The sequence below is a fragment of the Platalea leucorodia genome (assembly GCF_965183815.1).
Source record: "Platalea leucorodia genome assembly, chromosome: 2".
Lineage (NCBI taxonomy): Eukaryota > Metazoa > Chordata > Aves > Pelecaniformes > Threskiornithidae > Platalea > Platalea leucorodia.
Window position 1 is genome coordinate 99107090 of NC_138824.1, and position 215405 is coordinate 99322494.

Sequence of the window (215405 nt, forward strand, 5' to 3'; positions counted from 1 at the left end):
GGCATACTGAAAAGTATTATTAGTTTACATTCTAATCTTTACTAGTATTTTAGTAATATAATCTAATGAATAACAGAAACGGCTGTGTTTTCACACCATAATTGCATTATGTGTAATTCACCTCTGTTGTCTCCTTACCAGGTGGTGTACTGGTAGAATTTAGGGGATATATAAATGATGGATTAGAACTGAAATAAAATCAACCTTCGCTTGTGAAATGCATTTTACATTCCATTACTGATTTCAGGACAAAACTCTGAAATGTAAAAGCTGGAAAATCAGCAGAGGGAAATAACAAAGGAGTGTTATAGCACCATACAAATGAATCATTGCAATTCATGCTCTTCATAGACTATACTTTTCTGCATGCTCAGCCCTCACTGATGTACTGAGAGTGGGAGACATAAAATTACTATTTATGAAACTTGTGGAGGACATAACAAATGGTAAATAATATTGAGGACTGATCAGTTATACAAAGCAATCTGAATTGCTTGTTAAGCTGAACATATTGAAGTATTATGCAGGTAAAAAGTGGAAAAAGCAAAGTTATAGGAGCAAAACTTGCAATGTTCAGCTAGCAAAGCTTGTAACACCCGGAGTCTTGACTGGCAGAGTTTGCTCAATCATCTCAAAGTCACAGGAGTCACACAGCTCAACAAAAAACTATGTTAACATGATGTTTGTGTTTCCACAGGGAGAAGTAGCAAGAAGATGATTTTGCAATGGCAGTGGTAAAAGTGATATGGGTTTGTTATGATCAGCTCTATGCTCCACATCCCAGAAAGAATAAATGAAAAATGGGAGAGAGCTACAGGAAAAATAAATATACCCAAAGGCTGGAGAAGCCACTGTACAGTTTGAGAGATGGGGATTTGACCAAATGAGACAGTTATGAAGGAGAAGATGGCACAGTGACCCAACTATTGTTTCTAAGTATCTTGAAGATGAGAAAATAATTGATAATAGAGGAAACTTCAGTCCAATGCAAATGGGTCATATGAATGATGGACAAATAAATTCACACCAGATTTAAGACAATTATTTTTAACAGAAGTGTGATTAATCGTGTGTGAAAAATACCATGATGCCTTCCGTTCACAAGAAGATGAAGCGGTTTATTTGGAATATATGCTTTAATCAAAAATTCAAAACCCGGGCAAAATTCTTTGATAAAATAGATTTTTGGGTGATCTTTCTAAACCTTAGAATCTCAACATGGTATTCATGGACAAAAGGTAGATCACATAATGCTCTTATAGAGACAGAAATCAAGGCAGAGATGCTACTTTTTAAGTGAACTCTGTCAACTTTTGCCACCCCAATAACAGCACAGACAGCAAATGTATGGGGTTTTCCTATTTTATTTTCTGATCTTTATGATCCATTTTTTCAGTAAAAGAAAATATTAGGGACAACGTCTATGGCTTTTTCTCCCTCAGTTATTCAGTTTAATCTTAACTGCAAATGGTAGTCACAACTGAAGCTGAGGTGTTCATGGGAATTAGGATTTTAAGTAGGATGCAGACCCATATTCCCCTTAACTCCTTAAGTGTAACAGAGGACTGGAGGATTTGGCTGTTAATCCCGGAAAAATGACAACCATAAAAAATGTTGACTCATCTCACCAATAGATCTATAAAACCACCATTAGGTTGTTATCACTAGCAACAACACTGTGTGGGTTGTGCATGTGCAAATGAGCACAAAAGCACAGCTGGTATTTCTAATTCTGTCCAACCCAAGAGATATATGTTCTCAGAAGTATCTGAGATAATTACACAAACTAAATCAAACCCAAATACTGAATTCCCAAGTGAAAAGATCTTTAATATGTGTCATATATAACTATTGAACCATTTCGTTTCCATCTGTGTACTCTAATTTTCCTTGTCACATATTCTAATTACAAATAATGCTCATAACCAAACACGTGTTTACACCTCTTCCATCCACCACTCCAAACCCTGCTGAGAGAGTACACAAACTTGTCGCTCTAGCATCCTGTCCAGAGCAATCGCATAATAACTCAACTTGCAACTTCAGCAAGCATTAAAACCAAAACCGATTCTGTATTACAAAGAACATAGCCAAAAAGTATTTTGCATGAGCAGAGTGGATACCACACAAGAAACTGCTTTTTGAATAAATGCTCTTTCTTTCACTGGTTGGCCACCACATGAGGAAAAGCATCACTTTTCTCACATATTACATTTCAAGATGGACTCCATTCAGATAGCATGCAATGGTTGTAATTACAGCTTTAAATCCAGACTGGAGCTAGCCTTGTTATAGTGCATGTAATTCACAGGAATTTTAACAACAGTGACAGTGAGAAAACCTCTTTTCTAATGTAACAACCCCTCTTGCAGCATTTCATCTTTCCACAATGCAGAACACAGAGGCTTTTCAGCACAAGAGGGACTTGGAGAATTCTATAAAGCCTTATGCATGTGAGAAGAGGAATCCAAGGCTGGGGAGATGGAAGGAAAGGGTAAAAAGTTGTGGCAGTGTGTACCAATTCAATTGCTAGAGCTCTGTTTATATTAAATGCAACCCTGCGAGCAATTGACTCATGAGTAGTTCTCATGTTATATGCAAAAAGTAATCAACAGAAAAAGCAGGCTGCGCATAAATTCTTCTATAATTCAAGTTGTGTAAATATCAAGATCAATGCTGAGTAGAATTAATACAGTTTATTTTGCTTACAATTATCATTCAGTTTATTTCTTTAAAACTATTTTTGAAATATTTTAAAATCATGTATCAACCAGCGTATTCTATGAAGTTATATATAGTAGTATGGGGCATAGATTCTGCAAGTACCTTTGAAATACTCTTATCAGCTGCGATATCCGTGATATACACATACTCTACAAATACCACTGTGTATTATACACCTATATTTACATATTTATATTTATTCTACAAGTGGTTGGCTGAAGTCTCACAATCTCTAGCCCTTGTTCTCGTAGGAGACTTCAACTTACCAGATATCTGCTGGGAATACAACACAGCAGAGAGGAAACAGTCTCGGAGGTTCCTGGAGTGTGCGGAAGATAGATAACTTCCTGACGCAGCTGGTAAGCGAGCCAACCAGGGGAGGTGCCTCGCTGGACCTGCTGTTTATGAACAGAGAGGGCCTGGTGGGCGATGTGGTGGTTGGAGGCTGTCTTGGGCTCAGTGGCCATGAAATGATAGAGTTTTCGATTCTTGGAGAAGTAAGGAAGGGGGTCAGCAAAACCGCTACCCTGAACTTTAGAAGGGCAGACTTTGGATTGTTTAGGAATCTGCTTAACAGAGTCCCTTGGGAGGCAGTCCTGAAGGGCAAAGGAGTCCAGGAAGGCTGGATGTTATTCAAGGAGGAAGTCTTAAAGGCACAGGAGCAGGCCGTCCCCATGTGCCCTAAGTCGAGCAGGCAGGGGAGAAGACTGGCCTGGCTGAACAGAGAGCTTTGGCTGGAACTCGAGAAAAAAAGGAGAGCTTACCGCCTTTGGAAGAAGGGGCAGATGACTCAGGAGGACTACAAGGATGTTGTGAGGTTATGTAGGGAGAAGATTAGAAAGGCGAAGGCCCAGCTAGAACTTAAACTGGCCACCACCGTTAAAGATAACAAAAAATGTTTTTACAAATGTATCAGTGACTAAAGGAGGGCCAGGGAGAATCTCCATCCTTTGTTGGATGCAGAGGGAAACATTCCCACGAAGGATGAGGAGAAGGCTGAGGTACTTAATGCCTTCTTTGCCTCAGTCTTTAATAGTCATACTGGTCATCCTTGGGGTTTTCAGGCCCCTGAGCTGGGAGATGGAGATAGGATGCAGAATGAAACCCCAGTTGTTGAAGAGGTGGCAGTCACTGACCTGCTCCTCCACCTCAATGCTCACAAGTCCATGGGGCCAGATGGGATCCACCCGAAGATACTGAGGGAGCTGGCAGAGGAGCTTGCCAAGCCACTCCCAATCATTTATCAGCAGTCCTGGTCAACTGGGGAGGTCCTAGATGACTGGAAGTTAGCAAATGTGACACCCCTCTACAAGAAGGGTCGGGAGGAGGATCCGGGGAATTACAGGCCTATCAGCCTGACCTCGGTGCTAGGAAAGGTCATGGAGCAGATCATCTTGAGTGCTATTATGCGGCACGTGTGGGACAACCAGGGGATCAGGCTCAGCCAGCATGGGTTTATGAAAGGGAGGTCCTGCTTCACTAACCTGGTCTCCTTCTATGACAAGGTGACCTGCTTAGTGGATGAGGGGAAGGCTGTGGATGTTGTCTACTTGGACTTTAGTAAGGCCTTTGACACTCCCACAGCATTCTCCTGGAGAAGCTGGCTGCTCACATCTTGGTTAAGTGCACTCTGCGCTGGGTTAAAAACTGGCTGGATGGCCAAGACCAGAGAGTGGCGGTTAACGGAGTCAAATCCAGTTGGCGGCCGGTCATGAGTGGTGTTCCCCAGGGCTCAGTGTTGGGGCCGGTCCTGTTCAATATCTTCACTGACGATCTGGGTGAGGGGATTGAGTGCACCCTCAGTAAGTTTGCAGATGACACCAAGTTGGGCGGGAGTGTTGATCTGCTGGAGGGCAGGAAGGCCCTACAGAGGGACCTGGACAGGCTGGATCAATGGGCCAGGGCCAACTGTATGAGATTCAACAAGGCTCAGTGCCGGGTCCTGCACTTGGGTCACAACAATGCCATGCAACGCTACAGGCTTGGGGAGGAGTGGCTGGAGAGCTGCCTGGTGGAAAAGGACCTGGGGGTGTTGGTTGACAGGCGCCTTAACATGAGCCAGCAGTGTGCTCAGGTGGCCAAGAAGGCCAATGGCATCCTGGCTGAGATCAGAAACAGAGTGGCCAGCAGGACCAGGAAGGTGATAGTGCCCCTGTACTCAGCACTGGTGAGGCTGCACCTCAAGTACTGTGTTCAGTTTTGGGCCCTTCACTACAAGAAGGACATCGAGGTGCTGGAGCGTGTCCAAAGAAGGGGAACGAAGTTGGTGAAGGGTGTACAGAACAAGTCTTATGAGGAGCAGCTGAGGGAGCTGGGGTTGTTTAGTTTGGAGAAGAGGAGGCTTCAGGGAGACCTTATTGCTCTCTACAACTACCTGAAAGAAGGTTGTGGCGAGGTGGGGGTCGGTCTCTTCTCCCAAGTAACAAGTGATAGGACAAGAGGAAACAGTCTCAAGCTGCGCCAGGGGAGGTTTAGGTTAGATATTAGGAAAAACTTTTTCACCAAAAGGGTAGTCAGGCATTGGAACAGGCTGCCCAGGGAAGTGGTTCAGTCCCCATCCCTGGAGGTATTTAAAAGACGGGTAGAGGTGGTGCTTGAGGACATGGTTTAGTGGTGGACTTGGCAGTGCTAGGTTAACAGTTGGACTCGATGATCTTAAGGGTCTTTTCCAACCTTAATGATTCTATGATTCTATATAGGTTTGTAAAAACAAATGCATCATTTTGTCTTGTTTTCTCCAAGTCATAATCAGAAGATATACTATCACAGAGTGAACTAAAGCCCAACCTCCAAGTGACTCACTCCAGCTGCTGTTGCTTAATCAGTATTAGCCATAGTCAGGGCCCAGTTCTGCCCCGAGATATTCATGTAGGTCGTCTTCTAAAGGCATCAGGACTCACTAAGAATGGGTGACTTTGTTTGTAACTAAGCCTGAGAACTGAAATTATTCCATGGGTTAGATTGCTTACATTTTTCTCTCCGTGTGTGTTCCACTAGGCAGAGAGAAGTCTCTTGTTTAGCACCTCTAAATAAAGATGCTGAATAAGTGACAGTTTATTTATGAAATATTGTATCATTTGGTATAACTACAGCTGGCACAAAAATCCCTTAAACATATGTGATTGTTTGCAAACTTGTCCAGTGAAGGTGAAAACAATAATATGTTTTTTCTTTAACCCTTTGCACCTGAAAATGTTGGATGTAAATCAGAAAGTTTTACAAGTTACATTTTTTCAAATACTCTGCTTAAAATATGCATAGAAAATATATGTTATATTATAAGTACACACATAAGCAGTTTTTATTGTATTGCCTGTTTTGTAAATGGGAGTCATTCATACAAGGGCTTAGGATGCATTTTCATAAAGCAGCAGGGCTCCATCTCTGCAGTTACTTAAAAGTGGCTTCAGGGCTAAGCTGAAAGGCAAATTGGTAAACTGCAAATAAACCATTTGCCCTTAGAAATGTATTCAGGGACAAGTTAAGTGCAAACCAGTCAGGAAGACAGAGGCAAATTCCAATTCTGTCCAGTGCTGGGGCAGGGCACGCAAATGTGCTCTTGCCTGCAGAGCAGACGAGCTCCATTCTGCTTTGCTTAACCCAGCTATCTGCAGTATATCCCATCTGCTGTCCCAACTTTGTCACATACAAGCCTGACACCAGGCAAATAAGAAGGTTGGCGTCCCTCCCGCATGGCTGCTAGAATCACCTGCTGGCAGAGCAGATGGGATTTGTTGACAGCTTGAACGTACGTAGACTACCTGCCTGACAAAGCTGGGTCTGAGGGGGTTCATCGACCATCTGAGCATAAAGCCGCGCTTTAGTCTGCAGCACTGCATACAGAGTCTTTTTTCTGACGGAGCAATTCCTTTGCAAAAGATACAATTTTCCCATGGTCATGTACCAAATGAGTGACAGAGCTGGAAACAGAATCCAGGAGTCCCAGATCAAAGTATCCTAATTTATAACTAATAGAGACAGAAAGCCACAACAAGAGGATAAGGGTGCCTCTGTCAGCCTTCAGGGAAAGAGTCTTGCTGACAAGCAGCAGTATTTCACTATTCAGTGTAAGTAAGAGTTTGATTTCTAAATGAACAGACACTCTGAGAAATGATTACTTCAGACTCCCTCAATATTTGCATGTTTTCTGTCTCCACGTCCCCAGCAGTTCAGCACATCATTGGAGCACTGCTGATTTTAATGACTGGTTGCCAGAAAATGGTACAACTGGAAAAAAATGGGGAGCTGGTGGTGCTGAGTAAGTTACTGTTATTTACTCACAGGGTGGACATGTAGTCGCAAGCACAGACAGTGCACAAGTTCAGACTGTCTTCCTTCCTTCATCTTACAAGTCAGTGCTTCATTTTTAAGATTATTCGGACACCTCAAGACTCAGCAGTAAGTCTGAAATGGAAAACAGTCAGCATTTCCAGGGTGCAAAAGCCGAAATCCATGTAGGAAACAAAGTGTCTTCCACTGAAATAAAAACAATGCTGCGAACTACAGCAGCAGTAAATCAGAGTTGGGAGAACTTAAAGTTGGTATCAAACCCACAAAGTTTCATAGAGAATCAAACATCTAAGTACTTATATAAGCAGGAGGTATGGATTTTATATATCTCTACATCACTATGCAAGCGCATGCTGCAATTATAATTTTATACATATTAACATTTAATAAATTGTGATATTTAGTTTATGTACATAAACCATATTGCACTATAGTACCATATTATCGTGGCATCCCTATATTAAGCAGCTCCTCCTTTCTTTACCATGAATGGAGACACAAAGTACAGATGAACTTCCGAACCCATTTTACTGCAGAGTGCATCACGACTGTTAGGTTAGAGGGGGAAAAAAAACTTATGAACAGTCAAGACCCAGTGGCCCGAGAAGCTACCTCCATCAACAAGAAAGAGAGCACTTCAGAGATGATAAAATACTACATAGATCTTCCAAGAAACAGATAAGAAAATGAGCAAGGTCATAAATCTGTAATATTTAACTCCTCTCAACCCAACTGAAGAAACACTTTTTCAAAGAGAGTTAAATATAGCTGGCCAGTAAAATGAATCAATATAAGCCATAGAAGAGATGAGCACATAGGGCATGAGGGGAAATTCTGACAGTTCAGGAAAAAGAGCCAGAGAAAACTGAGAACTGCAAAGTCCTGCTGATCTCCCCAGGCAGGTGAGATGGTCACTTGTAATACGTGACACAGTTTTTTATCCCCAGATAATTAGGAGAGTGAATATGTTTCTGTCAATAAATGTGGACTGAAAAATAAACTCCATAAATTGACAGTCTTTTTTCCTACTGAGCACAAAGTTGTTTTGTGCGATACAAATGACATCACAGAGCATGTCATGCAATTGTATCCAAACATTCCCTAATTAGTATCAGCCATTAGCCTTCAGTCAGTGGATCACTGAGGTCAGGACTGGGGATTTACAATCTAGCCAATTTACACCTATCTCCCCGCAGACTCAGGACGGCAGAGGGGCCTCTAATCAGAAGTGTTTCCTATGCAACCATAGAACCTTTTACAAAGCCATTAGGCTCTAATTAAAATTCAACTCAAACTGTACAGTTGGCCTGTCCAGAGACCAAGCTAAGTTTCCTAGTCAGCTGGAGGTAAACTAAGGCTACCTGAACATGTTTCAATCAATACTGGTTTTCAGCAGGAAATTTGGGGTTTGGCTAAGCAAAATTTCATTAAAATTATCTGCTACAAACAGAAAAGAATCTGCTTCTGTCAAAAGCTAACTACCACAGAAATTTTCATTTTTCCAGTAAAGGAAAACCACTTGAAAATTTTGTCATGAAAATCCAGTCATTCCGATATGCCCGTGCCCCTATTCCGGACTGTGAGCTGGGCCACTGCAATCTCCCAAGCTGTGCCACAAACCCAGGATGCACAACAGGGGCTCAGCAAAAAACTGTGGTGCACCAGATAATGAGTATTGCAGTCTATTAACCCACCCACAGAACGCTGGTGACAGGGGACATCTAAACCGCAATATGTACTGTGTACAAATACATCTCTTTTCAGCCAAGGTTTTTATACAGAACAAATACCATCTCCTCAAAAAATCTTATGAATGAGTAAAGCAAGATGGTCAAAGACACAAGATGTTGTTGAGGCAGAAGAGTGCAAAATTCCCTTTCAAAAACAGTACTCTCAAAGGACCTGACTCAAACTATTAAGTCAATGAGACTCACTCTGTTAGAACCAACCAGCTTTCCATTTGATCCCACACAGCAAGACAGAAATTTTATTCCTTTAAGAAAAACAATGTGGATTAAAGAGCATTTCCAGTGAAAGTGCTTTCATACTCTCATATTACAGAAGTTGTACTTCTGCTATTCAACCAGAAATCCTGATAGTTTAGCCTAATGTAGTGTATTTCACTCCATGCTAAATTTTTTAAATGTTTTGATGGACAGAGGGGAGCGCAGAAGCCACACAAGTGGTAGTTCCTTCTTTGCTTGAAAATGAACAATTTGCTTTTCAGTGCTTGAGCTGCAGTAGATGGAAAATAATTCAGACCCTGGCAAATCAGGAAGAATCCACCTAATTACTGGCAGCTTAAACCACAGAGTGCTAGAGAAGCCCTGACAGCTTCAGGCCAACTGCCCACCATTCGGCAGGGCTACCAAAGGATTGCAAACTTATAGCTATTTCTTTTTTATAAGACCTTCTTATAGACTTCCCGCTGAAGAGTAAGGATACTGGGAAGGAGAACAAAGCCAGGAAGACATGTGGATTAGAACGAGAGAGAGAACAGCCAACAGAGGCAGGGGCAGGAGTGAAGTTAGGGAGCAAAAGCAGTAAGAAAAGGATACCAAAGAAAAAAATAACCAGCTACCCTGGCAGCGTCTGGATGCCACTCGAGGAGTCCTGCCCAGAGTTTTACGTGAATGCGTGCCCGGGGAAGAGGCCCATGGATACCCAGAGGCAAAGTCCTTTCTGCAGTGCTTCTTCCTGGGTGGGAGGACAGAAGTCTGCACCAGAAACAGGCTGACCAAGCTATGTACAGCAGGAGCTTCCCTGTGCGGGTCATAGCACTGAAAACGGCCCACACGTGACTTCACGAATCTAATTAGATACGGCACAGGGGAATGCGAAGATATTTCCACATCTAAGTTCACTGCAGTCTTTGGCTTCTCTCCGGAGGCTACCAGCAAGGTTACCAGCGACTGCCAAGCGTAGCAATGGTGTCATTATGGAAACACCTGTCTGCGGGACCACAGCGATACAGCTCACCCACAAAGGCCGCCAAACAACAGATGGTAGCAACTTTTGATTGCTACCAACATGGACTGGATTTGAACCAGTGAGTTAGAAGTAAAAATATTTCCAGCTAGTTTCTTATTCCCTTCAGCTATTTTTTCCCCTGCTAACATTATATATTATGTATTACCTTATATTAAGTCCTTGGAAAGGACTTGATTAAAAAAACAACAACAACCTTCTCCTTACTGTGTAATACAAAATAGAACTGGCAAACTTGGATGCCTACTGTTTACATTTTACAGTAAGAGGGCAATTTCACACTGCCTACTACTGATGCTGCAATATTTCCATACCCACTTTTTTTTTGTTTGTTTGTTTTAACTCAGTTCATGCCAGAATTAAAATGAGAAGACTCATCAAAAATGTCATACCTTCTCCATTATAAGGAGTTTGTGTCAGCCCTCTATCTGCATTTTTGTTGTTATAACATTGATCCATTTACAGAACCAGGTCATCTCTGTGGCTGGCCTAGATAAAGCAGCAGGGATCCATCCCTCACCCGGTCCCTGCTGCCCCTCAGCCAACCTGCAACTGTGCCCCTGCCCAGGTGACTTCTTACTCCATATGCGGTTGTAGGTCTGGCCCTACTAACCCAACCGTTTCCACCCAAACCACTCAAGGCATGGCATTTCTTTGTACCTAAAATCATCCAGCCCACTCTCATCCAGACATCTTTCTCCATCCGCAGAAAGTCAATGAATCAAAGGCAAAGCAGAAAGCTAAAAGTTAAAAGCATCCAAGCGGATTGCTGAAAGCATACGTCGTACGGCAGGCGTGCTGCAGCGATGTGTGGGTGGCCGGCTGCTTGTCTGGCTGCCTGCCCGCCGCTCTTCGCACGCCGGCGGTGCACCTCCAGGATGCTGCCATACCATAATCAGCCTCAATGGCACAGGCTGCATCAAGCTTCAGGAGACGTGCACAGACCTCTTGGGTTTGGAAAGCTTTTGGATTTACAGTTATTTAGGCTTCTATTTATGAGCCTGTTGTGTAATAAAAAAAGGTGCTAGGGGAAAGAGAGTGGCTTTTCCGTATCTCAGACATTATTACTTGGACAGAAATTAAATTATAAGCCCTTATCACCACTTAGGAGTGGAAAGCGCTGGAGGTTATAAACCTCCTGGGTGAAATCTTAACCCTGTGGAAAGCAAGGGCAAAATTACTGTTGACATTAATAAAGCCAGGGTCTCATTCTATATATTTCTGCGTGTGCATGTGTGTGGTTTGCATTTTCACAGAGAATCGGGATTACTTATTAACTGACATGCAGAGACTGCGGCAAAGACTGCCCACAGCATCATCAAAGCTTATGGAAATGTTCCGAAGATTCTCGCTTCCTTTGAAACTGCCTGTACAAGCCAAATAAGAATCTCCTAAACCCAGTATGTGTTTTGGTTTAGATATAATTTATTTGTAAAATAGCACGTTTGAGTGATTACACGCTTTTTTGTTGTTTTCTGAGATTAATATTCATTTAGGAAAATGAAAGTAGGAGTGCATTATTCTGTGTTTTATTAAATCACATTAGTTACTGAGCTTTAAGTGGCCTTCTCAGTCGGAAATAAATCTCACTACATTGGCTAGTAAGTTTCAACTGTAGATACCGTATGAAAGCAAACTGGCTGTGAACGCATTATTTCTAATGCAGCATTTATTATTTCGTGTCTGTAATTTCTGACTTTCCCAGAAGCAAGATGTATGTGGTTTTTTGTTGTTTTTCAAGCAAAAAATAAGAATGTAAATTCTGTGCTATAATCATTCCTAACTCATCCATTTGCTTATTCTGACATCTCCATGGAACTAGATCTGTGAATTTTATGAAACTCAGCTGTCTGGGTTTTTTTACCTAAGCCCTTTCTGGCAAAGGCAGATCCTCCATTGACGCTAATGACTACAGATCCTTTGGCATACATGGAAATATAACAAGTAACTCCGCTGGAAATCTGCTCCAGGTAACCAAAATACTGTTTTTCTTAATATCTGCTAAGTTTCACATTAAGTTGCATCTGGGTATGAAACAATTAAAGAGAACTGATAGCTTTTTTTTTTTTTTTTTAATACAAGCTCTGAATTTAGACCTTCACATTTCTCTTTGTCATTTATGTGTGAACAAACACAATATTGCTTTAGAGCAGACATCCCCTGTAATATTTTTTTCTTGTCCTGACCAGAAGCCTCTTCTGCTTTGCCTTAAGATTTCTCATAGCTGAGTGCCATCCCTGCATTGACTTTTCTCAGTTTTTCTCACACAGCCACACTTCTGCTCCCACACAACTCCCTGGTGACCTCCTTCTGACTGAATGGAAATGGATCCCTTTTTCCAGGTTTGCCCCCTCAGCCCTTCTTCCGCTTCTCAAGAAGCTGTGCCACTCAGTCATCTTTCAGTCTTCACAGTTCAGTTCACTGTATCCCAGGACAGGGTTTATTTCAGCTAAGTCCAGCTGTTCCAGCATAGGTATCTAATCTACACTGGTTGTGAAAGCCCCTGGAGAGCCCCCAGAGAGGCAAGTATGAGCAGGGGATAATTCATCTCATTGTTACTGCAACCAGATCCTGAGCTGCCCAGGTTGCTGAGGTTTATGTGCCTGTACCTTTTCCTCGTGTCAAACTCCACAAAAAGGTTGAGATGCTTTTAAACTTCAAAAGGCAAGGATGTAGTTGAATATGAACTAGGGTGATGGACTTTTAGATGGAGAAAGCTGTTACATGGCAAGGGAAGACAGAACAGAAATAGAAAGGATTTAGTCATTGCTTTTACCCCCTGCTCTTCTCCCTGTTTCCATGGAGGGCCTCAACCAACCCCGAGAGCGGTGGCAGACACTGCCTTATTCTGCTGCTCCTGCACTGTTCTTCCTGCTGTCTCTCATCCCCATGGCACATGTCCTTCCTGATCCTCCCAGCAGCTTCTCAAGCTCTCCTGGAACAGCAAGTCCTGAGCACCACGGTGGGAATTTCTCCCTGCTACTTCTGCTACCCCTGCTCAGTGGTTTCTGGCTCCTGCTCCCCTGAGAAGGCTCTGCAGCTTCCCTTGAGTAGGGGCAATATCCCCTCCCTTAAAGGGTTCCTCTTCATCCGCTCTCCTTAGAGGAACACCACATCATTGGGACATTTTTTTTTTTTAAAAGCCCAAGTATCTTCCATCACACTAGGCTATGTCTAAGACATGAATAACAGAATGGCTCTCCTCCACTGCTCACAGAGACTGCCTATGTCATTGTGCACCTAAATTTTAGATGAACATTAACCCAATGGCCAAAGATACCATTGCAAAGCAAGTATATAAAATACCTTACTCATAAGATGACAGGAGGGATAACAGCTTTAGCTGTATCTACTTATTATAGATACAAGTGCTGTTACAATGCACAGAGCACTGCGAAAAAAGAAGGTTTCTGGTTTGTAGAGGACTTTAGAGGATAAACTATTTTACAATATCTGGGCCTGGGTTCTTTAAAAACTATTTGAAAGCACAGATGATTTAGTAACACCTTTAATTTATCAACACTATTGTCACCTTCCATTCGTTGACTATGAAAACCATTGACCATGCAATAGAAATACTAGATAGGCAACAGAAAAACTGCATATTGCACTCTGTCGTTGGTTTATAACATGGCCTGCCACCGAGTAGTTTTTTGAAGTCTTTGATATTTTAGATCTCACTGTTGGATGTTGGAAGTCCAGTGAGCCAGAGAGCAGAGATCTAGCACCTTCACACCGACCCAATCCTGTGCTGTCTCAGAGATTTTAAAGGCCTCTTCAGCATGGATATTGTTTTGTGGATTTGTCAGGTTATGACAGTAACAGCACTGAACTTGATAAGCTTCAGTACTAATCCAAATCTTGCCTAGAAATGACATACCAAGCCTGGTCCTACATGCCCCCCTATTCCAGACCATGAGGGGGTGGGCACAGGAGTGTGTGTCCTTGTGGGCCAGATTTAGGGCAAACCCCTCAGGAGATGTGCCAGGCGAGGAATCCCAGGAGCACATCTGAAACTTTCAATACTGCTTTGCACCATATGAAAGAGCTGAAAGAGGGAAGGATCTCACAATCTGGCCTGCTACTATGAGTAACCAGTTCACCTCTAGTTTTTCAGTAGCATGTGACTGGGACCAGTTCTTTTAGCTGGACTTCAGAAGGGACAATCACCCGATTGCCTGTTCCTGTTTTAGTGCATTATCTATGAACTGTGAATTGCCTCATGAAACAAGCGGTGGTAGCGCTACATGTATTTCCATTACATTTAATTTCTCATGAGGCAAGAGAGAAGAGAGATACCAACACCACAGCTGGTGTGTCTCTAATCTCATAGAGTTGGACAAAAAAAATTGAGAGGTTAATCCAATTCCTTTCTGTGCAAAGTCCATTTCAATTAGTTCAGAATTTACAAATCAAAATCAAAATGCAATTATAATTGTAGGAAGAATGGTATCAGCTTGTAATTAAATTGTCAGGGTTTACAATTGCTAGCACTGAGCAATGCAGCAATGGTTTATGACTGGCATGAAAAAACAAGTTCCTTTTACATTAGCCCAACTTGCCCAATTTTTTAAATTAAACAGAAATCCATCCATATTTGTGCTCTTGCTTTAAAGAGACCATATATTTTAAATAAACCCCCTTTTAGAACCAATAGGTTTCTGTAGCCAGACATAGCACTTCTGTTCAGTTCACCAGACTTGGTGCCCATGCTTATATAAGGACACCCTCCAAAGGGGGATGTGCACACTTTGAGTACAGAGTTCAGCCTCCTTGGGAATTGTCTGTAAATGATGGGTGGATGGAATCCATCCTCCTTAAAAACTCCTCAGCAGAATTGTCCTCTGTGGATGTCATTTCATGTCACGGTATCTATTTGTGATTGATATGATCAGTCTGTAGTAGTTTAACTCACCACCATATTCTACCTTAAAACTAGGGGAGGACCACAAAAAAATAGGGTGGCTGTTTCTTATATGCCTAAATCCAAAGAAATAAGATTTGCTTTCTTTTTTTCCTTTTTATTCCCTTTTCTTTTCTTTTTACCTCAAATGATGACAATATATCTGGTACAATTTATGGGGCCCTTTTTCTAAACTGCCACTAGCTTCTTTAGTTTCTTTCCTATACATGGATTTGCTTTTATTGATACAGATTTTTTATAACCTTAAACTCGATGTCAGTTTACCCATGGTCTTTGGAGAAGATACCTGCAATGACACAAATGGTAGCTGTCTGGCCAAGAATTAACATATTGGTAAGCATCTCAAGCCCCGTTAACACCCTAAGAGGTACAGAACAAATAGAGGCAATATCAGCTTTCAAATCTCTCCATTTAGGGCAAGGGGCTCCTTGCTTGCCGTGCTGAGTCAGCCTGAAATGTACCGTGTTTCAAAATATTATTATTTTGTGGGAGCATAAGGCTTTTAAACTAGTTATTATACACTTTGGAGCCTTACCAAAGACACCAACCCCCAGATAAAATTGTAATAAATAGTGGTAGGGAGAAAAGTAGCTACTGCAAAGCCTAATTAAGTATTTTGATTAGTTCGTACTTGCTGCATTTTGGCTGCTGTTTATAATTAATTTTATTATCTGATGTCTGTCAGTGCAGTTTTTTCAACTACTTCTTTGTTTACTTAATTGGGTGGTTTATAATCATCACTTTGGAAAAACGAGTTTTCCTCTTTGCTTTTATAACTGATCATATTCACTAAGCCTTTTTGCCCTTTCAGTTTCAATACCCTTCATAACACTGGCAGGATTAACCCCAAGCAACAAAAAAACATCTTTCCAGTCTCAATGGTAGGGTGCTGAGCATCGTTTCTTACCCATGGTCAAACACAGACCTTCCTTTACCTTCAGCCATCTTTTCCCACAATGGGCAACCTATTTCCTTCTAACACCAATTTGCTCTTTGAGTCTGTAGTAATGAATGAGTGCACCTATGGAGAGGCCCATGGCAGAGGAGTGTCTTGTGGACACAACCAGTCAGCCCTGCCATGAAATGACTGCAGAATCGGAGCCAGTACCACAAAATCACGCCGATTTTTAGCGGGAAGGAGCCAGCATCATTTTTAATACCCTACTTTAGATTTTGAACAAGGAGACTCGCATTTTTTAGCTTTTGACTTTTGAAGGCAGTTATTTCCTTTCTCCTATTTGGCCAAGGCAGTAATTCAGTAAGAAGAGGAGGGGGTATATAGCCAAAACTATTTTATATTGCAAAGTAGGAAAGTACCAGTGAAATGTGAAATTGAGGCACTACTGTCTCTAAAACAGGAAGACTGGGAATATCACAGTGACTTGCATGACCTTGAAAACTAGAGTAATATGTACGGGATGAGATTTAATAGTACAAAAGTGCAAAGTCATGAATTAAACAGATATTCCTGCCCTCAGTCATGAATATGATTGGACTGACAAGGAAAGAGAAGGAATCGACTGTATCCTCCTCAGTCAGAGATAACAGAGCCATGAGTGCAATATAACTGTAAAGAAGTAAATGTGATCCTACATCCCATCAGCTAGGACGTTTCCTGTAGGGAGAAGGGAATATTGTTTCTGTTGTACATGACACTGATGAGCCCTTTGCAGTAATACTGTCACAATTCTGGTTCCTCCTGCACCAGTGAGATTAATTTAAACTGATATTGTACAGAGGAGGACCAGCAGGCTGATAAGGAGAATGGAGAGCTCATGGTGTAAGGGAAAAATAATAAGAATTGGTCTAGTTCAACTTAGGAAAATAAAGACTAAGAGGGCATTAAGTTATTCACTATGAATACATTAGATCAGAGGAAGGGAAGGGAGAAAAGGAGGTAGGCATGCTTTTAAATTAGTGAAAAATTCACTACCTGAACAAAAAGATTTCAACTAGATAAGCAAAATTTTAAAAAGTACAATGTCAAAGTGAATTTCTAACCATCAGAGGAGTGAGTAGTGCTTCAGGAGTTGTAGAAGGAATGAAAAAAAAAAAAAAAAAAAAAACCAGACTGGTTTTACAGTAACCAGTAATCACTGGAAGGAAGGAACTGTACGGCACAGTGCAGACATGACCCAGTGACATTTTTTCTAGACCTCTAGTCCTAAACCAGAACAGCATAACAGAGCTGAGAAGTTTTTGTGAACCAAATTTCAGGAAATGGGAGGCTGAAGTAGAAATGGGAGGCAGAGGAAACAGAGAGGAAGACTAGATGCAGTGACAGAGAAGCAGTGATGGACTGCTCTATAATATATATAAGGAAGACCACAAATGCAGTATTTAACCTGACTTCTGTAACAAAAATTTACGTCTTGAAAATTAAAATTTATAATTGATTAAGAAATACCAGCCAAACAAAAGAGCTGAAGGGAGTCACTTGAGATTTAGAGTTGAAGTAATTACTCATAAAAGGAGTAGAAGGGGATTAAAACTGAACAAGCCATGATTAATGAAATTTGCTTGGGGGGAGGGGGGAGAAATTTCATATTATTGATATGTGTCCTGCAGTTTACAAAGAAAGAAGAATACTCAGAAAGATATTTGTTGTCCAAACATGAAGCTACATTATCAGGGAAGACAGTTTGCACATCAAATGGGATACTGTGGGAAACATGGGGAGATTTTGCTTCTGCATGCAGCAAAATTCCAAGCTTGCCATTGCGTCTCTGCGATGGTTGCAAAACAGCTTTACATAAGCAGCTTTTATAATGCTCCATGAAGATCAATAGCTTTAGGTTGGCTTATTTGTTTTGTTTTGTTCCTCTGTTACAAAAGTACTTGATCACAGACAGGAAAGTTGCTTTGTTGTGTCAGGTACTATCCAAAACCATCAGGAAAGATAGACTTTACCCTGCAGAAAACAGAAGATAGATAAAGGGCAAAGGGGAGAAGGTTATTGCGAACCTCTCCATAATAAATCTTGGCAACTGTGACACCTAACTCCGTATTTATAGCCATTCCCTATCTTGACATCCAGAAACAGGAAGGCTAGCAACGAAATAGGAGCTTTTGCACAGTAAAGCAATCTTAAATATCAGGCAGGTTTTCAAAACAGCTGTGCTAGGTTTACCAGATTGCAATATGGAAATGTTAGACACCAAAAAATCGTGCATTGATGTGTAAATAAGGAAAAAATGGGGGTGGTAGGTTGGGAAAGAGAATTCCCTCTGGTATTCTTACTGCCAGAAAACAAAATCAGACAGCTTCCACCCACTAGTCTCTCCTTATCTCCCCTTCGGTTTCCAATGGCTTGCTCTGCAAAATTTCCCCGACTCCAACAAGCCATAAAACCTACTGAGGATTTAAAATTACTGTTAGATTAGCAAATTTTGACCCTTTGTCAATATTATCAGGTTGTGTGAACCAAAACTGTTTTAGCTGATCTTTAAGCAGACATTTCTAACCATAGCTTTTCTTACTGTTGTGCAAAAAAGCTCTCAGTGTCACCATATGGTCTGAAGCAATATCTAGATTTACATTTTCTGAGCCAATGAGAAAAAGCGTAATAACAAGAGGAGGAGCAAAGGAGGCTCTAGGCAAGGCGGCTTCTCCAAACTGCTAGATGATTTGTTCCCTTTGTACATCAAAACACCCCCAGGCCTGATCTTCATGTGCTTTTGGTTTGTGATGGTGTCTAAGAGCCATCAGTCAGGATCAGCTAGCCATATGACTGTCAAAGTGTACATCTTAGTCATAAAAGCAGATGCTTTTTGATGCATTCAGGAGTGATTTTGATATCTCCAGGTAAGTGCCCTAATTTTGAGAACAACATTGGACAAACTTTGTCTTACAGCTAAACAGCAATCCTTTAATGAGACAGATTAAAAACTGCTGACTCTTTAAAACAGTTAAAACTCAGAGTTTATGTATGAAACACTATTTTGTGACCAAAATTCTTCTGCAGATACATTTTTGATTCATCTACTCACCCCCTCCAGAGGAAAGGAGGGACATATACCAAGAAAAGTAAACACTTTAGAACTTGAAGGGAAGAACCGATAGCTCTGTCTCAATTTCATCAGACTTCAAACATGTAATGCTGCTTGTCATGCATGGGACAGCATTTGCAGAATCCACACAGCAAGAAAAACCCATACAAGCAGGACTAGCATAGGTGATTCAGCTTATCAGAAACTACAGTGCAGGTAGCAAGCTGATGGCATTGCATACACTTACAGATGTGAATTAAATAATGCTAGCATGAAGTTATTGTCATGAGTTTGCAGGATAAAGTCATGGGAATAACATGCGCATTCACATTTTGTTCTGGGAGCTGTAGCTTCACTGAAATACAAGTATCTCCAGTTGGCAAGCATACATCAAAATCACTCCTAGAGAGGTGCTGGCAAGTGATTTCTCCATGTGTAAATGCCATGTTACATTGGCAAAACGAAAACTGGAGGGGGATAATCATGCGTCAGATCCCAGATTAGGCAGTTAGTCTCCATGTAATCTCTCCACAACCTCTGCACAATCCCTATGCAATTAACAAAAGGCAAGGGAGAAAAAAACCTCCAGAGGGCAATTCAGAACTGATGTTTATTTTGGGTGCACTGAGTAGCCCTCCATGGGCTCCTCTCTCTCTTCAATGGCCTAAGTAGAGCAGACTCCTAATGTAAATCCCTAAGGTTATGCATCTAAAGTAGGATGGTTCTTCTACCACTTATCCTTATCAACCCATGCTTCTACTTTCCCTATTGTTTAAAAAAAGTAGTTTCCAAAACCAATTCCAAAAACGTCAAGCTAATATAAACTTCAGTTCCTGACATAAACTGTTCCCTCAGGCAAAGCACAAGTCTGGTGAAGTCAAGTTGTTTCTGGGACTACCCGTCCAAAGGGAGGCAGGAGGGATCTCTGAGTCAAAGCCCATTAACTGAAATCACCCTGAACAAGCAATACAGATTTAGAGGCTGCCAGTCCAAGTACTGCTTTGGCCTTCAACTAAAATACAAAGGGAAAAGAAATCTCAGCAATGCACTAGTCAGGCATTTGCCTGGGACCTTAAGAAAGCAGCAGACATCTTTTCTGTGTGTGCTAGCATAAGTATTAATAGACCCTGAGAGGTTCTGCAGTGAAATTCATGGAGCTGGCTTAGAGAAAACTGCAACTGAGACAAATAGATTGAAGGGGGACAGCAGGCTAAGTATAAAATAATTATTTGCGCACCTGTTCAAGAGCCATTTTAGTTTGTGTGCCCCAAGAGAAAAAGTGCCATTTGGAAAGCACAAGGGTTTGTGCAATTTAATGATGCTATTATGGTTCCAAGCTCAATGCAACCATCCATATGCTGCTCCTCCTGAAATATTTAACAATTAATAGAGATAAAAGGCCCTACTACACATCACGTTGTGTCAGGATTGTAAAGTCAGGAAGGATAAGCTCATACACACCCTTGTTCCACAGAAACCCTTTCTCCATTTTGAATATGCTCACTTTTCCTGTGGTGTTGGCAAATGAAAGCACAAAAAATGAGTAACAAGTGGAGCAGGCTCTAGAAAAGCAGCTTCGGCTTGGAGAGCAGATACTGTTCCAGTAGATACACTCCTAGCAAAAGGGAAGAAATTTAAAAAACAGTAGTTTGCAGGAAGACATGAATAGTCGTGCAAATCTCCAAGGAAGAAGAGGCCTCATACTGTTCTTTTTAGTGAGGTTCCCTGTCACGGAAACAGCTTAAGAAACTAGAACACGGCCATTTTTTAGACTAGCATGATATAATACATCCACAACACAAACGCATGGACTCAGATGAGATTAGATAGAGAAAAAAAAAGATTCCCAGAAAGTACATTAGGAAATGTAGGAAGGTGTGAAGAGGAAGGGTGAGGTGAGAAAGGAAATGCAAATAAGGAGATTTTACAAGCTAAAGCGGTGCTGGTTTAAAATACTACTTTTGTCTCAGAAGGAGAAAAAAATAGGATCATTGGTGATCCATAGTCACAGAGCACAGATGAGCTGTGGAGCTGGGTTTGCAGCTAATCTCAGGAAAGAAGAAGAAAAAAAAAAGCAAAAACCAGAGAAACTGATATGACTTGCAAAAGTGCAGAGTGTTATTATCTATGTTACCTGAAGAGCTACAGACCCATTCTGCTTCCCACTGAATAGAGGCATTAGTTTGGAATATGAGTAATTTAACACGATGTAGACACAAAAGGTGAAGTGTAAGGTGGAGTAGTCTGGAAAGGATGCATCCTACAAGAAAAATGATCAGGATGACATCTGGCAAATGTCGTCTTAGTTCTACTTTTCAGCTAGGTTTTCTAAGAAACGGAGGCTGAAGTAAGGTGTCTGTTAGTGTCTGAACGTGTGCACCTGCCTGTTCTTCTGGCAGCTGCCCTTCCTTCCCAGGAATGTGGTATCTGGTGGCCAACTTCAACCAAACCTGAGAATGGGAAACTCGTGTCAAAGATACGACCTTCCCAAAGACTAGATCAGTGAGGAGGGTGGGTAACGATGCTGTTAAGTGCCCTAAAGGAGGCGGAGGCTTGTTTGCAGTGTGAGATCAGCCCTTATTATGCACCAGAGAAGTCCTGCAGGACACAAACTCGGGCCTCCGCCGCTCACCTGGATACACCTGTGGTTCGTCCGGACGCCCCGCGGGGAGGGCACACCTGAGGAAGGCGGGACGGTCCCGAGGCAGCCGGCGGGGCGAGAGGCTGCCGGAGCTGGTGCCCGCACGCCCGGGGGAAGAGAGCCGGGGCCTCGCCCCCTCCCACGCCCGCCGTGTCACCCAGCCCCACGGGAGGCGACGGAGCTCCCCCGCAGCGGAGGCGGCTCCCCTCTCCCAGCCGTCGCACCTCCGCTCCCCGCCGCTCCCCGCCTCGGCCTCCCCAGCGGCAGCCTGCCCGCCCCGCTCGGGCCGGGAGGCGGCGCAGGCAGCGGGCAGGGCCGCCCCCGCGGAAGGAGCGCGCCACCCCCGCCGCCCCGCGCTGCCCGCAGGTGGCGCTGCCGCCAGCCGCGCTCCGACCCGCCGCCGCCGCCGCGCCGGCCGGGCTAACGCAGCCCCCCGGCGCCGGCCGCAGCCCCTGGGCCCGCCCGCGGCTGCCTCCGCGGGGCCGCGCCTCCGCCGCCCGCCCGCCTCCGCGGGGCCGCGCCTCCCCCGCCCGCCCGCCCGCCGCGCTCCGCGCCGCGCCGCCTCTCTCGTTTCCACACACACACGCAGACACGCGCGGCGCCGCCGCGGCCGTCCGGTCGCCCCCCGCTCTCGCTGCGAGCGGCGCGAAGCGGCCCGGAGCGGAGCCCCGCAGCCGGTGGGTGCCGCTTGCCCCGGCGTGCCCGTCTGCGCGGCGGCGGAGCGGCGCGGGAAGTGGGCGAGCGACGCGGGGAATGGAGACGCCCGACAGCATCCTCGGGGCCGTGTGACAGCGAGCGGCGCTCACAGACGCGCACGCACCCACCGGCTGGGAGCCGGAGCCGGAGCCGGAGCCGGTGCAGAGCCGGGCAGCGCCGCCCTGCCCCGTCCCGCGGGGAGCCGGCATGGAGTGAGAGCAGCGTGCCGCCGCCGCCAGGTAAGGCGGGGAGGGTTACCTGAAGGGGGGCGGAGGAGGTCCCGGCTCGGGGCTTGCGTTTTGGAGCCTGTGCCCTTACGGCTCGTTGCCGCCGCGTTTCCCCAGCCACCCCCGCCCTCCACCCCCCGCCCCGTAACGCCCTTCCTCAAGCCCCCGGGCAGCCAGAGCGGCGGTGCCGGGAGGTGCGGGGTGCGCTACTTATGTAAGCTGGGGGCGAGCAGCCTCGGCCGCTTTCCGCTGGCCAAGCGGCGAGGTGGCGGTGGGGGGGGCACGGCGGAGGGGGGACACGGCGGGGGGCCGGGCCGGCCCTGGAGAGGGCCCGGTTTCCAGCTGCCGTCGCGGGAGCCTCCCGCTTGGGAGCCCCGGCCCCGCGCCCTCGGGCAGAGCGCTGCCGCGACGGGGCCCGGGCAGTGCCGGCCTCCCCTCTCCTCGGGGCTCGACAGCGGGCACCGGCGGGCGGGGGCGGCTGGAGACGTCCCGCCCGGCCCCCCCCCTCCCCAGCGGCAGAGCCGAAGCCGGGAAGAACTTCAAAGCGGGGGCGTAGGGAGATGATGTTTTGGCTGCTCCCGTCTCACTCCTCCTCTGGGAGGGCAATGGGGGAGCTGGGGGGAGCTGGGGTCGCACTGGGCTGATGCAGGCAGCGGTGAGGGCAGCCGGGACGAGGGTGAGGGGAGCCGAGGCAGCGCTGAGGGCAGCCGGCGCCAGACTGAAAGGAGCCGGAGCCAGGTTGAGGGGGCTGTGCGGTCCCGGCCCCGCTGGGCGGGCAGGGAGGGGAGAGCCTCCGCCGGGGGAGAGGGGCAGCGGGAGCGGAGGGATGCTCACGAAGGGGTGCCCGTCTCCTCTGGATCGGAAGGAGAGCGAGCTCGGTATCACCATGGCGACCTGAGGGAGGAAAATGCTAAATAAATAAATAAGTAGGAGAAAACTCCCCCCTTCCCCTCCCCCGGCCCCTGCCACCGCCCCCCTTCTCGGCTAGGTGCGGTCCCAAAGGTGGGGAGAAAGATATCACATAGAAAACTTTCCTCTCGTGGTAAAAGGGGGCGGCGAAAGGCCGGGGGACCGTGGTGGGGAAGGGGCCGCCCCAGACGGCTCAGCGAGCCGCGGTTGCGGGGAGCCAGGTGCCCCCGATTCGCCGTGCCCGGAGCCTCTTCTCTGGCCGCGGCGGGAGGGAGAAGCTGTTTCGGGGCGAGCTCCGCATCGCTGTTTGTTGCTGTGCCAGCCGTGCCCCCAGCCGCCCTCTCCCCCGCTTCCCGGCCGCTCCGCGCACCGCCGGGCGCCGGGCGCTTTGCCGCCGGCTGCGGGCCCGGCCCGGCCCCGCTTCAGCACCGCGGACAGCGGCGGGGGCGGCGGCGGCAGCACCCGGGTCAGCGCCGGGAGCGCGGCGGGGCGCGGGGCCCTGTGGCGGGCGGGGAGCCGCCCGGGGGCTTTGGGCCGGGCCCCTGCTCTGGGAGGACCGGGGCAACCCCCCGCCGGTGCCCCCGCCCCAGAAACGGCTGCCTTTCTCTGCTAGAGCCAGCACCGAGCGCAGTGCCGCTCCCCGCCGGGTGCCAGGAGCCAGAGGAAGCCTCACCTAGGGCCACTAAACTTTCCTGAGCCAAATGCGTGCAGGAGCTGAGAGCAAACACGTCAACAAATGGCATCTTTTAAACGAACTTGCTCGAGGTTGTTTCTTATGACTCTTTTGCAGTGGTTCTCAGTAACTTGTTATGGCTAACTGATTCCCAAGCAAGGCCGTTCACAAGCATGACATCCCTAAAATGAGTCCTGCAGAAATTGTGAAAAATATGTGTTCTCAACTTGCTTTCCTTAAGAAAAGTTGTTGAGAAATTGCACTTGGAGAAATTGCACTCCCAGCTTAGGGAGCTATCCCACTGCTGAGGTGCACAATTACACAGGTGGAGTTTGTGCCAGTCAGACAGACACAATCAACTAATCAGAAAAACACCTCCTGATCAAGAACTGTTCTCCTCAGACATTTGGTAACCAGTTTAAAGAAATAGAGAAAGTGTGTGTGTGGGGGGGGGGGGGGAAGCATTCAGGTTGGTGATATTTCACTGAAAGCCAAGAGATATTTATTGCACTGATAGGTTGTAAATTATTGGCTCAGTTTTCCTATACATATCTCTTTCTAGTAGTTACATATGCAATTATTGCTTCAGACTAAGAAAAAAATATTCTAGAAAAGCAAACAGCATAATGAATAATATTCACTGGGGAAGACAGAGATGGATTAGTCACTTTTGTGCTGTTCACTGTGTCAGGATGTTCTTTTTTCATTAAGCAAACAAGGTTTATTTAATCTTGCCTCGGTCCTGATAGGCAGTAAACTATAGATACATGTAGAATTATTGGTTTTCAATCCAAATCCCCAGCCTCTTGAGGTTATGCTTTACCTATAATCAAGCTGTCAAATCACACCAGCTACTGGGTTCCTTCTTTGTTATAAATTGTCTGTTCCAAATAAGTCCTAGCTTAGCAGAGAAAATCACATAGGTGAGTCTTATTCCTGCATGGGAGATAGTCGGGCTTTGTACTTATGCAGGGACTCCAAGCAAATTCATCTCTAAGGATAACAAGTTGAAGTAAAGTCTTTTTAACTGTAGATCCACATTTTGCCCTAACTACACTTCTTGACAAGTCAAGTGAACTAATGAGTTAAGCCTTTATGGAAATGGAGACCTAAATTTCTTAATGATGGCCCTCACATTTTCAGACCTATCTCATAGGGAGTATGGAAATAAAGGACTGAACTCTAAGTGTGGGCTTGGGAACTCATTACTTTCCTGTGGGAAAATGAGGAGAAGTAATAGAATACAGCTCTTCAGGGTAGTTACCAGATCACTTATAATACCTCAAGCTATTGATTTTGTTATGTAAGGCAATACTCCTGCAGTGTCAGAATAATTTTATCAGATAATTACAAAATTATTTTGCCTTGTAAGCAATATAAGAAAAAAATTAATTATAGAAACATCAACAGAAAATCCCACAACCACAACCTTAATCAGTTTAGTGGAAGACAATTCTTTGTAAAATTTCTGCCAGTGCATTTATATCACATTCAATATGAGCTTCCCAAGATACATAATTTCACTGCAGAAAATACTTACTTGTTTTTCATAAGCATGTGTTTGCAGCCTTGTTTTATATTCATTTTATTGAAACATGGTATTTTGGAAGGAAGACAAGCTCTCTTCTTCAAACTATGCAAGAGAAATAGAATTTCATTTATATTTTCATAAAATATCCATCACAAGGGATTTATTCAAATATTTCACAAGTATAAGCTCTATGTTGTTCTTCCTTTCACCTATAAAATATCAGGAACTCTGGACACTGTTGGTGTAAGGCTACTGGGTTCATCATGATATTCTCATGGTATTTTCACATATACAAATAAATTTTTATTCAGGAGTTGTTTATATGCTTCTATAAAAGTAAGAAGTGAAAGAATTCATATTAGCATTCTCACAAATAAATTAAACTATGTCTTAAGTAATAGTGGTTGAAGCATTGTAGAGAACATATTTCTATTTTAGTATTTCTTTTATTTTCATTGCTGTTAAAAGCTTGGGAGCTCTGTTCAGTCTTTTCATCATTTACTTGCTACCAAATGCTGCTTTTTAATTGGGACAATTAAACACTGGCAGTCTTTAAAAAGAGATATGGTTTACGTTAATGTGCTTGTTACATTTATGTGGATGTAAAATTTTTACTGGTGGAGGCAGTTTGATACTAGAAAACAATATTCCTAGTATGTTAAGTATCAATATTTAAATATTGATCATGCAGAAAAAGACTGATGCTTCTTAAACAATTAATGCTAGATTTACTGAATGGTAAACCCAAGAGAAAAGTTTTAATCTCATTCCCCCTGGATAGTGACTTCCTGGAAGATTTTTTGTTTTATCCCCCAAAACCGTGCATTGGATGCTTTACTAGAATGCTATTGATATTGGAAACACAGTTTTATTATATGTGTGTTAAGAATAGCTGGAATAGAAGTATTGAACAACAAGAGGTTACTAATTCCACTCTTTCATACACTGCTGCAATTTTTAATTATGCCAGAGGATGCAGCCTGTCATGGAAGCTTGAAGCCTTCTGACAGAGGCTTATGACAGTGTTGTGGAGTCTCTGTCAGAAGGACAGCCCACCCCAGGCTACCCCAAGCCAGCGCATTGCACGAGGTGAATGGGAGCAGTCCTGCCCATGCAGGGGCTGGAGGAGGAAAACCTCTGTGGTCAAAAGTCATGTGCAGAGACTGGAATTTTTTTGGTCATATGCATTTGTATGGCAGCTACAAAGGCACTGTGCTGCAGATATGAATCGTGCCTATAAGGAGGCTCAGAGCACCATCCTCATTTAACTCATCACCCATGGTCTGCCTAGTATGATATCATACAGGGCCAAGAGAGTTTGACAACTAAGGAAAAATATCTTGTTTAAAGGCTCATTAAAATGAATTTTTGCTAGCTAGTAACATGCACTCTATTCACAAGCTTTTACATATGGCCAGCAGAACACCCTGTCTTCAGATACGGGACAAAAAAAGTAAATTTTAATGTTTTTAAAAGATAAGCCATTTCTGCCAGCAGTTCATGTGAATGGACCCTCAGAGTCACACAATGCCCAGTAAAATCAGTGGAGATCTCCATGAGTGCAAGGACTGTACACAGTCCTGATTGCAGAAGCCCCAATTCATGCCAGATGTTGCAGAAGGAGCTCTAACATAAATGAGAAGAACCTCTAATAGAAGTTTGCTTTGGAGTATTAGTCAATAGAGTTTTCAATTAAAAAATAGCTAAAAGGTGAAAGCCCATTGATTCCCTGCTTCTATTTGCCAGTTACAACTCCAGGTCAGCCGTTAGTGGTATCTGGGTATGAGGTACAGCATGATATTCCTGGTATAAGCATCCACAAGAATAGGAGTCATACTATTACTGTAGGTCTAACTGACAATAAGATCAGAAACACCCTCAGAAGACACATTGCCCTATTATGATAGTAAATATCACCTTAATATTAGAAAATAAAAGACTCATTCTATCAATCAGGCTTGCCTTACCTCAAAATGAATGCCAATATATGGCTGGAAGTGTATATTCACGATATACACCATTCTTCAATTTGATATTATTTACTTCCAAGAAGCATTTACTTTCTTGCCTCACTTTGGTAGGAAAATAGTGTGGTATATCCAAGGACAGAGCTACTCTTGCAGTCAGAAAACTCTTAACATTTTCATGCATAGCTTGCAATTCACATGAGTAAATTACAATTCCACAGAGATTTGCATTAATAGCACTGTATGTGTTAGTGTAGACAGTGAAGGCTCATTCAAATATTTAAGCCAGAGAGCCTGCTATTAATCCTTACTGCCAATGACCCACCCTTTCTGTCATCTGCAAAGTGAATGGTTCATGCTGAGGGAGCTCAGCTTCAGACTTTGACATGTATGTGGACATCTGAGCCTTCAGAAAAGCCTCCTAACCAGAGCAAGTATCTGACTTATCCTAACACTGAGATTTCAGGATGCTGGCATGAATGTGAATGTGATCTTTGCCATTTGGTCTTGAGGCAGTGCCACCTGACCCTCATGTGCCCCATGGCTAAAGGTAATGCTTGGAGACAGTATGGATGGGGCAAGAAGCTTCAGCACAAGATTGGATGTGCTCCTACATCCCATCACAGGCCTGCAGAAACAGCCTTACCCTTGACTTTGATTTCACTTCATACCCTTCGACCTGATTGTGTTGGGTCTTTAAGTTCAACTGTGCCTTTAGAAAGAGAAGTCCTAGCTCTGATTGCTACTGTCATAGCAGTGACAGCATTTCATAGGGAAATAAACACTAAAGATCATAGGTTTATACAGCTGTTCTGTATTATTCCGCATTCATTTAATCTACATAGACTGTTGGAGCCTGACCTGAAGAAGCGACCGTGTGCAGGATTTGTTGGGACTCACTGGAGCAGAACGCTGGGGCTTGTTTTCTGATGAAAGCCAAGTACTGACATTTGTGCTGAATTCTCAAAAAAAACTTCTGGACAAGAAAACAATGATGTGCAGATTGAAAGGGTGAAATAGAAGGCTGAAAGAACGAACAAGATGATGAGAGAGAGAGCACACGAGAACATAGTTAATTCAATGTTCTAATCAACTCCGTTCTGCAGTGCTTTATCATAAGCATCCCTGCATTAGGCTCACCAGCTCAGAGCACTTTGCAGCATTGCAGGAAATCCTCTGCTTTTTGCTTCCCATATAAAAAAAAAAAATCTCACTGTGTCTTGTCAATACAGACAACTCTGTCAGTGAAAGCAAAGGAGAAATTATCATATAATTTAGTATTTATCATAATCAAGAGCAGGGGTTCATTAGAACAATGAGCAATTGCCAAATTATTCCTCAAAGTATTAATTTGAAGAATGAGAAAATAATGACATTTCCTACCTTCCTGCTTTTTCTCCCCCCTCCATCTCCTGTTGACAACACAGTCTGCAGTTTCTATCAGCTTGTCAGATCAATTTCCCATTCTTGAAAAGAAGCATTTATGCTAAATGATTGTAATTAAGAACCTTCTTTTTCCAGCCCAATAGCTGTCTGGACATAGAGAGGTAATTCCCTATTGATGTCCATGGGTCCAGATTTTCACAGAAAAAGCTTCAACAGGCAATGTCTGCTTTGGAAGTATGGCCTCCCTGGGCTCCCTATAGCATCAGTTAAAAGAGCTGGGCAACTCTAAAGAGCAACACTAAAGAGCAACTTTAGTCCACCAAAGATCTCAATAGGCCTCTAGAGATGTCACATTTGGTGCCTCAAGTTTCATGGGATGCATCTGATCTGAATCTGAATCTGAATTCTCTCAGTGCCAGGAGGCACACAAGGCGCGAACATCGTTCTTCCACTTCGATCGGTCTGCGGCTGCGTGCCGTGCCGTCAACCTCCACCATCCGACACCAGGTCGTTTTTGGACGACCCCGCTTTCTTCTTCCCTCTGGAGTCCACCCAAGGGCCACAGCGTAGTCTTCTGTCAGTTTTTCCTCAGGACATGACCGATCCAGTTCCATCTCCTCCTCCTCACTTCGTTACTGATTTTCTCCATCACCGCCATTTCTGATGCTCGTCGTTTCTGCAACTTTTTATTTTTTTTCCGGGAGGAGGTAGTTGGCCTGCTGCCCAACCCCCATGACTTGGAGGGCCAGTGGTTTTTCTATCAGGGTGGCCTTCCCTTAGGCTGCGTTGGTTCGCGGCACCTTCTTCAATTTTATCCGGTGCACCCTCCAGAGAGGGATCCCCTATCCACCACCCAGGGGACGCACCTTCTAGCCGTGCAGCCCCAGACGAAGGACATGGGATGCATCTCAAGTAATTAAATAAATGTGGCAATCTACAGTTGCAGATGTGATGAATCCCTGTCTTCAGAGCTCCCATAGAGAATGGTACCCACTAAACCTCTTCATTTGCATGGTCCTACATCACTGTCTTCCTGGCTGGCTTATAAAAATCTCAATATTATGTAGAACACAGGCTTATTTTTTTCTCTCATTGTTTCTGACACTCTCCAGCTGCAGCATGAAGTAGCTCAGTGTTTCCTGGTCTCAGAGGTGGCCTTGGACTATCAGAGCTGGAACCAACAGGAGCAGGGAGAACATAGTTATGCAAGGAAATGGAAGGAAACCTTTTTTAGTAATTAAAACCAGTGGCTGTTTAAGGATATCAAGGCTGTCATCAGTTGCAATGGGCTCTGATTCATGGCCTCTGTGTCAATACGGAGAGGAAAGGAGGTTGAGCTGGAAGGGAAGTAAAGGAAACTGCCAGCTTTGGTACAGCCCTAGTGCTGTACTCTCCTTAGTATGCTGCTGGCTTTCTCTGGTACAAATGCAGGAAAGCATATCAGTTAGATGGGAAATAAATAAAATGCCTCATTTAATTCTTTACTGAATGGGAACTAGGGATTATCAGATCTTCACCCAGCATCATTTTTACAGGGAAGGAGGAGAAAGGAGGCTATTGGATCGCAGCCCATTAGCACTACCCAGTGTGGTGTGTACATCAAACTGGGGCTGTCTCATAAAATGCAGTGTGTCTCCAGTAATCCTGCAATCCATGGCTGTTGTGAATTACTGTATAAGAATTCTGATACTTCAGGTGGTTAATCATGTTAAATAAACTAGATACATGTTTATCTCAGCCAAGTATCCAGCAGGGATATGAACAATCTTTATGAAGCTGCTGTATTTCATCTATTAGGCATAATTACATTAAAGCGTAAAGTGCATCAGAAGTCTTTCAGGATTATGAAAAAAGTAATGTTAATCTACTTTCCAGAAATATACCAAAGTTACCATTAAAATCAGAAAGAGAAACATGCAAACAGAAGATCATAGTTACTAAGAAAATATTCCAACAATATCTGCAATATTCTAGTGATGGTGACTGTAATTATATGTAGGATATTTACAATATGATTTTGTGGTAGTTGTTGGTAAGTGTTGACTTTGCACTTGCAAGTGCTATGTAGTATGTGAGACCACAGCTCTCCTGTAACTGGTCTCCAGACATTCATTACCATAACTTTTTTCTCTACAACTGGCCTTAAACTTTTAAGAGATGACCACAAAATTCTGCTGTATCCCACTGCCAAATTCTGGGTCTGACCAAGTTCTTCATTGCTAGTCAGAGATTGCTAAGCTATGTAAAAATTTAATGTCAAAATTTGGAAGAGGTGGGAAGGAGAAGGACGCAAGAGAGAAGGAATAAAGACATACAAAAAAGGGAAAGGAAAAAATCCCTAGAACTGGGTCATAAACACCCCCATATTTGGAACAGTCCGTTCTACAGTTCTGGGATGGCCCACTGAAAATGTAGGCCTATTTGCAACATTCAGATGTTGCTGATCACTATTTTCCTTCTCTCTACCTCTTGCAACTAGCAAATTTATGGTTTTAGGTCGAATCCACAGTTCTGGGATGGCCCACTGAAAATGGAGGCTTATTTGCAACATCCAGATGTTGCTGATCACTATTTCCCTTCTCTCTACCTCTTGCAACTGGCAAATTTATGGTTTTAAGTCAAATCCCTCTCTTACCAGATGACAGGGCTCAGAAATGCATTTCATAAGAAACTACAGCAGTTAATACACTGACTTAACACTACCAAAGCCTTTGCTTTCCAGATATATAAAAAATAATTACAAATTATAAACTGCTATCCAGAAAAGAAATAGTACCCACTGTGTATAAACAGCAAATGTCTATTATTGTCACACTGCATTCCAGCAGTGTTTGCTGCAGGAAAGAGCTTTGCTTTTTCATGAAGTAAGAGGTAACAATAGCAGATACGAAACCAATATATCTCCAACCAGAATTTAAACTGAAATACTGTATAAAGTCAAAGAAGTTAAAAAATAAGCAGACAGACAGACAGAATTAGGAAGAAGTTCTGGCTTGGACTGTTTGCAAAGAACAGAACTCATGGTTTGTTTCTTGTTCTGTTTTTAATTACAGCTGCATTCAAAAGCCAGACTGGTGGGTTTGGGGAGTCACACACAACTCACATCTTAGAAGAGAATTAAGCTGCTGGCTGGTAGGAAGCTCAGGTAGGCCCTTAGAGATGCTGAAGAGAAAAAGCGTATGGTGTTATCATGAGGGGAAATAATAATAACAAAAGAAACTGGAGGAAGCCTTGCTGGAAATGTATAGGAATAATAAATCCTGCCAAGCTGTTACAGAAATAGAATCACAGAAAATATGTGATCTTGTATATGCATTTTAGTCAAAGAGCATTAAGGTCTTTCCATTAAATTCAATGAGTTTCATATCAGACCTTAAATGTAAATTTATTTTAAATACGCTAGTATATAGGAGAGAGAGGTCTGACATATGGCTTCCTTAGTACATCTCAGGATTACTTCATTACTTAAAACTGTCATCAGAAATCTTCGTATAATCCAGCCTAAACTTTGTTCCTATTTGCACTACATAATTCTAAGTGTGCAGCCAGCAGATAGAGGGAAAACAATCAACTAACATATTCTAGAAATGTCCACAAGTATTCCAAATCCTTTTCCTTTATGATGATTTTAAGATGCAGTTTCTCACATTTTGCCATAGTGCAAGCACATGGTACTCCTATGGGAGTTTTGCAGCTCCCTGGGGTAAACATAGCACATTTTCAACAGAGATGGCAGTGTATCAACCCAAACATTTACCAGGAGTTGGAGCCTGAGTATTTCTGCTTGACCTTTAGTAAAGATCAGCTTGCTTTAGGGCCAAAGCATGGATTTGGGAGTAAATATGAAAATATATTTCAAAGCAGATTATTTTAAAATTAATGACTGTTGCAACTTGCATGGAATGTCAGTCAACGGTGGTCGAGGTGAGCACAGCTGAAATGGTCAAATCAGAGGCATAAAAAATGTCATCTGTTATATTTCCTCACACCAACCAATGAAATACCATAATTCTTTTTAAAAATTCAGAATAAAGTCAGATTTATGCTATTACTACTTTCTTTTAATTAAGTTTTCCATAAACAAGTAGTGCAGGATCAGACCCATATCAATTTATGGCAATAAGTCTAACCATTCCATCAGCTTAAGAGCAAAGCAAAAATAGTTTAGATCAGCTGTTTATACAGACCACTATGATGAAGGAAAAACTGGGAGAGGGGAAACTCTGTTACTCCTGAAAGAGATAACATGGCTCATAATTGTGCAGGACTAGATCCTGTGTAAAGAGGACCTTTACAGTATTAAGCAAGCATTAGACCAAGCCTAATGAAAAATTCTTTTCTTGAACAGTAGGCCCAATAAAATGCCAAGTGACATTGTAGCTCTCATCAAGTGTGTAAGCAGGGCTACCCCATATGGTTCAAGACAAAGACAGGTACAGCGCTGGGCTGTGCAATTGGGAAAGGTGAGAGCAAACACTGGCAACTGAAATGACAAGAGATCTTCATTTTGCTCTTGAAAACAAGGCCTCAGGCACACCCCTTATGAGCAGAAGAGGAGAAAAATCAGGCTTCACTTTTTGCAAATTACACAGAGGCACAACTTCAACTGTCTACAAAAATTAGATTTCTGGCTTCAGGCTAGCTTTTCATTTCAGTGAAATCTAAAGTTGAGTGAGGCTGGACCCAAAGCATATATTCCACAGTTCAGCATAGTCAGTCTAAAGACTGGATTTTGTGGGTTGGCTTCATAGTCAGTTGAGCTTCATTGGTAAAGATGTGCCATCAGAAAAAAAAAAAAAACACCACCACAAACAAAACAAAGCAAAACACAAATAAACCCACACCAAAACAAACAAACAAAAAAACAACCCCAAAACCAGGCAAAAGGCCTGCTTGCTAATTTGTTTGCAATGCATCCCAGTATATATTCAGCCTTCATTGCTGTAAGGGTATATAGCTGATCCACGTACAACTTGCTGTCTGTAGAACCCACAGGTCCTATCCTGTAGCGCTGCTACCTAGCAAGTTGGTCCCCAGCCTGTACTGATGCATGGCTTGCCCTTCCCCAGGTGAAGGACTTTGCATTTGTCCTTGTTCAACTTCATGACGTTCTTGATAGCCCATTCCTCCTGCTTGTCTAGATCCCACTGAGTTACATCCCTACCCTCCCTGTGCATCAACTGCTCCTTCCAGTTCAGTGTCATTTGGAGGCTGGCTGAGATGCTTTCAGTCCTGTTGTCCAGGTCACTGATGAAGGCATTAGCACTGGCCCCAACTGGTATCAACCCCCAAGGAACACCATGAACTGTTAGACCTGAAACTGTAGACCCTTCAAGTTCCAAGGTCCAGCCAATTTTTTACCCCTCCTTACAGTCTGCCCATCCAGTCCAGTTGTCCTTGTTTGGCTAGCAGAAGTTATGGGGTAGTGTTGAAAGTCTTGCTAAAGACTTGCTACTCTCCCCTCATCCACAGATGCAACCATTTCATTGTAGAAGGCTGTCAGAATGGTCAAACATGATTTGCCAGGGGAAAAATCGAAGCTGACTCTTCCTGGTCATGGTCATATCTTTCATGTGTCTGGAAATAACGTTTTTGAGAATTTCCTCCATAGTTTTCCCAAGGACTGAAGAAAGTCTAATCAGCCTGTAGTTCCGTAAATCCACTTACTTGTCTCTCTTAAAAGGAAGGCATATTGTTTTCCTGTTTACAGCCATTGTGGAACTCTTTATGGAATTTGATTTTTAATATTCTCATGTTCATTATTCTAATTTTTAAATGTTTATAATTCCTTCCACTTTGAGTATCCTTATCTCTTGCTGCTAACTTGGCTGATTCTCAGGGTATATCTTGATTTTCTGTGTGAACAGTCTATCATTGAGTGATTACTTGGCAATTGTTTCCAAATTTGTGTCATATTTCTAGAAGGTTTATATTTCAGTTGTAAAGCTTTCTCCTGCAGAAAGTAGGTGTACAGCATCCCAGCCCAGAAGTGGATTTGGAATTTTCCTTTATAAATTGTTACCTTTATAAAATTCCTACCCTCACCAAATACTTTATCTATATTGTTTCTGTGTGCATGTGTACTGGAATAGGAAGCTACATAATTTGGAGAAACGTTTAACTCATTTGCAGCAAAACAAAGGTATATGTTAAAAATGTTTAATCATTCGCTTGGCAAATGTTGTGTGAGTAGCTCTGTATTTTTGATACTAGTCATACATAAAAGGTAGCTGCTGCTTTTGAAGTGAATGAGAGTTTTTCTACTCATTTCAGTGGGAATAAATTGAAACCCTTAATTAAATTTTGTCACTTATATCAATCTTCATGGAAGAACTTGAGCATAGTGATATTTTCCTCATAGATATATCCTTGTGGGATAATAATTGAAAATGTGAATTAACCGCATTAACTATCACATAATCAGGGTATTTTTTCTGATGATAGTCAAATTTCTGATTGACTTGCATTGCTACAGTAGTGACTTGAATTAAATTACTGCCATTTCAGTCCACTAACAAAAGCACAGCAAGAGCATTACAAGGAATTCTGAAACAAATATACCCCTGCTCTGCTTTGCTTTTGATCAAACTGTTTCTCAAGCTTCTTTCTTAGCATCATGAATACAAGTGTCTCTAGACTGTACCACAGCTGTTTCAGGTACTGAAATAAATGAAATACCCATTATTTTCTCCCCCTCAAGTGGCTGATCTTTCCCTCACCTTCTTTTCCCCTTGCTCCTTCTCCTGCTCCTTATGTCTGTAGAAAAAAGCATTTTTTTCTTCATTCAGTTTGTCAAGGCTGCTGAACAAAGCCTTTTATCCCCACTGGGCCTCTGAAAATGTGCCATGGTTACCCTCCACACTTGGAGGGATTTCCCACATCCCTCCTGAAGGTGTTCTTCTCTTTTCCTCAATATATATTAATGAGAAAGCTCAGGGGTGTAACCATGTATTGAAAAGTGGACCGATTATCCTGTCGTGAGGAGTAGGCAAATTCTAATTTGCCCAGATTAGAAGGAGTGAACTCCATCCTCTAGTACATGCCCTCACCTATACTGAAATGGTTTTCATTTCCCCACTGGACTTTTACATATTTTGTTCCCAAGAGCATGCAGGGGTGATGTGCTAAGAAGTGCTAAGAAACCTCCAAAGACAGACAGTAGATGATTGTATAGGTTTTGCAACAGTACCAGTAACAGAATAGGAGGAAGATCAGCGATAAAGTTGGCTACATCCATCTTTGGAGACAGACAGTTTCCAGCTCCTGAGTAATCATCTGCTGAGATCAGGAACAGACACATCGTCCTGGTAGGCAGAAAAAAATCTATTCCAAATCCATTATGAAAGAACTCCTCAAGAATTCAGAGGGCGTGTTACTGCCAAGCAGTCTGAGTCTGAACTAACTGAAATGTTCCTCAGGCTTACCTGTACCACTAACCACACTTCTTACTCTAGACATGGATACTACCTTGAAGGAACAAATCAAATTAATTAGGAAGCTTAGAGAGCTGGAGCAAAGGACTTAGGGAAACACAGGACACATAAGCATCAGGAACATGGTCTTGGCCAGTTCTTTCAGTGAAGGGCCAAGCTCATGAAGGGATAACTAGGGTTCAGACCCTCCTGCTCAGATGGTATAACTGGGATGGAGCGTGGCTTCTTTGACTGCAGAACAGCGTTCCATGAGATAGTGATAGGAGGAGTGCCACCTGCTGACAAAGACAAAGGAAAATCACATTTGCTTATTGTAACTGCCCTTGAAGGGAAGGATGACAGAAACGTTCAGGAAAAATTTCTTCACCAAAAGGGTTGTCAAGCATTGGAACAGGCTGCCCAGGGAAGTCGTTGAGTCACCATCCCTGAAAGTATTTAAAAGACGTGTAGACATGGCGCTTAGGGACATGATTTAGTGGTGGACTTGGCAGTGTTAGGTTAACAGTTGGACTCCATGATCTTAAGACCCTTTTCTGACCTAAATGATTCTATGATTCTAGGTATGTGTCAACACCAGTGACTTTGACAAGGACTTAAAATCAAAGGCATGCATAGGGCCATTCATGAACAGGTCATAAAAGGAGTGAAGTGAATGAGTCAGTCAATCCATTGAACAAGTCCGATTATTTCCCCTTTATTTCCTGTCTTTCTTTCATTAGCACAGACGTCTTACTAGATGATCAAGATAACAAGTTAACTGGTGCAACAGAGGCTTGAAGAGGTGGCTGACACAGCAGATTTGTTCAGTGTCTATCCAGCCATATTATGTATAGGGAGGGACTAGATGCAAGTGTCCAGGTAACGGTAGAAGAGGAAAGGAACAAGGTGCTAATACATTGGGGATTTGAAATAGGTCACTGAACTAGAAGGATCAGCAGATGAACTCTTTTGTGGGTAGTTAGAAGAATCACCCAGATTTCAGGAGCTGTTGATCATAGGGATTTGGGGGATTTTTGTAGAAAACTATAGCAGTTAAGGAAAGCTGTCCTTCAGAGAAAGGGCACACACCCACACACGTGCGCACACACACACACACAGAGGAATCCAGACAAAGTATAAGAAATGTAGTTAGAGATCAGCTGAGCTAACTTGTGAATTTCACATTGACCTTACAAGAAGGACACGTACACAAACTATGTCATAGCATTGAAGATTATTGCTGAAGGAAATAGGGGCTAACTCTGGAAGCCAAGAAACAAAAAGAAATTCAGCTTGCAAGAGGCATCAGTGATCGCAAGAAATTAATCTGTAAGTAGATTAGTAGTAAGAGGAAGCGCTGGGAGAATCTTGGCCCACTTCTTAACAGGAAGGAAAGCTACAGATGATACTTAGTAGGATAAAGAGTATTTTATGCATTTTTTTGCATCAGCTTTCACTGGAAAGGCCTCTGGTGAGCAAGGGGCTAGTGCTGTTCAAACCAAGAAGGAAGATCTCACCCTGTAACTGGGAAAGTACAGGCTACAGTGTACATAAACCTAGATGTTTTCAAATCAATTAAACCTGAAGAATACATTAAAGGACTGTCTAAGACCACATCAAAGCTACCTGAGAATTCATGGAGAATGAGGGAAATTCTACCATATTGGAAAAAGCAAGTGTGGTGCCCGTCTTCAACAAGAAGGATGTTTGGCATAAAGAGGAAGATAAACTGATGAATTATGGACCACTCACCTTAACTTAAGCTCTTTAAAAAATAAAAACTGCTTTAGGCACCAGAAAATATATGCTGAGAGCTGCCAAAATGGTTTTATCAACAGCACATTGCATCAAGCCAGTCTAATTTCATTCTACAGTAGATCTACACAGGGTAAGAAAGAAGCTGAGAAGGTCATATATTTTGATTTTATTAAGACATTACACCATCTGCCACAGTATTCTAATAAGGAAGCAGTGAAACTTGGTCTAGAAAAGTTACCTAGTCATGGTTACAAAACTAGTTGTAAAAGTATGCCAGGGAAGAGTTATCAGTGGTTCACTGCCAGTATGGAAAGATGTGTCAAGTTGGTTCTGTAGAGTGTCCAGTTTTGTCTTACAATATATTGATGCTCTGAATGATGGAATTAACTGCACTTATAAAGTATGCAAGTATTTTAGAGGATAAAATTAGCATTCAAAATGATCTTGACAAAGTGAAGAAAAGGTCTGAAAGACCAAATTCTAATTCAATAGCAACACAGGCTATTCCTGTAAAATAAGAACAATTGGCTGCAAAGACAAAGGACTAGAAACAAGCAGAGAACAAGATACCTTTCCCAAACATGTTAGACCTTGCATATTCCATCTTGAAACATCTGATTCTCTCTTACTCTAGGGAGTTAGGCACAAGATAAGCAGTGCATCCCACTCCTGAGAACAAGCATCTAACAGCTAGACCTGATCGTGCCTGATGACTTTTTACATTCTTTCTTATGTTTTGCTATCACAGAGCCTCTGCTTTAAATGGCTTCAAAGCTGTTTTACCTTGCTTTTAGCCAAATGTTTCTTCAAGGTGTTCAGCACTTCAGAGATGTAGGACAGCTGTTTTATCACGTTGCCTGTAAATTACAACAGACTGGTTGTGTCTGCCAGAAGCATCCTGCCCTGTGAGCGGATGTTGAGAAAGGATTAAGCATGCTTGGCTGCCTCACTGAGACATTTGGTGGAGGAGGAGCTGAGAGGAGGCCTTTACCAAGAAAGGCTCCAGAACACTGACTGAGTCACCCTGGACTTGGGACCCCATGAACAGATATGACTGGGGAGGAGCTTTGATGCCAGTCCTAAAATGTCATTGTCTTGAAGTCCATACAACATGTGGGCTGCATAGGAAAACAGGCTGGGAAAAGTACCAGTGCACAAAAGCATATTCTGATAAAGAGGATGCTAAAAAAAACTATGTCCTTTTCAGTCATGCATATTAAAGTAACTGAATGTTCCTTTTTCATTTTTGGGTGGCAATCACAAAAAACAGATGTTACGCTATGTTAATTTTTGTCACTGGCATCTAGCCCCCTGGCAAGATTAAAACAACTGTTGGCATCTTTGGAGCAGCTGGGCAGCAGAGCTGCTTCCTTTACTTACACAATACCATTCTGAATAACCTTTGAGCCTAAGATTTTGTTGCTTTGTAATCTGTGTTTTGGCAGTCTTCTCTGCCACTCCCCCTGTTCAAGTATGGTATTCCCCAATCCTTACAGAGTCTAGCGTGTATCTTTATTACACCATAAGCTTTGATGAAAAATAGATGTAAAATCCATGACATCTATGACACCCATTTAATTTCCACTGCAGAAGGAAGGACATATTCAGGGTTATCTTTGCAGTTTAACTTCTTAGTGTCTTTTTGAATTCAAACTTCATCAGTAAAGCAGGATAAACAGACTTCAGTACTGCGTCACACATTTCACCTGGCTGGCTAACATAAGTACATAATTTTACATAGAATGTTGAATACTTCTGACATTAGATATATGATTTAAAAATAAAAATGTGAGTCATTGGCAAAAAATCATTTGAAGAATGAGCACTATTCATTCCAGCATTGATAGGTGGAATAAGAAAAATTATTTCTTATAGATCACAGTTCTTTTGCTAGGAGCTATATGTGATGTATTCTGGGGAAAAAATGAAAAAAATCAAACATAAAAATGATCTACCTATTGGTCAAGTGTACAACGTTAGGAATGTGTCACTGATAAAATATAAAGAGGTAGAAATACCATACACCTGGTTAGACATCAGACATAACTTTTCCTCTGTTTTAGTTAATTGTCATTAGGAAAGAGTCCAAAAGTAAACAATCTGCAGCTTATCACTTCTGCAATCTACACTCTAAGTTGTAAGATCACACAATAAAATACTAGATAGTGCTATATAATGTAAATCCTATGGGTGGGTGTTCCAGCAGTAAAATGGGAGATATACTTAGTAACTAGAAAAGAGAATCATGATTCAAGGGAGAAGGGGAAAAGCTAAATGGAACAGTGTTCCAACACTCTTTGAGCATTTTAATGGTTTTTACCATAATGTTTGTAGAAGGAAAGACCATGTTTGTTCAAATATTACCTCTTAAAAGTGTTTTTCTGTGAAGTTGAGAAATAAATTGATACCTTTCTACTAAATGACCCCTTATGTAGCCAGCACTGTAGACATTTTCCCCCATCAAATAAAAAGCTGAGTGAAATAAAAAGTTTAAAAGAATCTTAAATGAACTCAGATACCAATTACATAGATGTAATATTGCTAGCTTGCCAGAACCAATAGGATACCTGTAATATATTGAAAGCCATTTTATATGACTTTGAATCTAAACACCACCTGATCCCCTAGTGCCTATAGGACATGTAGAGCTGCTGTGACAAAGCCCAACCGAAAGACTTTACTAATGCTAAAAGTCTCATAAAGATAAAAGAAGGGGAGCACAGCTAAGTAAGCCACTGTGATCATAACTAATGCCTGAGACTGTCCTCTGACACAGAGGCACTAGTACCAAACCCTTCCAGTCTCCAAAACATATAGTTACGTCCCAATTGCTTGTCAGGAATGGGCTTTGGCCCATACTAACTCCCAAACGATATTTGAGAGTGGGAGACTGCCAGTTGGCCTGGGCCAAAACTGTGCTCATGGGCACTCTAACAGTTCAAAATTACAGACAACTGAGTTCCAGTGGCCACAGCATTCATGCACATTTTTTTACTCACTCATGGAGACAGAGCCTTGGAGGACAGAGGAGATCTAAGCAGCGTCTTGAGTTGTATTATGCCAACTATTCCCCTTTGACTCTGGAAAGGAAAATGCAACTGCTCTGTGCTACCATTCATCAAGAATGCGTAATGCAATGGGCAAAAATTGTCATAATTTCCAGTATATCTTAATAACAATCAGCCATTTCCGTCATGCTTGCTGTCAAAAACTTAGGCATTTAGAGTAAGTTGGACTGTTCCCTCTGCAGTCAGTCAACAAAGAAGAAACAAATATTTCCTATCTCAAACCCTGTTTTCAGTGGGATAAAATGATCTCTGGAAGTGCCTGCTTGTTGCCTGCTTGTCTTTGCCTCCATTGACTACAGAAGGAGCAGAAACTGCATCATCATTTAAGAAGGAAAAAGTAGGTGAAATGAATTCCACAATTGCCACCTAAGATTTCTTTAGCTTCTGCAGGCTTGATGAATATATTATCTATGGGAAACATGGTTGCATGGAAAATTCCACTGGAAGTTTAATTTGATGCATCCTCTTGAAAAGAAAGAGACTTGCTACTAAAGGGACTGAGCAAGTTGCTGCTAGAATTAAGGAGTTCCTGGCTTTTAGCCTTTGTTCAGTACTCTGGATCTTGCCAGCAGACAACCTATATGTTTGGAAGGAGTAGATATTTTAAAGGAAGAATGGTGTGGTAAAATAGTTCTTAAAAAACAGTTTGGGGGAATACATTCAATGCAGCCTCATGAATCATTTGTGAAATATCTGCCTATACTACTCCTAAGGTTTTCCGGTAGCATTGTGCTTTATGGAATGAACTTGTAGTAAAATGGTCCTAATATGAGGATATGCTGTTACTAACTCTTTTCCAAATTTCACTGGACATATGTGGGATGGAGAATAACTACTGAACATAGATATCAAAACTGAATGTTCTTTTAATAAAGATAGAAAAACTCTACTAGATTTATCATATATCTGTATATGCTGTTTATGTCTCTTTGGGAATCATAGACAAAACCCTGCAGGATATATTTTTAGATTACTGCATGATTTCACGTGACTTGAATCTAAATTTAATCCAAAATTAAAATGAGTAACTACATTATTTCAAGCCCCCAGAAGCTGGAGACCAGTCCAATAGATAATTCAATACCAAACCAAAGAACTTGACATGCAGTGGGGAAAAATGTAGAAATACATCTTTACTTAACAAAAGAGGTGATTAACTAGTTGAAGAAACAACAGAGTGTGTCACCCAGGGACACGGAAGGGACTGCTATCTAATGAAGAGAGAGCTGTTATTGTGTTAAGCGTTCCTACAGTTATACATTTTAGAACACTCATTAAAAAAAGGTGACTCAAAGGCAACTTAAGTAATTTATTTAGATTCCCTGTCCCTTCTGGGTTGAATGTGGAGCTATAGAAAGACACTTAACTGTTGGCAGAGAGGACCAAAATCCCTAGGACATCCAATGATACAAGTCCCCTGTTTCCCATGAATATGTGCAGTCAAACCCCACGCATTAATAGCAGCCAGTGCTTTATTCCCAGGTCTGTTAAGCCTTTAGCTAAAATTCTACTTTTGGGGGGGCAGAGCCTGTAAACAAAGGGAAGCACATGACTCACAGGTACTTTTCTCTGTTGTTTTTAAGAGTAGGGGTCACCATCAGTTCATTTGTTCTTACTCCTGTAAAATGCAGACCATACCACATAATCCTAGCCTAGTAGCTTGTCTTTGGCAAAAGCATATTTTTCCAGGCTATGTCCAGGTCTTGTCATGAGAACTCAAGAACTGGTAAATCCACATCATACCTGACAGCTGGACACACAGGTTATTATACAAACATTACTAGCCATTTGTCCCTCTCCTTTTGTTTGTATTTGTCTGGCTTTAACATCCCTCTGTTGTTTCTCATTACACACACCTTCCTCCACTGCATCAGAAATATCTACGGTACTAACTGATCTGTGATTAATTACAGAACTGGAATTAAATTGTCAAATAATCCCATAAAGACAAAATATGGCGGTGACTTCCAGGACACATGGGCTTCAGCTCAATATACACTACAGGCTTAAAAGAAAAACATGTTATCACTTCTTCCAACCTATATGACTTATTAGTCCATACCCAGGCACGTGCCCTTTTTAACAATCTCCCATTCCCTCCAGTGTTTCCTAGCTGACTGTATCCACCTTCAGGTAGGCTGCATCGAAGCCTTTTTAAGCCACAATACATTCAGCTATTAGTAAGTACAGAGAAATGCCAGTTCATAATAAGCCAAGATGAAATATTTAAATATCCACTATTTTTGTCAGGTCTGAAAATGATGAAATCTTCCCAGTTCCATTATATATGCAGTTCCATGCCTCTGCTTCAACACTGCAAATCTACGAGCAACTGTTATTAACTGTTTTTCTATATTAAAGGTTATGTAGTCAGAAGTCTGTGGAGGACTTTGTTTGACTGTAAATAGCAAATTTTCCTCACCAGTTTTCACTGTGAATCACTTGTATATTCTCCACTGGTTCTGTCAGCATAACATCCCTTGCAAGCACACTGGAGGTACCACCCTCATGAGTAAAATGTACAGCATGCATCAGAAATGTACATTGTGGTCTGGAGAGAAGGATTTCCCTCAAATTCTTTTTCCATATATTGTCTTTTCTATTCATTTGTCATGAAAGGAATTCAGAATCAATAAGGAGGGAAGAAAGGAGTCCATTAAGATCACTGGCAGGAATAACAAGGAAAATAAGAAGTGTAGTAAAATCAAAATGCAAATTAAACAATGTGCAGACAGGATGTGTGTTTATGCCCACGTGCTTACGTACATGAGCACATGCGGAGCTATGTCTATACATTTGTGGACTAGTGTGTATAAATTCAAAGGGGCAGCTAATTCAATAGCTTGACTGTAAATGACTTTGCAACAGTCACCTTTCTTGCGACAGTTGCTAGGTATGTCTATGATCTGCCTATGTGAAGAGGTGATAGCACAGCACAGAGGTATGCAAAGGTGCTCAAGCAGGTCCTGGAAACAGCAGTTCAGATACTGGCAGCAGAACAGGTCATCCACCTAGCATTCTTCAAAAGAAAATTAGCCCACGTGTGTCTGGTCATGACAATGGTCATGATACAGTTCTAACATGCATGCTTCATCAAGATGAGTCCATCACCAGCGTGCATCTAGTAGACAGGGCAATAACATGAGATACAGAGCTAAAACAGAGAAAAAATAACCTTAGTGACTCAAAGTCTCACAGGATTCCTCCAGCACAGCAGACTGCAAGATTCAGAATTTCACTGCCCTGACTGATTTCTCACTCCCTGGAGCAATTACAGTAAATTTGGGGAAAGGGAATGCCACCACCAGGTTGCCCTAAACGGATCATCCTCCTACCTCCTCAATTAAAAAGCAAGCAATGCACCTCTGAGGCACAAATATTGCAAAATCTTTGAATTTTCAGAAATCTAACTGGGTTAAAGCAAATTTTAAAAGTCCAGTTGATGACTAAGATTTTTTTCTGCTTTTAAAAAGACGATGTATTTTGTTCTTGTAGGATGTTGAACCTTGTGTGCTGCTGCAATTGAAGGTGCATTATAATGGAAATGTAAAAGATGCCAGGCCCAGCATGTGTTTCCAATTAAGATTCTTCATTTTCTGCTCAGATGTTAGAGTATGACCTGATTAGCTCTTCCAATTATCAGAGCTCAGCTTCTGTGACTTCTTATCTTATTCAACAACTAGTGTCTGACTTTGGAGAGGAAAGAACCATATCCCTCAAAGATCAAGGCAATTTTTTGAAGTCCGTTGACATCATGGAAAATTTAGTGTGGGTCGGGGGAAACACTTCCAGCCTGTTTTCTGTCCTTGAGTCTCCCATGCCTGCTCATACACTGCAATAAGAAGCAATTAGCACAGCGCAAACTGCAACTTGCAACCTAACAGTGCAGGTAGATGTCTATTTTTCAGGTACAAAAATCTCACATAGTAGAATTTATTGCAGTAGAATTACCTGCAAATTGTTAAGGCTTAACACAATAGGAGAAGTTATTTCTTTCTACCTAGGATTCTTCAGTGATGTTATCAAATAAGGAGAAGCAAGAAAGTCCTTTCTTGAGAACTACTGTCCTTTGTCAGCAAGAAAAGAGCAGTGTATTATTTATGGAAAGCAAACAATACAGAATCAGAGTGAAAGCAACTGACATGAAGGATGGTAGATGAAGTGCCAGATTAAGTCTGAGCTTTGAAAATGCATTATATGTCACACATACAAAATACTTCAGTATGTCTGTTGGGTAAATTATATATAATTATCAGAAGATACCTTTTTGTGTAAATTTTACTTTAAGTTTTAATTTCAAGTGGTGGTCACTCATCTTCAGACAGGGTCATAAAAATTCTTTTTAAGGCACTTCTGCATCCTACAAAGGCAGCAGCTGCCTCTCCTCACCTTCCCCGAAGACATATATGTACATATTATGCAGCCGTTTTCAGTGTCTTGTTCTGCACCAGCAACATGAAAGAATAGCTAGAGAGATGGGGAAACCAGGAGCAGGTTCTCCAGCTGAGAAAGGGAATGTTTTTAGAACAGAGCTGCATACGCAAAGACTTAGCCTGGAGGTGGGTGTTAACGTAACTTTTTTAAAAGTGACAGTAAAAATGCAGTGCCCATAAATGGCAGGCCAGATGGATTTCTCTCTGCTTTCACGGGTTATGCCTCAAATACCACGATGCATATGTATTTGGTGTGTGAGGTGATTTTCCTTCTGGGTGAAATACACTCCTAGTCATTGCACCCAAAGCTTTCAGTATTGATAACACCATAGATAGACTGGGAGTTTTCCAGGCATTGAGATGACAGGTTTACACTTTATTGACAAAGGTGTCTGTTATCTCTAGTTTTGTCCTTATGTTTACCCCAGACAGCCTGCAATACACTTGCCCATACTGAAGCGTACCTTCAGTGTGAACATGCCCATGTCAAACAGAACTGAGAAGACTATGTACTCTGTGCTCATGGAGAATATTTACTGCACTCAATGAAAGGAAGGAGGACTTCTCTAACCAAGAAGTTAAACCTCTAGGTTCAGCCCCTTGTCTGGGTACCCTTTCTAACCAATCGAAGGAGACACATACCTCCAGAGGACAATTTGCCATGCCATCTTTAGGAGGGAGCAAAGTGGTGCCTTTTCTTCCCAATTCCCTGTAGTGACAGACAGGACGACCCACAGAAGTAGATGCTTAACTTGCGAGTGGCTGAAGGCAGGAGAGGTGAATGCTGTCCTGAGCATGTTCACACAGTGCATTAGCGCAGGATAGCAAGTCTCCTATAAATGCTCACCCCAGCATACCACACAGTAAATCCCCATAGAGACCAGTCTAGTCTAAGCAAACACAATCTGACCCTCTGGGAGTCCAAGAGATGAGAAGGAAAACAAAAAAAAAAAAAGAGAAAAAAGCCCATCAGCCCATATATTATGATGTATCTGGAATTATTAATGCTTATTTGTTTCAGTGCAGTTTAGGATGTCTTCACCTCTGCCTTTCCAAACCTTTTTCAAAAATATTCTTACTCCTAGCTTTGCAGAGTTGTGTGGGATTGCAGTGATGCAGATTGTACTCTGCTAGAACTTTCTAGCCTGAGTTGCACTCCAAAACTCCCACAGACTTGCACTAGAAATTTTAGGCTTGTAAAGTCTCAGTGTAACTTTTCAAAGTGGGATAACGGAACCTATATCACTCAGATGCTTTTATATATTAAAGTTCTTTTTGCTTAAGTCTAGATCCTGAAGTCTCTCTCGTTACCAGTCCTTTCCAGTAAGGTTACTGTAACTGAAAGAAGAAAGGCTTAAGGAGCAGGTAATTAGTGTGCTTACTGTGGGAGGGAACAAACAAAAGAAAAACAAAAGGAGCTATAGATTTCTGTGTAACCATGAAGGGGGGGAAAAAAACAAAGCCCTTTTTACTGTACCTTAGGGAGGTTCGTCACATCATGTTTCAATAACAGGAGTGTTCTCAAGAAAAAAAGAGACAGGAATATACAAGGTTCTGCCTTCAGACTCCTGCTGAGCAATAATGGAAGTATAACTAATTAAGGGCCTGATCCAGGGCCCATTGAAGCCAAGTGAAAGCCTCCCACTGATTTCAGTGGGCCTTGGATCAGCTCTAAGTGCATAGAGTGTAAATATGACTGCATTAAAAACATGATGAGCCAATGTCTGCTTTCAGTCGCAGATGACTGCATTATGATGTGCCGCATCCAGAGCTGGCTCAAAACTTCTCAGGAGCATCGCGCAGTCAAAGGTTACTACTCTAAAATGGAGAGCTTGAGCAAAGCTACTCTTGATGTGAGAAGGGTAAATGGGCAAAGCTGGTAGAGAGAGGCCTTGGGGAAAGCTGTGGTGAGCCAAACTTGCTGCTTCTCCTGCCACTGGGTGGATGAAAGAGAAGAAATTAGTACTTTTGCAAGAATTTCCCTCTACTCAGCAATCCCTCAGTAGCGATTTTGGAATTCCCAGTGGTCTGTTGTCTACTTTTCCTATGCACAAAGACAATCCTTCTCCCACTGATGACAGAGATCTTTCTACCACACTGTTCAGGTAGCCCTTACTTGTTGATTTGTAAGAACTGAAAGCTAATGACTCTATAAGGGAATGGCACTTATTTTATAATTTCTTTTAACAAAGAGTCCTGACTAGTTTGGTGCTAATTTGTTTGTAGAGAACAGAAAATCTGTAATTGCATTAGTCCTTAGGTTCTACAAATGCTTCTTTTTAATTCTTTGGCCATTTATAGTACATTAGCTTAGTTCTTAGTGAACAAATATTCTCCCCAGTTTCCTAGTGTGGGCTGACCTACAGCACAGTCTTCATATGCCTGTTCCTGAGGTCACTCTCTAAAGGCTATGACACAGCTGACTACAAAAGTTGACACATCAATATCATAGGGAAAAAAAAAACCAACCTAGTTTGAAAGGCTATTTGCAGTCCCCATAGGAGCGTGGAGAACGAAACCTTTGATTTCCAGTGCTCTATGGTGTGTTACTCCTCTTTTTTACATCTTGTTAAAAGTGTAAGTTCAAATTGCCTGGGGGCCTTCCTGCATGCACTGCTTTACAGCAGCCACACCTTTTCTCTACCCCAAAACATAAATAAATAAAAGCCTACCCATGCAACATCTGTTTACTCCCTTGTATTCTGAGTCAGTAGATTAGACTTAGAGAAGAAACATAATATAATATGTTAACACCCAGGGGGAAAAAAAAAAAAAAAAAAAAAAAAGGCTCACTCATCCATAAGCAAAACACACAGAATACAGTTCATTCTGGTCTTAATTCTGCAATCAGCAAGAAGACTGCCACATGAGAAACTATCTAGGCTGAAAAAATGTATCATCTTCTTTCCACTACTGTAGTAATTCTAAGCTGTAAAATGCATGTTCTTTTCCCACAGAAAGGGGACTAGCAGGCAGAGAACAAGAATTTGGCAAAATAATTTATTGAGTCAGGCCTGTTATTACATGAGTTAATTTGAAGTCCTGGACTCTGCCAACTTTTAACACCCTCTTCAGCCTACTAGAAGAAGTTAAATTAGTAGACTCTGGTGCAATGGCAAATACTTTAAACATCTGAAATGCTGGAACTCCACATGCCAAGCAAGACAGATGTAATCCTCTGTTCTCTAGTTCTAATCAAAATAAAAGCATATCTTCTGTTCCAGCCAGAAAAAAAAAAAAAAAAAAACCAACACAGCAACCACACAAGACTACACATTATGCAAGCTGGGGAAAAAATCAGCCTTCCCAATGACCAATAAAAAAGGAGAAACAGAACCAGGAGTCAATCTGTATCCTTTTTTTCCCTATTCTTTAATCTACCAATTTTTTAATGAATGGTATGGCTGAATCCACAACCTGCCTTATAAACATGCAGTGTGTACAGAAAACTAAACTGACCCTGACAGGAAAACAAATATGACCAGTAATAGCTGATCTTTACAGGATGGGTTCTAGGTAGAAGAAATAACTGAGTTCAGATTGTCATTGATTTTGTGGGTGTCTCCTCTAGGTTGACTCATAGCATTGCCTTAAATTTATTCAAATTGACTCCTTAGGTACTATTTTACATGTATTTTCTTTTTAATCAATGATCTATTGATAAATAATTCTGATAATCAATCCTTTTTTCCTGAAAAATAAAGAAGTAAACATGGGGAAAAAAAAGATGCAAAATCAAGAAAAGTCAGAGAGGGTAAAAAATCTTTAAAAAGGAAAAAACAGCAAAAGGCTCTAGAACAAAAAAAGGAGGATTTTCCCCTTTGCAGACAAGAAGCAATTTGTGTTCTGAGGTGATGCATCATAATGTTGACCAAAGAAAAATATGTTTCTTGCTTGAGAAAGTGATTTACTCTCATAGGCTTAAAAAATCTGCACATAAAGCACTCTGAAACATGATGTCACCATTACCATTACCTTGCTACCACCAATGGAAATCAAACCTTGTCTAGTAATGAATGAATCATACTATTGCTTTCCACGAAGGGACAATGCAGTCTGTGTCTTGATATTATTAAGTAGGCATTCATATCACACAAATGAGAGAGAGGGAAAGAGAGACCAACCAACCAACAGATAGACACATTCATATATATATACACATACATATATATCTCTCTCATTGTGAAGAAGCATGTGATAAGAATCTTTACGTTAGACCTGTGCTGCAGATGGTGGTTTTAGATACTACAAGCAAACCACTGCTCTGTGTTAGGTAGATCCATTCAAGCTCAACATGGTCAATGCAAACCTCTCTCCTGAGCTTAGCTTCCATGGGAAAGTAAAAAGAGAACCATAGCAACAAATGAAGAGAAGAGATGCTAGCAAGAAAAGATTCAGAGAGTGAGCTGCATTCTTAAAGTGTTGGTTCCACAGAAAGACACAGAGCAGTTCTTCACAGTAACATGAAAACTCCTCCCTTCAAAGACATGAGAACTTTTCAAAAAATGTTCATAAAGCACCAAGAGTTCTTAAAAACCAGGTTCACTTACAAAAGAGGTCTGCCCAAATAAAAGACAGGAAAACAGGTAGTTTTTCAGATTCTCTTCAGATGCCTGTGCAATCTATTTGTTTAAAACAAAATCAAACAAACTTCTCTAGATGAGTTCCAGGACTATGTTTCTGACTGCATCCAAAAAAGTAAAAGAAATAGTATCTTTCATACCATTGTTTTTCCTTTTTCTGTTTAGAAGACTGATATAAGTTTTTTGGGATAGAAGGCAGGTCTCAGTGAAATTGTGTTTGGACTAGGGTTCATAAAAAAATGAAGATTTGGAAAAGGGAAGGTCCTGATTTTATCCAAATTGAATGATTTGTCCATAATCCAAATCGGTCAATTTTTTTTAGACATAATTGAACACCTTAGGGCACTCATGGAAAAACTGTATAGATTGGTTTCTATTCTAGCCAGTTCAGATATCTGGCCCAGAGCCTAAAGAGATTACTTCTGGCCAAAAATAAAATGGATATTTCAAAGGTCCATTTTACTTCTGAAATCTTTGCTTAGTAGGAAGTATTGCTGACATTTGCTACTATTAAATTTTAATTTGTCCAACTTGAAAAAATCAATGTTTTAACCTAATGATTTTTCAACAAGCAAGAAAAATACAGAGCACGCTGTTGGGCAATTGATAAGGAATGATAAACACAGGAATTCAGGATACAATTTTGCTAATACACACCAAAGAATAACAGCAAACATTTGTCAAGACTATTATCATTTGTACTGGCTACTTTTACACTGGCCAAAGACGTGACAATTTGTTGACATAGCTGTCCTGACAGGATATCCTGGGACAGACACATCTGCTCTAGCAGAATATAGTTCTATAATATCATACCTCATTTCACTTGGGACACATGAAGTTGTCACAGAGATGATACCTCTAACCACAACTCCAGAAGCTATTTTCCACTAAAATGTGCAAGTATTCTCATAGCAGTAGAGAGATCCTCATGTAAATAATAAAGAATAAAATACGTAACACATACAGTGCAACAATACCCTAAAAACCTCTCAAAATATATTTCAAAACCATTTTTCAACACTGCCAGTACACACTTGGTGTTACTTGCAGCATAGGTTACAGCTCCCCTTTTGAAGAATTAGTATTTCTAATACTAGCGAGAGTAACAATGCAACCCTTGCATGTTACTTATACATTATCGTTTGGAGTAGTTGAACCTACATGTCCTTACTGTTGTCCAGGAAAAAAAAAAAAGAGGTCCAGTTTTTTTTAAGGTGTATAGGTGCCAAAATAAGCAGATGTGTCCCACAAAGTACTTTCATAACTGGCTGGACATCTACTCCCATCCATTTCTCAGTGTCAGCACCTGCCTAGATGCTTCTGAAATTTCCACCAGTCTCCATATGTGCTCCGGACAGATCAATGTTCTTCATAATTTGACACAGCCCTGGCAGGGTGTGAAAGAACAGTGAAGAGAGACCACAAATAGAAGGTAATAGGAAGTGCCTTTTCTGATCAGTGCAGCCTGCAAGGTTAAACCAAAGTAATACCTTTCTGAGCAGCCCTGAAGGAGTTAAATAATTCACAAGGACTGGCAGACAGATGAATGAACTCCCTACAGGAAGCTCAGCAATTCAATCTGGGGTACTCCTGAAAGGAGACTGCGTACCTTCATGGGTTACAGTCTATTTGAAGAAAGTGATAAATGGCAATAGAGGCCACAAAATCTCCCCTGTCTCACCTCCTCCTTTCAATTCCACTCCTGATAGACAGTACACATATTAACAGCTTTCTATGTCTTTCAAGGGTATGTATTTCTGGCAAGGACATATACTTTTCTGACAAGGTTTACAGAACATTTTGTTCTGCACCATGTATACACATGCTGCTGGATTCTATTCCTATTATATATTCAAACACCACACATAAGATTGCCATTACACAATCTGTCTTGAGCTGTCCCAATAAGCAGAAAAAGTCCAGACTCCGAGGTAAAAAAATAATCACCCTTTACTTAATTCTTATCTGGAATCAGCTTGCCTGGTCTTTCTGTACTGATAGGCACACAGTGGGAGAAAGCCACTAAGGTATCTGTTCCCCACCTCTCCTTATCTGTTCTTTCATCCATCTGCACCTGCTCTTAATAACTTCATGGAGGCTTGTCATTTCAGGAACATCTACATAATTGTATTCTATCAATACAAGTCCTCATGCCCTTCTCCATTATGCCACCACAAAACAATTTCAGTGGCATTTAACCATCTGCTTAAACAGGTGTGCAACTGCTGTCCTGACTAGAGAGGTTTTGCAGTATTGCTACCTTAATCCACGATGAAGGCTGGCAAGCAGAGGAATAGACTTTGTCAAGGATTCTAGACCACCAACAATTTTCAGCTTAGCCAAAAATACTACAGCAGTAAGTGTACTTTGTACAGCCAGCAGGAGGTCATCTCAGGAAGCACTGGAACGAAGGAACTTATACTATTGCAGAAGAAGAAAGAAAACAGTGTTAAATTAATTTCTAAAAGGGATTAATTAATGCATATTTTACACTAAACTGGTACTCTTATTCTACTATTGAACAACTTTACTTGAGTATGGATAAAATGAAAAATCAAACTCATTTTTCATGGGTGATGTAAAAATCTACGAGATATCCATTTAAAAAAAATAAAATGACAATCCATTCTAGTCAGGAGAGTTACACAGTGAGTTATTGTCCAAGTCCTATCACATCCAGAGTAAGGAGGACATAACTTTATAGTCTTCTCAGAAGATGGAGGGCTGTAGCAAAATGAGGAATAGGAAGAGCTGCACAACAACAGAGAGTTGTGCAAGCAAGGCTTTGTGCAATACATTTAAATATAAATTGTTCCCTGATTAAAATTTTTATCCCATACCTAGAAACTTGTAACTTAACCAAATACACCAAAGACAGCTATTACTCTAGAGCTGAAATTGTGCCCCGAGATAAACATATTGACCGTCGTAGTTTACCAAGGCCTTTGGGGAAGCTACTGTCGCTGTTTGAGGCCCTGAAGGTGCATATTCTGCACCACCTGTGGGTAATACTTTGAGCAGCAGAAGGCACAAATTCCTGTGGAACTGTCCCATGTGAATTCTCCACTGCCTAGCAGTAAGCTCAGTCCAAGCAATGGCTCCTTCTCAGCTCCCAATTTTCGAAAAATTTCTGATAAATTAATGTAATTGAAACCTCTAACCACTCTGAAAAATGTGGTTGAAACTGACCTCAAAACTGTTGAAATGTTGTTAGAAGAGGACAAAAAAAGACACTGTAGTCACAACAGACTTGTTTCAGTAGGAAATCAGAATAAAAAAGAATGATAGCCCTGGGGTCATTTATAAATATATTTTATTTTAAAATGGATGAATTAAAAAAAACAACATAGAAGTTGGCATAGAAAAAGGCATTAACATCAAGGTCTCAGAAGAAATTAGGCATTTTTTTCAGTCACATCAAATACCAATCTTTGCTGCAGCGTCTCCATTAAAGTGCAAATAAGAAGTCACCAGTTTAAATTTTCCTTCAGCACTGCCAGAAAAGACCAGTGATTCACCCATCTAACTGCCATTGTTTTGGCTGGGGAAAAAAAAAAAGGAAAAAAAAAAAGAATGAGTTGGATGCACATGTCCACATAATCTATTTGAAACTGAACATTGTCTCATTTGTGGAGTGATTTTATTCAGCTCTCCACCCTGTTAAGCTGTTTTCATACTCTTCTGTCAAACAAGTGGAAGCATCTTGGACCTTCAACGTCTAAAGCTAAATTCCAAAAGCTCAGTTCTTTCACCTTTTCCTCAAACATCATGTACAGACCCATCAAACAGGGTCCAGTCTCCTGAGATAGATCTGAATAGGCTGGTACCCCTCACACAGCATATCTTCCATGAATAGTTGCTCAGGACCTGAACATAGTACAGCCTTATTAGCACAGCACTATGTCCAAGCTAATAAACTCTGCTTCTCAGCAGGCTGCCTGGCTGCTCTAGGAGATCCTGCCATGCTGACACAGCCATTCTACCTCCAGTCTCCAAACCGGAGCTCTGCTCTACTGTGCAACCCTCCCCTCTTTGCATAACTCATGTGGGTTTCTCCTGCCTTTCCATGCCTTTGAGCTCCCTCAAGCATTTCTACCTCTACATGATATTTCCTCTCCCCTACCTGGCATTATCCCCCCATTGTTCCCCTCTCCTCTACTCATGCAGCATGAGCTGGCTCTGCTGAAGGCAGGTGATTTCCTTAGGATTAAATACAGAAAGCCAAATTCTGATGTTTCTTCCCACAGAAAGCAGTTCTGCTAATCTCTTGAGGAGTAAAGTACCACTCAATGTGGCTATGCTTGGTAGAACAGGCCCTGAAGGAGGAGTTCAAGATTTTAGCTCACTAAACTCAGCAGCAGCAGCAACAACAAGAAGGAAAAGTAGCAAGGGAAAAGCTGTATATTTCAAATACAGCACATTCTGTAGATCAGAGACCTTCAAATTCAGAGAACACCAAGGAAATCAGGTTTAAATCATGATGCATTTCGACAAAATATACAACCAAAACATGGAGAGTGCCATATTTGTCTGTGCATCTACCAAGAAGGAGGCCAGAGGGGAGATGGGGCAGGGAGTGGGTGAACGGTTTGTGGCTTTTTTCAATTTCTCTAATCTAGCTCAGATTGCTATCATGACTTTCACTAAGGGAGATACTGTGTATAACTTCTGTAATAAAGAAGGTACTGTATTGTGCTAGGTAGAATGAAGAAAGGATTTAAAATCATAATAATAAAAGTTGTGCTGCAGGGCTCTCAAACTTGTAAGACAGATTTTATTCACTAAAGAGTTGTAGTGGGGTGTTTCTCTTTTCAAATAAGGAAGTGTAAGATAATTATAAAGTGCTGGGGTTAAATATTCTATACACATTTTCTGGAAGTGGAGCTGTGATGTGGTAAATCTAGTAGTTCTTGACTACTGTTAATTATATGTTTGGGTATGCCGAAGTAATTTTTCTGGACCAGTTTAGTAATATGGTAATAATTTCTTTCTCCCTGAATCTAAAATTCCCCTAAAATCACAAAAAAGGTGATTTTGAAAATGATGTGACTTTGTTGATAAGGTCAAATAAAGCTCATAAAAAAAAAACACACACACAAAGAAAACAAAGAAAACAAGCAAAAGAACCCCTCCTAAGGAGAAAATTAAAAATTATCCAAAGGGGCTAGAGGTCTCATGCCTGTCTGATAATGTGAGAAAAACTTCTCCTTTGGAGACCCAAGTAGCAGAAAACAAAAAAGGTAATTACTATCTGACAGCTTTCTCTAGATACAAAGAATTTGTAGCTCCTAATGGGCAGGTGCCCACATTAGAAAAAATATTAATTAGTACCCTTCTTGGCAGGCTCAGCTGACAAAAACATGACTAAATGAGCATGGAAACTGAAGTGCCTTCTGTGATGATAATTGCATGTACCCACATTTATTGTAATTTGGGATGTGATTTTCCATTTGGATCTGAATCACTGAAAGGGTCTAGTTGTTGTGATAACATACAGGGATAATGACTCTATTAAAACACTCAGGGCCTAATTTCCAAAGGTATTCATCACCCACATCTTTAATAGGATCAGAAAACTTTTGGTAGCTTGGAAAATTTGGATGCTCATCATAATTTCAGTGCAAAAACTGCCAAGTAAGAATTATGAGAAAGTCACAAAGTATCAGTGACTGTTGACACAATGAAAAACAACACCAAACTTTAAAAGAACAGATTTCATAAAAATGAGGAAGACAGAGAAGTGTGAGGGGGAAAATGTTTTGGTTTCTTTCATAGAATCATAGAATCGTTAAGGTTGGAAAAGACCCTTAAGATCATCGAGTCCAACCGTTAACCTAGCACTGCCAAGTCCACCACTAAACCATGTCCTCGAGCACCACGTCTACCCATCTTTTAAGTACCTCCAGGGATGGGGACTGAACCACTTCCCTGGGCAGCCTGTTCCAATGCCTGACCACCCTTTCGGTGAAGAATTTTTTCCTAATATCTAACCTAAACCTCCCCGGCACAGCTTGAGGCCATCTCCTCTCATCCTATCGCTTGTTACTAGGGAGAAGAGACCGACCCCCACCTCGCTACAACCTCCTTTCAGGTAGTTGTAGAGAGCAAAAGCAGCAATAAGTGTTGGTCCTGGGAACGACACATATCAGCAACTTTCTTCAGTAGCAGAAACACAAATTCAAATAGTATATTAAAACTGAATTATAAAGTTTCTAGAAAAGTTGAAGGTAAATTGTATTTTTCACAAGGATAGATTGTAAGCAAGAACAGAATGATATGGAAAAGGCATGTGCAATTTTACCGGATCCTCAGAAGTATTGGATGAAACCTTTCACAAGAGGCTGGTCCTCAAGGCTGTAACACTGAAATGCCATTCTGGGCTCCAACATACTGTGGGCCTGTTTGTGAAAAAGACCGACAGCTGTAACTTGGGAAGATCTGGGTCGTTCTGGTGATGTTCCATAAACCGGATTTATCTGACCAGTTGCAGAAACAATTACACAGCACCTCATAAAGCCCAAACAAGTCATTTTCCCCTCATGTAAGTGTTTGGAGTGTCTGCTTTAAATTTTCCAATAGTTATTATAATCACTATGGTAAACTTGTTCTTTTAACTTGCTTGATATGAAAACCTTTGTAGCCATGATTCATACCAGCTTGCATCGAATTAGTAGTTACATAGCAATCAATTTAGCAAAGTGAAAATCATTCTGACCTGAGGAATTACATCATGAAGGTTGATTTTAGAGGGTGGACAGAAAAATGAAGATATCTTGTTACTACTCTATACTCAGGAAAGGAAAAGGAGAATTGATTTCTCTCCAATAGAATGCAAACCGAGGTAGTCACTTTAATTTTGGTCTTTTCAAACACCACAGAAGATCCTGGAAGGAAGTCAGATCCTTAAGCCCTGACCCTGCACTGAGACATCTCTGCCTAGACTGAGCCTACCTGTGGTCTGTCCATATCCAGCAGAGCTTCATGAAGACGTATAACAGGTCTGCCTGCACTTAATTTCACAATCAGGGCATATATGCCTATATTGGATAGCATTCCTCCAGGCTTTTGCAGCTGAAATTGCTCTGGAAATAAATAGAAAACCAGAAAGAGATGAAAAATAGTCCATAAAGCTGCACATCAAGGCTTTGCAAAGCAGAACAAGTTGTTCCATTGAATGGTTAGGAAAGCCTGGAACTGATCTGTTATAGTACAAATGACTGGAAGTAGAGCTTTATTTTTCTAAAAATAAAAGAAAAAAAAATAATTTTAACTAAAAGATAACAAGAAACAAAAAAACATCTTGCCTAAATCTTGTTCCCATTTTCTGTAAGTAAAGATTAATTTAGCCTTAAATTACCTGGAGTTTTCTGAAGTGTTAAGCATTTAAGAATTATACAGCAGACATCAAAATCAAGTCAAGCTGCAAAACCTTTATGTATCTCATCTATTTTGCACAGTGGTAGAACACTATGTTAATACATGTGCTTATCTTTTTATTAACAAGGTTTCCACATAACTGAATGAATGTTGGGCATAATCTAGAATTTGGGGAGGAGAAAAGACACCATTAAAACAGGAAAAAAGGATGCTTTAAAAATTGGAGAAAAAATATTTGAATACTTCTTCTGACTACATTTATTCTTGATTAAAATTTCACAAAAGAGCTCTTAGGAAATATACTTGCAATTCAGTTTAATAATGAACTTCCTCATAATTGTAACATGCAGGAGAAAACTGAGTTAAAAAAGATACCTGTAATGTTTTTTTCTCAAAAAGGTAACCATTGTTAACCACAAATAAATAAAGAATAAGACCAAGAAAACCCAAAATCGGAATCATATAACCAGATAATTCACAAAACAACGTTAGAGACTTCTGACTTCTATACCATCCAGTACAGCATGGTGCAGCTATATCCAGCTTATCAGAAACTGTCCTACCTCTTAAAGTTGAGACACTACAGTCATGTTAGTGCATCCCTGGGCCAAGCTGATGAGCTCCACCCACAGTGTTACGGTGATGCAGCTTCCCAGTCTAGCCCCTCCATGGGCGTGCGGCTGTATTAGCTCATGTGAGGTCAGGAGGTCTCTGCACTGTGGCTGGTGTACTGAGGAGACTTGTCCTAAGTTTACAGGTAAATGCACTCAAGGTGACAGAAACCTAGAAGGATTCTCAGGTGATAATGAATTTGTGCTTGATGTGCAATAAAGCTCTGATGCTCTTGTGAGTCTTTGCTGCCTGGCATTGCCCTCTCTGAGTGCTGGCCATGCTAGTGCAGCTGTGGGGCACAGTGAGCACCTCACTCTTTCATATGCAGGCTGGGCCTGAGCATAATCCTGCTGTCTGCTCTCTCTGTACCATTGTACAAGATGTTCATCCACACTGGAAGCCTTCAGCCTTCACACAGGACATAGGCACATGGGCAGCTCCAGAGGTTGCTCTCCACCATACTGCTGCTTCTACTTTATGCATGGAGGCATCTCAGGCAGGAGGGAAGAGTGGTTACAACAATCAAAAAACGTGGAAGAAAAGGCAGAGCTTTGTAATGTCAAAGGAGCACAGACTCCTTTGGAGTGATAGTGAGGGAAGGGTGTACAATACAGGAGCCTAGAGGGCTCAGGAAAGAGCAATCGTGTAGGAAAGTGATGGACAGCCTTTTTAGAAACATGAAGGTACAGCAGAGGAACCTAGAAGATATATCTGCTAGTGGTAATATCATTACAATTTGGTATCTTCGTAATGGAATAAAATGCTTTACCCCATCCCATCTCTATTAGAGCACATATTTTCTCCTTTAGAAGCTAACAGCTACTAATATGTTATTACTATTAACACTTAATTAGATTAAAAGCAACAGAAATGGCTAGCTTCATGAGCTGATCTTTTATCACTAGCATCATATATATTATTTTGGGGGTGGTTAAACTTAGAGAGAACTCAAGCTAACACATTTTGAAACCTCTCCATTATATGGCACTTTATGTAAAGTACACTGTATATAAAGTGCAATCAGCTGTACTATCTGAGGAACACATAGATTTGCTGTGTCTGACTTGTAAATCTTTAGTCTGATTCACACAGAATTTGTCCAGATATTCCAGTTAAAACGTATACAAATCCCCAAGACAAAATACAGATATCTACATGGCACAACACAAAACAGTCTAGGTAAAAAGCTAACTCAAGAACTAGCAGCAGAGTTATGTTACTGCAAGGCTCTTGCAGACTAATTTACTTGTTGACAGTTGTTCTTTCAGAGGCTGCTTGGGGATCTCTAGGCAGCATTGCACTGTGCCGAGACAGCATTCCCTTACAGAAAACAGCCTTTGGCTTTAGTTTGAAACAATAAAAGTGAATGCTATCTCTAACCTCAGCCGACAATGAGCACGAGTGTCCTAGAGCAGTCAGAACCCTTTGTCAGCTTGGTCTAAGTACCAGGAGAATGGCAAGAGCAACAGTGCAATGATTTTCCCCATTTTCCATTTGTATTAATGAACATTTTATATTTCTCTGTCAGTTATGATCATGTATAATATAATATATTGTACACATTATTAAAATAAGAATATGTCCACAGAGTCTAAAGACTTGAGGTGATGCTATGATTGAGCCTGCACAGTTCAAGCAGTAGACAGTCCCTACCTCTAAGATGCACAGTCTATTTAGATAAGATAGATAGTACATGTGGGTTTGAGGGGTAGAGAGGGAGGCGTGCACAGTGTGATAGCAACAAACAGCGTGCTAGTTTCACAGCCATTCTTTTTGGAAGTGTGGGAGAGCGTGAAGAGAGGGAGAAGGAAGGTTAGTTATAAAGTTAGATGGAGAGAAAAGGGAAGGGAGAGAGCATTTTAGGAAAGGTGATGGTCTGGATAAGACAAGAGAGAACAAGAAGAAGAAGCAGTATGTGGGGGTGAAAAGAATGGGAGGTGAAGGGTAGGAACAAACCTTTAGCACAGCAGAAAGATGATAGTCAATACCACAGCAATTTCAGAGAGAGAGGGCTTCATACCCCCTGTCTTTAGCCATATAACAAGTAAGTATTTAGTTTGATTTAGTCATGTCTGCTGTATTTCTAATGAGTTGAGCCCCTCCACCAGTGATTCATCGACTTGAGACACCTAACTTGCCTTTGGAGGTGCTGGTTTCTCTCTGTTGATGTTATCAGATGTCTAAATAACTTGCTTAGACTGTATACCCAAATTTTTAGTGGGCTGAACTTAGGTGACATGAACCCCAAGCCACATGTCCGAAGTTGCCCATTTTGACTCTTTCTGCTGCAGCTCCTATTATTATCTTCATTAGCTCTGAAAAGCTGGCAGATTGAAGGCCAGGGTTGTGACTGTGCATTTGGGGAAAGACGGAGTTTCACCCTAAGGTGGGAAAGTCACTGATAACAAAGTAATCATATGGAGAGTGCTACACTCTCATTTTCTGATTTTTCTGTGTGGAAGACACTAACTTCAGAACAAAGTCTCAGTTCTTACATTCAGAAAGACGGATTTACCTCAACATTTCTCTTCTTTAATGCTTTTGCAGTTTCACTGGAAAAGATCTGTGTAAGCCAGCCTGATGATCAGTATAAGCAACCAAAATTTCAATTTTCTCTCGGGGAATAGTAAATGGGAGGTATTTTCAGGTATTTTGCAGTAGGACAGAGGAGGTATTTTCATTATTAGCATTTTTGCATCTTCTGACACATTACTTGGTTTTTTTCAACATATCTGCTTTTGAAGATTTTGTTAAATAGACTTAGCAACAAAAGGCTGCTAAAATTGGAAACTGTGTGAGATACTTTGGTATTATTCAATCGGAGCCAAATCTGACAGGGAAGACAGTTCTTGTTTAAGAACTTCCATTGAATGAACATGATCATAGCACAAAACAAAGAAAAATGTCAGTTTCCCTAGTTGTATGTACATCATTTAAGCCTCACAAGGTACGTGAGGAAACAGGTTCAGGTTTGAAATGGTTGATCTGTTCTATTCAGTTATGAGTTATTTTTATAATGCACCAAGGCAAGTAATAAACAAATCATACTTTGTTAGATCATTATTCTCTTAAATAGTTTAAATAGTGGTTTCTAGATTAGTTCAGGCATGGTTCTACATATAATTTTTCATGTGAAATCCCCAGTCTATAAATATTCTTTAAGTGATTGTTACTGAAATCCGGAATTTAATGCTATAAGAATACAAACCAGTTGAGATTTTCCCTTTGGGGGCCACAGAAGCAATGAGTTCATGAAAAACTAAACATATGCATTATTAACAGCTGAAAAGATTGGATAAGCATTTCTAAGTCTTTTTTCTATAGTGAATCTCCTCTTCTGTGTTTCTACCAACTTTTTTGAATAAGGTAGTTGCTGTTATGTCAAGATAACTTACATTTCTTCTATTACGAATATATTAATGAATTCTACCCTAAAAAGGAAAACAGCGGTTTCTTAAGAGCTTGATCCAAAGGTCTTTGAGTTGGTAAAACCATTTCCACTGATCATAGAGCTTTTCACCATGCATTAATTGTACACAGCCACCCTACCTGCAGTCTGGAGATTTAGATGACAAAGCATATGTAAGATTATCCACTCTGTCTTGAAGACCGTTTGCTGAGACATAATTTATTCTGGTTTGTCCAATGTAGTTTTAACAGCCCTAAGTAAAAAGCTTTCCAACCTTTTTAGTATAGCATCACTACATCACTTTGTTGCCAGGATATTCTTCTCGGTTTTCAGCTTATACTTACACTGGCTTAGTTTCACAATGTAGGCTAGAAATGTTGTATGTAAGACTTAAGTACTCCATTGCAATTATCTTCATCCATAATTTGTTAGAACACCCAAGCTGAGCTTCTCAAAAGCAAGCAGTACATATAGTTTGTTGGCTGCCAAAGTACAGAAGTGAAAGCTCTCCTAGCATTTAGTCAACCCAACTCATTGTCTTAGAAGAGATGTATTTTTACTGGGATCTGAGGGAATCAAATAAATCTTCAGACATTCTGTAGGGACTTTGTAATGGGAGATGAAAATTAAGCTGATACTTCACCATCTTGAGTAAAAAAACTAAGAAAATATACCTGCCTTTAATCATGTAATAATACCACAGCATTACTTAACTCCTACCTTTGGTCTTTTAGATACCCAAAATATTTCTTTGTTAACCTGTCACTGTGTAATGTTCCCATTATTTCCTTAATGGCCATTTCGTATTAATGCTTAAGTGACTCTTCTACAGTTGACAGCAAAAGCAACAAGTATTTAACAGCATAAATATGAGAATTGTTCATAAAATAATCTGCATCTTCTGGCACTGTTACCACAATAAATTAAGGATACTTAAATGCCTGTAGTTCTGAGGTTTGCTGCCAAAGGTAGGATTTTTTAATATTTTTTTATATTCATGTTCTTTGCAATCAATTTTAATAGTTTAAAAATGTGAAGTTCTTTAGGTTATTTAAGAAAAACTGAAAACCTGAGACTTACTACAGCTTAGATCTTACTTAAATGCCAAAAATATAAAGTCTTTCTCTCTCTCCTTTTCTTTTTTGTATTTTGTTTGTTACATAGATATGAGTACTCTCTTTCCTGCAAACTCTCAGATTATTTTTTCTCTTTATCTTGTTCAAACAATTTTTTATTTATTTGTGTTCTGGTAGATGCAAGTACATTAAAAATGTTCATACATACTCAACAGCCATCAGTAACATTTATTTATGCTGCTTCTGTTCCTAGAAAGATTTCCTACCCTCAGAACCACATCCCCACTGTTTAATATGTGAATATTTGTTCCTCCTAGTTAGAGAATGACCATGTATTTGCAATGGATTTAATACACAACTCTGTGAGCTTTGTATCTTGAGTCTGAGGGAAGCTGACAAGCTTCTCTAGAATTGCTGCTTGATTTTCTGCCTGGAAAAAAACTGAGATTTTTCCATACATATTTCACAGACCAAGTGTGAATGATGAGTAAGTAAGTTAACTAAAGACTATGAGAAATGTAAAAACTATATTCTAGAACCCAGAGAAATAAATTCAGTTCTTCCTGCTGTTAATGCAAATTTCCTCCATGTAAGGCATCTTATATCAGAGCTACCAAGAGTGCTTTATGACATCTGAACACATTAATGAGCCATACTCACCCTTAGTGCTCGATAACTCTAGTGAACCCAGCTAAGGTACACCCTCAGTGAACTCTGCTCACTCCATCTATTCAAATACTGTATTTTAAGCTAATTTCAAATGATGCAAATTGAAATCACCTCTTATGCCAAGCACAGGATAGTCCTCTAAAATGCATTCTTAGCCATTCAAATGCTGGGATCACTGCAAGGGAATGCAGATTACTTGCTAGTATTCTCACCTTTAAAGCTGAGGATGAAGCCAATTTGCTTGAGATCACACTGTGCTGGGTCCTGCACACATATAGTCATTACAGTCTCTACCCCAAGAGTTAAATCTAGAAGACAAGACAAAACAGGCAGTTGGGACCAATCACCTTTCTTGGGATGGGCAAGACAGAATAATAAAAATAAACAAGATATACACTATTTTTTAGCTTTGGGACAAGGAGGCATGAAAAGCAACTCACATAAATCTAGGCAGGTCTTACATACAGCTTGAATTCTAATAATAGTAAAATAATGCAATAACACAACACATCTCATTGTTAGAGGTCCTAAAGATGGGCTATTAAGCTATTTTTTCCTTTGTTGGATATGTGTCCAGTTAGAAATGAAAGTTTCTATGGCATTTTTCAAAAGGAAGAGCTCCAAGTCCTTCCAGCAATCCCTCTCCACCTAAAATAAGCTATGCTTTCGAGAGCTGAGTGTAGGCTATTGCTAAAATGAATAACACATAATGACTGCTGCGTTTGCCTACACACCATTGCCTAACAACCAGTATCTAATTCATTACTGTAAAGCATTTGAGGATGTCACAAGTATGAAAGACACTACATTAAAATGAAATTCTATTATTCTCATTTAATAGTGTTTCAAACATAACACCATTTCCATGTAGTTTGAAAAGTAATTTAAGATATCCTAAGATAGATTACTCTAAGCTAAAATTTCAGAAAAGGTTCTTCTTTGCTTCTTGCTCGTTGAATTTGCATGTAGTGATTGAATAGCTATTGCCTTAAAGGATGCATCAATGAAATTACTAGGGATTTGCCACTGAATTACTTTCAAAAGTAACAAAGATTCACAAAAAGTATGTGTAATGGATATAATGAATTTGAGTTCTGATCCATAGCTCAGCCAGTACAGGACTGATGAAATACTATTAGAAATTTTAACCAAAGTTCTAGATTCCTTCAATAGATTCCTAGCATGCCAGTGCACCTCTGCACTTGTGAACTGGCAAAAGTACAAGAGAAGTTTCAGCCGTGCAGTAAACAAACAAAATAAAGATAATGATCTCATCAATTTGTGCCAGCTGAAGCTAACAGCCATTGCAGAGGAAGTCACAGGATGTGTCCATGTCCTTAGATCAGAAAAATTACAGCAAGATCATGTACTCAATTTGCCCAAGAATTTTTCCTTACAAGAACAGTGATCTAGGTACTCCATGTTTTGATTCCCGTCTGGAATTTGATGCAATCCTCACTCTCTGACACTGAAAAGGTTAAGTCTGCACTGCCTTGTTGGCACTACTGACATCTTCGTGTGCACCCTCTGACAGAACCTTTGGCAGACTGTGCAGCATGGGAAGTCAGGCAAGGAGAGCTTTATACAAAGGTGCTTGATTTATATTGGCTGAGAAGTGAAATAGTGATGTGAAGGCCACACTTTCTGTGTTGGCACTTAGAGCATCACATTAAACCCATGAATGTTGCAACAGCATGATAATAATTTGAGGTTAAATTCAGTGCAAGACAGGACACCACAGTCTCGAGATATTATAGGACTGGGCAACTGTTCATTTGCCTTAAGGAAGCTTACATAAAGGAAATATCTTTAAATCTATCTAACTATTCAGTGAGAAAAGGCACTATGAGTTGATAGTAATGTTTAAATTTTACAGCAGTGTCAAACAAACTCTTCAAAATAAACTAAGGCCAGGCACACAGCTAAAAACAAGAAAAAAAAGGAAAATGCCTCCACTAGAAAAGGAGAGTTTGCAGCTCCTTTCTTACACCCTCAGCTGAATGAAAGACCTCACCAACAGTGCAAAAAGTAGAAAAAAGCTTTTTAAATAGCCATTTTTACCAGTTGAAGCTAGCATGCTTCACATACCAATTTACATTTCACACGTCCCTTCTTGCATCACAACAGTATCATCTATCACTTGCATTTTACATGCATATCATTTAAAATACAAAGAGCAGGAATTGCTTTTTATGCACCCAGAAAGATGGTAGCCGTCTCACACAGGTATGCAAGGGTATACGTCTGGTATATGTCCGCACACACTCCAGTCTCTTACAAGAGCAGAGTCTGTCTCTGCTGCTCCCCTGAGGTTGTGGAAGATTTGGGTTCTCAGCCCCAGAACAGGTACACTGTCAGCAACAGCCCATGCATTCAAACCCCTGCAGAAATCACTCCATGCTGACTACATAGCTACAAAAATAGATATGAGCCTCACGGTGTCGGGAGAGATGAAAAATAAGGCCTGTATTTCTTGGAGTGTTTTCTGAAGTGACAATTCATGTTTACCCAGTAATCTCAAGAGGGAATACTACCACAGTCTGCCCTTAAAGAGGAGTTCTATCCTGAAATGAAACACTGTGGTGGTTTTGGTTTTGATTTTAAAAAGAAGGCAAGTCTTACTCTGCTGTCAGTCTGTATTCAAAATCACATCTGCTGAAGTCAGGACCAAAAGTATGTTTTAATTCTTTTGTTTCCCCCAAGTTATGATGTTAGAACTCATTCTGTCAGAAAGGATGGAATTCCTTCTTTATCTGCCATCAAAACCCAAATTTCTTAGAGGTGTTCAAATTTTCTTAAAATATGCCATTTTGATAAAACAGATAAGTGGAAAAATATGCTTAGAGTTTCCAGAAGAACTTCATAGTGTGTATGTGTGCACATACTTGTGATCATTAGAGAAAGGGAAGAATGCAAATCTTGAGAGAATAATTTCACACAGATTCTACACTTCGGTGATAACAGTAAAAAAAATTAATTTTTTCAATAAAATACCTGGAAAATGGGATGTCATTTTTTAACCTGTCCTATTGAGAAAAAACATTCATACAAGAGTACCTTTGTCTTCTAAAGAAGGAAGATCAGAACTTCAGTAGTCCTTGTCATTTCTCTTAGGAAAAGTAAACCAAACTCTTTCAATATTTTCAAATGCAGCAATTAATGGAATCTTGTCTGCCATTTCATGTTGTCTTTCTAATATGGAAATTCACACAGGTGACAGTATCGTAAGTCTGAGAACCTTAGCTTTCTTCTTTAACATGCTATACCCAAACTGCTGCAGTGAAGATATGCAGTCTCTTCAAATGTAAATGTTTCTGTGCTTACCTGTCAGTGGTCTCAGGCCATTACTAGAGGAAAAAGTACATGCTGTTAGCGCTTGCCTTTACCAGCTTCTTCAAAACAAATATTTGATCGTTAGCAGAACTCAGAGGCTCAGAAACTTACAACTTTCTCCTTATATATTATATTTAATACTTCCACTTTAAAAGGAGATGACAATCTAGTCTCCTATGTCCTTATGATAGACCTCATCATTAGTAAAAAATATTTAATAATATGCAAGAGCAAAGTATTAATATTCAAAGTCACAGCTTGTTATTAGTCTAATAAATCCAGCCTTCCATCTTCAGGGCTCAACATTGATCTTCCCCAACTGTTCATGCCTGATAAACTATAAGTTCTCTAGTGGAAGGAGATGTTTTAAGGTCACATTATAAAGCAACATGGACACAAATTACTGATGATTTTCACAGTGCTGTGCTTTCCTTTGATGATTAATACCATGCAAGAAATTGCCATACAAGACCTCTTTTTGTTGTTTAACTGGCACTCTTGCACTATTTCTTTCTTCTTCCTTTTTTTTCTTACTAGTAAAGCATGAATCTGATGGTGAATGCTTCATTGTCAGCATGGCTTAGGGCATTAACCTCACCACAGATTCAGGACACAACCTTAAACGTTTCTCTTAATATGAAACGCTCTAAGGAGTATGCATACAGTTGTGAAGCATTATCTGCTCGTTTCATGCATTCCAATGTTTTCTATTACTATGAAATGTGAGCTTTTTGTTAGCAGAAGTCTAGCTTTCCGAAGTGCAAGTAGTAGCATATTTGGTATAGAAAATACTTCTTTTAGATTTTTTGCATGAGATAGAAGCCATTACTGTGATAAGACAGAGATGGATAGACCTCACCTCCTCTCAAGTCATGAGATGATCTTACTCTTTTGAATAAAGCAGGAGGGGTAGCTCTTCTGACAGCCTGGCACCTCTGCAGCAGGATCTGCTCATGTCATAGCCAAATAGCATTGGAAGACTAAGTCTATACTGTCAAATAACACCCAGCAGGGACCATTCTCACACCATTCTCAGCCCGTGGCTTGCCCCAGTGTGGTTTCCCAGAGCTGAGATAGGGGGCAGGGGGCATCTGTTTGGGGTTGCTGCCCATTAAAGTCATGTTTTGGAGGAAATTCTCTCCTCTGCTGAGGTTTTTGGGAAAAAAAGCTTCTTGGATCAAGAGCTGACATCTGCACACCTGTGGCTCACAAGACCCTCTCTTGCAGCCTCGATAGAGGTGGAGGCAGGCTCCCACACCCATTATTAACAAGTGTTAACACCTGGCCCTTTTCCCTTTGGCTTTTCCAACTGGACTTGTCAGCTGTGGTTAAAACTAGTGAACGTCTGGGCTGTTTACATTTTGAAGACAGCTGTGGGGTAAGGGACAGGTAATCACTAGCTGTGCTTACCCACAGGGCTGGGACTTAATCACCAAAGATACTTGTATAGTTTCAGGGATCATAAGGGTGAGAGCAGCCCTACCACATCTTCTCAAAAGCAGCTAATTAAAGTTTAAAGGGCTTTGAAGGGCTGAATGATTTAATTCAGCCCAAACTCTGGCTCTGAAATCAGGAGATTGGACCCAGACTTCCTTGCTTTGGCTGAGGCATGCTTTGGGGCATTGGTCCCTGTTAAGCTGAATTCCATCAAATTCAAGGGATCTTGATTGACCAAGACTTCTGTCAAAGCAGGCTTAGATACAACAGCTACAACAAGTGTCTGAAATGGGAAAACAAAATTAGATTAAAAAAATTATGCCAAAAAACAGCAGGTTTGATTGGGAGTCCCTCACATATCAAAGAAATAAATGAAGGCAGTACTTCAGTCAGTTTGTTTCAGTGTCAGACCACTCACTCCAGCTTCTGTCTGAAATTTAGTTATTTCTAAATAAGTGTTTTCTTTCCTTCAGTATATCTGTTTTGTGGGATGGTCATTTTCATATCTTTTGTCAGGAAGTCCTAACACACTTGCAAAGTTTAGTGCAGAGCACAAAAGAGAGGAGGATTTCCTCCTCCATTATCACTTTGATTGAGTAACTTCAATTACTCCAACTAGATACACACACAGAGAAATAAATACAAGTTTCACACTTCATAGTTGACACCATCCAGAGACTACAAGAAAAAAGCCCCCAGAGGTGCAGGCTATTTAGGAGTAAAGTTTAATCCCTAAATTCAATAGAAATATACAAAAGATTAATGTCCTTCCCTCACGTTGCCACTGGCACTCAAGTGTATTTATATATATATATATTATATATATATGTTTGTTTTTTATCTTGTCTGTTCCCCCAGGAGAAGCCCAAAAGAGAAAGAGAGATGGCCAAATTGACAGAGTCGATGAGTGAGTACAAATAGGAAGTTCAACTGCTTTCTTTTTCCATCTGTCCCCCTCCCTTACATGATGCCACAAAACCAGAAAATAGTGCTTGCATTCGGGGATCTCATTCAGTCCTGTCTTCACCCCTAACTTCATCATAAATCATTCCACTCCTAAAAAAAAAAAGGAATCCCCAAAACAAGGACAGTTATTTTCTTCATGCACTGTTTAAATCACCTGTATTTGGACCTAAATCCAGCAAAGCAGCTGCTGCGTGTTTGACTTCATGAGCCTGAGTTTTAGTTAAACAGAATGTAACTACTTGTGGATTTAATGAGTGCCTAATTTACTTGATTCAGGTTAGTGCATACATTCTGTCACAAGCTTACAAAAGGTCATGCTAAATCCAGTGCAGTTCTTCAGGATTGTTGCCCGTGCCAGATTCATCCAACAGGAATTATGCCCAGAGAAATATGTGGAAAGCTTTCCATTGATTTCACAAGTTTTTAAGAGCTCTGCGTTGTCTTAAATATGTAACCAACAAGAGGCAGTTTGTACTTCTGCCATAATATGGGATCTACATAATGGATCTACGTAATCCTATAAACACTTGTAGCTGAGAGACTCAGACTGGATAATCTATTTCTGGTCAAAATTTGGAGACAATTTAGGATGAAATCCTGGCAAACCACTGTCTCTCTCCCAAAACTTACCTAGTTCCACAGCCTATGCAACTTAAATAAATTGACTTTAAAAGGGAGAAAACTTTTACTCTGCTTAATCAGAGACTATAGAAAGACAGAAACACAGACATGCATGTGTTTTACAGTTTTCTACTCTTTTACAGTAGAAAGTTGTTTCCAGTTAATTTTTTCTGTTTGTGTACAGAAGCACTGTTCTTGGGGCAGCACTTCCCTGCCTTTTTGCTCTCCCAGTTCACTTCGCTTCCTTTTGAAGTTGTTCTCTGTATCTTCTTACATATGCCATTGCAGGTCAGAGTCACCACTACTAGCTATAAAAAAATATTTCAGTATCAGAAAACAACATATCCCACAGAAAGATTTTGCAGACCTGGGAGGCAACAGAACATCCATGTAGCAAAGGCCCTATTCCTAAAGCTTCATGCACAGATACAGGATGCAGAAGTCAACCTGAGAACTCCTCTCCCCGTGGGGAGAGCATTGCTAATCAGTAGCGGGCTACAGGCAATGGCATAAGATACATGGCAACCTACTGGTGGGTAGTTAAACTCTCATCAAAGCACCTGATGGAGTTCTTGCCATGGAGGTGTGTGTTGTTATCTGAATGCTGTTCTGTCTGCTCCGTTAATCTCTGTGGATGCATAATGTAATTCTTAGAAACATCCTGCAACCCCGTCACTTCTCTGGCATTACTAGATGCTGCATAGCTGTATAGTCATGTCTTGATAGATGGGTGGGAGATGGATGGAACAATGGAGGAACCTGTTATCAAAGGTGGAAGCAGATAAGTAGTATCTGCCCTATGCATTAGGTACTTGCTGGGCCTTGCACAACCTTTCTGAAACAAGGTGAAAGAATCTCACCAAAAAGTGTTAAGGGAAAGCAAGCAGACCTTCTGAATGGTCTGCAGAGTCAGAGGAGCAGCCTCCATAAAACTTTATAACTGATCAGGAACATGAGCTAAAAAAAGCACTGTGCAGCTCCTTTAGGGTTCGTGTTTGTCTTGCAAATTACTTCTATTTGGCTTCTTTAAGATAGCATGTTTCTTAAAAGGATTTACTGCTGCTTTGTATGAGGATTTGTTCATACTTCATGCAAGCCTTTTATGAAATTTTCAGATGATTTCTTGACATTTTTAAATATTTTTAATAAATCATAAACTGCATTGCAAGCTGGAAAGAAAATTCTTAGTGAACATACCACAGCGCTCATTTTAAAGCTAGTGCAGATTAAAAGGAAATAAATGGAACAAGGAAGCAACAAGCTGGCATAGGGTGGGCCTCTGGTTTGGACTGCAGGGCCTTTTTCTTGGAACTGAGAAAACAAAGAAAGGCCTTCGAGGCCTTAGAGGGTTTCAAAGGCCTCAAGAAATGGCTTGATCATGGTGCCATTATAACAAAATTATTATTTGCCTTTCAGTTTCACCCAAGAGCTGTGCTTCTTGGCTTTTTCCTCTGTTCACATCTTTGCACACTTCCAGAAAAAAATCAATCACCTTCCCTCCACTGCTCTATCTTTTTCTCTCCATCAAAGTGCTCTGATGAAGTTACCAAGCACTGCTCTCTGCCCCTTCTTCTCCATAAAGATTCTCTGGATGTTTCTGCAGTAAGCAAATGCCTGGACCTGAGACTCACGTCACATTGCACGCTAAGAGGAAGACTGAGAGAACTCTGATGCAGTAGTTGTTCCAAGTCTGTTATCTTCACCAGCAGGGATGTCTGTATTTTTGTCACATTTTGTATTTCCATTCTCAGAGGATCTGTTGCATTGTAGGGAAGACTGGTAAGGAAAAAAGTGTTTTAATACTTTCTGTCCTGTTTCTGTAGGACCTTTATGATGGTGGAAAGATATGAGGTATCATGACAGACCCCTGTACTTGTATGTGTTGAGAGAGCTGCCTGCCTTGAAAGATAAAAAAAAAATGTAAGAAGGAAAATCATTTTAATACAACAGTTAAAGTGCAAACTAGGAAGAAATGTTGTGCTAAATTTTTTGGGATAGTCCCTTAGAGCTGATATAGAAGCAGAAATGCATACTATATAAGACCATTCTTTGCCCCATGTTATTATTTTACAACACTTGCACAGAATTAATAGCCACCATAATTACATTGAGCCCCAGGGAGCTGTCCAAGAATTCCTTTATAATGCCTTAAAATCCATATGCATTTTGAAATTTCTTTATAGCCTGAGTTGGGCAATTTACCTCATATAATCTCAGAATACTTAAAAGCTGAGCATATAAAAGAAACCAGGAGCCAAATTATTTTCCCTATGGTTTTTGTTTTCTTCTGCCCCTATTTTTCTCATGCTTCCTGTGCACTGGTGGTCATTTTTAACCCAAGTGATGCCATCATCTTGCCTGCAAATAGCTAAAGCACAGCAAGCAAGGTAGGAGAGCAAATATTAAGCAGTACAGGAGGGTATCAGATGTTCAGCCTGATGTATTTGGCCAATATGAAAAATTAGATATTCAGAGAAACATCCTGTACAGAGCTATTCAGTCTTCAGGAATGATAACCATTTTGAATAGTTTGGGGAATGAGAATTATTCCAAGACATTTAGTGAGTAGCCAAATATGGGGATGCCTTGATAGTACCTTAGAAAAGTCCTTTTAGGGTCCAGTGTTATGATATTGAAAGGAATTTCCTCTCTAGTTCCATCAGTTTCTCCTCCCGCTATCCAGCTAGTTAGGGTGTGCAGCATGTTCCCTAGTTGCCTTGGGTGATAGCAAGCTGTTTACATTACAACCCCTAATTGGCATCTGTGGGATGTCTATGTTACGTGAGGGGCTAGCTGGTTGCTTCTTTCACAACATGATGGCTTGCCGGCTTGGATAGCACCTGCAAAGCTCTCCTTAGGGTCCTGATATTTCTAAAAGACCTGCCAGAGATGTGCTCTTTGCCAAAGACCAAGTGAGAATATAAGTGTGTTCCTTCTCTTTCATCCAGACTGATCTCTCAGGTCTCCAGGTCACTGGTGTACAGATGAGTTTGTACAAACTCTTCTCCCTAAGGTAATGAGGAAGTCCAAGGTCTCAGCTTCGAATTATGCAGAAGCATGGATCTAGTGTGCCATATGATGGCTGCAGCATAATCAATGTGTGACATGAGCATTGTGAACTTGCTACAGGCTAGAATCAAAAATGGGCATGGTTGGCTGCCTTAAAGCATTTAAACAGAGAAGTGACATCCAATTAAGATGTTCTCCGGCAGTAGGGGCACAACAGAAAACAGTTATGTTTGTTTTGCTACCCAGTTAAGCCACATGATACACCTGCATGAGGACAGCCAGAGGCAGAAGAGTTGGTTTAAAATAAGGATGTTCCTTCATTTGTTACAAAAATGTGTACTCCAAATGCCTGTAAATGTACTCCCAAAAACAGTGAAATATTGAATACTGAGACCTTAGATGACTCCAGATAAAACCTTCTGAATTATGGATGCCATGAATTTTACTCAGGGGGGTAAAAAAAAAAATCAAGCTAACCTGAAAGAATTTCAGGAGCAGACAAACCCGAGGAGAGGTCTGGTTTGTGATGGAGTGCTTTTCCCAAAAGCTTTCTTTTTCTTGTCTCCATTGTTTGAATCTGAAATGTCCCTATTGCTCTCTCATACTTGTAGAGAGGGTTTATAAAGAGAAAAATGTTTCTGCTTTCAGTCGCAACATTTTCAGATTTACATGTGCCAGAGTAGTCTGGAATATTTTGGACAGTTCTAATTATTTTGAATTATTGTTACAGTAAATACATATCCAATATACTCTCTCTTGCTATAGGACATTGTGACCTTTCTACTTCATCTTTTTTTTTCCCAGTACTACACCTTTTATCTTTGTCTTTTGTTCAGAAACCTAACCTTTTTACTATCACATCAGGAGTTGGTGGTGCATGCATAAAGGCTATCTTGTGTGAACACACCACCAGGTTTGCATATACAGAATCAGGACTTTGAAGAACTGATCCTAAACCCTGAGTTTCCATCTCATCAGTCTAGAATACTGATTATTCAGTCTCAGAAAGCATTTCTAAGTACAAATATCCAGTTCAACATTTTCCACTGATATCAAGTACCATCAATTTGTTAGAAAAAGCAGATTCTTACAAAGCAAAATTCAAGTGAAAAACTCCAAAACATTCAGAAAACTCATTCAAGACAGACATTTGCCCATGCTTGAGGAAGTTAGAGTCATTTCTTTTCAAGATACCCGGTTATCTTTTTATGGTTAGACTGTTTTATGAAGGCATGCCAAGAGTAGATTAGGAAGGCTGGATTTCCCACAATATGTATTTTCATCAGCTCTTACTTTTCCGTAAGAAAAGAGTTCTGTTGTGATAGTTATTTTTGGAGTAGTAGTTTTGTAGCAAATATTAAGCCATAGAGAGAAATGTTTTATTAAGCGGAACATCTAATTACTGTTGATTCGATACTGTATATATAGGTTGATAACATTTATTTCAAAATGAACTCCTTAAATCTTTGGTCAGATTTAAACTACTAGTAACCAGAATGTGTCTTATTTTTTTAATATTATTATTATTAATTAATTAATGTTGTTGTTGTTATTATTTCAGCAGAAATTAGCTGATACATATAATGAACAGAAAGAACAATGCTATTATCATTAAATGAAATTACAGTCGAATCTTCATGGTAAAGGTCAGGTTTTGAGAGGAGAATGAAATTCTAAAACAGGAGTTCATTATGCAAGAAAGCAAGAAGTTCTGTTCTTTCAGTGATGCACTAGCAGGGGCTTAGAAGAACTGTGAACTTATATATGCAATAAGAAACAAAAGAAACTTGTCTTAATCAGGAAGCTGATTGACAGCATTTCCAGTCCTCAGTATCCAACAATGTGAAGAGTATTTGCTTTGCATTCTCTGAGCTTTTAAGTGTCTTGTCTTTAATTTCTCTCTGCAAGTGTGAGGGACAGAAATGGTTTTTCCAAATGAAAACCAAGACTCTCATATAGTCATGTAATTCTAGAAACTTAGATTTTTCAAAAACATATTAAATTTTGATAGCACTGCTAATATTACTTTGCTAAGCTAAAATCTCTGTGAAAATTAAACTCAAAATATCGAGGATGAGATAACCAAGAGCTGAATTATGAATGAAGTAAAAATTTCTGGTTTTCTAGTTAGGAACAGTGATTACATACAGGCTACATGGTACCGCTTCTTATTGAAACACAGTATTTCCTGTTACTTACACATTTAACAACATTTATTCTATTGAGGTTGTCATTTTCCATGGTAGGTGTGTATTCCAATACTTCCCTTACTTTTATTAGCTCAGGATCACCCATTTCTAAAACAGAGGCTACAGTCAGTCTGAAACTATTTAAGAATTCTCAGTGCCTTTCCTTTGCATTGCTTTGGTCCACGGCACAGCGAAGCTGGGTTTCAGTCACATGCTTCCTAGAGCATACACTCATCTTCCATACTAAATGTAAGTGGTCTAGACACAAAACTGTTAGATAAAACACCTTCACATCTTCCCACAGCACTGCTTTCTACAGAACCCGATCCACAGTCATATTGCAATAACATCTTCTGATCAGCGGTAGGGCAAAATTGTGAATCTATATGAGATTTGGTATGAGATACATATAGGTATAAGACAGTCTTTAGAGGGGAAATACATGCCCAGTGTTTTGCATGGGCAGAATTAGTTTAAGCATGAGCAGAAATTTAATATTGAAAGCAGAAGTCTCTTTGGAATTTAAGTACCAGTTTTTGAGGACTTCTGTATGGGACTGAGTTGCCAAAAACGTCAGTTAGGTGGCTAAAGCTTTTTTTGAGACAACATTTTCCCCATCATACCCTGAATAATATGGGTATGTTCACATCTGGGCCAGTTGGCATTGCACCCTTAACTATCTATTTCCAGCTAGTTGGGGCTTGGCTTCACAATTTTAATGCTCTTCTAATGCAGAGTTTTTTCTATATTTATTTAACACGCATTTAAATCTTCCAAAGGTGCTAACCAACAACGGACTTCAGTGAGCAGTGTGCAGTGCTGAAAGAAAAGCCCACACTGTATATGTAAAGAGCAGGAAGTTCATATTCACTCAGGATAAAGCAGTCATTAAAAATGTCTAATCAATTGTCTTCACTGAGAGCAGATGAGTTGAATTAAATGGTGAAAAACAAAATCAATGTTTCTGAAAGCTGTAGAAAACTGTCTGACCTGGATCAGATTTATTGAGCTATCAAGCAGATAAGAGACCATAATGGACTTTAGTTCTAGGAAATAAGCATAGCATGATGAATAGCAAAGAATGCTGGTCAACAGTTAAGGGAAAAAAAAATACAGAAAAAAAAACATATCTGAGATGTACAAGAGCAGCTGTTAAACAGGTAGTACCATAAATGTATTCGATTTTGAAACCCTTAGACTTTGAAAATGTGTTGCAACGGTGTCCAGAATCAGTGAATGGAAAATACCATAGAATATGGTAGGATAAACTATTTGATATGAAGAGAAATACCCCACTTCATTGGAAAAAGGGCCTAGTTGCATTATTCAATATAAACAATGAGAGGGGGGTCTTATCATGGTATTTTTGACAGATATCTTTTAAAAGCATTATAATCTGGTATTAAATTAATCCCTAAAGCTAGACTGTATTCTCCCTGTATTTTTCACCTGCCTCCATTGCTCTTCAGACATTTGACAGGGGATAACAGGTACCATATTAACCATATTACAGGCAAAATAATGCCTACAAGTCAAACTCTCTCTTGTGCACAGAACACACTAATTCAAAGTGTATTATTTCTGAACCACTGCCTGCACTCATAGCTCAGGCTCTTCTAACTTTATTTACTACTATTCCTTTTACCATAAAATAACTTGAACTACGTGGAGGAGAAAACCAAAAAGACTCCAGTGAGAGTCATTGCCAACAGTAAGAGAGCTGTTAAAATATAAATGAAGAAGAAGGAAGAGACTTGTAACATCTGTCCTCCTTTGAGTCAGTGCAGCACTGTTTCCAGACGCAAGGATAGCAGTGATTGTGCAATGGGGCTGTTCTGCACCCCAATATCAGTCTATCCCAGACTTCAGCGTTGGTCCCTTTGCTGTCTCAGCCCAGGCATGTTGCACAGGCATATCTCTCTGCAGGAAAGGCAGGACACATTTGTGTGCACCTGCTGATCCTCACTGTTAGCACTGCACACTGCATTAAATTCTGCTATGTAATAAGAGATTGTCCCTTCTTTCTATTATCATCCCTCCTGTAAATAATTCCTCTATCTCACCTCTTCAAATATTTGCCAGCTTGCAGAACCCCTCTCTAATCACCTCGTAATTGAACTGCAGAGTTAGATTTTATAGTTGACTTCAGCATTCAGGGCCTCTAGTCCTGGTTGTTTTTTGCTGTACTCCCTCCACTTTGTCATCATCATACTTCATAAGCACATTTCTTAGTCCATGTACGTATAAGCAAAATAATGGAAAACAGAAAGGCTTGCACAAAAGAAAAAGAATACTGGTAGCAGCAAAAGCAGGCATGCAGCTTTTACTCATCTAATCGGCAATTAAAAAGGAATGCTCTAAGAAATGTGGTGTTTCTTTCACTCTCAACACAGAAGTAGCAGCAGCAAAGTTACTTTGAGAAGCCTAGCTCTTGCATTGTCATATCGCCTTTCATCTGGAAGTCTTCCACTGGATATTGGAGTTGGAGCCCAAACTTGACTTTCTGTTCTTAGTTTGGCTTAATGACTTACATCTTCACAAAAAAAAAAAAAAAAAAAAAAAAAAAAGGAAAAAAAAAAAAAAAAGCAAGCAGCTATAGCTGACCATTGTTGAGCTAAGTTAATTCATCAAAATCAATATTCATCCAAAATAAAATCCTGTGTTTCCTCAGGACAGAGACAGGTAATTTCAGCCCAACTGAAGGAATAGTACCTTAGATAAAAGCATTTTTCTTTACTCTTCCTGAGAGCACCAACTTGTGAAGAGGGGAGATGGCAAAAGACAGGTATCAGAAAACCTTAATGCCAACACATAGAGGAAATACTTTTCATAGAGCATGCAGCCTATGAAACACTTTGTTTGCCACAAAGTACTGTAGAGTAGAAGAGTTTAAAAGAACCCTGGTAGAGATGGGCTGGTGGGCTACAAACATGCAGTTTAGTAACTCAGACATTAAAATACAAAGAGTTAGAAGGAGATGATCCACTAGGAGGAATGTTAGAAGGAAGTGATCCACTAACCAGTAAAGACTAGGCAAAAAGTTCTTCTATGGATGTTTCCACAGAAGAACATCACATCAGTCTGCTTGAGAGATTGGTTTGTATCTCCCTCTTCATCACCTATTAACACCACCTATTACCATCACCACCACCAGCCACACATTAGGAGTATCACTCTGCAGTTTTAAGATAACTTTCCCTGTCTTCCTGTAGTTTTAAGGCTGGGGACCCTTTTAATCCAGTGTCAGTATGGGCCACCTGTGTCCACCTGAGCAGTAGTAAGAGCTCTAAGCATGGCTACAAAACTATTCCAATTTTGTCCCGAGACCTTAGAGATCCTATCAAATTCCCAAATGCAAGGTAGCAGCTTACAAAGAGACAGAAAACCCATGACATTTCTGAAGCTGAGAAGAGGCACTGGACACAGTTACAAGGGCTTTCACTGAGTCCTGTCCTTCTCCAGCTGGGTTCTTCTTCACCCATCTAGCATGGGAACTGAGAGTGGTGTGGCCGAAGAGACTGGACACAAAACCCAGAATATATTTGACTTGTACAAACACATACTTTCAGCCTCATCTCCACCAAGTCAGTCAAATTTTAGTGGTATGTAAGTGGTTGGGCTCAGTCCTTGGGTGAAATGTAATTGGTTGTTTTATCTAGGAGGTCAGACCTGATGCTCCTGTCTGACTCCAAATCTGTATCCATATGTCTTTACGCAGCTCACACTTTATGCATGGAACCATATCAGGCTCTGTTCTACTACACCTGATTGTGAATGATTGATACAGAGATGATTATGCTTCCAAATCACGACACTTTTAAATAATTACCATTTTTGTTCATTCACGAGAACTAAATTCACAGAATGATTGTCATCGTCTGACATATTTATCATTGTCAAGCTGAGCCTGCTATCTCTACATCGCAGGTTTCCTCTGTTGCTCCTAGGAACTTACACAATGGAGTCACGTCACGTGTCATGAAGCGTTTGCTAACCTAGCTGCAGATCAAAAGGACAACATATAGCATGATTACTTGTCCTTAAAAGTAGCACATTTTTGTTGAGTTTAGAAAACCTATACTTTCACTTGACAGATTTGGGAAGCAGTTTAAATATCTGTTCTGCTCTGTTTTCTAGTATTGTTTGAATAGTTATTTTAATGATAGGCACTGAATAATTTCCTCTGAAACCTACTGAAACATAGGATGGTGTATTGGCGCACATTTTCTTATCTTTTTTTTTTTTTTAATAAGGCAGTAAAGAACTATCTACAGACCTCCTGCTAAGTCAGTTTGTTTCCTATGGCATATTGCTCTTGCATGTGGTTGAGTGTCTTTTTGGTGATAACATTATTATTTAGGGGAGTATTTCTATTTAAGGCACAAGTAACTCATGCTGTTGTACTAATTTGTGGGTGAATGCTGCATATTTTTAGTATCCATTCAATCATATGTGCTGGGCTGTAATGTTTAAAAATGAATTCATGAAAAGCATGATACAAAATCCATTAAAGTGAACAGAAAAACTCCTACTGTTTTTCTGCCTCCCTAATTTTATAAGGTGCCCATGATGTTAACATGAAAAGGAAGGAGAGAGACTCATGAACTCATTTAAATTATTTCTTTATGTCAGTAACTTTGGACAGGTAGACCCCTGCACTAAGGTATGACCCCACTGACTGCTAGTCAGGTAGAACAGTCCACACAGTGGAAAGACTGCCAGTGTCAAGGTCTTAAATATTGTTGTGTTGCCATGTCTTGAGCATGTAATAGGTTTTTAAAATCTGGTGTTGTCTCAGTTCATTCTGTGCCCCTGCTGCAAGAGATTCTACTCTGGGTTTCACCATGCCGTTGACTGACATTTACAGAACTCCCAAAGGCTGCTGGGAAAAAAAAATGCTTTGCAGGTGTAAGGGCAACATTTAAAATGACCACATTTCAAAGCAGCTTGAAATTATCTCATTTTAAAGTATATTTCTTCAAATCAGTACAGTTTACCCTTTCTTCTCTTTTGGGGTAGATCTGAAACAACCACGCAGAAACCTGTTGGCAAATAGGTGGACTGGTAGCAAAGCTTGAGTCAGGCTGTTGGCACAACTCTGTTGTTCGCTATTCAGAAACATCTGTAGAGGTTTGTGCAAATGCCCGTGAAGAACAGTCAGGGGTCCATAAATGAGAGTCCCTCCCTCTGAAGCACGGCGCCACAAGGCGAAGGAGGCGGTGGTCTCTATGGCCGCTTTCACAGCTTGAATGGATAAGTCCAAATAGTAAACCTCCTGGCCATGAGCAGCCTGATTTGAAGCCCTAGAGACACTATGTTGGTGGGAGGGATTAACAGTGGGATTTAGGCTTCATTCTGTGGAATTGATTTAATGAGAGTTGCTGCGTCAAACCATTTACACATGGGCCATTTCCAGTAGGTGTCAGTTCCATCCCCAAACACCCCAGTGTTTGGGAGCAGCTGGTTGACTCCGTCTACCTCGCTACAAGAGTCCAGTTCTCCATTAAACATTTCAGTCCTGCATGTTCCTATTTTGGACACCCAAACTGTAATCAAACCCTTCTCTCTCCCGCCTCCACTTCCAAACCCTTGACAAAAGATCTTGCAGATCTACATCTTCCCACTCAACAGCAGAAGGCCTGGAAATCCTTCTTAAATGCTGTTGAAATTGGTCAGTAGATTAAATTTTTTGTAGTTGTCACATTGAATGAGCAATAAACAGACTCCATAATAGTATATGTCTAAGAAAACAAGGGTAAAAATCCAAGGCCTATCACTAAACTCGATAAAGGCCTTTCCAGTAACCCTTGCAAGTGCTGTTGGTTTAAATGCAGTTATCCTTTTTCCATGGCATTAAACAAACAGTCATAGCAAAAGAATTTAATAATTTAAGAATAAGAGGAGGCCAAAAAGCAATGAAATTATACAAAATTTATAATGTACAAAGAAAATGAGTGCTGCGAATGTGTATTTTTAACTTCAGCAGTGCTGTTAGATGATGGTTTTGAATTTTAAGAAACTCTTTTCAAACCTCCTTTGGAACAGAAGAGAGGTATACCACTGTGGCATAAACCAATTTTTTTTAAAAAAAAGAAAATACACTGAGAAGGGGGCTGGGGGGAATCTCATCTTTATCAAGAGATTATAATTTCAAATTAAGTCTGTATTGTGTGTTACTACAGAAACTCCCATTTTGTGGCATGTTTGCGGGGAAAAAGTCAAAAGTTTCATTTTAATGAAGGCAGATCACACATTAGCTTCCTCAGTAAAGCAAAATAAAACAGAAGTTTCTATCAGAAATTGAACAATTACCCAAAATAAGATGAGCTAATTAAGGTCATGGGGAAGGGATATTAAATCCTGAAGTGACAATATGTCATGTTCATTTTTCAACGCTAGTCCCCACCTTACAGATTATGTATTAGATACTGCAGGAGTCTGATGGATTGAGAGGCTTGTTGCCATGGCAATATTTGCTGCTTTGCTGGTATTCCCTACAGAAAGTAAAGGATTTTTTTTTCTACTCAGTTAGACAAATTGGCTATATATAGCAAGAGCTGTTGGAGAACTGAAACAGCAGAATCTGGTGGGGGAAGGCTAGGGGAAGGACTGACATTTATAAGTCTTAAGGAATCACAATAGACCACATATTGGTGAGGAGTGAGGGGGGCTGCTGAAAGAGGGAAAGAGAGAAAGGGAGAGGGATGGAGGGAGAGAGAGAAGGAAGGGAGGGAGGGAAGAAGGAAGGAAGGAAGGAAGGAGGGAAGGAAGGAAGGAGGGAAGGAAGGAAGGAAGGAAAGAAGGAAGGAAGGAAGGAAGGAAGGAAGGAAGGAAGGAAGGAAGGAAGGAAGGAAGGAAGGAAGGAAGGAAGGAAGGAAGGAAGGGAGGGAGGGAGGGAGGGAGGAATGGAGAGAAGAAAGAAGGAAGGGAGGGAGGGAGGGAAGGAATGAAGAAGGAATGCAGGCAAGAGGGAGGGGAGGAAGGAAGAACAGCAAGAGGAAGGAAGAAAGAAAGGAAGGAGGAAGGAAGGGAGGGAGGGAAGGAAGGAAGGAGGGAAAGATGCTTATAACATACATTCATAGTATATCTTGTTTTTAGGGGTGGGGAGGCCAGCAAAGGAGAACAGGTAGTGTTGCCTAACAGAAAGCTACAGCTGTTGTTGATTTACTACGCTTGAGGTGGTTTATAGCTTCAGGGAGAGCTAAGAGGTAAAAACCTCTAAAATAAAAAAAAAAAAAAACAAACAATGGAATTGCTTACCACTGAAATTGTCAGTGTAAATCACAATTTGAGCTCCAAATATAAGCCGCCTCTTCTGTTCTTTTTCTTTTTTTTTAAATCTTTGCTCACAGCATTTTTAAAGCAAGGTGTTGATACCATTTCCATCCTCCTCTTGGCACAGTGAAAGCAAATGTGCTTCAGTCAGATGTTAGGGACTACTGTCTTTTATGTATAGTTCAGTCTGTTGCTCGGAGATGTGGGTAGAGTGTGACAATGTGCTTTCATTTTAATATTAGCCCATCTCAGCCAAGCATCTATACATTACTGCAGAGGAAAAAAAAAAAGACTGTTTTGCTTCTTCCTCTTTTCCACTCTATCCCTTTTATATGCAGAAACGCACCAAGCAATCTATAGTATTTTCCCTGAGGCTTAGAAAGACACTATTCCAATAAGACTGACCAGGCAGCTCTAACTGTTCTCAGTTTTAATTCACTTGTCATACCCTTATCCACTGTTTCTTCCTCCTTTTCATGCCAATCATCCATTACATTTTTTTAATTTTTAGAGTATCAGACACATACACTGACCTGTACGAAAGACAATCTGTGGCAAATCATTAACACAGCTCTTGCACCAGATCGTTCATACTTACAAGAAAGAAGAGTGCAACAAGGAATATGTACTTCAGTGACCATGACTGCCTGGCAATTTCACATTTATGGGACATCCTGAGGAAAAACACTTTTAAAGGATGCAGGGCCAGTAGGCAGAGGAGAGAAGAGCAGGTCTCTAACCAGGACCTGATTTCTTGTGCTTTCTGAAAGGCAGAAGCAGCTTCAATTTAATAATAGAAAGAAAAAGTACTAGCAAAGAGACAGGAAAAAAATGGGAACACAATTGCAACGATGAACAGCGGAGTGGGGTGTGAGAGTGTATGTGTGCAGAGGGGAGGAAGGAGAAATTTTAGCAGTAGGTTTACAGACTGTGTTTCAGTCTATGTGTATTATACAGAGTGTGTACTACAGCAGTTTTAGTGATATGATTAGATAGAAAAGACATGCAAGATCATTATAAAAACACTTAACCAAGTAGTGAAGAAGTGAGGGAAAACCGGGGGAATTAAAGATGATACTGAAATGATGAAATGCTATGGAGACAGAAATAGCAGAGCCCTCTGTTCACACCAATAACTAGAACTGGCAATGAAGACAAGAGAGGTTTTTTGGAAGGGAGGAAGAGAGTAAGAAATCCTTTCTTAGACATATTAACATTCAGCTGTCAGATAGACCTTAAGAAAATTAAACTAGAAATCAGAGAACTATTACAGTTCAATAGAAACAGAGAAAGGTTGGGAGGCGGGAAGAGAAGAGAAAGGTGAGAATCTTAATATCCTGTTTTCACCTGTATACCCTCATAAAATCCACACCTCTTTGAAAGTACAGGTACTAGAAGACAAGCCCTCACATAACTCACAGTTCAAAACCACCATGCAGAGGGGTGGGGGGCAATGAACAGGGATCAGAAGTAGAGAGACTATTGGGACAGAGGGATCAGGCTAATGGGAATGGGGCTAAGTGAGCAATGATGGCAGGGGTGGAGGTAAGCTTTCACTACTATCACCAGCAGATGTATATAAACCACACAGCTGTTGAATCAGAGATTGGCTTTGGGTTTTTTTGGTTGGTTTTGTTTTGTTTGTGCTGTTTTGTTTTGGTTTTGGTTTTTTCTGAGGGAAAGGCTGTTTCTTTACCAATAACCCCCACAAAATAAATAAAAAATACAGCATGTAATGGAAGAAGGCATAGTAGAATCATCAGGAAAGAATGAGAGTTTGTAAAAAAAGAAGAAAATTAAAGGAACTCAAAATTAGCTGGGATCCAAGGAGAAAGAGCAAGGGACCTGAAATTCAGAAAGAAAAGAGTACAGAAAATTCATTACAGATCTACAAAAGCACAGAAGGGATTGAAGAACTCTTTTACTAGAACAAACAAATGAAAGAGGCTAGTAGCAAACTGAGAAGGAGCACTTTTGGAGGAGTAGCTTGAGTGAATGTTTTATATGTGTGACAGAAGACAGACAGTTAGGGTTGTCTGAGGTGGACTGTATCCCTTTGGAAATCCTTAGCCACAGAGTGTCTCTCCATGATCAACACTTAGCATTTCAGAAGTATTAATTACCTAATCGTCAGTATGTTGCTGAGACTTACCACTGGGGACAAAACCATGTGTCCCACAAAACCGTACTGTCCCTTTCCTGACATCTGGCTATGAAGCCAATGGGACATTGTGCTTAAATAAACACCAGCTGTACACCTCTATATACCAGAAGTTTGATTTGCTTAGGCACAAACAGTGAAGATCTTAAGTTTCCACACAGGGCTGTAGGTTACCCTGCCAAGGTTTTCAATAGAAAATGTAAAAAAAAATTGACCAGAACAAAGATCTGGATGGGATACATAGCATCAGGCATTCCCAAGGTGGCAACAGAACAACAGATGTGATGTTTCAGCTTTTGTCTCCCACCAGCAGTGGGGAAGCTATTAGAGAAGCGTCTGTTATTGATTCACGCTGCTTAGAATCCATTTATACTGGCTGGTTTTGGAGCCATTATAATTTACAGTCTGTCATGTAAATTGTTCTTGGTCTGTGAAATATTGATCTGTTAGATAGACATGCCATGCATGCATGCTGAACACATGGACTCAAAATCCTTGGGGATTTTGCTTTTTAAACAACAGATTATTGCCCACATTCACTAACTACTTCTATAAATAAGTCAGTAATTTCAGGTTTTAATATCCTCCTCAACTCTTTTCCCACATAACTAGAGGTAATATTTCATGTACTAGGGATTAAAGACCTGACTTTTTTTTCCATTTAAAAAAAAGTAATTTTCATATGCACAAAGTATTTCTTAAATATCTTAAATGGATATCTATACACACATATATATGCACGGATTTGTGTGTATATAAATGTATACGTATCTTACATAACCTTTGATTAGACTGGAGGAGGTGGTGATGCACTGACTTCTTGGGTGAGAATTTGTTTTGGCTTTAAACCTTACGCTGACAGTAACATAAAAGAGAAACTATGTACAGCTGATCTGTAAATAACAGTGATGTATGAGAGTAGCAGGGAAAAAGCAGTTGTGTCTATACATATTCTGTGCCCATCAGTCTGCAGTGAAAGGCCTCAAGCAGCTGTGGTTTCAGAGCACTCTCAAGCTCGGAAGCACCGGTACTAACATGCTCAGCTCACACCACTTGCTCACACATTTCCTCCTGGGTTGTCCCGCAGGGCTTTCGACGTGGTGTCCAAGTACTTTGCAGACAATAATGGAAGTTATTTCTGTCTCCACCTTGCAGAAAGGAGCCGAGACAGGAGCTCGGACTTACCTCCCAAAGATTACTAGAGGAACCAGAGATGAGGGCTACAACTAATGATATCCCAAGCCCCAGTCAGTTTGTATCCCAGTAGGCCTTCTGCCAAAGGTGCTAAGCCTCAGCAATGTCAGGTGCAAAGGCTTGGTAACCGAGATTAAAACCAGAATCTCCAGGTCTCAGCTGAGCACCCAGGAAATGAAGAGTGTGTGGTTCTAATGACAGCCAGCCACAACTTTAATTAAATATTTCTGTAAGCTTTCAAAAAGGACAACAAAATAAGAGTTAGGGACCTAGAACTAAATGGCCATCTAATTACAAGGTCATTATTTATAGGCCTGTGAATTTTATGAGTGAAAGAGAAGTTAGATGTATGACCAGCTACCTTTTCACTGCATATCCCTGATTCACATATTAAACATCCCTCCTGCAGATGGAGATTTCCCAAAGAAAAAGCAAAACACAATTAGAGACCATATTATAAGTACTCAAGTCCTAATTTTGCTAACGTTGTGACTTTAAAAAGATCTTTTAATACAGTTATTTTTGAATACTAGCTCTTCTTTTTAAAAGGAAGAGGAAGCTACCTGTCATCATACAATGATGGGATACAGATGGGATACATGTGTATGTTCCATCAGCAGCAGATTAAAATACAGATCCCACACTAGTGCAGCAGACTCCCTCCCCCATCCCATGGCATGGAAATAACTGCTTAAGTGGCAGAAGGCAGCTCTCATACCACCTGAACTAAGCACTAGAGAACTAAAGTACACTGAAAGAGCAGTAGGCGTGTTGTTACCTGTGCACCAGTAGTCGTGCTGTGCAATCAGGATACTCAAGAGGAAAGAGGCACAGTTTGCTCTGAAATAGAGTGCCAGTGGGTTTGATGGGCAGAGATTCTGCTGAACCCATGATCTGATTCTGCTGCCAAGTCTACGCCATCCCATGAAAGACAAAGCCTATCTTTCATTAATTAAGAGCTCTCACTGACAAACAACTAATGCCAGACCCCTGAAGAATGCACTTCCTTCTTTGCCCAATGGTTTCTGGCAGAAGAAAGCACGGTAGTCATGACCAGACATCCCCACTGTGTCTATTTTTCATCAGACTGTTCAGCCTCTGTTTTAAAAGAAGTGAGGTGCTGGAGAAATGTACCCAGTGCTATAAACAACAGATGAATTTAGAGGAACGCTGCCTTTTGCATGGCATAAACCATAGGCAGAAAGTGGTAACCAGAAGTCATTTACTGAGACAATGCTAGGGAGATTAACATCAGGCCAGAACAAGGCACTCCTAGCCTCCAGTCAAACATAAATGCCTTTGTAAAAAAGTTGCAGAGTATAACTTTTCAAAGAAATCCCCAACCCAAAAAAAGAGAGGGGAAAAAAAAAAAAGAAAGGAAGCAATAGAGAGCATTTATCTACCTCAGCATGACAGATACCTGCACCTGCTGCAGGGGTGGATAAGGCTGTCAGAGCCCTCTGCACCTTTATGGTGGTGGATGTTCACTGCACTACAATCATATTCAGAGAAGATCCAGGTTCCCCTCTCTCATTTTTTGGTAAATTTTCTGGGCTACTTCTGCCCATTAGTCCTATAAAAATAAAGAAACTAGTCTTCATAAACAGAAATAAATCTACGTGGCAAGTGGTTGTTTTTAAAATGCCTGTTGGAGATTTAACATCAAAGAAAGGTGAACTGACAATGTATTTGCCTTTGCACATCATATGAAAAGTCATCTGAGAGAATCACTGGGAATATGTTCTCATAGACACAGTGGAGAAGCACTTCAGTTTTTCATCTCTCACTGCCTACAAGGCAGATAATACATCAATCGGTCCTCACGCCAAGGTGAGCAACATCAGTTACAACCATGTGTGACAACAAGCACTAGCACAACACCTGAAATAATCATGTATAGAAGTGGGATGTGGTTTATCAAGCATTTCATATTCACTTCTAAAAAACCTAACAGCAGTAAACCAGTTTACTATTTCATTGAGAGAAACAGAAATAAATTTCATCAAATCAGCTAAACCAGTTTCAAGAAGACCTGAGGATCTGCCCTCTGCATGGGTTCTCCCAAGGGTGGTGAAGCAGAAAGCCCCTGCCTTTAGAATTACACGGTCCCAGTGCTGCCGGTTCCCACAGGGTTCATGGTAAAATACAGCAACTATTCAAAGATTATGACTTTGTACTGTGTTTCCATCTAAAAATCCAGAATATTGATATGTTTTTATCTCGGACTTGAATTAATGGAGCAGACTTCCCTATATATCATGAAAAGAGCAATAAGAATTTCATCTTAAAATGATCTTGAAATATGGTCACACGATGGACTAAGAAAACTATCTGGAAGCTGGATTTCAATGTAAGGAAAGTCTGTTTAACAAAGCCAATAGATGTGGAGTCACTCCAAGCACACATACATATACATGTTTTCAAATAAAAAGGAATCAATTAGTTCTTCCATAGTATCAATTCATATAAAGCAAAATCTTTAATTTTTGTAGTTTCCCCCCCAAATTGAAAGTATTTAAATGGATTACAGTCCTTTAGCACCATCTCGAGAATAAAGTGACAAAGCTAACGTATTATTTCACTGCAGCAGTCATTTCGTCTATAGTCGTGTAGAAGACTGATGGGGTAACTCCTTGTTCTTTCTTCCTGTAATCATTACTTCACATTATTTTATATTCATCTCACAAAATGCATCCCAAGAGCAGAAACGTATGTCACTAAAGATTATTATTTGCCACTAGCTTTATTATATAAGCAATACAGTTCAGAAAATGATAGAAAGCTCTGCAGCTACATTGGCAACACCCTAATGAATTGTCATTTTAAGATATATTCTAACTAGCTTTGATGGAAGGCAGTACAGGGAATTTATCACTCAAGATTTTAAAAGTGATAAATATTATGAAGACTGTAAAAACATGACAAGTAGGAATTGCTACTGTGTGTAGTGTGCAATTATTTATGCCAGCTTTATAATATAAATGAAATGCTCCCTGAAAAATTCCTCTTAAATATTATTTTAAAGCCTGTTCCTATAAATAGCTAGTGAAAACATCCATTTCCATTCCCTTAATGCATTTGGAACAAAAAGTCACCAAGCAGGAACTAAACAGTTAAAAGGAAAAATTGGTACAAATCTTTTTATCTCCAATGTGCATCAAGACCAAATCTTAAGCAGTGCTTATGAAAACCTAGAGTCATATTCATGTGACACACACATGGGTGTGTATACAGGCAAGTACGCACACACACACAAGACAAATTTTCTAGATATTCACGTTCATTACTCTATATATCTGAGGTTGCTAGAGATGTGGCATTACCAAAATTAATAATGTATTAGCTGAAATTCCTTTCATGCATATTTCAGCAAAGTTGTATAGGCAGTACTTCAGATCACTGCTGTCTGAGAGATTCTAAACTTTGGTTCTGATTTAGTGCTTATGCAAACGCAAATGCAATGGATAGAGCCAGGAGCAGTTGAGAAAGATGCCTTGCAAGCTTTCCCTGACAAGTTTGCCAATACACCTCATCCTCATGCTCTCATATGCCTCCTGGTCCTGCAGGTCGCGGTTCTCTCAAACACACAGTAAAGAGCAGTCAATTATTCCAGCTTCGCATCTATGCAGGTCCACTTGCAAGCTCCCCTGCAAGATTCATTTCAGCATTTATGGACTGTCATTATTTGCTAGTAGTGCAACCAAGCAGAACATAAGCGGCATGGCGACAGGCAGAGTTTGTGGTTCTCGGAGCCAACAGCTGTAAATGTGAGAACCACCAAGGAGCTTCATCTTGTCTCAGTGTACATTCATAGGAGTTTACGTGCACTTATTCTTTGCTCAGCCTAAAAAGCCCATCACAACACTTTATGGAGACAAACAAGGTGAACAAGTGCCTTCCTTCCCATCACGCCTCCCTGACTTGTTCTGCTCCCAGGGTAGCATTACTCATATCACAGGGTAGCTGGGAAGTATGGCACCAATGCTCTAACAACTGAGATTCCTAAGGAAAAACAAGCCCCCTCTGATAGCTTTCCATCTGTCTGTGTTCCCCCACTGGCTTCTGCACCAAGGAAGCCCACAGAGTTATATTATGTGCCCACACTATTTTCTAAGGACAAGTGCAGAAATTACAGTTGGCTTATGATGCATTTTGCCCTCGGCTGGGAACATCATACAAACTGAATCATCACCTTTTTCCTCTTTCAGTGCTTTCCACACAGGAGGTGGTCACATCTCCCACCACCACTCAGAACTTGGCATGAATATCTCAGCCTCTGCACAGAGCCACCGCTCTCCTGCATCTTGTCGTTGGTTCACTTGCTGAGATCTCCCTACCATACGACAGGCAAGACTGCAGGTGAACGGGCCAGGAGAATACTCTATTCCCCCATCACAAGGATATCAAGTTTTCCAAAGAAAACAGAATATTCTGGTGACAACACTGCTGACGTCAGTAGTATGCAAAAACCTAGAGTTCTTCCAAAAAAAACCTGCCTGAAAATAAACCCCAGACAAAACCGAAAAAAACTTCAGCTAAAGTTACATAGCAGATAAAAGGTGCTTCTTAAATCAGAGGTTCTTCAGTAGCTGTTGCAAGGTCTATAAATAGAGCTACAGGTCTATCAAAAGCCTCTTTGGTCCCACTGTTCCCACGGGAAAGTTGGTTTTGGAACTCACTGCTATGAAGGCATGAGGGGGTTTCTGGTGCCAGCAGTGGCAGTCAATGATGCTGAAGTCAGTGTAACAGCATGCTAGAATCTGTGATACTTTATATTCCAAGATCAGAGCTATAATCTATGAATGAATTAGAGACAGAAAATTAAATTGTGTATAAATACAAAAAAAATCAGAGCACATTCTCATGTGAATGGTTACCGTGGATCCAGTATCCCTCAGTAGAGCTACATGTCATATGCCTAGATCTAGAAGGCCAAAATTTCTGCTCCAAGGCAAAAATGCTGTACCTTCAACACTGTGCCATCTACAATACTGACAACTATTTGGAGCAGTGATGCTTCCTGGGTGCTACAGAGGTTGATGCACATGGGCATCTTTGCCTATTGACCCTGTCCAGAGACCACTTCAATCTAGCCTACAAACCAAGCAAGTTCAAGGCAAGTGTTATGATTGAACAGTACTTGCACATACTACACACAGTGAGTAGGAAGCACCAAGAAAAGAAAAAAGGGAATGTTTCTAACAATCCATTACATAAACAAGAATAAAGCAAATTGAAATATATCACAATGTTTGTGCAAACAAACAACAGGTACGAACTGAGTACCATAACATTTCATATTACAATTGTAATGGCTCTGGGTAGCCTGAAGTTTTGCTTTGAAAATGCATTTTTATTTTCCCCTAGGCTAAAATAGCCAGCTGCAGGCTCAGTTTTTGTATTCCAGCTTTCATGTCTAAACTCTAATAAACCCTCAGGAAAAAACCATAGCATAAATTCACCTGTTTATGAGATGCTTAATGATATTTCATCGGTCATAATTTTGTTGTTGCTTTAGACTGTGTCAGCAGTTACCTAGTTTAAACTAATTGCTACCTTCTTAATAAAACAGTCTAATACAGAGGTTTAGAACTAATAAGCCTTCCTAACCAAACTGACAAATGTCCACGTTCCTGCTGAAATAGACTCTTGAGCATCTTGTTGCATTGGAGTGTTGAAAACAGAAGCAGAATTGAAAATCTCAACATCATTTTGACATAAAAAATTTTTTACAGTAAGAAGAATTGTTCACTGGAACAACCTCCCCAGGGACGTGGTAGAGTGCCCATTGCTGGAAATTTTCCCGATGCAATTGGACAGGACGCTAGATAATCTTATCATGCTCCCTCCCCCACAAAAGGTTGGACCAGATGATCTTTTAAGGTCCCTTCCAACCTGGGGTATTCTACCATTCTATGAATAATTTGAAACCTGACTCTGCCCTTAGAAATAAAATAAATCATCAGTTGTAGATGTGGATGGAGGGAAGTGAGAGAGATGTTGCCCATGTGAGGGAACACAGCGTCCTATTAAGGCTATCTATTCACCCTCGCCCCTTTTTACCCGTACCGTTATTTACCCTTTCTCTATTTGTAATTGTTCATATAATTACGTTACTTTCATCTGAAATGTAGTCCTCCTGAATAGAAGAGCCTTCTTTCTGGAGAAATGAAGGTCATGTAAGATCATAGCTCTGTTTATCAGAAATTAGCCAAGAAAGCATCAATACATTTTTTATCTTATTAGCCCTTATAGGCATTTACTGTTTCCAGTATTCCAGGACAGACTCTAAGGTCCTAACCATGCAACAAGCTTAAATGGTGTGGGTGGACCATTGTACTTTGTTGCTGAACTGGAGCCTCAGGATATATCTGCAGTGCAGTCCCTGCTGTGGCCATAACTCGTGCAAGCATTCCCCGCTAGTTTAAAACCAGCTGATTTAGACGTGGCTCGCAGTAAAAAAGCAACAGCCTGGAAGTTCACACCAGGCACGGAATCTGCCTGATAAAGTGACAGATCTGGCAGAAGGTAGTAAAGGCTTGTCTTGGGAAAACTAAGGATGCTCCCAGATATTGTTATGGAGGTCATCCTCAGGGGCTCTGCCCAGAGCTCTGAACTGCCCGGCAGGCAGCTCTCCAGTCACTGCAATTCACAGCATGGCATTTTAAGGCAAATAACCAGCAGTCTCCATGACATTTCAGGCTCGGTCATACCCCATCATCAATTAAGAAACTGAATAATTACTCAAGTAGTTAGTCTGGGCTAAGCAGTGTCAGCTCCTTTCCCTTTCAGTGGTAGTAAAGGCAGCTTAGCCTGCGGGGTTTTGTGGATCCTCCTGTGAAGGTACAACGCTCTCTTCACCGACCCATTGGGGCCCTGAGCACCTCTTCCAGATCCTTCAGGTCCCTTTCCTGGGACCATCTGCCTGACTTAACGCTGTACCAGACCAGGGTTAGAGATAACCTCACAGTTGCACCAGAAGGCTTAGGGAAGACATCTCAAATGTGGCTCAAGGAACATACATACATTTTTAAGTGCAGTGTCTTAAGTAAACTCACCATTCTGAGAAGTTCACACTCTCACAGCTTTGACAGAATCACAAGCAGCAATATAACTTGTTTGTAAAGCTGTCTGATAAAAAGCGTGATGTTCTGTATACTCTACAGAAATTGAAAATACAGTCCCTGCCCTGGGGCACAGGATCAGAGAAACTAAAACCGCTTATGCAACTCAGAGAAAGAGATAATTTAGCAGTGAAGTATTGGAACTTTATTTCTTACACTATTTATTGATTATTAGCTCACTTCTTGCAGACATTCCACATTTTCTGCCTATTTTACACTGAAGTTACAGATCCAGGGAAATTATTTCATTCCTAGCAACTGAAAAATCATAAGCAGTACTACAGTAGGAAGACAGTCAGCTAACTTGGTAGAAATTCATATCTGCTTCAAGAACCAGTCAAAGGCATCTAACCTACTTGTTCCACTAACTGATCCTCCAGCTGATCACAAGCCAGTTTCAACAATGAGTAATATAAAATGAAAGGATGGGCAGTGTGACTATGGGCAGCAGCGACTGCCTAAAGCTCTTCCAGCTATTGACCAGCAATTGCAACATTTTATATACCAGCTGCTATCCAGCTTTGGAGAGGTCAGTCAATTAAGCACTGCAGCAGTCCCAGGGCATACATATTATTTTCATCTGTGTTATCAATGCTGAAAAAAAATACAAGATCTCACAGGGAGTCTGAACTTGATATCTGCTTTTTTCTGCCACTTTTCAGTAATCTCATTACCAGTGCCTCCCAGTCTCCCCCAATGACTCCATTTCCACAGGTATAAGGAGGGGTAACAACACTAATTTGTCTTTAAAGAACTTTACTACACACATGGTATATTATATATACATTTTCAAGAAGAATATTTACAAATATTTAAAGAGGAGTTCAATGACCAAATGCCTTCCACGTGTCTGAAAATCAATCCAACTCTATATCAATGTATTGTGTGCATAGTTTCTAGGTATTGCTACATGTGAAAGTTCCCCAAGTCAAGGAATTCAGTGACTAAGGCCAGAAAAAGACATAAATACAGGAAAAAAAAAAGAGTAGAGAGCTACAGTCTGAAGCTTCTGATAACACCTCAAGCTTTACTTGTGTAAAGGGTAGTGTGCAAGGGTAAAATAACCAGTTTGTGTGTTCCATAAGCAACCTGAACTTGAATTTCCATTTATCATTTATACAGCAAAGGTATATCTTGCAATAATCAGATAATAATAATTACATTTGTAAATGTTCTTTTAAAAGCCAACAAGGAGTGCAATGAGAAGTTCAATGCATGTTGCAGTGAAAATGTGCCCTGGCCAGTTTGTTCTGCTATCCAAGGAGGATGTAAGCAGTCTATTAGACTTCTGGCATGACAACCAATGTTACCACAGGGCACTACAAAGTGGATTAAGGACAGAATTATTTCCAGCTTTAACTCTGGGTCTGAGTCAAGCTCTTCATATTACTTAGCATTTGTATTTGCTTAGGTTTAGTAATACTTCTATAGCTGTTTGAGGCTAAAAAGAAAATAAGCAATTTACTAAGAATGTTTGGCAATGAGAATTCAATTTATTTTATTTTTTTGTTATTTAAAGGCACTGCCATGTTATTTGAGCTTTACCTTTCCATAAGACTGCAGGGTAAGGCAGTGTTGCTCCCTGAGGTGCAAACATAGGCTTACATTTTCAAAAAGTCTGAGCTGAGCTGTGGTGCACTGCAGCAGAAATGTGTGTGTCTGAAGGGGGCAACAAAATCCAAAGCCCCCAGTTTCAATTGACATGTGCCAGAAAAAAAAAATCCGCTGATGAGACTTGCTAGAGATCCCAAAGGATGTTTATGGAAATGTGGGGAAAAGATTTCCTGGGTTCCGTGCCATGGGCACAAGTACAGTCTTCTTCTGGGACACATAGCAATATAAATGTAACTAAGGTTGTTAACAGAAATACCTCAGGCCACCTCAAATGCTCATTGCTAGCTCCCCAAATAGTGTAAATATGCCAGTTAGCCTGAGAGGAAGTCTCGTCTCGTATACACACTCTGCACAGGAAACCAATAGAGTATTAATCACTTGAGCCTAATCCTGTTATTCAGCTCACAAGTAAGGAATGTGCTGCTATGTTTTACCTTCATGAACGACTACCTTTCATCCCATTTGGAAAGATGGAGTAGGAACAGGGAGCTGGCAGAACTGAATTATGCCTACAAAAATGGTACCTTCTCCATAGGTATTACCCAGTGGCAAATACATTTTTTCAGGTTGACAAGAAAAACTGCTTTTCTTTGGCAAAGTCGGGTTCATCAGGTGCTATAGTTCACATACTGTTTGGAGTCTGGGTGTAATCACCTCTCCATTGAATTGCAAGCAGCCTGGTGTCCATTTGACCTCTAAGCTGGGAATGAAAAACACCGGTAAACACACAGTTCAGAAGTTTAATTTTACTTTCCGTTATTAGTGCATGCACACCAACTGTTCCCTTGTTTGCATGCATGCTCAGTTCAAAAAAATATTCCAAGCAGGTAAGTTTCTATGCATATTTGCAACAGAGGCACATCTCAAGCGGAAGGGTAAAGGCAAAGAGGAATCACAGTTCTCCAGCATGAAACATGTTAACCAGCTTCCTGACGCAGAGAGAGAGAGAGTCCAAGCCACCTTACAAGCCTAGCAGATCCCCTTGGGCCTGAGATGCAGAATTTTGTATTTGTGCTAGAAAAGGCCCTCAGGGATGTGCCAAACTGCCATTAACTAATCAGTGAGCAGCAAATACAGAGTAGCTGCTCTTACTGCCTTCAGTCGGAAATGCCCCGGAGTGATTCTTCCATTGAATTCCCAAAGACTGCTTAGGTACAGGGAGGATATTTTAGTGTGCTGTGAATTCCTTTGCAGAGAGTAACTATTTTGAAGGCAACTCAGAAATAGCGCTAAGTCTCAGGGTGCAGACAATACAGCTCTATGTCAGCTGGCAGTCACTCTGACAAGTAGATGATATGTCAGGAGGATCCAGAATTTCTCTCTTTCTCCCTCAGGCATGCGCACACAAAAAGCCTAACCACCCTTACTCTACAGTGCTAGAAGAACACAGTATTTTAAGAGCCCACGATTGTCTGTTACCGCCAGCTCATAACAAGAAATATTTCTGAAGGAAAGCAGAGGTTTTTTCTCCTAGATGGAAATGTGTGCTTGGCAGCTGGGTGAAATGTGTCACTCGTACAAGCAGATATATCAGTCTCTTGAAGTACCACACCAGCACTAAGGCATAGACAAGAAGAGATTCAAAGCAAACTTTGCCCTGAAGCACCTTAAGATGTTTGGCAGAGAAGCTCGAGCAGTGGAATTGGTGGCTGTGAAATGCAAATAGAACTGAACTCTAAACTACAGTACCAAATATACCAAAGAATCTGATGATTCCAATAAAGTGGACATAAAATACAGCATATGCTCTTGCTTATCATTAGTAGTAAACATATTGATACATGTTGTTTTATTTTATTTCAGTATTCCAAACTGTTGAATTAACAGCATCTTGTACCTGGTTTTACTAGGAAAAATACTTATATGCACACGAACAAATAGATATAAGTAAAGATATACATGGACAGCTAGTTAGCACAGAGCTAGAAACAGGAGTCAAATGCCTGAAACTCGTTTCCTTCAAAAGAATAGCCAGAAAGAGCCCAGCACTCCCAAATTTGCCCAACAAGAGATATTAAGAGGACCTCAGATCCCTGCGAGTCTTATCTGATGGTTGTTACTGAAGCACTAAGAATGATTCAGCCACTTACAAAAAGGCCTTAGAAACAAAGTGCAACCATCACATTTTGTGAGGGATTTTTTTTGTGTGTCATTTTTGTGACACTTTTCAGCTCTTCGTCTGCTGGTTAAAAAACAAAAACGACTGTGTCATATAATCATTAGATTTCTTTCTTCCTTTGTTCACCTTCCAAAATACAATTATTCCTTTTGGGAGGTAGATTATCTTCATCTGTTTCAGTACCATATGATACCCTTATGCAGATCAGTAATTTGCAGGGTTTTTTGGTGTCTTGTTTTCATAACTATCACTGAAATCATTTCCAAGCCTGCCACATCAAAATACACCATCTTTCATTAAATGTCATTTGGATTGTGTCATCAAGAAGGCACTTTTTTAATATTTTGCATTTTCGAGATAAAGCATGCTTTTGCATACATTTCTTCTTCCTTCCACTTATATTCCTTATGGTCTTGTAGGCTATAGCTTGGTCTGAAATCTTCTCATACTCTCTTACCAACTACTGCACTGGGAACACTGGAGCTCAGACTGGAGATCAGTCATCAGGAATTGCTTCATGAAATTATCTAGCTCTTACCCAACATGATACAGGAGCCAGCAAATGAGAATTGAATCTGTAGTCCCTTAGGCCCATCATTCCTTTACAAGAATCGATTCTTCCCATTTTCCTGCCTCCATAAAATATGCACAAACAGGAAACTTTGCTGTAGCACCATCAAACACTGACTGGTGGGAAAATCCACCTATTTTTCTTACTAAGCAATTTAATTTTATCCTTTTCTTGAAGTTGACAAGCGGTTCCCCTTTACCTGACATAGTCCAGAGGGCATTTTATGAAACATCGGAATGACCAGTGTCACCGCCTAACTTCTAGTGCTCTATCAGAAAGCTTCTCTTCCAAGGCTTCTGCATAGGTTAGTTTAAGTGCCCATTTTAGATACTCTGAATTAGGGAGCTCTGGAGGAGATCCTCTCCCTCCACTGTCTACAGAAAGAATCTGGGGAGATTGGCACCCAAGCTGAAGGACCCCAGGGATACATGTATTCATTTCAACTGTAAGTTTCCATATTCACATTACAAACCCAAGCCAATAACCTTCACCTCAGCATGCATAATTCTTACAAATGAACATACTTCATATGACTATTTGTGAAGGAAAACATGGTTTTACTAAAATAATGACTGGTCATTTCTTTCCTCTAATATCTGACAGAAATTCTTCCTTCTTGAAAACCTGTAGTAAAAGTGCAAGAGGCAGTGGTGTTTCAGACAATGTCCCAAGCAGGTCATCCACTCAAGCCAGCTGCTTCTGTCCTCATACACTGTAGAGGTCAGCTGTAGGTTTGCTTTTGCATCTGTCATCCTTACAGGTAAAAATAAAAGCTTTTAAAAATCATCTTAGCCTTCCAAATCAAAACTAGCGAATTTTGAAAACTGTGGACAAACAAAAAAACCCTATAGTTTACACCTTCCTAGGTAGGACATTCAGAGGTATGTCTGCATGCTGTAGTTGTCCAGTCACTCATTTATTGTGACAGAAAAAGAAGCTGCATGTGAGAAGATAGATAGTAAAGGAAAGAAATCAAGTAGTTACATCTAATGTATTGTTGAGGGCAACTAAGTTCCTTTACTAAATTATATCTCCAAAAACTTTAAATATGAGGTTTGCTTCTGAGGGCAATAGTAAGTATTCAAATTACAGTTTGTCTTTGAAACCCGCCATCTAGGCTTTTAGTTCTTGATAAAGAACTTTTAGACCTTTCCATTGGTCTTTCCCCAGCTTTTATTGCTGCACACAATGTCATATGGTATGAGATATCCCTTTGGTCAGCTGGGGTCAGTTATCCCAGCTGTATCCCCTCCCAAATCCTCATGCAGCCCCAGCCTACATGCTAGTGGGGCTGTGTGCAAAACAGAAAAGGCCTTGATGCTGTGCAAACGCTGCTCAACAATAGCTAAAACATCCCTGTGTTGTCAACACTGTTTTGGTTATAAATCCAACACACAGCACCATACGAGCTGCTATGATGAAAATTAACTCTCTCTCAGTCAAAACCAGTACACAGAGCCATTGGCCTCTACCATCGATGTGATTGGCTGTAGACCAATCAGAGGAGTGAAAGGGAAGCCTGTGAGGGAAATCTCGACTCTTGGAGGAAACTTGTACAAGAAGAAATGTAGTGGTGGAACAAAGAGTGCCTGTTGAGAGTAGCACACTCAGCCCATGGGATCTTCACAATGTGTCATCTTCTAGTGGTACTGAATATGGAATATAATAGGAGAACAGTCTTTAAAAATGTCTGAAACACACTTTTGTTAAAAGCTTTTTGGTTACTTATAATGTTTTGCCAATGCAATGTGCCACATACTATATGCTGGGCCTTCATACCGTAGTGAGATAAGAAGCATTTCTGTTCCAATTAATATACAACGTCTCCCTCCACATAAAGGAAGAGACTCATGAGGAAAGGTTTGTGGTGAGAGCTTACCTAAATAATACAGAGGGAGATATACCAGTTGCTAAGACTCCAACACTATGGAAGACCCATGTGTGTCATTTTCCTAGTAGTCTTTTTCTGATGAGACCTTTAAAATGGCTTTTAAGAGTTTTGCAGCCTACTGGTTGAATCCTTCATCAGTCATTAGGATTGGCTTCTTTCATGTGAAAACACACCAGAACTTCTTTATAATTCTAACTATTTCAGGGAGAAGAATGCAATGTGTCATTCTTCGGGTGACATACACTGAATCAGGACATAGCTGTCTTGACTCGTATAGCTAGGGATTCAATTTTAATAACACAGGTTGCATCACAGCTTGATGTGAAGTTCTCAGGGTGAAGGGAGAAGACACAGAACTAAGGGGCAACACTGATTCCCTAAATTACCTTCCCCTTTTGACACACAAGAAGATAAGTGTATTTTGCAGTTATCATCATATTTCTGTTACACTGTGATTTCAGAACCGAATCCCCTCCTCCATGTTTGTCACCCAGCCACTTTATGCTAAAGCTGTTGCTTCCATGCAAGAGGCACATTTAATGAGTGAAATGTTAAATATCTGATTTCTGTACATGTGAGCTTACCCTGAAGTCCATGTGAGAGCTGGGTAAGTAAGCAGAACGTTAGTTGCAGCAAAGTATTTCCTTTAGTGTCCAAGCCTGAAAGAATTTTGTTCAATAAGGCAAACCAAAGGGCTGGGCAAAAGAAAAAGGTGCTGATTTCTGAGCTAGTCAGCTGTTTGGGAACTGATATTCTTGTTCAAGGAAAGTTAAACCTCTCCATTAGGAAATGACATGGCCTTGATCCTGTGCAATCAGCCATGCTCTCAGGCTGGAGCTACCTTGAGTCTAATAGGCTGCCTCCTCCCTTCACTGATCGCTAATAAAAGATGGAAGTTAAGACCATCCCCTACATCTTCACAACATTTATTATGAGAAGAAAAGCACCCTTTTCTGGATTCTCCAAGTTTAAGATGATCTAGAAGAGGATTCTTAAACTTGGAGAAGATGGCTGGCCTATTCTTTGCATTAGTCCTATCAGTGCCAAACCATGGCAGCTTGCTCAGAGTCTCACAAATCCTTCAGGGAGCGCAAGCAAACCCAAGAGCTAAAGTCAGGAGGATATAATCAGTTTTGCAAGCTGACTGAAAAGGTAAACAGGATTGCCCATTGAATGACACCAGACAAATTTATTTGGCTTACCACCACAGGGAAATAATCTTCTGGCCATCTAAATTACTGCTCTGCTGTCCAAGGGGGAGCTGTGGGAATGGGGACATTTGCAGTCTCTGGAACCAACCAGCTGCTGGACTACCTCAAAGTAGTTCTTTTGGACAGATGCTTCCCCATTTTGAATTACATGTTACAGCCTTGGAGATGTGCAGAGGGAAGAAGACTTACATCTGTTCCCAGGGCTTTTTTTTTTCTTTCTTCTTATTACCTTCGCTCAGTCACATGTGTCCATTCGCATCCATCATATAATTTCTGTGTTCCAAGTAATGGGACCACTGAAGAGCAGAAAGGAATAGTACAGACCAGGAGTTAAACCCCAGGGTCTAGACTCAAGGGAAGGGACAGAGGATCAATTAAAGCATTGCTCCCTCCTTTGCCATCCCTAGTCCCATTACTGGAGAGGAAGTAAATTCTGACCCAAGACTGTGAGTGTGGATGCAAAATCAGTCCAAAGTGGTATGTGCTCTGTCACCACATAGGCGCAGCTCTCTTATGCAGATTCTGGCTTCCTGCAGAAAGAAACCCTTCTTTTCCCGCAAGGGTCCTGAGTCTAAAATGTTTAGTGCAATGAAAGGGCTTCTATTTCTTCTATTTCAGGATTGCTAGTGAATTGAGGCTGTAAATGATTTAAAAGCATAATCTACAGAAAACATTTAACTCAGAGTGCTAAGTGCTGACCTGGGAGAAAATCAGTCATTTTGCTCTTGCATGCTGTTATCTTGTTGGTTCCAAGCTCTGCTCTACAAATAGGAAACTTAGTTAAGTTGCCTTTGAAATTAAACAGCTATATCAGATTTAGCAGTTTGGAACTACAGGAAGGCATCAGTCAAATGGCTTTAATTATTCACATTCTCTCCTTGCTCCCTCCTTTCTCCCTCCTCGTTTTCCTCCAAGTGATCAAAAGCTAAGCGGTTGTTTGTGTCATAGAATATCAAGAAAATTTTCTTATGTTCTGCAGATATCAGTCATGATCTCATACGTCTGAGCAGCATGAAAAGGACTGCTGCAATGTGATCTAAGCTGCTCCAGAGACTCGACTGATTGATAAATAGACCACATGGGTGCATTGAGTGCAACAGTGCACATTTCTGACAGTGCCTTGCAATGGCTGTGAAAATCTTCATAAGAGCAGAGACTACTTTTTCCCAATGTGGAGCTAAAGTCCCCTAGGCTTGACAGATTTCTCCATTCAACACCATCCAGTAAGTCCATCCAGTAAGTCCATCTAGAGCATGTCAAGCTACCTGCACATCACATCTTCACTCTTTTCACTCAACCATCAGAGGAAATAAGTCAAATGTGTCCTAGGTACGTGTGTGAACAATAAACAACTTCACAGGAAACCATGGTACACCAGAGCCTGTTGCTTGTGCAACCAGCAGGGGTTTCCATTACACAGAGAAGCTTAGTTCTCATTATTATTGTTAACAAAAGTGGCTCTTTTTGTTGTTAACCAAAAATATATTTCAACAGTTGTCACTGCAGATGAGAAACTGGTAAGTCACATTGACAAAAAAACTTCTCAAGCAAACCTGAGAACAAAACTCTTTCAATAATATTTCTGCCCTCTGAAACAAACAAAACTAATATCCAAATTCCTATATAATCCAACAAGATGATGACGAATTGTCAAAATAACACGAAACAAAATGTTATTAAAGAAATAGGAACCATCAATGACAATGGCTCATTGGTGGTAGAATCATCAAATGAGCAGAGGGACATTTCTGCCAGGCACGATATGGCACAAGAAGGATCAGGAAGCTTTCTAAGGAAAACATACCATACTTAATATACAGCAAGTGTGAAATCCACAGCAATGCTTCTTCTCTTCCCCAGCACAGTCTTGCTGAGCATATTCCTTTCCATGCAGCTGGGTCCCTATAAAGCCCTGTAAGGAAAATTTAGCAAAAACCTTTAAAATACTCTTGAAAGTATGCAAGATTCATTCTCTTGCTTGGAATGTGCTCATATCCTGTGTTGTTAACTTGTAATGGCAAGGTATCTTCTGCTACAACCATAAACATACTTCAAAAATAGAAAATTCAGATTCATATAGGATGCCTGACCAGGAACATTCACACGTCTATAAAAATTCCAAATACTGTTTCATCAAAAGTGGAGAGTATCAAAATCCCTTTTCCATAACAGCAGGGCATTTTTCAGCCTGACTCTTCTGCCCACCACCTTCTTCCTAAGGTCTTCCAGTCTTTCTTCCTTCATCCTGCCCAATTCTTTAGACAGTCTTCCACCCAGGTACCAGAAAGACCTGCAGGCAAGCAAATTGGTGCTCAACTAAGCTTCATTTCCTCTTGCGGTACCACAGATTTCTGTCAACATGCAGCTGCTAAGCAGGGGGAAAAGGTCTTGCCTTGCCCCTCCTCATACTTTACTGCAGGGTAGCTTGAGAAGGGAAGGGTCCCTGCAGGACATTATGTGATAGTCTTCATTCTGTGCACATTACCTAATACTTGTGCTATACTCCCTTTGAGTAGGATGAATTTAAAAGGGAGAGCAAGAGCTATACCACACTCCGTATTTGGTAATAACTGGCCTAAAACAACCTGGTAGCAAAAAGTCACATGATGCTCTGAGTTGCAGCTTCCCTGAAAAAAAAAGAGGGTACAGACTTCTTTCTCCCTTTTTTTCTTTGTTAAATAGGGAAGAGTTACTTTTTCTAAGAAAAGCAAATCGCTCTACATCTTGGCAGTTTAGATTAACACACTTTCATTTTCATTTTCTGCCACCTACGTTTCATTTGGCCTGTCGGCAACCCCAAAAGCGAACAAGGAGAATGCAAAGATCTCACCAGCAAGCAGTCATGAGACCACGCTCCCTGGCTGACAGCACTGTGGCAAGCCTGGAAGCACAGGAGCAGCCTAGATCCCTTGCACATTTTGAAGAGGTGCTATAATTTGAGCTGCTTCATTATAAAAGGGCAACCATTAGGAGAGCCAAGCGACACTAATGAAGCCTTGGGCATTATCGTGCATTGATTAAATACTGTTTAATGTCTCAAAATGACAGGAAAAAAGGAGCTCAGGGAAGCCCAAAGGAGCAAAGCAAGCCAGCAAGGCAAATAAATCTGCAGTGATTCTTTCATACTAACAGAGTTCTTTTGATAGGAAAATGGCAAGGAGCAATGTGTGGCGCCATTAGGAATTTTCTAGCATCTGCACATTCATCCTAATTAAAAATATTAAATGCATTCAGCACATGTAACAATAGCTTTATTATCTACATTTCCCATTCTTGTAGGAGAAAAGAAAGCTTGCATCTTATGGCAAATTGTATTCTAACTAAATCTCCCACCACATGAAGTTCTTCATCCTTCTTCCTGTGTTTCCTGCATATTAGCTGTATTTACATATCAATCACACCTTGCACATCGAAAAATCATTTTCTTCCTTCAAAATAATTCACATGAGACAAAAGCAATTAATATACAAGCAAATAGAATGAAATGCAAAGCTAACGGCAAACTTACCTATTAATCTGCTAGCTTTGTTTTCGGTAGGCATCTTGAGGATAAATTCAGTGTGACTACTCATTTGAATACTCTTTGTGGGTTATATCTTTGAAGATTTGAATTCTGACTTTCGCACATTGTCTAGATTGAACTCATTATTGTTTAGAACAACAGTTTTTAGAATGGTAATCCTGCTCTGAATAAACTGAATAATAAAACACCCCCGCAAGGGTTTTTAAGAAAGTCAGCTGTACCGACAGTGCCTTTCCTCACTGAAGGAGAGCTCATTGCATTTCCAGAAGGCCTGGTTATAAGAATCCACTCTTAGCTACTCCCTGTCAAAAAGCAGCTCCATGGATCATGAAGGAAAGTTTGGGATCGGTTTATCTCAGAGCACAGTACAGACATGGTGCTTGGATTTTCCACTCTAACCTGGTGATTTGTTCATACTTTGAAATAGTTGAGTTTTAAAATCTATGAAGATACTAGGAGGGATGCTAGGTATTAGCATTGGGGCTTTAATTAATGCTAGAGCATAACGTAGGTGAAATTCCCGTGGAGGAGGACTGAGCCTGAACTGCATCACCCCTCTGAACAGTGCATACTTCAGGATTCTCCACTTTCAGTCAATGTGACATTGCTACTTGTCCAGGGACAAGCAAATATTGGGGTTCCCCGTCCTAAGCCCTAATCTAGCATCTAGGCAGACACAAGGAGTTATGGACATTTATTCAGCTTCACAATGGGTTTAAATGTGGCCAAATTAACCCAATTGAAGTTCCTAGCTGTATCACCTATTGTTAAAACTGCCTTATAATTCCCATTACAGCAACTTTTTCAGCTTGTTTTACCTCCCATCAGAATAACTGCTTGGGCTGAAATTTTCCATGCTGAGGATCAATTTCAGTCAAAGCATTTTACTGGATGTGGCAGGGAGAAAAGAAGAGAAATTAAGAAATGTGCTTATTCAGAAAGTCCAGGAAAACTTCACATTCCCACCCGCTTGAGCACATACATTATGGAAGAGCATTTAATTACACAACACCACCGTCTCTTGTTTCTATGGGTCCTGTCTCATTCAGTGCACAAATATGCATAGTGCTCACTCAACTGGAAGATATTCAGTATTTTGTTTTATTCTTGTTATTCAATGTGGCTTTACACTCTCTTCCTTGCAGACCATTTATCCACAGCTCAGCAGACAGAATTACTGACTTCCTCATGGGCTTTGCTACAGAGCCACAGTAAGACAAAAGAAAACTGACAGAAATTTGCACTGTGTGGCAGAGGCTGACCTTAGTAATAGACTATGTGGAATAACAGATAATTGAGCTAGGCTTGAAAGCATGGCAGCAAAAAGAGAAATGGCAGTAGGTAATTACTTTATATTACCAAAGAATATCCCTCTCTCAGTTAACACCCAGATCCAATTAATGGCTCAATTATATTCTAAAATAATTGGTTACATTACACTAAACCCATGTATTTTTTGCATCCTCTTGCCTCCTCCCTCTTAATATCTTTTTCCTCCCTATATCAAGAATAATTTGTGTTGTAACTCTGCAACTCGTTCTATTCATGTTGGCCCCTGCATCCGTGTCAACCCCTGCTGAATTCAACAAGGCAAGATAGAGTGGAAGGAAGGGAGATCACTCTACTTATGCAGTGTAGATTTAAAAGCAGAGCACTTAGACCTGTTTTCATCATACATAGCTTTAGCTATCTTCCAGAGGGGGCTGCATTACAAGAAGCATGGCCATCTTTCATAGACAAAGGAAAGGAGACAGCACCATGAAAGATTATCCAGACATACGGACCAAATCATCCCCAGATGGTGCTGAAATCTCTCCTTTGACTATACAAACAACCTGTCAACACTAAGCTGTTATCATGGAATCATAGAATCATTTAGGTTGGAAACGACCTTTAAGAACATTGAGTCAAACCGTAAACCTAAGCATGGCCAAGTCCGCCACTAAACCATGTCCCTAAGCACGACATCTACACGTCTTTTAAATACCTCCAGGGATGGAGACTCAACCACTTCCCTGGGCAGCCAGTTCCAGTGCTTGATAATCCTCTCAGTGAAGAATTTCTTCCTAATATCCAATCTAAAGCTCCCCTGGTGCAACGTGAGGCCGTTCCCTCTTGTCCTATCTCTTGTTATTTGGGAGAAGAGACCAACACCCACTTTGATACAACCTCCTTTCAGGTAGATGTAGAAAGCAATACGGCCTCCCCTGAGCCTCCTTTTCTCCAGGCTAGAGAACCCCAGTTCCCTCAGCCACTCCTCATAAGACTTGTGCTCTAGACCCTTTACCAACTTCGTTGCCCTTCTTTGGACACGCTCCAGCACCTCAACATCCTTCTTGTAGTGAAGGGCCTAAAACTGAACATAGTATTCGAAGTGCAGCCTCAGCAGTGCTGAGTACAAGGTGGATGATCACTTCCCTGGTCCTGCTGGCCACACTGATGCAAGCCAGGATGCTATTGGCCTTCTTGGCCACCTGGGCACACTGCCAGTTCATATTCCGCTGGCTGTCGACCAACACCCCCAGGTCCTTTTCCACTAGGCAGCTCTCCAGCCACTCTTCCCCAGGCCTGTAGCGTTGCATGGGGTTGTTGTGACCCAAGTGCAGGACCCAGCGCTTGGCCTTCTTGAACCTCATACAATTGGCCTCAGCCCATCGATCCAGCCTGATTTGACATATTAGCTGTGGTATTCATACTTAGGCAAGATCCAGGCAAGCAGCTGTCAAGAAAATCAAAAAGGCAAAGATATCTTTATGCTGACGTGCATTTCTGCACTGTAGACATGGACAGTCTGAAATCATGTTCCAAACTCAGTCAGGGTGCATTTGACCATGAATCTGCTCTGCACATCCTGGTCCTTCAGCCAGCATGCGTTATCTTCATACCAAGTATGTCACATGAAACATCAGGAGGATGCCACGTGTCATCCTATGGCCGGCAGTTCATATGAGAAAAATCACATGGTAAAACTACACCAAAGTGTAGACAACTCCTTGATCAAGCATATGGTGAAGGAATAAGCCTGAACTAAGACTTGAACAACTGCAGCTCTTTTGCTGAAAGCAAGAGCCATAATACATGAAGAGTCTGCAGAATTCACGCCATCCCTCTCCTCTTTCCCCATAAGACAATTTTCACAGACTGGTTTCTTGTATTTTACAGACCCATGCAGGCTCTTACTTGCACTATAGCACTTTAAGTAGACTACTGAGGACTGGTAAAAAGGACAGCAAAGAAAAGAACAGAGTTAGAAGGCTTCATGTGACTCACACCACACAAGTAAAATAAAACAATTTCAGAGACACCCACCTCCTTCCATTAAAGGAAACTCCCCAACAGTCCTGGGGAAAGCAAAACAAACAAAACCTGGCTACAGAAAAGGGAGACAATCGTGTAATTTTACAGATCTGCATCATTCAGACACAGGTAGGGGCTGGGGGCAGCTCCAGTGGGGTCAGGGGGAAAGAGAGAGGGATCTTCTTGTGCAACAAGACCAGCTAAAAAGCACATGCTGCGCAGGTCATGCTACAGCTCTGCTGTGCTTACCCTTCTCAATAAATCCATACCTTCACATCAGCAAGGAATACAGATTCTTCTTTGCTGGAAAGTGGATTTTTTTCCTACTTTCTCTATTGCTTTTAAGGTCAGCAGAGACCAAAAGTTCTTTATAACACTTGCAAGAATATTTCATCCAGTTACCCCTGTAGAGGGGTTATTACTTTGCTAATGCATTCCTCCTACACTACATTTCCAAAATAAAAAAGAACCCTTCTGCCTAAAAGCATGTTTGTTTGTTTGTTTTTGACCCCAGTTATATGAGTTGATCTATTAGAAGATATAATTACCTTCTATAGGCAATGTGGAGTCACATTACCTCCCATGTGAGAGCAACTTCAGGAGCAATTTCCCATCCTGTTAAAAATAAGTCACTCCTTTCTTGTTTAGGTTTCTATTATGGCTCCCAGCCTTGCCAGTCCCGTAATTCCTTCCTGTTTCTGATTCCGATTTCTATGCAAGCCCAGAAGAAAGTTGCCAGTATTATGAACAAAGAAGAAATACATCTGAGTACTATCTCAGAATGAAGGAGACACAAAAAAGCAACAAAACCCCAGAATAGAAAGCCAGCTATTTTGCTGAACTCTTTCTTTTTGTACCCACGTGTACCACAGCTCCTAAATTGCCCATGCATCTCATCCTTCCTTGCACCTGTCTCAGCTTTCAAACCCGGCACTTCACGCAAAAGATATGCCTAACAGCATATTTGTAAGTACTGGGAGATAAGGGGAAAAGCTGCCTCTGATGTCGGACTTGGAGGCAGAGTGTCTGCAGACTGCATTTTCCCCTATAGGAATCATCCACTGCTTGGCATGCACCACAGGCTTTGTCATCGTTACCACACGCTCCCTACAACCATCCTTGTAAAGCAGTTCAGACAGAGGGCAATGAGCCATTTCCAGGGGGGAGGGAGAGGGATCATGTACAATATCTGTCTAAGGAAACAAATGGGCAGGATGTGGAATAGATCCCAAGAGAATCCTAATCAACTCAATATCAAACAAACCCTCCATATGCTGAAGGAACGTAACACTAAACTCCTTTTGAAGTTAGAAGTAGTACAGTCCTTTTCTATTAATGCACAAGTAATAAGGCTACATCTTAGTGTGGGTTCTGCTGGGTTTTGTTTTTTCCCCCACACTGCAATATTTGAAGTACTTCTTAAAAATCACAAAAGTGGGGAAATTACATTCATGGTTTTCTGTTTCAAATATTTATATGTTTTTACAAAAGTGGGGGGAGGAGTGCTGGGATGTACATATACATGCAAATAAACAGCTGGGAACTGATCAAACCATTGAATGCAGGAAAGTTTTGGCAAGCAAAGAATATGCATGCAGATCTGGGCACAAAAGAAGAGAAGAATATATCTTTCATAGGAAAAGACATGAGGGAAGGCAAGCAGGCAGCCAGCAAGCAAAGGATGGAGTTGTGTTATACATCAAGAAGTTCTCCACGTCAAAGGGAAGCCTGCTTGTCAGGTCAGACAGTTGGCACAAGCAGAAAAACAAGAACAGTAAAACCCAGAAAGGTATTCAGGCACTGGCTTATGGAGGAGGAGTTCACTCCTCACTGCCACACTGTGCAGTACAGCATGCCAGCCCCATATAATGCAACCTTGCTGGGGCAGAGAAGCCCTCCCTCTCTCACCCGCCAAGTGCTGCCGTGGCCCTGCAGGCCAGAGAACCCAAAGCTTGTTTGTAAGAGCCCACAGCCCTCTCTCCACTGGGGTAAAACAGCTAAAAGCCATGAGAGGTGTATCTGCACTAGGTAGACCCATTGAGCAAATGTCTTGGTTTGCAGCTGCTGACATGGCTACCTGGCTGGAAAGCATTTTGCTGGTAGCTACCTGCTACCTGCAGGTTTGTACAGCTGGAGAACGGGGTAGCATTCAGTGGCAAAGAAGCTAAGTGTAGCCATCTTACATCAAATGTGTGCACAAATGCATGTAATTTGAGACGGGTGACTTCCATTGTGGAAACCGTGTGGTGCAGCCCAGACCCAAGGCAAAGAGAGGGATCAGAGGCACGTTACAGAAATCAGGGTATCATCAGGCAGCAAAAAGAGGCTGAGTCAGCACCTCAGCAAGGAAGTCTCAGAACAGCTGGTGAGTGTCACTTTTTACCACAATTCAAAACTTCCCTGATACCACCAAGCAAGCAACATTCAGACTACACCCCAAAGAGGTACCTAGCAATGGCTGACTTTTGCCTCTGGAGACATGCCCTTTGTAACCATCCTTGCTGAAATTAAAGAAAGCGCATTCAAGATGCTTTTGGTCTGTTGTGCTCTTGAGTATCATAATGGCAGTGGCTAATACCTGAAGGCTATAATCATGGAAGATGTGAATTTTACTTTAATTTTCTTTTCAGTCTTGGCACCACCAAGAGGTAAAAAATCTGAGCAATCCATGAAAAAATTTCAAGGGAGTTTCTTCTGGCATACAGATGTTATATCTTTTGCTGAGGTGAGGTACATAAGGATCTGGTCATTTGTGATAAAAAGCAGGTTCTTCTTGTCCATTTCCAAAACACAGACCAGCTTCCAACAAAATCAAGCTACTTCTTCAAACAATGCAACATCCTTTCTCAATTAAACAAACTGCATATTTCATGATAGCATCTGGCAGGTGCAGAATTACAAATTACTACCACATTTGTTTTTGCTAGAAACCTTGTTAATGCCATGAACTGAATTGTTTTGTCAACTTATTTGAAGACAAGGTGATTTCCTTATCATGTTGCCCTTAGGACACTCACAATACCACTTTTGCAGGGAAATCTTGTTTTATCCTCCTTTATCAAACAGAAAAAAAATGATCTATATATATATTTATTTGTTCTAATCCAGCCAATATTTAAAGCTGGTGCTGATAGATTTGGAAAGACAAACAAACAAAGGTGCATGCCAGATAGTACCTAAAAGGAGCCAATTTTCCTATTGGATGTCTATTTTTTACATTGTGATAAAAAGGCACTTTCACCTCAGCAACCTACTGCACAACAAAGGCAGCAAATCTGACAGTGCAGGAACTTGCACACACTTTAGTGGGAAAGAGTGGGACATTTCAGCAAGTTTCTGGTCCCAATGTGAATTGATAGTCAATGGAAATAGCTTCTCATTTTCTGGCACGGGCCTTAATGATTCTGTTATCATTTTATTCTCTGAATTTCTATTATGACCATAGACTTTTTCCCCAGCTTTATTTGGGACTATTATGCTGATGGGCCACAAGGAATTTTGATCTAGCCAACTTTAAGAATCAGAAAAAATAGGATTAGTAAAAGCATATGCAGTTGATCATTTAAATTAAAAGCATGAAGCTCTCTCCTCACTTGAAATCTTATTTTCTTCTTCCCGCAGTACTCTTAGCAACACACTTGCATGAGATCTTTAGCTAACATAAATCAACAGGTGAAGACAGTATCTAGCAGCCAGAGATTCATCCCTTATGCTGTTTCATTTTCTCAGCCCTTTTAAGAATGACAGACTTGGACGCATGCTTACCTCACCTTAACACACTTTATCACCGAGAGGGAATTACTTATATCATTAACTTAGGCCTGATGGTTGAAAGGTTGGTGTGTTACCATCACACTTTCATGACAACGTGGGGGTTTGTGTTCATTGCACTACGTTCTAAGCATGGTGAAGAGGAGGCCTTTAATGCAGCTCATACAACAGGTCTGCATGAGGGGAACCCACACCTGGCAGCTGATACGGTTGGTACCCCCCAGGCTATGGAGCACGCCCTCAGCCACATAGGTCTCACACCACAGCCATGGCCCTCTTGGCCTCAGCAGCAGGGCAGGACGCCTCTAACACTCCCTCAGGTGGTGGTACCCCATATGCACCTTCAGCGACAAGGACAGCCATGAGTTTGCTCTCAGCAGTGTCCATGTGTGGAAGTAAAGGACCTGCAATTAGACCCTTACCACCAGTTCTCCTAAGGGAGCTCCCAGCTGCAGGAGTTTGGTGCCTCCTCTGACATCAGTTTTCCTTTCTCTCAGCTGTCTGTCTGGGACTCCCTGTCCCCCAGAAGTTTGCAAATCCTCATGCAGCAGGAGTGTGCTAAAAGCTGCTTTGTACCACTGGTTACAGAGACATAGGAAATGCACAACTCCAGCAGAGTCATTATAACCCTTTCATTTGCCAAAGGCACTACAGCTGTGCAATGAACTACCAGTGTGCACAAGAGACATTTCCCCTAAAAAACACACAATGGCTGGGAGACCTAAAACTTTAAAATATCTGTCTTGCAATACAGCATGATAGAAGTTCATTTGTGTTTTTGAAAAGGATTTTTTAAAAGCTGAGGAGTCTGTTGGAAACCCCAATAGATTAGGATGCAGGCTGGTTTTGCTACAAATGAAGGAGGTACGTTCTTTTATTTGTATTTCCTTTAGGAAGCCCTAAGATTGGAGCTTCAGGAAGAAAGAAAGCCTCTACTTAATTTCTCTACTCTCCTGACTCTCAGAATAGTTTTCTTTTATTGTCCTACTTTCTTCTGGGGCTTTTTTTCTTGTGTGTTTCTGTGCACCTGTTACTAAGAGCCTGAATGACTGTTACACATAATTTTGGGGATTGTACAGATTCAATCAGAACTTGACTCCACCAGAAATTTGAAATTCTACATTAATAGCCTTAAACCCAGGAAATTTCTGAGGCTTGAGTGAATGTACCTAAAATTCATTGAGTGTTTCAGCCCCTCCAGTTTCTCCCACAGTCCTCTACAGAACACCAACACATGTGCTTATCCAGATTCCAGAAAACACTAGTCTCACTAGAGAAGCCAAAACCTGAAAATCTCTTTCACCAACTGCACCATTGCTATGCATGGTCTTGATCAGAAGGGGAATCTCATTTAGGAGTCTTATTTAGGAGTCTTATTTGCCATCCAGAGGGAAATGGACAAGCTCAAGAAGTGGGTCCATGTGAACCTCATTTGTCTCGTGAGGTTCAAGGTCCCGCACCTGGGTCAGGGGAATCCCTGGTATCAATACAGGCTGCATATATAAATGTGACAATGAACTGAAATAACCTTTAGGTTAATCTTTCATGTGGACCTGTGGAGGATCTTTATTTAGTTTTGCAAATACACTGTGTTAACCATGGATGGCTGGTGAGGTTTGGCAAAGTAACATGTTGTCAAGCAGCATCCAAAAGAAAGGAAAAGAAATCACAGAAAAGTTTGGGTTGGAAGGGACCTTCAAAGATCATCTAGTCCAACCACCCTGTCATGGATAGGGACATGTCTCACTAGATCAGGTTGCTCAAAGCCACCCTAACCTTGAATACTTCCAATGATGGGGCATCCACAACTTCTCTGGGCAACCTGTTCCAGTGTCTCATCACCCTCACAGTAAAAAATTTCTTCCTTATGTCCAATCATCTAAATCTACCCTCTTACAGTTGAAAACCATTGTGCCTTGTCCTGTCACTACAGACCTTGATAAAAAGTCTCTCTCCGTCTTTTCTATAAGCCCCCTTTGTATACTGAAAGGCCACAATAAGGTTTCCCTGGAGCCTTCTCTTCTCCAGGCTAAATGTGAAAGGTAAATCCAGTTTTGGCCTTGGGCAACTGGAGTCAGAGTCAGAACTGGTATTTAGCACAAAAGTTAGAAACAGGAGCTCTGGTCTTTATTTACTTGCTCTTCCCTAAGTAGGAAATGTGTGTTTAAGGGGCTGGGGGAGGGGAGAGTTTAACACGTTCTCCATGAGCCCTGCGGAGTGCAGACAGAATCACAGTCATATCACCATATGTTAATGCATTTACTGAGTACTGCTCTTTAATAATTTTCTGTTGCAGGGAGTGAAAATCTCATTTGGCTGTGATTTGCATTGTGCCAGGATTAGATATTAGTCTGTGTTAGATCAAAATCAATGCTGTCACTGAAGTATCCGTTCCTTCATTACTCTAAATAGCATTTTGTCCTAATACATTGAGTCATTGCAGTACAAGCAATAAAAATCAGTAAATACTTCTGTTTTATTTCAGGGTATAAACAACCCTTAATTCATCCCCTCTTCACAGAAGGGTAGGACCAAACAGAACAAATTTGGATAGGCTTTATTTAGCACAACTGCTATATGTTCCCTAGGAGCAAAGAAAAGGGGATATTTTGGGGAGAGGAAAGGTGAACAGGACTAGGAGACATGGAGGAGGCAGCACAGCACTGTGGGATCACGCCCATTTGGGTATCTGTCAAGAGAGAAGAGGTCAACCCATCTGAATGTTGTCATCAGGGATGTTAGTAGGTCCTGGACTGAACGGATTGAAGGAGAGGATGTGACAAAGGGGCGGTGGTAGTGCGCCAGCTAGAACAGAAAAGAGACTGATCTGTACTTCGCGTGTCATCCAACAGCATAAATTTCCTGCTTTAGATCATGCCTAATGTGCTGCACATGCCATAGTTGTCTGGGTAGCCTCCAGGACAACCAGCTGATCAGGCCCAGTCAGCGTGGGTTTATGAAAGGCAAGTCCTCCTTGACAAACCTGATCTCCTTCTATGACAAGGTGACCTGCTTAGTGGATGAGGGAAAGGCTGTGAATGTTGTCTACCTGGACTTTAATAAAGCCTTTGACACCGTTTCCCACAGCATTCTCCTGGAGAAACTGGCTGCTCATGGCTTGGACGGGCATAGTCTTCGCTGGGTAAAAAAATGGCTGAATGGCCAGGCCCAAAGAGTTCCGGTGAATGGAGTTAAATCCAGACAGAGGCCGGTCACAAGCGGTGTTCCCCAGGGCTCGGTATTGGGGCCAGTTCTGTTTAACATCTTTATCAATGATCTGGATGAGGGGATCGAGTGCACCCTCAGTAAGTTTGCAGATGACACCAAGTTGGGTGGAAGCATTGATCTGCTGGAGGGTAGGAAGGCCCTACAGAGGGACCTGGACAGGCTGGATTGATGGGCCGAGGCCAACTGTATGAGGTTCAACAAGGTTAAAAGTGCCATGTCCTGCACTTGGATCGCAACAACCCCATGCAACGCTACAGGCCTGGGGAAGAGTGGCTGGAGAGCTGCCTGGTGGAAAAGGACCTGGGGGTGTTAGCTGACAGCCAGTGGAATATGAACCGGCAGTGTGCCCAGGTGGCCAAGAAGGCCAATAGCATCCTGGCTTGCATCAGTGTGGCCAGCAGGACCAGGGAAGTGATCATCCACCTTGTACTCAGCACTGCTGAGGCTGCACTTCGAATACTATGTTCAGTTTTGGGCCCCTCACTACAAGAAGGATGTTGAGGTGCTGGAGCGTGTCCAAAGAAGGACAACGAAGTTGGTAAAGGGTCTAGAGCACAAGTCTTATGAGGAGTGGCTGAGGGAGCTGGGGTTGTCTAGCCTGGAGAAAAGGAGGCTCAGGGGAGACCTTATTGCTTTCTACAATACTTGAAAGGAGGTTGTATCAAGGCGGGTGTCGGTCTCTTCTCCCTAGTAACAAGTGATAGGACAAGAGGGAACGGCCTCACGTTGCACCAGGGGAGCTTTAGATTGGATATTAGGAAGAAATTCTTCACTGAGAGGATTATCAAGCACTGGAACTGGCTGCCCAGGGAAGTGGTTGAGTTGCCATCCCTGGAGATATTTAAAATCGGGTAGATGTGGTGCTTAGGGACATGGTTTAGTGGTGGGCTTGGCAGTGCTAGGTTTACAGTTGGACTCGATGATCTTAAAGGTCTTTTCCAACCTAAACAATTCCATGATTCTATGACAGCAAATTAGATTGACAAACACATCTGTTGTCAATAAACTTCCAGGATTTTACAAAGTTCCCAGTCTTTGCTAAGGCAACTATCTTCTGTCCACTTAACAGATTGCAACCAGTCGCGCACCCCTGGAGAAAGCAGATCATCAGACCAGAGTCTGCCCTGTGGATCAAAGAGGAGCAGACGTGCCCTCATTGGGCCAAGAATACTGAATGACTGACTCACAGATCAAAGGCTGCTCAATGCTTAATAGTCACATTAGTGCCTTCTCATATCAGACGTAACCCAGAAAACCTCAACTCTGACTGATTAGCCTGCTTGTCCCAGAAAATTTCTTCCTTCAGTGCCTTGCTCCCCAGTGGTTAGTCTAGTCTCGATGTAGGGCACAACAGCTGGCAGTTCCTGGATGGAATACAATGTTCCAAGCACCGCTCTGGCTCATATAGACCTTGGCTGTTTCTCAAAACTATAGTACAATATGCTACTTTTCACGTAAAAAACAAAACAGCTTGATGTTAGTAACAGCTTGATTAAATACGAGATAGAAAAGGCATAGGAATAGTAAAGCTGTGGAAACATTTTGCACTTCTCTCAATCAAGCATGTGTCTTGCTCCTCCTCATATCCCAGATCTCTCCTTAGGCTCCTAGAGTCCATGCTAGCTCACCAGAGATGTGCAAAACTTCAGCGCTTCCTGCACACTTTGCACAAAATCTTTATCCCACCCAATATTTCCTATGGTGGCTTCATGCTCCAAGTAAATGGGCATGAGTAAATATAGGACAGACGAAAGTCCTACAGCCCATCAGGTCCCTATACCTTACGTTGTTTCCACACATAGCTTGATAGGGGAGAAGTGATCAGGCACCCCAGGAAGTCAAACCTGTTGAAATGGTTCTGAAAAAAAGTTTTATTGAAAAACATTTTTCTTTGAAAGCCAAAATGCTTAGCAGGGTGGGTTCCAGTTTCAGGAAAACCAGCACTGGGAAGGGGTTAGTAAGGCTTTGAACTGGGCTATCAGGTCAGAGGGCCTGCAGAAAGGAAGCCAGGTTGAAAAAATCTGATCCTGCCAAGACAAAAAGGGATGTTTTCCATGGATCCATTTTGTAAAAAGCATTCTTAAGGATTTGGTTTTCCTTCAGTGCACAAGAAAAACTTCGCGACCTCAGAAGCTGTCACAAAAACTGCAGAAGCTGTCATGAAACACAAATTGTTCCCTGGCCAGCTTTACCTGCAAGTGTTTAAACAGCCATGGGTTGAAGTTTTGGTTTGCAAAGGTGCACAAAAGTCAGCAAGTGTCTTGCACATTGAGATTTCATATGATACATCTAATACATCTAGATCTAGACTACTTCTCTTGGGAAATCTGAAATGAAAGCACTTTCTGGGAAAGCCAGGTGGTTTTCAGAGTCTTTCTGACCCACCATTGAAGAGTGCTTAACCCATAACAAATTAGAGCAAGGCATGTAACTCCCACTGCAGCTGTAGTAAATTCCATGTGCAGTGCTGGATTGCAGGACTGTGCCCCTGCGATGAGGAAAAGCAACACATTTAGTGATTCGTGTGTTGGCAGGTAGCAGATGAACAGCTACAAGCCCTACCAATACTATAGTCACAATCAGGGAATCATTTCCGTGTTGGGAGGACAGACACAGAGCTGAAACAAGAGCTTCAACTGTTTTCAGTGTTAAAACTTTTTTTTTTAACTCTCACTTTGTTTCTTAAACTTTGTCAATTGTACCTAATTTGCAGGCTTCCAAAGACAGCAGGTATAACCTCAGGTGCTCAGGCAATTACTTGCAAGGGACAATCAAAATGAAGAAATGTGCATTTGACTTTACATCTCTGTTGACTCAGGTATTTTTCATTTCCATGGAATCTGTGGCTTCTAGCTTTGTTAAGCCTGTTAATTTACGGCTTTGAAAGTAACCAGCTTATTTTAAATGTGCATGTTGACAGCAGTCCTAAGTGAATTACACCTGCCTGCCAAGTTCCAATGCATGATAAAATATACTACAAAAAGGGTTGCCTGGATTTTGTAGGCAACTGGGTAGCAAAACCAAAGATGTGATTAAAAGCATCTAATCTCACTTTTGTAGATTAGCAATTTCAAAGTCCTGTTACCATGTTTTTGTAATGAGCTCACACTAAAATTTAAGGATGCATTTTGGCGGTGACTGGATACCTATTAAGCACTTCTTGTTTCAGATGCAAGCCAACCATGCTTCGAAACAAAACTTTATGAAGCGTCTCTACTAATTTTTGCAATCATCCACCTAATGCATATTACAGAATGAATGAAAATTAAAGTCCAGATGGGGACATCAGGCAGGGATATATTCAGGTTTCTATGACTCAACCCAGACTGGGACCCTGAGCAGGCAGTGAAAGCAGGCAAAATACTCCTGAAAATTTATTTTTACTGTACTGCCTACAGGTCTTTGAACACTATGGGTGTTTTTCACCTTCTGGAACCATGTGTTATGTGAGAATCTCAATACAAAAGTGGAGTTTCTTCTCTGTCATGATTGCAGAGGCAACCTAAAGGTTCAAAAACCAAAATGCAAAGAGGAGAAAAACCTAAATGCAATGGCTTTTTCCTTTAAACTTAATCAAAGTGGAAAATTATGTTGGTGTTTGTCCAGTATTCAGAACAGACACAATTTCATTATTTGCTAAATCATTAACAGAAAAAAAAATATTTAAAAACTTCTTAGAAATCTGTAGTAACAGAGCAAATCAACTTAATTTCTTTTGTCTTTCTAATTTCTGTCCTTCTATGTTTCCAGATTTTTATATGATAGGAAAAAATCCATTGTTAAGATGCTTTGATAAAGTTCTGCAACCAAAAGGTAATATTGTTTGAATTAAGCTTTGAATTCACTTGTTAGATTTCACCTGCAATATTCAGCCCATGGTTTGAGGAGGTAGATGACATGGTCCTCAAGCAGTCCAGAGGTCAATGCAGGTCTACAGAACATAGTCAGGTGCTATTATTCATAAAGCTAATGCATAGCATCCTTCATTTAGTCCCGTAGAATTTGCAACAGCTAGACAAAAATCTTTGATGTAATTTATTTAGCATATTGTATCTTCCCGTGATTAGGAAGCACAGAAATGCAGCAAAGTATGACTGAGCACTGAATAATCCACTTGGAATTGAGTTGTGCAAGCTTTTCTTAATCACTGATTACCATCAGTTAATGGCTAGTTTGTTGTTCCTTTTAATAGCCTGTAAGCATTAGCTTGTGGTATCATTTTGGTAAGATTTTTTTTTCTAAACAGTATCCTGAGGCTAAAGTATGTTAAGAGCAAATGAAATAATTCTTTTAAAAGATTCAACGGACACTTGTCAGAAAGGGCTTCACTAAGTGTCAAGTGACTTGAATATCCCTGCCAGAAAAGCTGTATTTGGTGAGCTGTATTGGCTCACCACAGCTGTGAGAGAGCATTCGCAAAACCCTTCCTAGAGGATGAGAGCTCATCCTTCATAACAAAATGGCAAATAGAATGAGAGTAAGGCTAACCCTACAGTAGCATGAGCATCTTGCAATAACCCAGTCTCTCTCAGAACAATGCCAACAGTCAGAAACAAAGCTTTTTAACAGAAATCCCCCTTTGACTTTCTCCTTCTCACTGTGTTATTTCTCATAGGCACATTCGTGCCAGGAGACTACCTTTCAGGCAGCTCCAAGGCCAGAGGCAGGTTAGCCCCATTGGAGAGCTGCACTCCCATGCACCCTCAGGGGATGCCCAGGCACAGAGGGTCACACAGCTGGAGAGGCACAGGTGTAAGGCAAGGTTTCCATGAGCACGAGGTAGCCTCCCTGGGTTGGGAGTTCAGGCACGGCACTGCACTATTACACTAACAGCTTGTTCAGGAGCCGGGCTGGTGTCCCCACGCAGCAGGGCACTGCCGCAACACTGCATGAATGCACGAGCTCAGGGCTCTCAGCCACACTGATGGCCCCAGTGACAAATTCAGAGCTTCCACATGTTCTCCAACCCATCCAACCAGGGAACAGCAACAATGTCATGAGATTTATTTGACTAGTCCCAGCTGGAGAACCAAGCCCAGATTTCAAATGCAACATTTTGAATATTTGCAGCAAACTCTCTAGGACCAGTTCATCGAGGGAAAGTGGAAAGGGAAGAAAGTCCCAGAAATATTTATCAAACGCTTTCCAGCATGAGTGCCAAGAAATCATGACATGTTTGTGAGTAGAAAATGAAGGGAAAATGATCAAATTCTGCTCCAGAAAGTATCTTCTGCTGTCTCTCTGATGTAGTTTTGGAGGAACTCTAACTCCTTGCTGAACAAAAAGCACCCCATATGATGTATCATTTCTTGCTCAGCTGCATATTCATTTTCCACTTCGGGCTTTCCTTACCAGCTGTAAGAAGTCCACAAATGGGCAAAGAGCCCAAGCAAAGATCCAACATAAGATGTTTACTCCAAAAACTAGAAGAGAAGCATTAAAAACATGGATCACAGATAGGGTGGTTTTTTTCACTGTCCAGCCACTAGAGGGGACAGGAGACACTCAGCCGGAGTAGTACACTAATAAACAAGCAGAAGGCCGTACACCGTGTATATGATCCACGCTAATGAAACTGTTTATGTGAGAGCTCTTAGAAGGGCAGAATGGAAAACACAGGGACCATATAGAAACGCTCTACCTGAAAAGTAAGTACCTGCACACAACCTTCAGACTGTCCTTCTCAGTGATGCAGTTTTAACCTCCAAATGTGCAAGCCAGGGAAGCATGAAGACTCTTGGTTTAAAAAAAAAAAAAAAAAAAAGAGAGAGAGAGAAAGAAAAGGGCCTGCCTTGCTGTTCTGCACACAGAATGCTCCTGGGAGCAGAGTGTGATAATTAAATTCACACTAAAACTCAATTTGCTAGGTGGAGGAAGCTCTGCATTTTCCTCAGACAAGCAAAACCGTAATTGGGCTGCCTCCTTCTCCCAAGTACTTCCCTCCAACTCAAGCAATAAAAGAAACGAATAGAAAGTGATAGGATGGTGTTTTGGTTTAACAACAAAAGCATACATTTATTCCCAAGAATAATCTTACCATTGCCATGAAAATTGTAGTTCACATTCTGTCTTCTGAAGTGTGTGTTTACAGACATCATACACAACTAACTAGGTCTGCTGGAGCTGAAGCTGTAACAGAAGAGCATTCAATGTGTTTGAAAACACAAAACTTTAAGGAAAATTCTGGAAAAAGTAGTAATACAACATTGAAGTACAAATAGTCACAGTTAATAAAACTGTAGAAATACATGAAAACATTTATCTCCTCAATTTCACAATAGGAAAGTTTTAATTTCTTTAGGGTCACCTGAGACAAAGCTCAAAAAATGTAAAATGCTACCTGAGGAGGCGGAAACATCACAGATGTAAAGGAAAAATCAGTAACTCTTGAGTTCACCTTCAGTTTAGGGTGAAAATTTTCAGATCATAAGACTTCCTCCCTTGCCCCCCAAAATGCTTCTCTTGACAAATGCCACTCTTGCCAGATAATGTGCCAATAGCAGCTACATGGCCAAGTGCAATTTTGAATATGCCCTCTGCCCACAGATGAAGCAGCTGAACTCTTACCTTCTGCAAGGCATGAGCCACGTGTTTCCCCTCTTAGCAGCTTCTTTGAAGACAGTTATTTGAGTTTTCCTAAATCCCCTCTTTCTGTGCAGTAGGCTTCACAACTGCAAAACATATCACAAGCATCCTCACTATTGGAGCTTTTGGGGGGAGGGGTCAGTCTAAAAAATATTATTTATGGTGAAAAAAAGAAGATAGATCTTCTATGAGGGAAAGGATAATTTTTATTTTTTTTTACTGAAAAACAATGACTTAGAAGAGTACGACTCGTAGGAGGTGACTGGATTTACAGCATGTGTGCACACTAGGCTAGTGCTCGACATAAAGCTGCCAACTGCCTCATCTGAAATGCCATAAAAGGCTGACAAATTCTACAATAGAAAGTAGAGGTAATATTGATAGTCTTAACAACTACCTTGGCATGAATAATTGCTTTAATGCTAGGTACTGAATGTTGAAAGACATTGTTTAGACAGAGCCTAGGTAGTAAACTGTATTTGAAAAGGCAGACCAACATCTCCGCTGTGGCTTCCCTGGTTTCTCATTGCCTGTTACTCATTTTTCCTCCATGATTAACACAGTCTACAACTCAGAGATTTAAGACTCTTTTAAAGCTCTGCTTTTCTACCCACAAGTATGAAGCTCAATAGTTGCCAGATTATTTAGTGTATTTGGCGAGGAGAGTTTAACATCTGATAATTTGAGGTGTTCAGGGTGCTTGTACTGATAAATTACATTAACCAGACTGGCAATTTGACAACTCCTTTGAAAACATGTGAGAATAGTGCACAATTCAAAAAAGACCATGAGAACACAAGATATTAAGATGGTATTGATTTCCACCATTTTTGTAACCAAAACCTGTGCTACAAAGCTCTAAAAATCAGAAGGAGCTATAAAAATGCAAAGAAAAATAACAAGGGAAAAAGGAAACGGAATATCCAAATTGGCTTTTACATTCAGAGACATCCCAGTGCAACTTGAAAATCAATGGTATTCCTCTTTTATTTTAGACAGAAAAGTTATTGAGGATGAAAAGCCTAGTGAAAAGAAATAAAAAACAAATCCTGACACACAACCTAGTCATCTTTGCTGCTTTATTCCATTGCAACTAACATATCTCCCACATCTATTAAACTCTACTTATGGTTTTCCCCTCTTTGAATCCCTTCATTTATAACAACAGGTTCTCTCCATTTTCAGAGCATCTCACTTTTCCATTCCAAAGAGTTACTATACATCTACCACTTCATACAGAGCAGAAACTATGAAGTGTAAGCAAATGCTAATAATATCCCTTGTCAACAGAGCGATCATCACACTTCTTTCATACTGATGTTTGCAAGGGTCAGGAGAAAAACTGAAATGCTTTCAATACTTCTAATATTTCTTTCCGTAGAAGTTTCTTTAGAATTTGCAACTAGCAGGAAGTCTGATGGTCCTCATCAAAGTGGATCTATTAAAGCTAAATATCAGCATGTCCATTAAAATTAGTGAATAGATTACTTTTATACAATTTTTAGAAATTGTTCAGGATTCTACAAATCCCAAGCTGGAAGATGTGCTCCAACAGTCCAATTCTGCAAAACCTTTCACATGGGAGCAAACACTGCTCATATTGGTTCCTGCTGGAGCACCGCTGCAGGAGGAAACTGAGACCCTGGAGAATCAGGACACAGTGATGGTCCTAGGGGAGTCAGTAATGGGATCTTTTAACTTGTCTCCATGGTAGGAATCGGATGTTGTAAATTTTTATTCTCCTTAGAATATTTACATCAACAAAAGGCTGTCCTTCCTCAATTGCATTTCCCTTTGGTTTTGCACCATGAAACTAATTAGAAGCTTCTTCACAGTCTTTGAAGAGAGACAATGAACAGAAGAGAGAGACATGGATGCTTCTGAGTCTGTATAACAGCAGTTAAGGGGTTCTATAGGGTACACGTGCTACAAATGTCTGAGAGTACAGCCTTTCATATCCAGGTGTGGGAATGTTTGCAGCCAAGCCCCAGCCTAGTGCAGGACTTTCTTACTTGACACCCAGCTTCCTATTAGGCTAATGCTATCAAAGACAGGGAAGGCTAAACCTACCTCTGAACTCCCATCAGACCCCTCCTTCAGAGCCCACTAGCTCCAGGAGGGCTGAAGTACATCAGGCTATCAGGAATCAGCAAGCCCTTCACAATGAAACCAAGCAGATTTGCCAGTAATCTCACAAAGTATATCAGCAAGTGTAAATCCAAAGCAGGCACCCACATCATCTTCTCATATTAAAGCCAAAGGGTAGAGAGATTTCAGGTGCCGAGAGTCCTAGAGGACCCCAGAAAACACATCTCAGGTCCCTTTCCTTCTCTGTTGCCCTCATTTGTAAGCAAGCTAACTGGATACAGGAAAGTTACTCTCATTATTTAACAACAAATTTGCATATGGTTTCCTTCTTTTGTTTTCCTGGATTTGGAGCTATACAACACTTCTAGGCTAAGGCCTGCAAAAATGAAGACTCACCACCCTGAAAGCAGGCTGGGCTGCACTGCCAATGGGAAGAGCTGCGTGAGCTGCCTTTCCTCTCTCCTCCCATCTGTACATATGACTCTGAACAGACTCATAGGGAGAACCAGATAAACCCAAGATCCCTTCACCAAGACAGTTATTTTTTTCCTACTTAACCATTCTCCCCTTGTGCATTATGGGCAGATCTTCCTTCTCAGCATCCAGGTACTAACAGAAAACTGCTTCCCTCTGAGTCCCTCCACTATGCAAACTCCACGCATGCATTACTCCTGTGGGCAAGCAGCTGGCAAAGCAGCTTCCCACACCTCCTCCCTGGCAACCCTCTCTGCCCTGTGCATGCACTGCTTGAAGTTAGCAGGCACAGAGAGCGCAGGAGTCCTCACCAACACCCAGATACCCCCACAGCAGGGAGCTTGGCAGAGCCTCGCTTGTAGGAAATAATCTGTCCCAGAGTTTACTGCATTACAGAGACAGCTTTTACATTCTTTCTCCCCTGATGTTGCATCTTGTAAAAGGGAAGAAAAAAATAATCTCCCAGACCAGGAGTGTTACAGTTCAGAGTTGGCTACCTCTTTCTGACAACTGCTGGCTCCCAGTTGCCAGTGCCAAATCCTGCCGCATTACAGCAGTGCATCTTCTCTGTAGCCCCCTGTGAAAGCACCAGCCCCACCTCAGCAACAGCCACTTGAACAAAAGCATGTAGGTGCCAGGAGTACAAAGTGTCCAGGGAAGGTTCATCCCGTGTTTTGGGATTTGACAAGAATTTGAGCACTTAATCAAGTAAAACAGGATTTGAGGCTAATACTGGGTCCAGTCTTAAGTGCCTTGCCAGGTCAGAGATCCCATGCGGCATAATTGCCAGTCCCCTACTTTATCCACTGGTCCTGGCTTTACACAGGAAAAGAGTGTAGGTGTTCCCTCCTATGGATATGGGCTTGTTCTCCAGCTCAAAGTCACTTGACCAGAGGCCAACAGTTTCATTTTATTTTAAGTAGGAAGAGAACGGAACAGAAGGACTGAAAACAGTGACAGCTTTATGAGGAGGTGGAGGAGAACAAATGCTGGGAGTCTTTTTAATCAAAAGGTCAAAAAGGTCCTTTAAAACCGCTAAATCTGATGCCTAGCATAGTACGGCCCCTAAAATTTCACCCTGCAATTCCTGACTAAGCTATGACTTCTCTTAGAGGAGATTCCAGGCCACCCTTATTTGCAACAACGTTCCTAGGATAACACGACAGAAGATGAAATGTGTTCAGCCTGCCAAAGAAAGGGAGCGTTTTGTGAATACCACTAAGCACTGCTTTTCCCCCACCAATGTGGAGATAACATAATATATTACTGCCTCCTACAAACATACTTACCAGTGCACACAGCTGCATTTTTTAGCTCCTGTTATTAATTTTGTCTGGACCCAATAGCATCAGCACACTTAAACAGTACTGAGAGGATGAGCAGGGTGAGTGAGAAAGCACTGTTCCTTATTGATTTGACAGGGAGGCTTTACCAGAGACAAAGCATACTAATGCTAAATATAAAAACAAATAATCAAGGTAATTGCAAGAGAGGGAAGGTGGAAGCAAGCAAGTCAGGCAATTTGTTAAAATTGATCACAGATGAAAAGCAAAGGGTTGCCCATTTAGCCACAGCATCCCTGCAATAGGAACTTGTACTTAATTTGCATGTGAATAGTATTACGGTCTGATTGCCTAGGCTCAGGTCAGCCATGAAACACTGAAATCGGTTGTAACTAACAGACATTTATCACAGTCAGCTGTTATTAATGGCTTGCCAGATGTTGCTAGCAGAGCTTGCTCTGTATGAGAAGACAGTGATAATAAATATATTAACACAGGGAAAGTGTAGTGCTTGTCATGTTATGCACTGGAGGCAGTCCTGTGGCAGTTCAGGGTATCAGCTCCTTGTACAGATCAGAGCTCAGACTGGAGATTAATTTGGAAATGAGGTTGCAGCTTCTTTGGTACCTGTACAAGTAACACCCAGTGTGGGTCGTTATACGTTTCCTTGCTCTTTCTGAAGGTCCATAAGTGACATTCTCTCTATTTTAAAGGTGATGACTGAGTCCCTGGAAGGCTTAGATGACCGTTCAGCAGCAAGTCTCTTTGTTCCTAATCCCCCATTTACCAAACCTCAAAGAAGCTTGTCTGGGACCCTCAGATAAAGCTCTGTTTAGGGTTCCTATACATACACAAAAATGAGAAATGTGAAGAGACCGATATCTCCTATTACATAACAGTCCACAGGAAGGTACTTATGCCATTACCTTTTTTTTATTCCAACATTAGCAGAGGTGTCAAGAGAGTGAGTGTCTCATTACATTACTATAACACCCTTATCCAGGTCACCTTCCTAGTGTTGTGTATGTGAGCAGGTAAATCATATTTGCTACCTCTGACACCCTCCACCGACAGAGAGGCAGTCTGTGACTAGAGAAAGACGTGATTTTTCTACTTTGCTTTAGTGCTGCTAATCATGTCAAGTTCCTCTGTGAATGCTGATTTACAAACTCACTGCTCTCTTGGGCTTCAGAGGAAAACTGTAGGTCCGGGGCTATCTCCAGCAGTCAAACACATCAGGCAGAAGGAAATGCTTGCTCTGCTACTGCTCCCTGTTGCCTGCTTGAGGAAGCATCAGGTAAAAATGTCTCTGATGCAGCTTCATGTACTGGCCTTCCAGAATGAAACAGCAGTCGCAGAAGCTGGAGGAGGAGTAACAGCCCCAAAATACAGAGTTTAGTCACCATTTCAGAGCTTAATATCCAATGGAAAAAAATTGTTTGCATACAGATAAGAAAGAGGTTCCTGTGCATCTCCCCCACTCTTCCTGAACGCATGTTCATTGTTTTGTATTCTGCGTATCTCAGGTCCTCATTATTCGTTTCACACATGGCTCCCACATATTCTGTGTAGAAAGAAATAAATACGCATTTCTGAACACAAATAAGGTCCGTATTGGGATGTACAGGAGGTGTGAAAGTCAGAGACAAGCTCAAAATCTTAATCCAGTCCTTATAAAAAGTGTAATAATAACTATAAATCTTCCCAAAGTGACAAAGCCAGAGTAAACCGGCAGATTTTCCACTTTTCTACCCACAGATTGTGTCTGGGTAACTCTCAGCCACAGTGCCCCTTTCACAAGTGATATTGCAAAGGACTTCTCTTCTAAAGCTTCTCTTTTAGCATCATCCTAGATGTGCCTGAGTTACATTGAGACACAGGCTGTGAGGCATTTTAATGGCAAATAGTTTATTTATTGAATAAATGATGCTTTAAGTATTCTAGCTTAAAATCTGTACATTTGGGTCAAATTCAGTAAATATTTTTCAAATAATATTTTTTTTGATTTTTCCTGAGAAGGAAAATATAGCTATTATATACAGAAACAGTATTATATTTGTGGGTTAGATCAATAAAGAAATTCAGGTGGCATTCCCAAGAGAGTCACTAAGAGTTAAGACCCTTCTTACCTGAATGAATTGCACCTGCCTTTGCTCATCCCTGCCTTATGACTCTACCATTTATCTGAACACTGAGTTATAAATCCAAACTATTATTATTTATAGGCAGGCAGAATAGTTTGTTGGATCCTATTTTTAATTGCCAGATATTCTGAAAAAAATCCCATCCAAATCAATCCGAGGACATTTTTCATTTTTCTGTTCAACCACCAATCTGAAAGGCGGTTGTTTACAAAACCATACTGTGAAGGCAAATGAGGATGCCTGTTCAAAGTCTGAAAAGAACTGATCGGATTGCTTCTGCATACTAGCCATTAAAAGAAAGAACTGCTTTGAAATTTTGATTTTTGCCAAGAAGTTCTTTGTGTCCATCTTGTTCATTGCTGGCTAATTACCACCTTTGCAGACAATCTACATGGTTAGATCTCCTTGGAAACTAGCAAAGCTAGGAAAAAAAATAAGTCTAAGACTCTATATTTGAATTCAGAAATTGTTTTATAGCAGTGAAGTAAGGCCCAGTCACCTCTGATGTCAACTGATCACAGTATTTACATGAACAACAAAGGTATCCTATCAGAATAGAGATAAAATATCTTTCTTAACATCTGTCCACTTCTTCAAACCCCCCCATTAACCTCAGAGGACATGTCAATGACTTTAAAAAGAGAAATGTGTATTATACAGCTGGGAGAATATAAGAAGTGCTCTACCATGCCATGACAGAGGGAGCACGTAAGCCTGGTGGTCCATTTCCCACCGACTCCCTTGCAACCCTACCTCCTGCGTTAGCCCTCTTGGAGAGAGCATCCCTGCCTCATCCTTTCACTGTCTATTCAAAGACCTCTTGTCTATGCACTTGCCAAACCATTTTCGAACTTCCTGATATTGTCCAACCCCACAGCCTCCCAAGGGCAGCAAGCTTCTGAAGACACTACCTGCTGTTAAAGGAATACTTTCCTGTAAATGTTTTAAAACCAGTCTCCTACTAGTTGTGTGAGATCCACAGTACCATGGGATTCTCCATTCTCCATCTCCATGCCATCCCTCTCTGCCTTCACCCTTTTTAATTTGAAGAGTCCAGGTTTTTCTTACCATCTCTTTGAGTGGCAGGTGCTGGGACTCCTCCACGCCTTTGGCTGCCCATCTCCGTTACCTTCTCCAGTTCTTCCATGGCCTCCTGAGGTCCAGGGACCATGCACACACACAGTACAATACGATGTTACCTGGTTTTAGAAGATGGCTCCTGGCCCTGAAAACAAATGGAGCTGTGACTACCATCTTTTTTTTTTTTTCCTTTATGGAAGCCAAGCAGCCCTTGGGGCCTCATGTCTTAGATGGGAAATAAGGAATATTTACATTCATCTTGGCCATCCATGGGATGCCAGGGGAGCTGTGCAGGTACTCTATCCTCATAGCTGGGACATCCAAGTCCTGAGGCATCCAGCACCAGTTGAGACCCCAGATGAGAGTCAAGGAGTTGAGTAAGATTTTGGGCAAGTCACTGAAAGGAACTGTCACCTGTTTTTCCTTGCCTCGTCATAGTTCATCCCACCACCATTTGTCCTGGACAAAGAAAAGGAAGCTACAGCTCAAGCATAAAGGGGTTGTTTTGCCACCAGAATTGAAAGGAGTGAGACAAAGGTACTCTCTGTAACACCACAAATGAATCTCATCCTATGCACAAGCCCAGACGAGTCTGAATACTGCAAACTCTTTCTTTCCCATCACCCTCTCAAATACAAATCCAGCTCCTTATCTCTGTTACTGTAGTGCCTCCTTCCTCCTTTCTCACCAGCTGCCTGCCTGCATTTTCTGTTTCTGCCTGTTTAAACATACCCACGCTGGTGCCCAGATATTTCACTCTGCCTGCTTACCGTCCCCCCACATCTCAGACATACCATGATCCTTGTTTCTTTCCCACGCACCCATGTCCTCTGATGTTCCCACATACACAGGCACACCAGGATAGCACAATCAAACCTCTAGGGAAGGCCCTTTAAAGCTTTTGTTATTTCATTAAAAATGAATCCATGTACATTTCTGCCACTTCACATGCTCTGATCTGGAAGCCCTCTCTTGCAACTGCTGTCTCTATTGAGAAAGCCTAGGCATCTACAACGCCACTAGTTGCATCCTTTAGAGCAGCCAAGTGGGCCCCCATGGTGCTCGAGCTGTTGGGAGACTCAGGCATCAGGGCAGGCAGCTGAAATCCTGCATCATTCCTGGCAAAGCATTACCCTTCTGCCATTGGCCTCAGCCTCACAAAAGGGGGTTGAGTTAGTTTTAAACAGAAGAAAATCAGAAACCTACCCAATATGCAAGCTAATTTGTTTGCAAATGTTCCACTCGTTTCATGCACAGAAAGCCACTCTGAAGCAGCCAAGCTCTATTTTTACCATCTCGGTTTTCCATTTAATTTTGCTTTTGGATGCACAGGAACTGTGTTCTTGTTACCAGTCTATTCATTTATCAAAAGCTCTCCTCCTTGGGTTCAATACTTTTGTTTACTGCACAGGAGCTGTATTCTCTTTAAAAGGTCAACTCCTTTATCAACTATTTCTTTAAGTGAGTCTGACTACATGTACCTGACTAAAAAAGACATAGAATTCACATTTTATTCCAGCATATTTATTGTTTCATGTAGTAGCTCTAACAAGAGCAATCTGTATTTCTGATGTCTATGAGCAAATCCCTGAAAGATAGCTCGTACATTTCAGAGGTAGATCTTCTCCCCATACAAATCAGGAGATATTTGAAAAGCAGAAATACTCTTTTCTCTCAAGACATCTAAAGGCTACAAAAGCTTTGAATTATTTGTGCTCATGCTGAGCTTTGCTAGCTCCAATAAAGATAGATGGGCTTTGCTAGCTGAAGGCTAATGTGCCATCTAAAATGTCAATTATTTAAAAACCATAATGCCAGTTCAGCCTGTTCTGGTAAGATCCATACATACTGTAGAAAGAAAATTTAAATCCACAGGTATTAAACTCTAAATTCAGCCACACAGAATCAAATACCATCAAGACTCCTTAACAGATCTGCAGAAACTGGATGTTTCAATCTAGCCAGCTGGAATAACATGAGAGCCTGGTACCGCCAAGTCTTTCAGAAAGGTTCCAGTTACCTCTCAAAGTGCCTTATTTTAAGAGAGGAAACTGGTGATCTAGTGACTCATGCATGGGACAATCCTGGTGAATGATGAGTTATTTTCAGTCAGACTAGAAAGAGCTATAGGAAAAATGAAGACCAAATGAAAAAGACTTTTACACACTTTTTAACAAAATAAGAAAAACAAACAGAAAACCCCTACCTCACCCAAAATAGGCATTACAAAGTCTTTCATATAATCCCTCCATTTTGGGGTTACTTAATCCTTTTGAACAACTTTGTTTCCTAAAGCTAGGTAAAATATTACTGTGAAAAAGGAGGGAAAATTTGAATTCTGAAGTTGTTGCTAAAAGTTCCCAGACTTCAGTATTTCACAGACAAAATAACATATTCTTGAAAGTCTGAAATTGAATGTCTTTTTCTTCATAAAATATTTTGGAAAATCCTGTTGGTCAAATTTAATCCAATTTACAAAATGTTTCAGTGCTTACAATTCTTTTTTGCTACCTATTTCCCTATAGAAAAGGATAATAGCAATTATAGAAATTTCACAGCAACTCCTTTGATTCTTTTTTTCAAACAAGTGTGTAGACCTATTTACATTATTATGTAGGTTAAGTGAAACAACATAATAAATGGTAGTTTAGACACAATTGAATTGTTTATTTCAAGACAAAAAGTTGCTATTTGTTGACATGAAAACACTTTTTCATGGTTTTCACTTATGTTTTCAGTCATGTTGGGTCTGACATTGTACCTGCCTGAATACATCTTTTAACAAATTCATATGTAGATGGGTATAAAATCCTGTATACCTGATGCTCATTGCAGAAAGGGTATATGGTTTTTCATTCAAATTAAACGAAGGTAAGAAAAAATTTAGATTGAAACCAAACATATGTTAATTCAATCTTTTGTTCTGATTCAACTAAAAAATTTATTTAAAAAAAAAGCACGAGTTGAGTCAGTTTTATTTTCTTGCACTCAATTTGCTTTGTAGACAAAGCCACAAACTCTGACCTAAACAACCCTCTTGTTGAATGTGGAAGTCCTTCTATCAAAGATGAGCATCACGCAGATCCAGCCTGTGGTTGCACTCCATGCCTGAAAATAAAAGCACACAACCTTTCATGCTCCACACAAAGCAGGAGCAATTTTTTTGAAGATACTTCACAGGGACATTGAGTGGAATAGCTATTTGAAAAAATATTTGACTGTAGCTTTGGGAGCAGCAGCGCTCGTGAAAAAGAAACATTTCTTGTAGCTCCCTTTTATATAGATTCCTTGGCATCTGATAGTGTGGTCAACTCAGTCTGTTTTCATGACACTGGTAGGAATTTAGTACTTCTGAGACCTCCACACACTGTCAAATGCTGCTATGCCTACCTTTCAGAATCTAACTGAAGAGCTGAAAGAAACGTAAAAGCCTAAATATCAGCCAAAATTTCAAAAGTGATTGGGGGGGAAGCCAGACAGAGTGATAGCTAAGGCTCATTTCCTTAGGAAACATGGCTAAAGGACTATTCTGTACTTACCATTTCCAGGTTATCAAAATGCCACAACCTGAAACAAAACATTGACCCAGCTGAAATTATGGCAGTTTTTAAAAATTTCTTTTTCTAAATGTCTTTTTAAATGTCAGTTCCAGCCTTATTTCTCAGTTATTTTTTCTCTGCAGTCTATAAACTGCACAAAGCAGAAATGGGAAGTCAGTAGCAAGAAACTAGGTCTTTGTATTTCACTGTGACTTCTTTCGGCAGGGAAAGGGAATGAAGCTAGCGATGGCCTAATTATTTAGCTTAAAGAAAGCAGCCAGAATTCTGGTATCAACTGCAGTAAGAAATGGAAGAGAAGGGGGATGGAAAGAACATGGCAGCCGTTCAGATAAACTAAGTAATTGTAAGAGGGGTAACTGCCTGGTCTCTGAGGCAATGTTATTTGTGAGGCGATGTTTGGACTCAAGAGTTTGGTTTTGTATGTTAGGCCAAATAGACAATGTCACTCACCTCAACTGCCAGAAAACTGCATACATCCACCAAGTCACCACCACGACAGACAGCAACAATCACAGAAACATCGTTTCCCCAGCATCTATGAGAAAAATTTTAGTAATATTTCTTCTCAAGTGTACAAATAAGTTAAATTGAAATCCTGCATGATTTTTGTAAGCGAGGAACACCTTGTTCGTCTGAAATATGTTGGCTAGAAGCAAAAGCCACCAAAATCCTCCTTTGACTGCAAAGAAGTTATCCAAAAAGAAATCTCCATTACCAGATTTAAAAAAAAAAAAAAAAGTTCTTGGCTGTTTCAATTTTCCCAGTCTTTCCAGCCCCTTCTGTAAATGCATGCAACAGTAATAGCAGAACGAAAACCAATATGCTTAGACAATGTCTGTGACCTAGGGGCAGCCTGTTTGGGGTGCAGCTGGATGCAAACTGAGGGGGAAAAAAAATATAATTTAAGGAAGGAAGTTTGTGATATTTTTTCATTCTTCTTTCGAGAATTGGGGGAGGAGGAATCAAGTATCTGTACTTCAGAGTCACTCTGTTCTCTGTAGTCCATATTTCTTGAAAAAGCAGACGTAGCAAGTGACAGTTCTTTCTAGCTCAAAAACCTCGTCTTTACCAATGGCATTCAAACTGCTCTCCCAAAGTCTTGCTTCACTAGGAAGCTGCTGGTGGGCAAAATCAGCTGCAAAGTAGCAGTCGGTAGCGTGTGTGTGCGCTACTTTACATCATAGCACACACACACACACACACACACTACCCAGAGCACCAATGCCAGGTGGTTTCCCCAGTGAACAATCACCTTGACATAGGGAAAGTTTACTCAGTGTAGGTGATGTTTTGCAGAGAAAAAATAAACACTCTCAAAGTCATCTCAGATCCCCTAACCCTAAGCTGATCAGGTCCAAGATCCATATCACTATATGGCGTCTTCTGCCAATTTCTGCAGGAAAGTACTAGAAGCTCTTCTGCTTGGTCTGCAGGCTTACTTCATTGCATAAGTTATTGGCTTCAGTCAACTGCTACAGCATATTGATTGAATCAAGTCCTTTCTTTCTGACAAAAATATGCTTCACCATTCTTCCTGTGCCTTATATTTATGATAGTTCATTGATCAAAGCAAAGCAAGCTGTCAGAATATGTCTGTGCAGCAGTCAAGACGGTTCCAACACCTGCCCAAGGAGCTCTATGAATATTCAGGCACAAAGTTGTCTCAAGGTTGTTCAGCAATGTTGGCAAAAATTGTATTTGGCTGTCCCAAAGATGAAGATTCAAGTAAAGCCACCCTTACTTCAGGAAAGGGAGGAAAAAAATGACAGGAATAGAGTTGGGATAGAAAACAGCAAAGAGAGAGAAGGGCTGGCTTCTCCTCCCAATATGAAAGTGGGAAAACTGGTGGTATCAACTCCTTCTGTGAAGGTCTATTTCTCTTCTCTTTAGTGACCTAACTTTGACAAGGGCAACAGCTGCCTGCCTTGATTTCTAAACTTTTCACATACTGGAATACGCACCAGGCCCATCACCAGTCTGACTACCTCTACAATACTAAATAAAACCAGGCCAGGAATTGTTCTGCAACCTTGAGAGCAAGTGGTACAGGATGTCCATGCCATGCTGCAGAGCACTTGGCCCTGAGTCTTGTGTGGACTTTGTGTGTCTTCGTTTTAAGGCATAATTAGTATATTGACAGTGATTTTTTTCCACTTCAAATTATTGGAAATAACATGAGGTCTGTGTTGCAGACCAAGGTTATATGTTGCTTGACACAGAGGTGGCATGAGGGCTTGTGAAGATGCCTGAGAGAGCAAAGCCTGCTGGCACAGTGTTGGCAGATGAGAGTGAAAGCAGCCAAACCTGATGCAATCTCATCCATGCTGTCTAATGGGAGCAGTCTCTGGCACATACTGTCTCCCAAACCACGTATTGTCATAGAGCAGTGGTTGGCACGGGCCAAAGCCAAGATGGGTAGCTTGCTAACATTTAGCAGTACAGATAATCAGCATTGGACAGGCCAGCCAAGCTCCTATTTACACTTCGGCTTCCAGAAACAACCAGGAGCACTCCCCAGATATCAGTGACGTTACAGGTGCAGAATTAAATTAGTCAGAATTATCTATATGAAATGTTCAGCTGATCAGCTAATTTTTCTTTCTAGACTTTTCATTTGGGAAAATTTTAATGCGAAAAAATCATGAGAAGAAGGAACTGATTCTCTCCGTCTCTTCTTACAAAACTTGAAAATACTCTTTTTCCATGTAATCAGTAGGGAAAATAGGTGGAGAAACCAGGATTTAACCAGCCCTCACACAACTTCCCTGGAAGGCTGAGCTGTAAATCAACAACTCAGATGCAAAAGAGAAGCTGCAGAGAAGATGAAGTCATACTCTTCTCAGAGGTGCATAGGGAAAAATAAGGAGCAATGGGCACAAGCTGCAGTGAGGTGCAGCACTGGGACAGGGCCCAGAGAGGCTGTGGAAATTCCCATCCTTGGCCCTGAGCAACATAATCTGACTTTGAAGTTCGTCCTGTGTTAAGCAGGGGATTGGTCAAGAGACTTTTAGAGGTCCCTTCTGACCCAAAATATTCTATGATTTTAAGCAGGTTTTAAACTTATTTCATTTTTATTTCTAGCAGTTAGAGCATGTAAACACAAACAGTTTAAAACTGATAAAATTCAGGTCAGTATACTTCCTTCATGCTTTCTCCTTTTCCTGGTACACCCCACAGAGATGAAAAGTTGAGTTCTTAGTAAATCTCTGAAGAAATAGTGCAACTGACAAGTAAAAATTTTGGCATTAGTACACGTGATAGTAACTGGCAGAAATAGCTGGGTTGAGTAACTGCAAAAAAGAAATGTCTCAGGGGGCACATCAGACAATGACACATTACAGCAACTCAGGGGGACATACATCTGATGCAGAGACATCAGAAAGAAAGCATGTGGCCAGTATTTGCAGCTATTAAGGCCTGTCAGCACTGTGAATCATTAATGATCCCTATTATCCCTACTACAGCAGTTGTCAGTAGTTTTGCCACACAGAAATACTATACATGATCCAAGGTCTGATGTTGCCAGCTGGCATGACTTAAGGTGAGACACCTGGCTTGTCTCTGCCACTGATCTTGCTCCACTGCTTGTAGCAGCAGTGACAACAGTATGCATTTTTTTATCTTTCCTTTCTATCTTTCTCACCTTCTCAGAAGAAACACTGCTTCTGAGCAGGCTGTTTTCTGCATTGGTTGTGGATAGGACAAGAACACTATAGCAAAGGAGATCTTGATTTTTTCAAAAGAGATAGAGTACCACTCTGACTTCTTTGTACATTGCTATGAGCAATTGCATGCAAGAGTCTCTGATTTTAATGCCAGCCTTGCTCACTTATTGTGGCCAGGAATCTTCATTCTGCCTTTGTGGTAGTCCTCCATTGTCTAGTCTTCCATTGGTAGGCCATGATTTTCGGAGTAACCACTGCTCCCTCCATCATGTTGAGCTTAGTCTCCATTGTTCAACGTTCTCTGAAATTGCACGGGACACCTATTTGTCTCCCTTTTGTAGCTCTACGGGTTTGTCATTCTCAGACTTTCCTATTTAGTTTCTGCTTAAGGTGAAAACATCTTTGCTTTTGCCTTTCTGATGAGAGCAAAGGAACAAAAGTGGGGCGGTTGAGCATAAAGAGGTAGTGAGCACTAGACAAGGGTGATAGACCATCTGCCATAAAGGATAAGAGGGAGTTGTTAATTTACATATAGCTTGTGGCAGAGATTACTTGTACCATCCAGGGGAATATGATGAATAAGAACACAGCACAAGCCAGAGCACATGTGCGATATCAGCAATAGCTCATACATATGCCGAGTCTGCTCAAAAGAATAGCATATAGACTGCACTGAACTGGACTCCCAAAAACCACTCTGGACATTGGTCCCAGTCACTACATACATAAGGGGGCCAATGGCTAGCATGTATGCTGACACCAAAAACAATAGGTTAATTTATGTAGATTCACAGGCTTTCAGGAGAAGCCTTACCTGCTCTGAACCTCTAGCTCAAGGTTTTCTGGAAGCCAAAAGTCTGGTAAAAATCATGTATAACTAGACTAATCAGGCAGGAGCAGAGATATGTAACAGCAAACTCTCCTTATTCCAGAAATCTGTTTTCGATGCCAGGCATTTGCACTAGACATGGCTCTGAATTAATGCTGACAAGCACTCAGACTTCAGGTAGTAAACAATTTTATAATCCAATTTGGGATCCCCAGCCTCATGAAAGGCAGAAGATGTTGATAATCAACTGTCTCCACACATCTTTGCAGGTTCAGAATGTCTAGCCTGTTTACACTGTCCCATATACATAACAAAGCGGAGGCTGTTTGGCTTCCCCGTGCTTCAAATGAAGCTACATTTAGCAAAGCAGATGTAAAAACAGCATTCTGGAGCCTTTAGTGGTAAATTCTGTAATGAAATTGGTTAGAATCCAAGACAAAAACTACAAGGTCAAATGACTACCAAAAACGGAGTCGTGCTTTTTTCAATTCATGTATCAGCTTCATTTTCTGTCCTCCATAATAAAAGGGCCAAGAATCAGAAATGAATGGAAATGTTTGTACTGCATAGAGGCAAAGCATTACTCAGGCTGATTTTTTGCAGCTGTACAGGCTTAAAAGAAATGAAAATAGTAAAACGTTATTTTTATCAAGTTGGATTAGAAGGCAATGATGAAGCAGGTAGCGTGAAAAAACAAGGTATCATCCTTACAGCCTCTTTTCTAATCATAAATATACTTCAATTTGCATTTCTTTTCTAGTGAAAACTGCTGCTGAAATAAATTTAAATCACATGCATGCTCTCTCTGAAATTATATTTATGTTTCTATGGATGCAAATAAGTAATTTGGTTCTTGAAGAAATTTGCCAAGTCAGTGTTTATTGAACATTTCAAAATGAGGACTAGACAATGTTCCCAGCCCAATGAACAGACAATCTTGCATTGATTTCAACAGCAGAGGACCGGATCATAATTCCTTTCTTTTTCAGAAGAAAATCTGCATTTTGTGATCATGACTGCTTACAATTGTTAGCTGATCATAAAAAGCTCCATTTTTTTCTGTAAACAAGACTCTTTTCTCCTCATATCTAGTGGTAATACACAATGTCTTGCAGTATGGATTATCTGGTCTCGCTGCAAGGGATACAGGCTGAGCTCATCAAACAGGCAAATCCCCCTCTATTCTGAGAATATCTGTTCCTGTGCCCTCAGTGCTCATCAGACCTGAGATTTTACAAAGCTCTGAAACAGTGACTAAAACCAGCCAGAGATCAGGCAAAGCATTTCAAAAGCTCCCCCTCTGCTTCCTCTCTCTGACTTCTTCTTGCATCGCAGGCAAGAAAAGAAACAGAAAGAGCCAGACTTAGAGCAGAGTATTGAACATTGCAGAAAATGCCTTGTGCTGCGCAGTGTTTTGCTGCCTTCTCCTGATGTCAAAGCCTAACAACCTGACAGAAGCAGTGGGGAACAGAAAGAGCCACCTGGTACTGCCAAATATTCCACAGATGAGTTCAGTGTCAGGGAGGTTTGTGATCACAGCAAATGAGAGGTGAATACTGAAAAATGTTCACAAAACGCAAGCTTGGACCTTACAAAAGCAAACACCTACTTACCTTAAAAGTTGCCCTCATCCCATTAGGAAAGTGGGCAATGACGTGCACGCTGACAGAAATCACAGTCAAAAAGACGTCTTCTCAACATTTGTATACGTGCAATAAAGCCCATGAGAACAATTTGTAGATTATAAATGATTTTCTGAAAACAATGAATTTTCAATAAAGTTGCATACAAACCATTCACAACTATGTTACAAGAGATAAAATTAGTCTACTAAATTACAGTGAAACATTCGCTGAACTCTCTATATCAGTTTCTGTTACAAAAAGGTCAGTTATAATTTGTAATATTCTCTGTTGAAACTCCTAATTATTTTGCAGGTCATCCTACAACTCTGCTACAGTATATGATCAAAATGGGATACCAGTATTTAAATTAGACAAGTATGCCCTTTACATACCTCCTTTTGCTTTGTATTTGTACAGTATCATGACAAGATCTCTGAAGCACTACCAAAGTACAAAAAAATCACATTGCTAATAATAAAATGATTCCTTAGGGATTATAGTAATATGTTACATTCACAGCCATGAAGGTGGTGAGAGCGTCTCCTGTACAGCTCATAGTTTGTTGTTGACACTGGATTCATGTTATTCTGCAGACTGTAAATAAAAATATGTGCTTGGAAACACTGGACTGTGCCTTTCCAATGCTATTCTGGAATAGACAAGACCAGGACACCAACACTGGTTGCATCTTTACCTGAAAATAAAATGTTCCCGACCACTGGCACCCAATTCCTTTCATGGTAAAATTCCTAGAAAAGCCCCTGGCATGGTTTTGACCAGCGCAGAACTGAGTACACACAATTCCTGGCTACATTTCAGGTGTTAGCATGGGACACAGACTATTCCTAATAAGCAGATTGCATGAGACTACCCTGCTTTGAAAACAACGGGAGTTCAATAATACAAATGTGGGCTGTACCACTCCATTCAGCCTCCATGCTAAAGAACAGGCCTGGACACATTTAATTTACTAATATAGCCATAACCGGTACATACTGCTATGATGAAACAGAAGTGAACTATTCAGGGGCTTATTTAGGAGAACTCCTTGTCATTTGCTGGAAAATGAAACAAGCCACTGAAATCTCATACATGTGGTATGCATTTGCCTAAGGGACTCACTGAAACAAATACTTTGAACAGAATACTCTAAATTGGCACAGTATTGATACTGGCCATTGTGTCCAAACAAACAATGTTTACTGGGAGAGGGGGAGGCATTCAGAAGAAGTACATATTTTTTTTTGCAGCGCAGATTAATAATATGTATATATTTTTGTCATGAAGAGAAGCGGAGAGAGTAAAAATAGCTCTCAAGTGAGATAGCTGCTATTCACTCCTCTGTTCCTGGAACCATGACAGCCATTATATAACCAAAAGGAAAATTAAATGAAATAAACAGCATAAGCTAATTGGGTTGATATCAAGTAAAAATATAATTAGTCGAAGTGTTTTGTGGCAAAGGCGCTGACAATATGTGGCTGTTCCTCAGCCTTAGTGGTGAACAGGGATCCTGCCATGTGTTTAAAATTTATTCATCAAGCATTTCCATGGAAACACACAGATGCACAATTCTTGGATCACTTATTTCGGGAATTGCTGCTCCCAAGGTTCACTCTGGAGTGAGAACTCAGGCCAGGAGAGGGTGACAGGCTGTGATTCTGATCTAGAAACCTCCCCATACAGGTATTCATTGGGTCTCACAGTAGGAGAATTTGGGTGAGGGAAAGAGTGAAAGGGCATCTTGCATAAAGAGAAAAAGACTAAAAACTTGACCTTAATTTTTCCTCTCAGAGCCTGCCTGAGAGTTGAGAAATGACAGCACTGGAAAGAGCCTGAAGAGTTTACAAAATGGCCAGATGCCCCCAGGGAGATTAAAATGCCCACAAGAGTGTTAGCGAGACGCTATACTAAGAGAGACAGGTTAAATGCAGTCACTGGGTTTGGTATGTCCCTCTTACATATCCGGATGGTAGTCAGCTCTGGTGTGACCTCTCAAGGTTAAAAAAAAATTCTCCCATGTTGGAAGGGGCAGGTCTCTGAAGCCCACTTACAGTGACAGTGACAGCCCACCACCACGTGCTGGGGAGCACAGCGGCTCCTTGCTCCTGCTACAAAAACCTATGGTCACTTGAGAAAATGTGGCCCTTACCTCTCTTTGTGGGTCAGCTCACATCCTGTAAAAGACAGGAAAGGCTGGTTATGATGCACAAGGGCTTACTCAACATAAAGCATTTTGAAAGCATCACTAAATTTTGTTGCATGAATATAAGGTGCTTCAGTGCTAGCAAGTACTTCTATAGGAAACAAACACTGTATGCAAAGCAGCCTAGCTGGGTGCATCATGTGACTGGTAGGCATCCCTGGATGGGGACATGCCTTCAGATTTCTCCTGATGCCACTAATAAAATCAGCACGTATGTGCCCTCCCAGCCCTGTTATGGTTTTTAGTACACTTTTCCGTTTCTGGTAAGAGATGCTCAGGCAGGGAGGTCTAGGACATGGTTGCCTTTAATAGCAACGTCAGAAGTAATGTATATTCTCAAAGGCAATAGGGGACACCTCCACCCTGTCTCTGTGTTCATGCCAGGCTCTAACTGGGAGGGGAAAGCAAAATTTTCATAATGCCTTAAAGATAATGAACCACATTAAACCAGCATTACTAGTCTAACATACATCACATTAAAGCCTCAAAAGCCAGAGCCGTTATAGGCTGTTCATAAGTATTTGAGGGGTCTATTACTGCAGTGATGTGATAGCTCCTGTGGGCTGAAATTTCCTTAGGCACAATAGAGAATTAAGCGTAAAGTGTGAAGCCTTAACTTCAAATTTTCTGGCTTTGGCTGAAGTCTGCCTCACAAAGTTCCTGCAATGCCTTTTTATTGTGTTTATTTCGTCATACATTACATAGCATTAATGATAATGCAAGTAGGCACACTGTCACCAACTGGGGTAAGTTCATTCAGAACTGACTGCCTTGTGACACAACTTCCAGTGCTGTCGCTACCATCAGCCTGAATAATGCTCTCTTTAGACACACCAGCAAACTGAAAAGGTGACACAGGATGGAACACACAGTCTTCAAACACAGAACTGCTATCAGGTTTCCACGCTACTGTTGGCCTTTGAGCCTTTCTTTTAACACAGAAAAGGCTACAGGACTGAACAGAGGCTTGGCTGGCAGTGGAGCCGGCCAGAAGGAGAGACTACCAGTCTCCAACCCATTTTTTTTTTTTCCTGGGTATTTCAGTGACCCCTAAAACTTTACAAGGGTCTTTGATCTTTCTCCACAGGGATGAATCTGCGCATCTTGAAAAAGCTACAGGTTCTGTGAGACTCCACAGATCATCTGCTATGTAGCACATGTTTCTAAAAGTGCAAGACTAAAATGCTCTTCGAGCCGTACTGACCCACCAAGAGCAGCTCCTTGTGCAACCCTCTCTCTGGACAAGAGCCCAGGCTTCCCTGGTAGCTCCTCCACGTGAAAGAGTTTGGGTCTACTGCCCAGGGCAGTGCCAGGCAGAGACACCCAAGCCCCTGGGGTGCCAGAGACAGGACTGCTGTGTCAAGCAGGAGCTTTGATGGGTTTATGCCCCCATTTCCCAGCCAGGCAAGAGGTACTCAGAGGCAACCGAAGCTCAGGGAAATGAAGTGATTCCCAACCCAAGCTGCTTGCTCCCAGCTCTCTGCTTGAAGGTCACCACCTGTAGCAGGACTGGTCAGCCCACACCTGAGCCTGCACAGCAGTTACCACAGCACATCAATGTAAACTGTGGCCATTGCAGGGTGCACTGACAACACGCAGGTCAACACCCTGACTGTCCAGGAAGAGCATCTCCGTAAACCAATGGTCCATCATCGCATCAGTGCTACTATATTCAGAGCCAAGCATCTAGGCAGAGCCAGCAGACGCCTTTTCCCTTCACAGCCTGGCAGCAGAATGATAGCAGTTAGCCAGAAGGGAGAAAATTAGAAGTTCAAGACCTGAAATTCCTGCAGGAACAAGCCCCAGAGTGCAGAATTTTTTCCAGTAAACAGACAACAGTTACCCCAGACTTCACCTTCATGCAAAACCCATTCGATTATACCACTATCCTCCTTAGTAAACTCTTCTTTCTTGCACGTAAACATAATGAAGCTATTTATTTCAAAAGGCTGGTAAGCCCAAAAAAAAAAAAAAAAAAGGCATTTACTGCCATTTCTGGGTTTTAAATTCTTGTAAGACACTTACAAGGGAACATTGTGTAGGCCCATACAGTTAAAGAAAAATGCACACTTGAATTAAAGACCACAGGCATACTGAACTAAAATGAAATCGTGTTCTGAAGACTGTGTGTTTTATGTTACTGGGAGAAGGACAAACAATTCCCTGTCTCAGTATCAGTGAGACATTGATTTTCTATGGAAGTGTGCTTGAATTGCTCTTGGTATATATTACACTAAAGCTCTCCTTTCCTTCAAGAAGAGTAGTATTGGTCCTTTCTAAAAAATGTTGGGTTTTTTTAAACTCCTTATACTTATTTAATACTTTCCCCATAGCAATGCAATTGATTGATAGAAAAAATAGCTCAACAATTGCCCATTTTCTCTGCTCATCTTGTTGACTGAAACCCCCAAGCAAATCCATTTCCTCATTTTTATCTGCTATCTCCCAGAAGATCTTTCCTGGTGCATAAGAAACCTTATTTATTAAACTGCAAAGGGGGGTGGGGGGAAGAAAGATCTGCTTGAACACATCTTGCAGAATTTAAATATGGGTGTAGATAGGAAGACCTGATAGATAGGAAATGAGAAAGAGAGTTTTCCTTCAAAGTATTTCTATTAAGCAATAAATTGAGGGTGCTTGGCATCATTTGACTTTTGTGTTGTACATCTAATAAGTGAGCAAAGAACAAGGATGATAATTTTATTGATTAATAGCAATTTCATGCCAGTAATACAGGAAGAAGTTGTGTGTTGACTTAGAGAAATAATAAGAAAAATAATGCCTGCCTTTTTCTTGTTTGTTTGTTTTTAATGGCAGCTAACGTACTGGAAGAAGACTCAATGGAGCAGGACATAGAGAGCCCTGTCACTATTCATCAGCCAAAGTTGCCCAAACAAGCTAGAGAGGATCTGCCAAAAAATATAAACAAAGAATGTGCCAAGAGAAAAATCCAGAGGTATGTTAGGAAAGATGGGAAATGCAACGTCCACCATGGGAATGTCAGAGAGACTTACCGTTACTTGACTGACATCTTCACTACCTTAGTCGATCTCAAGTGGAGGTTCAACCTGTTGATTTTTGTCATGGTTTACACTGTGACTTGGCTCTTCTTTGGAATGATCTGGTGGCTAATTGCCTACATGCGAGGAGATATGGATCATATAGGGGACAGCACGTGGACCCCATGCGTCAGCAACCTCAATGGGTTTGTCTCAGCCTTTTTATTCTCAATCGAGACAGAAACCACCATTGGGTATGGTTACCGGGTCATCACGGACAAGTGTCCCGAGGGAATTATTCTGCTTTTAGTGCAGTCTGTTTTAGGTTCTATCGTCAATGCTTTCATGGTTGGCTGCATGTTTGTGAAAATATCCCAACCCAAGAAGAGGGCAGAAACCTTGGTTTTTTCTACAAACGCAGTTATTTCCATGCGGGATGGAAAGCTGTGTCTGATGTTCCGAGTAGGAGACCTTAGGAATTCACACATTGTAGAGGCATCAATACGAGCCAAGTTGATCAAATCCAAACAGACAAAGGAGGGGGAATTTATACCACTCAACCAGACAGATATCAACGTAGGTTATTACACAGGGGATGATCGTCTCTTTTTGGTTTCACCACTGATCATCAGCCATGAAATTAACCAGCAGAGTCCTTTCTGGGAGATTTCCAAAGCCCAGTTGCCCAAAGAGGAGCTAGAAATTGTTGTAATCCTAGAAGGAATGGTGGAGGCAACAGGTAACATTTCTTATACTTTGTATAAGGTAAATGCTTTAATTTTAGAAAGGAAAATCAGTGATTTTGCTTCACGTTAAAGGAATCACTTCAACAGTCATTACATTTGAAAAAGGCATCAGTTATCTGGTTAGCTTCAAAATTAAAAGCATGCCCAGTTTAATTGTCTGTTCCATCTTGCCTAATGGAATTAGTGTTGTTTCTGCTCTGTTTGGAAAATGGGATAGCATTTCTCATTTTCTAAATTTTTCACAGCATGTCACCCAGTTATTTGTCATTCTATTGCAGCAGCAACTCAACCACTAGAACCTTGTGGGATAAAATTATTTAGAAAAAAAAATCAATACAAAAATCTGTTTATTATTAACATGGATGCACCATAGTTCCTGCTGCTTCCAGTCACACATGGGTAACTGCAGAATAACTGCCTCACACATGAAATTCCTAGCCTGTTTGGATCCAGTAGGAAGTGATAATGTGTTCAGTTTTCTCTTTTTGCTTGCTTGTTTGCTTGTTTTTGTTTTAACTTGTAACATGGAGCTTGTTCCACTTTAGTTCACAAAAGATCTGTCTGATTTTGTCTTTCACTGAGGCCCCCTACACACTGCACAAGTGTACAGAACACTTAAAGCTGGCATATATAAATAAGTCATGTTATGTCACCAGAGTCTTGTTGAGAGGCTGTTTGGTCATTACCTACAATTATACAGCAGAACATCAGATATCACTTGTGTCGTGGTTTAACTCCAGCTGGCAACCAAGCACCACACAACCGCTCGCTCACCCTCCCCCCCACAGTGGGATGGGGAAGAGAATCAGAAGGGCAAAACTGAGAAAGTTCATGGGTTGAGATGAGAAGAGCTTAATGATTGAAATAAAATAAAATAATAATAATAAATTGTAATGAAAAGGAAAATAACAAAGAGAGAAAAAGAAACAAAACCCAGGAAAAACAAATAATACAACCGCTCACCACCCGCTGACCAATGCCCAGCCCATCCCCAAGCAGCAATTGCTGCCCCCGGGCCAAATCCCCACCAGTTTATATACTGAGCATGAAGTCATATGGTATGGAATAGCCCTTTGGCCAGTTTGGGTCAGCTGTCCCAGCTACGCTCCCTCACAGCTTCTTGTGCACCTCCTCACTGGCAGAGCATGGGAAGCTGAAAAGTCCTTGACTTAATATAAGCATTGCTTGGCAACAACTAAAACATCAGTGTATTATCACATTATTCTCATGCTAAATCCAAAACACAGCACTATACCAGCTACTAGAAAGAAAATTAACTCTATCGCAGCCAAAACCAAGGCAATTTGATGCTGAGAAAATAGTGCTTGGAATTCACAGCAAATAGACTAGTAATGTTTCTTCTTTGCATTAAAGCCAGAATAGTAGGAGATGCTTTCTCTAAAACTGCTGTACCTCCTGCAGTCAGAGTGCTGTTATACTTGTTTTAGGAGAGGGAGGGATTTTTTTCCTGTTGATGACAGCATCAGTCTCTGAAGTGAGTAAATATAATCCATACAAGGGAATGGTGATTATAAAATGAAGAAAAGATATGCTTGGGGAGGAGGAAACAGAGTATAGAAATAGAAGAACCAGATTTGTCATTTTTCCCCACTACTGTAGCAAAAGCTAGGAAAGTTTGAGGATGTGGATTACACATCTCTGACAGAGGTACAACCTTTCTAACCCTGACTCATGTTTTGCAACTGGAGCCAGGAAATAAAGAGCAGTCTCTTACTAGAACATGTGTGTGTGTTTCACACATCTATTATGTGGTGTCAGAAGACAACTGCATTTGTCACCATATAATAAACGTGTGAGACAAAAATGGAGCAAAAAAAAAATTTTGAAAGGAACTTGGCAGAGAATTTGAAGTGGTAAATGCAAGGCTTCCAAATTTTCCAGGAAGTAGGTGGTACTGAAGAGAAATCAAGATGAAATGTTTAGTGTTTCTGATATGTGCAGTAGGCACAGAGGTTTCAAACATCTGCATCACCTTCGGGTGAGACGATGAGGAAATTGCTGTTTGTTAGCTGAAACCATTTTGAAATTTCTGAATTGCAACTAAATTAACTTGACATCCCAAAGAGTGGTGGATATTTTCAGGTTTACTGAACACCATATTTTCCAGAAAAATGATTGGCAAGTAGTAGGTACAAAATACATCTCACTGAAAATACCTATAAGATCAAAAGACAGTATACTTCTGCAGTGCATCAAATGTAGCTTTGTAGTCCTAAGCCTCAGCACTCTTCATTGTTTAACCCTCCCTCCCTTACCTCGTCTTCACCCCTGCACACTCACATGGCTCTCTGGGCTCACCTTTGCTGCTCTGATACTGACCACAGCTGCCACTCAGCCATTATCAGTCTTCACCAGACGGGGCTATTTCTCAGGCTGGCAAATTCTAAGTTAAAATGCTAGAAGAGTCCGTATTAAAAAAGTAACTCGATGCAGTGATTTGAAAACTCACTGAAGCCATCCAGGATTAAGGTGTTACCCTGACATTGGATACGTAGCTACATTTACCATTTTAAGCTGCTCCATTTTGTTCTGTTTGGGTCAGCTCTCTAGCACACAGCTGCATGAGATATGAGGGGAAGGCATCAAGTAACGCCGTTTAACTATGGCATCAGAAATATTAATGTTGTAATTACCAGCACAATTTCTAAAACATGTTTGTGCAGAAGTAACCGCTTGTTCTGTGCTTTGCCCACATGTATTGGGTTATTTTTGTTGAAGGTGCAATCAGGCCAACTTTCTACCAAAACTAGACATTTTCCCTTTTTTAATTTACAAATATTTTCCAGTTACATCCTGGCAAACAGTAAAAGCAAATTTAGGCCATCATATATTCTCTTTTCCTTCTTACACCCAATGTAGAGTGAGAGCAGCAAAAGAAGTTGCTTGTAAGTTGATCTCCAGTCCTGGAGAGCAAGTAACACACTACCCATCATACCTGCCAATATTGGTCAAAGTCATGGGATATAAAAACATTAAAGCTGAAGCTAAGAAACTGTGATCTCACCTATAGCAATATCATCATTCAATATCGTTGCTCATGGGCCAAAACCACACTGAGATCATTAGCTTATGTTATTCATCAGAAAAGCCACTCCCAAGTTTGACCAGTGGAAACAATCCTTTCTCTATTTTCAGAGCTTCCCCACTCTGATAACATTTATCCCTTTAAATGAGAAGTAACACAGTGGAAAATGCTAAGTATAAACACTTGCTATTATTTTTATTAATTATTGATATTATTCTGTTTAAAGTTTTACTGAGCAGGTGATATAATTTTATACATATATAATACTTTCCACCTTAAGGGCTCCAAAAGGATGTCTACCTCTAGTATGAAACACAACTGCTTATGTAGCGTCATGTGAGTTCTGCATTGCATGTTAGAATAGGAAATGAAGAATAACGCATCTTATTAAATGAAATTGAAATAACTAACCAAACTAAAATTCAGCAGAAAGATCAAGTCAAGGACCCCCCAATTCCCCTTGGAAGCATCACCATAACTTTCTGAGATGCAAAAAGAAGTAGGTATGTCGTTACCAAGGCAGATACCAAAATATCAGCTTGGGAAGTATCACTACACCTTGACTATGCACATTCATTCTACCATGAAGATTACTTTGAGGGCAGAATCTTCAACAAGGCATTTTCAACAAGACGTGAAGTCAATCTGACTACTTCATACAGCATCAGCAAAAACTCAAAACAAGACTGTTTTTAAAAATGTTTGTTATGGATCCTTCCAATATGTAATTTTCCTTATTTATTTACAATGATACTGAAAAACATCCCTTTGTGTTCAAAGTCTAACGCTCTTGCAAAGATTTACTCCTATGGTTTTCCTGTTACTGATACACATCTCTCAAGTGTCCAAAAAACCCAATCATGGTGTGAAGTACATTAGGCTGCCATGAAGCAACTGACGAGCCTTCAGGATTGGAGGGGGCAAAGTCCAACCAAGGATCACCATATCTGAAGAATGCATCTGTTACTTCCACCTTTTGCAGCCCCCGTTCCATTTCCCACTATGCTAACAGCTGGTAGGAGTGCCAGTGCAATGCAAGGATCGATCCTAACTCTGAAAAACTAAAGTAGCATCCGCCTTTAACAGGGAAGTGTTTTTTGAGGCACTTATGCTTCTTCTAGTGTCAGACCACAGCTGTAGTTGTACAGCTGTAGAATAGCCCCATACCAGTAAAGGCTCTGCTCCCACACTTACACAGCCCTAAAAAGCAGGCTTCTGGCATCCCTCCACTCCTTATGGGAGAGCTGTAACATTAAATGCAAATGAACTAACTGGAAAGAACATGACTAACACACTGATCTCAGTTCAGCAGTATTTGATATTCGCCACTCAAAATAGTTGGTTTATATTAAAGTGCGACCACTGCTTTCGTATTATTTTCTGGAGACCGCTTAAGAGATTTATTAGAGACCAATTAAGACATCTGTTAGAATATGCACATTTATAGTAATGGAATTTGAGAAAATAATTTTTTTCGTTGGACCAACATAAAAACTTAGGCTCATATATACTGAACCCTGTCTCCCCTAAACAGCAGGCACAAAAACTTGGATTTAAAGAACTTATTTACTTGTTTTGAATTTTTAAAAAAATCTACATTTAAGAATTTTTTATGATAATTTAATAGCTTCTTCCCAACAACAGGCTTGAAATTTTAAAGCTTTTTTTGCCTAGTGAAATCTATTTTTAAGGGAGGCCTTATCATCATAAACAAAGAAATCATTTCAAAAAATTAAACAAGACTACCAAATGTATAATTCTGATATAGGAAATAAATCAAGATCAGTAAAAGGAAAGTCTTTTAAATTTGGAGAGGTGAAGTGGGAAAGTGAGGCATGTTACAATAGAAACTGAGGGAAGAGAAAGAAACTGAGAAACTGAGAGAGGGATTTACAAAAAAATGAGAGAGAGAAAGAGGAGTATCCTGAACAGCCCATAGCCTTGTTGGTAATGTGGTTCCTGAATCATAAGCAGCCTGGTTCAAATCCCTCCTCTAAACCTGCATTAATTTACAGAAAACAGCATTTTGTAAGACAGGAAAGGAATACGAGTTAGCAAGACTCTCAGACTTGGTGAAGTTGTATCTGGCCAGTAGGGTGCACTAGATGACATTCTGGCAATTCCCTCTGCCTAAAAATAAAAACATGAAAATTGAAACAGCACTGAGGAAAGAAAATGATCTACATATTTATAACTGTCAAAAAATAAGCAACAAAGCTAGACGGATAACCTTATGTTCATATCGATAATTTTACAAATAAACTTGTAATAGGGTGCATTTATAATTCTGACACACGGGGAGCTTGAGAGCAGGATTTGCAGAATGGTTTATAGATACGTAAACAAACACACTTGCCAGCTGTGGAAAAAGTGTGTGGAAAGCAATAAAAAGTTCACATAGATGGTTATTTATACAGTAAATGATGCTATCAACTAGACAAACATTGTATAAAGCCGTTCCCACTCTTCACTACAGCCCCTTTGACGGACTGATTTATTGTCTTTTTTATTTCTCCCTGATGAATTACCATAGTTACCCCTTATCCTTGCCCAATCCTAACAAATATCTCCCTTTGATATGTATGTTAGCAGTTCCAACCTTTCAAAACATCTCAGCAGACTTTGCTCTCTCTATAAATAAGCCTTGCTCGGGTTACAGTTTTTCACTAGAAATTTTTACTGCTCTTCAAAGAAGAGATGTTTATGCTATCAAATTGCTTCTTAAGGGGATGTAGATGAAAGGAAGAAAAGAACCAGGATTTCTCACACCCAAGTGTTTCTGCAAGGCAACTGGTGAAAGTAGATTTGATTGTTGTGTTCTGGGATGTGACCAATGGACGTTGACTGAAATACACCTTAAACAGGGTTAAGAATAAATGGCTTCTGCTCTAAGCTGGATCATCATCATTTCAGGAATGGTCAGAATACAATGGCTCTCCAGTCTTTAGTTTTTCTTTCTTTCTATTTTGAGGGTTTTAACATCTCTTGATGCTAGGTGCTAGACTTAGACATCTAGGTTCACCTTCTCATATATCCCCATTTCCCTAGTGCTTGCCAGCAATCCCTTTCACTTATGTTCCTTGCTCTCATTTTAATTTTGTTAACTGTAACAAAACATTTCATTGTTGTTAATTCTAACACAGAAAATTAGGGAGGTTAGCATGGGTGATTGTAGTCATAAACTGGAGTTCTGAACACCGGCAAAGAAAGGCACTCTGATTTCATTGTGATGTTTCTTTCAGGAAGCTTTCTCTACAGGTAGAAGATTAGTCTATTTGTTGAAGACGACTACAAGGCTTAAATGAGGCAATTATAATTTCACAATAGTCAGAACAATACACAAAATGGCAAGAAGTCAGGGAGCAAAGTTTATGAGAAAAGAGATATGCTGATTATGATATTTCAAGCAAAATTCTGGTGGGAGAGTCTATATCACTTTCAGGGAAGGCAGAGAAAAGGGATTACACATTCTGTTTAACAGCTTCATTCTCTGAATAGCACGGTACTATACCAACATGTTCCTGAGTGTTCAATAATAGCCTATTGTCCATCGTTCATACCTTTCTCACCAATTAGTTGCTCAGCTCTTCACAACTACAGCTGCTCCCTCAACCGTAAATGTTCAGATACAATATTCAGATTCAGGCAGTAACTCATGTTAAAAAGTAAGATTCCTAAAAAACAGGTTTGAGACCCCTCTGTATTAAAAAACATTTCCTTATAGCTAATTAGATATCATTAAATAATTCTGGTCTGAACACAAATCAAACTTTCAGGAGAAGAGCTTCGTTTTGCACATCATGTCCTTGCAAACAGTATTAGGTCCCTCTGGGCAGAGAGAAAGGGCAGTTTCCAGTTCTTTGCACACTCCTGTAGACCCCCGTTGTCAGCATTGCTCCTTTCCTAGCACAGTGGCTAGCAGAGAGAGGTGGTCTTTGCTCACCACTCCTCACTCGTGAGCCTACACATTACTCCTTGCAGCACTCATGATCTCCATGGGCAGAGGAATGACTGGATCACAAAGCTGTGCTTTAACACTGGCCCTGCTGCTGTTTCCCTAGCAGAAGGGCACAGTGGGAAGCTCTGCTGGCACTCTCCTCCTTGACCAGCCCAGACCTCACCTGCCACCACCAGCAGACTCCCCCTAAAACCCTGCAGTGCCAGACACCTAACAACCACCACTGCCTCCAGCATAGCTTCAAACAACGGTGTTTTCCAGTAGTTTTAGCACAGAAGCAAGGCACCTGTGAAGGTGATACTGTGGAGTCCTCGGGACACCAGACCCAGCTCAGACACTGAGGAATGACTGTGTATTACTGGATGGACCAAGAAAGTAGAGGCTGAGCTGCACTGAGCAGTGCTTTTGTCCCCTGTGCCCACACAGTGACCATCACAAAGATCTCCGCTTTGCAAAACCAAAGGGATGATTCTCTGCAAAGGGCACAGCAGCGTTATCCACGTCAAAGGGCTCCCCAGGCAGAACTGGCTCAATGAACATGATTTCTGAGCCCTCCTGAGAAGTGCTTCAGGACAATGAAGTGCCTTTTCCATTTCTAAGCACTTTTAAAGAAAATGGCTATTAACCTGAGCATGCTCAGTTTGTCCGTTTGGTCTTGGAACAGTGTAATGAAGGGTCAGCACTGAAACAGCCGATTTGGAAAAAGAAAAATATAGCTATCATTTCTAATTTTAGACTTTCACTTTTGGTTATCCGAGGTGGTTACCAACCTGGAGACGAAGGCTGCTGAGCACCTGCGATGGCATCCCAGGCACACACTGATTTGAGTCAGGGCAGTGTCTCACCCCCGGAACTTTTGGCGAAATGAACTGATTCTTTCATGTTGATTACCTTGTTCACTTGTGTTTGATCTCCAGATATGAAGCATACTTAACTATCTTGCAGTTCAAAACCATTGGAAATATTTTTGGCAAACTCTGTTCTTGCCCGTATTTCTAAAAGATCTTTTCACTTCTCCCCTTGGTGCTTATTTACTTCCAGATATATAACATTGTTTCATCCTGTTCTGTCTCACTGAATTGTAATGAAGGATAAACATGTTACATTACACTCCCTGATAACACTAAGACCTCTCTAAAGTTACAAATATTTACATCAATTTCTAATGAATATAAGCAGAGAGATTATTCACCTTCAGCAGAAAGTTTTCACAAAATTGAGCAGAGCAATAACTGTAAAGTCAAAAGTTACCTGAAAGATTGAAGAACAAGCAAGCAAAGCTATTAAAAAGATTAAAAAGAACAAGGCTATGGACAGCAGCTAACCCCACTGGCTACATAAAGTACATGAGAACAACAGAGAATACTTACAAGTATATGCCTGCTGTCCTACAAAGCTCCTGCCAGCACCAAAAACTCCAGTTATGGCATAGCTTCTGGGTTTCCTGAGGCCACTTCAAGAAAGTCCTCAAGGGGTTCCAGCAAAAACAAATCACAAAGAATTGCAGTGGTCAGTGGCCTCAACCATGGCATTTCAAGGAAAATCAAACACAGGTTCAGACTCGCTGATGTGCTCTGCCTGTTTTTCACCACCCTGACGCTACAAAGCAGCTGAGCTCTAGTTCATCCATGTAGCCAACAAGGTTCAGAGAGCTGCTCATTTGTGTTACTGAAGAGGAGCAAACTAACACCAGGCTGGTGAGTCTGAGCCTGAGTCCAAGCAGCAGCATAGGCACCAATTGCAGCATACACACATGGTCTACTTATACTGAGCAGCCACACATTTCTCAGGACTCCCACCTGCAATTCATAGCAGCATTAAGCTGTGCTGCCCACCTGCAGGGAGGCTGGCCTGCTGCTTTCACTAAGTGAGGAGGACAATCCAGAGCTTCAATGGGAGAATATGCTACCAAATAGCCATATCCAATGAGGCATGCTCTCAGCTTACAAGTCAGACTAATTTAACAAGTCATTTAATGTTAGGCGCTAATGTCCCAGTGAGTGATGCTGAATATCTATAGTTTAGTTTACAAAGTTGATTTTGATATAAAAAACATTTCCTCCTGTAAAAACCTGTATAACTGCCAAGGAACCTCATCTCATTTTTCTGGTTGTACACCACTCCTCACTTCTCCAAACCTGCTGTATTGGCAGAAGAGATGGAAAGAGAAAGGATTTTCTGGGAATGATGAGGCAGCCGCTGTGACAACGAATGTGAAATGCACAAAGAGCTCATATGACCAGCCTCGTGCTTTTGCTTGCTCACTCTCTCACCTTCATTCCTGCCATTCCCAAGAGAATTAGAGAAAAAAATGAGTCACTAAGATTTCCAAGATTTCTGTTCTTCCTGGTTTTGCAATTTTCATTTGTTGGGATGTCTGCGGAATGGAACAAAACTTTTGTTTAAAAAATAGGGTTTTAATAAATATAGGATTGTTGAATTTGAGATATTCCGTTCTTACAAGTTATCCAAATAAAGAAAATCGATTTAAAGAAACATGCAAAACATGAAAACAAAGCAAAAATGAAAGAAATCAACAAAAACAGATTTTCAGTGTTTATCAAAAACCTGTTTGAGCTTTCTGAGGAATGACAAAATTTTGTTTAGAAAATCAATTCAGAAGGAATATTTGGATCAGCTCCACTGACTTCTCAGAAATAAATGGTGGGTAACACACACTCTAGGGGATTTCCCGCCCTGCAAAGGACACCAGGTTGTAGGCTCCCCCCAGCAGTTTAATTTTACAAGCCATGAACTGTACAAATAGCTGCCCCAGACAGAACTGATCAGGAGCTGACCTCACACTCTGAGCACTAGAGGAGGGTAATGTCGTAGTTAGGTCAGTGTGAATGCAGGCCACTATCATAGCAAGGGAAGGGGAAAGGGCAGGCAAGACATCTGCTTCAGGACAGTTCATGGCACTGGCCAAGGCTAATAGGGGAGCCAAAGCCCCAGGGTTTTTTATTGAATTCATAGCTGTTACTAAATGGAGTTGGAAGAGGTCAGCATGTCCCTGATGTCACCAAAGGGACAGTGAGAATAAAAGAGGAAAAAGACAAGATGAGAAGGGAAGCTCTCAAGCACCACTGCCTACCTCTGCCCTTAGGTACAGGCTTTCCAAGAAGAAGAATGGGCTCAGGTTCACACGTACAATGAACATTGCTGCCCACACTACATTCATTACAGTAAAATGACTAGAAGTCTCCGCAAACACAGTCCTAAGCAATTCATTAAACCACAACTCTTAGCACAAGCTATTAAATAAGTGAATGATAGAAATCAAAATAAGTCTTTATGGCAAATAAGGCTGGCTGCATCCTGGGCTGTGTTAGTAAAAGTGTACCCAGCAGCTTGAGGCAAGTGACTGTTCCTCTCTATTTACCACTTGTGAGGCCACCTCCTGTGTGCTGTGTCCAGTTCAAGGCTCCCCAGTACAAGATGGACGTGGGCGTAGTGGAGCAAGTCCAACAGGGCCAACAAATGGTCAGGGGCTGGAGCACAGGACACGCACTAGGAGGGGAGGAGGGAGCTGGGACTGTTCAGCCTGGAGAAGAGACAGTGCAGGGGGATCTCATTGCTATGTGAACCTACCTAATGGGAGATTACAGAGAAGACGGAGGCAGGGTGACAGGACAAGAGGCAACACATGCAAGTCACAACGCAGATAATTCTGATTAGACACTAGGAAAAACTTTTTTTTGTAACCAGAAATCTGGTAAAACCCTGAAACAGGGGCCCAGGGACATAGGGGAATCACCATCCCTAGAGATAACCGTAACTTGACAGCATAAACCCTGAGCAACTCAGTCTATTTGGCTGTGCTTTGTGCAGTGGGTAGGGCCAGATGACTCCACAGATCCCTTCCAGCCTAAATTAGTCTGTGATTATAAAACTCAAAGCCAGCTCCGCCTAGTATTTTATAGCTGTGAAGAACTGAATGGCTTTGAAAAATAAATAGCCCAGCTAACAGCTTGCATTGTTCTCCCATGTTGCCATTTAAGAAATTGTGTTTTACGTACTTGAAAGCTGTTCTGTGGCCACCGCTGAACCATTCAAGACAGCAGTGCCTCAGACAGGGAAAGCAGAACTGGGTAAGGAGCATGAGTTCATTACTGTGGGCAGTCAGGCAGCCTGTGCAACCAAGCTTTGCTCCAGGACGTCTGATGGAAGCGGAAATCTTAAACTTGTATGGCTGCGCTCCATCAGACAACTAGTCTTTGAAGAGTGATCTAAAGATTGCACTAACTCAGAGCATTCCCTACTTGTCCTGGATTTTGTCCCACTACCCTGGCCACAATCACCCTCTTTTGCATCTTTCTGCTCCTCTAGACAGTGAGGGAGGTTGAGATGGGCATCTAACATTGCTGTGATTGACTCCTTCTCTCTCCATTGGACAGGCCTTGTGTGATTCAAGCTGCCAACACAAAATCCAACTAAAGCAGTTGCTCAGTTATCATTATTGTTATTATTGTCATCGTCGTCGTCATCATCACCACTACTGGTAACCTTGTATCTAGCAACAGAGTCAAGATGTTTAAGAGTTGTCTTTGTGGGGAGCTGTAAGGCACATCAGGGTTGACAACTTTTATTCCACATTTCTGACTGATGCAGACTAATGTGAAATGAAGAGGCAGGGGTTTACCACTAAAGGAGAAAAAATCAATCTGACTGTGGCAGAGCTGCCAGGCACCACCATAACAAAAAAGATTTATGACTCAGCCAGTCCAGTTAAATTGTGCTGGCACTTTTTTTAACCAGCCATTAGGTTCAATTTTTTCACCCTTGCATAAGAAGTATTAATTTATTACACTTAGGTCTCCAGGATGGGAAAATCTCCCTTCCCTTTTCATAATTTTCCAATTCTTTTCCCATTAGTATCTTTTTACAGTGAGAAGACAACAAATGAGTTACTTTTTCAGATAATAAGTGCACCAATGAGTTTCTAACTGCCAATAGGGCCATGATGGATGCCATGAAAAAGTGTAGAAGAGTCCAAAGCCAAAGGTTTCGAGTCAGTCAAGGATTCTTGTCTGGCCAAAAATCTGTTTTAAAGGCACTAGCGACATCTACGCAGCTGTGAAGTAGGGGAGGTTTAGGTTTGCAGTCTGCGGAAAATGTCCTTCTCCTACCACGAGTCAAGGGCAGGCTCTCTTGGGAAGACAGAGGCCAGCAGCTGCCTTGACAACACAACTGCCCCACTGTTTGCCAGCACCTAACTAATCAAGTTTGGTGGTTTACAAGTGATTGATCTGGCCTCATGTTATGCAACCTTATTACAGCAACTCAAGCCTTTGCAGAGCATTTTTGCAGAGTATTCATTTTAGAAATACAGGCTGTAAGTACAATTACAGTTGTATGTCAAGACCACAGCAAAGCGGTCACTCATAGCACTTCCACCACAATCTACAGTGTGGGGAAGGGCAGGAAGGGGAGCCAACACCAAGAGAGAGGGGTGAACATCAGCTCAAGGGAGGCATCACAGCAGGTAGTTCAGAATGAGCCCAAGCCCACCCTTCACAACTGGCCTTCTACAACTATTCCCCTGAAGAACAACAATTGGTCTGTCCCCCTTTCCAATTTTACAATGAAATTGTTGGGGTTTTTTTTTCTTTCTTTCTGTAGCAACGAATAATGAGGCAAAGATCTAAGTCCTTTCAAAAGACAAGTCTTTCAGAATAGATCCAGTATGCGTTTTTCAACTTGCAGATGAATTAGAAACAGTTGAGTGAAAGTTGCCAGTCTGTGCTCCAGAACAGCTTATTCTATAACTGTGCTCAAATTCTTCTTTAAGACTCTCCCCTCAGGACTTGAACACAACTACAAGAGGGTTTTAAAACCCTGTTAATTTAGTCAAGATCCAGGGTTTAAGACACAAAACATGAATCTTAATCTTGCTACATCTGCCTTCCTTTACCCTCCAAAGGGATATAAAATACTGTTCAAGTATTCAAAAGCCATCAGTGATAGAAATCCAGTCCAGAAACATCCCTACCAATGTGTATCAGATGTTTAATATACCACTTTGAGTGTGATCCAAAGCTCTCCCAAACCTGTGGAGTAGGTCTCAGTCTCTAGTGGACTTTGAATTAGGACCCAAAAGGAATAAATTGAGCTGTGCAATGCCTGTCAGCTCCCTAATGGCCTCAGAGAACAAATAATTAAGACTCTAATTAAAAGGCAAATGGAAGATTAGAAACAGATAAATGTTTATAATATAGATAAAATATCCATACTGGAAGTTTGGTTTATTAAAAGGGGACTTCATGACATTTGAGGAGACTCCATACCTAAGGGAGGAATGGTGGTATCAGGCAGGGTATCTTTCCCTCAGGCATGCCATATTGCAGCAGTCCTGCAGTTGTTCTGTTCTCCACAGCCACTGTTCCTTCTGCATACGGATGGAACAAGCCGTTCCACAAAGACAGCCCCAACAAATCTTGAATATTTCATCATACAAACTGTTCACAGCAAATACAAACACTGCTATGTACGAAAATGCTCGGTCCATGAAAATACACCTTACTCTATCTCCCTTTCTTATGTACTCAATTCACCGCCTCCTACCACGCTTTCCATCTGTCACATGTGGTTTAGTGCATAATCTGTTACAAAGAAAGGAACTGAGAGCCAAAATTTCACCAGGTATAGCAGGTCCATTACAAATATGTGCTAATGATTTCATTTAAAAGAACAGAACTAGAGCAGAAAGCTAGGGACTCTTGAGGCTGATCCTCTTTATGGCAGCCAAGACAGAGATCAGATGTCTCTTGAAACCCTTTTCATTACACTATGTAAATATCACATCAAGCAGACCAGAAGAACACTGACAGCAAAAAGAAATGAAATATCTCCAGGAGTTCCCCTGGAAATTTTTTTCCAGATTAAGCCTTTCTCCCTTCAGAAGCAAGGAGGTTTCTTGGGCATGAAAACCTGTTTATAATATGGGGTCTGGACATCACTGTTCTAGCATTGCTATGCTCCCCTCCTCCTCATTTTTTTATATTCTTATTTCTTTTTAGGAGGACCCAATAGGCAGGTAATCTTAGTATTTCAAAGTAGTCTTCTGAAGAGCCCAACAGCCCAACCTGTGATGCCAAGATGTGATGTCTACAAAGCAACCAAAATAAAATGCACAGAAAGCAATAAATAATCATAGTAATTTCTATCCAGCAACTCATACGGCATCTTCCACCTGAGGACTGCAGAACAGCCAGGGCATGATAGGTTAGTGCTGTGAGTCTCCCATTCCCACGTTCTTCAACCAGTTTTGGTTGCTGGAAATCCAGCTTCATGCATTGCCCCACTGTGACATAGAAACTCATGTGGAGGGAACAGAAAATGACCACATTCATCTTTTGGGGGCCAAAACAGTAATGTAAATCTCCAATGATGCAATATCAGTAGCCAAGCTACAGGTGAACAGTTATAGGCTGATTTGCACTGAGCTGTGCAATCCCACACACAAAGGGGATTTGTGTGACTGAGGAAGACTGGTATGAGGAATTGCAACAAAGTGAAGAGATGGCTCGTGGCACTTGAGAGGCATTTAGGCATAGGGTAGGAGTGATGTCTTTAACTTACTATGGCAATACCACATCTCATACATTAGTGTGGTAAAGTGTATATATACGTGTGTGTGTGTGTATGTATAAAACAGCCAAATGAAAATATATACAAAATATTTAAGTGAAGTCATGGTGTGAGGATGTGAGAGCTGCTCAGCTAAACTGGCTTCTGATATGAGTTGTTTCTTCTGCCATCTCAGCAATTATTTATGCTAAGCCTACTTCAGAGCCCCCAAACTTTGGAAAAATGAAGACAGAGCAAAAAGTAACATCTGAAAACCAAATTAATAAATACCCAAAGAACTTTGCACCAAATATGAACCACTGCTTTGAGTGTGTGATGGAAATGTGAGAGAGAGAGCTCAGCGCATTGATGCCAAAAAACCCAGCCCACAGGACGGCTGTTTCCTTGCTGCACTGTGGTCACACAAAGGCTGATGGCTTGAGACCTGAGAGGAGGGAGCCTGGGGAGTTGAGAAAGGCAGAATGCAGCAGCCCCAACAGGAGAATAGAAGCTCAAATTGTCATCCTCTCCAAGGCAAGCTTTCTAGGTCTGGTTTGCCTCTCAGCAGTCTATTCAACAGATACTGAGAGTGATGCTACCCAATTTTTATGGATACCTTCTATGTCAGGCAGCCAGGGACTTCTGTCCCTCCTCACAGCCTGGACCCTCGCCAGCACACTGCATTTCCCCCAGGCACGTGGGAGGATGTGAGGACACCAAAAAAATATGCACTGTCCTGCAGGGATGCAGGAGATGTCACACCTGTGGGACCCCATGGAGGTCCAGGCAGTGCTGAGGCAGCTGGAGCCTGCCCTTGAGTAGCACCCTTCAGCCTCATTTCCCAAAAAAAGCTAGCACATAGCTATCACTGGCCACTGGGAGAGCAGTACACTTCAGCCAGATACCTTCCAGGTAAAAACAGCACAACACAGTACAGAATGCCTTATCTCCACTATTCCAGCTATGCAGGACTTGGGAAGATAAGGAAAAATCAATTTTAAAGCAATTTAATATTTAATTTGAGGATGGACATAAGTTACTTAAATGGACACAATACATGACATACCTGTAGGTTGTTTAGACCAAAGGAAAAGAAAGAAAATAGCACTGAGCAGGAACAGGTATACCGGCAGAAGATTAGCACTCAGTGTACAATTGGTGCTGTGAAAGCAAAGAAATGCAGGTTGGCTCATAAATCCATACTGGCATTTATAATATGTGTTATAACGTCTTTATCATGAGACCCTGTAGCATAACACTACAACTAAATGATGAAGCCATGCTGATACAAAGAGGATATTCCAAGCAGGGGGTGATAATATACAGCAACTGTATTTTCCATATACGTCATGTAATTACAGTAAGCACAGTCTAGAAAATTTGTAACAGTAATATTTGTACTGGGGTAGTACCCTTCTGTTCTCCAGTCTGTAAAATCTTGAACTTTCATTATCATGAGTCTGAAGGCCTGATGCTAAAGGGACCCTGAAAACAGTTATAATCTGCCAGGGAAGAAACGTAATTTTCTCAATGAATTTTTAACCACAGATTGTTAAAAAACACTGAGTTTATAAAATTGCAATAAATACCAGGGAAAGTGTTTAGGCAGAGGCCACTCAAACACACATGGTCACTGAAATCCCAGGCAAAGTGACAAACGAGTAACAGGGTCCTCTAACTCATTTTGTGGATATGGTGTTTACATATGTGGGAAGAAAGGCTAGAGAAAAGTAGAGGAACTGATACAAACCAAAATATACTTGCTAACACAGAACATCTTGTGGGCTCAGAGGCTGAGTTACACAGCAGTCGGTTGTCATCCTGGTTATAGTTCAAGGTTAATTAGCTCCTCCACTGCAAACTCAGAGACCAGTAATTGTGCTAAGAAAGAAAATAGCTGCTCTCTACAACCTGGCATAAAATATTTAGAGCACAGACTATGTTCTATCTTATTTTTCTACCAGTTTGAAAGTTGTACAGGTTTGTCAAGGAGGAGAAAAGGAAATTTGCTTGTGGACAAGTTTTGTCTACAGCACAAAACCATTTTGGTAGTAAAATACAGCAGTTTGAACGGTATTGCTATGGGCTGCTACCAAGAGGGCACTTGTTTATATTAAAATGCTGAGACACTAAGATGAAGCTGTCACCAGTCTGTGTGAGAACACCCTGAGTTCACTGAAATCAACAGAAAGATTCCTGTTGCATTGAGTTAGGTCTACTTGCATCGTCACCAGGGCTTATTACATTTGCATAATCACTACACTGAGATTTTATTGCATCCAGATACTAAGATATTACACTAAATCTATCTCAGATGCTGAATTTATTAGATTTTCAGTGCAGGTTTTCTACTTCCTCCCCCCTTTCTCAGGTTAGAGTAATTGAAAGCAAGACCATTTGATTAGGAAAAAAAGGTACCATCTGAGCAATGCTTCAAGCCTAAATATGAATACTTCAAGATCTAAATTTCAACTACCAAATTGTGCACAATGATCGCTGCTTCCACATTGGACTAAGATGTGGGGGGGGGGAAAAAATGTTCAGATCCAAGTCTTTTGGCCTCATTTGGCTTTGGGTTGGTCCCACAGAGAGAAACCAGGAACAGACCCAATGAAGAAGCCATGCTCCAAAAGCAAGACGTCTTCAGTGGGCAGTGAAGAGAGGAGCAGAGGGCCTGAAGCTTCAGAGGTGAAACCTGCTTCAGAACAAGAACAGACCTTTCAGCATCAGCCGGTGCCCAGCTGCTGCAGCTCACGCACGACAGCACGTTGCCCAGTGATGCTGCCTCTGCCCTCTAGCTGTTCTTGCTGCACTGGGCTGCCTGCAGTGGTGCCAGCTTTGGGCACTGCTGCACGTCGAGGCATAAATTAAGGGTCTGTCTGCACACACCAACGCAACAGCCTCTCTAAGGCTGCTGGGCTGCAGCCTCAGAGGCCAATTTGAGACCCCCACATGACTCAAAGCCCGAGAACCCTGGAAGGGGTGAGTTATCCATGCTGGAGCAGTACTGTCCCCCAGAAACATTGGGAACAGCATCATGCAGCCTTGAGCTAGGACTCAGGTCAGGCCAACAAAAATGGAACAGTCCTTATAAATGCATCAGAAAATAGATCCCTGGGTTGCTGCATTACACAGAGACAGGCAGACACTGGCGTGACCTGGATGAGAGAGCAATTCCCTCTCACCTCACCCTCTGCCTCTTTGTTTCTACCTCTGAAAAAGTGAGCACACCGTTCCCCTAGACTTCAACTGTACAGCTCAGTAACAGCTTAGACTCATTTTATAGTCAATTTGCATGCATGTGAACAATTACAGAGAAGGCACGTCAACAGAGCCTTGCATCTAATGTTGGTAATGCACTTAATAATAACAACCCCACTTTCCTGGAAGAGAACATTAAACCTGTTCAAAATACAGTATTTTTTCCAAATGATAGTATTTCTTCCCTCCTACATCATATCTACCTTAATCATCTGACTCCCACATAGCTGGCTCGACTTCAATGACAGTCTCCTCTACTTGTTTAAAAGTCATGTTATTTCCACTGCCATCAAAAAGGCATGATTTTCAAGTGAAGTTATTAAGTTTCCAATACAAGGAACACTGCGTGGGTGCTACTGAAGTAGACTCTCAGGAATGAAAAAGAGATTCCCTTCCTTCTAACAGAGGATTGGTCCTTCCTTCTCTCTGGGGCCAGGAGACACCTTTATTTATTATGATATTTTAGCTCTCTCCAAAGAAGTGAAGCCCATGTCCCACTGTTGACCCAGTGATCTAACCCTGGCTCCATCAGAAAGAAACCAGAACCCTTTCCTTTGTATGTCCTTCATGGTGCTGGATGAATAGAAAAATACTCAGTTACTTTAACTAGCTTGCTTACATCCAAAGTCTTCTAGCCAAAACATTAAAGATGATGGGCATTTTACGAACCGAGCTTTCTCCTGGAGGCTCCATAAGGCCATCGCATCTACCTGTCTGCAAACCAGAGGCCCAGTGAACCTGATCCATTAAAGATAAGAGCAATTAGGTCTGACCCACATATCTGATTCCCACCCCACTGCTAAGGCCATCATACAGATCACAGGAGAACAAATTTGGACTACTTTCTGACAAACTGCAGGTGAAAAAAATCTCCTCAATTCTGACCTACAGCTTTTCACTCCAAGCTTTGTATTTGTGCTGACAACATCATGGACTTCAATCAACTTTACTGAGTTTCAACTAGTTTTATAGCAGCCCCCATACGTAAGTACGGGGTTTGTCAAGTGATGCCAGTTTATTAATTTTATGACACTGATCTGAACTGAGAGATGAGAAATTAATCTCAAACCAGTTCTGCGATTTGTGAGAGTTTCAGCTTCTTTTCCACACAGCTATCTCAGCAGCCGTCAAATCACTGCAGGTCTTCGTTTGCTGAATCCGACCTCCCTGAAGTTTCACTTCATTAGCTGCCCCTTTCACAAGATCTTTCAGCTCTGTTCAGTCCCTCTGAATTCAGCAGGATGAGTAGACGGAGGGATGTTCCAGCTGCTACAGTAAGAAAGGTTTATGAAAACTGTATTATGCAGCACCTACACTATTAATGAATGAAATCCTCCAGGTTCAGTCTTAAAACACTGCCATTGTTTCGAAACCTGTCATAGTTCCTTAATCAAATTACAGCCTTCATTCAGCTCAAGATTATACCTGATGGTGTGTCAGTTTGACATATAGGCATCTGTCATTCTCTGACAAGGAGAGTAAAAGAAAAGAATAGACAAAAGGAAAAAGTAAAGAAACTTTTCTTATCTTTCCCACTGTCCTCCCTTAAGGCAGATCTGCCACACAGAGGCCAGATTTACATTCAACTCAGATTTACCTGAGCTGATCACCTCAAAATGCTGAATTGCACAACTGGTAGCAGGAGGTTTACGAACACCAGGACCACAATGGCTCAGGACACAGAAAATGCATGCACATCCTTGCTGAACATGTAAAACTTGCTCTACTCTTGCAGCTCACATTGATGTCCACAGTTCAAAACTTCTCCAGCTATTATTATTCACATTCTAGGTTGTGTTCTGGTGCTGACAACCTACAGGTGCACCCTGAGAGTTATGCCTCTCCATGTTGCCATAAAACATTGAGATTTAGGACTAATATTTTCTAGAATCAAAATGTCTTTCTCAAGTTCTCCATGACAGGTTGTGAAGCTGTACTAACCTACAAGGCAGAAGGAGCATGTCTCCTTCTATGCCAGCTGCTTCTCTACAGCTTCAGTTTTCCATCACACGGCATTTTTGCTCAGCCTGGATGCTATCTGTGCTGCTCCTGCGTGGCAGTCCTTCAGGGAAGTGCAGCATGGAAGTGGGTTAGCAGCAGTCTTTGGGTTAGCCTAGAGATTTCGCCCCCTCTAGTGTATCAAAGCCTGATGCAAAACAAAGAATCAGCCCTCAACCCCACCTGCTCAGTTGGTCATGACCCCTGAGGGCTTGTCCCACTGAGCCGTCCACTCTGCTCATGGGTGGCCCAGCTGACTGTCTGCTTCCTCACACTTGCCACAACAAGAATAAAAAAAGAAAATTCAGACCTGCCCTTTTGCCTTGTCCCCAGCAGCTCATGTACCCTGGGGTAAAAGAAAAGATGCTCTTGACCACTCAAGTTGCTAGTCTGTACCTCAGATTTCTCAGTGCTGTATCCTTTCCCACAGCCTCCTCTTGACTGCCCCAAGAAACAACACTCCTTTTGTAAATGGTGCTTTTCTCAGGAAGCAGTGTTCCCTGTTGATCTCATTACTGTCTACCCAGGGAGCTCCTTTTTGTCCTGTTCTCAGACAGATCCCTGCTGCTGCAGTGGATCTTTAAGACTTTATGCAGCACAACTGAAATGCATCAGAAGTGGTCCATAGCCTCGCTGCATCAGGAGAAGTGTGTGTCAGATGTGATGGCTGGTTCTCTTTATCTTTGATCCATGCTATTCTGTGTTTGTATTAAAAAGACAAGGTCAAAAATGCCTGTCTGGCACTACAGATGAAAACTACTGAGTTTTAGCTGTCATTGGAGTTTATTTCTCAGTCTCTTGCCTCTGTAAAAACAGAAAAGTTCCATTTTGACCATCCTTACCTAAGATAGAAACAGTTCACAGTTATTCTGGTCTCAGGTAATGAGCATCTTGAAAATAAGCACAGGTTTTTATTCTTACTATAGAGATCAAATGACAGGTAAGATACGTCTCTGGAAGTGCTTCAGCATTCAGCATGGATTGGACCCATGGTTTTATGCACAGCTAAACTGCATTTCATTGCCCAGGTAGCAGATGGTTTAGTGGTGGACTTGGCAGTGATAGGGTAACGGTTGGACTTGATGATCTTAAGGGTCTTTTCCAACCTTAACGATTCTATGATTCTATGAGATGAAGAAGGACTATTTAGGCCCAAAGTCAGTCTGTTGGCCTGAAATGGAGGAGAACCATCAGCTGTGCTAAAACCTGTCCACATCTCTGGTTTTGGACTAATTCCAAAAAGATCATTCATTCAACTAAAAAACAGCAACAATAATCTCAAGCTCTTGTGTGGAAAACAACCAGTCTCAATTGGAAGAGCCGGGAGGCTGTTTAGACTCTTGGATGATGACAGAATTAAGCCACAGAAAGTTTAAACTTTGCTATATGATGGCACCAAGTTGTAACAGTGACCAGTCTGATTGCCTGTTCGCTGCTGTTTCCTTTTTTAGATGCCCTGCTCGTGTTGGTTTACTGTGGGCTTGTATTCACATCAGAAGGCTGAAGCAAACAGAGGGGCTTGGGGCTCTCTCCATACAGTCAGTCCCTCTTTCAGTGTCTCTCCCTGGCTTGGAGTCAGAGTGACTTAAGACAACAGATTAAAACTGGCCAGTTAAAGTTGTTACTGCTCCCTGTCAGCCTCCTCTTCTTTCTGACACATGTTGTCACAGTTGGTGCTGTTTTAATGGACACTATTGCTGCTGCACCCTGTGGTTTTCCAGGGTATCTACAAAAACCTTCCAAAACCCCTGGTTCGGATCATGTAAGTATGGAGTTAGTAAGTAGGTTCATTGCAGGATTTGGGTAGGTGGTGCAACCCACAGCACTAGCCTTTGGTTTAGACTCCCCTTTGATTGCACAGTGGATATGCCAGTGCCCTGCTGGGTCAGCATCCCCTCTCAGGTCCCAGAGCAGCCGGTGCCTAACTCAGCACAGTGTGCACCGACGACAGCCACGTGCCAGTAGGCGTAACTCACACAAAAAAAAGGGAATTGTCTGTTTAGTCAGCACAGCTGAGGAAATGAGTTGCAAGGAATCCTTTATCCCTCACTGTTTTTCACACATTCTTCCAAGTATGCAGTCATAAGTAGCAGGAACCCACATCTACTGATTGGGTGGAGGAGCAGCGGCAATGCAAAACACCACTTGGAGTCTTTCAATGCTCTTCCAGTCTTGGGAATATTTGCTCTATCAGTAGCTTGTAAAATTATTTTTGCTGCCAGCCTACAGCCCTAAAGCAGTAGTCACTCAGAATCGGGGTGTATGTTACACCTCTTATCCCACTTCTTCCTGAGAAGTCTGCTCCAGACATATCAGGGCTCATGAAAGATCCCTTCTGGCTGACCCATATTGCCCGGCAGTTCCCTGGGACAGGAGAAAACCTCCAGTGACAGAAGGAGACTGCTTTAGTGCTCTTTCACACAACTGAAGCAGTACAATGCAGCATTAGCACATTGAAGGATCTAGTCCATTAACTTTTAAAATTAGCTTAGCAAGGGATATGGCAGCACTTGTAGGAAAACAAGATGTTCAAAGCTTCTTGCAAATCCAAACTCTCCTCCTCTAAAGCATCATACCTCATCAGTTATACTTGTAGCTTTCTTTCTTAAATATGACAGTGTAAAAAGGCTGCAAAGTGAATTTTCTTCTGCAGCTGCCATTTTAATCTCCATCTTTCTCCTGTTAGCAACAGAGCCATGAGCTACAGCATTATTCAGGAGTTTTGCAGTGTCAGGGCTCTGATTGTGCCGCTTCTTTTGAGATATTTGTTCACAGCAATTTAGTTCAAGGTACAACAATAACCCAAACAGCAGCAGGCCAGCCTGATTTGGCTTGAACGTGGCACTGTATGTAGTGGAAAGCTGGTATTGTTAGATATTGCAGAGTTCATGAAGCTGAATTATACCTTTTAGATATGAATAACCCAAGTCATGACATCCTCATTACCTTGGGCTGAGTTTGTTTGAATGAGTTCTTTTGTTGTCACTTCGTATGTATTACCACACTTGGATTCAGAAACATTCATGTGATTCAGCAGTCACACAAAAACCTAGAGAAATTCCCCAAAGGTAAGGGATCCTGAAGAACAACCCCGTTCCTATAGAGACTTCTGCAACCCACTCTCATCCAGACTTAAACCCCTCCCTTCCAAAAGCCAAGAAATGCAGCAAGAAGATACTTTTTACTTTCATGAATCTTGGATTGGGCCATCACCTTGTCATTGGCTTTGGCTCCATTAGCTGGCTGGTTGAAAGCCTGTAGGAATGGGATAACTGGTTGGCCCAAAAGGCATGCATCATAGCTACAGCAGTCAGTTCACAAGGGGACCATATAATATTTCTCTTTCTCAATATCAGGAAAGTGAACAAGATATTAATCAGCTTCTCCTTCACTCACAGACACACACACACACACACACACACATTGACACACAAAAGCTGGCCAAGTTCACAAAGGGATTTGTTAAATGAAAGCCTTCATACTTGACCAAACTCTGAGGAATGCTCCCTGAAATAATGGGCTTGAAGCCTGTATTCAATCATGGGAGCAGCATATGATTAGCTGTGCTTTTATCCCTGTGCTGGCATCTGAGAAGATCACAGGTTTTTTTACATTAGTATGCCTGGTGAAATCAGAGCAAACCCTTTGCTCTGTGATTAATAATGTGTTAAGCCACAGTTCCAAATTATTTCAACTTTTCAATGGTTATGGGAACATTTACAAGACTGATGGCTGAAAGAGCTATCATTTATTACAGGGCTTTCTTGCAGCCAAAATGTGTAATACTACCCTGGTAAACTCTGCAGAAAAATAATTATGAGTTTTCGTACAGCATTTTCCCAAATTAGAAATCAAGTGAAGCTTTCTGCACTACAAATGTTTTTGTGTGTGGGGAGAGAGAGGGAGTGTCATTAACTTTCCCAAAAATGTAAAACCCAAACATTTCTGCACCGTGATGGTGCAACAGATCTTCGCTCATTATGTTGGCTGATTTAATCCGACCATACCACAGTATTTTGTGGTGATTTGTTGTTCAGCTTCACCATATGCTTATAATAGCCTGATCTATCCATCATTTCCCAGTTATGTTCTTGTAACAACATCTTAACTGTCCCAGTGCCTCTCTGAAGTCTGTTAATTGTCTTCTCACTGCTGCCAGTTAAATTCTCTTCTCCCCGCCTCATACAACAGAAGTAATTTTCATTTGATGATAATCAACCTATCTCATTAAGCATTTGAAGAGACTGAGGATTTCCAAGGCTGACACATCAAGGATTTGCTATTTTGGGTATAGGAGAACCACAAAATCACTGACCTCGGTATCTCTGTACAGCTCTATGTATCTGTGTGCATGCGTGTGTGTGCGTGTGCTGGTGCACATGCCACAGCCTCGTGTTATCACAGGACCCGCAGGCAAAATCTCTATTATTCTGATAGTAGAAATTTTTCATTTGCAATTAAAAGACAGGGAGAGCTCCACTACACAGACAAGAGGAAAAAGCTGAGGAAGCACAATTGCAACTCCAGGAAAACATGTTCATGTTCCATGACATGATCCATCTCATCTGCCTTCTGTTCCCAAACAAGCTCTCCAGTTTTGTCATCCCACCCTGCTCTGCTTAAATCAAAGGAGAGAAATGGTCTCCTTTCCTAGGAAAGGTTTTGAGATCTGCCGAGACCCTGGTAACAAGCAGAAGCTTGCCTTGTGTTGAAATAACAGGATCTGAAAAAAATGCTGTTCTAAAACATTAGCTCTCCATGAAAACTGCATCAGTGCTTTAGGCCAAAAAACTCTCCTGGCTCACATCAAAGGACAGCAGATAGTCAGCATGCCCCCAAATGACTATCAAAATATATGTATCCTCTCCACAGTAGCATTTATTTGCTACACACCTTCTATGAGGCATCAGGGCAAGTCACCATTCTCTGCCTCAATTTCCCCATTGGTAAAACAAAAATAATAATATTTCCCTTCCTTTGAGACTTTCATATAAAAGATCATGGGAAATAAGAGCAAAACATTACTAGTACTATCCTTTCTGAGCCTCAGTAATTCACTCCCTGCTGGGCTTCTGGATTCTGATGCAAACTTATTGGCATAATACATTCTGCGCTTGTATTGTTGTATTTGCATTGACCTCCATTTCCAGCAAACTCAGAATAAAATGTAATTTAAAAATTGACAGGAAACACAAGAAGCAAAGAATCCAGGTTGTACCTGGATTGCATTGTCCAGTTCTGTAGTTGCTTCTTAAAGCAATGTGTAATGTCAGGGTTTGGGCTTTTTAGGGTACAGCTACGTTTTTCAATTCATTTCCAGTACTCACATCCATGCTGGGAATAAGCAATGGCAGTTTTTTCTCCCTTTTCTCTTTAGAAACGCATGATTAAAAAGAAAAAAGAGTCTTCATTCTTCGAGACAGCTCTGTCTGTGTTGATCTCAGATTAGCCAGGCGGGAGTTCAGCCTCGGGGGGATGATGAACACTTACTCACATCAGGGCCCAGATCCTCAGCTGGGCTGAGAGAAGAAAGAAGGGAAAGAAGCCAAGGTGGCCCTATCGATCTGTCACCTGTCCCAGGAGCATCTCCCAGGTTTAGTTAGATAATAAAGTGCCTTGTGCAGAGTTTTTGCTTCTTTTATCTCTCTGGTTAAAAAAAATTTCTGCCTGGAGTAAATACGAAGTGAAGGCAGTGGCAGTGTATTTCTTTTGGCAGCGAGGGAAAACTTCAGTCATGGTGGGAAGAAAGAGAAGCTTGGCATGGCACAGAGCTGGTGGGATTCGGCATGCTTCCGATGCCTTCTTGAATTCCTCCCAAACTCACATCCCCTTCGTCAGCCTGCCTTGTTTCCAAACTCTTGCATTTTTCCTCACAGGCATGGTGATTTACACTGTTTGAAGGAAGCACAGCTACCTTTAAAGCCATCCCTGAGCTCCCCTACTACCCAAGCCTGGTTCGCTGCAAGCATGAAGGAGAGAAGGGGTCAGCAAACTTTCAAAGAGACCATGCCAAATTTTATTTCGCTTTCCCATCCTGGAGGTTAAGCATGCCTTAGGAACACAGCAGGAGCCAGGGGATGCTGCCTCACAAGCAGACATCTGCTAGATTGCTTGGGACTTAGCAAGGATCCCATGGAGGTGTAAAACTGTGGAGATCTGAGTCAGGTCCACAGTCTGGAATAGTTATATCCTGACAGAAGATGGTCCTGGTTTGAACTGCTGCTGACTGAGATTAGAATCGAGTTGTGCTTTCCATTTGGCATACATTTTTTAAAACCTCATGTTAAACACTCGTATGCAATGTTAGAGACAGATCTCTTTGGCCAGCAATGCCTGAGTTTGTTTTTTTTCCCCCATTTACCTCTGAAACTGGGAGCCTGGTCTAGTTTATTGTTGGAGAGGCAGGATATCATCAGAGTGAAGGATGTCCAGTTTTAGCCAAGTGCTCATTGTACAAACCATATATCAACAAAGTGCTCCAAATTAGCAGTGGTCTGGCAGCAGTAATAAAAGCTGCAAGAAAGAGACTGTGTAATTGTGCTTGTCATGAAGAAGAATATAGTCTGCAGCTGGTGCACAGAAATGCCTCAAATCTGTATGGGAGTCAGAAGAAAATCAAGTAAGCTACTAACCTCTAGCCTAAAGAGAGTTCAGCAAGGTATCTCCTTCAAATACTACATTCCTGCCACAAACACACAGCATCCTGGTGGTGTCTCATCTGCCTGCCTGCCCAGACATTTCGAAAGTAACTTTTGTAATAATCTCTCACCAATATTTTCCTGGCATAGCTTCTTTTTTCTTAGTTTAGATATATGCACACTTCAAAATCTTTGTAAGCTATCTCTTTTGGTAGAAGAGTGCCACCTCACGACTGATACAGAGGAATGGAACAACCCACAGTGGTAAAGCTGGAAACACTCAAGTGCCCACGGCCGGGACTGGAACAGCTCATGCCCTGTGTACCCACCCAGCACCCCAACACCCCGAGACAAATACTCCTTGCCAAACATGTGCTTTGTGAGCATCGTTCCAGGAGAAAAAGCTTAGCATCTTTGCTGAACACCAAGCCCGTCCGCAGTGTTGAACACAAATTCCTCAGGAAAAACAGACAACATTATTCAGGCTTTTATACAGGGTGCTTTTTGCTTCAAAAGCCCAGACATTTTGTTTCAGGACTCCTCTGCACTATCTTAGGTACCTCTCCTTTGGGAACTGTGCAGTTTTGAGTGTGAACACCCTCTTTTCCTTGCTTCCTCAGACAGCTTACAACATACCTTCTCAAGCTCATTATTTTTTCCTTACTAAAACAACTAATTTTTCTCACCAGCTGAGATCAATATTGCTAAACTAAGGAGAATTTTGGGGTGCTAAGAAGTCCTAATGACTCTTTGTTGCTTCCATAAATGAGGTGCATGTGTCAAAGAAACTCAGAATTTCTCTGCTCCATCACCAGCTGGAAATATTTGAGGCAAAATCAGACACATATTCTCATGGATTGATTTGTCTATGCTCCTCCCAGAAACAGGTAGTTTAAATATTTACAACACATGAAGAAGGAATATAGCAAAATAGCTTTTTGCTGGTTTTTTGCTTCTTTTTTTTTCCTTTTAAATGAATTCAGGCATTGAGGAAAGTGCTAGATTGAAAAGCCTAGAGCTTGAAACGTGTTGTTCCTGTTTTTTCCCAGAATAGAAATATCAGGAGAGTAGTACTGAAGCTTTCCTAAATCCCAACTCTACTGCTGCTGCTCTCCTTTATTGGACCCATGGCTAAATGGTAGGCAGTAATTAAAGATCAGAATCAGCTTCTCCTCACCACCTCAAATAAAACCAAAGCCAATTAAAACCAAGTGAAATATTAATTTTCCTAAAATGGTCATTGATCTACTGGCAAGTATATTAATAGCACCTATTATCAGACAGGATGCCAAGCAGCTAAAATATGGATACAAATTTTGACATAACTTGAATATTAAATAATGTTTCAGAAGTGAAAAACTTTGCATCTCATTCCCTGAGGCACCCAGTTTTTGCTCAGTCCTGCATTTCAAAAATATGCTGCTAAAGTTGACAGATAGCCAATATTATTAACCTGAAAGCATCAACTTAATAAATCTCATCCTATGAACTGAAAAAAAAAAAAGAAAAAAATTCAAAACCCACTTGCTATTCAGTGGGAGGATTTTAACGGCACAGATGATTTTCTTTGCATAACTGCTAGAAGGCCTGCAAAAGTTCATCAAAAATCAGAGCTGCATGAAGTCTGGGATTGGCTGATTCTTTTGTTATGATAAAGATAACAATAGCTGAATCAATAAACCTAATTTAAATTTTAATTAAAGATCATTGTTATGACAGATGAATTTTTAAGCTTAGTGTGTTTAAAAGTTCCCTTTAAAAGATTTTTATAAAGGAGTTGACCAATTACACTAAATAATACAATGAACAAATATTTGGTTGCTTAAACTCTCTCCCATTAAAAAAATGAAAGGGTATAAGGTCTACAATCCAAACCCATCATTTGAAATACTAGCAAAATTAGCCCAGATATTCCTCCTCCTCCTCCTCCCAGAGCAGGTAAAGTCTGGGTCATGTACAGCATGGGGGTCCTTCAGACAGGATTGCGGCACTGAGCCCCTTCACCTCTTACACTGAAGACTTGTAAAACCAGGGTCATGCTTCAAAACATCTGACCAAAATTTCTCCACCTCCCAAGGGCTGTACTGCCAACAGGTCATAGGAACAGAAACAGGGCTAGAGGCAGATCCATGCTTAAGCCACCAGAGAGAAGAGAGGAGGAGCTGCCAGCTGAGTTAAGCACAGGTCCAACCACCGTCACCAAAGGGCAACACCTTCAAGGAGCTGAGCTTCGTCCAAAATACCCAGAGAAAGGGGTGGTTGCTTGTTTGCTTGGTTAAAGAACCAGAAAGCAGCTGTGCTGTTATTAGCCAGTGCTACAGAGCTGGACCGATCCAGCTCTCACACATCCCCATGCCCAGCTGCTTTTTGTAGGCTGATGTGATAATAGCTGGCCTTCTCAAATGGTAGCCATGAGGGTTTCAGTGATGCCGTCTCAGGATTTAGATCTTTCTTCTGAAAACCACAGAGCACCTTTACACCACTCCTTTTGGGACTCTTTCAGGTGAAATATAAATCAAAAATATCATCTCTGAAACTAAGATATCTTTAGAAAAACCGATATCTTCAGGTTGTCTCTTCTAAAAGAAAGTACCACCTACCCATGTTTGCTTGTTTTCCAGCCCACCTAAAAGGATGCACCGTTATGAAACTGCCCAGGCAACCCCACTGAAATGTTTTGTTGCTTACCAAAAACCCAAGTGATTTTGGATAGAACATAATTTCTCTTTATTTATGCTTCATTTCCAAACATCACTTCTCACCAACATCTGCCTGGCAGAAACAAGTGCTTTATCCTGAACTCTCTTTCATCTCCTCCTCCGATTTCACAACAGCTAAACCAGGCTTTAGCAATGCCATTAGCCACAAACCTAGAAACAACCACCAGAATACTCTGTGGGTGATTCACAGATTTTGTTGTCAAAAAGCTAGTGATCTTCCTTATTTCCTGAATTTTACAGCATGCCAAGCTGCGTGTTCACACTGTTTTGTCTTTAATCCTGGGTTCACAAACAGTTCCACAGTAAAATGTGACATTTTTATAAAAAGCTCTAAGTCAGTAAAGTTCAGGACAGAGCAAACCTTGGATCTTCTGTTCTCTTTGTAAGTAGTGTTTTAAGAAGAGAAACAAAAGCCATCCAAACATGCAGACTCAAATTACATGTTTAAGAAGTCTGCACAGCAAGAGATGAAACAGATTACATGTATATTTTAATTCACCGTTTATCACACAGTCATGACAGCGCAAGTGTGCAGCAGCTACAAGCCATTACAGAAATGCTTCTTTCACAGCAAACATTATTCCGTCTAAAGGGGTTTTTCTCCCAGCCATTCCTTGGCATTAATGCTAATGTGGGATTTCAGCAATGCCCAAACATGCTTTGTTCTAGTCTCAGTTCCAGTTACTACTGTGTGCTAAATACATGTTCCTCAAGAGGGTTGCATGTGCTATGCGTTATGTAGCATAGAGCCAGTATAGCAGTCCGCCATATATTTCCACAAAAGGTTGGCCATCTTGGAAGACCTCTCACATAAGCAACACTTCTACCCCTTTCCAAGGCCAAATGCATTTAGGGTCTATGATGTTCTCAGCAGGCAACCTGCAGAGCATCCAGCTCTACTAATGCTGTCCCTGGGCATTGCCCTGGGAGGCTTGCTGCAGGTGCATCTGAGCGACTGCGTCTTGCAATGTTAGCCTGAACATTTTGGAGAAGAGGCAGTTCCCATCCAAACTGCCCATCAAAGCTGGAGTTTTCAAAAAGACATAGGGTTTTATCAAACTGTGAAGCTTAGAAATATTAGAGGATGCATTTTTCTTTTCTTCATTTCCTACCTGCGATTTATTTATCTGTCCCTTTCCCATCTTCTGCCTCCCCAGGAGGACTGGAGAGAGAGGAACCTGCTTCTGAGGTGCTGATCTCATTTAGCCTTTGGGTTTATGCAGAACAGAGAAGAACAGGAGCTGTTCTCCTGCTTTCTTCCCCAAGATGAGTAATGCAGCAGCTCAGGCAGTTCCTTCTTCACCCTTCTTTTATCCAAAACTAGATTTTCCTGCAACCCTCCACCCCTTCATAAAAGGTGAGGAAAAAGGCAGGGGAGCCCCTGGAGGAAAAGGGACACCCTTTAGCTTCTCTCAGCCTGAGATCATGCTGCAGGAAGCCAGCTGAGGCACAGCATTGCTGCATACCAGTGTGCAGCTGGGTGCCCCCTGATCCTCTCCTCTCCTGGTGCTTTTATGAGATGTTTTTCCCCAGTAGCAGTGAATCTAGTGACTGGAGAGAGACCATAAAACAGACTAAGCCTGAAGTGCTTTCAAATGTCAAGGTAACTAAACTGGAATACTTGTGTGAACTATGTATTTCCGGAGGTTCTCTTGTATAAGAATTAAAGATGTTACTTATGACTGTGGAAAAGAAATAGGGAGCCAACAGGAACGCATGCAAAGGCTGTGATTTTTGCTGGCTGGTCATCCTCTCTGTTATGGAAGCAACCTAGCAAGACAGCTGGAGAGGTCCAAAACCACAAAGAGGACTGTTAGCCTTAATGTACCGCCAGGGGTTTTCCCCGCACCCCCTGCCACCTAGGATCCTCTCTGCTCCATGCCATATCTCAGCCCTGATGGGTCAGTTTGGGCTGCTTAGCATAAAATCCTGCCAAGACTCTTCTCCGGTGAGGCAGCAGCAGGCGGCTCAGCTGGAGCCGGTGTCTTTGCTGCCTGCTCCCAGCTGTTTGTCAGGGAATTGTGGAGCAGGCTGCCCGTGCACCGCACCGGAGAAGAATGTCCCATCTGCAGTCCTGAATTCAGGAGGAAGCCAACGGATTAATACCAATGTATGTTTAAAAGGTCAGGACAGGTCTTCTGTTTACTCAGCACTTCGCATTTTGAAAGCAGAGCCACCAATGATACAATCATGTACGGCAGCTTCTTTAAAATAAAACTCCCCTATGTCCTCCTGTGCGGGCATCTGCTAGGAGAAATAAAGCACTTGCATGGTGCTGATTCGATGTCTGAGAAACCACCGAGTCTATAAATGTATCCCAACAGTCAAACACAGAGTAGGGTACAAAATCCTGGTACTTCATGTTCCAGTTCCACCAAATTGAGTCTCCTGTTTCCAAGGACTCCGAGTGCCAATTCTGGAACAAGCTTCTCTCTCTGGTCAGATGCTGTGTTATTTGATATATTAAATTTCCACAGATTTAGTCGACAGAAAAATGTAATCATCATCCATTTAAACGAGCACAGCTGAAAAAATGATTAAAATTCATACACATCAGGCAGCTTGATTTGCTGGGCATGGCCTGAATATAAGGCTAAATGAAGGTTAAATATTGGCTGAATAGTAATTGTACCATCTCTTTGAGAACCTGTTTGTTGAGAATGGATATGGTACTGTTAGCTAAATGTGGCAGCACATTTGAGATTGAATCAGACAAGCTTTTCTGCCTTATGCATGTACCATTTCTCGGACTAAGCTACATGCAGCTAGAAAGCAAGAAATTCATACTCAGTGAAGTATATTTAATTCCTGATAGGAGAAATGTTAACCAAGTAAATCAAACATTTCTAACTCAGCATTTTTCCATTGGAAAATATCATTTTGCTGGCATTCAAATCTCCTACTGGGGGAAAAAATGTGCATTTTTTTAATATTTCGAAAAAGACTAAAACATGGCCATCTTTTTCTTATTTAGATGCTGCATTACACAATATATCATATTTGAAGAAGTCAGAATGAAAACAGAATGCTTTGACTGACCCAAGTTAGATATTGTTTAGAATTTAACTTAATATCAATTCCATTTTTTTATACTTGTTATTTGTTTTCATCTTGTTTAGAAAGAAATAGATTTTGGAGTGTCGGAAAATCCCCCTGACTTGAAATTATGGCTTCTCACCAGCTCAATTTCCTATACATATTCACCTCTTGTGCACGTGATCTAATAATATATGCCTTCTTCCACGGGGGATGTGATTTTATTACCACTGGTGGTGGTCAGGCCAGCCACTCCAGGCCACTCCATGGCAACTTGCATTTTCCTATGTGGAGCTTGTCTCTGGTCCTGTCATCAGCTGTGAGATGAAGACAGCAGCTACCACAAAGACCTCTGATCAGAATTCACAGATGGCATTAGATCAAAGCCATAAAATTTCAAATATAGTGATCAGCCTCTTGGTCTGATTAAATAAGAAATATGAAAATAGAAATACCAAATTACTCAAGTAATTTACAGAAAAAAAGCACCAGTTTTACCATTAAAAAGGAAAAAAGAAAACAAACAAAAAAGCCAATGAAAGTTAATTCCTTATATCCTTACAGGAAAAAACATCTGTCCCCCCTCCCTTCCTCTCCCACTCACACACACACTCCTCTCTCCAGTCGCTGCACCAGAGCCAGGAGCGGCCATGCTGCGATGTACCTGCGACGTAGCTGTGACATGGAGAAGACACGCACACCGTTCATAACCCACAACACAAGGATGTCATGCACAGATTCCCAGGCACACTGAGACACAGATACACTAAAATACTCACCAGCACCCTTCCAGTTTTTACTCCTTTCAAGAGCTTTAGACATTGCTCAGGATGAGATAAGCATCCAATTTCCAGGCACGTTCTGAATGAAGTTATCAGAACCCCTGAGAATTTCCCATTGCTAGCTCTTAGTGAGAGGTTATATATATTTAATTTTTTTTTTTACTCAAAATTGAAAAAACACTGATTTCTTGTCAGATGTACACAAATACAAAAAGAAGGGCGAAAATGTCTTACCACAGCATAACATTTGCAACATTTTCCAGCAATGACAACTGATGCTTTGGGCTTTACAAAAAGTGGTGAATTCAGAGTACAGCATGACTTTTTTCTTTTGTTCTTTTTTTTAGCTTGATTAAAGAGAACAAATTAACTAATACGGAATGTTTCTGACAATGACTTGGTGGCACTATGGAAATTTTATTCTAAATCTCTGTTCTTTTTTGAGGTGATGATTTTCGCACAAGGAAGAATTGTTTAGTACAAATTTGACAGTGAAAGTCTAGATGAGGAAGAGAATATACTGCAAGCACATCTACTGCCTTTAAATCTCAGCATGTCCCTTGTGGCACACCAATAAAACAGACCCAGCAAAGCTAAGTAATTTGCCAAAGCCCACACAATATCTGCAGGAGAACCAAGATATCAATTAGGAGTTCTTGACTCCTAGCCTTTTGCTTGTTTTTAATAGCACACATTGCTTTCTCATTCTCCTTAACATCTAAAAATAGCAGACTGACAAATCTTGCACCAAATATATTTGAGACCAAAAGGTCATTCGGGCAGAGACCATCTCTCTGCCTTGTAGGACGCTGCTTGGTGATACTTTATAAACACAGAAGAAACGCTCAGATACAAACCTAGCAAGTCACTGTAGCTTTTTTGAGCACCATACTGGAGTTTCAGACACTAGGTGCACATTCATCTAATTACCTCAGTATTAGTGCCATTATCACAGTGTTTAAGTAAAATTCTCCCATCTTCTCTACCCTTGCCCCAGGCAAGGTGCAAAAGTCAGCTCTAATGCTACAGGTCAGCACCTCTCTTTCTTCGTAATTCCTACAGTAAATTCATAGTTCCTACAGTTTCATCATGAGCACTGACACAGAGGCTGTAGGAATTAATCTCAAGGGGTAGCAAATTTCCTACATGTTTGGGCTTGTTTTTAAAAAATTCTTATCATACAAATGAACTTTTGACAAAAGTAGATCAAAATTGCTACAGTGATACCTCAGCAAAGGAAATTATGAATAAAGACAGGGTGAAAGTAATTTAATAGGAGCATCGCACATGCACATGGAAGTCTCAGCTCCCAGCTGGAGACCCCAGAATAAATTCTGTACTCCTGTACATGAGTGAAACTCCACTCACCCCAGAAATGGAGACACCACTGTTTTCTGTGCACACTTGAATCCTCTGCTGCTGAGGTCTTACTCCAGGCTGAACCGTGAAGCGAACTTCCAATGCAATGATTGAAAATGGATCATTCTTATGGGATAGACCGTTCAATTTTATGCAGCAGAAAGTCTGCCTCATTCTGCTAAGTCCCAGCAGAAAATCGCCGAACCTCGAAATCAGCTTGACATCGTGGTTGTCAGCCAAAAAGATGCAGTCAGTAATGGGCTGTAATCCTTGCCCTCTTCATTTCATTTAGAGTCCTTTTTTTATCACAGAAGTGGAATTTGAAAATAAAAAGTCCTGTTGTAATAAAGACTGCCCCAAGTAAAACAAAAGCTGAATGAGGCAGTCACTATGTGTAATCTGCAGTAGGCTGACCTAGAGCTGAAAATCACTGTATTTTGGCCCAAACATGTATTTGATTCCATGATTCTGAAGTATCCTTTTTCCCCTAACTTTTTTATAGCATTTTATTTTTGATGGCTCCCATCACAAAGCGAAATAATATATGGTGAGAGGGCATGACACAACATATTATTGTGTAAGCTACCATGAAATCTTAAATTAAGTGCACTGTGAGGAAATGCATCAAGTCACTCTGGGTCACCACACCAAACCCTTGTAGCGCTGTAAGACAGTGGAAAGCATAAGCCTAAATAGCAGTAGACAACATGAACAAACCGTAACCTCAAAATAACTGCACAGGGCGACTTTTCAAGAGTAATGAATCTGGAGGTGGCATCAACTTTGTTATTAATTCTAATCAGTCAAAGATGGGGTTGTAACCTTACCCGCATATCAGCAACAGCTTAAAGGAATTATTCTGTCATTTTCATAGACTGCATGGTGCAAATATTAAGCTTGATGAAAACTTCCATTCTTGCTGCAAGAAAAATTGCTGATGGGGTGCACTGAAATAGTGTCCGCCCTCCCAGTCAGGCAGAGGGAGCCACCTCAGCCTGTGCTCTGGATAGGAACAACCCACAAGTACCAGGACCCAGAGCATGGTCCCAGCTTCTTGTTGAAGCAAACAGGAGATGATGTCATGGACGTGACCAAGTCCTCTACAGCCTAACCCATGGGCAGATACCCAGCATCCCCACCCCAGCACAGGTACCTTGCAGCAGGAGCCCAGCTGTGCGTCGAATTCAATGCAGAGAGTGGCTTAGCAGGCTGGCTCCTGCTCCCAAGCCACTCTTCACTCTGCAGTGTTGCTCAAGTTTCTATGCAGTTCAGCTCCTTGCCTGTTGAACAGGAATAATAAGCATTTAGAAGATAAATTAAAGTTTTAATTACACTGGTTGTATGGTAATGGGACTATCCAAAGTAGTGTCTAATTGCTGATTTCAGATATATGGAGCTAATCCCAGCACTGTCAGCAGGACCTTTTTTGTTCCCATTTGAAAGCAAAACAATAAAAATGTTGCCATGTTAGGTTGGCTATCTCAAAAAAAAGAGTCTCCTTCACCTAATCCACATAATTTAGTTTGCCTCCTCCAATATAACAAGGACTAAAATTCAGCTTGCAACTCTGCCTGCACAGTTCTGACCCAGGAACAGGGATGGGGGAGCAATAGGAACGGTATCCACCATGGTGTGCCTTTCTCTGTGGCAACTCTTATGATGCGGGTTACAGCCCACAAAGCTCTAACTGAACATTAAACATAATAAAAAACCCACAGTGAAGTAAGACGGCAATTAATTTTACTTCTTAGGTAACTTGCCCAGCAATCAAGTATTTGCACACCATTCAGTCATGATCCCCTAGCCTGTGCAAACATAAAACAAACAGACCAAAACGCTGTCATTAAGACCTAACAGAAAGCTGCAACATATACGAAGGCTCATTACCACTCATTAAAAATGCTTCGAGTTTAAAGGAGACAGCAGTTAAGGGCAACCATCAGAGGTCTCATCAGCTCACGGCATATTTAAAATACAGTATGCAGCGAGGTGAACAGGTGCAAGCACAAGCCCACTGCAGGGCAAACTAATCCTGCCGCTGCCATCCCCCCGTGCCAGGCAGCAGGGACAGATGGTGCGGGGAGCTGCAGAGCCACCGCGCCGGGACATGCAGGGGCAAGCGGCTGCCCAGCCCAGCGGGAATGCTCCTCCGTCACCACTCGCTGCCCTGGCTTCACTCGATGCCCGTCACAGCAGGGCCTGAGAGTCCAGCCTCGAGGTTTTCATTGGGCTCTGACACTCCTTCTCAAATAGATCATTCCTTCTAGTTATAGTTTTAATTAATTTAGAATGAATTATTTGGGTGTCTTAATTTCCCGGCTTATTTTGAAAAAGTCCAATTAATGCTGAGCTAAGTAGCTCCAAAGGCTCCTCAGCTCTCATCTACCCTGAAGGGATCCAATTAAAATGAGACACTAGTCAAAATGTCAAACCACAATCATTTTTAAAGCCATTGTGCAACAGATCTATGGCTACATATAAACCACACAATTACTGAATAAATCACACAATACTTGGAAACCTAAAGCCTAAAACGCCCTCACTCAAGATGCACCCTCCCCTGTCAACCAAGAACATGTTCAGAACTTACAGCAAATAATAAAAGTCACATTTCCTTTTACAGGACAATTAAAACTATGGAGTATAAGGAAATGTGTAAATTAGACCATAATATATAAGGGCTTAAACACAGAAAAGACAGTCCAGAAGCTCTGCTGACTGTGGAGTTGAAGGACCTCTGAGCCAGCACAGGCAGAGGCTGGTAAAGCTGCACCGTGCAGAACTGCAGAAATCTCTCTATTCTGGTTCCAGAGCCATGCAGGCACACTGGCAATCACTTCAAGGGTCTCTACAACTGTGGCGCATTCTAATCTGGAATCCTTGTGATCCACTTCTTACAAATTTTTTCCATATTAACTTTCTCAAACCTTTAGAGAGCATAATAAAGTCTCTCTCATACACAGTCTCTCACTAGATAAAGTCTCTTGATTTCAACTTACTTGCTTGAAAAATCCTAACTCTTTCATTCTAGCTCTGAAAGTATTTTGTCTAGCTGTGGAAAAAAAACAGGTATTAAATCATTGTTGAATGGGAGACTAAATTAAAAACTGAGACAGGTCAAAATTTCAGATGAAGGTTTGTTTTTAATGAGCTGTAACTCTAACATAACTCAGTTAATCTGCTTGACTTCTGGAGAAATTTGTCCTCCTCTTTCCCACCAGTCAAACGAATTTTTCCAACCAAAGCAGCAGGATCACTGAGTATTTGGTCTGAGCACAGGAAGGTAATACTGTTTCAAAGGGACTTCAACTTTTTTTTTTTTATTTAATCTCATTGCCCTTGTAATGAAAACTCCAAATTTCCCACTCACTTCGAAATTAAATTTCAGTAGCAGAGAAAGGAATTAGAAACACATGCGTCTTAGGAATGGCACACTCCTTTGGGGAAACCCATCCAGGGGTCACTGGTCTCGGTGTGCCACCAAGGAACAGCAAAGGAGCTGGTAGGACACCACCCCAGCCTGAGACAGCAGGAAGAGACCACAACAGCACTGGTTGCTGCTGGCCCTCTCTGCCCCCAGCCTGCCAATGCATCCCTCCCAGGGCAAGGAGATCCTGTCAAATACTACACTCGCGCTTCAGGGTCTGCCCAGAAAAGTACTGCAAAAAAATAAATTACCCTTTGGGGAAGCTGCTTCACAACTAGTACGTTTCTCATATGTATAGTGCTCTGTGAGCAGCCAAGTTCCTCTCCCTCTGTCATTTTGTGGGAAAGATCTCCTTTAGACTGAAAATCGCACAGGAAATCTCACAAGAGATGATTTTGTTGTATGCTTCATGTCCTTCAGCCCTTCCTACCTGTGAAATGAATAAAAAAATGGTAAGATCTTTATATTTCCATTTGCGCGTTACTTGAGAATTGAAACGCAAACATGTCTTGTCCTGCAAAACCGAGAAAAATGAAGGCTTGAGTATTTCTGTCAGGCAAAAGGAAAGAGAAATTAAGATCAGTAAGCACAGTAGAAGTATGGTCCCTTTTCTGCCTGGCTGTAGCTGGTAGGTACAGTGCAGCAGTTTTCATGCTAAAGCTTTCCCTGACAGTCACCCCTCCACAGGGTCTGAGGCACTGCAGTAAGCAGAGGGAAATGATGGACAAGCGATGAAGTACCACAGTGTGGTAACAGCTGGTAAATGTCTTTCCAAACATAATGTTATCAGAAAAGATAGGGTACCAGAAACAGCAGTTTTCACCCATCAGAAGCAAGTTATCTGAGCTTGGAGAGGAGGCTCAAGAGGATGGGGGTAGAATTATCTAGAGCAGTTTGCACAGCCCTGAAAAAGATCAGAGACATTAAACTACCGATGTTTGCTCTTCCTGAGACTCTCCATATAACTTTATATGATGCCAGCAGCACAGAGAAATGATGTGCATTTCTACAGACTGCCATTTGTGCCCCCAAAATTAAACAATTTTAATTGCTTATGATTACCTTCTAAATAACTGATGTGTGGCAGGCTTGTCCAGGGTTTATGTATCATTATTTACTAAGCATTTGACATATACTGTTTAGCTGATGTTTGCTTAGTAATACATAGTTAATAACATGCAAATAATTAAAGGAAAACTATCAATCACACTCTCTCAGTGTACTCCCATTTTGTTGGCAGCATGGTTTTGCCTCTTAAATTAACTTCTCCTAGTCAGCTGGGTTTCCCCTTCCACTACTGAGCATTAATATATTATTGTAGTGTTTCCCTGAGTTGTCTGTCTGAGATGGGGCAGGTTCTCAAGTCTCAGGTCCCTGCCACAGCCAGGGGTTTCTTCACCCAGAGGACACTCTGAACTACACTTTGAGCTTGGAACAGCTGCCTCTCTCTGTGCCTCTTAACAAAATACAGTATTTTACAGATTTTTTTGCCCTACAGCAGCTCCCAGAGTGAGGTTCAGCAGAGCTGTGAAGGAAAGGTAACAAAGAAGTTAGTCCCAGTTATCTGAATTCAACACCACACACTATCACAACGTCCTTCAGGAGTTTTACTGATGTTTGTGCTTTGGCCACCAGCCCAAACCTCAAAGCGACATAACTAAAAGGCAGCCCCAGCCTTTGAGGGAACCAAGTCAATCCGTGGTCACAGGCTCAGGGGTTAGCTCCAGCAGAGAAAAGGTTTTGCATAAGTTCCTCAGTTAGCCTGGGCAACTGCTGGACATGGCAGCATGGGTTTGTTACACGCCAGGGAACCAAAGGGTGGCATCGTGCAAGTCACGTATGCTCTCAATAAGCCATCTGAGACTCGTCAGTGGGTGAGTTACTCGTTGATGAAACACAGGAAGAAGAACTGCATTTAATAAAGAAATGTTAATCTTTGTTCATAGACTCGCCGCTTATTATGTACACACACAGAAGGAAAGGGTGTCAGATAGGTTACGCATGGTAAAATTGCTTTCTACGCTCAACCTCATGTGATGTCAAACCTATTTCTTTTCTGGCATATGTCCTTTTACAAACACTTCTCTGCCTATATGAATAAATAATTTAGGATTTGGGTGTGTCCTTATTACAGCACTTCTTCCTTTTCTGTTACAGGAATGACCTGCCAAGCTCGAAGTTCATACATTACGAGTGAGATCCTGTGGGGTTACCGTTTCACCCCTGTCCTCACTCTGGAGGACGGATTTTATGAAGTTGACTACAACAGTTTTCATGAAACATATGAGACCAACACACCAGTTTACAGTGCCAAAGAGCTGGCAGAGATGGCCAGCCGAGCAGAACTGCCCCTCACATGGTCTGTTTCCAGCAAGCTGGACCAGCATGCTGAGCTGGAAACTGAAGAGGAAGAAAAGAATCAAGAAGACCAAAATGAAAGAAACGGTGATGTGGCCAACTTGGAGAATGAGTCCAAAGTGTAGAACCACTGGAGGCATAAGGGCCACACCACCTCCCTTATCTTCCCCCTCTTTGCTCCCCTTTTCTTTCTCTGACACACCTTCTTTTTTTTTCTTCCTTGTTGTTCTTAAATCTGGGAAAATAAACACTTAAGATGCGAAATATCTACCTGCCCAATTTAAACTCAAGAGATTCACAGACTAAGCAAAGGCATGGGTTAAAGCTGCAATACCCATTATTGATGGTGGTATCTCCATCCCCACCCTGGTAAAGACTGCTGGCTTCCTCAGCACCTCTCTGAGTTCAGACTTCCAAGTTTATTCCCATCAACAACAAAAAAACCCAAAAGCAATGGGAATATATACAAGGGATTTAAAAGGAAAGACTAATTAACGCTCATCAAAGTAATGGGCCTTGGCTCTAGTTTTTATGTATTTCAGAACAGTTTCACGTACTGAGTGCAAGCCTCTATGAAATGGGCCTTGCAGCTTTAAGACGAAGGTGAGCAGAGGGATCTGCAATCCAACACGATACTGTACATATGCCTTATGTAATTACTTTCTCTTTACATTTAGTAATAAATACCGCATGTACAAAAGTACTGTAGTAAAGAACTTCTAAATAATGTACATAGATGTGTAATTAATGTAGGTTAGAAACAGAGCTCTAGAAATATTGGGATGCAAAAACTAACTACCCATCAAGTAGGCATTTCTCTTCTAATATTTGGACTGTAATATTGATTTTTTTTCCCCCTATATCTATGGCTCTTCTAGTGCATGACATTTTCTTCAGTGTACCAGACTGGCAGCTATTTAGAGTACCTCACTGTTTGCCAAACAGATCGTTTTACCGACTCTAAAAAGCCATAAGTCTGGGAGAGGGCAGGGTAGAGAAATTGTAACATAATTACAAATACTGTGAAAATGTTTACAAATAAGGCAAACTGTTCCTGGTTATTTTTTTGGCAGTTCAACCTAAAATTTAGGCTGTGGCAAACTCATGGCAAACCAGAATTTCCTGTATACTCTTAATATAGCGAGCATGTTTCATGTGGAGGCATTATCCTTTATGTGCAATATCTAAGGAAACTTCTTCCTTCTCCCCACCCAAACCACGGGATTTCAGCGGAGTAGTTTGCTACACAAACAACACAAGCCATTGAAAACTGAATGTTGCACCTTAGCGAGTAGATTTTAGCTACTCAGCTGGGAAAGAAACAGCTGAATTTCATCTGAAGCTGTAATCAATGAAATTCATTTGTTGACAGCGCCGGTGCTTGGCCGGTCCTGCAGAGTCATGGATGGTGCGACATCCCTGGGTATATGCTTCAACAGGGTTTCTCAGCTAAACACATGGTTCCTGCCACCCGTGCTCAGGAGAGCGGCTCCCTAACAACTTTCTTCACCTTCGGTTAGCTCCTTGGCTGTTGTAAATCAGTGTAAATCCTGTACATTCTGACTTGACAACTTCAAAACTAGCAGGGCAGTGATAATTTGCATAGCTTACACGGCAACACTCACGCGAGTAGGGGAACTGATGTGTACGGTCACAGTTTCACTGGCATGCTCCACACGGGGCTGCTCACACAGCGCGGCATTGCCCAGTGCTAAGGACCTCTCAGTCAGGCCCAGCGTGCATAAAATACTACCTTTGAAAAGAGATTGAGTTGCTTTCAGTGGGCTTTCCCTCAGGCCCATCAAGAACAGCGTTTCTGTCAGCAAAGGAGAAGAAGCTGCAGCCTTAATTTTGTTTTTTATACCTGCCTACTCCCAAAAGGAAGAATACACTGAAGAGAATCTGAAGCATTTTTGTACAGAAACATTTACGTTAAAATAGAAGAGAAAAAAAAAAAACCTCAGGAGAAACTTAGTGGGCAGGAGGAAATTTTGCACTGTGATATAGCTGTCACATTAATTTCACACCTGTTTTCAATTTTTTTGCTGAAACAACTGCCCCTTGCTAATTTTCACGGTATGTGGCTAGTCAGTGGGGTTTCTGCAGGTCCTCCAGCCGTGCTTCATGCTGAGGTGGGCAGAGTAGGGTGTGGGGAAAGGGTTGCACACCAGGGACTGGCAGGTCAGCCCTGAACGTTTTCCCTAGAAGGCTTTCACAAAGCAGCATGATGTAAGGAACGGTGCAGAATATGGATTTTTGCTCCCTCCACCTGGGATTGGCTGATTCTGCCAACTCAGTAAAGGTTACTTACACTTAACTTTTGTGAAATAACACTCATTTTTCTACAGCCCTTTTAAAGCTCGTTCTTTTGCCCCAGTATCAGCAGCTGCTGAGTGCTCCAGTTCATCCATCACAGCCCACCCATAAGGCTACCCGTGAGAGGTACTGAGTATTTTTAAGGAAGGGTGGCTCCACAGCTCCACTGGACGACAGAAGCCTCATAGCAGAGGAGCCGCAGGGAGTGCGGCATCGGTAGCGATGAGCCGCCTGCATGTGTCAGTCCTAGCGAAAGGTGCACGAGCTGAAAGCAAACCATTCCTCTGAGGATAAACCTGCTTTTTGCTCTTGTAATTTACTGGGCCACTCTATAATTCATTGCTGCAGTTTAACAAAAGTTTGCGTTAATTAGAACAGCAGCTCAGGGCCTTAATTAAACTATTTTTGTGTCCTTTAGCACAAAAAAATAGACTTTTCGCCACTGGGGCATGCGCATGTGTAAGCTATATTTTTGTGAATAGGGCACTTAAAGCTTAAGGTGTGTGTGTTCATCTCTTTCTCCCCCTGTATTTTATTGTCTTTGGTATTAATGTAGTACGGACTGTAAAGTTTATGAAATCTCATTTTTGTAACATAAGCTTAAAAAAAAGAAGCCTCCAAAGCTTTCAACGGGGAAGCTTCACATAAACTTTGTACTAGAATGTCCCTATCAAACACCTCTATTTTTCTACAATGATTGATTAAGCAGTTTAACAATGTATTTTGTGTCAATGATTTCAACTGAACTGTTAAAAAGACAATTAAGAATTGAATGCTGTTAATTAACAATGGATTTTCAAGCCGTATATACTGAGTGGTGTTTTCATTAACAGTAAATAACTTAACCTGAGAACTTCATCTCCCAATCCTAAACATTATACTATGAAATATCAGTGCCCTATGGGAATATTTTTGGCAAATCACATTTAAGGAACATGAATAATGCAACATTTTAATATAATTGACTACATAATTAATCAAGACCCATTACATCTCTATATACTTACTTCACTAATACATTTTGATGTCTTTTTCTCTGAGTATCTTGTGATTTCCAGGAGCAAAAGAATTTACAGAGATAAATGTGAGCTCTCAGTAATCTGCAGCTCTCAATTCCTTCTTCCAATGAACAGAAATGCCACAGAGCTGCTTTGTACAGACTTCATGCACAGTGTTGCACAGTTCTCTCTGACTCCTCACATTTTTTTCTTTTTTTTCTTTTTTAATAACACACTAATAGTTTCTCCCCCCCACAAGTTTCCAAACCAGATCTTTCAGGTGTTGATAATAGACAGACATACTGCTTTTAATGGAGCAACACAAATTTATACTGGGGGAGAATGTGACATCCAGCAAATACTTGAATCTCTGGATTATTATTTAGCAATAAATACCATCCTACCAGCATTAAAAGACATTTCAGAAATTATTTCAAAATAGGCATCAAAAAAAAGCAAACATTCTCTTAGCAGTATATAGCTGTTATGATTTAGAACTTTGCCCTACAAAACCATAGTCATTGGCATTGATGTGAGCCATCCCAACAAATTTAACTTCTGTGATCAAAGTTGAACGTCTGCTTCCATGAAGGGCCTTGCTGCAAGCATGCAGGTAGAGAGAATTGACAGCCCTGAGTCAGAGCTCTGTGCACGCCTTGCAAGGCGGAGGAAGGAGGTAGCATGCCAGAGAAGGGTCCCCAGCAGGCAGCTGCTGAACCAGGTGGGACAAGATGCTGGCAAATGCAAGAGGAAAACGCTTGAAGAGTGGTTTGAAATGAACTTCAAGACAGGCTCTGGATTTAACCCTGCTGCATGGAGGTGCCCAGATCTGGGGCTGGTCATGTTCCTCTGCTGGAGTTAAAGAGAAAACTCAGGCCTTTCAAAATCAGGGAAGAAAACCCTTTCTCTTTCCAGCCACAGGGCAGAAGTTCCCATTTCGCTCAGCTTCATGGTATTCAGCTACTTAGGAGAGTGAAGACCTGGATTCAGTGCTCTCTTCAGCCCATGAGGTTCAAAGCCACATTCCACTTCTCCAAAGAAACTAACCCTGCCGTAACAGAAATGACAGAGCCCCAGCCTCTATGCCAAGGGCTGCTGAATTCTCCCACTAGCCCAAAGAAACTTTAAATCATTGAGTTTTTAATGGAAGAATGGAAAATTCCTCATTCGCTGGGTCCATAACAGTCTCCATCCAGTCTATGAGGGTTCTCCCTGGCTAAATGGCAGACCTCAGTCTGGGGAAGGCACGGTGCTCAGGATTCTCACCCCCTGAGCCAGCACAGCCAGCAGTCAGCTGCTATCTGCAGAGGTGCAGCACCATGGCCTTTGCCTATGTTTCCGAATGCAACCAGCTACCACATCTCCTAGGAGGGCAAAATCTCCCAAGACCTGGGTTTAATGTGCTCTGAACACCACCAACCAGACCAGCCTTGCCAGGAGGTGGAGGTGGAGGGAAGCCAAGTTGCTTTATCTCACTCCAGCTTCACTGTCAGACAGGTACAGCAGCACACAGCCCTGAGAGGATGCATGATGTTATGCCCAGAAACCCTGGCCGGCAGGAGGAAGGGGTATCTGGGACTCCTGTCTTTTGCAGATTTCAATTTAAGCAAGTTTAACCCTAATTTATACCATTTCCTCCAGTTATTTAGTGTGGATGTGAGTTAGAGGCTCAAAGCAGAAAATGTAATTTGTCTATATGGCAATGGGAAGGTTGGGCACCTCAGGTAGGACATTTCTTAGCAGCTACCACCAGAGCTTCTGACTGTGAAACACAAACTTTTTACTATTATGGTACTCTCTGTCCATCAAAATATCTTTCTTTTCAGAATATCAGCCTCCTTAACAGCCATGTTGCCTCACTCGGACATTTTTTAGGCTATAAATCAGACCTAATAAAAAAAGAACAAAAGTTGGCTTCTCTTCCACTCTTGTTCCTTCAGCTCATAAACATGTTGTTTGGAAACAGGCGCTTGAAAAGCAGGCATAAATTTGGACTACGTGCTGTAAATAATTCTTGAAGACAAGACCTGAAAGCTGTTATTTATTATTCATATTAGATGATGCTCTTTTATGCTTCCTGAGTGAATTTTAAACTTCTAGGATTTGGCTTTTTGGAGGGGAGAAGTGGTGTTAGAAATTTCAGGGCACGCTTCATTTTGTGTATTTAGTTCAAGCTTACTTCTACCAATTTCCATTTTTTCAGATCCTCTGGATTTCCAGAAATTATAACCTAGTGGCAACTTTGGTGCCATGGCATACTTATTTTACCACTTGCCATTCTCCCATTTATTGTCTGATGCTCTAAGACAGTTTCACACCAATAGCACACAGACATCGTATCCAAAGACAGTGTTCTAAAGAGACCCGAGTATCTTGCTATTTCATCTCAAGTGTGAAATCTGTTTTCTGTTCTAAGCACATTCACAAGTATAAACCACAGTTCTTCCCTCATCCTCCCTAAATTGTGCGTCATCCACACAGAATAAAAACTTAAGAGTTTCAAATAATACCAGCTGCTTTGAGGATTTTTTTCTCAGAGGTCAGGATGCGGGAGAGCCCTCCCCACTTTTTTTCTTTTTTTTTTAAATCAAAGGCGGCAGCTCCAAACTCACAGCTGCAGCTCACAGGCAGTCCACTGGAAGCTACAGGCACCATCTTGCTACCAGCTTGCTTTGAAATCTGTATCAGCCACTCTTCCAAGCCATAGAGCTGTTTTCACTCAAATGATTATAGGCAGTCACTTCCATTAACTTTTCTGGAAGGTTTAAACTGGAAGAACTGGTGGAGAACTGTTACCCCACCACACTTTCCTCCACATGCTTTTCACAGTCTGTTGGACTGGAGTCCTCTGGACTTCTTCCAGCTCAGGAAAGGAGGATGCCTGGCACACAAGCACGAATCATTGCAGCCACCCTCCCTGGCTGCTTCCCCATCATCGTGACCAGGAGGACCCAAATTCCTCACTGAAATATCCGTGCTAAATGATGTGTGATATGGTGCTGGAGATGGCACCATTCTAGTTCAGAAAGGATGGCAATGCAACACACAGTGTTCACTCCTCCTCACGTGCACAGCATGTCGTATGCAGCCTTCTGCTGAGCTGAGGAAATGGAGCTGGAGCATGGCACTGCTAGCAGAGCTCTTTAAATACCTAAAAAATCTTCCCAAGAATGTAACTCTAATCAAATTAAACTCAAAGTAAAAAGGACCTTTTCTAAAAAAGATTATGATATCTTAATGAGAAATCTCTAATCTGAAAATATCAGTAAGATTGGGGGTGGGGAACGCAAACTGTTGCACTTTGAAGTCATTATAATGAATCGCGTTCAGACGGTGATAGAAGTTATTTCCTTTTCACGGCAACATTTTTGGTTTACATGGATGGGATGCTAGAAGTAACCTCCTAAATCTCTGCTTGTGATTTTCAGAAATGCTGAACATTTACCAGATCTTACCAAGATCAGTAGGAATTAGGAGGCATTTCTGTGAAGAGAGACCATCTGCTCATCTGATGACGTAGGAACTTGGTGCTGCCTTTTGCTCCTGCTTTTAAGCTCCCTGGGACATGATGGAGTCAGGAGGTCTCCACCTCACTGAAATGCCATCTGCATCAAATACATGCCAAAGTCCTAAAGAACCCACACATGTTGCAGCAGGTTTTAGGCACACATTTTTAAGCACCCTAGGGATCACTAAAGGCACTGTCAAATGTGCTAAAGACACTACTGAACAAGAACGAAGAATGACTTGACTCTCTTAAAGGCGTTTTATTGAAATCAGGTTAAGGCATGGCAGTGGGGTAAGAAGCAGAAGCTGCACAGCTTGCACTTGTGCTGTAGCTTCTGTAGGAAAAAATGGAAGCCATCACTTAGCAGAGAAACCAGCAATCCTCAGATTTCTAATAAGCTCAATACTTAAAACACGGGAAAACAAGATAATGCACTTTCCAATCAAAAGGTAAAATAGTTCATAGCAAATAAAAAAGATCCCTGGGGACAGGGAAAGGAAGGAACACAAGTAAGTGCAAAGTCCACAAATGAAACCCAACAAAAGTCTTGGCCAAAGGACAGGGCCACTGGGATTAGGAGTTCAAAGCTAAGCCATGCTACTGCCCATTTTTTACTTTTTATACACAAGTATCATTTCTTTGACATATACACAAAATTACTATGAATAAATATAGTAAAGCATAACCAAAACTATTGCTTAAAAAAATTGGCTAGCCAAATCATCAAAATGAAATCCGTATAATGAGAAGAGACAAGGGAGAGAATTCATCACTTAAACCCCATTCAGCACTTTTTCCCTCCCTGTGAAATGCATTGAAGTAATATCAACAAGAGACGGCATTGTTTTTAAACTTACTGAATTCAAAAGAAGGGGGAAAAATGTTCAATGCACAAAAATCATTGTGCCTCTTCAAGACCCCGTCTTTAGGGTCTGTTGCCACCATCTACATAACAAGGAAGATATTAGTTGTATGCTACTTAGTACCTACAGTACCGATTGTAGAAAAGCTTTTATTCCTTGAGAGGCAGAAATTCAAAATTAACTTGAAGACAAATCACAGCAAGGTCACCTAAAAAGATAAGTAATACATGTAAAAGGAGTTAAACTTCTGCTTAGCCTGATTTCCCAGAGAAAAAACAGTAGAACAGAAACAGAAACAGAAAAAGAAAACTACATAGAAATTTTCCTGAAAAATGGCAGAGAAAGATGTGGCTTTATTTCATAAATTTAAATAACAGTTTCCTTTTTCTTTTTTAATGACAGTGTTTGTTCTCTCTTTGTGTCAACGCTCTGATTGATTTGCTAAAAATCTACATGGCCATAAAAATATGACCTTTCAAAACTAATTCTAGTTTTGTAAAGAAATAATTTATTTGGGGTCTTTAGTTATTAATTATTCAGTAATCTGTGGATTAGTACTGATAATTAGAACAAGATCAATATACTGAACTGCTTCAGAGGAAAAATTCACAAAAATTAAAATGCATCACTTTACAAATCAGAAGGGAATATTCCATTCACAGTTTTTCCCTCTCATATTTCCAAAATACAGTAATGAAGCATTTTGATATTAGAACAAAATGCTTTGTTCAGCTGAAGACTTTCTTGAAATAGGCTGAAAAATCCATTTTTGCTCATCTTGGCAGATAACGAACAAATTCACACCATTGAGTTAATGTCAGTTTACCTGCTGTAAAAATGAATAGATATTAATATTTTTTTTTAATAAAATACACTGCTGGAGATATCTAGCAGTGAAGAAGTCTGCCACCAAGCTCACCTTTAATAATATGAGTCAGTCATTGCCACGACTCTGATTACAGCCAAAATTAAACTATTCCCAATATGATATTTTGTATGTTTTCACAAAAATGGACCTGTGAAGGGTTTGGACCGAAATGTCAAGGACCCACCTGGGATTTGGGAAGTGTAGTCTGAAATTCCTCCTGTAACTGACTCAGAAATTTTTAATCTTAGATCATCTTAAATATGGAGTTGCAGAAGCTCAAGCCAGATATCCTTCCTCCCCTGGCATTTTCTACCCATCAGGTCACAAATTATCAGTCAATTTCTGAAGAGTTAAAAGAAAAAAAAATTGGGGTTAAGTTGAAAAATTCTGAGATCTACCATAAAATTCACAGTAAGATGAGATACAAAGACTTTCTCTAGTCACTGGCTGAAACTAGAGCTGTGCCTCTAAAGGCTGAAAGGCAATACTCTATCCTGGTCCACCTGGAACGAGTGGATAGCCAGTTAAGAAATGAATGATTAAAAAATGATCATAGCTGACAGCTTGTGAGCAGCAGGAGAGACGGGAAAGGTTACACGAGCACAGGGATGGAAATGCCGGCATGTTCCAGCAACAGCCCCTCAAAGTCGCATCCGAAACACCAAGGAAGCACTGACTGCTTTTTTTCTGCATTGTGGCTGTCCCACAATGGAAAATTCCATTGTGGGACAAAAAAGGCAACAAAAAGGAAAAAAAAGGAGGGAAAAAAGTGGGGGCAGGGAAGGGGGGAAAAGAGGGGGAGGAGAAAAGGGAGGAAAGGGAGGAAAGGGAGGAAAGGGAGGAAAGGGAGGAAAGGGGGGAGAAGGGGGGAGAAGGGGGGAGAAGGGGGGAGAAGGGGGGAGAAGGGGGGAGAAGGGCTTGCTCCCACTTCACTAAATGATGCTCTTAATATCTCACTAACATATATTTTGGGTTTTGTTTGTTGGCGCTTTTTTTTTGTTTGGTTTAGGGGGTTTTTTTCCACCTCACCCTGGTAACTGTGTTCTTGATATTGCTTGTGATGAACGCTGTGAGAAGAGAAGCCCACTTTTCCTAAGGAACAAGCACCTGATGGTGAACACTGTGACCCTAGAGTACCTTCAGCAATAATAAATTAGAGCTTGTTATCAAGGTTTTTTCTTGACAATTCAAGTGAACGCTAGCAAATAATCAACACTTTTCCTGGAAGCCCTGGGTAGAGCCCTCAAAACGGGGAACATTTTCCTCTAGGCTTGCTGGCCCTTCAGCAATCTGTCCTGGTAACAAGCCCTCGATGTTGCCTTCCTCTCAACCTCACATGGGTACGGTAAGGACAAAGGCAAACATCTTCAAAATCATGTGCCCAAAAATCTTCATGGTATGGATCAACAACCTCCACTTAACACACAAAACCACCTAAAATCACTTTTCTGTTGTTTAGTATGGTCATTTTACAAAAATTAACTATGATAGTTAATTTTGAATATCAAAATGGTAAGTAATTTAACTGCTGATTGAAGCACCAAATGACAGTATTTTAGAGTCCCATAAGTAACATTGCATTTTAATATCACCAATGGCTAGAGTCAGAGCATGAAAGGCAATTACTACGATCTTTTCTTCCATTTAATCCAGCAAATGGACAAACAGAAACTAAAGCAACTACCTTAGACAAACATGAATAAAGATTTTTACTTTAGTTTAGATACCACTTTATCCGTAGTCACAAATTCCAGATTTTTCAAAGCCTGAAGTCTGCTATATCATTCCCAGTAGAGTAAGAAATAATAATGTAATCAGAACTTCAGTTTTATGGTGTTAGTAGAAATTTCATTCAGTTAAAAGTGAAACCTTTCCCACACCTCTTCATTTTGAGACATGTTTGTAATCTTTAGAAACTTTTTACCGATAAGCAAAACATGCAGGTAAAGACCTTTTTTCTAAACCACTTCAAGGCATAGTCCCCTTTCTTTTTATTCAAATATCAAATATATTTTTTTCTGCAGTTCTGCATAAATCTCAGAAGTTGAATGTTAACACAATTAGGTTAGCAAATTAGGAAATTGTATCTACCCTAAAACACTTACATAGAAGTTTATGAATAAATTAGCTAAACTGCACATGCACAAATCATCTTAGTCAGCAGAACAGGAGGAAGCAGAAAAAAAACTTCTGTGGAAGGTGCAGTTGCCTACTTGCTGTCATAGCAGTGTCTATACCATTATTCTATCAGATAAGAGAAGATATGAGGCAGGTATGCAAAAGTAACAGTTTGGTTATTAACCTACCTTTGCATGTTTTTGTCTTTCCCTAGAAACAATATTGATACACCTGTAAATGGGTAATAATGAAAGCACATTTATTAAGAAAGCACAAGAAGATAATGTATTTAGACAACTAATTAATTTTTTTAACAAAACATATATGACACTACTATGCTAGGAAAATTGTTTACCCACTCTAAAAAAGGGGATACTAATAAATAAATAAATACATAAATTCTTTCCTCTGGAACAAAAAACAGCTTTGGACAATGTCTTGATTTAATTTGCTTGTGTTTAATTTGCTTGTGTTTAATTCACCAGTGTGCAAGTAACAGAAGGGACGGCTGTCAGTGAGAGCTGAGAATGAAGAGCTGCTTTCCCTAATTCATAGCCCAGAGTTCAGGCTCCCTTTTTTGCATCTTTGGTTTTCCTGCATTCACCTGCAGGTGGTGTACCTACAAGGCTCCACATTTTGAGAACCGGTGGATGTCACAGCAGGTGTGGGTGAACAAGGACCTCGTTGCAGCCTCAGGTCTGGAGGTGGGCCATGTCCGGACACTTTCATTGACTCACATTCTACCCACCTCAGCCAAAGGCAAGCTACATTCCTTGTCAGTACATCGCACTTCGCTCTTGGTTGATTTGGCAATCATTTTATCGGAAAATTAGCAAAGAGCTATCGGAGTAAATGCGTCCAGTTGACCTGCAAACTCACTTTCACCTGGCCTGGAAATGCTAGTGGTGCACACAGCTCAAACACAGGCTGCGTGGCTCCAGAGGTCTCCGAGGGTCTGTTCCTGTGGGTACCTCGCTGGGAATTGAACTAGACAGTTCAAAGCCGGTGCAACACACGTAGGCTTACATCAGTCACTGCTTTTATGGCACTACAGGAATATGCACCAACATTAGCCTGAAAATGGAGGATACACAGTCACAGAAATTATTTGTCAGAAATCTATATGTGGTCAAAACTGATGAGGTTTGTGTGTTGTGCTTCCAGACCACATTTCTTCTATAAAAGCAGTTGTTCATCATTAGTCATTGGGGGGTAGTACCGTTTCACATAAACATTGATAATTTGCTGAAAGAAAAGAAGCAAGGGAGAAAGAAAGGAAGGAAAAAAAGTGTCGCTCTCCCTCTAACACTTAAGTAAGCTTCTAGTAGATGAAATACAACCTCTAAAAGGGGTGTGCTTTTTCAATTATTGAACATTATAAACTCCAGTGTTTAAAAAGGTTAAAAGTTACAAGATTATCTTGACAGGCATAGTCTTTAAAATGGTAAGATACTTTTCAATAGGTCTTATGCTCCTAAACTAGTTATGAAAGATCAGCCTCCAAGCACTGTTCTAGTAAGAGCTTCATTATTGCTACTAGGATACTTGAAATTTAACAATGTTTCATTGGATTATAGGACAATAGGATGAAGATCTTTTCTACAGCCCATATGTTTGCCAAGTTCTGCTTTGATTTATGTGGGAAAAACAGTTAATACACTGCAAATACAAAATTTTAAATAATGGGGGTTGGTGGGTAATGGTCTGGGTCTCTGAGACATTTTGAAACTGGTTTTCAACAGTATTCAACAGTTTCAGTTTCGTGTGGCACTTTCTCACATTATATCAAAGTGTATTTTCCTTTATACTTTCTCTAAATGTTACAACACTAGTTATTCACATAACATACTATAATCAGATTCCAAATCAACAGATATTTCTTTGAATGTGCTTTATAGTTAAGCAAATTTTAATTTACCAGAATTCAGTTTTCTCAGTGACAACTCAGCTTTCTATTCCATACCCTGTCCCTTGCCTCATCAGTCATTTTACTACACCGAATTCTGGCCACCCATTGCACCACATCTCAAGACAAATTTCTGCTTCTCATTGCTCAAGTTCTTTATAATTTGCTTTTTCTGAAAAGCCCGTAAGAATCAACTCTAACTCAAACTTATTTGATCATTATTTGGAGAGTGGAATAAACTGAATTAAGTTAAAGCCATTTCAGTTTTGAGTAAGTGCCATAAACTGATTCAGTGCAATCAAACTAATCCACTTCAAATTATACCATTAGCTAATTTAGATTAACTTTCTGGGTAGACAAGTCTCAGTTATAAAACTAGAGATGACAGAGAGATAAATATGAAGAGAAAAGGAAGCAATGCAGCATCATTGTTAGGCTAGGTAAGGCTTCAATATCAGCGAGCATATGGACGAACCAGTATTAAGGTTTTTATAACTGTCACCAAAAAAAACCAGAAGTTACAAGGAGGAAAATTAAAGCTATACATAAAACTATTGTATTACTATTTATGGAGAGTTATTCTCGAACGCAAAAGAGAAACACAAGAAAGATGAGAAGACTTTTGATAATTTACCCTTACATTTATAATATAGAAATTTGCATTTAAATATAAATTTAATTTAAATATTTGGGCCATATATCTGAGTTTTAGCGAAGTTGACCCTAGGGACAGACAAGGCAGGACTGGAGCAGAGAGGTAGATTACAGAGTTTTCCATACAGATACTTGCTGATTTTTTTGTCAAAGGATGGGATGGGATAGAAACGGGGACGGGTAGGGAGAAGAGAAGGGGTCCAAGGACAGAGACCCACTAAACTCCCACAGCAAGTTCTGGAGGGATTGAGGTACACCTCTGTGGAAACTCTGATGAAGCAACTCTAGAGAGCTGATCTCTAGGAGACCTCACAGAAGAAAGCCAGAAGAAAGAAGAATTCAAGATGACAGCAATTTGGTGTTTCCAAGGCCACAACATGCCTCCAGCCTGAAGGCTGGAGGCAGATGGAGCACCCTAAGGCTGGAGGCAGATGGAGCACCCTTCTGAGATTTGCTTACAGAGCACCCTCCCCACATGCCTGCGAGGGTGCTTCTGCCCGAGGGTGAGAGTGGGATGAGGGGCAGCACGGAAAGAGAAAGACACCAGTGACTACAAACTGAGCACTCAGTGAGCCTGAAGATGAACAGGAGGAGGAAGATGGGCAAGAGCACTTATCCTGTGATAAAATGTCAAAAACAAAAATGCAGTTAGGAAGAAAAAGGGGAAGGTGGAATAAAAACTTGTCTGAGAGATCAGACAGGACCCCTTTCAGGAGTAAGGGAAGGAAGAGAACAAAAGCAAAGGTCTTTCTACCTTTCTATAAGCTGTTTCTTCTGTTCCCCAGAGCTCCAGCTGGTTTTCACCTTTTTGCAAATATTTGGTTCATGTTTGCTTTCCATATGACAAGGGGGTGGACTTCAAACTACTTTTTTGTAGTTTGATAGCGTCATATCCCCTCTAAACTGAATATTCAGATTGAATGATTGGATTCACGCTATTTTTTATAAAAATAATGAGAAGTAGATAAGAATTTAAGCCAATTCAATGTACCAAAATGAATGGAGAAGCAAAAAAAAAACCACCAAAAACACCTACCAACAGTCCTGGGAATATGAATCATTAAAATACATACCAACTCCCACACCTGACTTCTAATGCACGTTTTTTCTTAAGTTGGTAAATAACTGAAAATCAGTTTCTGTTATTTTATTTTGTTACGGAAACAAAGAAGAGGAGAAACAGTATTAACTATGATTCAGTTCCCTGCTGGTATTAAAAAACTTAGTATACTCAGATATAGTTTTACAAGATGTTGATTATTACTCCCTTCATGCCACATTTTACTTCACATTAGATAACTTATGTAAAAGGACCAAGGATAGTAAAAAAATTAACTAACTTTTCAGAGAAAATTATGTTGCACAAACCCAAGAAAACAGTTGCTGTTATACAAACTAACCACAAGCCTACACCCTCCAAACAGCATGCATATTTTATTAGCATAACATGCAGCAATAATGCTGTTTGTGTTTTGCTAAAATGTGCTGGAAGAAGAGCAAGATAGTCACATTTTCATCAACATTTTCATTTTAATTGTGTGAATTTTTCAACAAGAATTGAAGGTATTGTGACAACGAATTTAGGAAATTTTGTCTTTAAGCACAGGAATGGAGCTGTGCTCTTAAGGTCATGGGTGTGCACAAATACCTTTCCCAAATTAGAGTCTATGAACGTTACAAGAGCTACTCAGCACATTGCCGGATCATCTTAAAACCATTTGGTTTTGTAAATGACACATCACTGAATTCCATTTAACACGGTGGGCTGCAAAGCTGTTTGTTATATTTACTCCCCACTGAACAATAATAACCAGGGCATGCAAGTTACCCATCTAATTCCAGCAACGTGCTTAACCTGCTGCCTGCGTGTAGCTGTTTGCTATCCAAAAGATCAGCGAGGGGAGTCACATCTCCCTCCAAGGGAGGGATGCTCTTATGCAATGACCAGTAGCCATCAGCAGAGCTGGCTGAAATCTTTCTAGGCAAATTTGCTTCATTTGAAACTGAAAAAAAAAATCTTGCTGGTTTGGTAAGGTTCTCCTGGTTCTCAGTGAATAGAAGCAAATACAAGGAGTATTTATGTGAAATAATCCATTTCATAGGGGGATTTTTTATTTTGTCTTGGTCTTGTTGTGATCCGTGAAAACTGATGCTTTCCTTTAAATTTCTTAAGACTCAGGTTACTTGGAAGCTGAAGGTCCAAGGGACATGCAAGAAGGCCTCTATGCCATTTGGTACTGTATGCCAAATGGTCACACTGTTGCTGGTTAACAATTTACCATAATGACATCCTGTATTTTTATATTAAAACTGAAAAGGAGAGGAATGCTTTTTTTTTTTTTTTTTTTTTTTTGGTAAATGGTTCTCCTCTGAACTGCAAATCAGGTCAGAGCTGCTCAACTGCATGCAAACAGACTTCTTTAACTTTCACTGTGAAGAAAAGAGGGAGCTATCAGCCAGACAGCTGTTTCTTCAGTTGTATTTCATGGGAAAAAAAAATCCTGTTATCACTCAAGCCAGACAGCACAGTACCTTTTCCACTGAGCCTGCACTATTTTATTTTTCCTCCATATTCTTCTCCAGACTCAATGACTGGAAAAAATGGTTCCTGCCCATTGAAAACCATAATTGCATCAGAAGAGTAGATGGATTTCAGAGTTTTTATTTCTTTCTGTTTTTTCTTTCTTTTTTTTTTTTTTTTGGCTAGCTTAAATTCTTTACTTTCTTTGAGCTTTATCCACTCCACTTTCTTCCTGTCACGTTCCACTCTTGACTGACATGTACAAGTGTTTCTGCTTTCCATGCTATATCAAATGTAGTCTCACTGTGGTCATCTGATACAGCAGTTCAGCTATTTCTGTAAGGTTTTTCCTCTGGCGTGGATTTTGGTTAGCTCCAGAAATCTAACTTGCTTATGGACCTCCAATGCGCCAGCTCTAGAAACTTGCATTTTATGTTCCATTACTCCACCGACATGACTGAGAAACATCCCCTGCAAACATATCTTACTATTTTTACAAACCCTTCTAATAGCATTACGTTCTCAGATTTCTTCCATCAACGGCTGTGGGATTTTTTCAATGTCTCATTATTATTAATAGCTGTTCATCCTTCATATCTCTTACCTCAAATTCACTTTCAGTTATTTCTGTGTTGACAGTTGCAGCCTCTGCACTTTATCTAATCTACCACGTATGTCTTCCCTTTCTTGAATTATGCTCTCCTGAAGCATCGTAGACTGAGTTAGCACTTTTGTCTCTCTGCCCCCAGAAATACAGCACAAATTCCACCTTCACTAATTTGTAGCAAATGGCTTTTTTAATTCCTTAATGAACATCAAAATATCCTTTTAGTTTTCCCAAGTTGAGGAATTCAGCCTTGTGAGGTTTTTTGCTTGTGGTATGCCTAGACAAAGTCCAGAACTGCCGGACTCAAGCATACTTTCACTGGTTTTCTCGTTTCCTCAGCAGACGGAGTATTGTAAGCTTTTGCTTTGTCTCTTTACTTGAGACTAGTCACAAACTACACAGTGCTTTTCCTCCATTTCCAGAGTGAATGAACAGAGATACCCATTCAGGAGAAGTACAATATTTTGCCTTATTTGCTCTGTCAGTTTGTGCCCATAAGAAAAATGATTCAAACTTCATGAAGAAATTATAACCAAAAAGTTGCAAGACTGAAACAATCTTTTATAAAAAGCTCCATTATTACAGATTTTTGCAGGGTGCATAACTCAGAGACAGAAGAAGTGAAGTAGCTTGTCTAAAGCTATGCTGAAAATCTGCCACAGAGCTGGATATAGAACTGAATTTTCAAGAATCAGCTTAGTGCTTTAACCCTCGTCCCACGCACACAAAGAATAACCAGAGTTCAAAATTGCTTCAGTGCAAATGGGAAGGGGGCTGCACACGCATGAATTTGCTCTCCGCTGTCACGCCCGGAGGCAGGTACTGCTCCAGCCACTGTTACTGGAAGAATGAAGAGGGTACATGTCTGAAGACATTTCCTTCCCTCCTCTTCAAACCCGTGTTTAAGAAATATTCTCTCCCTTCTGCTAAATTAATACTTGAAGTGAAATCGCTTCAAATGCACAAGAAGTGTACTGGATTAAAAAAAAAAATAGGCCAGTTTAATAAATGCATTTTCAGTGTACCATACCAAAATAGATTTCATTAAAAATTTCCCTTAAAGAGAACATCTTAAAATAAAGTTAAAAAAAAAAAAAAAAAAAAAGAATCAAATGCTGAGGCACTTGTTTTAATTGGCTTTAACTTCTGCAGTCTAAATGCAAAGTATGAGGCCCATTATAATTTGGATGGCTGGTGCTTCTAAACATAGTGTCAGAATTCAGTGAATGAAGAGCGGGGTGGCAGGCCAGCACACACGCTGCCAAACAAAACAGCTACTCCAGCCGCGCTACAAAAATCAAACGCACGCGCAGAGCAGTAGCTATAATTAGACATGAACAAACCATGTCAGATGTGTTAAGAACCCACTTTAAGTCAAATATTTCTTAAGGTTTTTCAAGAATGCCCTTCTACTGAGTTGGCCTGAAATCTATTTCAGATAATGATGGAGAGTTACCTTGTCAGGGTTTTCTTTCCAAACCAGAGGAAAAACAAGTTGGTAGAAACGTGCATGCTTAGATCTACTTTTTCCTGGTTCTCCTATTACCCCTCCTAAATCCTTCTCTCTCTTGTTCGGATTTTAAAACATGCCTTCTTGAACTCACAGCTGTGAGCTTGGCCAACATCCAAAAAAAGGGACAAGGAGCTTTTTATGTAATACAGCTGAAGCTGAAAGTGGATTCGGTGATGAAGGAGAAGGTTGCAGGACAGGCAGGCTTTGATAAAGCCCTTACATGGTCATCGAAAAGATCTTCAGTATCTTCTTCCCAACTACAGCAAGCACCCAAGTTGCAAAGAGAATAGCTACAGTAGAAAGCAGCACGGGCAGGTTTTTGTACCAAGAAGTAGCAAGGAAGTTTTCTCTTAACTTTCAATAATTAGAACTGATTAATGCCTTTAAGATTGAGGGTGCTTGTTCTCTTCAGTGTCTGTTATTCATTTTGATTAAGCATTATCCATACATTCTCTAATGCTTTTTTTTCAGTCCTTGGTTCCAATGAGAGTCACAGGAGTAAGTTACACGGGCTTAGCAGAGCAAAGCATAGAAAAGCTTTGACTTTGTCACTTTCAACTTCAATTCAATTTCAATTTTTCAAGCAAAACAATTTTACAATATTTCACCTCATAAATAAAAAGGTGAGTAGAAGGTTTCACTAAGCTATACCAGGGTATATTTTTAAGTTCCTCTACATGCTTTTTGTCCCTTCCCATTAAATAAAGAGCCTGAGTCTTTTCAGTTTCCCTCCATGAGAGCTTTTCCGTTCCCTTCATCCTTTCTTCTCACTCCTCTCCAAGTCCTTCCCCCTGGACCTTTTCACGGAGCTGCAGATATCCAACTGCAGGCAGCGTGCCGTTCAGTGAATTCCCCAGCTTGGTGAGGTGCCTCTCAAGTTTCTCACAGCTTTCATGAACTTTGCCCAAGTTTACCACCCCGCGTCATTTATGGGATTTGCCATTGTGTTCCTTACCCTCTTTCCAAATGTCTAGTAAGGATACAGGTCCTAATCCAGGACCTTTTGCTTGCAACTTCAAATATTGTTACTGCTTTCATTTGCATTGTGGTAACTTCTACACTATGAAAGAGTCCTGCTCTCCCTCCCTGCCCCAGGCTCCCATAGAGCACCTCCTCAAGAGCAGAAACCATTTATGCAGGTGGCTTCAAGCCTTCTTTACACAGCCAGAGCTACATAGACAGGGTAGGAATCATCCTCTTCCCTTTGCTTTCCAGACAATGGAGCAGAGTAGAAGACCTACACTTCTCTGTCACGAATAATGTTTGCCTGTTTTTCATTTAAATAAAAAAATATGGTGATTACAGCTCAACTTTCTGTTAGTTGGAGAAGTTCAGAGCACTTTTATTATTATTTGTTCTATTATCAGACACTACCATTTGGTTTCATAGAATCATAGAATCATAGAATGTCCTGAGTTGGAAGGGACTCACAAGGATCATCAAGTCCAACTCCTGTCCCTGCATAGGACAAGCCCAAAAATCACACCATATGTCTGAGGGCGTTGTCCAAATGCTTCTTAAATGTTGTCAGGCTTGGCACCTTAATTACTTCCCCGGGGAGCCTGTTCCAGTGCTCCACCACCCTCTGGGTGAAGAACCTTTTCCTAATGTCCAGCCTAAACCTCCCCTGGCATATCTTCCTGCCATTCCCTTGAGTCCTATCATTGGTCGTCAGGGAGAAGATATCAGCACCTGCCCCTCCTCCTTCCCTCTCGAGGAAGCTGTAGACCGTGATGAGGTCTCCCTGCAGTCTCCTCTTCTCCAGGCTGAACAGACCAAGTGACTTCAGCAGCTACTTGTACGGCTTTCCCTCTAAACTCTTCACCATCTTCGTGGCTCTCCTCTGGACACTCTCTGGTAGCTTTGTATCCTTTTTGTACTGTGGGGCCCAGAACTGCACACAGCACTCAAGGTGAGGCCACACCAGTGCAGAGTAGAGCGGGACAATCACCTCCCTCAACCGGCCAGCAATACAGTGCTTGATGCACCCCAGGACACAGTTGGCCCTCCTGGCTGCCAGGGCACACTGTTGGCTCATGTTCAACTTGCCGTCGACCAGAACCCCCAGATCTCTCTCCACGGGGCTGCTCTCCAGCCTTTCATTCCCCAGTCTGTATGTACATCCAGGGTTGCCATGTCCCAGGTGCAAAATCCGGCACTTGCCCTTGTTAAACTTCATACAGTTGGTGATTGCCCAGCTCTCTAATTTGTCCAGATCTCTCTGCAGGGCCTCTCTGCCCTCAAGAGTGTCAACAGTTTGCCAATTATCTCCTCTCCATCACTTTGTGTGTTGTTTTTTTTTAACTTGTACCACACTGGTTTCTTTCCCCAACCAACTGCACCTTTACTAAGGAAGTTGGGAGGACATGTCAAGCTTTTGATAGCTCTTGAAGCAAGCTGACCCAAACAAACAAGGGCTCAGGGTTTCTGGTCTGAATTTACACAGCAATGAAGCAAATGTCTGGTAAAATGATTTACAGTATCAATCTTGCTTTCCTTTTCTATGGTGCACACCGATTGGGCCACATACAAATCTTCAACAAGCATTCGGATCATGTCACAGGGAAGGTACCACCTATTACCTGAAGGCAGGAACAAAGAACGTTTTTGAGCAAGAGGCTCAAAACCTATTTACGCTGCAGGTGAAAATAGGTCAGCTCACAATGGAAATACGTTGGGTTCAAGTCAGTAATTACAAGACCAGTCATCAGCGCTAAGGACATACCATATTCTTTTTGCATTGGACATAAATATATTTCAACTGGGAAGAGTCATAGAAAAATGAGAAAAGTCTGTACTTCAGCACTTCCTAGGTTAGACAATTACAGACAGCTTTACTTTGGACCACAACAGACTGTGTCTCCCAAGTTTTCCCCGGGCAACACTGGCCTTTTGCTCAGGGAAGTTTCACATCAGTTCTTCTCTCAGCTTTTTTCACACCTGTAAAACAAAATGCTATAAAGACAAAACTGAGGAGAAAACAGGGAAATAATTGAAAGAGAACTAAAAAGTATTAATGAAGCATTTACAGCGCTCAGAAATGGACCCAAAATGTGCCTGAATTGGCAAAACTGACAACACATGGAGAACCAGAGCCTCACCCCTCCCAAACACTCAGCAGTAGAATTAGGTTCTTCTCTAGCTAAGACATCTTTACCAGATCTGCTTTCACCTAACACCCTGTCAGACAGGAAAGTGCAACTACCTCCACTTCACAGGGGAAACAAAGGTGTGGAAAGTTTGTTGTAACATAAGCCCAATGCCTTAGACCTTAGGATGCTGCCTGATTGATTAACCATTCCTCCCTCAGGGGAAGGAAACTGGGTCCTTTTGATCTTCCAATACTTACTCTATTAGTTATCCTTGTTCAAATTACAGCCAGCAACAGAAGTCATGAGCTACTTGTTCATACTCTTGAAAATTTTTCTTTTCAGAGCAGAAAATAGACAGACAGGGCCAAGAGGAGGGATGAATTCAGGGCAGCATAAGCACTCACTCACCCACAGAAAAGGATGTTCCCGCCTTCCTCAGAAGAAGTGAGCATTAAGGAAAGGGGTTTGGGATAGATGTCAAAACTTGTTTTCTCCTTACAATTTCCTTAGAAACAAGGTTTTTAGTACAGTTATCTTCAAAGTTTCATGATAAAAGATTAGTATGTAAGCTATTAATAATTATTTTTATTTCTGACCATGGTGAAATGGGGTGATTGTTATCAATCCAAACATTACCTTCTGGAAATTACTTGTGCCTTTGCTTACCTTCTAAGTCTACAGCTTTGAGTGACAGACAACCATTTTTAATAGTAATCTACAGAAATTCTAGAAGCCTTACGGAAATGGCACATGCATACAATGAATAGCGTATGCACAGGGAAGCCAGTGCTCAACTGCAATAACACACGGTGCTTGCAATATAGTCACTCTTTGCTTAAGTCACTCTTTGCCGGTCTGAGGCATTCTGGATGCCCCCAGCTTCACTGTGCATGCAGAAATAACAGCACAACACATGAAAGCAAATCGACCTGTACCAGTGCAGCAAATCTGATGTGCGCAGCATGTGCAACAGGCTGAAGACACATGTTGTAACCTGACTCACTGACTCTTTACAGGCTACTTGGCCAACTTTTTGTGCCATAGTTTTAACATACCATATGTATTTGTACCATATAGTTTTAATATACACCTTCATCCAAACTCCAACCTGGAGGCTTGAGTTTCTTTTTCAGAAGCATTCAGAAGAAACATTCAGAAGAGAAACAACCAGCAAAACATAAGCTGAGCAAGGCAAGGAGACTTCCCAGCCAGACTCCCCTGTGTACTTGCCACATCTGCTTGTGACTATCACGACAAAAAAGGAAATAATGATGTACCTTATAGGACAATTGCCACCATGAATTTTTCTTTACTTAGCAAAATAAAATGTTCCCTCAACAGAAGTGGTAATAAATGATATTTTGAATTACATTCTTGTCTATTTTTCTAACTTTAAACACTGATGAATGATATACTTGCCCATTTTGTTTTCTTATTTCTCATCCTGTCCTCTCCCCCTCTTTTTAAAAGTCTTAAAAAACAGTTCAGTGGTTGTACTTACGCTTAGAGATTATGAATAAGTTTAAAAAGAAACCATTTGTTTTACTTTTCTTTTACAATTTTTCTAAAGACTGATTGGTTGGAAGTATTTTGTACCATTTGTAAAATTCAACATTTATTCCAGAATTCTTATTTTATTAAAGTTGCTAGCAATGATCTTGTCAAAAAGCAAAGTAAGTTGGTGGTGTCATCCATAAGAAAGACCACTTCAAGAAATGTAAATTAATTTCTTGCTTGTAACAAAGATTTTAAAACTTGAAGAGGACTTTTACTCTTCAAGATAAATGGCTTTACAAAGATACTGAATAGCTCCAACTATGACATGTATCTTACAGCACGAGAGAAACTATTTTATTACTCCTTATTTGAGATTCCTATCTAAGTATGGTCACAGATAGCAACACAGTGAGCTGTTCTGGACTTCACAGCTGTAAAGCCAGAAACACTAGCTTAAAAGCTGTTTCTCCATTTACAGTAATTCCTAACATATTTCTAAATAGCTCACTAAAAGTTTGACGGAAAAAAAATGCAAACTATACTATAAAGCTCCTCTGGAAATGCTGCTCCCATATAGACCTATTAGCTTTGATGGATAATCTCTGGAGAATCTCACACCAGCAGCTAAGCAGCTTTGTTGCGGCTGTCTGTCGTAACGCTGCCAAAGCAGGCATGGCAGAAGGGAGTGTGTCCCTACACCTCTGTCACGGTTTACTGCCCAGCATCTTCATTTAAACATGAGTGCATCAGCGGTGAGAGCACAGGTCCAAGGTTCGCTCTGGAAGAAATCTCCCCGTTGCCTAGTTCTGGTCCAGGAGCAACCAACATTTGGCATATGCTGCAGAGGTACCATCTAAAGATAGCATTAACAACTACTACAAGGCTCACTAGCAGACTTTGATCAGAGCTCTTGGGTTTTCACATACTGCCCATCTGCACTCTGTAACATTTATTTCCACAGGCTGAAGAAACCTGTTTACTAATCTGCCAAAGGACTGCTTAGTGCTGTAAGAAATCCAACAGGGAGTCTCAAAAGAGCCTTACCTCGAGATGGACCTTTCACACCAGACTGAAAGTTGCTGAGTGCTCTATATCCACAGAGAAGGGTTTCCCAAAAACAGACCATCCAGACGGGAGCCATGCAAAAGTTTTGTGGAAACCTTTCACAAGATGAATGGGGTGAGTAGGAACCCCTTGGCAATAAAATGGGTACAGTTACAGTCCAGGGGACCGCAGAGATTCTCAGAGGCATTGGCTGGTTTGGAGGGCTCCCTAAATTAAATTAAATTAAATACCTTTTCCCCTTCTGTAATGATCGCCTGCAGGTGCATCAGTCAGTCTCTTCACGATTTCTACCACAGTGAGTTCATAATCTTGGACACAGGAGATGTGACACAAACACAGTATCACGGTAGGCAGGTAGATGGATAAACTTTAACATAATTAATGAATAACTGCTTGGTTTCTTCCTCCTTTCCTCTGCTCCTGCTTTCCTCTTTAGCTCCTCAGAACTTGGGTTCTGTGATGACTGCTCCTTGAAAATGAAAGTGGAGTGCTCCAGTAAGTAGATTTATTGTGTCCCCCCATTTCTTGTCTTCTGCCAGAACTAGAAAATTTTGAGCAGAGGAATCCTTTGGGGAAAGGGAGCAAAGCAGTGGGCAGACAGTGCAGAAAGACTTCTAAGGTTATAGTAATGAGGAAGAAGATGTGAACGCAGAAATATGATCCAAGTAGAGCACAGTTTTTCTGAGGGTGGTCATGATATGGTTAATTACATTTTCTTCTTTATGCTTCTTCTCTTTGTTACCATTCTTAATCCATGAGAAGCATCAGTGATTATAAGCAACTACATGAGGGCATAAGTTTTGCATCACAGTAAAAGCAAAAATATATGAAAATATATGTATTTTCTTGTTTCTTAACCATGTTTTCCATTGTACAGCTCAAAGGTGGCAAGAATCAAATGACTACTTCTGCTCATGGAAATTATTACATTACCTCCTCAAGCTATTTGAGACTCTTCCACCAAAGATGGCACACAGGAAAATATTAGAACAGCTATCAGAAAAGAAAAGCAAGCTTGTTTAAACAAAAATTTCTTTAAGTGTTGAGAGGCATATTGCGAACACACAGTTACAAGTTGCAGTTGTATTATCAATATGTGCTAAAAAACACATCACTCTTGGTTGTGTTCTTCTAAGTCATGACTGCTGTTTAGAGAAACATTTTTGGATCTTTCTCAATTTAATTGTAATGTTTGATCAGAGAAAAAGTGACTAAAGAAAACAGAAAACAAGATGTCATAAAGATTATTTCATTTTATGGCAAGATGGATAATTATAGATAAGGCTACATAAATTACCTCTATCCTGAGTTCCTATTTTCAGTCATTTATTCAAATTATCGATAACTACTACATTTAGCAACTAAACCACTCAAATAATTTCAATTCAGTATGACTAAAATCCCAATGTTTTCCACTATGAGAAAAACATTTTCTTTACACGTATGCTTTGCATTATTTTTAAAACACCCATACAGCCAAAAGGTCTAGAGCCAAAAAACTTTTGAACATTTGAATGGGAAACATTTTGACATTTGAACCAGGAAAAGCCCTTACTGAAATTAAATTGCCCATGCTGTACTTTGTGAAGAAGGCAACGAAGAGCAAGGCATAAAAATCATGACTTCAGCTCTCTTATCAAGCAAAACTCATGTCAAACTGGCAGAGATTTGAGCAAACTGAAGGCGTCTTTACCTTCTATAGGTCAAAACCACAAGCAAAGTCTGCCCAGAAGTGGGGGGTGGTGGTGGTGGCAATGTTAAACTCGCTACAGCCATGGCCCATGCACCTTGTACTTCGATGAGAGTAACATGTCTTCCAGAGGTTAATCTCTAAAACTGGATGATTTCACTACTGGATACTTTGGTTTTACAGCTGATTTTCACGTGGTATAAAGTGGCTAGAGTAAGAACCTTGGCATGACAAGTCTTTCATCATTACAAAGAAAAACTACTAAAACTTTTTATTATTAAAAACATCAACAGGAAGAAATAGTGAACAGGCAGATTCATTTTCAGAAAGACAAAGACTGGATATGTTTACCTGAGGGCACAGAAAGATGAGAGAAAGATAGAACAAAGTGGATTTACCATAGATGCCAAAAGCCCTTGATGAGAGATACAGCACATAAAAATTATCAGAATAATTAGCACTGTGTAAATGCCAAAGAGCCTTTTCAACAATGACTTGTTAGATCAGAGCAGAAAATTTGTTTCAGATGAGTTCGTGTCTGCTCTTCTTGAACATCCAAGCAATCAATCTTTGTTCCAAACGTGCTCCTGGAAAGCAAGTTTTATGGACATATGCTCAACTGTTTGCATAACTGGGGTGAATACTCATCTTATCATGGAAAATATCTCATCTTCTTCAGGGATGAGATACTGTTGCAGAGGCAGGATCGAAGTCTTCAAGCACTTCAAGTAGAGACAAAGACTGAAATTCGGTGCTGCATTGCAGGGGTAGAGAAGAAAGGCATGGGCAGGGGGAGGACTGACCCGTTTTAAATCTCATTAATTCATAGGCTGCCTCAGGTCTTCAAGGTTAAGTAAGTTGTGGTGACTTCTCTGCACTGGTTATGCGCCATAAAATTCTACACAATCTCTGTATCTCCCTTATAACTGCTATATGTTTTACTAGAAGCTACACTTATCATTGAAAGACTGGTACCAAGGGAGGATGCTGGAAGGCAGAGAGTACTAATCAGACGCATAACATAAACCACAATTTGAAAAAATAGCCTTGCATTGTCAAATCATAATATATACATGAAAACTACCTTTAAAATAATCTTACAAATCTAAATACCTAAATAATGGATTTTCTCAGGGTCTTTACACTTCATAGGTAGATATCCTATAAGAAAAAAAAAAAATGCAGGATATTGTTGTAATATAGATAATGTTGACTGGAAATATGACAGGGTCCTCCAGCATAATTTACTGGTAATCCAGATTATAAATCTGAACATCAAGGGCAGAAAGCTAGCATAATAATTCAACCACCACTTAGCAGTGCTCACTTCCAATTAAACCCAATAATGAAACTTAATCAACATACAATTTTATTTCAAGAATTAAAGTTGAAGTTCTCAAATTCATCTCATGTTGCCATCTCACATTCCAAAAATCATGGTGACCAGGCCCTGAATTTAGGTTTTTGTTGTTACTATCTCCTGTCATGCTTTGGTCCAGCTCCCAGTACTTTCTGCAGCCTAGAAAAAGCAAATTTCAACCTACTGACAACAGATTTTCTTCCCATGGTAAACTTTACAAACTTTTATGTAGTTCAGTTTCCAGGCATCCAGAGGTTGAAAATCTTTTATTTTAAACACAGCCTTATTGACAAGCCTCTCACACTCCTTTTGCCTTTCTCTAGGTGACAAAAAAGACAATGAGAAAAATAGTAGAAGGTTGAATAGAGTCAAAACTTTTCTTCCCTTTATTCTTCGCACCTTTTTTTAAAGGCTAAATTAATAAATAAGTAAAAAAAAATCAATGAGCATCAGGAATTAAGGTGGAAACAGATTCTCAGTCATTCTCACTTGTACTTTACCATTAACGTTCCTTTATGCATAATTACTCTCCTTTGAAAGTCTTTGCTTCCTTTTTTGCTGCATCCTGTCTCAAATTTTCGCTTTGTTGTGGTGCTGTGACTTATTCCTTCCCCAATAGTGTTTTCTATTTTTAAAAAACAAATTATGCTATATTTTTTACTCATTTCATGTTGCTTCTTTGCTGCTTTGTACTACCTCTACTTTTTATTCCATCTCTCTCATTTTTCTTCCTTTAACTATATGATTTGTATTCAAGTGTTTGCTTTCAAACTGTAACTAATATCGTTTAAGGCCTATATCATGTTTATATTGATCCTTTGATTCCTAACAAAAATAAATTTTAAAAAATGGAAGCAAATGTGTCTTCTGGCTGTTTCATTGCTGCTAGTTTTTGCAATTTGTTGTAAAATATACCTAGAAGCCTTGGGTTAATTTCTTTCTCCTTCCTTTCCCCCAAAGAAATTAGAAATCCGAGAGCATGATATTAGGTGTACTGTACATATTGTGTGACACTCAAATACTGTCATAACATGGTCCCTACAAAAAGCTAGCAATCAGATAGATTGCGGGGGAAAAGGGGGGGGGGGGGGGGAAAGGGGGGGAAGGCAGAGACCTGAAAGGCAGTGAAAAGAAATCAAAGCAGTGCGTATCTTGGACAAATGTCCAAAAGGTGAGGTAGGCAGCAGAAAGGCTGGAAGAAGTGGGGAGCAGAAGGGAAGGAAAAAACATGAAAGGAAAAGAAGGGGTGAAAGAAGTCAAGGAGCAGTGAAAAGAAGTCAAAGCCATGAAAAGCAGGGGGGAGCAGGAAGAAGCATGGAAGGGAAAATCAGAAGGGGAAAAGACAAGATGTGAGAATTGGCAACATGAAGTCAAAGCAAGGAAAAGCAGTGAAAAACAGGGAGGGAAAGGGGAAGCGGAAGGAGGAGGAAGAGGGAGACGGAGAAAGACTGAGAGGAAGGGGGAAGGGGAACAGGGGAACAGGGAAAAGAAAAAAAAGGGAAGAGAAAAGAAGGGAGGAAGGGGGGAGATAGAAGCTCTGAAAAGCAGTGATAAGAAGCCAAAGTGGGGGAAAAGAGAGCAAGGGAAGGGAAAAGAAGGGTAGGAAAAGGAAGGGAAGAGGGGAAGACCTGAAAAGCAGCAAAAACCATTCAAAATAGTGTAAAGCATGCAAGAAGAAAAAGCAGTCAAAGCAGGGAAAAAACAGAGAAGGGGGGGGGGGGGGGTGGCTCACAAGACACAAAAAGCAAGGACATGCAGTCAAAGCAGTGACAAGCAGGGAAAAACAGAGACCAGAAAAGCAGCCTAAAGAAGTTAAAGCAGTGGAAAGCAGGAAAGGGTAAAGCAGAGAAGGGAAGGGGGAAACCAAACAAAACCCACCTGAAAGGTAGCAAAAAGGACCGCATAAAGTGAAAGCAGGAAAAAGCAGCCAAAGGCAGCCAAAAGCAGGGAGAAGCAGTGAAAAACAGGGAAGGGGCAAGCAGGGAAGGGAGGCAAGGAAAGCGGGGGAAAGAGAAAAGATCCAAAAAGCAGCAAAAAGGTCAAAAAAAGCAAAGAGAATGGAGAAGCAGGTGGGGAAAAAGAAAAAGAAAAAAAAAAAAAAAAAAAGGAAGGGAATGGCCTGAAAAGCAGTGGAAAGAAGTCAAAGCAGTAACAAGTAATGAATAGAAAAGAAAACACCAGACAAGCAGTCGAAAAAAGTCAAAGCAGTGAAGAGGCTGAAAAGCAGGGGAAAGAAGAGGAAGGAAAACGGGGGGGGGGGGGCACCACACAAACTAAAAAGCAGTGGAAAGCAGGGAAAAGAAAGTAAAAAGCAGGGGTTAGACCAGAAAAGCAGGGAAAGGAAGTCAAAGCAGTGATAAACAGGGAAAAGAAGGGGAGGGGGGAGACTTGAAAAGCAATGAAAAGAAATCAAAGCAGTTACTAGCAGGGAAAACAGTCAAAGCAGTGAACAGCAGGGAACAGGAAGGGGGGCAGCGGGGTGGGAAGCAGGAAAAGACCTGAAAAGCGGCCCCAAGAAGTCAAAGCACTGAAAAGCAGTGAAAAAGTGTCAAAGCACTGACAAGCAGTGCAAAACAAGTCAAAGCAGTGACCAGCAGGGAAAGAAGGGAAAAGAAGGAAAAAGACATGAAAAGCAGAGAAGTAAAAGCAGCGTAAAGCTGGGAGAAGGGGAAAAAGTAAAACAGGGAAAAAAGTCAAGCCAGTGAAAAACAGGGAAGAGAAGGAAAAAGTTGGGAAAAGAGTCAAAGCAATGAAAAGCAGGGAAAAGAAGGAGCAAGGAGGGGATAGAAGACCAGAGGAGCAGGGAATAGAAGTCAAAGCAGTTACTAGCAGGGAAAGGAAGGGAAAAGAATTTAAAAGATCTGAAAGGCAGTGAAAAATAGTCAAAATAGTAAAAGGCAGTGAAAAACAATCAAAGCAGTAAAAAGCAGTGAAAAATAGTCAGACAACTGCAGAGAAGGGAAAGACAGGGAAGAGAAGGGGAAGGGAGGGAGGGGGAAGAAGAGACCTGAAAAGCAGGGGAGGAAAAGACCTGTAATGTAGTGAAAATAAGTTGAAACAGTGACAAGCATTGAAAAGAAGGGGAAAGAAGTAAAAACGAGAAAAGCAGAGAAAGTTCAAAAAGCAATAACCAGGGAGAAAAGGAGGGGGAAAAGAAAGAAAAGACCTCAAAATCAGTGAAAAAGAAGTCAAAGCAGTGGCAAGCAGGGGCGCTGGGGAAGGGAGGGAAAAGTATGTAAAAGAGAAGGAAGGAAAAGCAAGGAAGAGACCTGAAAAGCAGAGAAAAGTCTGTAAGTACTGAAAAGCCAGGTGGGAATAAAAGCATGAAAAGGAAGGAAAAGATGAGGATAGAAAAGCAAGGAGAAGGCAAAGAGAAAAAAGCAGAGGAAAAACATCAAGCTAATGAAAAGCAGAGAAAATGAGGGAAAGTATCTGAAAAGCAGGGGAAAGGAGGTCAAAGCAGTGAAAAAAAAATAAAAAAGCAGGGAAAAGCTGTGAGAAAGTATCAAAACAGTGAAGAGAAAGGAAGGGGAGGGGAGATGAAAATCCCTGAAAAGCAGGGAAAAGACAAGGAGGGAAAGGCAAGAAGGGAGAAGTGGGGAAAAGATGAGACCAGAGAAGAAGGAAAAAAAGACAAAGCAGTGCCAAGCAAAGAAGAGACTTGAAAAGCAGGGAAAAGGCAAAAGAAGACCACAAAAGCAGTGAAAACAAGTCAAAAGAGTGAAAAGATGGGAGAGGATGTCAAAACAGGAATAAGTAGGGAAACCAAGAGAAGGTGGAAAAAAAAGAAGAGACATGAAAAGCAGTGAACAGAAGTCAGAGCAGTGAAAAGCAATGAAAATACTATAAGGATGATGGGGCAGGAGGGGCAGTGCGCAGAAACAAATGGGGAAAAGAACTCCAAACAGTCAAAAGCAGGGAACAGAGAAGTGGAAGGGAAATGAAATGATCCAAAAAGCATTGAAGAGATGGGAAAAGAATGGGAAAGAAGAGAAATCAAGGCAGGGAGGGGATGGGAAAAATGAATGAGGGGAAGAAGAAATACACCTGAAAAGCGTTTGAAAGAAAGTGAGAAGGAAGGGGAAAGAAACCTGAAAAGCACTAAAGTGAGGGCAGGAAGCACAGAAAACACCTGAAAAGCATTGAAAAGAATGGGAAAAAAGAAGGGGAAGACACAGAAAGCATTGAAAAGAAGGGGGAAAAGACCTGAAAGGCATTAGAAAGAAGAGAAAAGCAAGGAAAGTCAGTGAAGGGAAAGCAAAGGGGGGAAAGCAATGCAAAGCAACAGTGGAAAAGGAAGCGTGAAAGACAAGCAGGAAAAAACAAGCGGGAAAGATAGGAAGTGAAAAGAAGTCAACATAGCAAAGAGCCATGAAAAGAAGGGGGGTAGGGGGGAGTGGAGAAACAACCTGAAAAACTGGAAAAAAGAATGGAAAAGAACAGAAGTCAAAGCAAGGGGGAAAAGTCAAAGCAGGGAAAAGAACAGAAAGCACCACAAAGAAGAGAAGGGGGAAACCTAAAAGACTTGGGAGGAAGCCAAAAGAGCAACACGCAGGGAGAGGAAGGGAAAAACAGGGGAGGGGGGTGAAAGACCTGAAAAGTATTGAAAAGAAGAGGGCGGGGGGAGCAAGGTCAACAGGGAAAGCATGGCAGGAAGAACAGGCAGGAAAACAAAGGCAGGGAAGACAAGCACGGACAAGACAGGAAAAGCTGTGAAAAGACAGGAAGAGAAGAAGCAGGAAAAGGAAAGCAATACAGTGAAAAGAAAAAGCAGAAGGACTGGAAAAGCAACAGGGAAAAGCAGTGGGAACAGCAGGGAAAAGACAGAAAAAGCAGGGAAAAAATAAAAGGCTGAAAGATGGGAAAAGGAGAGAAAAGCAACGGTTTAAAAGTACAGCCAAGTGGGGAGAAGGGTCAGAGTGGAAAGTAGGAAAGGGGATGGGAGTGAGAAGCAGTGAGGAAGGACGGGAACTTCTGGGGGGAGAAAAGGCCATGCGATGTTATTGTTTCTGAAGAGGGAAATGAACTACAGTTTCTACTGAGAAGAAAATGAAAAGGGTATTAAAATGATTTTAGCCAAAGTTACTATGTTTGACTTTTTCTTCAGACAAAAAGCTCTCATTGTCCTCATGAAAGAACTCTGAATATGATATTTCTGATTTTCAAAGCTCTGGCTCCCAAGATTCCTGGATTTGTCTTCCCAGGTCACTAAGGTTATGTCAGGACACGAACCTTCATACTGTCACTACATCAAAGTCACCTTTACAGACACCTGATTTCAAGGCAGTGCCACTGTAATGTTTCTACTTGTAGCATGTTTTGTTTACAGAACAAACACCCCTTCACACACACAGAGAATAGTATTAGCTCTGTGTACTGAAGTTACCAGACTGATGTGAGATAGCATACATAGAGTACAACAATAAAGTGGGTTATTCCAGTATAGAATAAACTTATGTGCAGCATTTTTCTTGGAAGAAATGCTAACTTAGCTAGTATACAAAAAAGTGATAA

The 215405-nt window shown here is 41.1% G+C and overlaps 1 protein-coding gene across 1 annotated transcript; it reads left to right on the forward strand.

Moving 5' to 3' along the window:
- Positions 1-68997: 68997 nt before the first annotated feature.
- On the forward strand, positions 68998-183440 carry KCNJ6 (potassium inwardly rectifying channel subfamily J member 6; the record flags this gene model as incomplete). The annotated part of the gene is made up of 3 exons (XM_082337654.1): positions 68998-69022; positions 142236-143156; positions 183115-183440. 3 exons carry the CDS (start codon positions 68998-69000, stop codon positions 183438-183440), a joined length of 1272 nt encoding a protein of 423 aa, XP_082193780.1.
- Positions 183441-215405: the final 31965 nt, after the last annotated feature.